Source organism: Amphiprion ocellaris, chromosome 11, assembly GCF_022539595.1.
Source record: "Amphiprion ocellaris isolate individual 3 ecotype Okinawa chromosome 11, ASM2253959v1, whole genome shotgun sequence".
Classification (NCBI taxonomy): Eukaryota; Metazoa; Chordata; class Actinopteri; family Pomacentridae; genus Amphiprion; species Amphiprion ocellaris.
In genome coordinates, this window is record NC_072776.1 from 15,873,337 (window position 1) to 16,112,307 (window position 238,971).

At 38.7% G+C, this 238,971-nt stretch overlaps 5 protein-coding genes and 1 long non-coding RNA gene across 31 annotated transcripts; 5 read left to right on the forward strand and 1 right to left on the reverse strand.

The window, feature by feature from the left end:
• The first annotated feature begins 28,509 nt into the window (after nt 1-28,509).
• stxbp5l (syntaxin binding protein 5L) lies at nt 28,510-179,327 on the forward strand. Of its 22 annotated transcripts, none has more exons than XM_035950486.2 (30): nt 28,510-29,248; nt 53,203-53,300; nt 95,518-95,599; nt 103,427-103,527; nt 111,113-111,247; nt 121,426-121,489; nt 124,146-124,229; nt 128,267-128,390; nt 131,867-131,942; nt 132,314-132,468; nt 132,936-133,008; nt 134,206-134,353; nt 134,886-134,953; nt 135,627-135,667; nt 136,924-137,138; nt 137,280-137,455; nt 139,577-139,702; nt 142,430-142,581; nt 146,120-146,188; nt 147,389-147,454; nt 153,613-153,750; nt 157,461-157,514; nt 160,279-160,458; nt 167,410-167,514; nt 168,849-169,088; nt 172,879-173,242; nt 174,131-174,296; nt 175,376-175,487; nt 175,696-175,916; nt 176,353-179,327. In XM_035950486.2, exons 1-30 carry the CDS (start codon nt 29,081-29,083, stop codon nt 176,392-176,394), a joined length of 3,843 nt encoding a protein of 1,280 aa, XP_035806379.1. In that variant the 5' UTR covers nt 28,510-29,080; the 3' UTR covers nt 176,395-179,327. The 22 variants fall into 22 exon arrangements, with proteins under 22 accessions (XP_035806379.1, XP_023130956.1, XP_035806380.1 ...); XM_023275188.3 differs by having other exon boundaries at nt 167,413-167,514; XM_035950487.2 differs by having other exon boundaries at nt 153,646-153,750.
• Nucleotides 179,328-180,431: 1,104 nt separating this feature from the next.
• On the forward strand, nt 180,432-190,295 carry poglut2 (protein O-glucosyltransferase 2). Of its 3 annotated transcripts, XM_023275225.3 has the most exons (11): nt 180,432-180,501; nt 180,644-180,931; nt 183,050-183,255; nt 183,469-183,674; nt 186,565-186,642; nt 187,008-187,180; nt 188,191-188,428; nt 188,661-188,870; nt 188,980-189,069; nt 189,251-189,364; nt 190,131-190,295. In XM_023275225.3, exons 2-11 carry the CDS (start codon nt 180,744-180,746, stop codon nt 190,146-190,148), a joined length of 1,521 nt encoding a protein of 506 aa, XP_023130993.2. In that variant the 5' UTR covers nt 180,432-180,501; nt 180,644-180,743; the 3' UTR covers nt 190,149-190,295. The 3 variants fall into 3 exon arrangements, with proteins under 3 accessions (XP_023130993.2, XP_054870937.1, XP_023130996.2); XM_055014962.1 differs by lacking the exon at nt 180,432-180,501 and having other exon boundaries at nt 180,508-180,931; nt 189,251-189,368; XM_023275228.3 differs by lacking the exon at nt 180,432-180,501 and having other exon boundaries at nt 180,508-180,931; nt 189,251-189,355.
• Nucleotides 190,296-190,942: 647 nt separating this feature from the next.
• Nucleotides 190,943-193,323, forward strand: tex30 (testis expressed 30). Its single transcript, XM_023275233.3, has 5 exons — nt 190,943-191,067; nt 191,504-191,740; nt 191,866-191,917; nt 192,351-192,565; nt 193,084-193,323. The coding sequence occupies exons 1-5, from the start codon at nt 191,050-191,052 to the stop codon at nt 193,243-193,245; spliced, it is 684 nt and encodes a 227-aa protein (XP_023131001.2). The 5' UTR covers nt 190,943-191,049; the 3' UTR covers nt 193,246-193,323.
• Nucleotides 193,324-193,471: 148 nt separating this feature from the next.
• On the forward strand, nt 193,472-198,687 carry nepro (nucleolus and neural progenitor protein). 2 transcript variants are annotated; one of them, XM_055015636.1, is made up of 9 exons: nt 193,472-194,299; nt 194,471-194,625; nt 194,800-194,888; nt 195,435-195,563; nt 195,749-195,826; nt 196,008-196,309; nt 197,022-197,080; nt 197,168-197,397; nt 197,514-198,687. In XM_055015636.1, the coding sequence occupies exons 1-9, from the start codon at nt 194,215-194,217 to the stop codon at nt 197,842-197,844; spliced, it is 1,458 nt and encodes a 485-aa protein (XP_054871611.1). In that variant the 5' UTR covers nt 193,472-194,214; the 3' UTR covers nt 197,845-198,687. The 2 variants fall into 2 exon arrangements, with proteins under 2 accessions (XP_054871611.1, XP_054871610.1); XM_055015635.1 differs by having other exon boundaries at nt 194,151-194,238.
• Nucleotides 198,688-200,566: 1,879 nt separating this feature from the next.
• LOC129350106 (uncharacterized) lies at nt 200,567-204,846 on the reverse strand. The gene is made up of 2 exons (XR_008603347.1): nt 204,695-204,846; nt 200,567-201,437 (listed from the first exon to the last, which is right to left on the reverse strand). It is a non-coding gene; the product is annotated as an uncharacterized LOC129350106 (long non-coding RNA).
• A 6,735-nt stretch (nt 204,847-211,581) lies between these two features.
• On the forward strand, nt 211,582-226,775 carry ralba (v-ral simian leukemia viral oncogene homolog Ba (ras related)). 2 transcript variants are annotated; one of them, XM_023275204.3, is made up of 5 exons: nt 211,582-211,729; nt 221,996-222,177; nt 222,833-223,041; nt 223,798-223,975; nt 225,049-226,775. In XM_023275204.3, the coding sequence occupies exons 2-5, from the start codon at nt 222,064-222,066 to the stop codon at nt 225,169-225,171; spliced, it is 624 nt and encodes a 207-aa protein (XP_023130972.1). In that variant the 5' UTR covers nt 211,582-211,729; nt 221,996-222,063; the 3' UTR covers nt 225,172-226,775. The 2 variants fall into 2 exon arrangements, with proteins under 2 accessions (XP_023130972.1, XP_023130973.1); XM_023275205.3 differs by having other exon boundaries at nt 211,641-211,868.
• Nucleotides 226,776-238,971: the final 12,196 nt, after the last annotated feature.

The following is a 238,971-nucleotide window of genomic DNA, read 5'->3' on the forward strand; positions in this document are numbered from 1 at the left end:
GAATTCAATCTACATTTAGCCTACTATTTCAAAAAGCCCATTTTGTAAAAGTGACAAAAATAAAATTTTAAAACACAGTGCTAATAACTTACTAAGTTATCTTCACACCACCAGTTGTTGGTAAATTATAATTGAAATTTTCCTGGGATGTAGGGAGGCTTATCGGTGTTCTAGGTTATTGTGGCATAATCAGTATTATAGACAAGTTTATGTACAAAACCTTGAATCCAAGAAAAACCACAGAACAGGGGAAAATTGAAGGCTTTGTGAAAACGTAGCATGTATTTCATCCCATGCCACTGCATGGTCACATCCTCCCAGTGAGACCTTTCCTGTCCTGTCAGGTCACATCAAGGTGACATTATTTATTGAGACATTCCCTACCAGGCAAATGCACACCCAGTACTCCTCCAGTTGTGTTCCAGCACGAAAGAGGGTATTTTGGTAGGTTTTTTTTCCTCTAAATGACTGCTTGATCGTAAGCACAGCAACCTACAGCACTGGGTACTCATAATCTGAGAACCGTCACTTTAAAGCCCAACTCTGAATACTAACATGGGCCTGGCATTTGCAGAATTCAGGCCTTTTTGAAGAACATATTAAATATTACACGTGCCATGGTGCCTGCTGTAGTGAAATTTTCCAGTCTCTGCTTTCTGTTTGAACAATATTTATTTGAGAAAAAAATCTTGTCATTTTACATGATTTTCTTTCTACAACTACAAATATCTAGTTTGTGATTTCTTTATGTTGATTTTGTTTGTACCATTATGTAGCATAGTCTTCTCTAGCATGTAAGCGGTTATGGTACATTCACTGAAAATGTAAAAGTTGAGGAAAGAGCATAAGTGGATTTATAAGTATGTCTTTAATACTGTAAAATACTGAATGAAAGTCCATCCTTTACATTACAGCCACCTAAAGAGTCTGCACTATTGACTACATTCCATGATGTAACCTTGAGGCAACATGATGAAAACTGCATTTGAAGCTGTCGTCCTCAGTGTGGGTGGCATTGTGGGGACGTCTATAGGAAAGAGCAAATGGGTTTATCCCTGTGGGAGCCTGAATGCTTGAGTTTTTACACAGCATACAGTTGGCCAAAGTGCTGCACAGGCTGAAAAATATCAAGATAAACACATGCAAAACTAAATGGACAAATTGAAATGAAAGAAAACAAAGAAATACTAAAAGAACAACTGTGCAAAGCAATATTATCTGCCAGTGGCAAAATATGTTAATGGCACAATATTTTACAATATCTGTCCTGAGCCTTTAAAAGTAAAAATAGGAAGGTAGGTACACGTATATACTACTGTTCAAAAATTTGGGGTCACTTAGAAATGTCCTTTTTTTTTTTTTTTTTTGAAAGAAAAGCATTTTTTTTCCAATGAAGATAACATAAGATTAATATGAAATACAGTCTAGACATTGTTAATGTGGTAAATGACTATTCTAGCTGGAAATGGCTGATTTTTAATGGAATATCTCCATAGGGGTACAGAGGAACATTTCCAGCAACCATCACTCCTGTGTTCTAATGCTACATTGTGTTAGATAATGGTGTTGAAAGGATAACTGATGATTAGAAAACCTTTGTGCAGTTATAGTAGCACATGAATTAAAGTGTGAGTTTTTGTGAAAAACATGAAATTGCCTGGATGACCCCAAACTTTTATGCCTGCTCAAATTGGCTAGAAATTACATTTAACTTGATTCCTGCAGCTCAGCAGTTGGCTTGCTAGCTAGCTGCTCATGATAATGGAAGAATTCTTAAAACCAAAATCGTCATCGTTGGGTGACATAAAACCAAAATCAGCCAAAGTAAGTGAACACAAAGTTATATTGAATTTGGCTTTAATGTCAGCAGTACAGGACCACAGTGTGTCATCTGCCTCCAGTGGCCAACAAAGCCATGATGCCAGCCAGGCTAAAGCGCCATCTGACAACACCCGGAGCATGCGGGGACTGTCTGGTGGAAATATTCATCTCGCTCAGCAGCCTCAATCTGTCTATCCAAAGAGGTTACACATCCGCCCGGGGAGTCACAGACATGTTTCCCAGCTGAACAACCTGTCTGTGAATGTAGTGAAAGAAGCAGCTGCCTCTCACCTCACTGCACTGAGCCAGCACTTCAGCTCATACTTCTCTGGTTTGAAGACAGATGTTTGGGACCGAATGGGTGACCTGTTCGCCCCAGCTGCAACGGCTTGAAGTGGTCTAACTGGCAAGGCAAAACGAACAGCTGCAGCAGGTGTGTAGAGGAGTACCCTGAAGTCACCTCTCTGGTCATGAAAATCTTGTGCAAACAGGGCAGATTGCACATGGAAAATGACGCTGGAATGACAGACGGACACGCACGCCTCAATAATTTCAGGTAAGCTATAAATGGATGAATATAATGTGAAAAAAAAATCAAAATGCAAAGCCACTGAGCATCAAAATACGCATTTTCATGTATTTATTTATTGCATTTTTTTAAGCATTTGCTAAGTTTTCTTTTTGCATCTTTTAGCTTTTGTTTTGATTTTACATTTAGCGTGTTCTCATACATCAACCACATAGATGGCCTTTTCTTGCAAAAAAAAAAAAATGGCAAAGTTAATAAATATGATGTGATTGGTTGAAAAACTTTAACTCTTGACCCATACAGTGAGGAGATCTGGTGACTCTGGTCTGCCGCAGAGTGAATTTTGCTGGCATGATTTGTGTCTTTTTTTTTTTTTTTTTTTTTTTTTAGGCCTTTTGAGCCAATAGTCCTTGTAAATCAATACAAAGTTGCTCTGAGCAATCACCTTTATCATATGATGCAACATTTTTTATTCTGAAGGGAGTCTTCTCATACCTTAATACCTATAGAAGGTACTGGAAGTGGGCATGGAGACTCACCTTAACCAGCATCAAAATGCCCAAATGAGGGAATATCTTTTGGAAGAATTGTGTTCCAGAGACTTGAAGCTGTTTTACAGCACAACACTTTATGTTTTTTTCCCTTTAATTATTCTCCTGTCTGTAACTGTTAAAAGGGTGTTTTCCTTGCCACTGTCGCCTTTTGGCTTGCTCTGGGGGTCAGGCATATGGGTTCTGTAAAGCGTCTCGAGACAATTTGACTGTAATTGGCGCTATATAAATAAAATTGAATTGAATTGAATTGAACTGTCTAGTCTTGCATAGCCAGACCTATCTCCACACCACACTTTTAGCTCTGGAGAATGGTCTGGCTGCACCTCATTATCACTCTACTAAAAGAGGAATAAGGCCTGGCTTGTTTCTCTTTCTTTAAGACAATCACCAGTTATTTTGGGCGGTGCTAAGCCCAGGGTGTAGCGACTGTGTCCCTGCAAAATACCGTCAGTCAAATTGTTGGAAAACTTGCGTGTAGAGAGGTGAGCACTGTTATTAAAGTCACTAAGAAAAACAAGCAGGGCCGCTTTAGTGCATGATTCTAATCTTAGGTTGCTGAATACTTAGCTGCTTGAAGGTTGTTGTTTCCTGAAGTAAACAGGATTTTGGAAACTGTACCACACAGATGGCTGAAAGGTGGTGAAAAGCCATGTAAATTGTACAGCAGAAAAGAAAATCTTACACCCAAACTGTGGATCCTCTGAGTCAGACCAGTAGTTGACCGTTGAGCAGCTTTATGCCCAACATTTATTTTGGGAGTTGGTAAAGACCAACATAGAGAGAAAAAGTAAATATTGTAATTAACATTTGTCAGTTTGCCTGAAACATTGATTGCAAATAAGTCTGTGCTGATCCATATTTACTGTGTAAGCAGTGTGTAATGTGCAATTAGGGAGTTGTTTTCCATCAAGTGAACCATAACGCTATTGTCTGCACTGGAGGCCAGAGATTAATTAAAAGCAGATTTAAGGAGATTGCGACTGTTGGAACACCTGATGCCTCGGTTTCTCTCTCACTCTCTTTCTATCGATCTCTTTCTCTGAAAATGAGTATCTTTGGTCAGCTTTACATGTTTTTGTGTAATCTTTGTACATCACATTGCCTACTTAATCATGCACTAAACAAACTAAACATGTTACTTTTAATTACATGCCATACCATCCCTGCTACAATATTTGTGTTCTTAAAACATTCTTAGAATATTAATGTGTAATGTGATGGTAATGTTTTAAGTGGGAAGTTTTTTGTTTGTTTTTTTCTTTTTTCATTCTTTTTTTTGTTTCACAGGATGATATTCTTTAAAGTAGAATCACATTCTCTGAAAACATTCTAACAATTTTCATGATAACATTGTTAGATAAATATGCTCTAATATTATTAAAACACCTTCAGCAGGACATTTTCTGTTTATTGTTCCAAGAACGTTATTTTAGAGTAGGATAATGTTCTTTGAAAACATAAGCATCTCTTGTTGTAACATTGTTCAAATATTTTTCATAATATTGTGAAAACTTTATGCTGTAATGTTCCTAAAGCAGTTCTTGCAAAGGTTTTTTTTTTTTTTTTTTTTTAATAAAATTTAGAATTACAAAAAAAGATAAAAACTGGTGATTACTTTTGTAAAATGTTTGCAATAACATTTTCAGAACATTATGCTCTAACATCCTCAAAACATTTTCTGAATGTTACATTGAGAATTTTCTCTCTGTATCATGCAACGTTGTGGAAATGTTTTTCATGTTTTTTTTTAAAGTTACCTCAACAACCTATTTAATACAGCCTCAGAATGTTTCATGCAAAATGTTCTGCCTTTGTTAACACATAACATTGCAGGAACATTTTTAGGAAACATTCTGTCATCTCAGGTCTCAACATACTCAAAACATTTTTTCGAATGTTGCAATGAGAACATTCTTTTTTTGTTTTTTTGTTATTTTATCAGGCAACATAATCTGTGGCCGTGACATTGTTCTCAAAACATTTTCTGAATGTCGCAGCTACAATGCTACATCTTAGTTAACATATAACTTTCTAGCAACATTGTTAGAACTTTTAGGGAAGGTTAGCCAGTGTTTTGGATGTTTGTACTGCAGGATCTGCTGCAGGATAGCACAAATAATAGGTACTTCACATCCTGTGTAACAGCAAAAAAAAATTTCTACTGGACATATTATGTTCAGGTGAAAATGTCAAGCTCTGCAGAGGAGCTTAGCGCAGTCTAACACCTCTGGGATAACCCTACAAGCCCATACATCCCTTTTAAGTTAGAGGATGGACACCTGTAGGGCAGAGCCTCAAAGGTCAGGATAAAAACGGGACCTGGCCTCATTAAAACATCACCCACCCTTCAGGACAGCTCAATTAAAAACCTAACCTCACGCTGTTCCATTGATCTGCCAAGGCAAATCTGTGTGTGGGTCACAGGGAGGGTGAAGAGAGCTCTGTAGGGAATCTACAAAGCTGCAAAAATCAGGATACCTTGATGATCAGGTATAGTGTGGTGAGAGGAGGTAATAGACGGTTGTGCTTTAATGAGTTGGATCATGGATACTGGAGTTTGAGAAGTTTGTCGTCTCTGTCCTGACCAGGTCTCTTTTGTTAAGGTTTTATTCCTGCATTTTATCCACTGATCAGTTCACAAATATTCATACATAGTTGTGAGCTCTCGTGTTTGTGAAAGAAAGAGAATAATTCAACAGAGAGGGGATTAGAGTTTGACATTAAGGGAGCAAACGGCATTCCACTGGGATATTATTTGGGAGGGTGTCTTGTGTACAGCATCTACTGTAGCTGTTTTTGTTTATTCTGCGGGTTTGTGTGTGGGTGAAGACTCACAAAGGCAGGTTGTAATGACTGAGGCTTCATGAGGTTTGCCTGAGAAGATTACATAAGGATTGATTGATTGCAGGTGTCTGTCAGTCTTCATCCAAAGATTAGCGACTTAATGATCGACCGTTTGTCTGTCATTCAGCCTGCAACGCTCTTTGATCACCGACTTTGAGCTCTTCACAAGCAAAGACTGTGTAATCTATTTGTGCATCACTATGTATGTTGGAAGGTGTGGGCAAACAATGACAGATTTAATGATTGTTTTTACTCTGCAAGCTGAACTTTCTCTACACTATCGATTCCTAGATACCACTCTATTAGTACAGTTACTGTTGCAGGAAAGCGCCATAGTTTGAGTGCAGTGCTGCATCTTGAACAGGTAACACTGCAGGAATTACAGTCTTCTAGTGAAGCTCTCCAGTGATTCATATAATTCCCTGTTAACTCAATGTGCGTGAGGGAGGACAAATGACTGCACTCTTACGTGGTCAGCGGAGAGAGATTTCAGCAACACTTACTGCAGTGTTGAGAAAACATTCATCCATTCCAACTTGGGACATTAGAGAACAAGTGATCTCCCTCAAGCTTTTACACATTTTCTAGTGTCTGTATCTTTAGCTTGTTCATTTGGAATTTAACTCCCTCTGAGCCTGTGAGTCTGGGTTGTGGCACTAAAAAATTAAATTGTGTCCGTCATTGGTCAGAACAAGGAACAATAACCAAGAATCTACATGTTGCAGTGATGCTTTGTAAACTAATATGTTCACAATGCCAATGCTAATAACAACCTGCAGATATGGCAAGTGTGTTTATCATATTCATCAACTTAGTTTAAAGTCCTAGCATCCTTATCTTTGCATTCCCAAAGAATACATAGGCTCATAGGACTCCTATTGGGTCAATATGTAATTGAAGTCCATGGGGTACATTTTGCATACATTTTTATTAAAAGTAAAAAAAAACACTAATGTTTGTTCATTATGGTCCTGTCTTTACAAATTCCATAATGATTTATATGGAAACAATCACTTATTAATATAAAGTGACTAAATATCACTATAATGTCAACTAAATAATCGTCTGAATTTAATAACAACCACTTTCTAATTAGCTAAACAATAATACAATGAGCTTATTCAAAAATTCTTTTGTTTGTGTTCTTTTCATTAAATTGAGATAATCATGACAGATATTTCTTTTCTGGCAATATATCAAATTTTATGTGGAAAATAACAAATTGTATCCGTGTCCGCAAAATCACTTTCAACTTAATTACCCATTACAAAAATACCTCTCAAGGAACTGTGTTAATTTCAAGGCCTGAAAACAGCAGAAATGTCAGCTATGATACCTGTCAACTATGCTACAAACATTTCCACAATTATATATTGATCCTATTAGTTTTGCAGGTGTTTCTTCATTCATCAAAATATTGGTCAAACTGATAGATTTTTGTTGTTTTTGTTGTTTTTGAACAGGATGATGGTACTTTAAGAAAGGTTGAGGGATTTTTATTGTCCATCCTGTGTGGGACATAAATGAATGTACCATAGTTAACGGCAAGTCACCCAGTAATCTCGGCGTCTGGTTCAAATTTTGCCATATTTTTGTTCCAATTTCCTTTATCTGTAAGCCATATTGTCTCTCTTTTGTCAGAGTCTGCAGTAAAGACATAAAAATGTCAAAATATAATGTCAAATAGCACAAATAAAAGTCAAATGACCTCAACATCATAAAGATTGTTCATCTGGGAACCACAAATGACTCTGCAAACTAGTTTAACAAATGCTCGACTGCTTGTCATTCTAGAAGCAAATCCAAGAGATCAGATCAAGGCCATCAGAATTCATCCTCTGGGCACCATAGATATCCAGATTTTAAAATTGTCCATCAAATGGTATTGAGATATTTCAGTAAGCACCGAAGTGTCGGGCCAAGAGATTGACTATAAAGAATAAAAAGGAATAACAAAACTATGTAAGTGTAACAATGAAAAGAGATTGATGCGTACACTGAAAATAAGGCTGGAATCGAGTGGCTGTTCTGCTGTTGTTAGTCTTGCTGAGCTCCTGTCACAGCAAGCATGACAAATGTCTGTCCTCATTTAGCAGCCGTTAACCTTTCATGGAAGCATTTCACATCCATTTTGAAGAGGGCCACCATTATTCATCTTATTTATTCATGAGAGTTCCCACACATGTCCATTCCAGTAAAGGAGACTAATGCATCTTAGCATGTGCTCACTTCAGCCTGAAATACCACGTGGGCATCTTTACACCTCAAATTAACATCCATCATGTGTCTCTAGCAGGACTAAAGTACAGTTGGATAGCACCTTGTTATGTAAATAGTTCGGTGTTTAATGAATTTTCAAATTTATAGATACTTTTTTTGTTGTTATTTTAATGAGTGTCATACTCAACAGAATTTGTTGAGACATTATTACTAATTAGCTTAACCAAAAACAAAATTACCATTTGTAAATGTAATTAGGCTGCAAACAAAACAAACCACACTTGCATTTTTGTCCAATAGAGCCAGAACAATGCAATGTATGAGACGTTGAGCATAAATATAGCGACATTAGCAACAATTATTTACTATTACAAGATATAGTGGAATAATGGCACACAACTTACACAATGTGTGCGTGCGTGCATGTGTGTAAGTGTGTTGTAATGTATAATAATAAGTGCATGTGAGTCCCTCCCTTTGAAACTTCATACATTTATAACGAGATCGAGAGTGACCTCCAACGGCAGATTGTTAAAGTGAAAGCATAGGAGTCTGGAACATCAGCTACTACTCTAAAAATCCAAAGATTTGAAGTATTTGTTTTTATGATATTTGCTACAATTATGCGCCTTTGTTTAATTTTAGTTCAGTGTGAAAGTTCTGAGTTTTTACTGCGTTTTTTCTGCTTTCTTGTTTACCGTGACAGACTGTGTGTGTTTAATCTGCCGCATCTTCACCTTTTGTGTCTCATACTCACAGTGAAACCGACAGACACAGATCGGAGTGAAACACACAGCAGAGTGAAAGAGTGACAGCTGAAGTGATGATAACGTTTCTCATTGTGACAACAACACCTTACGGCCATTTAAAGCATTTTTACTTTTTACATTGCTAGCATAGGCCAATGATTGGAGCTATGTTATTTTTGTTTGCCCTCATACACACAGCCTTTCTAGTTGTAAATAAATGTGAGGGGAGGGAGGAGATGTGACCCAATGTGCCCATTGTTTCTGGTCTGACATACTGCTGCTCTAGCAACACCCAGTGGTTCAGAGTGTCACATATAGCACCTTTAAATCTGATTTATTTCCTGGAACTTGCCCCTCAAAATACTGAAGATGTTAAGTATATGCTTATCTTGTGAAAAAAAATAGAAATTCAGACTTATAGACATATTCAAATAGTTGGATTATGTTCATTTTGTTGTTTCTTACTTTAGAATTGTTACTTTTTAACTGACAACTAAGTAAGGAAAGTATGGTTTTACCATAGCTGACATGTTTCAAATGCATCTGCAGTCTTCTTCAGAGCATCATCTGAGGTGTGATGACGTGTCCTTTTTATCAGGTGACCGGTCTGAAAGAGCTGTCAGAATCTGTCAGACCGGCCACGTCCCCCGCCGTCCGGTGGTCTCTGGAGGATAGAATCCCAGGTATGCGAGAGGGTGTAGACCCCCTTGTCACCGTCATCACAAGTCGGATGATGCTCTGAAGAAGACTGCAGACCTAGTCGAAACGTCAGCAAAGTAAACCATACTTTCGTTACTTAGTTGTCGGTTTAAAGGTAACGCTATTCTAAAACATATTCAATAGTTACATTAAACACACTTACATGACTCCAACAGGACAAAAGTCAACCATCACACCATGAAAACTGCAAGATATTGACAGCTTATGGACATAAAGGTGATCTCCGATGATATCCCAGTTTGTCCTTGCAGTCTGATTAATGTGGAGGAGAAAAATCCATCACTGACCACTGATGAAACCGCTGGATTTCTAGCCCTCCACTCGCAGCTGTCTGTCTGTCACAATGCATCACTGCCCCTACGCCTCAAGCAAAGAGGCCCCTGAGAGATTATCTGAGTGGACTATTGACCTCTGATCATGCCGTTCTCCTTGGGAATCTTGGGATTGTCACTCAGCCAGTCTCATGACTAATACGCTTTTGAGTGTATTTTTCACTTCAGCCCAACTGCTGTATCTCATATAAAAAGGTCAAACGCTGGCCTGATTTTCCTGAAAATACAGTATGTGTACAGTGTGAGTTAGTGAACATGTTGTAAGTCTGTAAATAAAGGTATTAATGTAAGAGGCTAAAATAGATCAAGGTGAGACATTTTTTTCCCTATTAAGCTCTACAATCATCCATCAGTATCATACATGGTCACGCTATCTCCCCTTCCTCCTGTCCAGCCTCAGATTGTCTCACCACATAAGAATAATGGAACTTTCCAGACCCTGTCATCCTGCACGTCTCCACTAGTTGCTATCACTAAATTTCCTGCTCTTGCCGGTCACATGATCCAATCACCCACCTCAACTGTCTCTAATTCTCTTATCAACTTCCCAGTGTGTGGTATATAGAGGACAGGTTTCACTATGTGTTTGCCAGATTGTCTATGGTGCCACAGCCTGTTATCAGTCTGACTCCTGCCTGTCGCCTGTGTCCTGACCATCCTGTCTGCACTGCTTTATCACCTGCCTCTCCTGCCTGTTGATCTTTGATTTGACAAACGGCCTTTATCCAGACTGTCAAGTCTCTGCCGCTGCTTTTGTTCACACTTTACGCACCAGAACGCATCTGTATTTATGTTGTGAGAACTGCAAACCCCCAGCAGTCTAGCATTTGTTAAACTAGTTTGCAGAGTCATTTGGGGTTCCTAAATGAAGAATATTTATGATGTTGAAGTCATTTGACTTTTATTTGTTCATTTTGAGCAATATCTTTTGAGATTTTTATGTCTTTATTGCAGACTCTGCCAAAAGAGAGACAACATGGCATATGGAAAGAGGAAATTGGAACAACAGTGTGGTAAAATTCGAACCAGATGTTGAGATTACCGGATGACTTGCAATTAAATATGGTATATTCATTTATGTCCCACTCAGGATGGACAATAAAAGTACCTTAATTTTTCTTACAGTGCCATCATCCTGTCCAAAAAGACCAACAACGACAAAAATCTATCAGTTTGACCAATATTTTGTTGAATGAAGAAACACCTGCAAAACTAATAAGTCATTTGAGCCTTTGCATTCTGTGGGAATGCAAAGGTAAGCATGCTGAGACTTTAAACTTAGTTGATGAATATGATAAGCATACTTCCCAAATCTGCAGGTTGTCATTAGCATGTTGGTTTACAAGACATCACTGCAACATGTAGATTCTTGGTTGCTGTTTCTTGTCTTGACCAATGACTGACACAAATCGCTGAACTAAATATTAGTGCCACAACCCAGACTCACAGGCTCAGAGGGATTTAAATTCCAAATGAACAAGCTAAAGATACAGACACTAGAAAATGTGTAAAAGCTTGAGGGAGATGACTTATTCCCAAATGTACCAAGTTGGAATGGATGAATGGTTTCCCAACACTGCAGTAAGTGTTGCTGAAATCTCGCTCCGCTGACCATGTGCGAGTGCAGACAGTCATTTTTAGGATTGGTTTAGTATTTTGCCTGTGACTGTACTAAAAGAAATTGCACTTGAAGACCTAAGAGTGATTCTTAATGCAATATTTCACAAATGCATGGGGTGTCCAAAAACTTCTTTCCACCACTGTAAGGATTGACCTTGAGATTGCCATGCTCAGACTGGTTTAAGCTTTCAAGATAGAAAGCTAGGCTGAACGGCATTTTCCCATACATGCATAACTTGCATCTTTCCAAATAATAGTCCAAAGGTTGTCTCCCTTTACGACACCTAACATCTCTATACAGTGTCTCCAATATTAGTTATGAATATACCTTCATGGCCCATAGGGACAGAGCATATAGAAGAGATGAAACATTTCCACTATTTTACCAATACCAGTTATGCTTTATGAAGAGCAAAATCATATTACAGGGCTTCATTCTTAGCTCCACAATGAAATCATTCATGGACTGAGATCAAAAACAATTTGCAATTCTTATGCTACCTTAGAAACAGTTGTGTTTGACAGACTGAGCTAGCTGTCAGCCTAATTAAAATCTCACTGTGTTTTTGCTCCAACTCCTGGACAGTTTCTGTGCAGCAAAATACAAGAGACAGATTCTGAATGTCTCCACAGCGTTTGCTCTTAAATTCATGCACTCCAACCCCGTTGATGTGTCCATGTGTGTACGTCTCTCTGAAATGAACTCATTTGTAAAAAATGGCAGAGTTGAGCTCAGGTCATGGATGAATCCAGTGGTATAATTAAGTGAGGAGAAGGTTGACAACAAGGTAATAATGAGAGCAATCAAGCAATCAGTTTGCACGTTGTATTTCTGAATCAAGCCCATAATAATAACAAAAAAAGGTTATACCTCATGAAGTTTGTGGCCATTGAGTTCTAAGTGTTTGAATATGTCACTTTCACTCCTACAGATACAGAACATTATGAATTCATCTGTGACAAAGGTCCAATAAAAAAGGCAGTTTATTAATAAGAAATACAATATTATTATTATTATTTTAAAATTATTTTCCATCTTGCCTGAAATTAAGAGATAAATTCTAGAATATTATCTTATTGTGTTTGCCATATTGGAGACACTTGATTTAGAAAGTATATAGACACTTTCACCTTTTGCACACGTTATGTTGTAGATTTAACTTTAACTGAATAGACTGCCATTTTTCTCCCTTTAATCTAGACCATAGACTGTATAATAAGGATGGACGTAGCGCCTGGCTCCAAAAATGAAGCCTACCCGAAAGTGTCAAAAACTTGCAATATCACACCGTCTGCTAGGGCTGGCTCCATAGATCTCAATTCATCACGGGAAAAACTAAAATTTGATAGATTGCTTTTCAAGTTTTGCAGAGCCAGGGGGCGTGGCTACTTGACTGACAGTCCGGTGTGGAATGATTGACAGGTCCTATGGAGGAGGAAGCAGAGACTCTCATTCACCGTAAACTCTGTTCTCGTTTGGATTAACTCTGATGTGATCAGTGTTGGCTTATTTATCGGTGAAGCAGCAGAACATTTTCCACAGATAGTTTTTCTGCCTGTTGGTTTGTTTTAACCAGTTTTCTACCTTCGGCTGATTCTACCAGCAGACACTGAAAGGACTCTTATAGTTCGGTAAGTTGAATTTATTTTCTTATTTTTTTTAAGTTTATTTTCTCAGCGGTGCCGGTTTTACTGCACTTTATATGCAACTTTAGTGTCAGATATAATGTGTGCCATGCACTCCAGATGTTGGTGGAGTTTATTTCTGTGTGTATTGACCAGAGAAGAAAGTTAGCATGGTAAATATTAGCTTTAATGTTAGCGATGCTAACCGAGCTAGCTGCTCAGTCCTAGGTTTAGCTTAGGGTTGCCACCTTTCAGAAATGAAAATAAAGGACGCCCACCACGGCTCCTCGGGGCCACAGTTCAGTAAAGTTGGAAAGATATTCACAGATTCAGACTTCCGGCATCAATAACTCATTAGATATACTTTGTCAAAACATAAATAATGCCTCTTTCCCATCGTTGTAAGGTAGACAATATGCTACAAGCCCAGTTTTATCAAAAGTAGCTGTCTTTCAAGCTGCAGGAGAGCCTTTACTGAACTCAGAGCCACTACCACCCAAGGAGTGGTATATTTAATTTTGAAAAAAGCATTTAGCCTTACTCAAAGCTTTAAGTGCTGTGTTAACACGAAATTAAGAATTTTGCATTGTTTTATTATCACAGGTTCTATCTGAAAAGAGGTGGCATCATTTTAAACAGTGAAACCATACTAATGAAATAAAATGACCAACCAGTGTGCAATACTGCATTCTGCAAAAACATAAACAACTGAATGCAGAATACTGTATAAAGAAATTCTCTACTTTTTTCATCTAAATCTTATCTTAACACAATTAATGTATTGATTTATTTATGTGTATGTGCATGTATTTATTGATTTATTTATTTAGTACTGTTAACATATCAGAGTTCTGAGTTTTTCTTTAGATAGGCATCATTTATTGATTACATATAGACTATTAAAAAAATGTTTATCGAAAACTATAAAAGCATTAAAAAATAATAAACAACTTAGGTATTTATTGAGTCACTAAAATACTGTTGAGTCTATGACCACATCAACATGATTATAAGCATCTTCCACCATATACTGATGTCCCTTACCATATCGACTCCAAAAATCCAAGATGTCAACCAGGAAATAACTAAATCCGGGCTTCATTTTCTCAGTGCAGAAACCAGTGGGTGACGTCACGGGTGCTACGTCCATCTTTATATACAGTCTATGATCTACACTCAATAGCCCACAATGACAAAGGGAAAACATGACTCCTTGCTATTGCACTCCAAACTGTATTCAGGTGTATTTTTTAATTATCCCTGAGACTCAACTGGAGTCTCAATTCACAGTGTATGCTGGGACAACTCCAAAGTCACATAATCCCAGGAACTCTCTGTTGACCTCCACAATAAAACAATGGCATAGTATAAAGCAGGATAAGGGTATTCCCAGGAGCACAGTAATCTCAATATTCTTGAGACTTATCCTAAAGTTGGCTGTCTGGCTAAGCTGATTAACCAAAAAAGAAAGGCCTTGCTCAGGCAGGTAACCAAGAAGTCAATGGTGTGGCCTAATGGCTCTAACAGCACTACAGGCACCATTTACAGAGATGAGAGAACCTTTCAGGACAACAGAGACAAACGTAGCGTTCCATCAATTCAGGTTAGATGGAAGACACTCTTGAGTAAAAGAGCATATCAGAGTCTTGGAGTTTGCATTTAAAAGGCTCTGAGATCACGAGGATAACAATACTCTGGCCTGGCAAGACAAAAATGTACCTCTTTGTGCACAACTCCCAGCACTATGCCTGATAAACACCAGACACTGCTCATTAGTTAGCTAATCCTATCCCTATTGTAAAGCATGGCGGTGGCAGTATAATGCTGCGTGTGTTTTTCTCGGTGGCAGGGATGGGAATACTGGTCAGAACTGCGGTCGGGATGAATGCAGTCAGATATAGAGACTTACGTGAAGAGAACCCGCTTCAGAGTGCATTGACCTGAAACTGGGGTTCACGGTTCACCTTTCAGCTACAATGAGCCACAGCAACAACACAGGAGCGACTTCTGACTTCTGTTGTTTGTGATTGTAGGTTATTGAGTGCAGACTGGTGGGGGAAAATAGCAAGTTTATCCATTTCAAATAAGATCTTCAAAGCATTACCATGTACAAAAAGCAAGGAATCCTGAAGAAGTACTAAACACCTGACATTAATAAAAGAAAGAGATTGGATGTATGTGAAGCAGGTTGACTGATCAGATATTTGTTTGATGATGAGTGGCCCACTGCTGTTTTTTTATTCTATCCTGTTTGGTGTTTTTACCCATGAAAGGCAGAACATGTACCAGCTTTAATGCATCCTGTGCATTGCTGGGAATAGCTTTTCCATTTCCCTTTCTTGTTTTTTTTTTTTTTTACTGTCTGGTGACACTCTGGCTTAACACCTCTTTTTCCACCCACCTCTGAGCCTTATGTGAAGAGTCTCTTGAGTGTGCTGTGTTGACGTCACCTTGTTAAGTCAACAGTGCGGGACTTGTTTCTGTGCCACCAAGCAAAAGCCTGGTTGCTGTCTCCTGGCAAAATGTAACTCTTAGGCCTCTCAGGAAACCAGTTATTCATTAATGTGTGACTCAGTCATCTCTATAGTGGGTTCACATTCACCTAGAGATCTCTCCTGTTTGTCTCAGTCCATTGAAAACAACAACAAAAAGCAGTGGGATTTTTATTTTCTTGACTTAATAGTACAGTGAGTCATCATTATTGTTCAGCAAAACAGTGAATCACAAAATGCTTAATATTATTTGAAGTAGAATGATTGGATTCAGACAACAACGGCAAGTAATCACAGATCTATTTATCCCATTATTTGTAGATAATTAATCTGTTCCCATCATCCAGCTACTTTAATATAGATATGTTGTAAAAAAGTTTTTCACTTTCTGGACATATTCAATTAATCTTGCCAATTTTATCTCCATATCTGCTACACTGATTTCAGGCATCACACATTTCAGTAACCAGCAGCTCCAGATCACCCTCTTTATATGATACTTGTGAGTCCATTGTTATTTTTAGAATAAATTTAAAGTCAGTGCTTGGCATTTACAAATACTGGTGCATGCATACAGGACATCTTGTTAATAAGACACAATTGGCAAGGATTCTCTTTCTATTTTTGCTTCCTCAGTTTGGCCTCATCTTCTCTGACATTTTATCCACTGAGAACATCCCTACTTAAGGCAAAACGACACAGCTCATGCATTATTTTTTTTTTATTACAGACAACAGACAAGCCTGCAAGTAAATAAAAAAACAGAACAAAAACAATGGGATAGGCCATTCTGCAAAGTGTATAATCTTAAAAGATTAACAACACAGGTTTGAAATATGTTCTTATTTCCCAAAGTCATTAACAGGCTATTAAATAAATGGAAATTGGTAAAAAAAAAAAAAAAAAAGAAAAGAAATCTAATTTATTAAAACTAATCTATCACAATAGTTGTAAACACAAACAGTTATTGTTTTTTTTTTTTTAAATAATCTGTTCTGAATACAAAATCTTCATCTGTAAATGAAACTCTTGTGTGAATGTACCTGACACTGAGACACTGAATGATCATTTAACTTACACAATCACACTTAACAATTAGGTTATATTTGCTCAACCACATCTCCAATATGGGCCCATAATAACACACATCATGTTCTCAAGGATTCATAATGTGCCTCTTTGTCATCAGCTTACATAATTGACAAAAATCCTGCAACCATAAGTGAACTCTGAACCAGCTGTAAAGGGCTCCTGCCTCTTGGGTGGATACCAGCTGCTGAGGGGCTGATCTGACTGGAGACAGATATTCTCCAACACTTGGACATATGGCAGCGCTGGCAGACCCCTGGAGCACAGAGCTAGCTTACTGCTGCTGACAACAATGACAGCCATTCACGCAGCCATCGCCATTCAACAGGCAGGAAGCACACTCACAAGCACTCTTCGAAGAACATAGAGGTGCTTTAAGTGAGCTTTTTTTTAGTGCTCGAGAGTGCACATTTGTATTCTTGGCTTCAAATGAATGTTTTCTTTGCACAGTTAATGTTCATATTCAGTTGTGAAATGTACACTACCGTTCAAAAGTCTGGGGTCCCTTAGAAATGTCCTTACTTTTGAAAGAAAAGCATTGTTTTTCAGTGAAGATAACACTGAATTAATCAGAAACACAATCTAGACATTGTTAATGTGGTAAATGACTATTCCAGCTGGAAATGGCTGATTTTTTTTATGGAATATCTACATAGGGGTTCAGAGGCCCATTTTCAGCAACCATCACTCCTGTGTTCTAATGCTACATTGTGTTAGCTAATCGCATTGAAAGGCTAATTGATGATTAGAAAACCCTTGTGCAATTATGTTAGCACATGAATAAAAGTGTGAGTTTTCATGGAAAACATGAAATTGCCTGGGTGACCCCAAACATTTGAACGGTATTTTATGTTACTTCTGTAGTGACCAGCAGGTGGAAAACAAGAACCCCTTTGCAGATCTAAATCGCTTTGGCCAACTAAGTTAAAAGATTCATAGTTGCTGACATCCATGTTAAGAGGCTTAATCAAATATCCTCCAGCATGTATGTTAGTAAGTGGACATAATGCTGTTCAAACAGTGCAACTGAATGCATCACTACTGTTTTCAATTCATGAGTCTGTTGCTAGTTCAAGCAGTCATGTTCAGTTAGGTATGAAGCAGCTTTTACAAGCACTGCGCAGGAGGCTAATAGCTCAGCAGCCAATTATTTACAACTCAACTCAAATTATGATTGTTTCTGTGGATTGCTCATCAGTGAGAGGAAATGCACTATTGATTCAATCAGTGATGATAGTGGTTCAGAAAGGTAGGTTCACACTGAAAAGTTGTTAATCAATAGTAATCCGTACATGAACTCCTCTACACCTTATGGTATGTTGATTGTGGTCGCACAGATCGGTATTTAAACAGACAGCTGAAGTCATGTGCGACGAGGCTAACTGCTGTTGCACTAATTTCTGTTAATAGGTAAAATGTTAATCTTTCACTGGTCATTCTGAAGAGCGAACTGCATCTCTGGGTTTATTATTTATAGATAGATGAAAATGTACTGAAAGGATTTCTATCAAAAAAGTGCCATATTTTCTATCAGCATTAAAGAGTACCCACTTCAAATTGTACTATAAAAGCTAAATAGGTTTCCTCCATTACAAAATTGTTTTAATCCGGCAACAGTGTGCACCCGGTAATTGAGACTACGTTTATTAAAAGTCAGTAAAAACTGAAATTTTATTAAACAATAATACTTTGTTTTTTTAATGTTGCCATTTCTGTCTAGACAAATAAACTACACAGCATGCTGAAATTGTAGTAATAAGTTAATTTTACCCTTTTACTCACACTAATTTACATTAGCCACCCAGTTACCTGAAAAATGCAATAAATAAACAAATAAAATAAAACTGAACTGCTCTCCCTGCTGCCTGGTGATGATCGTGTTTTACCATTTGATCAGCTAACAGCAGTGTTCCGTTCAGTTCAGCTGCTGCAGCTGGCAGCTCCCTCTGTTTAGAATATTCAGCAGATCTCTCTCCAGACACTTTAGTATATCTTTACTGTGTCTCAGAAAACTGCTGATACACATTCTATTTGATCACACCCCAAATTAAGGCAAAGAGATGAACTACTGAAAGTTTAAAGGTCATTCTAAAGTCAGTTATGAATCTACTGTATCTTCAAAGATTTAACATTTCAGCAGAGCCCCTTCCTTCCCTGGAAAATTTGTCATGTATTTGACGTTGCTTCATGTGAGATTAGATTTATAATCCGTCATCAGATTTATAAGGGGGGTTTGAGAGGTGACAAGGTGATGTGCTGGATCAAGGTCACAGCTGGCTCATGCCTCCTCACTGTGTCTCCACAGCTCATGAGTTGATAATGCTGCTGAAGTCAAGGACAAATATGTAAAAACTCAGTCTGTCATCCAAAATGTCCAATACTGGATGGAATAAAAAGTGGGATAATAAATGTGAGAAAATAAAGCTGTATATTTTCAACACTGGACACACTGTACTGATTAATAGAGGTGAAGGCAGCTTGTCATGTTGTATAACTGAATAAAGGAGCAAATGATGTGAGGAGGCTGGTAGATACTTCCTGTAGCAAAATGAAGTTTAAAAGAATAAATCCTTGTAAACGTCCTTGATAGCAGCATCAACTCCATTTACTTGGCTGCAACACGAGGCAGAGGATTGAGGGGGTGTTCCAAGAATGTTATGTCAAGGAAAGTTACACCCTTTTATAAAATAGAGTCGTGCTTTGTAGAAACAGAGCTGCAAGAAAAACAATATTTAGCACTACTGATCCACACAATATAGACTTTGAACATTTGCTCTCCACTGATCAGTAAACAACGTCCACACTCTGTCTGGCTCTTTATGTTTGTTAAAAGGGAGAGGGAAGGTTAGTTTTTTTGTTAATTGCATATTTCTCTCTGTTGTAAGTCTGTATCTATAATTATGGGATGAATATGTGTACAGTGAGAGACAATGACAAGGCCTTTATTAGCAGAAACATCAATACATTAAACAGTCATCTGTATATAATCAAAATAACTAAAAACAAACCAGAAACATTTTTTATTAATATTGAGTTCATTATATTGAATAAATCCAGCAACAAAATGAGATATTTACCAAACAAAAGTGAACCATTATCACAATATTGGCACCAAACCAGCAGCTAAAAGCATCAATTATCCATAACTGTCCTGCTTAGGTATCTGTCTGACATCATGGTCACTGTGGTACAGATCATTTTAAAAACACTCTTTTCTGCCTGCTCTGCCCATACAGCCACTATGAGATGGTGTTTGCCAGCACAGTGGATACGTGTGAAAATGAAAGATGCACATTGCAGTTTGGGTTTTTATTTGTTAAGTGGCAGAAAACGCACATGAAAACAGGTGGACGAAAGCCAGAAACCGAGAAACTGAATTTCTGTATTCTACAAATTTGTATTTATTGCACAACTTGATACAGACATGTTTAGTGACAATGTTTTCTGCCTACAATATTGCAGCCCAGGAATTGCAGTTACCGGCTGGCATTGGGGATGCTTTTAAAGGTTTGAAAGAGTAATTTTAAAGTAGTTGCAGAAAAGAAAGACAAAGATGTCGATGAGACTCCCTGTGGTGTTTGACTGACTCCACTTAAACTCAAAATGAGGCATTTTAGTTGAAAATGACAGCAACAGAAAAAGCAATGACAGGCAAGTAGAGTAATCAATAGTCTTTTTGTCAAAATAGTGCATCTTGCTTTTCTTAGTCTTATCCAATTTAATGTTAAAGAATTATTGAATTTACCTGCTTTGTTAGATTGGTTGGTGAAATGCTGTTACTTTAGGCATATTGATGCTTTGTTGTCTTTGCAAATGTGCTGCATTCATTTATTGAGTAAAAAAATATGAAAGTAGTGCATGCAGTACCAGTGGATCCCACTCTCTGTGTCTGTATCTGTTGTATGTCATTTATTTCCCAACACTATATTTTCATCTTTATTGAGTATTTCCTAAATATTTCCACTGTAATTCACTTATTCCTGTTTGTTTCACTCCGAAAACGTAGTTCACTGTTTGTTTGGCAAATATCCTAAATAAGCATGGAGACGAGAAAATGAGAAAGTGTTGACACTCATTTAAGTGGATAGCCAGCACAAGGAAATGCCACTGGGTCCTTGGACTCATCGTGACTCTTGCTATCTCTTCCACTAAAGGTTTTCGTTGGCTCGGGGGTGGTGAATAACTCCTCTCTCTTGTTATAATAAACATACCATCTGCACTCCTCAGCCTCTCTAAGAGTAACATCAAACAGGGTTTTATCAGCGTTTACATGAGAAGTAAATCTAAAGTAAAACAAAAAAGCACAAAAAAATTAAAGTGGCTATTACTCATCTTTGTCTTTTGGTCAATAATGAATCTCGAAAATCAGGCGTGCATTTACCAGCTCATTTATATGGAAATGAATAATCCCTGAAGGATCAGCCCCGCCTCCCAGACCCTCGCTTCCTCCACCTTGACTCAATTACCAGTGGTCATACAGATACAGATGAATTCTTAATTGGAAATTGATTAAAAAAAAAAAAAAAAAACTTTTTGCAGGTTCACTTCGCTTCTGAACTCTGCTCCTATGCACTTTTATCAAATCACCCAGCAGGCATTAATTGGGCTAAAGTAACTCAGCAGATAGGTGGGTGGTAGTGGTGATAGTGGGGGGCACCGAGGACTGTCCATGGGGTGCAAGGAGGTAATTATAAAACTACTGAAGGTTCATGAGAGTGTGTGATTCATGTGTGTTCCGGAAAAGAATCACACTATTTAACTTTTTCTTTTTATGAAAATATGTCATTCACAGTGTGGAGAGTATGCAGAACATAAAAGCTGGATATCATTCATTTTTAAGGCATGACTTCCGTACCAAACACGCTCGACAAATTTGTCCAAGCAGGGCACTGAAATCTGCATGCAGCCGTCATGGTGATGCATTGTTGTCAAAATCGTGCACCGTTGCGCCATTAACCACACCCAGCAGCGATTATGTTGATGCATAACTGTAGATCACTGCAACAAGGTGAGGAGTTAAACCACTGAAGGTCAGCGATTGAATTAGTTTGCTTCAGTAGGTGTCATGTTACGATTTATGTTGTGATTCCATCAGTTCCTTGTTTATAGCAGGGCCCCAAGAGATAAGTCAAAATTAGATGTCTTCAGATCAAAGATGACGGGTGAATAGACAGAGAACCTCCTAATGCAGCCATGAGTGCTGACTATGTGGGAGGTTTGGTCAATAAATCGATAATCTCAAAACATCCCTCAGGTCAATTTGGTACACAGTTGGATAAATTGCAATTTCCATTTGATGCTATTTTGTGCTGTTTAGTACTTATCTGCCGCTTTGTAGATAAAGATTTTGCATGCAAATATACATATGTTGATCATAAAAATATGACAAATTTGCTGTAATACCAAACTACCCAGCACTATATGAGGTAGTTTGACTTCAGCACCACCCAAGCAACATTAAAATGCTGCATACAGGTTAAGACATCAATAATTTAAAGCCCCAATCTGTGATCCAAATGTAAACCAAAGGTCAGCCCTCCCTACCATCAAAAATTTAAAACACAGAAGTGGAACATGCTATCACTCACAAAATGATTGACATGTCTTTTAATACAGTGGTTAACCCTCCGCCACACTCGGCAACAACTGAGTTATTTATATATTTTGATGAAAATAAATACTAAATCTGTTTATTGGACTTGTAGTTTCATACATCTGCTCTCTAAACAGGCTGGTTAGCTTTATATTTCTAGTTCAAACTTGAGGAAATGGGATGCCCATAACAGGGGATAACGTATTAACCATTAAACAAAACTGAGGTGCTTTGAACTGAATGAGTTTACTCTGAACTAGCATGCCCACAGTGGCAGAGCTACCATGCTGATGTTTCATTGGTATAATGTTTACCATCTTTATCATCTAAGCTACATTTTGCCAATTAGAGCAGAAAAATAAACGTTACTGAGACTGATTGTTGGGAATGTCATGACGGGTATTTGGTGACAAACAAAAATATTGGTTATGTTTGACCTGATGGTGGAGCTAAATGAAAAGACAGGGATTCACTAAAATATCAAAATTCTGCCCGAACATCTCCTCCAAATTCCATCAAAAACCAACCAATAACTGTTTAGACATTTAATTCAAAGCCATAAATACCAACCATCCAATGGTGGAAAGTTAATTTAAAGATCCCCTCTAGTAAAAATCAAACTTTTTCTCCTTGTTAACATCTCCACAGAAGGTTTTGCATTCTATACATTAGGAAACATAACAGTGTGAGATGAACAGCTAACAATGAGGCTGAGTATTTCCACCTCAAAACTGCAGTGTACTGATGACACCCTAAAAAACAGGATTTCAGAACTCTGGGGATTCATATGGTCCAAAGCTAAGGACCCAAAGATGTAACCTTGTTGGGTGGAACCTTCCATATCATTATTATCCTGTAGAGACAATTTCAGGTTCAAACATAGAAAAAGTAATAAAAGTACGCCTGTTAACTCCACATAGTTTAATGCATGACTGCGAGATAAAAATTAGAATATATTGATTGAGAAAAACACTTTTAAGTTGCAAACACTGTTTTGATGAGTTGTGTTGATATATTGTTGTTGGTAATTGGACTCACTGAATATTAGGGTACAATTTAAACTGAAAGTTCTGCATGAATTGATTTAATACTAAATTCAAGTTGAAGTAATTTAATTAAATTGGCTTGCTAACTTGATTCCTCTCCACCTTGAGTTCAGCATTTCAGGTCTTTCAAAATTTATAATATCCCAGCTGATTTGGGGAGAAGACAGGAGACACTGTGAACAGGTCACCAGTCTATCACAGGGCTACATATAGAGACAAACAACCACACCACATTCACACCTATGGGCAGTTCAGATTCATCAATTAACCTCAGCATGTTTTTGGACTGTGGGAGGAGTACCCAGAGAAAACCCACGCATGCACAAGGAGAACATCCAAACTCCATGCAGGAAGAACTCAGGCCCAGGCCGGGACATGAACTGGGGATCTTCTAGCTGCAAGGCGACAGTGCTAACCACCGACGCACTATGCAGCTCCTGATGAAGTAACTGGTCATCTAAAATACCATTAGCTGACAAGGAAAAAATCATTTCCCTTATAATTTTATTAGATTTTTTCATAACTGGAGGATAGACTGGTGCAAACTGTTTCAAGAACTTTTTGTTGTTGAACTTAAACTTATGTTTGTCAAGGCCAGTTGAATTAGTCCAACATTAAGGCTTGGTGTATTGTAAAGTAGTTTACAGTGTCTCAGCAGAGTCATGGGAGAGCTGGTGTGCTTAAGCTGCAGTGAGTGGCAAAGGATGAGTGCAGAGAGAGACAAGGACAACATTAATACATGAATTCTAGAGGAAGCAATGGTGTAAAGTTACATCTAAGCCATTTTTATTTTCAGATCTATTTACAGAGTATATTTATGAAATAACATTTGTAACTCTGACACATGGAGATGATTTAATCCTTAAAGACTAGAGAAAGACTGCATGCTGTCATCTGTAGTTTTTTTACATTACATTTAAATGTAACTCTTTGCAGAACAAATGATTGCCTCACAGGCTCAGTACAAAGTGTCTGATCACACATTTTTTAATAAGCAATCCTGACTGTGTGTCATTTACAATCACACAACACCTTGACCTTAATCACTAGTCATTATATCATGCTTGGCCCGTGTGTTTGTGTGTGCGTGTTACTGTGTACGTGTGTGTTTTCCTCGATTCTATTTAAGCTGAAAGTTATTTGGACAGGCTCTTAATTGCTTCTGCTCTTTAAAATTAATCAACCTCAACAAATCATCTCTGAGATGAAGCTGTCTGAACACAGGGACAATTTTCCCATAATGCAGAGGTCAAACATGGAACCACTGTTCAAACTTACCATTTTCATCAGTAGGGGCTTATAATCATCATGGCTTTTGAAATATATTTGCAAAAGGAAAGATGTGTGAGCTGCATATGAGACATTTTGTAACAGAGCTGGAACAAATAAACTATGACAGCTGTTTGCAGCCATCTGATAATGCTCATGTTCTCCTTTACAAAATCCTAATTATTCCTATTTTTCAGTTTTATAATCTTCAGTGATGACTGCAAATTATCTCTGGCCCTAAATTAGCTAGCTGCCTAATTACCATGTGCCATCCAAAACAAAGCTCTTTGTGAATGCGTGTTAGCGAATAGCATTGTCTTGAACTAAACACAATATCACTTTCCGCATTTTCGCCATCGCCTGAGGTGTTGTAAACAGAACACACTTGTGATGCACGCACAAAGGCACCGGCACTACCTCCGTCTCTTTGTGTTCCTTAAACACATAACATTAAACGGTAATGATGGAGCTGCTTTCGAGGGCAGCTTAGTGTAGCATTAAGTGGACAGATTTGAACATCCTATTTTTAAAAGCCCCCAGAGGTCGAGTCCTCGTGTATCGGGGAACTAATATGTAACATATCTGATGGACTGGCATGTTTGTGTAGTTTTTTGAGCCTCTTTACAGACACGCAAAACTGTACCGTTTGCATCAAAAGTGAACAATTTAACGACAAGCCTAATAGTTTTGCATGTTTTGTCTGCATGTAAGAAAAAAACACTTTGAAGCAGAACAGGTTTTTCAGCTATTTTTGATTTAGCTCATGACCTTCCCAATGGATTCTTACACAAGATTTATCACTGAGTATCACAAACACTCTTCTAACTCCTGGTAATCCAAGGACTGGTGTTTAAGCTTATTCACACTCTGAGTAAAGCTGACTACAAGGTTCACAAATTAGGCTAAAAAGTGAATAATCATATTAATGGGATTCACTATGAAACGTACACAGTCATGCAGAACTACTGCTCTTGTTATGTTTTTGGGTGATAAAAACATGTCTCAGTTACAGACCTTCCTTGGAATCAATGGGGGAGCGGTTTTGGATGCTAAATTAGGTGGAAAATGCAAAACATGAGTTGGGAAATAACTCATCAAAATGAATAAAGGTCAACAGCCAGGCCAGCAGTTTGTGCTTCTGTGGTTAGAATTTTGAGTTGACAGTGTCAGAATACTGATATTTAGCAGGTCCGTTTTCCTGGTTCACCTCGTTAGCTTTGTCTGTTGGAATATATTTTGAATACTGATTCTTTTCACTTAATAGCAGCTGCACTTGGATGCATGGAACGTCTGAAGTATGATTCCAATAAAATTCAGTTCAACTTTTTGGCGTTTTTAGTAGCATTTGACATGTGAGGAACAAAATAACAGCTATGCTCTTGCATCAAAGTTTTCAACCACATATACTTCATCTGGTCTGATGTCACACATTTGTCTCTGCCTGCATGTCATGGTTCTGTCCTTCAGTTCATTGAATGACAACAGTTTAGGGCTGAGAAAGAACCATTAATACCTTCCACACAAGTCACATTTTTTTCTTTCCAGTGTCTTCCCTGTATCATTCACTTTCTTATCTTTTATGCAGTCATCGATGCAACTCTATTTGTTCCCCTTATTTTATTGTTGGAAGATTTTGAATTGAATAAAAAAACCTGCAATCAAGGAAAGACTGAAGTGTAGCGACTCAGTTCTTAGAAGAATCTAGGAGCCATTGCACGTATTGGGCAGAGCAGTGCGATCTGCAGAACACTCGCTCGGGATGGCGCCAGCGACACAAACCACCAAATGTAATCTTTTTATCATCTTGCCTTAGATTGGAGAATAGGACAGAACGACCATGTGTGCCGTGCTCTGACTCCATAACATCACGTATCGCCAGGGGGCAGAGGCTGGTGATGTAAGTGCTTATGCAACATCACTGGTCTTGAACATTCAAGTGAGGTAAGTATGGTGGTGGTTCATTTTAATTGTTAATACTTAGAATAATCATTGTACTAAATTTATATGGGTGTATTACTGAATTGCCGTATATTTGTAACAAGCAAAATTATTTATGTGTATTTACTGGATTGAATGGTGAGAAATGTCTCAGTTTAATTCTCTGATGACATAATGTTTAGCTTCTGGTAATTAGGTATCTTAGCTGCTTAAAAAAATCCTTGTTAGCGACTGCGGGGACAATAATTACAGCAAATAAATTGGAAACAGACCTTAAATCAGACGGAGCACATGTTAAGCCTGTGTAAAATCTGGTTTAGATGATTTTTATAGTAGTCTGAAATGAAGACAAACCAGAAGCTGTCTGGAAGGCGGGGAAGCAATCTAAGGCTTTGGAAAATGGCTTGTGGTAATGTGGTGGTTAATGGACTAAAACATGGTTTTACATGTTTTAGTCCATTAATGTATTGCAAAGAACTGCTTAAAATGTACGGAAAGCTTTAAACCAGCAGCATTAAGAGGACATTTACCAACTAAATACATTCTCTTGATTGTTTACAAGGTTTCTCTTGTCATTGAAAATGTATACAGCTTCACCACCTAAACCAACTATTATTTCAGCCTAAATTAGAACTTGGTTTGTATTTCTCTGCACTAGTGAATGAGTAATCAAACATGTTGCTTTTCAGTATTTATCTCTGAGTTGGTTTATTATTTCGTACAAGTAAATCATATCCATGAACTCTTTTTCAGACACAAATGGAGTTTGGTTTATGGTTCTGTGCCTTAAATGAACTCATAAACTATCAGCTATATCCAATATATGCAGCTAAGTAAGTTAAAATATTGCAGCATCTTTAAAAACATTTGATTGTATACATTTTAAAAAAGCAAATAAGACAAAATTACATTACATGAAAACATAAGAGGATGGCTTTTGTAAAACGCTTCAACAATCAGATGTGCTTTAGCTCATAAGTATAGAGAACTGAGCAACAAGATCTGAACTTTAAAGGTTGTTTTAGACTAAGTCCTGTCCCTGATCTTACATTTGTGTTAGAAGAGCCTACTCCAGGAAATTTCTACGATAGAAACACTTGATTTCTTGCATTCTAGTTGATTTGTATGCACCAGTTTGAGCCTTTTGAGCAATATAATTTGCTTTATTTCATGTTTTTAGTGGGAAGAGGGAAAAGGGTGACAAATGCATGTTTTAAATCCACACCCACTATGTGAAGGGTTGATATTTATGTCAAATTCAGAGGACTTGACCCATGCAGTGCCTTGTAAATCCAGAACATAATGTTACAACACAGTAAATAAAATCTTGAAACAGCATGATGAAGGTTCCACATCTTCCACAAAATAATTTGTGTTATTTTAAATGAATAGGTCAGATTTTCTCATGCTTATGGTGAGACAAAAGACACAGCACAGCACTAATAAAGCTCTTTAGCCATCCACTCCTTAGATTTGCACTATCCTCTTTGCTTTTACTGAACTGCCTCACAGCAGGAGAATGGATAGTAAATGAATTTCTATTCCCTGTAAAGGTGAATTACTCCTTTATTGCCGCGCTGCTTGTTTCCTTTCCCTTCATCATGGTGTTTGCCTTGATTTAAAGCCTTGCACCCAATCACTGACGAGAGAGGGAGAGAGAGAGAGAGAGAGAGAGAGAGTGTGTGTGAGGGAGGTGGGTGGGGGGCGGGGCTGCTGCTGATGGTTTTTCAGCACCGCGGACAGTCTCCTGTCTTCTGTCTCCGGGCTGCAGGGAAGCGACGCTCCAACGCAGCTGGATGATATTCACAAAAATTCTCCCATCGATCCATAGATCAGCCCCGCCATCGCACCGCATCTTCCTCCTCCTCCTCCTCCTCCTCCTCCTCCTCCTTGATGCCTGACTTGTGTGGTTTCGTGGCCTGACTGAGGACTCGTTTAACTGCATTGCCTCTGCGTCTCCTGTCTGTTGGCTCCTCATCCTCCTCCTGCTGCTGGCAGCCACAGTGTTGTGAGAGAAAGTCCCTTTATTTGTTCCTGGGGGGCGGGAGGGAGGTGGTGGTGGTGGTGGTGGTTCGGGGGGGAGTGGACTAACCTGCTCCAAGTTTATTTTCTTTCTTTTTTTTTTTGGATCTGCCCACTTCTGCTTGACATGTTTGCGTAAAAACATCGCACCTCGGTTCCTTATTTATGATGACATGAGGTGCACGTTTTTTTCGTTTTGGTTTGTTTTGTTTTTTCTTCTCCAAGCTCGGCACTGGATGTGACTTTAGGATGAAGAAGGAGGATGAAGTTGAGTAGCTCCGGCAGCCGTCGCTCTGATATGAGATACTCGACCTGCATCTGCAACGTTGGCTGACATCCTCAGATCACAGTGGATCAGACGCATTCATTCTGTGTGGACACACGCCAGAGAGCAAGATGAGCCGCCTCTATGACTTTTTAAATTGCACCTAAGAGAGAGAGGGGGATCTCTTTTTTTCCCTTTACCCTGCTACTACTGCAGGGAGCGACGCTTTCTGCCTTCAGCTGCCTGAACGAGTTGGGATCTTGCATCTAAGTGGATACTTTGGAAGACAAAGACAGCAGAGTTCTTCCACTGTTTCCATAACCTCAAAGCGTACAAAAGAACGATTTAAAAATGAAGAAGTTTCGGAAGGTGTTGGATGGTTTGACCACCTCCTCTCCCGGAGGGACTATAGGATCTCCATCGTGCGGCAGCGCCGCCGGGACTCCCACCGCGGCGCCAACTCCCAGAGAGATCGACGTCCAGGAGACACTAGTGTCGGAAAACTTTCAGCTGTGTAAGGTGGGTAAATTAAGAAATCAGTAGTAGGCCTTTAGAGGAGTGAGGTGCACAGTCCAGCCTCAGGAACAGCATCTAACGCCTTAAAATCGTGCTTCAACACGTCCTTTTTCTACATATGTAGATGGTGCTAGGAGGGGGGATGATGCCTGCGGGCTCGTTGCCATTAAGTGGAACAGGGTCGTAAAAGTTGAATCTGTTGGGACTTGAGCTGCTGAAAGTTCAGCACCACGGACAGCTCCTGGTTTCCAAATGTCCTGAGAGTGGAGGCAGGTATAGCACAGGCACGCTGAAATCCTCAAAAGCTCCAATCTTATCAGAGCTTTATTGTTTTTATTGTTAGTATTATTATTATTAGAATCAGCTGCTGTCTATCTACATAAATCAGTGTTGGACTCTCTCCAGCTCCCCTCAGTATGTGCAGCTCAGCCACAGTCTCAGCCTGCTGCTGTAAGGCTGCAGCAGCTCCACACACATGTGCTACAAACAGTCCGAAGGAAGTCAATGAATAGCAGCAAAAAAAAAAAAAAAAACATAAAAAAGGAAAAAAACCCCCCATTGCATCAGTGAGCAGGCACGAATGGTGTAGGAGCGATGACATAACTGGTGTCCCTCCCTCGCATTAAAAAGTGCACATCAAGCCAGCGGAGGGACCCTGCAGTACTGTCCTAGCTGATGCGCTTTTCACTGGGAAAGACTGAGGGAGGGGTGCTGAATGAGGTGGTGGAGGTGGAGGAGGAGGAAGGGGGGTATTTATAGCTGCTCCTGCTGCCCATTGCAACCCATTTCTGGATGCATTTTGGAGCTGACTGCAGCGATTATTCCTCACCCATGAAGAAACAGGGTTAAATTTTGGATTTGGCTGTGAATTATTCATTGAGAAACCTTTACAAAGAAAAAAACGGGGTTGTTTTGAGGAGCTGTGTTATTATTGGGCAGACTGGCGGATGGGGGTGGAGGGTGTGGGTGCTGGAGGAGACTGAGCAGGGAGGTTGATTCACAAGCTGAAGAGGATGCTGCAGAGCACCCTATAGCAGGCAGAAATTGCTAGAAAAAAGAACAGCATGATGGCCTGGTCCCATGCAGGAAGCTGCTGCTCCTCAGCGAGTTGCAGAATTGATGGGGGACTGAACTTCTCACAAAAAAAGACCTGGATGTACAGATATGCCCTCAGTCCCACCAACACCACGTTTCCTCTGTGTTTTTAGTGTGCAGGCTGAATGTCTGTGTTTATATGAGTGTGTGAAGCGAGTGAGAGACAGCCATGTAGGGAGGAGGAGGAAGAGGCAACATAGCTGCACCATTTACATCTGTCAGTTTATGCTCCTAGTGCAGAAAAGGTTCAGGGCAACAATGCTTCATGGTATTGTAACACTATCATGGATAGATTACATCTCAATTATCATTTTAAAAAGACATATTTCTGGTCCTAATCCACAATATTTAGCTCTGACAGAGCTCTAAAACATGCTAAAAACTTATCTGATATTAAAAGCTGAATAAAACCAGTATTTTGAAGGATGTAAAAGTGAATATGCCTTTAAAAAAAAGGTAAAAATTCTCCCTTGTTATTGTCTTGCTCATCTTCTAATGAGGATTCTGCTTCCTCATGTTATGCCGGGCAGAATGTTTGATGCAGATATGCACACAGAAGCTGTAAGAACCATGTAATTAGTACAAACCTGCCTCCCCTGACCTTTTTCCTCATTCAGTGAGCTAGGAAATACGAGCATGTTGTACATAGCAGAGACTGCTTTGTTCTCATTCAGGTCGAACAGGAATTTTACGTAATCCAATGTTAGAATAAACAAAGAAAATGAATGTGTTTCATCACTTCCTGCATATAAACTAAGCACACGGACTAAAATAAGAGTTACACACAGAATTTCATTTTTACCTCAAATCAGCACAGCAGAGAGAGTTACATGGCGGTCATCTAAATTTACCGTTACCATTCATTGCCCTACATATTTTTAGATGGGATCTGTGCTTTCTGATGGAGATGTGATTCCATGAGCTGGTGCAGTATGTGTGGGAGTGTTTGGCTAACTTCTCAAAGTTAGTCATGACTTCTGTCCTCACTGTGCAGTGTGGGAAGATGCAACAACTCAGTTTTTGTTATACAGCAGTTTTATGTGTACAGGAAAGAAGCTGTAGAGTGATTATAGAAAGGTTTTGTTGAAATCTCACTCAGACTGAAGGAGTTGCAGAGGGAGATGGTGGTTTAGAGTCTCATTGAATCTATACATTGATTCCTGTTGAGAGCAAAATGAGTTCAATTTGTGTTAGAGGTAGAAAATGGAAACAGAGAGAGGGAAAGACACTGAACCTAATTGCATTACTGAATTAACTGGACTGAATGATACAATAAGTAGGTGTTTCTAAGAATGATTGATCATTTTCCTTCAGACGACACTGCAAGAACCCTTGTAACCAAACATTAACCACCTCATCGACCTTGTTGTTGCTGTTATTTGATGGTAAAGATGGATATGTATGCATTTGTGTGACAACAAAGATAGATTATTACAGTATAGTGATGCACAACTGACCATGTTAGTGTTGTGTTAGTGTTAAAGATGATCACAAAAGGATGGCAGGAGGCTGAATGGTGGTTAAGGCTAAGCAGGCATTATATTTACTGGACTTCCTCAAACCAAACTGACAAAATCCAGCTTTTGGACTGGAAATAACTGTTAACTATCACATTCCACTTGACCTACAAATATTTTACCACAACAACATATTCTGCCACATTAGCATAAGGTATGTGTCAAATTATAGCTTCTCAAAAACAGTAGTAGATCCAGAAAAAAAAAAAAAAAATCCTCCGAGCATTCATGTCACACCATAGCAAAGCCTGAGCGGGACATCAAACCGAAAAAATAGAATAGTAGCAGAAGTTTGCCTCTGGCTAGAACTGCTGTACAGCAACCCAAACATAAAAAAAATAAAGCGAGAAAATGCCCTTTTTTATTAGTTTTCCAAAAGCACTGGGTTGACACAAGCTTGTCAACTATGTTTTGAGTGTGCAGCTTCACCTTTAGTACACAAAAGCTGCAAATTTGGTCAAAAAGGGCAAGATGTCAACGGTTTATGTAGATGAGAACACTTTTACTGTGAGAGAGGTCAGAAGGAATGATCAGACTTGTTCAGGCTGACAGGCAGGTTACAAATATGGAAATAACAGCTCGGTTTCAAGGACAAGAGTGACTGTAAAAAAACATGAAGCTTAGAAGTAGGTGGACTATTTCTGAGAGAGCCACATTGGGTTAGATAAGAACAAGAAGAAAAAGCTACAGTTGGGACGTGATAGTATGAACTGGATGATTCAATGGTAGAAAAAAAACATTCCACAAGCAACAAATCTTGATCTGTGGTGCCACATGCTGATGACAGGATCAGGATTCGGTGTAACCAGCTTGAATCGAGGATCTTGAGTGACTGTTAAGAGCTGCTGCTGCTGCTGGTTTAATGATGTGAAGTGTTCGCCTGACATGCTTTACAACAGAGAAGCCTCGTTTTACTGAAGTGCAAACTGCATGCAAACACTGTTGCTCACCAGGTGCATCCCTTCATGCCCCATCTCAGAACGGTAGTTCCAGCTCCTCTTATCTTAGCCTGCTTCCAGGAATATCACTTTACTTACTTGTCCTGCGCAATCTCCAGATGTCAAACTGGTGGAGTAATTTTGGAACGAGATGGAACGTGAAGTATATCTTGATTGCTTTTTTAAAGACTCTGCAGGACCCCAAAGACCTGCAACTACTTAAATCCATGTCTGTGATATTTAATTACTTTCTACAGGTAAAATTAGATGTAAACGGAAGAAACAAAATAACGCAATTTGGGCTAGATTTTTATTTAAATTTTTTTCAAGGTGTTACTTAGTGAAAAGTACTATCATTTAGGTTATCTGTTATTTCTACTTGCTACAAGCTCCTCTAACTTGAAACATGAGATTATGTTGTATTAACAGCATGTTTCCACTATTTCATTAGTGTCCAAAAATTCCTTAAAATAATGTGCAGTCCACAGAGTCTGTGGCAACAGTGTTGGTGGAAAAATGCTCTTCGTAGTCGGATAGTCACTAACATGCAAATTTGTCTTGCCAGAGTCCGTTATAATGACTGTCATTTGGTCTTTACCTCAAATTACTTCATTCGTATTGCATGTGTCACTTCTCTTTTACACCACCACCTCTCTAAAGCGAAGTACTCACTATAGAATTCTAATCAATAGAAAGTGATGGTTTCCATATTCATTAAGTCTGAGCTGTTGCCATGAAGAATATAGCTCTAACAACCCTATTCATTTTAATTTTTGAATATATATAGACACAGATGTGTATAGACTGATGAAAGATATAACTTATTGTGAAAGATGAGCACATGCATGAATCCAGCTCTGTTTTGTGACGTAAAGTGATGCAGAGTTAGTTGTAGCAGGTCTTCACTGCATATTCAGGTTTACAATCTATGCCTGGATGAATGTGGGTTAACAATTTGATATGAGCAAATCAGTTACTGCATCAGAAAGACCGCGTTGCTGCTATAATGTGTATACATGTAGAATTGTTTTGCTGCTTATGATTAAGCAGCAATCACTGGCTGGATTCCAGTCACAGGCAACATTTTTTTTGAGTGAAGTGCTACATTTATGAACTGCATTGGGTCGACAGTATGTGGTTAAAGTCAGAGGCCAGGATTTGTATCTGCCGTTTTCTCTGAGATTAGGTTTAGGCACCAAATGCAGTTCAATTTAAGTTATATCATGGTAAGTTCATTATGTCACAAGTCACAGCAAATATTTCTGTATTAAACCAGACCACAATCTACCCCTAACCTTGACTGAGTGCTGTGAGTTCCTAAACATAACAATACAAAAGCTGAATAATGCTAAATTCACTGCAGGTAGAAGTTATACTGGAAGATCAGATATTTTGGCAGAAGAAGAAAACATCAAACTATCTGCAAAGACAGCTTCCTCATTACATGAACATAAATTCTAGGAGACAGGGTTAAAGAAACTGAATGCATACATGCATGATGTTTTAAGAGGATATGTCAGCACGTCACAGGGAGAATAACCATCCTTCATATGATGTAAATATAATTACTGCTCATGCAAAATTGGTGGATGTGTTATTGGTCTCCATTGTATGGTTGAAATTACATGTCTGAACTCTATTAGGTTTTTAAATTCTTTAATATTTTTGAATCTGATGCTTGTTAAAAGGTGCACTTCGGGGACAGCTTGACCCCATTCACATTTTTAATCTCCTTTAATAAATGATTAATCTCAGAAGGGGATGTACGATTACTCATAACAGCAGCACAATTACATTTCAAATTAGATTTCTGAAAAAAACATCCGTTTTATGTCCATTAGGATAGCCAGATATGACTAATTTAATAGAAGAATTTAGATGCTTTGTGCTGCATTTTGCAGTCAGCCCTTCTGGATCACAGATGGACATTTTAATGGGATTCATTCCCCAAAAAGCAAATTTCTACTCTTCTTTGTATAACAGTTATGACATAGGACTGTTTTTGAGGATTTTCAGAAACCACCAGCTTGGTTTATAAAGAAATATCGAAACATTTTTTTTAATAAAGATCGCAATAAATTTTTGTATAGATTTGTGATCCCCGTAGAAGAAGTCATGTGAATCTAGTGAGTCCAACATTTCTAGTGTCAACAGCAGATCAAAGTTTTCACTTATTTGCAAAAATATATCAACACCTACTTAAAGGATTAGTTTGTACAGACCTTTGTGGTACAGAGGATGTATCATTATTACCTCTGGGATCCCCTCACTTGTCTTCTAGTCCCTCTATGTGGTTGATTAGTTGAGGCGGTCATGGCTCAGGTGGTACTTGTCCACTAATGGCAAGGCTGATGGTTCGATCCCTCGCCTCTCCACATGCTGAAGTGTCCTTGGCCCAGACACTGAACCCCAAGTTGCTTTCATTGGAGGGTGAGCTCTACTGCCAGAGTATTTTCATTCATGTTGTTGTCCATCTCTTTGGTTCATGACCAAACACTTGCAAGATGACCTTCCAATCAGCACCGACAGCACTTAGTATGATCTGCTATGTAGCAAAGGCTAGTATTCAAATACGGTTGTCCCAATCAAATTGTTTTGTTTGTTTGTTTTGTTTTTGTTTCTTTGCCCTCAGTCCAATCCAACTCCTCTATTTTTTGGATATATACCTATAATGAGCAACAGTCTGATACCATTTTCTAGATAACGCACACTTCAAGTACATCAATAATATTTAAATCAATCCAATGCATGCACGTGACAACTGAAGCTCTTGAATGCATTGAGAAGAAAAAATGCATTTATGCATTCTAGCTGTTTCTTAATGTTGTGTAGGTGGTCATTAACCTTGTTGTAAAGCTCTAGGAGGGCATTTTGTGAGATGTAGTGTCAAGAGGGTAGGGCGTTCTGTGGCTCCACAAGCCTCAAAACAGACAAAAGCATCTATTATCTATACATGTATCAGAACATTTGCATGCTGTTGCGACCAAAGAAGGTGGGCTCTTGGACTTTTGGCACTTCAGTGTTGGCAAACAGAGAGCATTACAGGGGTTTAGCTAGCAAAGGTCCAACATGACAAAGACTTCTGTGACGCTTAATGGACTCCAGCCAGAGCTTATGCCTTATAGACAGACTAGCATTGAATAAGTCAATGTTCCGGTAGTCTAGTGGCAAATCTAACGGAGCTACTTTAGCTGGCTGTCCAATGGTTGGGACAGTAGCATCAACTCAGCGCAGATGTTTATTATGCTAAACTGGTGTTGTTGATCATTTACTGATGAGGTGGCTTATTATTGATTAAGAATAAAACTGTTAAAATTGGCATCTCCAGTGTCCTGCCACTAACTGTCCCTCCGTGTGACAGAGGATATGAATTGAGGAATCTGCTTAAGTTTGATACCACACACTTACCTTACCTTCATTGGCCCCAGTCCTGACCATTGAGACCAGATTGAGACATCCCAAATTCTATCGCTCATCTAAGATCCTACCTGCTACTTGAGGGGTACGTTAGCATTGTCATTGTGAGCCTGCTGACAGTTTATTTTTTGACTGGGAATTGAATTCTTTAACAAATAATACATCTGATAATACTGTCACTTGAATCTTCATGCAGACCTTTCTTTTAGTGTTAAGTTTGTCTTGTTGTCCACTCATTTTATTGCACTTGAAGAAGCTGCTAATTGATAATCTATGAGTTTCAGCATTCCCTACATGCAACAAACTGATGTTACTGTGAGATATACTAAAGATTGTTTCACACATTTGCACCTCAGTTTTAGATGGTAAACAAATGTAGAAATTGTCTGCAGTATGTCCATGCATAAACCATGAGCAAAATTGCTTGTGTGAAATTCAGAAGGTCGGGTGCAACTATTTTGATGAAGGAAACACTTTCGTCAAACTCATGCTTGTTAAAGTCATGTTTGCAGCTCAGAGGTCTCCCTCCTCTGACAGCATGATACATGGGCTGGTAAAGATGACATCACCTCACTCCCTCACCAGCGATCCCACAAGCTCTCCATGATGACTCAGTGGGTTGACTTCTAGCTAGTCTCACATTACCATGTGTCGGCTGCCTGTCAGAAGCCACAGTGTGGGATCAATTAAGGAGGAGCTGATGTCAGGCTGAGGAAGGAAGATGGGGAAAAAGTGATAGGTGGGAGAGATATTCTGTGAACTGTATACAAGTGAGACATGCGATTTTCAAGAGGTACAGTGTGTTCAGCCAACATCCTTGCACATCCCTGAAAGTTGTACTTAAGTACCTACTTAAAGAATCGTCTGTCTGTCTTGTTGTTTTCTAGAAATGATGTGAAACTTCTTAAAGAAATTATATGAGCAATAATATGAAACATCAGGATGAATGTATCAGGCTGTGTGGAGGAGTAAAAAATGACACCGTTATTGAAGTGTTCAAAACCAGCATGCTGAGAGTGATGTAGGAATCTGTGATTCTGTATGAAAACATGAACTGTTGTATCATATTCTACATTTCATGTGTGTGACAGCATGTGTTTGAGAGAGCAAAAGAGAAATAGCCTCCCCTTGATTTTGTGTGGGCTTTCAAAACGCTTTGTCCATTCGGTGACAGCAGACTGCCTGCCTGCCTCACCTCATGCTGTGCAAATATAATCAAGTGAGCTTTTCAAACAGCCCTTCATTTGACTCAGTTTTCCATCATGTGGAATGCTCCCACGGGATTCCTCTTTTGTGTGATGTGCTGTTCTTATTCAGAACGAAATTCTATTTTAATATAGATGTACTTTTTCTTTTCTCAGCAAAGAAAACCATCAAAATGGGTTTTCTTATGGAAAAGACTTTACTATTGAGATTGTTGGTTGTGAAAACCACTATAGGCTACTTTCAGGTCCCCACCTGCTGCTGAAAGACTCTATCCACAATGCATTTGTTTGATTTTCGTATCCCAGTTGGTTGTATTTCCACAGCATTATTGTTGAAGTTTGAGGAAAAGAGAGATAGTGGAGGTCAATCTTCTTAAAGCCAGCTGATCAATTTTGTACTGACAGCTCATAAATGCTAGTAATTTCTCAGAATGTCCTGTCTTCATAGTAAAACACGCAGCTGGTCAACAATTTCTTACAATCTGTTGATCCTGCCTCATCCTTTAACCTTTGTCCAATGTGTGGCTACTTGCAGAGAAAGGTCAGTGAAGCACCTTTTCACACGTATATTGCTCTTTCCGTACACTGCATTGTGTGAGAAATGTAACAAAGCGGTGCACACACTATATTTCAGTGCATGACTTAGACTGCTCAGCTGAAACTTAATTATGAAAAACAAATCACTTGGAACTGCAGCACTGCAAAGCTTTAAACCAACATGAGGTTTCTTCCTCGCCTCTTTGAGTGGGTAGTGGATCCTTTCGCTCTTCAGAAATGTACTCTCAAGAACCTGACAAACCTCACATACTTGATGTTTCTGAAAGGCGTATGTAGAAGCCAGCGCTTAGTTTTATTATTTTTAGTACCGTCATTGTTATGTATGAACAAAACTTTATAAACCCTTGTAAAGACTAATGTATATCATGGTAGTCTTCAGTTTCCAATGAATGCTAAACCTCTGAATTTTCAGTTACAAAATCAGTGAAACACATTCGTCTTTGTCACAAAAAAGCAACATGCATTTTGATTCTTTCATAGGTATCCTGGATATATGACATGATCTGCTGGGTCAAAATACCCATACAGCAACTTGAATGGTCACTTTTGCTAATGTACAAAGTTGTGTTGATTCAATTCTTTTAGTAGCAGGGCTTCTTAACTTCTCGTGAATGACTACAGTTGACTACAGCTGATGACTCCTCTGAGGCAATTCAGTTAAGCTTCATTTGATACATTCAGTAAACTCAGCCACAAACACGACAATAGTAAATTGTGAGTAGCTCATCAAAGATTTCAAAAAGTCTATCACTGACTTGAACATGTCAGGAAAGTTACTAGGAACATTTCAAAGCAGCTACAGATCCCCAAACAATCTGTGCAAACAGCTGTTTGTAAGTTTAAAGTGCATGGTACAGTTGTGTTACTGTGACGATCAGGCAGAAAACATAAACTGTCACCTGCTGCTGAGAGACAATTGGTCAGACCCCAAACTTTTGAATGGTAGTGTATATTCCAGTATTACAAATAAAATTAACTTCATTTTCATAACACTGGGATGTTTCCTTTTTCTTTTTTCTTTTTTCTTTTTTTTGAAGTGGCACAGGAAAATGCATTTTTAGCTTTTTAATGGCTTTAGTTTGGACAATCAGTGCGTCTGAGGCACAGTGCGATGACAGTGTGCAAGCAAACCACTAAGCACATTGTCGAGTGTTCAAAAGATGCCTGCTGTGGAGCCGGAATTAAAGAACTTTTTTCTTTTTCTTTTCTTTTTTTACATTTATTATTGATGTCCAAATGACATCCTTATAAGGTTCAAAATGACGTTTTTAAAACAGCATTTAAATGTGTTTTCAACTTCGGTTGCAGACATTCAAAGAATATCTTAGTTCAAAATCAAAGTTTTTATAACATCTGTCTTGGAATCATTTCCTGTGCGGCTGCTGTACTCCATTTAAACCAACCTGACTTCTGTAATTGTTAAAGATGACTAAAAAAAGAGCTCACATTCACACATTGTTGGTTTGAAAGACAGAAATGTTTATTGCTGTTCAGTATATTTCAAGTCATGTAGTCAGAATCTGTATTAATGTCAGGTGTCTTTCTTGGACTTATTTCAGACATCCGTGTTGCTTGTTATATCTTGTTCTCACTCACTACCAGCTTTATTGAACACTAAGTTTTGGTCATCAAACCTTCAAGTAGGCTATTGTCAGGACCTATTGGATGAACTAGAAATAATTTATGTAAAGTATTCTGTAAAGTCGATTTTAAGTGAAGACAGGATGGGACTCTGGCATAATTTACACTTAAAGAAGTAAGGTCAGTTTTAAATAGAGTACAATGGGGGCATCTGGAATGAGTCCAAGTCAATGTCTGAAACTTAAACTCAATTTCTAAATGTAGCTCCGCAGCTATACAACAAATAAGAATATTCCAAACATACCTAAGAGCAACAAACTTCTGTCTTGAAAGCCACCCATGTGTGAATGTGGGTTCTTTTCAGCAATCATGAGTTGGCAGAGCGACATGTTACATTATAGAGTCGTGAGTAGCAACACGTGACTAATTTGTCCACTCCAACTTTTTGCCTCAGGCACGGCACTGATGCCATGACTGATTCACTGACATGCCTGCTGCTGTGTTTAAAAGGTTAAACCACATATACAGTACATCCACACATGGCTGCTTTCTGACCCCACGGCTGCATGAAAGCATGACATGATGTCGCGGTCTGCAAAGACCGTCTCCTCCGCATCCACACACAGAAACAGACGATATTGCTCTGCACTTGCAGAAAAGAATATGTATGTGTGACTGTTAAGCCCACGCTTTCATGTGAGGCGACATGGGCTTAACATTACGGGGTCAAATGCGAATAATGATGTTAAATGTTATGCCAGACACAAAGAGAATGCATGCTGCACACATCAGTGCAGTATTTTCTTGTAGATAAGTATAAAATGTGGTAAAGCAGGTTGTCCACTAATCAAAGGGTCACCATTAGGTCAGTCCACATAGCAAGAGGTTTCTGGACACTGAACCTCAAGTTGCTCCCAATGGCAGGCAAGCAACTTTACATGGCAGCTCTACCACTATTAGCGTGTCAATGAGTGCATGAAGAAACACATTTTAAAGAGAGCGATTGTAGAACCTAGCTAAACCTAGAAGGTGCTATATAATCAATGTTAAAGAGTGATTCATGCACATTTTTAATATGATGTAAAGCAGCTGCATCTCTGTAAGAAATGCTGGAATCTCTGTCTTCTCTCCACAACCTTTAATCTGATTTCCTTCAAACTTGGCAGACTGGGCACCTGATTTAAGTCTTGAATTAGAAGTAATTTAAATGAGTGGTGACCATTTATGGAGTCTTTTTGAGGTCCTTAGTGGGCTTTCATCAAGCTGTACATGTATTATAAGAACTGGTAAATAAAACACAGCAAACACAAGAATGAAAAGGGAGAACGAAAAAAATTGCTGCTCCAAAGTACTAACAAATTAAGAAAAGGAAGCACTAGACTAAATAGGTTTTGAGCAGACACTTAAAATACTCAACGGAGTTTGCTGTGATGACCCTCACAGGGAGACTATTCAATTAATCCAGGAGCCAAGACAGAAATTGTTCATTTACCACTAGTCTGGAACATGTGTCCACAGGCATCTGTGTGGTTATGTGCATATAATCATGCCTCCAAACAAATCACAGTACTGTAGACTAAATGTAAATGCCTGGATGTACATTTACAAACATGCAAATGCATAGTATGTAAGCAACTCTCCCCTATTCCCTGGGGCCACACTGTGTAGTCTGCAGCTCTAATACAAATGAGCCCACTACAGTCAGCAGAGAGGGAAGCTTATCCAGGCTCATTCATTCGTTTTCATACTTCTGAGCTCTCATATTGCATTCTCACCCTGCGCACATTTGTGGGTTGCTCTCTCTGTGTGTGAGAGTGTGTGTGTGCATTCATGTGTCATGCAGCAGCATGGAGGAAGTGCTTATTAGATCAGCCTCAGTCTCAGTGATGAATGAAAGTCCCTTCATCCTTTGGTTACCAGCATGATACAGAATCTTACCCTGAAAACCATGAATTGCTTTATTCATGGCAATAGACACGAGAGAATGACACTGAGGATAGTGTTTGATATCAAAGGCTGATCATGCTTGCCTGGTGCCGCATACCATGCGTTTATGTTTTTGCTCTCAGTTTTCTGAGCCAAGCAGTCATTGTTAAAGTGGCTCAGATCACATGTCGATAAAACAGTGACTGTTTTTCTTTGTTCTGTATGTCCCATTACATCCTGCCTGCTGAAGAATTTTTTGCAAATAAGAGGTCTTTATAATTAAAAAAATGATGTTTATCTAGAATTACTATAGAATTTGCTTGGGAAAAATAAGTTGATAGTAGAAGTTGTCATAAATCTACAGACACAGAAATGCTATTGAAACAACTTCCATCCATTATCTATACACCGCTTAATCCTCATTAGGGTCACGGGGGTGGGGTGGGGGGAGGCAACCAAAAGGATGCAGTTATCTAAGCAGGCTGTACAAGCCTCTTGCCTTTCCTTTCCTTTTCTATATGCATGTTGCAGATGTTGCATTTTTGTATTGAAAGACTAAAAAGAAAAAAAATGTCCTGGACTGGAAGAAGAGCTGATAAGTATTTTTCTTGAACAACCAATAGTATATGAATAAACATTAACTCTTGGCTGGAAAACAAAGACAAGACTTTGCCTGATAGGAAATGACTGGGATCATGCTATGTTTAGTAACCGCTCTTTTTCAACTCATGTTTCCCACATTGAGAAATCCCAGACCTCCTCTTCTACTCCTCCTTCCAAACGTCTTCTCTCTACATTCAGTTATGCCTCTTCTTTATTTCGGGCAGCTACTGACTAGATCAAAGGAATTTTAGAGCAACCTCAAAATATCTCCCTTCAAACATGGGTGGGGAAAGCCATGTGTAGCCTATCTGTGTTTGTTTGATGGGCTCCCTGACTCTGTAAAGTAAATTGGACTGGATGATTCTCGACTATTTTTCTGCACTACTGTCTCTCATCCTGACATTTAGCCTGAGGGGACAGGTGTGAAAACACCTGGGTAATGCAGATGAACAATTTGTATGCACAAAGGTGGCACATAGCACACACAAACTGCGTGTATAATGAGTTCATACAGTAATGCAAGAAGACGCAAAGTTTGCATAACTGTACAAACAGTGAGGGAAACACCCTGGCTCGTTGTTTTGTCTCTCATTTCTCAAACTTTTAATAATTCTGATTTTTTTTTTGTAACACCATAACCCCCGCTTTCAGTTCGAACTGATCACATTTTAATGCAAAAATTTTGAACACTGTCCTTTTAATTCCAGTGATATTGCAGCAGATTTCCTTTTTGTCTCTGTAATTTTTTTTATTTAACAATTTAACATGAATTTAACAAGAAGAGAGATTTTCCCTGTTTGTGAAGTCTATCTAATTAAACTTTAATGAGATTCTGTAATGAAAATGTTTCTTACTTGTAACCTTTGACTTATTAAAAACATGAACATGAACCCATTCCACCCTGGTGGTCCCAGTGCAGGGACCTGGCTTTATATTTTATAATAAAAACACAACTGGTGACATTTTTTAAAGGTTGCTGAAGAGGCTGCCTTGGACTGTATTACTAAAATGGGTGTAGCATTTTTTGTGCTTAATTTCTGCTCAGTAACATCAATTTCTACTGACTGATTTGTTAAAAGGCTGGTATTTACTCTGAGTTTTTTATCTAGAGAAAAGTGAAACTCTTCTTTTGCAGGATTTTTTCAAATCTCACTCTAGCCTGTTGATGAGGCTTATTTAACTGGAAAATAAACCCAAGTTTCTTTCATCTATAGAGGTTAAGGTTGTTCATGTCAACCTTACAGCTGTGGAGCTGACTGAACACAGGGATGTTTTTTTCAGATGGATTTTTTTTAAAAATGCAAGTGCTTAAGCACAGAAAAATAACATTCTTCAGGTGTGCTTTTAAAAACTCCGTCTCGTACAGCATTTTGTGGGATAATTTGACACCTGCTCTGACATCATTGACTCGATTGTATAGTCAGGTGTGCTGGATGCTACAGCCAACAGAGGCCAGTTGTGTAATTGTGGGCTGATTTGCCATGATGGATTTGCATATGTATTGTCATGACAACGCTGTAACATTGTCAATTGAATTTGAAACACCAATCCTATGTGGGCTGCATTCAAGTAGAATCCTCTTTGGTGATGTACACAGCAGGTCTGAATCTGATTTCAATGTTTTAGTTTTCTCGTTTTTTGTTTATGATAATACTTTATTTCAGTTTTAATTAAATTTAAATATCAACACCCTCTTAAAATAATGGTGCAAGTCAGTTTTTCTTTTTTTTTTCAGAAAGCATAAAAAATTGAACACAAACACACTGAACCCTGACCTAGGTCATTATATTACAAGGGTAGAATCACACGATCTGTTCAGCTGATGATGTAGGAGATTTTAGCAGAGGTGGGCAGCATCATGAGGAGATGATTTGGGCAACAAAAAAAAAATCATTTTTCAATTCGTTATTGGCCATTATTTTAGGAAGGTGACAATATTCTACATTATTAATAGTTTTAGGTTTAAACATTTAAAATGTCAGATTATTGCAGTATTTTTAATAATGCAATCTGATTATGCACAGAAAATTTCAAAATAGTTTCTTGTGATAATGGGATAATACTCAACAGAGCAGTATTTGTACTTGTACCTTGTTAACATGCTCATTTGGTGTTTTTTTTTTTTTTTTAATCTAACTCATCAAGACACATCATGAAGAAATGGACAGTCAACACTTTGACACAGTTGTGCAGCAATGACCGAATCAAAAACACAGATTCAGGCTTCCAGGTTTTCACACATAACAAACCTGTGGAACCAATTCTGACAGTGTGGTTTGAGACTTCAATGGTGTAGTGCTACGTCTACACACTTCTTAGTATATGATTTTGGAACATGAAATAAGTCTCCACCAGGCACGCCACTGGTCATGTTTCCTGGATTAATAAAGTGATTAGTTTCTATAATCTCTATTATGCGAACTGATAAGTCTCTTGTGTTTGTTGACAGTTACTTTAAAGCAGTCTGTCATAGCTGTCGCAAATATCAATTTGATACATGTCAGTTATGGAAAGTTAACACAACTTTTCAGCACTGTTGATCCAATCCATATCACACATGCTCGCCTGCTCACTCATTCTTTTCAAAGGCAGCTGCTATTTCAGTTGTTGTTACCAGCCACGGTATTATAAGCCTGTCAATTTAAGTGAGACTTTGCCTGAAATCTCCCCACTGTTCACTCTTTCACTGCTCCCTACATAATGGACACTCCATAGTGAGCAGTAATTTGAGATTTTGGATATTCACAACGATCGTTTGGCAGAAAATGACTGAAAAAAAAGAAAAGAGGAAAGTTGTGTCCATTGTATTTATACTCCTTTTTTTTATTCTATTGTAAAAAGCTTGAAGGCACACAGCCAGAGTACAGTGCAGTGCGTTGGCTAGGGTAGAAAGTTTGTTGATAACATGATAACAACTCACTGAGAACCCAGATTCAGTCATTTCTGTACACTAAGGAGTGCCTGAACACAAACAAACATGGGCTCTTTATGTTCTGTCACTTTTAAAAAGTGAATTTTGCCTTAAAAAATAAGAATTTATGTTAATCATGCCGTGCCCTGCAGAAATCACCGGATGGCAGCCTTGGTTACTGTATCTTAAGTTTCAATCAAAGGTCCTGCACAAACATTTGATAGATTTAAAGTTCAGTGTGATGACATAGTCTAACGTTTGCATATATTTAGAACATTTTGATTCAAATCTGCAAGATTAATCAAGTAGGTAAAACCTTTCAGGATATATAAACTTGAGAGGTCGAGACATAGAAACAAAGCCTTAACTAATGCAGCAGTCTGAGTTGGAGACATGAGATCCATTTGCCAGTAATTTATGCAGGTAACCCACCTGGGAGTGACTCCCTGAGGTAAAGTGGTAAAATGGATGAAACAGAAGACAAATTCAACAGTAATTAGTAGCCATGCATAGAAAGGAATTGCAAGTCATCACGTGCTACTGGGTGAAATGTGCTACAAGCAAACAACAGTGACAAAAACAAAGAAAGAAAGAAAGAAATGCTTAATGGTTCAGTTGGGATTTCTGAATCCCAGTTGCAGTATAGCCCTAAAAGTTAGTCGTGGAATTTAGTAAGATTATTCAACCTTACATCCAGGTTAACATAAATAATATCTGGAATGAAATATCCTTGAAAAGCAATGCAAACTATGCCAGAGATGACCAAAATAAGAACAGAAAAAATACTTTTTAAGTAGTGTTGAGGCAACAAAATGGCAACATGCAAATATCACACAGGCAACGTTCAAACAATTGGTTTACCATATTCTTACATCAGGATACACAATGAACTTCTGCTGGGATTCAAAACCTCATTTTCCACACAGTTCTAGCAATTTCACCATCATAACCTACAGCCATACCTACCTTACAGTTGCAAAATGAGCTCAGAAAATGGTGAAATTATCTGCAAGTCCATGTGTTTAGATTTGCTCCTAAAAGAAACATGTTTTTCTTGATGGGAAAAAACAGATAGTGTTGAATGTATCGTCAGAGCTAGGAGCTAATTTAGCCTAAAAACAAGCAATGTCCCAACTGCAGTTTAAATCCAAAGACACCTGATGTAAGGCCGACAGTCTTTCAACTGCAAAGAAATCTAGAAGTTGGTGACCGCTCTGGTTTTAACATAACCAAAGGATTCAGCACGTGATCCAGTAAGATGGATTTCAGATGTGAGGTGGTTTTCAGCTAAATAACTGAGCTATCTTTAAGCTAGCATTAAAAATGTTGATGATGAAATTATAGAGACAGAAATATTTACCGACCAGAAATGTGGCTGCGTATTTCTTGTAGTCGAGTTTACAGTATGAAGATCATCATTTAACTCAGCTTAAAGCAACTTTATTTGACCCTTCAACTGATTTTGCACACACAGGCAGCAGATAAATAGCAAATAAAGATGCTGTCATCGTACAGGTAACAGCTCAAACAATCATATGTGGAACTGATAATAAGCACATGAATACACAACCAACAACCATAAAACCATAAACACTTAACGGTATTCTGATGAACTAAAGTAACATCTGTCTTGTGTCTGCTGACTTCTGATGATGAATAAATCAGAATCTGTCACGTTGTGTTGAATCCAAAAAGACAGTTTGACTGTTGAGATTTAACAGGACAGATATACAATTCCAGCTGTGACCTCCGATGTACACGACACGTCTCTCCATCATTTCCATTTGTTCTTGCTTTTCTCTGCTGTCCACACACATGCTACTCTCGCTATGTATTATTCATTACTTGTCAGTGCTCTTGCTCAGAACTGCACATCACAAGTGGCCTCTTCATCCATTCCTCCATTTATTCTTGGTCCGTGTGCAACGCTTCCCTTGTGATTTGGTTGTTGTGTAGATAAATGTATCCAAGCACCATCACGGTGAGGCTGTAGAGTCGGCTCACTGCTTTACTTAATGTATACCAGTATCTAAGGTTCTCACTGATGTTGCCACATAGCGTCATGTGCTGTACCGATTGGAGGAAGCAGTGAAGTGAGACAGATACACAGTGGGATTTATGTGCGAGTATGATACCCCTCCTTAGTTGTTGGTTTATTAAAAAAAAAAAAAAAAAAAAAAAGCAGGTATGTGCATGAGATGATGGCTTAGTTCAAGCGATGTCTGCTCTAGTCTAGTCATCCACCAGTTCTCTCATTAATGTGTGCATCTACCTGAAGGTTAGCAGGACTGAGAGGGGCATGGTTTCTGCAGTGGTTGTTAAAGGTTGTGTGGACTCATTGCTATCATCAGTTTACTGCATTTTCCAGAGGTCATTTCTCAGTCAGTGTGTGACCACAGTGACAAATTTTCAGTGTGCATTCTACTGTGGCATCTGAATTAATGCCCCTAATCTGTGTCTATTCGATAAATAAAGCATTGTTCAGAAACTGCTGCTGCTGCCATTGAAAAATATTGAGTTGTAATTTTCTCAGGGCATGACATTGTTGGTCTCTGCATTGTACAAGATCACTTGTTTACTTTTTGTCAACTGACACTTGAAATTCATGTCAATTGATTTCTTGATATTGTTTAGTTAATCATAGAGAGCAAGGGTCACTCTGAGGCTTACTCCACCAAGATTGTTCATTCCCCCATATGGCATTGTCAGAAACGCAGCATTTTTTTTTTAGGAATGCAGCATTTGTTTATTCAGTTATTGATGATCAGAAATCACAGCAACATAGAATGTGGCCATTTAAAATAGATGTAACCATGGACACAATAACCTTGCGCTGAGTGCGGTGTGTGTTATGCATGTGTATGTTATGTACAGAAACTGAATCATGTGACCTAAATATGTTGCAGGCGGTGGGAACTGATGGGACTCGGAAACACCCCTACAATTTAATCAACTGTTAACTTGTATCATTTCTGATGGATAAGTCCCAATAAGTCCGCAGCGGTGGTTTATAGTAGGATCACAAGCATGTGATCATCAGTAGGCAGCTGACGCAGCGTTCATTTGTTGTCATAGTTACAGTGTAACTGTACAGTGTTGACAGAATTACTTTAAAAGAGTTCACCTCAATGTTTTTTTTAACATTCTAATGCACACTTTGTGAAGAAAAACAATACACACAAAGTACAGCACTGATGCTCAATATATGACTGCAAAATCAACATAAAAAAAATCCATGATTGTGAATAAGCTTCACTAGATTTCTTGAATTAGATGCACCTTTTTTATCAATTGCAAACGGGGATTGTATCCACATATACACAAGGAAACCCTAAAGCCTCATCTCTGTGTTCATCCTGGTTTGGAGATACAGCTGCTCAATGCACAATCGGCTGGCAGTGGTAGACATGGGTGCTGCCTGCTATTTATAGAACCAGGGGTCTAGACCAGGTCTGCAGCTGAGAGAGAGAGAGAGAGGAGAGAGAGAGAGAGAGGAGAGAGGAGAGAGGAGAGAGGAGAGAGGAGAGAGAGAGAGAGAGAGAGAGAGAGAGAGAGAGAGAGAGAGAGAGAGAGAGAGAGAGAGAGAGAGAGAGAGAGAGAGAGAGAGAGAGAGAGAGAGAGAGAGAGAGAGAGAGAGAGAGAGAGAGAGAGAGGGGGAGGCTGGTGGGTGGCATGAGGTGGTATTAGTCTTTTGGGGGTGGGGATGTCTGTGTGGGGTTATCTGATTGAACATCGGGCTTGTGTGCATAAAGGTGGTGTATGTGTGCGCAACAGAGGCAGTGAAAAGGGGAGGAGGAGGTAGATGGAGAGTAGAGTTGATGTAATGCAGTTTCTGGCAGCCAGTCTTTTGCAGCAGGTCAACAGTTACTGCATTGCTGACTGCATTTTAAAAATCATCTTGGCTGCTTCTACAGCATGAATGTACATTTAGTCATTCGCTTGTGTTTATTTAGATAGACAGACAGACAGATAGACAGACATACTGTATGTACAAACCCACATAGTGAAAGAAGTAGAAAATGGCGTTATGGCTTTGGCCTTCAAATATGTATGAGCAGCTCTGAGATTCACCAGAGCAAAATGTGTTTCCCTTTCACTTCTAGGCTCTCTAGTATGTATATGTGGGGGAGCAGCTCTTCTGTATTCCAGCAACTGTGCGCCAGAGGCGGCCTAGTCTAGATAGAGAACCTAAAGGGGCCTTTTGGCAACTCCTGGAGGATGAATGTGTTCATGAATGTGTCAAGCCAGCTTCAGATGTGGTTCTCCATTATCTGTGCACAAACCTGTTTTCTAGAACCTGAATTTTCAAGCACATTTTGAATACAGCGTATTTTCTTCTGGTTGGGTAACAGAGTGAGGCAGTAGGAAATGTTTACGATGTTAAAGAGCTGCAAAGTCCACATTATTAGGATGGAAGGATGGTGGTGGCTGTTGGCTTTTGTTTTCACTCATGTTTGGTTAGGATTGACCTTTCACAGTGTTTGCTGCATGTTAGAGAAATGGTCAGGTTTAAACAGAAAAATAACTTGTTGAGGTTTAGGTAAATATCATGGCTCAGTTAAAATATAAGCCTTTCACAACATGTTTTGAAGCTTCTCCTCTATTTTTCTCTGGGTTTCCAGGGGGACGAACCCCACCTCATCTAGTATATGATTGGCTGACTGAAAAGGAGTTGGAAAGCAGTGCAATAAACAGCAGAGTTGATTAAAATTTTATCTTTAGAACCTAATTCTGGAGAAAATATGTTTCCTTCAAAGCATAACTGAAAATGCAGTTTAGTTGTACAAACATGACAGTTTTGAGAGACAAGGCTGGATTGTGGATTGTCATCACATGAGCGTACATTTGGTTCTTTGTGTGACTATGTATGTGCAACCCAGTCTTTTGTCTTTTTGGAGAGTCAGAATCATTTCATTTTTGGATTTGAGCCAAGATCATAGAAGTTTTGTGTACAAGTTGCTTTTTGCAGAGCTCCACTACCAAAGGTTCAAACCTTTAATGTGTGTCGCTTCACTAAGTGGTAGCTAGAAGGAAAGGCAAGGAGTTGTTAATGATGAGGTGAAGTCTGGGGTCAGTGTCCATTCAGCATTGTCCCATCTACTTCTTAACCCCTTAAAATATTGTCACCTCTGGAGTCAATTCCCATATCAGCACTCTGTTTAATGTGAGACGACATTAAATCATAGAAGAGAATTACAATCTCAAAGCCATTTCATCTTAAAATAGCTGAGCCCTATAAAATGCATGTAAATGTGTGCTGAAGCGTTGCTGTGGGGTCCACGGTGCATATCTTAATGTTACAGCCCAATGCCTTCCAGGTGCATTAACGGCCTTGTTGTGATAGAATTACATACACACTCAGCAATAAATGTATTCAGTGCTGTTACCTTTCCAAATAAGGAGAGCTTTATTTCATTAATTTCACATTCAGACTTTAAAAATTTTTTGTTTTGGGCCATTTGTTTGGATTCTTTTGCTGTGTATGAATGGAACTGTGCATGAAGCATGCTCACAGACTCTCAAATGCAGCCTCCCTCTCTGTCCTCTGGTTGCAGCGTCTCCGTGTTGTTTCTCATTATCCTCTGTCGAGTCTGATCACCACTGAGTGATTTTATTCTCTCTGCTTTATAACCCTTTCATTTATCCACGGTCTCTTATATTATCTTTTCCATAATTGTGCCTCTGCAGCATTAATGAGAGCACAAAACCAGCGTTACAACAATTTAGGCAGCCAAACAAAGGTGTTTGTGCTGGTGATGGGTGTGGGATGGGGTTGGGGTCTGGCAACAATGGGTGTCAAAATCCAAAATGTGGTTTTAGAACTGAGTTTTATTCGGGATTTTGCAGATCGTTTCAAACATGCATCCATGAATGGCTGCATTTCTTCATGGAGTGCATGGGTTTTGTGAATACAGGCTTACATGAAGCACTTTAACTTGAAGTAGTAAACTGTATTTAATATTAACACGAAAGGCCCCACACACTCAGGTTGGTATTTTTTAATTGTGGCTGATTGGACCCCTGCTGCAGGTTGAAGGTGAGCAGTGCACTGCTGGAAATTACATGAGCTCACCAGACCACTTGGCTGTGTCTGAAATGACTCCCTTGTTCGCCCATTCATTATTCCTCATATTGTAGACACTTAGTGTTTTCTCTGGAGTGAGTAGTAAGCTGAGATTTCAGACTCTTACACATCATTGTCTTTGTGGGATCTAAATACTGTATATGGCTGAGGCACCGTTTTGTTTAACGTGGAAATGTTTGAGGGGGCGATATGTGTAATATATAAGTTAAGCACATAAATTACATGTTGGATATTAAATATAATGTGCAGTGATTTTCAAATGATTAATTTGACACTTATTTACTCCATAAAAAAGCATAAAAAGCTGCTTAGAATTTCAATCTTCAGTTCACTTGTGTTTTTCAATCCAGACTCCATAACCTAAAGATGTTTCATCCACTCCAGTATTCATATAGTCACAAAAAAGCAGTGATTACTTACCTTTGAAAAGATGATTAAGTAATTGACAATCAGCTAATCATTTGCAGCTCCCTATATATTAATCAGGGATTTTTTTTAATAAGCTCATGTATTTAAGATGAGGAAACATGCACAGTAAGGGAAGCAAAGAGAAGAAAATAGGATCCTTTTGGGGTACGAATTGAGAAGAGCTCTGACAGACTTAAGGAGAGTGTGGCACGAGGACTTGAAACAGGACTGAAGTGGGATGTTTAAGCCTGACACCTATTTTTCTGTTCTCATTTCAGAGATGTAAAAATAAACAAGTGTACATTAGAAATAGGCCTCGTTTTTGATATACAAATGCAAAGCCTGTAATAATGCTCTGATGGACACCCGCTGTTTTTGTCCCTTTATATATGATAAGATATAATATTTCTGTTCCTCCCTGTATGATTTTTAAAGTGCTTATCACAGTATTTGCTCATCCTGCAGTTTGCTCGTAAAACAGTGGTATTGTTTTACCGTGACGTCCCTGTCTCTACATCCCTCCTCAGCAGATTACTGTAAGTGAAGCGCTGCTGGGAAATTTAACATGACTAATGGCAGACAGCTGCAGTGCATATCAGAGTGGGAGTGTGAGAGACAGTGTTGTTTTGCCTGGTCAGGCTTTGGCATATGACTGTTATATATGAGGCTGTCTCGGTTTCTTTCAGCTGAGAATCCAGCTGCAGCATGAAGAGAACGTGCTTTCTTTGCTAATCGCTAAAGTCTCCATGTTTAATCAGCACATCAATGTTGACCCTGAAGAGTTTTGAGATTTAATAAGCCTCCAGTTCACTGAAACCTTGTTGCATCTGTAATGTGTCCTACATTCAAAAATGTTAAAATGATGAACAAATTTAAGTCATAGCTGGAATCTGTGTTTATGGTGATATGCATGGATGTATTTGTTGCTCCGAATTGTTATTTCTTTTTGTCTTAGTATCAGTGTTGGACTATACTAATATAAGAAAAGACATTATCTGTTGCAGGTTTAAAAAGTAATCATTACTGGAAAAACAAACTGCCACCACAGCAATCAGACACATGAAAATGGCAAAAGAAAAGTCATATCTTAAAAGCTTTTTTATTGTTATTAGTATTTTGCCAGCCTCAGTTAAGGAATGGTGAAATGGCAGTCAAACAAAACTCTGTTGTCTTCCACAAAAAATAATAAAGTCAACACATTGTGCAGCGCCCCGATGTCATTAGTTATGTTCAACTGTTCAATCACAAAACAATAACCTTATGGGGAATTTGCACATCTTTTGTAACCTTTCACGTAATTAAAGCTTCACAAAATGAGGACTTTGCTTTTGGACAAAACAAAGCTTCACTGCGTAGATGAATGTCAGAAGTACAGGACAAAAAATCATTTCATTATCCAAGCACAAGCCCAGAATGTTTGCTCACAGTAAAAGGTAAAAGCATTATGCACTGCCCCTGATGTCATTAGCTGTTTAATCAGAATATGGGATTTGTTCATTTATTGTAGCCTTTAACATAATTAAAAGTTACACAGGCATTTTGCTTTTGGACATGACAAAGTCTCAACCAAATTCACCGAATAGCAGAATGTCAGAGATGCAGACAGAAAAGTCATTCAGTCCTCCAATTATGTGCTCCAGATGTTTTTGTCTTGTTTCATTGAAGCATTGATTTGTGGGGTTTTTTTGTTTTTTTTTTTTTTTGTCCTTTCAGACGGTGCGTCATGGATTCCCTTACCAGCCCACTGCTTTGGCCTTTGACCCTGTGCAGAAGATCCTGGCCATCGGCTCGAGATCAGGCGGCGTACGAATGTATCCTTTACTGAAATGTTCCCGTCCTTCCTTCCTCTCTACTGGAGACACAGTAGAAACTGTATGCTCATCAGTGTTTATGAGTATATTTTCTGTACAAAGCATTTGCCACCATTTGTTATTATACAAAACAATAAAACGCGATCAAAAAAGTAGTGCTTGCATTGTCTTGCACAAATTGTAAGTAAGAAATTGATCTTTCATAATAAAATACATGGAAGTCATTTTATTATTTGACACTTTTCTACATATGTAAGAATAAATTTGAAACAATGTCTGTGTAAGGCAGAGTTCAAAACAAAGATAAACACATGCAGTAGATGACAATAGTATTAAGCTACTGTATACTGTGTCTCCAGGTCAGGGTCTCCCCCTCTCTGCCCCCTGAATTCTCCTCCCTCCTTCAGCCCTGTCGTTTCATGTTGCTCGGTTGTCATGTCGCAGGCTCAGAACTGTCCATCCAGCAGCCTGTCCCCCGGGTCGTTTGGTCAAAGGGGTGGGAGAAGGACTTGCGAGTGCAACCCAGGTGGGAGATTACACCCTCATAAATACCCAAAGCTTCCCAGCATCCCCTCAGGGACAGAGGAGGCAAACAATTATTGATGCTGCAGCAGCCGCACAGCTGGTCCTACTGTGGTGAGACATGGACAGACTGAGTGATTTCTGCTCTGAAAGAGAGACATGTGACATTGCTTGAATATTTGAAAAGGAGGGTGACACACTGAGAATAGGAGGATGAGTGTGGAGGAGAGGGGTGAAGGTGCACAGCGGTGTTCGATGACAGGGAATAGCTGATGAAAGGAGGCAAAAACGTGACTTGATTACACAATAAGCTCAGCTAAATGGAGATATCACTACTGTTCCCTTTGTCTTAATCCAGCTTCTCTCTGTTTCCTATACCTGACTGTAAAGCAAGGTTGAGATTTCGGCTGGATGGAAGCCCTTGAGTGACTTAGCATTTGTATTGACATGCTGCACACACCTCCCTCTGCTCCCATGTGGCCTGTCACCGACTCTCTGTCTCCCTCTTTCTCTTTCTCTCAATTGCATGGTCCTCACATACACCCACCTCTCTATTTTACTGTTTCTCATTCTGCCTCGCCCTCTATCGCCTTCTGTCTAGAGGACCTTTCTTCCTCCTTATTTCTACTTTTATTTATTCAATTCACCCTTCCTCTGTCCTTCACAGCCTGTCTGAATGTTCTTCCTTTTCCTCCCAGGGCTTTCAATGCCCGCCTGTCATCTTCTGTAATGGTCTCTGTTTTTTCCACTATTGCTTTTCTAATGCATTTCTCCTCCCTGTGTTCCTTCATTTGTTGCCGTATTAGCATTGTGTACAGTGGTTGCCTCGCAGAAATCTCTCATGTTATGCGGTACAATAGCGAGTCCTGCCTTTTGCTTTTATTCTGCATCGACGCTGAGTTTATTTCACCCGATTTTCATTTTCCTCACCCAGTCTCTAAAGGGTGGAGCAGCATGTGAAAACAAGCGACTTGAAGCTCACACCTTGTCTCCTTTTCTTTGATTCGTCTGCTGTCACTGACCCGATACTTTAGCTGTTCCTTCTGCTATAGCAACACATCATTGTCTGGCAGAAATATATATTTTGTTGCTGTAAGAAAAGAAATCCGTCTCTCCGGACTCAATGTTTAACACTGATCGACTGTGTTGGACTGCGGTTATGTGGGCTCTTTGTAGGAGGCAGCTTTTTCCACTGTGTGGTGTGTAGACACGTCTCCCTGGGTGCTTGTATGTATAGTATGTATGTCTGTGCTCCTCGGTATAGTCAGAAGAGGGATCAATATATCTGAGTTTCCATGGAATCTGTTGCTTTCTACCCCTCTGCAAAAGTACTTAACAGAAAATTCACATTTTCTTAAATTTCAATGGATTTATCTTGTATTTTGGAATAGTTAAACAGTGAATAAACATATCCTGGTGCATTGATTTGTCCAGAGAAGTGAGCTATATTGAACTATTCTGAGATATACAGTGTGTAGTATGCCACATCTGAACCACCTCTTTCTTTTCCTTTCTTTTTGGATGCATCTGTGTCTCCTTTCTTTTGTGATTGTTATTCTAAGGCCTCAAAAGTGAGAGAACATTGAGTTAATGTTTTCTGAGAAGTAAGTGTTTATAGTTCTCAAAGCACATTACAAGACAGGAACTGACTGTGATCACAAACCTAAGAAAGAGTAATGCCTTCAATAATCTAGCCTTCAATTTACCCTATACACTATGTAAATCTGCAAAAACAGATGTGCTTACATACACTGGTTCATCTGAGAATAGAGTTGGCAAGTCGGGTGCAAATGATGCTGAGAATTCAGCGGATTGAGGAGTTGCGAAAAATCGTTGCTGATGTGGCAGAAAAAAAGAGCAGAAAACAGAGTGGGGGGGAAGATGATGTAGGTAAAATAACAAATAGAGTCAGAGGGAGAGAGAGAGACAGACAAAGGTAGTATTAAACTTTGAGATGGAGAAAGGCAACAGGGTTGTATTGTTGATGTATAGTGGGGGTGATGTGATAAAAAGACAAAGCAAAAAGTAGCTGAGATACCGTTGTGGGCACGAAGGCATCTGCTGGATAAAAACAACATGAATATATTACTCTTAAATTATGTGAAAACTGAAAAACTTCACACCTACAAACTGGAATGCACAAACATTGTGCAGAATGCCCACTAGTGGTATATCGTTAAACTCATTCGTATATTTACTATTTTCAATTATTTTTACTGTAACAGATTGCCTCTGAGAAACTAGCAACCTGGTTCTCATGTCTAATGCTGCTGTGAACTGTTTTCTGGGAACACAGGAAGCGACTGACAAAAAAGCTGCATCACAGGCTATTCGTATCAATATGTAAACTACCAGTCCTACTTACTCAATCAGGATGTTGTGGTTAGAAAAACATATGGGTGGCATTAGGTTTAAGGATTCAGCACTTAATGTAATTTGTCATACAACAGTGAGATCACCTGGGTAGAATTTTTTCACTTCGCTTTCTCTCTTCACCTGTAGTTTTGACCTCCTACAGATGCTTTCCTGCTACAAATGAGCGAACAGCAGTGTTCTATGTAGAAGATTATCCACGTGCTGCTACTGTGCCATTTGCATTTCCTCACTGACAACCTTAAACCACCCATTCGTGACCATCCATAGATACAGCAGCCTGTTGCCACTATCTGCTGCTCACTGCTTTGTTTTGGAGAGTATTATGCTGCCTCTTTATGTCACTTAGAGTCGGTCTGGTCCTGCTCTGGTGAATAGTGCATAGCAACGATGTCATCAGGGTTGGCGCAGTGGGTTGGCAACAAGGCTCTCTGCAGTGGGCTCCTAGGACACTCCTCCCTCTGCCTGGGGCGAGACTACCAACATATGCTGAGATTTGGTTTATTGAGATGTAATATAATAGAGAAAGAGCTTGACGTGTGTGTGTGTGTGTGTGTGTGCGTGTGCGTGTGCGTGTGCGTGTGCGTGTGCGTGTGCGTGTGCGTGTGCGTGTGCGTGTGCGTATGTGTGCGTTCAGGCGTTTCTTCCTCTGTTTCTGTACCCAAACCTGCATATCTGCCCGCTGACCCTGCTTCCATGTGCTGCCTACCTGTGTCAGTGTCGTCTGACTGCGAACACACACACATACATACACACACGCACACGCACACACACACACACACACACACACACACACACACACACACACACACACACACACACACACACACACGCGTACGCACATGAGTTTGTCTCTTATCGGTGTTGGTTTGTGCGTCGGTGCTGCGAAAGTGGATGTAGTTTCAATAAAGGTTTCGGGTAATAGAATTGCCCAGAGTCTGATAGACAGTCACTTCTCATAACAGTCAATCAGATCAGAGAACAGGAAAACAAAAATGAGGTGAGATACGGAGATTGAAATGGAAAAGACTGGTGGGAGGGAGAGAGAGAGGACAGAGAGAGCGTTCCTATTGATATGAAAAGAGTGTTTATAACACATGGGAGAATTAACATTGATCCATGTGTCACTTTCATACCAATACTGTAAATCACTGCCAGATTCCTTTTTGAGGTTTCACTTGGGCTGGATTTACAACTCAATACTGCTGTAAATCAACATGCAGTGGGATTGTATTGCGGTCATATGATCATGACTCACATATTTAGTGATTTAGGTTATTGCTCTTATATTAAAAACTATGATTGATGTAGGATGTAACAGCCGACTATGTTTCGGTTAAATTATTCTCACACAGTGATAACCTGTAATGAATATCATCAATATCAGCTATGTGATAATAATGTTGATCTGCATTTGCAATGTCTCTGGATGTGATATCAACACTGAGGAAATCAATTGACTCGACAAACGCTGATATTGCATGCCCTCCTCTAACAGCCTACGAAACTGCCAAGACTTGTGCCCTGCCAGAAATGTGTTGACACTGCTGAGTAATGAAGACAAGTTAGCCAGCTCTGACAACAATCCTCTGCTTTATGCCGCCTAGAAAGGCAGCTGCAGCTTCAGGTTTAGGGACGAATCCTGTCATCAGCAGCCACATGTTGTTCAATGACCAGCAGCAAGCAATTAGCAAACCTAATTTAGCCAATGGAGCGTGAGCAGGCGATGGGAGGAGGTCACTTTGTGTAAACACACAGCTACTGTTACAGTCCATTATTAATCACACAGTCTTACAGTGTGTGTGTGAGACAGGAGCGCTCCGCAGAGCCAGATCGACAAACAATACCATCAGATAGTCATCAATTAAGCATTCATCGCTGTCACACTGTGTCATTGGCTTTGCTGACTGGGCGAGAAGGAGACAATTTTGCTTCTGTAGCTCCACTACTGCAGAAGGTGGACGGTAACATAGTCAGATGCTACCAACATCAGGGGTGGATTTGCACACAGTGTTCTATTTACATATTTTCCATCTCTGATCTTATCTCCAAGTCTGGTTCCAAACTTGAGATCATTATCAATACATCTGTTGCCATGGATATGGGCTCACGTAATCACGGCGGACACGTGCAGACCTGCCTAGTGTCTCACTTGGTCTTGAGTGAATTACACGTAATAGGATTTGCAGCCCTCTATTTGTAAACTAGAGTAATGGCAGTTTTTACTGACGCCGAAGGTGAGCAAGCAAAAGTGCTGCTTTGGTAGTGGGGCAGAAAAGGGATGAGGCAGCAGTATTTAGCTATTCATAACCACGCACTGCACTCTATCCTTACTTTAACCTTGTAGGGTGCACAGTAATAGAATTAATGCCTCTGCCCTGCAGTTTACTCCTGGATTAAGTGAAAAGTAATACAAGTAAGGTAGTTTATTTTGTTTCAGAATGAAGTGCAATAAAATAGTATTTACCTTTAAATAAATATCAATATGTTATGAAGGGAATTAGGTCAGCAAGTGAGGATTACTATCACTGGTTAATTACTATGTTACTTTTTTATTAATTGATCATCTTACTAATATTGTCATGACAAATCCGCACTTTAGGGAAGTTTGAACACACATTTAGAATTCCTACTTGCTAAATGTGTAGCATAGTTACACTTAAACGGTGGACTTGCACTCATATAAATCAGGGAGCACCATCCTGATCTTACCTGAAAAAAAGCATTTCAGATTAAATATTCATGAAATTTATTAAATGAAATGTATTATATTGATCAGTCTTCTAATCAGAAGCTGCAAATTCTGATTTCAATGACCTTTGGGCCCAAAACAAGAAATTCAGAGCAGCACCAGCAATAATCAAATGCAAAGCGTGTATTAACTACTGCTACTTAACAAACAATAACACTACAATGTCACAACAGCGGGCTACCTACACCCACAAAGACAATATGGGACTAGACAAAGGCTGGACTAAAGTTTTGCAAAGAAAGCATGCAACAGGTAGGCAGACAGTCATCATTACTGAATACATAAAGGTAGATGCTACCTGCATGTTAGTGAGTCAGATGAGAGTGACTGCAGCAAGTTAAACATAAAGGGACATCACAAGCACACCCTCATTGATAACTTGGTGCCACATTAAGCTGGGTGTGCCGCAGCATCTTGTGCCGAACTCTGCAACAAAACCAAAACTTTCCACTCAACAGAGACCGATGCATCACTGTTTTTGCTCCATACTGTCTAAAGCCTCTTAACTCTCTGTTTAATTTGCAGGTTGTGAATGATAACCTGCTCAGCTGCAGAATCATTGATGTCCTTGATACTTATTTTGCACCAGAATATACGAACAAACCATGAAACAAGATTATGTAAGCGTCATCATAATGGGATTACATCTTTGCTGCCTATGATTTATTCACTCTTCTATATCCTGTAACTCTGTGCGTGTCCATTTTATATTGTATGGATATACATAAGTTTCATTAGTGTTGTTTTACCTTTACTTTTAGCGGTACTTGTCTTTTCTAGTGATCACATTTTGTCTTTTTGTCCTTTTTAATTAGTTGTCATCCTTCTGCAAGGTTCTGCTAACCTCAACTTTGTCCACTCTGATAGGGAATGCCAAGTGAAAGGTTAACTACCTGGCTATAGCAGCTCTGACAAGGCTCTAGGATTTTCCACTGGTGTCTATGAATTCATAGTTCACCTACTGCTAAATGATGCACAGCAAAAGTAGATAAGCTGACATGAGAAAATTTTAGTTTGACAAGAAAGTCAGCCATCTGTAACATCACAGGTTTCTGTTTGGGCTCTTAAAGCCAATGAGCTTTTTAGACATTTGTGGATATCATGCAGCAATAATACATGGAGGAAAACATAATAGAAAAGCAAGGCAATTAGAAAGGCTTTTAGTGCTTTACAGAATTCACAAGGAGAACATGTGGCCAGAACAACTGAGCTGCTCTAAATGTAATGCTGTATGCAGATCTAGCTTTAAACCTGACTATTACTAGCCATTCTCATCAGTCTCTATTTACTCTCTCTCCAGCAGCACTTTAAACAGGTTTATGGGGATATAGTTTTAGGCACTAAAAGCAGAGTGAGGACCCTTTCAAAGATAATGCAATGCTACTCGTGGCATTTTTTTCATTTATCAGTTACTACTGTTAAAAGCGCAGCAAATGGATAAAGAGAGAAAAAATAAAACTAAATCAAATCAATATGTGGTGTGACCATCCCTTGCCTTTGAAACAGCATCATTTCTCCTTGGTGAGCTGCTGCACAGCGGTGAAGGCACATGGCAGGTAGATTGTTACAAGCATCTTGGAGAGCTTCCCACAGTTCCACTGTGGGTTTCAGCTGTCTCAGTTGCTCTTATCTCTTAATGTAATCCCAGATTCTATGATGTTGAGATCAGGGCTCTGTGGGAGCTGGATCTTCAATGGCAGGACTGTTTGGTTTTCATATCACTGAAGACTTTTTATAGTCTCCGGCTATATGTTTGTGGCTATTGTCTCATGCAGCAGAAAAGATCTTGGCAGCAATCTGTATTTTCATATCATCCTATTGTGAAGTGTGTGTTTCTAATTACACACATGAAAAGATAGCTGGTTCTGTTATATATTTGTAAAGACAAAATCTGTGGCAAATGAAATGCATAACTGAGCAATAATTGTTGGCCAGCTATCAGTAATTACAGGCATTTTACATTCACAAGTGATTGTCAGACTTCGGCTAGAGAAATGAGCCAGCAGTTCAAAATGTGGCCCGTAAAGATAACAGAGCAGAGAAAAGAGCCAGGGTCGCATGTGATTTCATAAACCTGGCGGACACACACAAACACACACACACACACAATGGTTAGAATCAAGCAGCCACAGCAGGCATATGGAGAATGGTGATACCAGGTTTGGTAAGATTGCACAGCACACTTGTCAGGGTTGGCAGATGGAAGAGGAAGCACAAACAGGTTGCTTTGAATAAAATAACAGAGTGACTTCTTATGGTGATTGCCAATTGAAAAAAAAAAGGCTTTTGTGTCTCCAATCATCAGTATTTGATGTAATCAGCAATCGGCACAACCCCACTGCAGACAGCATTTGGGGCCAATCAGACATCGTAAGTGGCTCAAACTTGCACAAACAAGGGACTAAAAGCTGGAAGGATAAACCAAACAGAAAAATAAAAGTTGCATTTTTCTCAAAACGTGAAAAAAGATCAAGAATAATGTAAAGCAGGCAGGCTGAACTTCACCTTTATCTGATGCCTAAAGATTGCTTTTGAACCTTTACCGCAAAAAGGTCACAGAAATCTTCTGTGATAACTGCACTGTCATTACTGATGCTGAAAATTGAGAGAGAGGCAGACATAGTTACTCTTCTCTCTGTTCAAACACCGACCAGTCGTGCATTTTAACCAAACCCACAACCACCTGACTTTTACACCCGTTTTACGCAGAAAGCATAGCATGAGCAGCAGAACTGCAGCAGCGTCAGTGCTCTCTGTGTGTGTTTCCACATTATGCATATTGAGTAAAACCTTTGTGCCATGCTCATGTGCTTACAACTGAAGTAAGACGTGCGCTGCTACATGTCCTGTGTGGATGGCTGGAATGATTAAAATGGAAGTGCATCTGCTCCGTTACACGCCTAGATGGCTACAAAATACAGCTTAAATACCTCCTGTAGAAAAACATGCTGTTAGCTGTCTGCTCACATTACTTGTTTCTCAAAATATGGGTGTTTTGCAAGACACTGACAAGTAGGTTGCTTTGACATTTAGGTATGGGTACCGAGACGTGTAAATAAAATAGTATTCATTTTCCGAGTAAGGAACAGTGAGGCTGAGAAGTGTTACTCATCGGCCCTGCGGCTCATGAAGCTGTGCACACACTCGCATGTAGCCAAACACAAACAACCAAACAGAGGGTGAAAGTCTACCGATGTTTTCGAGAGAAATATCACACTAGGGTCTCCAGTATCATCCTCTTAACTGTACTGTACTCTCCTGAGAGGAGCTGGAAATGGAAGCAAAAGGAAGATGTTCAAAGAGGATTGCATGTGTCTGTGTATCTGTGTAAGTTGCCGTGTGCATATGACCATGCATATGTTTGAGCCTTCAATATCCAATCCATAAAAGGTTGGATGCCTTTAGGGGGCAGAAAGTGCAAGCGGCACACACACACACACGCACACACACACACACACACACACACACACACACACACACACACACACACACACACACACACACACACACACACACACACACATGCGCACACATATACACACGCACACAGAAAGAGAGGTAGCAAAGGAGCTGAAAGTCAAAGAATTATGGTTCCATTTTTGTGAAGGCGCACAGCGCAACTTGCAACACAGAACCCAGTTCTGTGCTGGCAATTCGGCATTTTCACAGTTACCATGCTGTATGGAAGCTTTTAGTGGCAGGTCTGCGGTCCACCATCCGTCTCTTGTTGGCATGAGACATATTGTCAAGCTGTAATCATGCAGGTCAAAACCACTTGCTAATTTCGTTCAACCAGCAGTAAGCAGCTGCATAAAGACCACACATACATATGTCCTGTTGTCCAGATTGTATAGCTTCTTATGTCAAATTCTCTTTGCTCTAATAGCCTTCCTTAAAACTTTCCATTCTCACTTATCTTCTCCTGGTGTCTTCATCCAAAAACAATGAATTACTGAAGAAAATAGCATTTAAAGAAGATAAAAGTGGCAAGAATTAATGCCGAAGTTGTCACTGCTGGTATAAACCCCAACCTATAATGACTGGTCATATCTAAGGCCCAGGTTAAGCTCAAAAATAACTACTTTGTAGGAACAGTGCAAAAAATGCAATCATTAAAAATGGAGTTAATGGACACATATCCAAGCTAACGCGCTCGGAGGGGAGTCATAGTGTTGCAGTTGTTCGTACAAAGGTGCCAACAAATATTCATAATTTTGATTATGTAATTGAATTGTAAAGGAAAATAATATGCATTTGATAGTAAAAATGTAAACACCATTGGTGAAAATAAACAAAAGCAGCACTAGCATGGCTGTCAACCTCGCAAGTTCTTGCATTGACAAGGGCCGCTGCACTGCATGGCGAACAGGGGCCACAAAATGTTGCTTTCACTGACTGAAGACGAAATGTAGGTCAAACTGAAACCAGCAAGTAATCCTGCAACAGTGATGATGGTAGAGAATTATTTTTTCAAAAAAAGCTTGTAAATACTTTAGATTCTGGTATGTAGATGAGAAAATTGTGCAACCTCAAGGTAAAGATATATGGAAGCTATAAACTACCTGAGGGCATATTTTGTGAAGATATACACCCAAAGGAGCATTAGTCATGTCACTTGTTGTATTTGTTTGCCCTCCTATAGACATAGTGTGCAAAAATAGATATCTGAGGAGCTCAAACCTTTCAGAATGAATAATAAGATGCCATTTTTGGCCTGTTTTGACAGTACTAGTTTATTTATGGTTTCCACAGCTGTCATGGAGACCTGACAAGCACTTGATTTAAAACATACTTGACCCTTGCACTTCCTCTCCAATGCACTGATTTACAAAAGTGGAAGTAGACAGTGGATGTTATCAGATTTCCTCCTGGTCTACTAGTGCTTCTGTTCTGTGAGCCCCCTTTTAAAGTATTTTTAATAACAAGTAACCTTAAGGAGGCTCATTTTTCAGTTGCCTTAGTTTTAATTACTCATTGGAGACTATCTTCAATGTGGACTGGATTCATGTCCCGGTATTTAGCCACTCTGCTTTCTAATCATCTTCATTAATGTAAACTTGTATTTCAAATCCAGGCGGTTTGATTTTTCTCCCCATCTCTGTTGCACTGTCACAGTTTAGCACATTTATATTTTAGTGGGAATTAAGCAAAATGAGCCAGGGTTGGTTGAATGGAGGTTATGCTGTTATCATCAGAAACTGTGAAGGAATTCTGCAAATGCAATTAGCTGCGCTGCCAATGCAATGGTACATGTAATCTTTAAGTCTTTAATTAGATCAGATTACATGTCCCTTTGAATTATATGATTTGGCATGTTGGGACTTGTTTACTCCACGTGATGGTGGAGGTGTGGGTATGTATGCATACCGAGCCTGGTTTTGGCACCGTGCTGCCATGTGTAAACACATTACATAATGCAATGCTCACTTCATCAGAGGCAGGGAAGGCATAAGGAGTGAATGACTGAAAGAAATGGAAGGCTGTTGTGTTTCAGAGGCTATGTGACAGATAATACACAAAGAGCTGCTCTGCATCCTTATCTCAGCTCCCAGTGATGTCACGTGGAAAATTGTGTGCACTGCAGCACAGCTCAAGCTAGGACTGTTAGATCCATGTCTGTATTGCATTACAATGAAACTGAGAGATCAAGCAGTAATAAGAACAATAACAAGAGATAGCTCTTTGATCGTTCTTATTCCTTTCAAACAGGAGATTGCAATGTTATTCACCTTTGTAACTCAAATTTAAACATCAGAAACATCTGTCTCAACATGCATGTATATATAACATGTATAATTTTGACAGTTACAGGCTAAGCTGAACCATTCAGATTGAACAGATTATGTTTTCTCTCATTTTTGTAAATGAGATTTCTTCAGGATTTTAGGTGAAAATGTGACTGGCATCAGTGTAGTTATCTTTTCAAGACAAACACCATTAAATATAGTGTAATTCTATGGCTTTTTCAAGTGTAACATTAGATAGATAACTGTTTTGTGGCATAAAGAGGGCCTCCAGTGACAGCATGTTAAGTTTAAAGGAACCATCTAAAGAATTAGGACACAGACGTTGTCTTTCACATTTTTAAACTTAGATTCTTAGATTTGACATTTTGCTTTTCTTCACAGCAGGAGGTTAGTCTTTCATGCAATTTGCATAAATTCACCACTACGTTTATGCCAAATTATTTAGTTTTAAATGCTCTGGGCAATTACTTTTAAAGGTAAGGTTATTTATTATTGTTATATACAGTTTGAGTAAGTTTTGATTGGCATTAGTGCCTAAACAACAAAATATAGTCCATTATAACAGCAAAAATTAAAATGTGTGTTTTATTTTTAAAACAGGAACAGTGTGAGAGGAATATCTGATTTTACGTGTTCCGATATTTTTTGGAGTGTTACCACCGAGCAGGTGTGTAGCTTTTTTTTTTTTTTTTTTGCTTGAATAGTAAAACCAATCAACTAAAAATTAGTGTCTGACTGGCCAAATAAAACATGCAAAGAAACATAAAAGTCTGCAATCTTTTCTAAAATACCGGAATTTTGAGGACTGTAGTAATGCCATCATAATAAGTACTATTCTCTGGATGTCACATTTTGCCTAGAAGACAGTGTGCCTGCTTAAATTGTTTTTAAATTCTAGTGACTTTGAGATACAGTTTCCCCCCCCCCAAATCAATTTCATTTTTACTAATGGCACAGAGTCTGTTGGTATCTCTCTCTGCATGGCTGCCTTTGTGCTCATGCTGGAGCACAGGGCCAGTATCTAGACCTAATCGAGAACTGGAGCCATAAATCTTGTCACTCGGTTGTACACATGAAGGGTGAAACAGGAGTAAACACCATTAGCCAGTATACTCTGTTGTACATGCTGACTGCCCCCATGATAGTGGCACACATACATAGATATAGTGCAATGATGACAACATACAAGCGCATATAGAACCACACACTCACACAAACACACTACTCTTTCCATGGCAGTTTGGAAGGACACGATGGCAAAGAAAGAGCCTGTAACCATTTTGTAAAATGTAAATCATATAGCAAATGTGAAGACTGATGGAAATTTCTTGACCAAAGATTCTGCCATAAAGTTAGTAAGTGGCTGTTCCTGTATTGTATTTGGTTAACGGTCATTTGCACACATTGCTGGAAAATAGCAGGTCTTCGTGAATGTATTTTTAGTAAATGACATTCCCATTTCCTTTTTTTCCCCTATTTTCCTGCAAATGTTAATGCATTATGAGTTCATTACCCACAGCAGACACCAAAGGAAACTTCAGTTGCAGTGAATGTTTTTAATCCATCAACATCACAGCCACAGGTTTGGTCAGTCTGGTGACCTTCTTGTGTTCTTAACCCACTCTATATACCATAACTCCAAGTACCACAAGAGAAGCAGGTGAGGGCAGCTTCTTATTGTCATGAAGAAGACATGTTGAGTATTGTCTGAGAAGGTGGCAGGGCTTTAAGTAGTATCCAAGAGGAGAACTGAGTCTGGCTTTGATGTTGCCATGGATACATTAACACAACTGTCTCATGTGGACAGCCCAGATGTACTTGACCATCTGTCTCATTTATCAGATAAAAGGAAACACGAGAAATCATATGCAGAAGTTATTTGTTTAATGTTGCAGCTAAATTCTACAGACCCTAACTGCTGAGCTACAGTACCTTCCCAAATGACTGGTTTTAGAGCATCACATCCTATGCATGCAGCGGTGGTGTACATCCCTATGACAACAGTCTCAAAGACGTCAAAGTGACATGCACCCCAAACATATAGTTCTATTGCCTGTCAATGCTCTGATGAATACAATACAAAAGATGTGTCCTTTGTCAACACAGAAAAGGCGCTGTGACCGTCATCGGTGTCACAAGGTGAGACAGTGCAGCGTAGGACGTTATATCTCATTAATCCATTCTGTCTATCACCAAAACAACGGACCTTAGCCAAAGGGCCTTACTGATGCCAGCTGCTTCCCTTCTTAATTTGATTCCTCACCTCATTGCCTGGGCCTGAGGCGGTCAGCCACTGAGCTGTCCGGGCGCTTTGTCTAGACATCTGCTTGTGAAGACAAAAGGACTGTTGTTGCTGTTTTTCTAGTTGCCCTTCTCCATCACATGTCTGTGTTTGTATGTGGGATCTGGACAAATTGAGTACAGGGGGTAGAGGAGGACACAGTTCTCTCTGAATACTGTTTACTTCGCAACAGACCTTGGTGTGTGGAGGAGGGGTTAAGGGTGAGGTTTCTCATAATAAATGAAATAGAGTGTAATAAAGTAGTGAGAGGAGTGATGGACATTGTTGTAGGAGGTGAAGTGGCTAACGTAAAATTTTGCTATCACAAAAATAAATTGATATATTGGAACATGATGGAGCATGTTGAGGACATATGTATCTAGTTTTTTTTTTTTTAAAGGTTTAAGTCATAGTAGGTTGCACAAAAAACTGTCAATTAAAAGGTTCTCCACATTGAGAACCACTGGACGCATCTAGAGCCCCAGTATATCAGAACGATACAGGCATTGGTCACATCCCCAACCTCCTTCATATTTCATACCAGAAAGGTTATGTGCCCAAGAGCCAGCAACCAAACCATGACCACTGTGGCCACTGCCAGCATTGTAAAATACATTAAATGGCCATAGCAAGTTATTGCCATCTTGATTAATGGGATTTTCATTCAACTCTCTCTCCCTCTCTCTCTTGCATTGCTCATGTCTGTTTCATTTCACGTGCACTTGTCTGAATCAGTTGTTTCCACACATGGTTGGACCGACTGGTGGACAAACCGAAGCAAACCTGTGTGGAGACTGACACACACAGAACGGAGCAGAAAAGATGCGAGCAGAGAAGAGAGACAGAGTAGCATTGCAAAACAGCAGTAGAGACTCTTACACGGAGATGAAAAGAAAGAATTGCTCACTGATAAGGTAAAGAAACTAAAAAACATTAATAAAATGCTTTGTTTTCAGGGCACTGGCTCAATGCACTGAAGGAGATTATTCCTTTTCCAATATGGTGTGGATGGTCTCTGTCAGCTGTTCATAAATGAGGGGAGGATAAAGTGTTTCAAAAGGAGGGACTAAGATGCAAAATTACTGCACATACAGAGTGAGTGTGGTTCCATTCTCTGCTAGGGACCAATACTTCACTACGTCTTTACACAGTGGAGAGCTTTTTGTTGTTATATTATAGTTATGCTCAAAATATTGCAACCAGACTGAACAGAACTTTACAGTTGTAGTATCATTTTGTTATTAAGTTCCTCAGGGGATTTAAGTGGCTGAATGTTGATGAGGATGGGTCCTCTGGAAAACCAGAGTGATTTGAAGCGGAATACCTCCCACTACATAGTCGTACCGGACTGCTGGCCTTCACCCACATGTCCTCACCTGCGTTGTTGCATCAGTAGGCGGAGGATGTGGGAGAAATGAATAAATTATACCACATTCTTTTGGAAATGTAAGCAAAGTTTTTGCCAGATGACAACAAACAACTCCAACTCATGATGATAATGCTCGGCTAGTTACTACTGTGCTACACACAAGCAAAGACAGTCAAGTGTGGTTTTATATGATGAAGGGGTTAGCTGGTCTCTCCGAATTACAGTTTCTTTTCTTAAATCTATCCACATCCTTCCAAATGACACCTTAGGAGTTGCCTAAATCCTGCATATTACAACTACAACACTGATTGGTTGCTTTATAACACCCTACTTTTTTTTTGTCTGGCATTAAAAATGACCTTGTGTAAAGAAATGATTCCTGGCCGCTTTTGCTAAGATGTGGGGTTGTAATCTAAAACACAAGTGATCTTAAAAACACAAGAGGCACCGATAGATAATTTTAGCTCTTCTTGCTTATCACAGACTATACATTGTGGATACTATGATAAATACGTTTCTGATAATGCATGCATGTGTGTGTTGCTTTTTGAAGGTGAGATTTGTGCCTTTATAGGAGACCCCGATTCTTGCCAGTCATATCTCAGAGGAGAATGTAAATAGGCAAATGCTTGTATTTCCCCTGGCTGCCTCATCTCATGCTCAGGCCGATAGGTGGCTCTTTTATCTGCTCTTCTGGCCCCTGAAAGATGAAGAGGAATGATAAAAAGGGCAGATCAGGGAGAAACAAATTCCCCGAGACAGATAAGAGGATACTGCAGGGTCAGGCTGTGAAAAAAGGAGATGGAGAAATGCAAGCTAACAGAGGACGATATAAAGAGGTGAAAGAGAGCGAAACAGAGGTGTGGTTGATGCAGGCAGAGTGGAAGTGAAGCCGAGGCACACAGGAAGTGTGTTCTGAGTGAGTGAATCACTCTAAGCTCAATGTATTGTGGACTGCTGTGTTGTTGACTGATTAGATCGAAGGTGATAACTGTGTATGCCCATTCCAGAGGAGTGCAGTGAGCACATGCAAAATATTGCTCCACTTGAGAAGAGAAAAACTTGACCTTGTTTTCTTCAAAAACCAAAATGAAGTAAATGAATTTTCCATTTGTTAATTAGTAATCTGGTTCATTCTGCTTGTAAAACAGGAACAAGAAGAAAAACAAGTCGAATTGCTTCCAGAAAGTGGAACTGGAACTTATCGTAAAGAAATATAAAACCTGAATAGGAGGCTAAATGCCCCCCACACATATGTGAGGCATTGTTTCTTATTAGATGTTTGTTTTGGGGAGCTTTAAATTATTCTGTAATGTCAGCAGAATAGATCAGATTTGACCTTTTTTTTTTTAGCTCTTACCCGTTTTTGTTTTGTCGACTGACAAACTGCTGCATGAAAGGTCAGATTTGACTGATTGTGGGTATCCTGAGTCTAAGCAGCATGTCATTTGTGAGGGATAAGAACCAATGTCATGTGCAATGTCATATCAGCAAGGCCATCTGAATCATAATGAGCTATTAGAGCTGCACTCACTGTCATTAACATTCAGCCTGATATTCATCACAGTTACTTTCTAAGATGTTTTCATCCATCTCCACCATCATATTGTGACACATGGCCTCTGTTCTACTTATTTTTGCATTCAGTCCAATGTTCCTTCCCTCTGTTCCCTTCCATTTAATAGAATGTTTGGTCTCTAGTTGCTCCAAACATTTAGGGTGAATGAGTCATGCCTCACTACAACAGCATTCTAATCTCTTCTGTAATACTGCCTGCAGCTTTAAAAAGACTGTAACATGCAGACGGTGTTATGAAGTCAGTGCTACATGCGTGTTTATGTGCAGTCGTGCAAACGTTCCAAGCATGTGTGGTGCGTACACTTCGATGTGTTTGTGCGAACAAGAGGAGAAATCGAGGTTGGAGGAGATGTTGTAGGCTCTTTAGAAAAGGATGCTCGCCTCCGAGCGTAAAGCAGGCGATTGGTGTAGGTGTACATGTGTGAACACAAGGGTGAACGCAAAGACGCCTGCAAGGAGAGGAGGAGAGAAAGAGAGGTTGGAAAAGAGATAGGTTCTTGGCAGCATTGCAGAGTCGGGCTGATTTATCTTCCCACATTGTGACTCACCATTTGTCAACCACACAGTTTACATTTCAAAGCAGTTACTAAAAGGAACAGAGAAAGTGATGGAGAGAAAGGGGTAAAAAAAAGTAGAAAAGGAGAAAGAAGGAAGAGAGAGGGAGAGAAAAGCAGAAAAAAAAAGAATTTCAGAGGCGAATTTTAAAAGTAGGGCATCAACTTTTGTTGTGCTGTAGCCTGCAAAAAACAAAGCCAACAACTTCAAAGTATGATGCACTCTATATTATTTCAGTAAAAATGATAACTTAGGATTTTAAGTTCCAGGGAATACAGGTAGTTAATAACGGTAGTGTATCTGATGCAGAGTGTGCTCAGTCTTTGGATTCCATTAAGCAGAATGTACTGTACAGTGGCTTGACCTCATCCTGATCTGTCTGGATCCATTATGTGAAGATGAGCAAAACCCATTAAAATAAAATATTTCCAAATAAAACCTTATCAGGATCTGCAAACTCCTCGTTGGTTGTCAGTGTCACATGGCACTGATTTTAATGCGATTGGAAAAAAAATTGCAGCCTCCATATGAGACTATAGATCCAAGAGCAGAGTGTTAGGACTGTTCACATAGCATAATATAACCTTGTTACACATGGTTGTTTGAAGACGTGTGCATGTGGGAGGACCGCAGTGCTTGGGCGACTGCCTTAAGCAATCACCATTGTATGAGCCAAGTAATAATGTGCCACTATTGGAAATGTGTACAGTAAATATACCTGGCAAAGATTGCACTGGTGTTTCAGTCTGGTCTGCGAACTTTGGTGCATGTAAGACTAACAAATGCACATTGAAAACATGTTCTCTATGTTTCTAGATGATTATATGTGCGTTTACTTGTGCACTCATGTCGATCAGATATTTACTTGTCTGATTTTTCATGATTTTGAAGAGTAAGACTATGTTTTCCTGTGATTAGCTATAATTCATTCATGTGTCAGTCATGCATGTTTACTTCATAGTTATACACTTGTGTTCACATACGTCTGATGACTTTTCCACTTAGTGTCTTACATGTGACTCCTAAAAGCACTTGATAGGCTCTGTAGAACACTTAATGATACCAAACAGACACGCATTATGGAGCACTTTTTGAAATGACAGGTCAATGATTGCAGCCCTTGGGGTGTTTTAAACCCCCACCCTAGCCTCCGCCACATGATTGCCTTTGACAGCCGATCTATTTTCTGCTCAGTGACGAGGTTATTTAGCTCTTTTAAGTAAGTGACGTGTGAATTCGGGCCACACAAAGGGAGCAGTTTGGTGACAAATCTCAGAAGAGGTGTCGTGACATAAAGTCAGATAAAGACCTATTAATCTTATTAAACTTATGTTTCTTAATGCAAGTCAAGTCAAATCAGTTGTATTTTTATAGCATGTCACAGATAACTCACAATCTTGAGAGTCTTAATTGAGGTGAGACCGTTTTGCATGACAGATTTACAGCATGAAAAAAATTATTGAAAGGCATTGAAGAAACTTCCAGATTCAAATAAAAAGCCAAGCGACCTTTTCACCACACATTAGAGGTAAAACTCCAGCACACCACTCACACAACTAATTAATAAGTCTTCTTGTGTATAAACCCCAGAGTGGCTCTTAAGTACTCCAGTATACAGTCGCTGACTTTCTAGCCCAGGAAAAACAACAGTGACTAGATTGAAAACTGATGTTATGCTAAGAGCCATTGTTAATAGCAGGACTGAATTGTCCACAATCAACATGAGATATGTTTGCATGTGATCAAGGGAAACAGAGATAGCTTCATTATCAGCCAGCATCCAAGATTCAGCAATAAACAGCAGGATGAATATGATTTATATATGTAACTGCATACATAAAAATGACATGTGAGAGGACAAACTCAGTCAGCGGCTGGCGACACGTGTTACTAACGGCATGCGTGAGCTCCACAGACAGCTTCCACACTGCTGATGGCCCCGAAGCTGCACCACAGAGAGCAGCTCTGACAAGTATAAAAACCCTGCAGGTTCTGGCCAATACTCAGCACTGAAGCAAGACAGGTGTTTTGACACCTAAAGTGATTGTCAATAGGCACCGACATAAACTTGGCTCATCAGAGAACCAATCAGCAGAAAATTCCATCTCAGAAATAGCAGGCCGTTTGGATGAAATGGAGGAATATGTTTGTGTATTCAGATGAAAAGATGCTTATGAAAATGTTCCTATTGTCACTCTTGGTTGAGAAAAGTGTTGTATTTTTTTTTCTCCTTCTACTTTTTGATTCTCACTTTTGAACAACCGAGTGAAGAAATTCTCTGTGGGTGGAAAATACATCAATAAACCTTGTGAAATATTTTCATAAAAAAATGAAATTGAAATGTATCAAAACAAAATATTTTTAGATTTTGAAAAGTTTTGGAGCACACTTTAATTTGGAGTATCTCAATATGAGCTATATCTGTTATTACACTGTAATGTCCACAAAAACAGTGTATTTGTTGAACTGGACTAGAGTCATTCATGTTCAGCAGAGGATGAATTCTAATTCAGTAATAGTATGATCCACAGACTTTAAATTCGTTTAAGGAAAATCTGTCATATAGTGATAAATGAAACTGATTTGATTTTAATTATAAGGGATTTTATTGCACTCTTAAAGTGACTGTAGCTACATAAGAAAATGTTCACATCATAGATATGCAAATTACTGCATGACCTCAGTGGGTGACATGTTTTTGATCAGGTTTTATGTACTTTATATTGAAAGCTACTGGCAGCGTTGTTTTTACACTGTAAAGAAAGTGTCCTTTTGTCAAATTTTTCTTTCTTTATTTTATGATTTTTTTCATAAGCTTGAAATACAAGAAGATATTAATACAGTTCAAATATATATATTGTAAAATTGCATGTCTATTGTAAAATAATATTTTAAACCTGTAACTCTAAATGATGATACAATTGTAATTTTTAATGAAAGTTAACTTTTCTTTGTTTTTCCTTTTTTTTTTTTACAAATCAATTGCAATTGCAAAAAATATTTCCATCAAAACTGTAAATGTACACTACCAGTCAAACTTTTGGACACACCTTCTCATTTAATGGTTTTTCTTTATTTTCATAACTATTTACATTGTAGATTCTCACTGAAGGAATCATAATTATGAATGAACACATATGGAATTATGTAGTAAACAAAACAGTGTGAAATAAGTCAAAACATGTTTTATATTTTACATTCTTCAAAATAGCCACCCTTTGTTGTGATTACTGCTTGGCACACTCTTGGCATTCTCTCAATGAGCTTCATGAGGTAGTCACCTGAAACGGTTGTCCAACAGTCTTGAAGGAGTTCCCAGAGATGCTGAGCACTTGTTGGACCTTTTGCCTTCACTCTGTGGTCCATTTCATCCCAAACCATCTGGATTGGGTTTAGGTCAGATGTCTGTGGAGGCCAGGTCATTTTTTTTTTACACATGTAACATCATTACAGCCATAAATATATACAATCTCATGGGAAATCTTAGTAAAGGAAATTTCTTTTCAAATTAATGATAGAAAATTACTGTATTTTTATTAGATGGCTATTATCTGCAGTGTTTTTGGCACCACACCAAGCACTGTCAGAATATTACTGTGTTTTTACAGTTTGTTTTTTTTTGTTTGTTTGTGTGTTTCAGCTTTAGCCACACAGTGCTAGTTAGCAGAAAAAAACATGCCTTCATGCTAAACTAACTTGGTGACCTTTGTAAACTTCAAGCAGTTCATGTTGTCATTTTGAGTGTGTTTCCATGCTGATTTTGCCGTTTAACTCAAAAGACCACTGTGCCTAAGTGCAGCTTTACATAGCCATTAGCATGGCTGCAAACTCATTATGTTATTTTCAAGCACATATGCTCCAGACATTTAACATACTGCCTGTCAGCACTGTGACGGATACGCCGCAAAAGACTTAACCACATATAGTCTTCCTGAGTGTTCTTGGTGAAAACGGACAAGGTAATGTTCACATACATGCATCAAATAGTGTTATTATGAGCTCTATTCCATACATATATGAGTCGACATCATGTTTATATAGTACCTTCATGAGCCGCACAGTCAGGGATCTTCAATAGTTCCGAGTGCAAGGCTGCAATCACTGCAACAGGTCAGGGTTCAGTATAAAAAGCATCTTCTGCTTGGTATTTGTTTGGCTACCTGTTTCCTACCTTTTCTCTGTAAGAGTTGTTTACTGCTCAGCCTCTCAGCAGCCTTTGAACATCTGGCAGAGTTCCTATTGAGTGATGAAAAAAACTGTGTACAAAATTGTGGGTGGATCTCACACATACGGATTAAACCTCACAGTAGCCTTGAGCACTTACATACTGGAAGTCACATTATTTAGTCTGAAATTGCCTTCTTGGTAAACTGCTTTCTGCAAGGGGAGGAGTTTCCTTCCTGGTAACGACTAATTATTATTGACTGCATGTTGTGTGACATTCCGGAGGTGTTACAGTTAGCAAGTGTGTACACAGAATCAGTGGTGTTTGTGCCAAGGCAGTTTATTGGTCAAACAAGTGATAATAAGTGATGTGATGAGCTGTCATCATAAAATGACATATTATATGAAGCAAATATCAGTAGGACAAGAAAAAGATCAGTTTTGTACAAGTAAAATAGATCTTTTCCTTTTCAAAAGATGGTCTGTTCAGCTGCAATTTAGAACAGTGGAACAGCAACTGAAGACTGGATCATGACCAATGCTTTATTCAAGATAAGCTGATTTGACTGGCTGACTGAGATCACCAAATTTAGTCAATAACATTCTGATCAAACAGGCATTCATGACAGGCATATGTGCATTTAAACAATACAGTCGTGCACAAACTACATATGGAATACAAAGCAAACCTTATGCTAACATGTGTCACTCCTCTGCACATTTGCATGCACTGAACACTTAATGTTAGTACTCATGCATCGAGGATTATATCTGTATTTACAACGAGACGCCTCTAAGCTGTATTTTGAAGGTATTAAAGACATGTTTTAATTCTCTTTAACACTGAGGCAGAAAAGCGATGCTGGATGTGTTGCTCAACATTAGGTCTTTAAACCTTGCCTAAGCTTTTTGTAATACCTCAGCACATCACAAAAGCCTTTGCAAATTTCTGGAAGCTTTTGCATATACAAGCACTATTAAGCTGCACGTTCTGTGTTGTTCATTGTTTCTGCTCCATGCAGCATACCTCTGGTCTCTAACTCACCCTTTTTATTATTTTGCATGTAGACAGACGATAATGGTCCATTTTTGCACAATCCAGCTTTCTTTTTGTCTTCACCCTCCTCTGTATCTCTTCTAATACATCTCTCTTTCCTGTCATTTTTTGCTACTAACACTCTCACCCTCCATTTTATGGTTGGCCACAGCCTCTACTGCTTTTCTCTCCTCAATCTCCTCCATCCCCTCATGTGTTTCTTCACATTCCCCTTCATTTAACCATGTTTATGGTAGCCATCATTATCTTCCCCTCTCCTGCTCCTACTGTCACCCCGGTTTCTATGTTTTCACCCAGTGTCTCTGCTAGATAGGGAGGCACTGAGGCAGGCAGAGAGGCAGGCTGGGCTGGGCTATGGGTCGTAATGATGGTGCTGGATTCTATAAAAAGCCTGCAGGCAGCTGAATCGATAGCTCCTGTTGTCAAATTGCACCTTACCCAGAGAGAGCGACAGAGGATCTTGAGTTTCCACTGGCTGCTGCACTGTCTGCACTCTGCATGTGTGTGCATGTTTCTCGAAACCAGTGTGACTGTGATTCTCGAGTGCAGGTGCATGTACCCTGGTAAGCTCGGCCACAGCAGGACCCTGTATTAGGTGCATTTTATTCTTTAGAGCACAAAATCTTTCTGGGCTTGTCATTGTGGTACTTGACAAACAGCTCAGCCCTGCTTTTCACAGGTCTGGAACATACACTCCCATGTGGCACATGATAATAAATGAGCTTTTTTCTCCAGCTATTTGTTGTTTTTATGATGTTTAATGAGAATATGTTGCGTGTAAATGGGCAAGCTTAGGTGCGCTTGTGCTTGCAGTGTGATTTAAGGCCTCATATTGTCGTTGTGATGTGCGGTCCTGGTATGAAAGGCAAATGATTTTTTTCCCCTGGGTCAGCTTTGTCACAAGTCTTGGTTTGAAGAGAGTTCACAGCGAGGGCAGGAAGCCTTGTTTAATCTCCTGCTCCTGACACTAGAGCGGAATTGTTGACAAAGTCTATGGTGTTTTATTATAGAATGACAAATTCTGAGACTTATTTGAGAGGCCCAAATCCAGACAAGCGCTTTGGTGTTGTTCATAAGTTAAAGGCCACTTCTTAGCTCAATTTATTATTCAAGCATTTATCACAGCTGAATGTAGCTGTCTACATATACTTTATGTGCATGTGTGTCTCTCTGCAACCACTACAAGTAAGTTTATGTCGGGCATATCCAGCTTGAACACCTTAGTCTGACATAAACTGAACAGGATAGTTCAACTTTTCTTTTTTTTTTAAATTTTGCCCATCCTGATATCAGATTGTGGCTAGTTTTGGAATTAGAAAATTGAAATTAGAGTCAGGAGTTGACTTAAAGTTAGTTTTAAGGGATTGAGTATAACTTAGGATAAGGATTGGGTTTATACATGCAGAACAGTGTAGTGAAGCCATAATGTATAATGTAGCGTGTGCGTCAGATACATTATTCATCTACGCAGCAATTCTGTTGGCTGATTTTCTGCTTGGCTGCGATTTATGTGGACAGACATGTATCAAACTGTGCTGACACAGTACATTTGTCAGAAGAGTTTCCATCTTATTACCTCTTATTTGAGCTGCTCAGCAGGTGTAGACATCTGAATCTGATAATTAATTTTACATTAGCACATTGAATCCTTGTTGGGTGTTCTGCTCTTGACAGCTCATCTTCACAGTTTTCTAAATATTCAGCTAATTAGTAGAATGAATCCTTTAATAATATTGTCACCAAGAAGCCATTTGAATATGGCTTTAAGCCTTGTTCTTTATTTTCACAGGCAAGCTACTGTCGTATTAAAACCCATTACCATTACTGAGAGAATAACGGCTGCTTGTGCATTCTGTGATCATCTACAGATGGAATTTGGTTAAACTGTTATTAAATGTTGAGTAATTAGAAGGCACGTGGAATTCAAATCAGATAAGCACAACCCATAACGCATAATAAAACAGGATTATATTTTGTAATCATATTCCAAAACCATAGTGGAACTCTTGTTAAAATGACCAGCAACATCTCAAAATTAAGTTAAATCAAGCTTTTGGTCAAATAGGACATTAAGATCCTTAGGAGGGCTCAGGCCATATTTGCCCTTAGTCCAATCTTTCGGAGGGCACATGTTTGGAGGACTAAATGACTCAATGTCTTTTTTATCCAGTTTGCCTTTGATATGCTTAATGGCAATTAGCCCTCTGGTTGTGTTCGTTTCACTCGCTTGGCACATTTGCACACTTGAAAACTTGTTCGTGGTCTGAATTTCTATTTTCTGCATTGGTTTTGCAATTTATTGTTGATGTTGCTGTTGATGTTCCCTCTTTGTAATCTCTGTTTATGTGAACAGTAACGATAACCTTCAGTATTGAAGCTTGAACCATATTCACAGAGTTGCAGCCACTTGCTCTTAATGCCTAATGACATGGTAAACACTGTTATTAAAGCCTTTTGTGCCTCATCAGAAGAACTTTATTTTGTAGATTGTGTGTTGCTATTGGAGAAAAAATTATAAAAGTTCCACATTTAAATGTAGACATGCTTACGTATAGGGGTAATGATTGGCTTACATGAATACATACCAATACATTTATGTAATCTGAGTACTAACAATTAAAAATAAAACAATCATTTAGATATATAGAGCATCACATCAGCCACATCCCAATGAATCACTGTTTCTTCTGATCCATCTACTTGGAGTTGCTGAAACCAAAAATTCAAATCACATACATAGGAGCTTTAATCATTCGTAGTTCAAGAAGGATGTTTTAGACAGGTTTTTTTTTTTTGTGGACAGAATTGCTCCAGGCTTATCCTGATTCTCTCTCTCTCTCTGGGTTGAAAGAGACCTCAGTCTGCTGCATTTGCAGTACTTTTCTTTGACCTGTAAGAATCTCTGTACTGCAGACTTGTTTCCAGCTTCTGGAGGACCAATTTTATTGCCTCAAAGGAGGTTATCTGCAGGTTAATTACTCACTGAGCTGCTCATTAAGATGCAGCCAAGAGTGCACAAAGCTTTTGTGCGTGCATGCGTGTGTGCATGTGTGCATGTGTGCGTGTGTACATGTGTGCGTGTGGGTGTGTCTGATGTGTAATTGCTTGCATTCAGTAGTCATCCTTGGTAGCGTTGCACAGCAGTGGCCCATGCAGTACCACAACACTGGCATCTGATAAATACAAAATTTTCTTCCATTTTATCAGTTCAGCGTAAAATACTGCAAATCCAGAATTGCCATGCCTTCAGGTTAGGCCTTGACTGGTATTCCTGTGAGTATTATAGAAACATGACATTTAACTTTGTATACCAGTTCTGTTCTGATGAAAGATTATATTCCACATGAAAACCTCCCAGCACAAACCTTGGTCTTGGCTGTTTGACCTTGCACAACATGTTTATTTTATTAATTATAACGTACTCTATGGCAAAACAAAAGAGGGAACAAGCTATGGCAAATGCATACCTTTTTCTTCCATTATTACAAGATAATCTACAACAAAGAGTACCATGTGAACGTCAGTGGCATCAGTGTCTTGCATGAGTGGGTCTTTGAAGAGTGTAGTGTATGTGTGGGAGTTAGAGAGGAAACATTACAAAGAAGCCAAACGTAGTGTATGAACAGAGAGCTTTCAAAAGGCCTGGAACAGTAGCTCAGGCCCATTCGCTCCCAAATGGACAATACCGCCTACCTGCAAATAAAGGAAGACAACAACACACATCGCATCCTTTCACTCCCCCCTTTATAAAATGCCAAAGGTCAGGGTCGACTTCAGATCTGTAGCAGTAGACTTCAAAAAGCATCTCTGTTTTAGGAGCATTTAAAAAGCATAGATGTTGCCAGCACATAGTAGTTGAACCTTGTATCTCCTAAACTATAATAGCAATAACAAATAACCTTACTGCTGCAGGGCATAGACTCAACAAGGTGCTGGAAACTAGAGATTTTGGTCCACACTGACATGATGGCATTATGAGGTTACAACAGATTTGTGGGCAGTGCCTTCATGATGCAAATCTCCCATAGCACCACATCCCGAAGGAGCTCTATAGGATTGAGATCTGGTGACTGTGGAGGCAATCTGATTATAGTGGGATTACTGTCATGTTAAAAAAAAAAAAACAGTCTGAGACCAGTCATTGTCATCCCACTGAAAGAAGCCATTAGAAGGTAGACATGATGGACTGCGGTCACAAAGGGGTGGACATGATCAACAGCAATACTCAGGTAGGCTGTGGTATTTAAATGTGTGGTGTTTGATGCTCAGTCAGTTCTAAGGGACCCAAAATATGCCAAAAAAGTATCCCCTGACACCATTATGCCACCAGTCTGAACTATGATACATGGCAGGATGGATCCATGCGTACATCAAGATTCTGACCATAACATCTGAGAGTCACAGCAATAAACGAGGCCACCAGACCAGGCATCATTTTTTCAACTTTGATGAGCCTTTGCTCACTGTAGCCCATCTGTTTCAAGGTTTGATATGCTGTCTGTTCAGAGATGTTGAACTGGATACATTGGTTGTAATGAATGACTGTTTGAGTTACTGCTGCCTTTCTATCAGCTGGACTTTCTTGTCTGACTCCTGTCATCAACAAGAGATTTTTGCCCAATGGACCGCTCTTCACTGGATGTTATTTTGTTTTTCATGGACTTCTATGTAAACTCTAGAGATCGTTATGAGTAAAAATCCAAGTAGATCAACAGTTTCCGAAATACTCAAACCAGCAAGTCTGACACCAACAACCATACCACATTCAGAGTCGCCTTTCTTCTGTATTCTTCTGCTTGGTTTGAACTCCAGTAAATCCTGACGACAGTCTTTACATTGAACAGTGGACCTAATGAAGTAGGGCTGCTCCCTTTAGGGGTCATCACAGCAGATCATCATTTTCTATTTCAGTCACATCCACCACCTGGATGTTCTCTCTCACCACATCCATTAGCTATCTCTTGGGAACTGCCCTTTTCCTCCTGCCTGGCAGTTCCATCTTCAGCATCATTCTTCCAATATACCCAGCACCTTCTATATACTCACCAAATCCTTAACATCTTTAACTCTGCCACCTCCAACTATGCCTCTAGTCTTTGTGTCAGGGTCACCTTCTCCACCCCAAATAACACAGCTGGTCTTACTGCCATTTTGTAAACCTTCTATTTTAATTTTGAAGGTTTGTTATTGTCACAGATCACCCCTGTTATTCTTCTCCACCCACTCCACCCTGTCTGCACTCATTCGCTTCTTCACCTCTCTTCCACACCCTTTGTTGCTTTGAACGGTTGACTCATTATATTTAAAATCATCCACCTTCCCCACCTCTGCTCCTTGTGTTCTCACCATCCTCCCTCCCATTCATGCATATGTATTTCATTCCCCTTCAATCCAGAGAATACCTCCATCTCTCCAGTTTCTCCTTATCCCACTCCCTTCTGTGACCACAGATCACAGTGTCATCTGTGAACATCATATTCCAGACTCCAGACAGACTCTTGCCTGATCTTGTCGGTCAGCCTGTCCATCACCACGGCAAACAACAAAGGGCACAGAGCTGACCTTTGATGTAATCCCACCTTAAACTCATCTCTCACTCCTACCGCTCATCTCACCACCCTGAAACACATCATGCACCACTCATACTTCTCTACGACTCCTGACTTTCTCATCCAATACCACACCTCCCCTCTGTGCACTCTGTCATATGCTCTCTTTAAGTTCAGAAAAACACAAGGCAACTCATTCTGACCTCTGTATTTCTCACTTGACACTCTCAAAGCAAACATGTCAACTGCAGTGCTCTTTTCTGGCATGAAACCATACTAGTACTCATCAATCATCACCTCTCTTCTTTACTTTGCCTCCACTAGTCTTTCACATAACTCCATGCTGTACCTGATTTATATTGTACAACTCTGCACATGAGCCCTATTCTTTAAAATCAGTACCAATACACTTTTTTCTCCACTCCTTGGGCATCGGCCCACATTCTAAGATTGTGTTAAACATTTGAGTTGGAAAATCTACTGCCATCTCTGCTAGACATCGCCATGCCTCTATAGGTATGTCATCTGGACCAACCGCCTTTCCATCCATAATCCTCCTTATAGTGTCTTCACTTTATTCTTGCTAATCCATCATGCTTCCTGATTCACTGTCTTCACACCCTCCAACCTTTTCTCTCTCTCATTCATCAGATCCTCACAGTGCACATAGTTCCAAATGCCAAAGGTCAGGGTCCGCGACAGATCTGTTGCAGTAGACTTCTCAACACACTGCCCTCACTTGTCAGTACATTATCCTTCATTACTTTAACCCTCCCAGCCTGGTTCCTCTCTTCTCTCCTTGCTTAGTGTTCAAAAAGCTTGTATAACTCATCCTACACCTTTTCCTTATCCTTCGCCAAGTCTCTTTTTGGTTTACGCCGTATCTCCTCGTGTTCCTATTAACTTTTGGCATCTCTCTGTCTGTCCAGCATTATTTTTTCTGCTGACCCTTCATTCAATACAGATAAAGGGCCGGTCCTTGAAAGGATAGTGGGAGAGTCAAGCAGGCAGCAGATGTGCTTTAGCATTTTAATCACTATTATGAGAAACAGTGAAACAGCCAATTACATGCACTTATCTTTAAATTATGAGAGCCTGAGCCACACAGATGCCTTCTCTCCCTTCTCTTATAACATCAAAGGAGAGCAGTGTGACATCTGTGTAGACATACTCACAGGGTGATCTTAAACTAATCAAAGCCTTTTTGGTTTAATAGATTTGTCTTCCCCTTATGTGGATATTCACACATTGTTCAACAGGATCTGGTTTTCACAACTGAAATAGTAGAAAGAAACAAGTTTCAGCTGTCAGTTATTCTTTCCCAGTTGCTTGGCACAATGGCAGCCACTTCCATTTCACGTTTTTTTCAAAAATAAACTTTTACAAATGTCAAGGTTGAATTTAAGTCCAAACTTAGCTGATTCACAGTGATTAACATTTGCTTTACTCTATATTTAAGCAAGATGGAATTTCTCACAAACGGTCAATGCCAATGGATTTTCCAATGATTAATTCAATCAAGTTGTCCCTGATTGAGATCCATAATAAAGTTAACAAAATGGCCTTTACAGGTAGCTAGTTTATGTGATTACTTTGAATCAGACTCAAAGCAAATGTTTAAAATGATTTATGCAACAATCTCCTTTTTTTGTAATACCTGGAAATGGAGTCTGCAGTAGATGCCCTGCTTCACGCTGTATTCCTCGCGTCCATGAAAATCTCCGACTGAGGTGATGAGTGCAAAGTTAGCATAGCCCAAAGAGACACAATAGCCACTTTAATGGGAAATATTCTAGGCAGAGTTAACCATACTATACCTTTAACCCTGTAAGACCCCCAGTCATAAAATCATATCCATCATTTTTAACAAACCTCCTTTCTTTCTTTGTTTTTATGTTTAGCCTTGTAGTGCTGTTGGGTATTTGTGTAAACAGTTCTGGCAGTCAGATCATGGACTCACACAACCTGCAAACTTTGCTTGTGGCTCACCTCTTTGTTTTATTAGACTGGATTTGCCACAACTTAAATAAATAAAGGCCCTTAAGTGTTTTAATGTCTAGAAGGTGCACATTTTTTTCCAGTTAAATTTTGAAAAACTATTTAATCTTGATTTTTTTTAAACAATAGACTATCCAAAAACTGACTGTTTTGTAGTTCTTAATCATGACATATAGTATTCTGAGCAATAGGCCCTGCAGATGAGCCCTTACTGTTTTATATATTTCTTCAGACAAAGTGGGTACAAATACAGAAATTTTGCTTCCAACTATGGCATTGCAATATAACATTTATCCCAAAAATACTCAAACCTGAAAAGTGGAATATCCTCTGATTTGTGCTTTAGTCCTACAACAATGCCTGAAAGGTGAAAGGTGTTCTACTTTTTTCCTGTGTTTGAGTTTTATAGGATTAAATCTGTTGTTCTCTGTGATGAACAACTCTTCAATCTGCTTAGTGTGTCTCAAGCATAACATCAGCTGAATACATTTGTTTGTGCAGTTAGAAGTAAGGTTTAAAATAGCACTCAAGGTGTATGAGAACAACTCCCAGATGCTTAGGATTGCAGAGTTCAGGGTAATGTAAGTGGCCATGACAAGCGCTCTACTAATTTGCTTCAGCCTGCAGCACAAGGTCAGAGCCTTTATTCACACATCAGTTGGCGACAGAGCAAAGTTACCGTTGTGGATTTATAAGCTTTGGGTTTTTAATTTAAATGGCTGGCTGCATGAAGCCAGCAAGTGCGCTGAAATCGCTTTTATATGGCTTTTAATTCAAACGAGTCAGCCGGAGAAGCACCCGACCATCAGACAGCCAGAGATGGAATTTGTCCAACACAAGAAAATAGACATGAATTGGCCCAATAGTGACAGTTGATGAATTCTGCCAATGAGTTTGGTCATTCAGCTGGTTAATCAGATAGTTGCCTGCACAAATTAAAGGCTTGTGCTTGGCTACTGAAATCATGGATTCAGAACAAACTTGATATCATCATGCTGTCTTCTTGAACCTCTGCCATTGTTGAAATTGGTTGAAACATACTTGGCCATAAACACAAGTAAAGAGTGTGTTGGAAACAGTGGAACAACACCAAATGATGTTAACAGTTATTTCATGATCACAGTGCTAGCTTATGATCTTAATCTATCACAGGCATGACTGCTACATTTGTCACCATATCGTATAAGCAGGTTACTGAAGTCAAAGCCAGCTCCTCCGTGTATTTTATTTTATTTGTGCAGGTAAGTAAATGCTGTCAACAGCATCACCTGCATTCAAGAGTTCAAGGCCACTTCTCAAAGGTTTATGAAACTGTTGGATCTATCAGCAAACTCTGTTGGTTAGAAGAAAATCAAAATGTAAATATATTGAGCTGTTTACACTATGTTGAGACACATACACACACACACACAGACATTTCTCTGTATCCTCTCCGCTGTGAGATGTTTATACTCAAATCTAAATTGCCCAGCTGTGTCCCCACTGCTCCACCAGCATTATTAAACACACCCTCATTCACACACATACAATACATGCACACACGCACATACACAAGTGAGACTAAAAGAGAAAAAAAGCGAAATGAGGCAATTGTGATTCACAGGAGATGAAGGAGAGATTTTGAGCCTAGATGGAGTGATAGAGAGTGGATGTATTGGGATCAATTCCAGAGAAAAGCACTGCGGTGCAATTTTGAGCAATTGCATGGCTTTAATCAAGATTCAGCTTAAATGTCAGCACTTTGAATCATAACCCAGGCCCAGGTATTGAAACACCACTGCTTGTAGAAAAACATGGCCGTAGCAATTTGTAATTCCATCTGGGAGGCGGGGGTTCATGGCATTTTAAACAGGTTGGAAGAGAAACCAGGTCGAGCTGAGGCCTGACCGGCAAGTGGCTACCACAGTGATGCTAATGGCTCAAAGAAACATAAACCAAATCATAATTCTACTCAAGATTTAAAAAATGCATGTGCTTAAGGGATCAGTAATTCTCAAAATGACCACATAAAAAATCATGCTAAACAGAAATGTTGTCTCTTGCAGCAGTAAAGATTAAATGGATTGAATTATATTTGATAATAGGACACAATGTACTGTAAAATTAGTGTAATTTTTTGAACTATTTTCTATTATTTTACAGATTCTCCTTGTATTGTTAACTTTCAGATGATAGCTAGTAAAATCAGGGAAAAAAATTATTTTACATGTTAACGATAATTTGAAAGATGAAAACTGTTCTACTTTTTTCCTGTGTTTGAGTTTTATAGGATTAAATCTGTTGTTCTTTGTGATGAACAAGCCAACAGTCTGCTTAATGTGTCTCAAGCATAGCATCAGCAAAAATGCATGTGTTTAGTGGATCAGTAATTCTCAGAATTACTACAAAAAAATCTGTGAAACAGATTTATTTTTTTTTATCCATTTGCTATTATTTTACAGATTGTTCCTGTGTTTTTAAGATATAGATAGTAGCTAATAAAATCACAGAGAAAAGTATTCATTTACATTTTAGTAATACAAAAGAGGCAGAAGCTGTAAATCAAGTGTACATCAAAAATTGGTATTTTTAAATAAATTATTTATTCTTTTTTACAACATTTGAGCATGAAATGACATAATTTTATTGCATTTAAATGATCAAAAACTTATTATGCCTGGTTAGGATTGAAAAATGTTTAAACTTGCCATTATTTTCACAGTTTTTTAGTCTTCCAGTGTTTTAGCATACCTTTTTCTTGCTCCCTAGCTGCCAGATTTCCCCTTTTTTGAGTTTTTTTGAGTTTTTTTTACCTAGTACTTGACTGCTAATCTCAACTCACCCAACATCCCACAAATAACACTGATTCTACAGAACTAAACAAACACAAAGTAATTTCTCTGCACAGTTGCTTCCTGAGTGCTCATACACCAATATGCTGTGCAAATATACCCTCTAAAATCTAATTTGTTTATAGCTTAAAGTCTCATCAAATCTCATTTGGTGCTATCGTCATAGATTTCCAAAGTCATAAAGTCAGGAAAGCAACTCACCTTTGGTTTTGATATGCTGGTGTCATGAGACAGAAAGTAGAGATACAGAGATTAGAGCAGTCAGATAGCAGCAGTGAAGTAGATATCAGGAAAGGTTAATCCAGTGCTAATCTAGGATTAATCCAGGCTTACAAACCTTTGAGGGAAACCTTTGATACAGTTATAGTACAACAGTTACACTGTTTGAATTATGCAGTTTCTAAAAATATTATAGTTATTTCCAAACTCTTGGAATCTAGAACTTTAAAAAAAAAAAGAAAATATTAATCACAGATACATCAAAGTTTCTTCAAGAATAAAACAACAAGGAATGAAAAAGTAGAAATCACAGTCTAACAAAATAATGGGTTTTAGTAACAACAATTAAAATGACTGAAATATTCATCCATTGTAGCTCTGCTATTCAACTACAAACACAAATCTCCCTCTCTTTTTTAGTTCCAGACAGTGTTTGTTCTTTTTATTATTTGCAACAAGGCTTAGGAAATAGCAAACATGAATTGGACATCTGTATACAGAAAGCAAAGTGATGAATCTCAGATATCTGACTGGAAACTCTGTATCTTCTTTGATAGCAAAGTTGAGCTCTGAGAATTAGTTTGTGTACACTGAAGGTGGTTGTCACTCAAAAATAAATGAATAATGGCTGTTTATTAATCAGAGCAAGAATATTTTGTTTTCTCATTGATCCACAGGGAGATGAGATCATTGCTAGAAATTTACCAAAGATCCTTGAAGTACCTCTCGGGTCATTGACTGAACCCCTAAAAACTAATTACTGTGGATCAACATTACATATTTTCTCCTTCCATTTAATTAACCCTGTCGTGTTAAAATGCCTTAGATGTAACTCTAAACTGTTGCCTCCAAATCTACGGATTTGCCTACCAACTTGCTGCAGATTGAGCACACCACCTTACCCATGACTCCCCTCAAACGCAGCAACACTACACAGTGGCAAGTTGTAGTAATTCAGCACTACATCATCAAACCAGAAACCAGTTCTAAAGAAAAATATTGATACATACAACACCTACTCTGCATTATCCTGAGGTTTGTTAGGTAAGAAACCCCCAAAAGCCTGAATCTGTTGTCTGATTGTCATTAGCACACGACAGTTTCAAGGTTGAAATGCTCCTCATAGCATTGACTGCTCATCACATGTCTTCTAGCATATATAAAACACTATTAGGACATGTTAGCAATGTAAAAAAAAAAAAGATTTTAACCAAATGAAAAAACACACCATTACTGGCTTATGTTCATTTTAATCTAAGGTCATAAAGGGCAGCAAGAGTTTCCAAAATAATATAATTTTTATGCATATACTAGCAGCAAGAGGCCATGTTCCACTCACACATACAAACATATGTACTGTCTTGACTGTGCATATGCTCCATGTGTTATTACACTAATCAAGGTGTTAAATGAGGCTGAAAACACTTAGCTAGCCGTCATATCACACTGCATATCCGTAAGGTGTTTTGACATGAAAAAAAATGCCCATGTGAAATATCCATATCGTGTGTTACGAACATATGCGATATGTTATGTGATTTATTTATTTTTTAGCTTTTTACCATAAACTATCCTCACAGTTGTGGAGACTGTAAATATTCTCATATAACTCCCTGCGTCTAATCCAAAGTGAGACATATAAGTGGTTTGGAGTTGACAGAACAAGATGAAAACACTGAGCGACTCCGGAGAGGTCTGTCACAGTCTGCGGTTCAGCTATCAGGGATTGAGAGGAAACTAGACACGGCAGATAACACCTGACTCGCTACATGGTTCAGCCACTGATACAGAGCACTGTCGATCCCAGTGTTTTTGTTTATCTGGTTTGTGGTTATGGATTGAGACGGAGCAGGGGAGCAGTGAACAAGTAAATAATTTCAGTCATTGCCTGGTGTGAATCACACTCTCACCTGAACAGCAAGTACAGCTTGTTAGGAGTGAAAATGTAATCGAAACCTACTGAGGGAAGAAAAACTCAGGTTTCATTTGTTGTAAAAAAGGAAGCAGATGTTCACACCTAACAGTTATTCATGACTGAAAAGACAAGTAGACCAAAATTAAATGTGAGCGACGTTGGACTGAAACAAGTTCTGCTCTGAAGCGCTTCAGAGGATAGAGGAAGAATATTTCAAAAGTCTGCGAAAGGATGCAGGATGCTGAGGGATTAAAGCAGAGCGCAATGAAATGTTGCAGACGAATTAGGAGTCTTATTGGAAGTTACAGTCAGATTTCTTCCTGCTTTGTTTTTGTCTAAACTGACAGGAAGTAAGACCGTGCAGAGCTTAGCTATCATGTAGATGAGAGTTTTTTACACTGATTCACAACTGAAAACAGCTTATTGGTCTTTTCTTATTGTACTCATGCTAGCGTCACTGTTTACATAAGTCATAAATTCTAAGGCAAATTTAAACAACTGTGTGGAAATGCAAAGTCAAATTTTCTGCTCCCCAAATCTCCCACTGTTGTGCCTGCTGCTTGTTGCTATTGCAAAGCAAACAACAGCATTTGCCTTTTTCTTAAGCACTAGACTCACTATATGTGTTGTCTTCTTTGATAATACACGAGTGTGATTGGAGCCTATTGTGTGCAGCTCTGAATTTAACACTAATATGGTTGTTTTGCGACAGCAGGTTAAGTTAGTTTTTGCCCATTTAGCAATACATTTGTACAGGTGTTGTTATCTTAAAGCTGCCAATTTAATTAGATTATGTTGAATCCAACTTTACTCTGCTTTTTAGTTTAAAGAAGGATGACTTTTGGAACTATTATGCAGAGCAAAATGGAAACACGTTGCAATTGTATGCATAGATCTGAGTTTGCAGCTAGCTATCCACAACATGAGCTGTGACTAATTTTCACAAATTGTCACTCAAATTATAAAGAAAAGAATCTGACAACTGATGATACCCAATAATGGTATCACTTCATATTAGTAAGTTACTGAACATTTATTTGAACCATACATACACTGCCCATCAGGAAAAAGTCGCACACTCTCATATTTCATTGGACCGCCTTTAGCTCTGAGAACAACAGACGTTCACCGTGGCATCGTTTTGATAAGTTTCTGCAATGCAGTGTTTTCTACCAAGATCATATTTTGATGATGGGAGAGTCAGACTGCTGCGCAAAGTCTTCTCCAGCACATCCCAAAGGTTCTCAATGGGACTGAGGTCTGGACTCTGTGAAGGCCAATCCATGTGTGGAAATGACGTCTCATGCTCCCTGAACCACAGTGTGAGCCCCATGAATCCTGGCATCGTCATCTTGGAACATGCCCATGACCATCAGGGTCAAAAAAAAACAGACATGATGAGTGCATCACTTCATCTGCCTCTCTTGTTACCTTGATGCACCCATCACTTAGAAACAGGGTAAATATGGACTCATCAGACCACATGACCTTCTTCCATCGCTCCAGAGTCCAATCTTTATGCTACCTAGAAAACTAAAGCCTTTTTTTCTGATCAGTAGTTTTCTTAGAGCTGCACAGCTGTTTATGTCCCAATCCTTTGACTTCCCTTTGACTGTGTGAAAATGCTCCTACTTTCACTATTAAACATAGCCGTGAGTTCTACTGTTGATCATCTAGGAGTTTGTTCTGACCACATTTCTTCCTCAAAGATGATGGTTCACCACTATCCTTCAGGTTTTAATGATGCATTGGATGGTTCTTAACCCAATTTTAGCAGTTTCAGAAATCTCCTTAGTTGGTTTCTTTGCTTGATGCAGGCCAATAGTTTGACCCTTCTGAGACAGATTAACATCCTTTCCATGACCACAGGATATGTCTTACAAACGGTTGTTTAAGAAATGAGAAGCTGCTCACTGCATTCGTGACACATTTGCTTTCACTTATTGGTTTTCAAGACAAAAATCATCAAATTCTACATCCAACGATTACTCATTGGCATTCTCTACTGTCAGCTCCCAGCGTTACGGCGCTTGTCTCCTGTATGGATGTGGGCGACTTCACCTTCACATCAGCTTTGTGCTTTGACAGCGTCTTACGTGTTTTGATGCGGTCCCGAGTGTGATGTGAATTTGAATGTGGTGTGTACAAAGACTCGCCTGTCAGGGAGAGAATGATGCAGACTGACAGAGAGATGATTTAAGTCTACCATTCCCTTTCAAGTCAGCTCTTGAATCACGCGCACACAAAGACACACATGCACACACTCCCTGAGCGAATGGACCCGGCAATGCTCATTGCATTGAATTAGCACGGTCTCCACCCCAAGTAGCTACAGTTCACATCTGCTGATCTTAGCCTTCCACAAACCATCAGTGTGCTTCCCTCCTCTACACAAACCAATTTAGACACATATAATTGCTGCCATGCTTGTTACATGTGGAGAACCTTCAATGAAATTAAATAAAAATCAAGTCTTTACCTTGTTAACATGCAAGAAAAATCAATAGTGAAAGAGATAGTCAGCAGCGTGGCTGAGCAGCAGCCTGGCTCAGACTCCACGACATGGGGTTTTGCTGTTTGCCAGTTTGCTCCTTCTTCTTTCTCTGCACCTCCCTTCCCTGTTTCATCTCAACTATCTCTATTGAATAATGGCCAAACAGCTCAAGAAAGTCTGATTATATACAAGTCTATGAGAATATGATTCTATTTCTGTCTTGATTTTTTACCTCCAAAAACATTTTCCTAATGAGTTCATGGTCTCAATCGCTAGTTTCAAGACTTTTTTAATGAAGGATAGTGTATATTTTGTAATTTATCCCATTTAGAGTAAGAGCAGCCTGAGTTTTAGGGTGGCGCTACCTTGTCATAGACATGTCGCTACTGTATTTGTCTTGGTCATATCTCCACCCCACTTATTATGTCTGGTTCTAAAAAACTAAGACGTTGAAGGCCAAATGGCTAACTCAAGACTGCAAACGACACTTCACAGACCCACTGGTGTTGTCACAGTTGCTACATCCTTCTTTCTTTTGGTCCAAGGTTTGAGCAGAGTTGTAGGTGAGCAGGTGTGCTTGGGGTGCAGTGAGTAGCAGAGGGGTAAAGAAAAGATAAATTCCACAGTGTAGACTGACAGCTAACTCATTTTATGACTGGAAGGGGTCATTTTCATGAGGAAATTATAACAAAAACATCTAAATACGAAATTTTCATACATGGAGATGAGTTTAATCAATGCCTGATGAGGAACTTTAAACTCTCTCCTGCAGGATTTAGTGGCTGAAAAACAGCTTAGACTAAGCTTTGCATGACACTCAAATTCTTAATGTTTTACATGGAAACACAATAGACACAAAAATCATAGCTAGAAATTGTATTTCTCTTTTATTGCAACAATATCCACTTCTTAACTATGCTCAGTGTAGAATTTTCATATTGCTTATGTAGCATTTAAATTTTTCTGCCTGCAAATATGTAAACAGGGACATTTTACGCAGAGCATTACACCAGTGTATGGCTTGTGTAACATAAAGCACCCGCGAAAGCACCCACTGCAACAAGCCGAACTCAGATAGTCAAGACTGCCACTTTGCAACACATTCACAAGCAGCCACCTCTGAGTTGTTTTCATTTAAGCCTTTAATGCTGGAAGTCACCTACTGTGAGGGCATTCAAAGGAAAAATCGAAAGCTTTATGCTGTCAGGCCTGTTCGTCGTGCTCAGCATTTTGCCACAGGTCAAAAAAAAAAAGATTTTTCTTTGTGGTTTGGTGACTCAGTGTGGGTGCATGAGCACAAAAGGCTTCTCATTTCTGAATAAGCTTGAATGTTTGGTATTTTTTCTCCCCATCGAGTTTAGACGAGAACGAGATGGAGAAAAAAAAGAGAAGAAAGACAGGGTAGAAATTGGGTTCCTATTAGACAGCCTCTGTGTATATAAGCCTTAAAACTTGCATGTTACTAACCGTGTGACCTCTTTAAACCTTCCCTACTTTCATGGTCTTTGGTTTTACTCTGCATTTAGTTAAACTTTTATTACACGAACCTAAAGAAAACATCATAATTAATCTCAGAATGAATAGAACCTTGACCAGCTGAACAATAGTCAGTGTGCCGTTACAGCAAGGTTGGTGCATGTAGGTGATTCAATTCAATACTGAATTTATTTTATTTTCATACATTTATATTCTAACATAGGACTACAATAATGAGAGAGGGGTCTCTGTGTGTGTGCATCCCCTGCTGTCTCTTTCTTTCCTGACCATTATTTCAGCTTTGCTCGCCTGAGCCGCAGCTGTGCAGTACTTTCAGATTATAATATGTGCATACGAGGTGCAAGCAGAGACGCGTACTGACACACCCCTTAGACGACTGACTGACGACAACCTTGACTTATTCAAGGCCATAGTTTCGAGACAACATCTTCCAGCATCATGTCTCGTGGTGTTAATTTGAGAGACAAAAAGTGACAAATTTCTGACTGTTTCCAGCATGCATTGAAAGACAGAATGAACAACACCAAGATAGCAGAGGAACATTTTATGAGAACTAAGTCACACAATGTACCCAGTGTTTTAGGAATAATCAAACAAACTTTGAACATTTTTCAGCTATGCTGAAATCACCTATGTGGCAATGAATAAAACCTGTAAAAAACATATAAAAACATGTAGCAACATATTTCTATGGCCTCCATGTGTATTTTTAAAACAAATGCCAATTTATTGTCAACTTTCATATAGAACCTATTTTAAATTATACAAGTCATTATTTACAAGTCATGTCATTTTTCACTATTGACTGAAATGAAACATTTTAGTGTGATATATCTTTCAGTTACATTGCCATCCCTGTTTAAATCTATAGAAGATTTTATTGATATATAATGCTATTAATAAGACAGCATTATTCAGTGCATTGTTGACATGGAGTCTTTAAACATTTACAGTATTATACTGTATCTTTACATAAGACTTAGGGTGCTGCATGCAGTGCGTGTAGACGAGCAGGTTTAGATGTAATTAGTTTTTTTTCAAAATAAAATGTTTATTTTGAAACAGGACTTGAACTTCATTTGAGCCCAAAGTCACACGCAGTATTTTGAACCGTGAACAGTGTGAGTTATTCCTCCTCAGTGCACCTGAGATCTGCAGCCTGGTTCAGCAATTCACCATATCAGAATCCGTCACTGCAGCTGTACTTGTGATAAGTCTGTCTTGCAAGACTGTCTGGACATTTCTGCCCTGTTGATTTCAGAGTACATTGTGAAATTGGATTGAGATGCATTCACTCTGCATACTATCAGTCTCCTGGATTGTCGCATATCTGCTGTAGGTAACACATCATTTCACAGCCAGTGCTTTTTTCTTTTTTTTTCTTTTTGTTTTTTCGTCAAATGTTCATGTATTTTTCATTAGGTAATAATGCTTTTCTGATTAATGACACTGCACAACCTTCATATGTCATCTTGCTTTCACACATTATTGTCCGTACTGAAGTGTTCAAACAGCAAGAACAAAATCTGTTTCCTTCCTTCTTTCAACAAACCTTTGTTCTGTGGCCTCCTGCTCTCTGTTATTACTCACATTGTGTCTTTTATTTTTGCACTGTGTCAACTGAATACACATTTGATTGTGGCTCACACAATCACCTTGCCCTGAGCTGTTTGCAAGGTGTCATGGGCAGCCACTGATGCCAAGCGAGGTGGACAGAAATCTCCTGAGGGGGAAGTAGAGGGCAAGCTAGCCATCAAACCACAAGTTTTATAATAGAACTCTACAGTTCAAATACACTTTGAAACATAAGATGAAGAATAAACATCTATCCAGCTATTATCTATTAATGCATTTTACAATTACTGATTTGGAAATGAAATATGTCAACTTAAATTTAATTTAATTCTGTGAGATATGATGCTATTAAAGAGTGATAGGAATTTTAAACCAACACCTATTTACCCCGTTTTAGATCACACTACCACAGCTTAATGAATTAATTCTCAAAGAAGTAGCTTATGTTTTTCCACAAAATGACGCTAATAAATTGCAAAAGGATTGTTTTTTTTTCATTGCAGCTCTACTCATATGTGGTTTTCTGTGCTGTGTTGAGGAATGTAGACAACATGAAGAATTCTGAACAAACTGTGGTGATTGAATAACTGCTCCTAATTCAGATCCAACTGGCTCTGTTTTCATGTCGTGTCATTTCCCCCTCCTGCTGATTTCCACCTGCTTTGAAGGATGTGCTTGGGGATTTGACTTCCTCCAAACCATACCATACACATTTTCTAAACAAACTGCATGTAGGTTTATTCTCTGATCAAATGGCTATTCCTGTACACATTGGGGAAATACAGTATTCTTCAACATGGGTATCACGTTAGACTGCGACGTTTAGTACAAACTGGGAAATTACTTACAGAGGAGACTATGGAAAAACACTGCAGGACGTGACTATAATGATGCAATCAACCAGTGTTTAAACAGGCATCTATTAGCTTTTGTCAATGTCCAAGCAGCCTTTTATTAAGTGAATATCAGGTCAGTTCTGCATGATTTCCAAGACTGTTTATATTATTTGAGTTGTTGCTGTTGCCAGTTTATTATAGCTAAAATGAATACAATAATAATACAGATTTACTATGAATACTACCTTCATTAAAGTTAGGATACAGTCTTTATTTTAAAAACCCTTGAGAGCTGATGAAGTGCTGAATCCTTACCTTAGTGACAGCTTTCTGTGATGATGGGACCACTTTAAATGCACTTAATTTCTCAAACACAGAGTCTTTGCACACACAGCTTCCGTGGATGTTTGCCCCTGAATGGAACTTCCTCAAGGTGAGAGGAGAGGAACAGTGAGAGGCATGTCAGCAATCATCAAACAGCATGATGCACTCTTTTTTTAAAGCCAGTCATCCCTTATAACTGCGTTTGACATTTCACCACCTGCCTGCTGATACAAGGCCAATAGCTTTAGTTGCTGCAGTGGTCTTTGGTATTTCAGCTTTAGCGCAACCGCAGTTGGTGCAGGTACATCCTCACGGAAGATCTTTGTGTGTTTTTACCTTGTTTCACAGCAAAGTTACACCACAGAAAAGACAAACTGGCTGCTGTTGTTAACATAAGTTATTCCCTTCTCTGCGAGTGGACATGTTTTGGCTCATCTGTGTACTTCAAGTCTTGATTGGATATTGTCTCTGAGGCTTGCAGTACACTGCAATTACTGACTCATAATGATGTACTGTTTTTGCCTGTTTGGTGCTGATGTAGTCCACTTCTGTGTACTTCCTTGACTCTGTGATGCCCTCAGCTTGGGACGACCTGGGGTGGACTGCTACTGTCAGCATGAGAGCGGAGCAGCTGTTCTTCAACTGCAGTTTCTCATCAATGAGGTAAGCCAGAATCCATTACAATACTTTCTTAGCATTCTGATTTTAAGTCTTTTCTTGTCACACTTTGAAGACCTTGAATGGCAAGGACAACAGGATTATTATTATTTTATTTTATATATATATATATATATTATCACATTTGTTAGACTTACAGTGAAGGGCATGTTGTGTATTATCTATCACATTTGTTCACCTGTCGCTCTCTGAATCCTTTAAACAAGTCAGCATTCTTTTCAGTGAGATGCTTTGCCAGTTGGACATGCTGACTCCCTCTGTCTCAGTAAAGAAAACATCTTTTCATGTCAGCTGTAAGCAAAATAATGCCATATTTTGCTTTGTGCTTCTGCTTTGTGGACAGTCTATGGACGGTCGGCAAGAGCACTTGTATTTGTCACCATGAAAGCTGCAGTGTGCTTGTGAGAGAAAACAAAAAATAGTTGACGTGCCCACTATGCCTGCAGAGAGTGCAGCAAAGTACTGCACACACACACACACACACACACACACACACACACACACACACACACCCATATATACACACACACATGACTGTGCAGCACTACATCCAGCATGCTGACTGTTCATTTACTGTCTAATCCAGCCCAGATCTTGACATTAAACGTTAATACGAGATGCTCAGGGATATTCTCTTCATATGTGAGTGGTCATAATGATTTGGCTCAACGGTTTTTGTTTTCCATGCTCGATGTTATACATTAGCCAGAAGTTAGCTGAAAAGAAGCCTGACTAAAAGTTGTATTAGTAGAAAAGATCTCACCTACTTGAAAACAGTTTTTTGAGAAACATTATTACTAGGAATTAGAGGTAAGGCAAACTGTAATCTTGCAAGAAGGAGGTGTGTTGGAACAGCTTGGGTACCATATGACGTGATTGCACAAATGTTGAATTGAAATATATGCCATAGCTATTGCATTTGATGATTTTGTTTTTGAATTTAGTGACTGCAGTAATGGGCTGCACAGTAGATCAGTGGTTAGCACTGTCACCTTGCAGATAGAAGATCCCTGGTTTGCATCCTGGCCTGAACCTGGGATCTTTCTGCATGGAGTTTGCATGTTCTCCCTGTGCATGCGTGGGTTTTGTCTGGTTACTCCTCCCACAGTCCAAAAATAAGCTGTTAATTGGTGATTCTAAATTGTCTGTAGGTGTGAATGTGAGTGTGCTTGTTTGTCTCTATATGTAGCCCTGTGATAGACTGGTGACTTGTCCAGGGTGTCCCCTGCCTTCACCCCATGTCAGCTGGGATAGACTCCAGCCCCCCAGTGACCCTAATGAGGATTAAGCAGTGTATAGATAATGGATGGATGGACTGCAGTAATACAAAAATCCAAGTCTGGAGAAGTGCATACTGGCATACATAAATACTCAGTTTATAGCATCCAGTCCAGGAGTAGTATCAGTTATTAACTCTCAGTTGTCTCAGTTGTGTAGTCGCTGATAACATAGATTTGCCTGCACTAAAACAGATTTCTTTTGAAAGGGAACAGCAGGAGCCAAAACACTGTATAATTAACTGCTTTAATTAGGGATCATTATGATCGCTACTTGCTGAAGGACACAGAGGTTTTCCTTCTCTGCCTCTCAAACCTATTTCCCTCACTGCTCATTTTTCTACTAACAGAAAGTAGTGTGTGGGCTGACACCTGGCTGTTCTGTGTCAAGTGGCTGATTTTAGGATTTAGACAACAGTTTCATACCATATTTTGTATACTAACAAAATACTGTGTGCAAAAAATGCCTCATGTGAATTACAGAGCAGAAGGTGGGTCACATAGTTCCCAAACATGAAGCGGTTTCTGGTTGACTTCTCCTTTATTGTGCTGTAATCTCTCGCCATGCTTCTCTCTTTGCTTTTTCTTTTACCTACTCCATTTTTTAAGCCCGCTGGCTCTTTCAGCCCACTTCTCCATCACTCACTGGCCTACTTGTGATGTGTCTGAGGCAAATGGAGGTGGATGGGCCTAAAGAGCTGTGTGTGTGTGTGTGTGTGTGTGTGTGTGTGTGTGTGTGTGTGTGTGTGTGTGTGTGTGTGTGTGTGTGTGTGTGTGTGTGTGTTTTGTGTGACAGGTACAGACTTTGTATGTGCATGACTGTGAGTATGTGGGTGAGGGACTAAATATGTGTGTGTAAGTACCCAAATGTTTTTTGCAAGAGTGTAACAGTGCGTGTCTAGTTGAGAGTGTGTGTGCTACACCAGTATGTATGTTCAAGTGCATCTCATTAAATTGGTGGATTTGTAAAAGCGTGCTTGTGTTCCAATGACAGATGCATGTTTGTTTGTGAATATTTGCTTGTTTTTTTTGATGCAAACGAATTGTTGCACTTCCATTTTATTTTCTATGCTTTCTCAATTCAGTAGTATGTGTGTATACATGTGCTACATAAATGCAGACACAATCTCTTACACTCTTGTAGATCTTCTCATCATTTGACTGGCTAATAGCAGTGCTGTATGTCAGAGCCCTCTCTTGGGTTCATTGTGTGGGTGGGCAGTCGCCTTGTTAATGGTTTGAATATTCAGGCTGGCCTCTTGACATTCAGACTTACTCCTATTAGATGTATGAACCCACAATAGAGACCATTTCTTGCAGGCACCTGTGACTGATGCACATTTGCTTGCATTTAAAATATCTACTTTCTCTCTATCACCCAGACACCACACAATTCAGCAAACAGTATCTAGTGGTCAAGTGTGTACTCATACTCTCTCATCATGAGACCCTCATAAGCATCTCACTTGTTATTTCATGAGGAAAAATATTATTTTCCTGTCAGTGTTAGTGGAGAGTATGAATAGGCTAATTAATGTGTTTGTTTCCTGATTCTGAATTCATTACTTTTGCTCGATGAATAATACATCATTAAGAGGCTGAGAGCTGGTGAAGGTTTGGTGTCGGAGCAGGTTTAGTGGTGGGTTGGAGGGTGAACATGGGGGACAGCTCCGGGAAGAAAAAGGTGATTGTTTGGCTAAATGGAAAAACAGGTCAGCAGGAGCACTGTGGGAGGTGTATTTGTTAAAGCACATGCAAAACTGCAAGGAATTAGTTGGTTGTCAAAAATCGCATAGGTCTTTGCATGCCTGTATCATCTGTCACTATGAGGATGCACTGACAGACCAATATAAAAAATAAGAATGTAAGATGCAATTGTTTTAAATTAAATAGAAGGAAAAGAGATCTGTTTTCTGCTCACTTTGCCATCTCCTACATTGACGAGGTACAAAGCAACAGAGAGCCGTGTTGGGAAATTTTTTAAAGGTCAAACTAAGCTGGAAGATGAGTTAATGGTTTTTCACAATGGCGGAGAAATATGCTGCAGAAAATATGTAGTCATTATATGTCTTCAATAAAACATATGTAAATTTACTCTCCCATGGAAAGTTTCTAACACCTGAGAAATCTGCATCCTAATAAGTTGTCGTGTCTCATGATTAGTCTTCAGTCTCATTTTCTCCAGGAAAGGTGGAGGTAGAGGTGGGTGATGATGAGGAGCAGGAGGAAAACAGACGCATTATAACACAACCAGGTGGCCAGACACACATCTCATTAACCTTTGACATGACCCAAAAGCACTGCAGTTTGGAGAACAAAATTAGCTCACTGCAGCTGAAGCTTAACTCCCCGTCTTTCACTAGAAATGAAAATGTTCAGATTTGTTTAAAGGAGAGTCTGACTGATTTATCTGACTGTGATTTTATAAGCCAATGTATATTTATTACTAGAACATAGTGCAGAAAAAGCAATGATGTGAGCAGAGTATGTATAACAGCTTAAGAGTGTACTACTAACTAAGCAGGTTTCACATAGCCAGGCTTTCCTTGTGTTGCTAGTTTCACAAAACCTAAAACCCCAATCAGAGATAATTAGGACAGTGGTTATCTATTTTTGTCGTTTACCGAGATTTTTCATCACCGGGCTCTGTGCATGCTTCCATAAAGGTGGTTTTTGACAAGTCAGTTGACTCTTATTTTGCACAAAATGGACCAGTACTTCAGCCAAGGAACAGCTTGTTCTAATGGAGAGCTGTCACAGTAAAGAGTGCTGTTACTACAAATGGTGCAAGAGACGGTTGCTTAATGGGTAACTTAAGTTACAATATTTATTTTACCACTCATTTAGCACTCTTGATGCAGTCGCCTATTTCTAACATTACAGCTGCACATTAGAGCTCAGGAGCTTCATTTCTTTCGACATGATGCTCAGAAAGTGCATTTAGGTTTGACACTGTCCTATATTGAGGAATGCATGGAAAAGGTTTAAGCCAAAGTTAATGTTATTGATTGAATATTCTTTGGAATAAATATCAATAGACTAATAATTTTTTTAATCTGTGTTTTATTAGCAGCATAGTGTGTAAAACAGACTTACAGATAGATAGATAGATAGATAGATAGATAGATAGATAGATAGATAGATAGATAGATAGATAGATAAATAGATTGATAGATAGATAGATAGATAGATAGATAGATAGATAGATAGATAGATATCCAGTAGTTCACACGTTACATACAAGATAGAGAACATACAGAAGGAACATGCAACTGACTGGTGGTCGAAGAGATAGCATAAGATGCCTAAAATACTGGTATTTACAGAGATGGGCAAAGTAAAATGTTAATGTTTATTTTAAAAAAAGGTGCGCATTGGTGGTATTTACAATGAAAATAGAGTATTGTGAGAGTATTTTTCACAGTTTATGCATTTTCTGCATCCCTAAGCGAATCAGTAAGACTAATTACAGATGATTTAAATCCCAAGCTCTCCTTTCAGCAGGTCAGCTGTGCAGCATCAGTTACCATGGTAATTCATCAGGTTTAAGGGTCGCGCGGAGTCAAGCGGTGTCTTCACAGTAAGCTGCTCGCTAATTCATGAAATACATTGCTGGAAAGTTAATAAACAATGACCCAATCATTTCTCCTTTTCAGTGTAACTGTAACATCACCGTCCCCGACAACTGTCATGTCATTCGTGCCTAAAAGACATCTCTTTGCTATGTTAGCGAATTAGCTCAGCGGGTATAGTTTGCCATGAACGTAGCACACCGGGAGGTAGCGTGATAGTGTCTCTTCCCATTAATTTCGCAGCTCAGCAGACGACGGCATGGTGGTGAATGTTTGAGATATACGCTTTGTTGTCTACTAGTTGTTGAGAGGTAATGCTAAAAATTAATAAATAACATGTTCGTCTTTTAGTCTGACAGCCGTCATGCCACTCAGTTACACTCGGGTCCTACGTTACCTAGCTAGCAAACCACGTAGCAACTTTCAGAGCTCGTCAGTTGAGTTAGCTCCAAAGTCCATTCTCTTTATACTTAACACGAATAGGAGTCTAACTAATGCTAACGTTGCATGTTTAAATCGTTAATTACTTTTTCGTACACCCTGCACACCAAAAATTTGAGTCACAGCAAAGGTAAAATTTAATTTCTAGTTTTCCACCAGCCACGTCTTGAATCAACAGTGAACCTTCAATTACTTTTTGTAGCTGTCATGCATTAACTGCCTGCTTAAGTTGAAGCTTTTTGAAGGGTTTCTGAATGAGGGTAAAGTCCCTGAAATAGTGGTTAGGAACAAAACTGTAGCAGAAAGTGCACTGTCTTCAGAGTACTAGTTGCCCTTTTCAGCTTCTGTAATTTTAGTTCCATGGAAGACCTCAGGGAGCTGCATTACTGGGAGGTGGTTAGCATCAGGCCACACTCTGCCTGACATATTGATTAGTTAGCCAATAGCACTTACTTCAATGAGTGTTTAATGAGTGTTATTGATAGTGATTTCTGTCATCAAAATCAATACAAAAGTACAAAGTATGACAAATGTTTACTCTGTGGTGGCAAATAACATCCTCTGAGCAGAAACTATTACATGCATCTCTCTCTTTTATTGAGTTAATTGAAAAAAGTAAAGGAAGCTTCATTTTATTAGACCATCAATCCTATGTTATTTGGAGATAAATACACATATGCACACCTGGGTCCAATTATTAGTTGTTTTTAATGCACTTTTCTTCTGGTGTTGCTTGATTGCCGTTTTTACCCATGGTGTGTGCTGTACCTGCACCTGGTCACCCCGCCTTTGTTGCCATCAAGCCATCAAGATAATTCTACCATGACAGCCAAGCCTCCACCCTGCCTGCCTCACACTCTTTCTTTTCTTCCTGTCTGGTATGATTTCTTAATTATACCTGCTGCTCTGTGTCTGCACTGCATTGTGCCTTCTCTGCGTTATCAGTGCAGGCGACTCAAAAAAGGGCACTAGCATTTAGAAAGAATTCTTCAAAAATATTTTTTGACATTTGTAGAATGATTAATGGTGTTTTAAAAGTAATCATGAAATGTAATAGAGAGTAGTACTAGGAGTTGTCATTGTATTATCTCTAGTTAAATCCAAAGCATCAGCTCTCAGCAGACAGTTTAGAGTTCGATTGATCTCTAACCCCCCCCCCCCCCGGAAATTATCTTGCTCATGGATGTTGGCACATTACAAGAATTACTTTGATTTGAAGATGTTGTTTTATGGCTAAATGGAGCGTACATTAATGGGAAATTAATAATTCAACCAATATAAAAACAATTTAAAACTCACCAGGGTGCAATTGTATTACATGGTAAGATGGGAAACAGTAAAATTTAAAGAAAACTCTTGGTAAGATTATGTAAAAAAAAAACAAAAAAAAAAAACAAAAAGAAAAACAAAGGAAATAGAGTGATATCCAGTATCAGATGTTCTAATTTTCAGTATGTGCCAGGTAATCATTGGCACATCCCACACCAGTCAGATTTAACATGAATCAGCAGCATCATAACCTTTTTTATGGAAACAAGACATCAAACAAAACAGGAGGCAGTGGGTGGAAAATGCTCACATAATTATTTTGTTCATTAGTTTTTTTTATTTCCTGATGATTCATTTTTGCACAGTACATTTGTATAGAGATTGTCGTCATATTTTTAAGTGAGATGTATAGGCAGTAATGGAAAGTCTGCTCATGTTTTATTCTCACAAAGTATGGGTTTTTACAATGTCATATCGTTTTACTTTGTGCCTGTAATTTATAGTTATTTAATACCAGTAAACACATTTGTGGTGCTTTCTTTAAAAAAAAAAAAAAAAAAAAAAACAGCAAAAAATACAAATACTTTTTGGTAAGCCGAGTGACAGGTTCAGTGAATGGTTGGAAAATATTACCAGAATGGAAATCAGTGGAACGCAGTGTTGTCATCCTCTTTTGCACAGCGCAGTAAGTCTCTAATCCCATGATTAAGTTTGTAATCTAAAGCTAATTCTCCCTGGGCTCCGGTCCTTACAGTGACCCCTTGATAGCAAAGCCGCACAGGGAATTTCACTGTAATTACAATTCTCCTCAGCAGAAGACGAGGATGTCATCTTGAAAGGATTTGACATTTTTCTTTCACACTTTGCACTCAGTTTCATATATAGTCTGTGTTTTAGCACAGCCAAGAGGACGCAAAATTAGTATCTTCTACTGGAACAGTTGCTTAAATGTTTGCTAACTCATTTCTGTTCGACCTTTTGAGATTCTGATATGGAGTTTTGTGCAGTTAAAGGGGAAGTGTAGTAATGTTTACTGGTCTACTGGTCTACCACGAGTGTTTGCTTGTGATATTCAGATGAATTATAACTGCATTACATACTGGATTATATTCAAAATGCTTCAATTGCTGTACTTGATATGCTGTATTCATTTCATTTTACTGTGGTCAAATACTCTTGGGTTGAATCCAAAAGGCAACGTGTCCCCTGCCCCCTCCATTAGGATTCCATGCTGATATATCTTTGTTCTTTAGGGGGCGCTGGTCACAGCCTGTGCAGATGATACGCTGCACTTGTGGAATCTGCGCCAGAGGCGGCCGGCTGTCCTGCATTCACTCAAATTCAACAGAGAGAGGTAAGCATAGATTCCACTCAATAAAACACACACAAACAGACATATCTGAGCACACAAAGGTATACACTCAAACACAGCACACACACAAACTCCACACTTTGCTGCAGTGGAAGTTAAATGTTACTGTCTTAGGTCAGTGTATTGCATTTAAGGTTGGTTAAGCACAATTCTGTTACAGATCTTGGCTCTGGGCCCTTCATCCTACCTCTGACTTTGATTCCTTTTCACCCTGTCTGACACACCTGACCTGCAGGCTGAGGTGCACCCTAACCACTCGACTGAGTTTTGCGGAGGTAGCTGAGTATTATTGCGTCAGAAGTTGTGTCTTGCAGGTATTTTGCTCTTGCCCAACACCGAGTGTTCCAGCTACAACACCTAAGTTCTCACTGGGTTGGGAAGAACGTGACCACTGCAGACTAACTTTGGGAGGACTTTGAGAGGTTTAGAAGAAGTCTTTCAGTTGGTGGTTTTATTTTTGCTCAGAAATTGTAAAGATTCTTACAATTTCTTCAACTGGTGCATTTGTTTTTTTCCAATTCCCACACTACTCTTGCTACCTGTATCTTAAAGCAGATGTATTGTCTTCCACGTCTGTCTTGCTTGATTTCTTTGGAGTACTCCCTCACCCTCTGAATGAAGGGCCATTTATGTGCCTCAACTCTAGTTCTTTATGAGACCATCTCTAATGTAGAGTAGCAGTCTGTGAGATGTGGTGTTAAGCTTGGGCTGGGCTCTTTGCTTTTTTCTCCAGCAGCAACACGTCATCCTCTGCTCTCCACCATTAAACTTTAATGGCAAACAATGGACTTTACTTGCTGATGCTTGATTTTTGGAACTTCCCCCTTCTTTCCTTTTTCCAGAAACCTTTGGGGCCTCTGTTTTGACACAGAAGTGACTCATTTGACAAAAACAACTCGTTTGGTTGACCTAAATGGGTGCAATATCCTCAATGCCCCACCTGAGCATCTTCAAAAACAGGTTATTCAAGGTGGAGCTGACTGCAGTTGTTTAACTATCCAGAGCATATAACCCGCACTCCACCATTTCTGTCTGCAGGGAAAAATAGCAAGCTACTGCTGTGTGGTTAAGGGAGCAGATCATTTATTGCACTGCTGTTCCTACTATGTCCTAGTAAGCCTTGTCAGTGTTAAGGTTTGCTAAGTCTGTGTAAAACGGAATGTACTTTTAGCCCTAGTTCTAGGAAGAGCTCTCTAATTTACAATTTTCTGGGACATATCAATATAGGTTCAGCTTAAATGGTTGCGATTTCAAACACTTTACTTTCTTTTGTCATTTCATCAAGTGGATGATTCAAGTGCAGAATAATGTTGTATTGTTAGGTGGAGAGGCCCTTGCCAGAGGGCTTGTTTGCATGCAAGAAATAAAGTTTAAATGCAGTGCATTATCACCATTTGCTTCCATGATTGTTGCTAGTATGTCTGATGTGTTCAATCAAGAGTAGAAACCTTTTGTACAGGGCAAATCTATTGGAAACACGTATTCACAAAAGACAGGGCAAGAACAATGAATAGTACCTATATGCTAATAAATATCAAATATGCCCATTCATGTTCCCATACTTCTTATACAGATTTTTCTAACAGATTAGATTGGCACAGATTGAGATACTATTTGTTCTGCTTTCATTGTCTTTTCACACTTGTTCTTTCTGCAGTACAAAAGGCTATTGGATCCCAATGCAAACTGATTTCCAAGGCCATTGACATTTAATGGACATAGCTGAATCCATGTTGGGTGCAATGGAATATAATATAAATTTAAAAGCTCATGAGGCACGTTATTGTATTTTTTGTACAATGTTTTAGGGGTCACAGTGTCAATGCAAGTATTACCTTGGATGAGTACAAGGGAAAGCAAAGTAAAAGCAAACTCACTCTGCTTGCTTTTGCAAGAGAATAACTTTGTCTGAGTCATGGGGCATGTTCTCTCTCTGCTGAAACTTTCCATCACAAGAGAGCAATAACCTATCTCTGAGAGATGGAAGAATCTCAATCCTGCTATAAAAAAGCACATCATAAAACTCAACACTCCGGGGTACTTTCATAATGCAAAAGAGCCTTAAAGGATAATGGCCTGGAAGAGTTTTCTTACATCTATGTACTGTTGGAAAGTTTTCACAACAGGGTTCAAGTCGTTAGTCTCTGTGTGTGACAACTAGACATTTTTTAATTTCTTCTAAAAAAAAATCTAATTTTATTCAAATTTAAATGACTTCTAAACTCATTGAGTCAAAAAACTCCAGAAGTACTATCAGGATAACAAGTGGTTGCTAGTGCTGCCTCTGTGGTTTCCAATATAAACATGGTTCTAGTCATGATGCTAAACAATATTCTAAAAATAATATTTGCTTTTATTTGTGTTGCACATTTTAAAACAAAGTGACGAAGTGCTTCATCAAAAAAACTATAAAACAAGAATAAAAAACATAAATAATACCAATTTTAAGTGACAGGGCACATGAAGGCCATTTAAAATAGAAATTCAAAGGTATGGAAATGAGATTTTAAGTCACTGAGGTAGTAACATTAATGGAAATGTGAAGGTTGTTCCTGAATGTCAAGGCCTTGATAGCAAATGTACAATTGCCTTACTTTGTGTCTAGTTGACATGTGCGGCCACAAAATCTCTCAAATGTATGCTACTATCTGCTAAGCTGATGATAGCTGAATTAGTTTCAGCATAGCACAGTGACTCTTCAGTTTCCTGAGTTAAACATGCCTTCCATCAACAGTCTCTAACATCAGCTTTAAAGTTTAATTAGCCTTTTATAAACAATGCTCATAATGTTAGTTGGCTAAACTTACTTTTTTAATCATTTCATGTGCTAAACATGTCCTCAGTATAAAGCCACTCTTGTTGGAGATAAAATGAAATTGGACCAGATGGGCAGCGGCAATATGCAACATATGGTACAAGATGTTCATAGAACTGGATGTAGGTGGTAGCTGGAGAACTGTTGCTGCCGATCGAAAATACAGACTTACAGATGTTGGCATCAAGTAGACTTTGCAGTTACAGCTCACTGTCTGTAAGCATGCCACTGTTTTTTTCTGTTAAAACCACTATAATTGCTTCCACCTTTATAACATAAAGTCATAAAGTCAGTTTATCTCCAGCAATTTTCAATTTCAAATTTTAGAATTCCAGAATTTTTCCTCGGTCAGTCTGCTTGAAGTAAAGGTCTGTATTAGTTTATTTGATAGGAATCGGTACCTTTTCCTGGTATTAGTGACCGTTTGATAAACAGAAATGCCTGATAAGCTTCAGTAAATTAAATCCAAATTAACAAAACCGATTATAACAAAGATTATTTCTGCTGTAAAGTAGCCATCAAGAGACCATTTAAGAAACTGCAAGTTTTGGCACTTTTTGGCATGTTTTAGCTTCACTTTTCCACCCTGGAGGTTACTGCTTTGGGGCGTCTAATAGCTCTTTGTGGGACGGGGGATGCCAAAGCAGAGTAAACTTCTGGATTCTGTGCTCTTCCGGGATTAAGAACGTTACTTTTGCTGCTGCAACAGCCTCAGTGCATTACTGCTTTTGTCAAATCACGACATGCTACGAACTGCAGACCTGTCCGTTTGAGATTGTATATTTTAGTCTCATCGCCTAGCAGCTGTACCCAACACTGTGTGTTACATATGCCCACACAACCACAGAGGTAAACGTTTCAAATAATACTTTGCTTCAAAGGTGTTGAAAATCTCTTTCAGTGGCTTTCTACCTGGTGCGATAAGGTAGGAGGCAGAACCACTTGCTCTCAGCGGAAGAGCAGTGAATCATGCTCTAAGAAAAAAGGAGAAAGGGTATCATGAGTCATCCATCAGAGACTGGGCAGCGGCTTTCCATTTAGCTCTGTGTCTCAAGGCTGAACCTCTGACAATTAGCACCCTAACACCCCATCAGAATCCCACCAGAATAACGTATGAATCACTGGAATGGTGGAGAGAATTGTTTTGTAATAACTGTCAGCCAGCAGCTCGTGGCTGCCACTCCTCCTCAGCTGTCATGCTGTTGTCAAAAAAGAATTTGAAGACAGTTCACACACAATGCGTGTTACAATAATCAACACACTGAACACTTACAGTTAATTTCGGTGCAGTAAAATTAGTAAATTGAGCTAATGTAAGGATCTGTGGTTTTGTTTTTTAATGCTACTATAATTTGTTGTAGAACAGTTGTGTCACGAGTCATGCAGAGCAGATGGCAAGGTTGTCAGTTTCCTAGATGAAGTCACCGGTTCAATTAATCACTACATCTGTTTAGTTCATTAACACTGGAAGCGCCAAGGGGTTAGTTTAACTCCCTTGGTGTTCTCAAAAGCATGTTTTTCCAGTAAAATAAAACACCTGCTTTTCTGAGTTCATGGTTTTCCTACAATTGGTTGGTTTATTATCTAGTGAATTATTGTGGGATAAAAACAAACAAAAAATCATATTTTATACCTTAAACTACTGAGGAGTGTAATTTTACCCGTCACTGAAAATGCTGAGCATTCATGCTACGCCTGGTTGCCCAGCAGTGCCTATTGTTTTGATATCTTTTGATGAGCAGGCTACCATATCATGAGCTAGAGCTAGCTAGGTTTGATAGATATTGTAGATAAAAAGATAACGAGGGGAGGAAAGTGGAGTGAGATGAAAGATAAATATTTATTGCAGGCTTGAAGGGATGGAATCAATGGCAGGTTGATTGTAGCACACTCTGCAAGCAAGAACTGAGAGGAGGTTCCTACTGGAGGAACACAGGCTTTGTAGATGGATGTGACAGGACTGATAAGTGCCAAAGAGGTTGATTCAGACCTGACTAAGTTACTGAACACAAGGAGGGCAAAGAGTGATTACACCATGAAACTGGTCAGCTCAAAGCTAAACTCTGAACCAGAGAAACACCTTGGGGGGGAAAAAATGAGTTGAAGGCCACCAACTTAGAGGAAGAGCTAAAGATAACTCAAGAGTCCTGCTTAGCACTCAGTGGACAGCAAAAGAAGAACACTAGAAACATTACAAGTGAACTGCAACAAGAGGTGACGTAGATGGTTTCACTTTTGCACATTCTCCAGAAGACATAAGAGAAGAAAGCCATCATGGAAACCAACATAGAGGGACTCAAGAAGCTTTTTTTTTAAAATTCAATAAAAGCTGTATGTGAATTTTTTTTCTATAGAAGCTTCTTTTTGTATTTCTTCTTATATTCCTCTTTTTGCATGGGATATATGATGACAAACTGCAACGCTGATATGTTTTTAAAAATATTTCAAATTAAATGAATTTTTATCAGCATTTTATATTACCATTTTTACATGGTCTTACATAATTTGCCCAATTGTACAGATAGAAATTTGTGAAGAGATTATCCTCTTATCACTTGCTGTTTAAGTAAAAGAATGATCCAGATTTGAATAAAAAGCTTCCCTAAACCAGGGAATTTGTAAATTTGTCGTGATACGCCTAAACGCATGTTGTAAAAGGCAGAGGACTGTATAATCCTCTCTTGCTCACATAGCACTTCTGTCCCCCTCCCCTGCCAGTTTGAATATTGTCATCTCCTCAAGCCCCTAAAATCCTTATTGAATCATCTGCCATCTCATTTGTCTTCTATCTAATAATCCTGCCACTTGCTGGGTGGGTGGCTGTGGGGCTGGAACCCAGTGATCCCCCCATCTCTACAAGGTAATCAGCATGGACAAGAGTGACTTACTGTGTGCTGATCTTTATTCCCTAGTTAAGGTGCTTACACAGATGATACATGCCACTGGCATAACAATAATGGATTAAGCAGTCTTGCTTCACTTAATAATTTTTTGAGAATGTTTGCCTTCGTTTTCACAGAAGGAAAAACAGGGAATGCAAAAACGAGAGAGCAGCAAATGGTTCCTAGACAGGATATGAGCCTGGGATCTGCTGCTTAGGGTACATTTTTTATATACCGTCATTATACCTAATATATGGAACAGGGGTCTTTATCAGGATATATTTTTTATGGTCATAATGTGCACCATTAGTACCTTGTCTTGCCTTAAAAGATTTCCATTGTAGGTCCGAAGTTACACACAGACAAATACAGTGTTGTTGTAAAGACCACACAATCTGTAAACAGTGTGAAAAAAATATTCTTCATTTAATAACTTAGATTTTACACTGTTTAAAGCTTCAAGCGGGGGGATAGTGGGTATACCTGAACCTGAAATGGTTAACCAGCTTAGCCTTCATGTCGACAGGCTAATATAAAATGGAAAAATAGAACAAAATGTTTAGACTTTGACTTCTGGCCATTGTTTTGAAGCGTTCCGGGTATTTGTACCAGCTTACAGAAAGCTTACAGGGTGAGTGCATAAGTTTCATAAGAAGAGAGACTCATGAATGGTGACGTAAAAAGCGGAAGGAGTGAATGTCTGCAATATTACCTATATGTAAGGTACTTCATTGTGAAGGAAAACAGACTGTGGTCTAAATTAAACTTTGACACAGAATGAGTCAGGCTGGGACATCTGCGAATGAGTCATGGTATGACTTCCGGTCAGTGAGTCAGGATATGACTTCTGTCAAGAAGTCAAGTTATTAGAATTGAGCACTGGTGTAAGATTAGGGTTTTGAATGTGACGTGAGCAGAGTCTGTTAAAGAATGCTACTGTCATTGCTAAGCATGTTTATATAACAGACTGGTTTGTTTAGACGGCAATAATTTAATTTTAGGACATGGGAAACAGGGAAACAACAAACATATAGTTCCAAGCTGAATAGCTTTTATTTTTTGTTGACTGTGAGTTAATGAACACAAATACGCACACATCAACGTAAACTACAGCTATTCTGTTAGGGAAATTCTGCAATGTCGAGAAAAGATTGAGGAGGCAGATGCAGAGATACCCTGGAGACTCAGATGGCTTAGGTTGAGAGTAAGGTTTACTGATATTAGAAGAAGTGATACAATAAGCAACACAGTGATGTGAGCATTGCCAGCACCAGTTCTGAGGATTCTCTACGACATTGGGTATATATTGAGTTGGGAGGAAGGCCGTACTTACATTACAGTCCAATATAGAGACAACTTGTCTGCTCAGTAACGTCAGAATAAACAATACCTGTTTTCTACAACAGTTGTCTCTTTCTCATGAGACACTCTTTTGCAGCATCTGCCTTTCTCAGGGTCATATTAAAGGCAGAGAAGGCCTGTACGTGCTCACACCCTTACTTTAAGAAAAGCAGATAGGAACAGGGTTGAAAAGTAATAACCCTTAGGATAATTTGAAGTGACCTATAGGATCTACAGTATGATTTAAGGTGACTGCCATTGACAAGAGTAATTTTTCCTTGACAATCCTAATCATGATCAGAGTAATATTGGCAGCTTCAAATGCTTTGGTGGTAACAGGGTTGTGCATATACTGCAATAGGTGTCAATGTGTACACACTCTGCAAGACTACAGTGTTTAATTGCACTGCGTGGAAATGCACCTACACAAACAGCACAATCCTTACTGCAAACTGAATCAGAATCCCCTTTGTCACTGTTCATATTCTAACAAAGTCTTTTTTTCCTTTCTTTGTTTCCTGTTCTCCAGGATTACGTTTTGCCACCTGCCGTTTCAGAGTAAATGGCTGTATGTGGGGACGGAGCGTGGAAACACACACATTGTCAACATCGAATCCTTTATTTTGTCCGGATACGTCATCATGTGGAACAAGGCCATAGAACTGTGAGTATCCAATGCTGCAAATACTGGATTTAAAAAACAAAACAAAACAAAACAAAAACAGACTATCGTCAGTGATGATTCTTAATCAGTGAGAATAATGACAGTGCTAGTTGTGTAGATGGCAGGTGCTGAGGTAGAATATTAATTTTAAAAAAAGGACTGGCTTTTGTGTTGCTCTTTTACTGAGTCTTAATGCATTTGCTTCCTAAACATGGGATTTGGGCAAATAATAATAAAAAAATCAACTAAATTATTTTCAGATGTTGCCAGACCTGTGATGTATTTGGAATGTAATTCAGCAATATTGATTGAGACTGTTGAAATTTGTAACCAAACAAGTGTTGTGTTGGTACTCTTGTAGTACTTAGGCCATTAAAAAAGTCAGCAGTCATTATCTCACGGTTCAAAGTTTAGGTCTAAACATGAGAGACATGTTTAATTACACCAACTGGCTCTCAGCAGGGGGTGAGTTCCAGAAAGACTGTCTGCTTGTTTGTTATTTTGGAGAGACGTGAACAGCAGATGGTTTTAATTGTTATAGCTCTAACTTTGAGTGATTATGTGGGTGACAGTGAGATATAAACACTGTAGTCAAAACCTTTGGGTTGTTCAGTTGATTTTGTGCTCATAATGTTGGGACCCTCATTTCTCAGATGTTTTGGATGTTGAAGAGTTGAATTCAAGTGTGCTACAGGCAGATTACAGAGAAAAAACATACAACATACCACCATTATTCATCCAGTTGGCAGTAAGCATTCCAAGTGTAATATAATGCTTCCCATTTCCACTTGAGATAACTTATCAGACAGTAGAATTCTTTATTAATTTGTTGACATACACTTTGGTTTGTTGTGAGTGTTGCCTGTGTAGCTGACATATGCTGCAGATTGACAGCTTAGAGCACCATCCAATACACAACTGGTGCTCAGATGCATTGTATGCCTTTTGTTTTTCTTGGTTTCACCCACCTACGCACCGCTCTTCTGGTGTTACCCTGACATGTCCCCTGCTGCAGTGTCAGTCACAAGTCACTGTTGTACCAAGCCATCTTGTTGCCTTGTGACAGCCCAAACTATAGTGAGCAGTCTTAACACTGATGTGTAAGTGTGGGAGGCCTGTTTGCCAGTTATTGCAAGTCTCTGAGGGTGACACAGTAGTTGGAATTTTGCAAATATCCTGTACATATGCATGGCTTAAAGTTCTCTTGCATTGTGCTTGAACCATTTTCTATTTGTAAATAGATAAATCTACGGAAAATTATTTTAACTGTTGTGTAGCAAGAGTATGACTGTATATGCATGAATACAGCCACAAGGAACCCTGTATTTTGTATTAATAAAGTAGTCATATAATAAATTAAGACAAACCTTTGTTTACACTGTGGTTTGGCAAAGTGACAGCTCAATAATGTGTGACTGCACTACTTTGAAAAATGCTGTGGTGAATAGGCAATTTAAAACGAGGATAGGAGTAGAAAGTAAAGTTTAAAAAAATAGGTGTAATGGATATTCTTTATAGCTTTGAAAGTTGTGCTTGGACTTGGATACAATTACCTGACTACAGTTTACCACGAAAGAGTGAGGGCATAATGCATTTTTCTGCCATTTGGACGATTAGATTTGGTTTTCTTGTCTGTCTGAAATGGGTTGGGATATGCTCCACAGGCGACATCCATCTGGTTTGTAGCCATGGCTATGTTTACAGCATCTTACACAGTATTCAGCAGATGGTTATATGTTGTAGCTCATCAGCATTTTCAGATGTGACCAAACATGCAGGCATGCACTGAGACGACTAAATATCCTTTTCCCTATGATCAAATATCACATAATAGCAAATTTAAGAATGTACAAAGTAATTTTAACATTCTGACTAAACAGTCAACAGATTTTTGTGCTCTCTGTGTTGTGTTCTGTTTGAGCATATGCTAATATATTGTAGATTTTCTAATCGCTAGCATCTGTACCTTTCTGAAGTAAAGTTCATGACGAGTTGAACTTGTAGAGAATGAATCTTCTCGCATCAACACACAGAGCGACTGGGGGATTTCATTGTTTGTCTGTAGGGAGGTTTTCCCACAGAACATGAATAGGAATGAGCAGGAACTTTCTGTTTTTGCTGCTGTGGAACATTTAGTGAGCACGGGAGAAATCATCCACTCTTTCTACTAACCATACAAACTACAGAGTGTGAGCCACATTCATGTTTCAGGTATATTTACACTTTTGTGTGCATTTGTGGCCTTACAATGTTTGTTTGTTTGTTTGTTTGTGTGACAAGTCATTCACAGTTACATTAATTTAATACAAATCAAAACGTACTCTCTTGAAAAACAATCTGTTATAGCAACAATTCAACTGGGGCCACTGTTCCCAAACAGGAGGGCCGGGCTCTCATTGAAATTCAAATGGGTTTGCATCATATTTAATGCACAATTTCATCTTCAGGACATTCACTCCAAAATGAGATATAAAAAATGAGATGCAAGAAGAAATGGGAAAACACAGCAGCCCAGTGCACACTGTGCCGCAGTTCAAAAATCCCTCTGATGAACAGAATTATGTTTACGCCAGGCATCATGTGAGGCGTAATCAACATTGGCATCTGCTATTAGGATTGTAAAATAAACAATGAGCTTTCAGTAACCTCCTGGTGCCACAATTTCTTTTATAAGTAAAAAATGTGTACATGCAGCAGAAATGCATATAACTGGGTTAGAATTGTGGGAAGACTATTGTCTTGGTTTAAGCAGTGACAAAGTCAACATTTACCTGAGATACAATTTGAAAAACACCCTACCTATATATGCAACACAGAATACATAAATGAGTCTCCATTATGACAGTCCAAAAATCAAAAAGTAACCAAAAGCTTAGCACTTGGTTGACTGTTAAAATAGAGGTTACTAGGCAGTATTTGCATTTCCTCCAATACAAGAAATGGCATTTAACCATTTTTGGTAGGGATGTCCTGATCAAGTTTAGTCATTTAGTACTGAGTACCTGCCGATACCAGATCATGAACCTATGCCCTTTTCCTAGAAAATACATTTGCACATTGTACACGTCAGGTACATTAAAGTTATTAAAATCAAATCAGTGTATCTGCTGGACATTTTTTAAGAACTAATAACTGAGTAATAATGATTTAATAACTCTACAATACATTTGAGGAATGCCTGCATCCAAGCTGTTCCCAGTGTTTTATTTTACAAACCAACAAAATAAACAGACTAAAATATGTCCTAATAAACAGCTCTTGTCACAACTCAGTTCAGTGCTGCCTTTTAGCACTAAACCCAAAACATTAAAAATGAGAAATACGATTCCAATTCCACTTTGAAGTGACATAATAGACTAACTTTAATGTTCACAGTCATAGCAATTAGAAATAACAATTTTGCTCAGGCCAGTGTTGTAGTAAAGCTAGTATATTAAAAGTGAACAACAAAACATTTTATTTCACCTCAAAGTGGTAAACCCAATAGCAATCATGTCTGATAAAATACCTCACTGTTTGTCAGGAACCTTGCTGTACAACTTATGTACAGCATTTTGATTGAAAGATGTGCAAACCGAGGTGTATTATTGCACCTCTGGCTTTCCATACAGTTCCAACATTACTGAAAAAAAGACAGGGTTTCCTGACAGATGACAGATCATACTTTAGTTTTAGAAAGAAAGAAATCTTGTCATGTGCACAGGCCAGCGAGTCTACTGTAGTTTTCTTTCCTTGTTCTATTTGTGAATGCCCAGCTGTTGAATGAGCGTATTCTGTATGAATAATGCTCACCATATAAGGAACACCCCCCTTTTTTTACCACTCTGCGCCCATGAAGTTCCGGAGAGTGGTCAATGTGGCAGGCAAGGTGAAAATCATGAGTTTCTTCAAGATTTGATCAGTAAGGATGCTGTCTCTGAATTGAAGTTGCTAGAGACAAAGTCATGAAAACTGCAGAAACCAAAATGTCATGCCTGCCGGCTAAATAAAAGTGAATTACTTGAAGAAAATTTTGCAGTTTATAAGTCTTACTCTACAATCCCCTTTTTTGTCTTTTTCTAAAAGGTATAGTCTGTTAGACAACTGTAAGATGATTATTTAAACCTTTTCTATTTGTTAATAGAGCAAATATTTTCACGTTAACCACTTGCAGTGATTTCTTTGTCCTTGCAATGTTGAGATTTATCAGTACATAATTCAGCCTTTCAGGTGCTCTAATGAAATTGTGTGGCATTCTTAGTTTTCTTTCTATATTTTAAGGAACAATGACTTGCTGAACGTCAAAATAAAATATGTTATCAATTAAGTGAAAGACTTCTCTAACTATATTTTTGGTTAAAAGAATGAAAATTAAAAACAGGAAACCACATCCTAAGCTCTGTGGGGTCTTTGGCTTACCCGATGAAAACATGAGTGCAAATCCATCTAAGAAGTCCCAATATGAAGTTCTTGTAACACAGGACAATGACTGAGAAAAATTTAGTAAGGAAGAATATTGGAGGCCTGTATCATGAAATTATTTTTGCTTTATTTTTACTAGGTAATGATTAACAGTAGACAAAGGTATAAATCTATTTAGAGGAACCCAGCCAAGCAAGAGGTTTCGAGCTCACTGGCCTTATTGGAAAACTGATCTTAAATCTGATCATTATATTGAAATGAATTAGAATCGAAATCAGAAAGCCTTTATTGCCAAGTGAGTACACACAAGGAATTTGACTTGGTGCATAGATAGCAGTGCCTAGCAACAACAACAGACAGTAAAAGAATAAATAAACAAATCTAAATCTGACAATTCTAAATAAGAAATGCTAAGTGTAAGTATAAAAAGTATAAGAAGTACTGTGTAAAAGTAAGTGTAAAACCAGGGTAATAAATTAGAATATTATTTAAATTACAATATTGCACATAAGGGTATTGCACATGAGGTTGAATACTGTATATGTATTGAATATTGCACTGATAGAAGTCCTTAATGATTTTCTGGTTTATTGTTCATGAGGGATATGGCCTGAGGGAAGAGGGAATTATTTACATCACCAAACAGTTAATAAGCTAAAACTCACCATGCTTTAGTCCTGCAGTTCTCAAACATGTTTAATTCTACCAACTTTCTAAATTAAGACCCCAAGGTCAGAAAATTTGCTTAACCAATATTGGTCAGCCATGCAACACTGAAAAATATGTGCAGATCTCTGTACATATGTCACTCCTACCGCTCCTTTCTTTTTCTCCCTTTTTGTCTGAGCTTTTGAATGAGGTGAAACTATTGCTGCTATGCACCCAGCAGACTGTCAACAGGTTCATGGCAAAACAATTTTAGACTCCCTGTGCACCTATTTTCACTCTACTGCTTCTCGGTTGAATAAGTCATGGAATCGCTATTGTTTTACAACGTACCTCATACCAAAATAAACAGTGGAACTTGCTTCTTCCAGTGATACGATTTTTTTCCCTCTGTGCATAAAGCATGGTAGAGTAATCCAGTTACAGGAAATTTCCATATAGTCTCTCAGCATAGTGTTGACATTAGAACCCACTTTGTATAAAATATATAGACCAAATAATGGATTTCTTTTTCACTGCAGTGATACAAAGGCAAACGTTTGCCTGGTTTGTGTGTTTTGGCAATGCACTTCTGCAAGCAGACTTCTGTATGAGCACACTTGAGTGTACATACAACAATTTTTTTTTCTGTTATGCACTAAGCACATATTTTATGTAAGTCATACAGTCTCATCATAGTTCTGATATTACCAGATTCCAGACAATTTCCACTACACACTTATGAAAAGATATCTACTGCCAGCATTTAAAACATACATACATGTAAAAACATAACAATTTCATACTTAATAAGTATTTTCCTTGATATAAAGGCTAATAGAAAAGTGTACTAAATCAAATGATGGGAGATCTGGATAGTCTAGACTGATAAAACAAAGTACAGTATTTATGGTTAGCCCTTATAATGATCAATATGAGCAATTAAGAGTGGAGGTACTGCAAATCCCCTTAAAATAGCCTAGGGCTCATAGTGTTCATACGTTTTAACCTGCTCCATTGGGTCTTAGATTAAGGCCAGGAGAAAGTAAAATGAAATTACAAAAAATGTGTTTAATATGTTACTGTGCAGCTCTGGCATTCTTTGTTGTATGTTTATCCTTGACATATCATGTTAAATTCGTAATAGTTATAAGTAATAGATATTGTACAAGGAAATGTGCAATAGATAGCCTTTGCTCATGTGATATTATATGAATGTATGTGACACTATGTGATTACAGTATGATTTACTCTCTGTACAGTTCACATATATGGCGTACTTCACATCTCTGCAGCTGACTTACTGTTTCCTGCCCTGCCTAGCTCCTTTTCATGTGTCGTGTTGATTATTTACCCTTTCCTAACGGTGATGGGTTGCCATGGCTTCGCTGGCCCTGCTAGAACGAAAGATGTCTTTGCATTTGTGTTTGTGATCTCAACAGCCTTGGTAGTCAGTCTTGGGATGACAACAACAAACAAAACATTATGGTTTTTCTTGTTTTTCCTGGTCCTTACAGTGTATTTATGCATTTGCTTCTCCATTCTCAATTCAGTTTCATTTATTGTATTTTCTTCCTCATAGAAGCTATGGTTAAAAGAATATTTTTTATTAATATATTTCATTTTACTGTTATTTATGCAGATTATGAAGTGTACCTGTTAATCAGTGCATTGTGTGCTGTAGCGTATTCCAGCATTCACTAGGCAAAATGCAGGGAAACTATTCTGGTTTTCACATCTCTTGAGTTTTGTTCAACAGTTGCTGGGTTTTTTTGTGGAATGTCTTGACCGTATTTAGGAACATCATTTTGTAATAAAGACTTGGACATTAGTACCTTTAATGAAAGCTTTTAAATTGATTATTTTGCTCATCACCAATGCTATTACATCTCTATGAGAGAAACGTAATCATTAAATTAAACTTGTTGCCCTAAATCCACACAACCCACCACCACCTCAAAAGAACTGGAGAGTAATGACACAAAGATGGGAATGACATCACATTGGAGAATTTATACACTAGAAGGTTCTACATACTTTACAAAGTGTTTCTAGACATATGATCAGTCTGGAAAAGTAGCCACAGTTAAAAGAAGAGTAATCAGAATTCCTACTGGCAATTAATGGTTTTGAAACGTAATGTATACATTTAAAGTGATGTAATCATATATGTAAAGCATTAGTGAAGTAATGAAGCAGTCCTACATTGGGAACGGCAATACAATCTGTATTTTGAGATTTTTTTTTTTAATAACAGAATCAATTAATATATTTGGGAAATGTAAGACTCTATACTCTTCAGCTATTTGGCCTCACAATTTTTCTGAAAATATTCTTTTACACGGTGTTCATCAGTGTATGCATTTTTTCTTGAAACCTTTCAATTCACTTTCTGTGCATTTCAAAGACTAGCCTTGTCATGAGAAGTGAAAACTTCATCAGTATGCCACGAAGTCAGTCAGTAACTCACCTCAAATTCACATATTTGTTTCCAGGGTCCAAGATTTCTACTTACAAAAGCAAGCATTCGCCAGTCGGAGCGCAATCGGAAATTTAATAACTAGTGTGAACTTTTTCTCAATAGCTTAATGCCCTATTTTTAAACTAATCTACTCTAAAAGAACTTGGTGTTTTCAACATTAGTCTCTTTGTGTAGTGTGGAGGTTTGGTATTAATTAACAAAAGGTTTGGTTTCAAAAGTGCACATGTTACATTTGAAAGTGTTTTTCAGCTCAGTGTACTGTTTGTTCCGAACGGCTGGTGTAGCAGGATTTGCTTTTGACATTCACCCATTGTGGTACTTCACCGATTGGACAGGTGTTGTGTTTTGCAGGTGGATTGTTGATACCTTGACTTATTAGTACTTAAACTGTGGAATAGGAATGTATTGAGAGCTTGCTGGGGTTTCATGTTTTTATCGCTCTCCACCAGCAGGCATAACTAAATGGGCCCATCTGAACATGTCAGTCACACTTTACCTCCGCTTCCCAGATCAGCTCACATTTCAGCCACAGTGTTAAAATATCCTGGTTGTGGCAGCTATTATGACGCCTGCAGGTGATCATGTGGTCCTTGTTGAACATACACAAGAGAAAGAATTTTTCAAGTAAAAGCCATTCATTCATTCATTATACCTCAGTCAAATGAGGGACAATGTACTTGAAGTGAAGTGAAGTACAATATTATTTTATGGGATTATAGTTATTAATGATGATCTGTATGTGCACTACTTTTTTAATTTAATAGCTTTCTAAACTGATAGGGAGTTTAAAGGATAACTCCAATTTATGTCAATCTGCCATATACCCAGTTATTGTAGCTGTTGTGACTCTATGGGTCATGACAATTTTGCACTCTGCAAATAGCATATAACGAGGCAACTAAAAATGGGATATCTGTATGAATTTTTAATGCAAAAATGCAAAAATTAGCTTCCTGGTACAGCAGGCTCTGAATAGCTTTGTGTTTAGTTTGAGTTAATACTGTAAAGGTCACAGTGAACAAGATATACAACACATAAAATGACTTTTTACTTGTTGTAGGGACACCACCAGTTACACAACGTGACAGGACAGTCCTGTTGTCTTTCTGCCTCTGTTTACATCATTGTTCTTATCTTCCATTTGATTTACTTTCTTGTCTGTGTACTAGAGTTAAAATAAATGGCAAACCATCAAGCTGCAGTGACTTGTGACTGCCTTGACAATGGTTCATGGGGTAATCCACCTTTGCTTTTTGCTGTTGGGTTTACAGAAAGTCAACCTCACACATGCAAACAAACCATCATGCAGGGATGAAGCTAAAGATGCTGGTGATTGGGTCAGTTAGCAAGCTTTTCCCAGATGGAAGTCCCTAATGCAGTTAGCAAAATGGCAGTTCCTGGCAGCTAATTTCTGTCTTTACATTCAGACAGACTCAAAAGCAAATGTTTAAAATGAGTCATTGTTACGACTGGCTCTTAGGCCGCAACAAAGGAGGAGATGGTTTTTACTGCAAACAAAGGCAATTTATTAAGGAAAAAACAATGACAATGAGGGGTGATATTAAGCATCAGTGGTGTGAGGGTGTATGATGGCAATAGTCAATGTGTGCTGCATGTTGTCAGTGTACAACAAACTAGACTACGACAAATAAGAGCAGGGATGGATGGGTGTGAGAGAGAGCGATATGGCTCAGCAGGCCGGCTTAAAATAACCAGGGATACTGGCCAGGTGTAGCAGGTTAGCTGATTCTAGGTTCCACCCAAATAGAGACCTGCAAGAGAGAGAAGACCAAGGATCTGGGGCTGTAACAGTCTGAATGAAGGGATCTTGCACTAGTTACCTGAATATCCTCTTTTCCATGTTTCCATGTATATCCATTTCAGAGTTGGAAAAGAAAAAAAATAACATAAAGCCAGAAATACAAAGGAAATACACTTAATGTACAATTGCACCTCATAATTTCATCATTAATTAGGGGCAATAAAACACAGAATTGTGCTGCAGAAATCCAGCAAAACATAAAGCAAAACACTAAAGATGGAAATACTCAAGTACAGTCAAACTACTACCAATGTTTTCAGCTTGGTCTGATTAATTTAGCAGTCACATGGAGGCGAAGTTGTAACAGCTACATGATAATGTGTAGGTCTTTGAATAAATGGGTGATGATTAACTTTTTACAATTTAAAAGGAAGGCAAAGTATTGGCTTTTTCTCTTTATGTGGCACTTAATGACAGAAATAAACAATGTACTGTATGTTGCAGGTTGTAATTTCAAGACAGGTATAATGTACTATAAGTACTTGAATGTGTTGGGAGAATGTTAAGACTGGAATAGTAAAAACACCTTTAAAATGGTATAAGCACTGCAAGCAAGGTTTAGTCGTTGTTGCTGACTGCAATGTGAATGCAGTCAGTGGGTAATTTTCTTCCATATAGCTGCTTTAAATGTCACACAGTGAAGCAGTGTGTTAGCATGCAGTAAGCTTCTGATCTAAACAGTCAGCTATGTCTTTTATTGGTAGAGTAAAAACCTCTCCTCATTACTTCCATGTCCTCTCCGGACGAAGTGTCCTTTTACAGTGTTGTTTCACAGCATTGCAGTTGATGTATTTTCCGCCTCTCTCTTATCTTTCCTTCTTATCACAGATCAACTAAAACTCACCCTGGACCTGTAGTTCATTTGAGCGACAGCCCAAAGGATGAAGGCAAGGTGAGTAGGCAGATAAAAGAAGCACCCAGCAACACCTCCTGGTTCTCCTTAAGCACCGACTTGAATGTTAAAGCAGTCTACAGCATAGAGAATCCCTCCCTCTTTCCACTTCTCTGCCTCTAGTTAAATCTGTTTTTTTTTCTTCGCTGCTATAAATCTGTCCTCCAAATGCCCTCTGCCTTTTCTCTATATTCATCCTTCCTCTCTCTTTGTTTTCTGTCTTTCTCTCCTTCAAACATTTCTGTTTTTTCACCACTCATTCTGTCAGCCTGCCTTTCTCTGTGGCTCACTGAAAGAGAACCATTCCCCGAATAGTATCTCTCCGGTTGTTGCTCGCATGTTCTTTTCCTTCGTCCCTCTGTTTTTCACTTACAAGGGTCCTGCAGCTCCCTTCATGTGAAGAGAAGTGATTTTTTTCAGGGTGAAGCTTCAGTCAAATTGGTAGGAAAAGTGGCAGGTGGAGGTTGCTGTAAAAGAGAGGTCATTGAAGAGCATATTGATTTTCCCAATGGATTTTGCCTGCCTCTAGGAGGAACCAGACTTGTCAAGTTGTGAAGACATAAAAACAAGACATGAGTTTACAGTTTCTGTCACACACTGCAGTCAATCAGTGCAAGAAAAGACGTAGTACCGTGTGTACCATTTTTAAAAAGAAGAATCAGTGCCATTATTCTGAAAGAGTAGAAATTTCATCCTTAGCAAGAAAAGGCCCTACGCAAAAGAAAAGGGGATATTTAACGATGTCGTTTCTCAAAACTTTTGCATTTTGTAAATTGCCCAGTGTGCCAGCATCAGCAGTATGATTCATTTTGACCTATCAATGTTCCGGTGTACACTAGTAACGATAGTACAGATAATACATGTGCTTATTGCTTTTCTCAGCCTTGGACATCAAAAAAACACTACACTTTAGAATCTCAGGAGACAGCAAAAAATGGAGGTTTCATGCAGGTTTGGATGAAATAACCAAACTTCCTCTCTTTGCTTCACTCCAATGATTTTTGAACAGATTTTTATCAGTGATGTTAAGGCGGTTCTGTCTAATAGTAGCCTACATAACCAGCAAATTAAAGACAGTGTCTGAATCAAAGATTGATAAAAATGACAAATATCAACTGGATTGACTGAAAAAGGATTTTGTTTACAAAAAAGTGAATACTCCTCTGCTGATGTTTCACAGTAACACCTGTGTTTACATCTCATTTGAGGTTTTCATGAAAATTGTACCCAGTTTCCTTGGTTTTGATGGTAATGCTTTTTCTGTGGTGACTTGCCAATAGATGAAATCTCTGCTCATGCAGTGTGAAAATTACATTCATTTCAGTGCTGTTTTTTTTTTTGCTTGCTGCAGTATTCTCTAGTTTTAAACTACCCACAACAGAGCATATTTGCAACGTATAACCATTGTTCATCATTTAAATTAGATGACACTGATTTATTATTTGCAAAGTCAAAGCAAATCTCCCTCCAAATACTTCATGCATTTGAGATTTTACAGTGTGTGTCCTTTATGCATTTGTTAACGTTCCATCTTCATTCGCCTTGACTCTTGGTGTTACCGATGTTAAGCTTCAGGGTTGCAGAATTTATGAGAGGCAGTTTTTCTTTTCCACCTCACCTGCCCTACACTCCCCATCTACAGATTTGAGATGACACACAGTCCTTCCTCTCAGCAGGAGAGCTGTTTGTTCCCCACTCTGTGTTAATAGCAGAGTGCTACTTTATCAACACTCCTTATCTCTTGCCCCTTATCGGTCATCAGATTGAATCAACTCTGGTCTCTGCTCTTAACCTGCGAGTGTGCGCGTGTAACTGTCTTAATATGTGTGTGTTTATGTAGATAAATACAGCCAGTTTTAGCAAGTGAGGCAGCCACTTTTTTGACTGTTAGATAAGACAAACCCCATGTTGCAGAGCTACATACATACAGTATACAGGTCAGCCCTGTCTTGCAAAAATATGTTCCTTTACAGCTAAACTGTATTCAAAGTTCCATTTTAAGAGGAAGCATTTTTTGCCCTATGAAGGAAAGACTATGAGGCTTGGAAATTCTAGTCAGGAGGTGAAGAAGTAAGTCTGCAATAGAACTTTCATCCATGAGATGTGTGGAACCATTATTTCCAAGTTTAGTCACCAAGACTTCGAGGAAAACATCTTGGTTTTGGTTAAAATACAGCCCTTTTATAGCATGTTTGAAGCTTCTCCTTTATTCGTTGGTCACCAGGGTTATGCGCATTTGCATCTAGTATATGATCAATTGGCTGAATAGTTATAAAATAAACGGCATGATATGTTCAAGATATGTTGAGTAGAAACATATCTGTGATGTGTTCCACTGTATCTAGTGGGTATGAGGGTATACCTTGTTTATCCTGCAGGTCTCTGTAACTCTGCTACATATCTGTAAAGGACTGATAGAAGACATGCCCATGCAGGTGGTGAAATCAAATGTGTATATGATCAATGGTAGATCATCACTTATCATACGTTACAATCCATACTAACACTAAAAATCACAAACAGCATCCCTGAAACTTCAGAAACAACTGAAGGCTCACAGACAGTCAAAAAGAATGTGTTATATAAGTTATGCTACAACTGTTGCTGTGCGCTTACATCTCTTCTTTATTTTCTATTCCTTGTCTCCACACTACAGCTGCTTATAGGGTTTGAGAGTGGAACGATTGTACAGTGGGACCTTCGGGCCAAGAAGGCTGACTTCAGAATCTATTATGATGAGGTGAGTTTCTCTCCTGCATCAAGAAACTCAGCGTCTGCTGGGTGTAACAGTTTTGTTTCTAAGAGGGTCTCCTCTCTTCTTGTCATGATGATGCCTTGACATTAAAATGCACATTTTCAGTAGCTCTCTGTGTTTTTTCCACCATATCTCCATAAAAGTTTAGATTCATTCTAGTGATCTCGATGGGAATGCCTTGTTATAGCAGCAGGAAACGGTGCGTATACAAGAATTCAGCAAAATTGACGGTAATAGAGAACAAATTGCCACAAAAATGAGACCAAAATGTGTCACGGTGGGGGGTGCATCTGTGAGAAAATTACAAACTGCTTATGACACCAAAGTCTTTTTGCCTTTTTTTTGAGACTTTGAAGATTTTGTTGTGGCTTGGGAGCATGTAATTTAAAAGGCAATAAATGTGATGCACAAATGTTACCTACTCTGAGCCACACATGAAGCAGAATGGATTTCAGGTCTCCAGGAGAAGGAAAGAATTCTCTAAGAGGAACGACCATTGTAGTCTTAACAACCTTGAATCTGATGTTTTTATCATTTCCTGCCATCGCTGATCCTGCTAAGTAACAGAATTCATCCTTTTTGTATGGCAATAATTTGAACCTCAACAAAGTGGAGTGCAGTTTACATCTTTGAGCAGCATCAACTTTTCTTATTTTCAACAAGACGGCTTTGTCATCAAATGCTGCATTCCCCTGCCTGCCAACCAATTACTGCTCTTTGAAGAAGCGGTAATTGGAGGAGCCAGGGACACTCATACCAGTCCAGACTGCCTCTGACAGCCTGCACAGCACTGTCAGCTGGAACAGGTGAAGACTACAGCATCTGTTGCCATTCCACTGTGATGCATAAAATCAGAGACTGTTCTTGGCGTCTAAGTATTTCAGTGTGTGTGAGATTGCTGTTAGGCAGTCATTTGACATCCGTGCAGTACAGTAAAGATAGATGCAGCGTTTACAGCTGATTAACTACATAGAACCTATTTTAAGAACTATGTGGCCACAAAGACTTACACAAGCTTAAACTCTCAAAAACAACTTTTTTAAAATTAAAAATGCATAGTCTCAACCCTGCCTTATTCCATCTCCTGTGAAGAGTTGCATTCTGCTCACTTTCATATACCTGGTTTTCTCACACCCCTTCAACAGAGTAAAAACAAAACAAAAAAACCCAAATCCGCTTACATGCGTCAGTATCCAAAGTGTAGAAGTGCTGAATTACAGCCACTCTGAGTGGTGCAAATGGAAATCTTTTGTGCTCTTGTCATTAAATTATGAATTACGTTGTTGCCTTTTCCTTTTAGCATCTGATGCGTTTACACCTATTATTTTCTTCAGAAGCATTGGATCAAATTCACTTGCGCATTCTGTGAAGGAACTTACTGTAAGGGGCTTTGTTATTGAAGCTTCTAGCTTCCCTTTGCTTCTTGTAGCCTCATGTAAATGCTACGTGTGCTTTAATTAACACACATAATGACCACATTAAGGGTAATTAGAACCGAGCTTCAACAGAAGTCTCTGCTCACCTTTTAACCTTGTGTGAAAAGCTTGTGGGGAACATCAAATCTCTTCTGCTTTCCTGAAAAAAAGCATGGCATAGGCTGCATCCAATTTGTCAAATACTGCAAACTGTTTCACGCTGGATGTGCAAATGAGAAAAGGTTAAGCGAGAACAACGTTAAGGCTGAACAGTCTTCTGGGTTATCAATTTTGACATCAGAATGCAGATTGCATATTGCCCTCATGTCATCCCCTGAGGTGATGACCTCTGTAACTCTGACATGAAAAGATGTGAATAATCTTTGGAAGGAGCTTTCCTGAAGAATACACAATGAGAACTTAAACCAACAACAACAGATAGGCAGTGAATGCGAGGGAACAAAGGGGAGGCTAGCTTTATCACTGCTTTGTAATTTTTGCCTGCATATATAGGGTGTGTCCACTGAAACATCACGGAGCAGTTCAGGATTAAATGAGAGACTTTTTGAAATTGGAAAATTATCCCCATGTTCTATATTTAAACATACTGAAATAAACAATCCTGTCAAAACCCTTCAAGTATGTTGTCATTTTCTGTTACATGCAGTAATCTTGCTTGTGGTTCCTTATGATTACTCTCTTTCTGGGTAGAAGCCACACAAAGTTGTCAGATAGACATTATTTTTGTATATATTTATAGAAAGAAACTTGATCTTGAGCTCAGCAGGTTCTGCGGAAAGTGTGGTTATGGTGGATGTCTATGTATCAGAATGTTGACAAATACATGTTGTATCTCTGTAAAGGGTCAGTTACCAACCACCTTTTTAAAAAGCAGTCAGCTTGTTGTTTGCTAATCGACCTTTCAATGAAACATAGCTGAACTGTGATCTCCACGTGGTTCAGCACACATGCAGACTGCAGATTAATTGCAAAGTTTAACCACTATGGTGTTATACTGCTGCTAAAGTAACTAGAAATGTGCTCAGGGAGTGCAGTCATCTGTCGAAGTTAATGGCCTACCTTGCATTTTAAAAAAAGGGACCTGCACCTAGTAGTTTTTGTGTAATTCTGCTTACAGACAAGAAACATAACTGAGCAGCTTATACACACCCTGATTTTCTCCCGCCTGGACTATTGTAACTGTTCATTCACTTGCCTCAATGATGAAACATTCACCTGGCTACAGTTGGTTCAAAACTCAGCAGCAAAATTTCTTACAAACACTCGACGCAGGGAACACAACTACACTTACACCAGCTCCCCATACAATATAGAATTCAATTTAAGATTCTATTGATAACTTTTCAGTCTCTACACAGTCTGGCCCCACTTTGTATGTATCAGAACTTTTATCACCATATTCTCCACCTTGATCCCTGAGATCTGAAACCCAGATACTGTCAAACATCCCACAATCCAGGCTCAAAACTAAAGGGAACTTAGTGTTTTAGGCCCAACATTATGGACCAAGCTCCCCCTGACTGTCGGAACAGCTCAGTCAGTTCCTCAGTTTAAAAAGCTTTCAAAAACATACCTGTACAAGACATACTTTCATTTCACTTTTTATTCCTACTCTGATGCTTGATTAGTGTTTTTTAAACGTTGTACAGTTTTTTAACTCCTGTTTTATTTCTTTCATTGTTTTATCTAATGTTTTGTGTATTTTAATGGTTTGTGAAGCACTTTGTAAACCCAGTTTTGAAAGGTGCTTTAGAAATATATTATTAGATTTTTGAAGGATTATCAATCTTTTTTGCGCTTGCCTCATGATTCATTTGAAACTAATCTTAAAGCTGAAGTTGACAGTATTTTTATTTTATGTCATTGGGCAAAGATGCTATAGCAATCTTTCAGCATATTGTAATTCACTTGGTCTGAGAGAAAACTTCTGTCTCTCAGACCAATTGAAATCTTCTGAAATCTTCTCCTGGCTCAATTTTCAGGCTTTAGAAAATCGAGCGCTTGACCGGAGCCAATCACAGGGATTTTCACTGAACAATTGAGATAGTATAAATAGCAAGTCTATGGTGAGAACAGGATGTGGTGGATCAATGGTTTTAGATGAGATGCTTTTATAAGCACTACCAAGAATATGTTTTATTTACTGTATAACTTGTTACAAAGTACTTCTAAAAGGAAAACAACCTAAGTCAAATCAGTAGCAGATTTGAATGTACTTTGCCTTTCAAACAGCATCAATTCTCCTAGGAACACTTGCGTACAGTTTTTGTGTGTATTTGGCAGGCAGGTTGTTAACAAGCATCTTGAACTTGCCACAGTTCTGCTGTGGATTTAGGCTGTCTTAGTTTCTTGTTGAGATTAAGGCTCTACGAGGGCCAGACCATCTGTTTTAGGACTCTTTGTTCTTGTTGTTGCTGAAGATAGTTCTTTATGATGAGAATGGATGTGGAAAAAAAAGATCAGTCACCTTCCCGATGGTGTTGCGTGGTGGTTAAAAATCAAAACATATAAAACTTTTCACTGCTCTGTGTGCATACTTTCTGACTTATTTGTAAAATATCCCTTCCTTCTGTCTCATTGGTACAGGCCATCCATTCAGTCAGCTGGCATCATGAAGGGAAACAGTTCATGTGCAGTCACTCAGATGGCAGCCTGACACTATGGAACCTCAGAAACACCACCAGGCCATTCCAGGTCACCTTCCCTCATGGTGAGACATGCAGCATACTCTGAGAATCTCAAGCCAGGAATACTGGGTCATTGAGAGATTACCTAATACAGCAGACAAAAATACTGCAAGACTGGTTAAACCTCTGATGTGATAGCTTTATTATAAATTAATTAATGGTGGGTTCAAAAGTTCCAAACTGTTGCAGGGTATCTGGACAGAAAAGAACTCCTGCGTCTTATTTATTTCAGAACAGAGTTTTAGAATTGCAAATGTTATGTAAGAATGAAAAAAGTTGATCTCGAGCCATAAAAACATCCAATTCCCTGTTGATATAAATACCACATAGCACAGAGAGGAGTTGCACAGTTTGCAACTTATTCGAGTGATATATTTTAAACATAAAACAGACACATTTAGTAAACATTTAACTGCTATTGGAAAAATAACAGGTTTATCGCCAAAGAGATAGTTCAGTTATGTGTAATAATAAAATCAGATTTCACTCTGGGGTGCATCATACAATAAATCATGTAAATTAGCATGACATCAAATTTTGGGAGCCACTTGAGGTTATTAAAAGTTTATTGTGAAAAACAACTGGTTGTGATTTCTTTCGGAAATGTAACCAGCCATAAACTCTTATTCAACCACTGCAACCTACTGCACATTCAGAATACATGACAAACCAGATCTGAAAGTAATGGTCAATGGGATGTGTGAGCTGTGTCATTGCCAGTTTATTTGACTGTTAAATGAGTGTCTTCAGTGCTGATTCAACTGAATGATTTCCTCAGCATATGTGATTCTACATACTGTTCTACTGAGGTTGCCCCCCTGAGGTATCTTTTCTACAATGGTGTGATTTGAGTACTGGCAGGGCATCCTGACCTTGTCAGATTTCTTCCTCCTCGCTGTGAGCTGTGATCTCAGGCAAAAATCACAAAACAGGAAGGCAGGAGGGAAGGACGTGGGTGATGGGGGAGAGAGCAAACAGCCTGAGGCCACGGTTAAATTCAAGTAGAATGTTTATGTGCCAGATGTTTGTCAGATATTTTGCATTGCACAGGGTGAGCTTAACAGTGAGAGTGAGGAAGAAGACATGGGGAGCAAAAAATGAGTAAAGATGAACTAAGATCATGAAACCGGAGAAGACTAAACATTTAACGTGGTCATCTACTGGCAATAGAGCAGTCTCACTTTGTTCTAGTAGAAAATATATGAAATGCACTGTAGATAAACAAACCGTGAAAAAGCAGCAATATTTTGGCAACTGGTGCATAAAAAATACTGCAAACTAGAGGAAAATAACCATAAAAATCATAAAAACACAATAATAACCCACAATTGAAATACAATTGCTCAGATATCACACGGAACTAGAACTGGAAAGAATGACTACAATCCGCCTCACTCTGACCTGCTGTGGGAACTCTCCACAACATACAATAACTGCTTTACCAATGCAATCTTGCTAACAACACAATGCCACAGTGCAGTCATTAATCCATCCATACAACACTTTTTTGTTGTATGCTTTCAGAAGCATTTGTAAATCATATTTAATGGGTTTATTGAATCAGCATGCAGAAATGTTCCACATGTTCATGTTTTCCTGCATTTTGAAGGAAAGTAGCTTCACTCAGATATGTGGACTATTTCAGCTTTGCTAGTAGTATAATAATATACGTAAATTATAGAAATGTATTTATTTCCATGTTAAACATTGACAATCATGCAAAGTAGTGTATTGATTACATCCCCTGTGATATCTTGTCATAGGACGGAGTATCTCAGTTGTAAACCTGCCTCTATGGTGCTGTTTCTATACAAGGTTCATTGTGGGTGTATTTTTTAAACCATCTCCTGGAGGCTAAAGCATTACCACACTCAAAAGTCAACACAAGAACAAGCGACTTTGTCATACATACAACATAACCTCAACATGAAGCAAGCGTTCCAGTGGCCTCTCTAACGGCATGAGAGAGGCATAACTGTGTAACAGTTGTGCTTTTTTTGCCAAACATTCCCTTTAATCACTGCCTTATCACCTCGATGTAGTTAATGAAATTTCATACCTGCATTGGAAAGAAAAATGTTTTCTGTTAAGTTAATCTGTGTACCAATTATGTTTATTCCAAAATGTGTTTACTAAAGTAAATTAAAGCAAAATAGAAATGTATTTTGTTGGAGACTGAATTACTGACTGACAGTTTTTTTTTTTTTTAGAGCAAAAATAACATGCAACTGTTGGATTCAATTTCAGTCACACAGCACCATTTTCTACTTTTACTGAAAAATACAATATGATCTATCCATCCATCTATCCATTAGCTTATCCTGTAGAGGGTCATGGGGGCTGCAGCTGACACTGTGAGAGGCAAATCCCGGACACTTTGCCAGTTCACTGCAGGGCTAACACAAAGAGACAGAAAACCATACACACTCACAACGATGGCCAATTTAGATGCACATCTTAGGACTGTGGGAGGAAAATGGAGCACCTGGATAAACCCACGCAGACACAGCAAGAACATTCCAACTTTGCACAGAAAGGCCCCAGTGGAACAGCAGGTTCGAAAGCAGAACCTTCTAGCTGTGAGGCAACAGGACTTTAGAGGATCTAGGTATATTTAAAATCATTTCAAATCGCAGTGTTCTGTTTTGTAAAAGCAGAAGCAATTAAAATCACACAGTTTAGAGATTCTGTTTCATTCATAGTTTCTTTTCATTTGTTCAGAAAGTGCTGTTTTTTTATTATGATCATGAAGCAAAACCCAAGGTCCCTCTGCCTTCCAGCTGAGAGACTCTCTCTTTGTGTCAAAGGCAACATCATTTCATTATGAGAAGCAGGAGAAAAATAACCCTCGTTCATGCTTTTTCTCTGATAATGGTCTGCTGTTCTCTAAAAAAGAAGAACTACAAACACAGTACGCAGTAATCAAAACAGTGAAGTGGGAAATAGGAACAAAAACACTTTTCATTAGGTAGAGTTGTGCTTGAACTATGTCATGATCCGCTTTAAAATCAGAGATATTGCTCAGGCTACATTATAATTATGTGGGGGATAAATGTGCTGTAGAGGAAATGGTTGTGAGTGTAGAGTAGTGCATTGGTCAGCTGAATAAAACAGCTATAGAGGTAGTTGTGCCAAATAAAATGAATCTCAAAAAGCAGAAAAGCGTTAGCAAAACACAATAATAGCTGTATCCTAATCAGGTAGGAGGTATTAGTCACCCGGTGACAGTTTCCCTTTCCATTTTCTTCCCTTGTTGGTAAAAATTACTTAAACAGTACTTACAACGATAATGATTATGGTTTAGTTAATTGTCACACCAAAGAGAAAACAACACTACTCTGATGTCGCACAAAAAATAAGCTGTTGAAATTGCTTATGTGCTAAAACGTGTTCAATAGTTGCAGTAGTATTGACAAAAAAAAAATCACTGTGTTTACAGTAAACTGTGATCTTGTCTGTAATTGTCCATTTTTATTTTTTGCTACCATCTCGAATTCAGGAAAGATACAGAAGGATGGCAGGAAGGAATCATGTAAACCCATACTCAAAGTGGAGTACAAGACCTCAAGAAGCAGGTGTGTGCTTTTTCAAATAAATCTGGATTGCCTGATTTAGTCTTTCTGATTGCACATATACATGCATTACACATTATTTTTGCACTAATTTGTAACCTCTGAGATTAGAATCAAAGAATGATTTATTCAGCTATTTCATTCATTTGTCAGCCTATAACCTTCCAGATTTAAGGAAGAGCATTCATTCATTTTTCTGCTCATTTGTTGTTTTTGATCATTTACCAACCACAAGCTTGTCTTATAGTTTAACTGACTGATTAATTAATATATTAATTCTGTCCTTATATTCATTTTGTTGTCATTTTGAAGTACTAGTATTGATACAGACTAAGACACACCTTTTCTAAATTTTCATTTTTCCTCCATACCAGCGAGCCTTTTGTTATCTTCTCTGGGGGTCTTTCATATGACAAAGCAGGACGACGGCCAACATTAACCATCATGCACGGCAAGGCCATCACTGTGCTGGAGATGGACTATCCTATTGTAGAGTTCATGGTGCTCTGCGAGACACCTTACAACAATGGTGAGTGCATACAGATTCTGTTATGAAACTTGTCTTTCATTTTTTTCTGGACCTCAGCTGAGTGGTTTCTGTGGTTTTAAAGCCATGCAGAGAGATTTGGTTTACAGCGACAGGGACTTCGCTGTTTCCAGGAAAGACGCTCTTCAAAGCCACTGCACACTACTTACTCAACACCAAACAGCAGACATCTCTTGTCATCGTTTGATTACATGCAAATCCTGAATTAATAAAATTTCACCATGTCTCGTGACAACACTTGCTGAAATGAAATGAAAGCATTAAACAATCTGGGCTTTTCAAAGCTTGGTTTTCATTTTTCTTTGATCCTCTGGTATTGGTGACACACTTTTGGGCAAGAGTTTTTTTTCTTGATTTAATGTGCTGTAGATAAATTAGATACTATCCTAAAATGTATAGTCACTGAAATATTACGTGTTGTCTTCTTGTGTTTCGTGTGTATCTTACAGAAGTACAGGAGCCTTATGCGGTGGTGGTGCTTTTGGAGAAGGACTTAATCGTGGTGGATCTGACACAGAGCAAGTATGTGTTTGATATATATAAACTCAACTTCCAATAGTAGCTTCATGTGACTGATGAGAGAACACAATGTAAATCTGTTCCAAATCTGCAAGAGTCCACTTAGTTCCCCCCACTGAAATCCCTGTGAAATCCAAAACAAATTGTCTGCAACTGCTCTGCAAGGACAATAGTACAAATATCAGGCAGTAGATATGCACATAATACATAGATGCTGACCTCCTGGGACAGAGTTCTGCCACTCCGAGTGGACTAAAAAGTAGAATAATAATACCAACCATATGCTCATGGTAAAATCTATCAATCTACCTGTCAGCCGATCTAAAAGCTGCGCTCAGCGGCTTTGTGAAAACCTCTTAAGATAAAACTGCTCCAAACTTTTAGTGGCAATGAAGAGAAGATAGGATAATATCCTTTAATTAAAGACATGTTACTTTGCCCTTTAGGTGAAAGTGCCACCAGTTCAATTACATTTAACTTGTATCACTGTCTGAAAATATAAAGATGGAAGCTGCTGATGTGGTGCAATTTTGAGAGATTATCACCTAAGGCTAGGGAATACATCTGAGTAGCAGCAAAACACTTAGGTATAAATTAGGTTGCCCTGTAAATTAGGTTACCTAATTACAGCTGTTACACATTAACACCAAAAGTAGGTTTAACATGTCCAGATTGTCTTCAACATTGTCAACTCACTGATTAGTGACTAAATATGTTTAAATTGTTCATTTTAAGTAAGGCAGGCACCTGAACCTGCAGAGTGTAGATTTAAATTTTGATACACAATAAGTATTCTCATGCAAGGTTACTGTTTAATACATCCCTAGTGTTTCTAAAGTCGTCTACACATTTAGTGTAATTTTGTAGGAGCACACCTGTACATCTTTCAGCCATATTTCACATATAAAGCAGTGGTCTTTTGCCTAATCTTATAATGGTCGTAATGCTGTTAAAGTAGACGATGGGTAATGAGGGGATTTTGCATTTTGTCTTGCCTTTTAATGCTCAGAGCTCTTAAAGCAAAGTACATCAAGTATGCAATCCAAATGTATTTTTTGAAAATGAGATTGTATAACAGCATTTAATTGCAGTATACATGGACAGTAATTCAGTTGTCATAATGACTTTCTTTTCTGCTTTACTGCTATCGTGATGTAATTTACAGTATATTATACCACATAATACACTTGTATTTTGCAGCTTCCCTGTCTTTGAGAACCCGTACCCCATGGATATCCATGAGTCTCCAGTTACCTGCACAGCCTATTTTGCAGACTGTCCACCAGACATTATCCCCATCCTCTACTCTATAGGAGCTAAACACAAGAAGACTGGCTATAGTCAAAAGGTAAGGAAGATGAATTAAAAGGGGGGAATATGACTTTTGATTTGTGATGTGCTTCACTTTTCTACCTGGCTTAGTCTTTTCAGATAATTAATTCTGATGTAATTCTGAAGATGTTCAAACATGTCAAGAGTTTCAATAAAAAGAAACCTTTTTTTTGTTATATAATCAAAGAATCATCCGTCTACACTATTCACAGAGACTATAAAGACAGTAAAAAGAGGCTTGTGTAATACTGTGACTGTGCTTCGGTATTTTGACTAGAAATAATTTAGCTCTGATTTCTCAAGGTTTCCAGAGTTAAACTCTGGAGTGACTGTAAAGTTAATGAAGTCGAAATAATGGCTGCTGAATCTAATGGGTATGATCATGAATAACACGTCATTTTAGTCAGTTAAATTTTGTGTTTCGGGATAACAGCATGTGTTTTTTCAATATAATAGTGAATCAAATTCAACAGGGCGCAATGGAAGAAAAGGTAAACATAATGTGACTGGGTTTCCAAAATAATTACCGCTGTCTGTAACTATGGCAGGAATGGCCAATTAGTGGAGGAACGTGGACATTAGGCTCCCACACCTACCCAGAGATCATCATTACAGGGTAAGTCAGAAATGCAGACATACTTTGAGGGTAAAGAAATATTTTATGTATTAAGCCTAAGCATATGATGACCATAAAAACATCACAATCACAATTTAAAGGACATCTATGTGTGTATATTCACACATCACAAAAATAATACTGATTTATATTTTGTATTTATTGTGCTTTATAAGTGTGACTCGGGGCTGTGCCAATCTCAGAACAGTTTGGGGCCACACATTGTAAGGGGTCGACAGAGATGCTAACCTGTTCTGAATCTTACACACTAGGTGGTGGCTGCTTCTGGGTAACATTCACAGATATCAGTGGCAGTCCAGTGCTTTGAGCCCAACATGAAAATCAGTTCTGTGGAGTGCACAGTGTGAAAAACCTAAAAACGCTTTATTTTTTGAATCGTAGTATTTGCTTTGCCCCAGAGGAGAGTATCAATTTAACTTTTCTGCTACCATAAGATGGTTTCAGCTGCAGATTCATGCACAGTGCAATATTAAAAACAAGGAATAATTACTGCTAAATTTTATAAGTAATTAATACGATCATTTTGAAGATAGCTGTGTAATCTACTCCAGCTGGGAAATTGTGACGTAAAAGGACAGGGCAAGGTTAAAAGATCTGCTTTTGTCCTTAATTTTCTACTTTAAAGAATTAACTGTTACTTCTTTTTGTTCAGACATGCTGATGGATCAATTAAGTTTTGGGATGCATCTGCAAGTAAGTCCTCTCTGTAAGCTTTCCTTTTGTTCTCACTGATGTGAGACATTTTGTTCAACTGAGGCTTTCATTACACAACACACTGAAATGCACAACATTTTTCATGAATTCCTTGGTGGGAAGCTTCAGATTTGCCATGAGCTTGAAAGAAAGCCCGGCAAAGCAAATTAATAGCACTTCAGTGATATGAGATATGCCACAACAAATTACTCTTAATTCCCTGCAGTTGTGTCACACTCACAAATGAGTACATACTAAAACAAAGCAAGTAAATGTGTGGTTTTCTCATTTTTTTTTAGGAGAAATTTTATGGACTCGTAGAATTTTTAATGACATTTATACTTTACTTTCATGGTATAGTTTAACCTTAACTCAACCTCAATATATAAAATAGTTTTTCCTTTTTTTGTTATTGCTCTGCAATTTTTTTTCATTCTTTGATCAACACATTCTTAAACTTAAATGTGCACATGTACATTTATCTGTATATTTTTTGATGAAGGCACTACAGTAGTTCGAATCAGGTTAAACACAGGATCCCCAACATAAAGCATGGTGGTGGCAGCATCATGATGTTGAGATGCTTCTCATTAGCAGGCCCTGGAAGACTTGTAAAGGTAGAAGGTAAAATTAATGCAACGAAGTATATGAAAATCAATGAGACCTGATGCAGTCTGTAAGAAAACTGCGACTTGGGATAACACATAACCTTTGTTTTCCTGCAAGACATTGACCCGAACCTTTAGCATACAGGTGAAGCTACAAAGAAATGGTTTAAAAACAACAAAGTGAATGTTCTGGAGTGGCCAAGTCAGAGCGTAGACCTCAGTCCAACCGAGAATTTGTGGCTGGACTTGAAAAGAGGTGTTTGCTCAGAATCCCTGTGCAAAAGACAGAGCTCGAGCAATTTTGCTATAGAAGTGGGGTAAAACTGCATTGTTGTGATGTACAAGGCAGATTGAGACCTATCTGCAGACGCTCAGTGCTGTAGTTACGGCAAAAGGCTAAATACAGGCTAAATACAGACTTGACAGAGATTAATACTTATCCAATCACTTATTTATTGTTTTATATTTTTAATTTAATGACATTGCTTGTTTGAAATTTCTTTTCACTTTTTACAAAATATAGATAAGCAGTAATGGGGAAGAACTTCGAGTGAGAGTAAATACTTTTTATAGGCACTGTATGCATGTTGTCATTTACAGAATGTCTTGCATAATACTCTTTTTTTCAACCAAAATTTCTCCAATTAGTCACACTGCAGATGTTGTACAAGCTGAAGACCTCCAAAGTGTTTGAGAAGCCAAAGCCGGGTGAAGGTCGGGCTGCCGAGTTGGTAGAAGAAGACCCTTTTGCTGTTCAGATGGTCAGCTGGTGTCCTCAGAGTCGCATCTTCTGTGTGGTTGGCATCTCAGCTCACATCATCCTGTATCGCTTCAGCAAATATGATGCCAACACTCAGATAGTGGTGAGTGACACGTGAATTCTTATTTTTACTTCTTGTCTGACATCTTAAGTGACTGTTTTTGATTGAGCTATGTGTTTTGGTGACTATTTTGTCAGATACTGTAGACTCACCTGTATATGTCTGTACTTGTGTCGTCCCCAGTCACTTGAGGTACGCTTGCAGTGTGAGTCAGAGGATGTCATCTCCCCATCAGAGAATGAAAACAATCCCTGCTTCTCAGAGCAAGGCTCCCACTCACCCCAGCCACACCACCAACACCCAGCTAGTCCTGGCAACAGGACACCGGAGGGTATCAAAGACAGCATTCCTTGCCTCAAGTAAGACATCCTCACCCATACCGTAGTTTCACTGCAACACATAGCAAATATTGTTGACGAACAGCTGGTCCTGCAGTGCACCTGGGAATGGTTGATTAAAAATATTGGCAAAACATTTAGTGAGTGATAAATAACCTTTGTTTACTGTCATTTCTAACCAAAGGTTCTGAATTCTTGTATTAAACAGACTAACTGGAAACAGTGTAACAATGACCCACCTCTGTCAAGATAATGATTTAATAGTGGCGCTGATAATTAGTAAAATCCCTCTCACAGTTCAGTAAACAGTGGACATAAATGCTCCTCTCTCTATTTATTTATTTTGTTGTTTCCTGTGATCAGCTACAGGGAAAATATATGTTGAAGCATCTCTTAATTTTTACCACATTGAAGGCAGGATTTTCTTTGATAAATCTCTAGTTTCCATGCGTTTATCCATTTAGTTTAACACTTTTCAATAGTTTTAGAAGAATCAGATCAGTGACACAAGTTAAAATCCTCTCTATCAGAGCAACACAAGTAATATTACGTATTGAGTATCTTACTCACTATGTACTTATGTTTTCATACAACCCCGTCTCCCAAAAAAAGTTCCTATACACTCATCTGCACTCTCATTTACATATTGAAAGAAATGCAATTTTATTTTGAAAGAAAAGTATTTTCTCTCTGAAAGAAAAAACATTATTCTTAGAGTCAAGTTTAGTTTTGTCGTATTGTTTACCTTTGGTTTTCACACATTGATTAGGTTTGGGGATCAAAACTACATAGTTTGAGTGTACATTCACAATGATAGCTACATGTTGAAGGCTTGTTAAGTTATTGGGGATAAGCTGTGAAATTATGTATAGAAAAAAATAACAATAAGATTAAAAATACGACTCTTTCACAACATCTTTGAAGCTTCTTCTCCATTTTCTTGGTTACCAAGGTGATGAGTCCGGCCCCATCTAATACATTATTGGTTGGCTGAAATGATGGGACAGTACAGCAGTAAAATAAATGGCAAAGATATGTTAATTAGAAACTTATTTATGATGAATCACAAATACATCTAATCTGGCAGAAAATATGTTTCCCTCAAAACGTAATTTAAAGTTGAGTTTAGTTGTATCCTCCAGAGACCCACGCTTTTGTTTGGTATGCATTTTTAATTTTCCCTAGCTATTTGGGATTAATAGGGCCTGATATGTACATAAACGGAGAACTGCCTTTGAACAGGAAGTTGTTTTTGAAAAAAAAAAATAATGTCCATATATGAGGACAGTGGTTTTATTTTACTGTATGATACAATAAATTCACTAGTGAGTAACACTGTTTAAAACTGTTTAATTTAATGCCTGAACTTGGCTGTACAAAAACAAAATGCAAACAGTGCAACATTTATTTAATTTTTTGTGACTTTTTTGAATTTTTCTTGCTCCATACTACAACTAGGAACTAGTTGTTGGTTCCCCGGAGCTCCTGGGTAAAACTAGTAATCTGTAAAAAAAAAAAAAACCAAACACTGGGCCCGTGCAAGACAGAAACACATGCTGGGGCATTTCATGCAGTAATCTTTCACTTGAAACTAGGAACTAGAGCTAGGAATGTCCTTGGGGTCTGTAGGAACAGTCTGTCATACTTACTGGCTTGTATGAAATGCTGAATAACAGTTGCGTTCAGTATGCAAGCAAAGGGAAGCCTTTCTCTTGGCAATGCACTGGGTTTTTCAGGTTGACCATCTCTGGAAGATGTACAGCAGAAGTTGTGTGGACTGAGACATGGGATACTGGAGTGATCTAATGCTTTTTGCCTTGTTGCAGGGGGTGTGCCTTCACTTTCACTACATGTTGGACTACTGTTACTTGATCAAGTGTGCCTGAGCCACTGTCATGTGATAAAACTCAAATAAAACATTCCTAATTACCACGGTCGTAGCATCTTACGATTGCTAAAATGTGTCAAATTTTTGTGCCTTATTGAACTACAAGTGTAATTAAGCATAAATAATCAAGTTTCAACCAAAACATTTGATGAGGTTTTGTACCTTGTCCATGTTTTGTACCTTGTAGCAACCCTGTGTCCCAGGACACAGGGTTGCTACATAACACTCCAATCTCTCCTCTCTGGGTCTTTCAGGGTGAAGGACCGGGTTGTTCGGGTTCCACCTGGCTACCAGTCAGAGTTGGTTATCCAGCTGCTGTGGGTAGATGGAGAACCTCCACAACAGATTACCAGTTTGGACATCAACTCTGCCTATGGCCTGTAAGTCTCTCGATGCCTGGCAGCCTGTCTGCGATAACTATCCATCTGTGTGTTTGCCTAGATTAGGAATTAGGCCTTTTTTCATGACTTTATTACTTCATAGTAGTGACTAATTCCAAATCTTTAGTAGTCTGCACCCAGGACAACAAAAGCCGCACAAAAAAGCTTCATTAGAAGTAGAGTAGATAGTGGAAACTACTGCACCTTAGAGGCCAAAACTGACAAAACTTAACTGACAGAACAAGGCTGTTAATAGAATGGTTTATATAGCTTTAACCCAACTAAGAACCACTTAGTTCACTCTTTTGAAGTTGTCACAAAGAAACTGCATGTTGGTGGTTCAAAATGGCAGCAAGAAGGGAAAATTCAAAGGTGGTCATATTTAAACATTATTTCCTATATGCATAGTTCTGCCCATCTGTCTGTGTGTATATGTGTTTCCATTGGACTGACTTTCAATTCATGAAAGCAAGTTTTCTCTGAGTTTTCTGGTGTGTTATAGAAATATTTTGCTGGGGTTAGTTATATGTATAAGGTTTGAGTCCGGTGCTGTTTAAGGCTGCAAAGCAGAGTACAAGTTACCTGATCTAAGATCTATTAGTTTAGCAGTAATAATCATAGTTTAGCAAGTTGCAATCTAAAACACACAGTTCTCCTGCCAATAAAACATTATGACTGTAGGTAGAAGTAAAATTTTAAGGTTGTAGTGTATTCATTTATTTATCTATTGTAGCTGTTATTGATACAGTTAGCACACCTGAAAACACATCATTCTAAATGTTTCTATGTAATTAGAGTTGAGTTTTCCTGACAAATTTAACACTTGCGAGCCAACCAGAGAAAACCACCATAATGTTCTGTGACAAATTCATACCACTAAATGAAGTAATGAGCAAAGGGGATGGTTGTCAGCAGCAGTAGCAATGAGAAACAGAGAAACATGAGCACATTTGGTCTTCTTCTGATCCTTCCTTTCTCTTTTTTTCCTTTTTTTTTGTCAGTGTATTTTTTCAATGATTTTAAACCATCTAATGTGAACTTCAGTAATGTTCCGCTTTTTAAAACTTGCCACTGATTAAAATGTATAAAATTTGAAGAGGAGTTGAGTGACTTCCTGCGCTCAGAGGGATTTAAGACCACTTGTATGACTTTGCTGTGACTAGATGCTCTGTTGGCAAAAACTAAATCACAGCTCTTTTCGTAAAGCTCTCTGTGGGTCAAGGCAGTGGCACCATTTGAATGTCCTTTCTGAAGCTACTCACAGTTTGAATTAAATTGCGGAAATTAATTTATTTAGTTTTATTCTTTTTTGCTGGCTCTCACACTCATGCTGAGAAAAACACACACACATACATATACTCCTATTTAGACAAACAAAAACGGAAAACATTTGTTTCTTTCTAGCTCGCTATGGTATATGATGTACTTAAATCACAGTAACGATTATTGATGCGTGCAGGAAGTAGTATTTGTGTGTCACTGACACCTGGTAAGTTGGTAGCAGTGCACTTTTAACAGATGAAAAAACAACAACTGGTAACCACAGCCATCCTTCCTCTTCCAGACACAAGTCTGTCTCCTGGTCATTTTTGACACTCTACCACATAATAGATTCACTGCTGTTTATCCTAAGTCTTACTAAAATGTGTTGTGCCATTTATATGACGCATTATGCATAAAGACACCTTAATTTCCCAGAAATTTATCACCCTGCTGCAGCTTCCTGCTGGGAAAATGTTTTGGCCAAATTTTTGGACAAATGAATGAAGCTGTGTACAACAGTAATCCCACTAATGCTGTTTCTATTGCACTACTTGTGTTCCTTTAGGACTTTTTTTTTTTTTTTTAAATTGTAGGTAAAAATAGAACATGTTTCACATTTCCCCAAATTACCACTACATGAGTGCTGACAAACAGGAGCATATTTTTTTCTATTTCTCTGTGGTTTCTTGGTAACGTATTTTTTTGTTTTGTTTTTGTGTTTGTTTTATAAGGCTTGAGCTACTTTAAAGTCTTGTTTGTTTTGAAACAGGTGTGTTTTGCCCACTGCTGCTTTCTCTCGCTCATTTTCTAGTGTATTCCGGAAGATTTTCAAATGTGTAATCATGCTCTTGAAATTGTCGTTTACACAAAGTACATGACAGAAAGCCCCATTTATTCGCTTGGTAAAATTTACAAATTAGAGACAACACTGTGGATGCTGCTGGCACAAACTGAACCATGTGACTGAGCCAGACATCTGGGTGGATGCTGGAGAGCAGTGATGGACTGGGCAGCAGCAAGTGGCATTTATGTGTTTGCTTTAGTTATTTTGTAAATTCTTTCTGAATGCTTAATTGAAGGGCCACTGATACAGCCATTTGTTGTGAATATTGTCTGATTCTTCAACTGCAACATCTTTCGTACAATGACAAATTAATGCCGTCAAGTTTCTCTGCCAGGGGCTCTATGCAGAGAGGGGTAACAGGTGGCAGCAGATCTTGTGGGAAATCTGGTATTAATATTAAGAAACAGCAGCACTGGCAGTGTGAGATAAAGGCAAGCTTTTGTTGACAGTAATTACACCAAAATGCCACAGTTAATTTGACAGTTTTTGATAGCGCTACATGTTGCTCCTTCAATGCTAGTCAGAATACCCCGGTGAAACAAATCTGCCAACAGTGTAATTGTCGGCATGTATCTCTGTACCTGTGTGCATGCCTCTTTGCTGTGATTGTGTGTGTCCAGCTTGGCGTTTGGGAACTGTAATGGCGTAGCGGTAGTCGACTACTTGCAGAAAACCATACTGTTGTGTATGTCGACACTGGATCTGTACGGGGCCGCCGACCCTTACCAGCGCCTTACCCGTTCCCCCCGCAGGAACAGACAGTCCACCTCAGGTAGCACACACTCACACACCGCTTGGGATGCTGCCACACACATACACACATACACAACTAATACTCAGTGTGCATCCACATGATAAGGTGCCACTATTGCAGTCATCACATGCTGACCACTGTATCCCACTGTCTTGTCTATTTCTAGTCTTCTCTCTTCCCTCTTTCTGTCTCCTCTGATTTGTCTTCCCCCTTTACTTCTGTCTCATCTGTATCTGCTCTTCTTTGAAAGCTGACCTATCTTACCTAAATAATCTGTCAACCATTCTGGAGATGGTTAAATTATTTTCCCAATACTACTGCTCACACAGTGATGGAAAGTATTTAAATACATTTATAAAAGTAGAGTGCTTTTTTGAGGTAGTTTTACGACTCACTACTTACTACTTCTGTTTTCTGTTAAATTGTACTTTAATGAAAAACTATTTTATTCTGCTATATTCATCTGATTGCTATAGTGGCTTGTAACAGATTACATACACGTTATTTTACACTTTGACAGCTTGTCAACAGTGTACAGGGCAGTTAAACATAGCTTTAGCTCCACCACCTACTATATGATGTAATAATGCTTAAGCACTCTTCTGCTGCAAAGTACATTTTTCTGATAGTTCTTACCACTTTTTACAGGATGTTACTTGTAATGGAGGTTTTAAAATATAGTGTGGTATTGCTACATTGGCTATAATAATATACCACTTTGAAGTGGGCCAATTTGTAGTGGCAGTGAGAACATAATGCAGTGCAGCCTAAGACCCACTGTGGTGACAATCAAGTTTTTTCCTCGTTCAAAGGTCCTTAATATTACATTTTTTTATATGCTGGTAGACATAAGTGAAATAATCAGTCAGCATCATGGCTGAGCATTGTCACCTCGAAACTGCAGTTTTCCAGTGACAGTATTAAAAACACGGAAATCATGATTCTGTGGTTTTATATGTAAAGCAAAGTCACCAATCCTGTGTAACTTTGATTTGGAGAGATGAGTTTTAAGGCGTTAAATCAATTACAGGAGAGGCATTTCAGACAACATAGGAGCAAACAAAACATAAGATAAGCAAACAAATTTTTTTTTTTTTAGAAACTACTAAAACTCAGAGTTTTGGTAGTGCTACTACTTCAGTGCTGCTGGATTTGGTTGTGCTTTGTCATTTTGCAGCATTTTTGAAAGAGTATTCATATGTAATAGATTTATTTACTTTTAGTGTATTACACCTCTTCTTGTGTCACAAATTTTGCTTGCAGATACATGTTTAAAACTCAGACTCTGTGCTCAATTTTAAAAGAGCCTTCTTGTTCCGTTCTGTTTTTTGCTTTGCATTTTGTATAAGAGGCCTTTTTCAAATGGAAAAGAAATAGTTGGCCTAAATTGAGATGAATTTTGAGGCCAATTTCAGACACTGGCTTACGGCACAGTATATACTATATTTTCGCAAATGTAGGTCAGCGTCAAGTTAAATATTGAAGGCAGCTGTATCAGCATTCAAAACCCTGCACCAGTAGAACTCTGTTTCTTCTTTCTCTTTCCGCTTTTTCTCTCACACAATAACATACAAATATAAACACACCTGTCCATCTCAGTACGCCTGTCACAGATCTGCACTGAGATATGAAGTGCATGTTAACAGGTTGTGTCATTCCACATTGGCATTATTATGCATGTTGTCGTTTGATTCTCTGTCCGTTCTGTTTTCTAGTCCTGCTTGAGCACAGATCTGTAGTCATAAGCCAGCCACAGAGGTCTTGTTGTACTTCCTGACCCCTGCCTCCCTTTTCTCTGCTGCTGATCTTGGTTGGTGATGGTCTCTAAAGCATCGTATTTATACATAGTGTGCTATAAAGATATTCGGCCTCACCGTACAGAACACATCTTGTAAAATACAAGCTACACCTTTATTTGACTTTAAACTAACCTGTAACGGTTTGTTGTTTTAGCAATTTAACATATGCAGCATTTTTTGTCATATAATTCCTACAAGTGTAGCTGAAAATATTTTGTAGATAATTGTGGGCTTTGGAGCAAAGTTTTTATTCCTGTGCTGTTGTACAAGGGCTCCAAAACTGCAATTTGGAGACAGAAGGTAAAATGTAAACAAGCAATTATGCCATTTTTCTGTGCCTCAGGTTCTGGTGTTCTGATCTCATGCACTTAAGGATGCATTTAAGGAGAGACACTACACGTGTATAGGATAACATTTTTAGCCAATAGATATCACTGTGAAACTTCCCTTGTTGATTACTTGCAATAAGACAATGATTTTTTGTAGTGCAAGTTTTCTAAATATATATGTTTATGCAAATGAGGCTTATATATGTAAAACAGACTTAATGATATATTTTTTCTTTTGTTGCAATATTAGAGTCACAGGTTTTCACAGAGGGTTTGTTTCACTGTTTTTTTTAGAATAAAATGTATCCAAATAAGGCTTTGAATATTATATTAACAATCCCCTCTGTGGAAACATTCAGAATATCAAATCTAAAATATAAAAAAATATGTATTATTTTTAATATAGAGACAAATAGATAAAATGCAGTAAAATAAACACCAGCATGTGTATTTTGGATCTTTCTTTTCCATTAGTCTTAAAGAAGATGTGTTGTGGAAGCAAGATATCCCACAAATTTGACTAATACATGAAAAAAATGCTGTTTTTGATGTGGTATACTGAATACCGGAGACAAAACTTTAAAATACACAAGAAACAGGCCAAACACAATACATAACGCTTGCTAAACTGTCTTTTGAAAACCGTTTTTTGTCTTTCCCAAAACATTTTTAGCTGTTGTCATCACACTTATCTATATGTGTACACTATATATTCAATATGCTAATCAAATGTAGTCAAATGTGTATTTTCATAAAATTATGCCTAATTATTATTTTAAGTGCATTTTCCTAGTCATTATCATATAACAACAAAAACAATGCAGAGTTTTTCACCTAAGCCAATTACTTGCTGCAACAAGAGATTTAATTTCATGTTGCTCTGTCAGTAACGATATGTTCCCTGCTAACACAGTGATTCTTGTGCAAATGACCAATCACATCAGCATTTCTGGGGTTTGCTGGAGTGGCGGGTATATCTTGTCTGTCCTCCCCTGACACTAACTCAGTTACTGCTTGCTCTCACTTTCTTTTCCACTCTAAGCTTGTGTGTTCTTCTCTCTCCCCTTCCCTCCCTACCTCCCCTCCTCAATCCCTTTCCTTCCCTCTTAAAACGTCTTGACATTATTTCCTCATCTATTCATCATCTCTTACTTCACATTCTTTCCTTCCTAACCTTATTTCTTTTCTTTCTCTCCTTTTACCATTCCACCACCGTCCTACCCCACTTACATTGCCATCTCTCTATGTCATTCTTACATCTCTGTCCTCTCTCACCTCTTTCACCCCTTCAATCCTCATCTGCTCTTCTCACTCTTTATTCTAAACTGACCATCCTATTTACCACTCGTTCCTTCCCTCTTCTCCTCCTCCTTTCACCCTTTGGTGACTCTGTGGCTGCTGGTGTGGGCATGCGGGCCTGCCTGACAGAGTTTTGCATGCGTGGCCTGTCTAACTTTTATTCAGACTCAAAGAAAAGGATCCGTACATCCTATCAGAGTAAGTCAGGCCTTCCTTAAGGCTGGGGGACTCTGTGTGTGGGGGCAGGAGGGATGGGATTATAATGGGTCAGTGTTTTGGTGGAGATGATGTGGGCAAAAAGCAAAGGGACAAACCAAAGAGGTGACTGGAATAAATGTGGGTGTTTCTGATCTTATGTTGGGATATCCCCTATATTCTGCCATATACAGAACTTCCCCTATTCCAGTCATGTCCAGCAGTATGTCCTTTGCGAAGAGAGCCACTCCTTTGAGTCTGTTAAGTAAGGGCAGTTATAAATATTATATGATCCATGTGATGTATATTTAAACTAAAGCATAGTCAGTGGGGTGAATAAAGCCTTGTTCATGCACTGGGCTGAGTGAAACTATAATGTGTGCTTTGGTTGACGGTTACAAAGGAATTTTTAATTTTATACTACAATTAAGCTTTAATCAGAGTGCCTTTCAATGTCTTCAGTCATTTGTAGAGACAGTGTAAATTATTGAAAGAAAGCCAACATTAAGAGGGTTTGCTGGAACCTTTGACTGAAGGGAAATAATTAAATTTATTAAAATTTTTTGAACTGTGACAACTCAGTGAGGCTATTAATAAGTCCTTAATAAATGCAGCTTAAACACCCCACATTGTTAGTCAGACTGAAAGGAACAAGAATTGAAAATGTCAGCACTTGTGGCAGTTTTTTTTTTTTTTTAATGAGAAGGTATGACTTAATTTTTCTGTGCTTGGTGCATGTGATCGGATCTGATAAGATCCTGACTGGATTGGTGTTTGTTCCGTTTTGTGCTTTGATTGTTTATGCTTTCATCATGAGATTTGCACTACTTACCTTTATTGGCTATTCATAGTCACTTTGACACTTGAATGGATCCAAAAAACTGACATATTTTAAACCAATTGTAGTGCAGGTCACATCATGTATCAGCCACGCTGCTCCTAGAAGACCAAATGAATCCTTTGAAACATTTGCAGGTGAAAAAACAAATGTATAATATTAGTAAAGACCTTGATCTTTATAGTCATAGCTTCACAAATAATGATTAAGTTCTGAGAACTGACTGCATACCTTATTAGCCTTTTTGGGGGGTTTTGCGTGGCTGACACAAACCAAGCTGACTACTGTATGAGTGACATGGTTAAAATAAGCTCACTGTGTATCTGCTACTTCTTCTTCCTCTTGTTTGCCATTGGCTGCTTCAGGCCTTACTGAACTCACTGACAACCAGCAGTCCATTGACATGGAGAGAAGCAAGTCGCCCACTTCAGGTAACCTGCTCACACACACTCACACACACACGTGCACCAGCCACTACCAAAATCCTTATTCCCTGTATGAAAATGTCTTGTGATGTGCACTGTGAAACTTTGCTGGGATGCTGCTGTCTTTAAACTTGAATAACAGCCTGTGGTCACCTCACCCATCACCAGAGCATCTTCACTTGATGAGAACGTGTTTAAACAGCAACTTATGTTTGGTGTTGTTATATGGAAATTTAATATTCAATGGATTGAAAGGACCCGTCAGTGGAAATTGCTTGGTGAGAAAATAGAATGTAGCTGTGATATATTGTGGTCTATCTGATGCATTTTATCACAGTTTCCAGATGGTTTTTACAGTGTTGCGCAATGATTATATGTTTTCACCAAGGTAAGGAGGAGAAATACTATACTCTTCTTCTGCTTTCCTTCTTTCTTTATACCTCCTTGTCATGTTTACTTTAAACTGGTGTCACTACAACAGCTAGTAGATGTGTGACAACCTACAACTGGTATTGTATGGTGATAACCTGCATCACTTTAAAAAATTAGGCCTTTATCATCCGTCCGTGTTATAAGAGCTATTTAAATATTCATTTTTATCATAAACAATATACAATAATAATTTCATGAAATCTGTATTTGCTAATATCTTAATGTGCAGCAGTACTTTACTCCAATTAGATGCAAGCCATCTAATGAAATAGACATGTTTCCTGAGAGGATGATGGCGTGATGGAGCATATAATGTGTATGTCATTAATGTTTAGTTAATATTGTACTGATTATTTTGCCACTTGCATGGAATTTCAGGATCACATTTTGAAAATATATTGCTTGATATGATAGTGTGATGTAGCATGCATTGACAGTAGCTGCTGATGCATGTGATTGAACAGAATATAAAGTAACACAAAAGATAAAAGTGTGCTTATTCTACTGTATGTTGCGGACTGCGTGTTTTGAGACAGAAATGCAGCATGTTAGGAGAGAAACAGAAGGATGGGAACATTTTCCAGCAGGTGTTTTTATATCTGTCTCGGAAAAACACTTTATCTCAGCAAATTTAGAACTTAAAGGTCAAATGCAGACAGTGTGTGTACATCTGTGCTTAAGACTCTGCCAAGCAGGCATGATGTGTCCTCAAATCACTGTCTGCTTTATGAGGCTTTAGTTACCACAGGGTTAGCTGTAAAACAACTAGATTTTCTTGTGATGTAACAAATGTGATACCTCATGTTTGGTTCGCGATCTTTCTCTAATGGTAATAGATAATATGTAGGGTATTTAATGAAGCAATTTATGTATGAAGAAAAACAGCACAAACTGATGCTCTTTCTTTATAAAATCTTTTTCAGTATTAATACTAGTAGACCTAGTGGAAAAACGTTTCTGTCGCACTGTGTGACATCCCTTGTAATGTTTGCCTCGATGGCCAATTTGTGCTTTTCAGATGATTTAAGGGAAGAAGAGAACAATTTAATAGTGTCTTTGAAATCACCAGAGGTAGTCCTAACCAGTGATACCTGCCAACAGACGGGCAGTAATTTAAAACTTTGAAACTCTTTACAATTAAGTGATGCAAGTTCTAGGGAATTGTGGTCCTAAATGCAAAGTGGAAGATGTTTGAGAACTCAAATTGTCATCTCTTTAGACTAAGCTGAGAAACAATGGAGCAGTGTTTTTTTTATTACAAACAAGGATAGGCCGTAGTTGATCTTTGTGTAATAAAATATAATCATTTCCTGATTAATGTGTTCATAATTCATTCAGTATATGAATACTGGGGCATGAGCATAATGCCAAAGTGCCCAAATATTCTATCTGTGTCATGTATTTTTGTGAGGATTAAAACATTTACAATTTTTGCAAGAACAGAAATAGTTAATCTGGTTTGAAAAGAGTGGTTTAGGCCATTAAGGCCACTGCTGTTGCCTTCTGCCCAACTGGCAACATAGAGGTTTACCCCTGTCATGACAGCTGATTAGCCCACTTGGCTCTGTGTTGTTTTGTCGGATTGGTCCAAGCGTTTAAAGAAGTCTTACTGTGACCCCTCCCTGAGACAATTTGCCATGGGAAAGCCTACAAGGAACAATCTGCTTTCACATTGCAGTTCACAGAGTCACAGGGATACACAAATGCCTTTGTGCTAGTAACTTGCCCAGGGAGGGTTGTGTGAGCTCTGCCTTGGGTAAAGTCTGAGGGGTTGCAGTATAGAAACAGTGCTTTTTATAAAATTTTGTCATATGCCTCCCAGACATGTTCCAGGCATGTCCAATTCAGTGGAAACCTTGGGGCAGACCTAAAACCTAGAAGGGAATCATATGATGTATTTCCATTTTGACCTGAGAATACCTCAGGTTCACCTATGAAGACCTAAAGGGTGTGACTCAGTTAGGAGATGTCTGGGTTGCTGTGCTCAGCCTGCTGCTAGATGAATAAATGGCAATCCCATGCCACTGGCCTACCCTCGCAGGAAAATACACCCCATCACATCACAAAAACATCAAACAGTCAGGAACATCTTGGGGAACATGACATCGCCCAAGATGTTGACTTGACCTCCAAACTTCCTACACCCCATTCTGATAAAGCATCAACAGCAATGCAGTGGAAGATGTTTGATTCATAGAGGCCCCACTGCACAACCCAGAGCACCCAAAGGATCCACTGCCACCGTCCTGGTGCCAGACGCCATAGGACACCCTGAGAGGTCCTCTTGTCTATGGCCAATAGTTCAGAGCATTTTTGATGATATAAGGAGGACCAACACAATATTAGGCATGTGGTCATAATGTTATGCCTGATTGGTATAAAACAGAAAACAGTCAACAGCAGGCTGGTTTATGGAAGTTGAGTTTTGAGTCTTGATGCTGTGCAAAAATTTAAAAAAAAACAAACAAACAAGAAAAAAAACCAAAAAGAAAAACAACGATAAAAGGCAATTAAAATGTTCACATGATTCTATGTGATGCTTGTTGGCAATGTAGAACATAAGTAAGCATTGTTTTGCTGAGCAGCATAGATCAGTGTACTGCATCCACAGGAGGCTGAATTGTGTGACTCAACAATGACTCAGAGATCACCTCGACAGGTCCTGAAATTTCTGGCTTTCAAAATAGTCAGATGCTCCATGATGGAGAATGTGATACAAGCAAGTGTGCAGTGTTACTGCTTTTCAACTATGATTCAAAATACTTTTCAGGTGAAAATGAAATGGCAAACAGAATGTCAAAGCAAATGTTCATGCCCTTTTTTAGGTCTCTTGCACATGAAAACGTTGCACGTTTCAGTCACTGGCAGGTGAATCTTTTAGACTCATTTGACAGGGAGTGGTTGTGAGCTGTACAAAGAGACTGGACTTGACTTGAGTAGATGTTTCGAGAGATCTTCCTTTGTTGCAGGTCTGTGGTAGTAGTCCAAAATTATTTTACAGTTTAGCATCATTTACATAGAGCATGACAATCAGTTCACCATGAATTCAATTGTCTAATGTCTGTTGTTGCTTGAGTATTATTTTATTAAGCAACTGCGCTGTCAGGGTTTCTGCTCTTTGTATTGTCCAGGATATAGGATATATACTTTTTTGTTTATTCTCATGTGGGTACTCTCCAGCCTTGCTTTTCAGCCTCCTAAGGAGAACAAAAGAACAGAATAATGGAACCAGGACAGGATGTTCTTGGCTGTCTTGGCAAGGAGTCTTTCAGCATTGTGATATGGACTAGGTCATGGTCATTCTGTCCCATTACAGGCCTGTCATTTGTTAATTAAAAAGACGGAAGAAAGGAGGAATTATGAAGAGATGGATGAAAAGCACAGGGACAGATACAGCATGACACAGTGTGATCAAGTGTCTGATCCAGTTTAACACTTAACCAGAGAGAGGGGAAGACAGGCTGGTAGAGCAGTTACATTCAGCAGAATTACAAGAAGGAAATGTTAACAATGGCTAATAGCAGAGTGACCTAACTTCAAATGTAAGATAAATCATAGTAATTTTTTTTCCCAAAAGGTTTTGTAGATTTTTTTTGTCAGCTTAAAATCTGTTCCAAATTAATGCAAGAGATATGTGAAATATACTAAAACTGGTTATTCTTGCAGGCAAATGAGACAGCACAGCTGTGCTGTGCGTGACAGGCAGAGAGTTCATGGTTTGTTTCCCCCTACTGAATATCAACTGCCACCCTTCTCTGTGGCCATTAGAGGCTGTCTAGCTGTCCCTGACACAGCGCACCAGGTGTGCTGTGTCTGTTTAAGGGCATATACAGACTGTGGACAGCTTATTAAGGAAGCCAACCATCGTCCTGATTCACCCTGTGTGTCAGTAACTGCAAGCATCTCCTTCACTTCTTCTTCACACATCTCTCCCTCTCTTTTTCCTGATCTTTTTTTCTATCTTTCCTTTGTCATTAGGCCCAGTAATTGGCCCTTCTCCTGCCTGAAAACTGTCTTCCTCCACATCTTTCCTGTTGTGTTCTTTATGTCCTCTGGTCTTTTGTTCTGGTTTGGGGTTACAATCCTTTGGGGAGCTTGATGACCCATGTAGCTGTAGCAGGGCTTACTTGACCAGGCCCTTCAAAAGATGGACTAACAAGATGAGACACCAGCGATCGGTGCCTGACATGGTAGGATATATGTAACAGTGGGCACTTGAGGGGAGAGGTGAGGTGATAGCTGAAAATTCCATGCAACTCAAGGCTTGATGGAACTTAAAATAAACCTTAGAATGATTTTTCAACTACACCCAACAGGTGCCCTTTTTACCTAGGGTATGTTCAGTACAGAGTACAACATAGAAATCATATTACCACTCATTAACCAGTGCAGGTATGATTTTTAAGAATTGCAAAAGTACAAATTCATGACGAGCTTTAAACATGCTCATATTTTTATGAAAAGCGTAATTTTAAAAACTTTTCATAAAAGCTTGAGCATGTTTTAAGCTTGTTATAAGTTTGTTCTTTTGTAATTCATTAGAAATACAGCAAAGGAAAGCATTGGAATGTTTTGTGGTTATGTTTCTGATGATTATGCTGTAATAACTTGAAACAATAATACACAGAATCACAGGAAGTTATGTATGTGCAGTTACAGCTAAAATTGTAGTGCGCTTAATTAAACTGTGGGTTAGTCGACTTGTCAATCAAGAACTTTCTTTGTTTTTCCTCCCCAAAGTGATTAACATTGTATGACAATAACAAAACATTATTACTACCGCCAATATTGAGGATGAAGTAAAATATATATTTTTATGACAACTACCCTAAGTCTGTCCTTATCAAGTGTAACTATTACAGTTTGAACAGGTGCTTTTTACCAAAGAACTGTATGAACAGTGTGTACCATTAAGTAGCATAGTGTAACTTCCAGCTGTGCAGAATAGCGTTCTAATCAGCCATTTATTATGCGCAAAAGTGCATACAAATAAGGCCTTTAATGCTGTACTGTGCATTAAATACAGTTTTAAAATGCAAATAAAAAATCAAAAGTAGTAGCATTTCTCTAAATTTTGCAGCTTGACAACATGCCGAAGCCATCACCAAATGCACTCCTCTCCAAAAGTGTTGGAACAGTGAGGCCATTTCCTTCATTTTTGCTCTAGACTGAAAACATTTGGATTTAACATCAAGTGATGAATATGAGACAAGAGATCAACATTTCAGTTTTTATTTCCAGGTATTTACATCTGGACCTGACATATGTTTGGAAATGAAACAAAAAAAATTGAAATTGTCTTGAAGCTTTAAATAACACTTCAGGTCACAGTGATTTGTTCAGTAAAGTCGGAGGATTGACTGACTGTGGAGGAAAAGGAGACCGTGGTAATAGAATAAAGAGATGGATGCATGGCTTAAAGGTTAGAAACAGAGGTAGTTGTGTTGTTACAAATAGTGTAGTAGTGTGGTGTAGTAAAAGTATTCGTAATAGTAGCAGTGGTAGAAGTAGTAGTCGTAGTAGTAGTAGTGTTGTTTGCTGTTTGTGATAGTGATTGCTGTGCATATGGAAGCTTCTGAGCATCATATTGCTGGTGGAACAGTGTTGTTCTTAACCTTCTTTATAACCCTTTTATGTCATAACCTCTCAATTGTTTCCTGCCTATTACCTGCAAGTCTCTCTTCTCCCCAGTTCACCCAATGTGTTTGTCTCTCCCCTGTTGCCCTGAAAAGTCTATGTCTGTTCTGTTGGATCTCCTGTTCCAGTTCATTATCCAACCTCCCTTCACAATGACCCACGCATCCTGCCAGAGCCTGTGGCCAGTCTGAGAGCCAGCCACTGCAGTCCAGTCTTTTACTTACTGGACAATGGTAAGAGAAGGGATGTCTATCGGAACTCAGCCTCTTCATGGACAACTGCTTGTGTGTTTTATTGTATGGCAATAATGCAACAAAGGGGGGAGATAGGAGGATTACTTTTTGAACAGGTAGTTGGTTTGATGTTGCACCTTGCATGCTAACTCTGCTTCCACACTGTGAGCAACGCTATCACAAAACACCAGAAGCCCATTCATTTCTCACATAAGCACAGAGAGGTCGGGTAGTGTAGGTAATTAGTTTAGCATTGTTTATTATCCTCTCATAAAAGCTAGCTATAGAATGAAGAGCAGAGCTGATTGTTTGCTTCCTTGTTTCCTCAAGTTTCCACAACTGGTGCAGATGTTGCATTGAATAAAAGTTGCTAACAGTAATTTAGCCCACCACCAGGGCTGATGGAAACATTTAACAGCAAGTGACGCCACCAAAATTAGATTATTTCAAAAAGCAACACAGCGGTGGGAAGAGGTTTCTCAACTTTGTTGCTGCAGTGGTGACTCCTGCTGGTTTGTTTGACGTTAGCAGTGATGAGGACTGCAGTGTACGTGGACTTACACTGCCGTCCTGGGAGAATTGCAGAAACTGGAGAAATCTCGGGAACAGTCACGCAAATAAGCAATACACTGATTGCAAGATCAGTTAATATTGTAAAATTCAATAAAGCATCTAATTTATCGTCATTCAGATGTTGTCATCCAAAATGCAGTTTACTCTCGACCAATCCACCAAGTTGCTTGCAGTGTAATTAAGCTGACAGGGACTGCGTTTCTTGGAGTAGACTGTCTGCGGCTGCTTTGTCAATGTGTTCCATGCTTTTGTGCAGGTGACTGCTGGTGGTGCATTGTTTCTCTTCGCCAGCTGCAGGAGGTAGATGTTGTGATGTTTGTTGTATGTGCCAGATCTGGGCTTTGACCTCGGATCCTTCATCATTTGACAATGCTGCGAGGCTGACGGGCTTAGGAAGAGGATGGGGTTGTATTCCAGCCGGGTACTTCTCCTCACCCGTCAGTGCCTCTAGTGCTTCATTCTCTGGGACATTAATCATCGTGCCTCCACTAGAATCATACATCTTTGCCGATAAATGGCAACACGCTCCTCTACCAGGCTGTGGCGCTTAGGGTCTGTTTCACTGTCTCTTCCAGACTGTGTGTCAATAAACCCGCAGTTTTATCTTGTTGTTACCTTGGCTAACATCCATCATTGTCTTGTCTCTAACTAACTGCATGGTGCCCACTATATTGCGGTGCTGATGAATATGACTCAGCTTGCTTTGTATGTTTATAAATATGTCAGTGTTAACAGCATTTAAGTCCTACATTAGCCCCATTTGGGATGATAGTACTCCATATGTTTATAATTCGGTCAAGTAGCGTTTCCTATGCAATCCTCAAGGGAGCAATTGAAACACTGATGCATTTCATCTTGTTTTTTGTGGCATTTTGCCTTTATCTGATGTCACCAATGGACATACAGACAGGAAACAAAGAGAAGAGAGGTGGGTAGGAGATACAGCTACAGACAGTACCATGTATCTTGTGGTTATGTGGTAAGAGCACAAACCATTAGGCCAACAGGGCCTCCTTGAAAGGTATTTTTGTGATCTCACTTGTGCTTATTGTCAGCATGGAAAGATAAAATGTTTGCCTGCTATGTAAAAAACAAAACAAAAAAACCCCCCAAAAAACCCAGCAGAGCCATGTGGCGCCTTCATTTAAACATTGCTTTTATCTTTCCAGGGAGAAAGCCGGCACCTACAGGGTCACAAAAACAACTTTAAAGATGCCACCTGCTGCTGAATAACAAGTAGAAAATACTGTCTTCCTTTTGTATAGGGAACACTTTTGAATAAATTATGAAGTAATGAACAGGGTGCTGAGGTCACAAATGGGGCTAGTCCATAAACTGTTGTCTTACATGTGCTTAATATTGTCACATAAACAACATAACTCAACAGACTTTGGGTAAAAAAAAAAGGAAAAGAATACGCATAAATTAGTGCATAGAACAGACTTTAGTATTGCTTTGTATGATTTTGACACAACTGGGATATTGTTCAACTGACTAAAATCAGCATATGGGTTCAATGAGCATGAGGTAAAAAGTGGTACTGTAGTTAAAAACCAATGGTAAAAAATGGTTATTGTTCATTTCACAATGAGCAGCCCTTTGGCTCATCACCTGTTCATTTTGACTTGAATACATTTTATAAAGTATTAATGCAGCCACTGAGCCATTCACCAGAGGAACCATCTGTGTCTAACAGGTTTATTATGAGAACATTTTTCCTGTCATTGTACCTCTAACACTGCAAAATTTATACGGTTGCAGCAGCATCTGGTCACTGCGGTTTATTGTGAGCGACACGTAGACACACAGAGCTCATCTGTTATCTCATTAGCAACACTAATCCAAAAGGCTGCAGTTGTTCCTGGAAATAATGGAAACAGAAATCAGTTGATTGAAAAATTCAATTAGAGGATCATTCCACCCCAATTTCCTCTGCAATAAAAGAAATGTTCACTAATTTTCCTCAAAATGACCTTTGATACTGAGCTGCAAACATAGTCCTCTGTAGGAAATGCATTTTTAAAGGGAATACAGTGTATTACATCACAGTAGATAAACAAACAAAAACCTATTATTGCCTTAATAACCAGTACGCTTCAAGTCCTCTGCTATACTCTTGTTCTGTGGTAACTGATGGCAGAAGGATTGAAACCTGACCGAACATCTTTTTTTTTTCTTCAAAGAAATCATCATTGATTCCTTTGATGACTTTTCAAAATCTAAAGTAATATCAAAATGGCCAGAATTATTAAGAATGCAAATTCATGGTCATGTTGTTTTCTTCGTGGTCCTGAAATTTATCAGGCGTCATGTAAACACCATCCACCAACCACATGTCAGATGAATCATTCAGCACAAAGAAACAATGAAATATTGCCTTCTTTTTGAGGGGGAAACTGACTCATAACTCCTCAAGTTCAACCTTTGCAGTTCTCTACTTACTGCAAAATGCTTGCAAAATGTTTTAACAAGTTCTTTTGTTGCCTCCAGTGTCTGACTATGATTTTCGTATTGACACCTTGAGGCATTACTGTCTTTATTTGTGCTTCCATGTCAGACATCCCAGGCCTCGAAAAATCAGATTTTTCGTTTAAGCCGAGTGAAGATTTAAGACTGACTTCAGTATTTCAGATAATGGTCAAGGTTAATTAGATTTTAGAAAACTGCACTTGGACTCAAATTTGATGTCCAGAGTAAATGAAAGTATGTTTCTCTTTCCTTGTTGCAGCTCAACAAGACAATAAGCCTTAGTTTTGAGAAATACTATGCTAAGTAGTTAGATAACAGACAAAAGACAACGCCTGCTCCAAGTGACTGAACACTCAGTTCACTGAACAAATTTTTTACGCCGACCCAGTGTCAGCTCTTACTGATCTTGTAGAAATAGCTGGGAACACTGGCCTGGGACAACAATGGAGCATGTATTTTGAAATATGCCTGCCATGTGCAACTGCACTGATTTGCATGTATTGGTTCTTTGTTGATTTGAGTGGATTCCATTTTGTTTTTTGCACTTTTGTTTGTCATTATTTGACTTAGATTACACCTATTCTATTTTCCTATAATTTATTTATTTTATTCGTTTTTTTTATTTGAAGGGATTAACTGGTGCTTTGTTTCCTATTCTTTTGTTTCAGTAAAGGGACCCGGCAGAAAGTTAAGTCTGCCAACAGATCTTAAGACCGATCTTGGTACGGTAGGCGAAAGCCAGCAGTTTTCACTTGATTTTCTTTTGATTCATTTAGTTTCTGCTTTTGTCATGGTTTCTAGGCTTTTATGTTGCCTTAGCAGTTTTTTTTTTTTTTTTTGAATTCTCACTCAAACTTTCTTCTTTCAGTTTCCTTGTCACACTCTCTTCTCTTGTTCAACTAGCCCATGAGACTGTCGGCCTGAAGTGTTCGTCCATTTTGCCCCTTTAATGTATTTTGATTTGATTTAAATCTTCTGTATTTATTTCTTCTACATTTTGCAAGTGTTTATAAAGGTGATTTGTAACTCATGCCCTCTCATGTAACTCAAATTTGAAGCTTTCTATCGCTTTATCATGATTGGACCATCTTCTGATTTTACACAACCTTTCCTCCATTGACAGCCTTGCTCTGCCGTATTGGATCACTCGCTGCCTCTTTCATTGTAACTTGATCATTTCTTTCTTAAACAGTCTTCCCTACATTTTGACTTGATCATCTGCATTACAGATACTGAAGCGTTTCCCCCCCCCATACATCTCTAACTGCTGCATACACATCACAATCTCAGGTTTCCCTTTGCTCTCCTTCTGCAGTGTCACGCAGGCTGTCCCTTCTAAAAACCTCTGCTTCATTAACACAAAATGTGCCAGCTCCGGCTTATTTCTGTGACTTGCCTCGCTTATTAACTTTTCTTCATGTGACAGGTTTTAAAATGCTCTTTTTTTCCAGCGATATTAGGAGCGAGGGAATTTACCAAAATTGGAAAAATTAAACTTTGAAGAGAAAAATCTTTACCTTTGTTGCGTCATCACACATTTAGTAGGACATTTTAAGCTCATTAAATTTTTCCTGTGAGGTGCAAACATGCCCCTGAACGATGTATGCTGTCAGTAAAAAGGGTAAAAATAAATATTAAGTCATTTTCTACCTTGGTAAAAGCCTCAGTATGAACCTCTTAGCAGCTGTGGGTTATGAAAACAAAATATTTTAGTCAGAACACTCTGTTGCAGAGAATATTACCTAAATGTGCGTGTGTGTGTGTGTGTGTCTGTGTTCGTGTGTGTGCACTCTGGATGGGTATGTGCTCTAATCTGTGCGGTCGGGGAGTTTGCATGTCAGAGTACAGTGCCGTTCTCTCTGTTATGTCCCAGTTTCCTTTCAAATTTTCTGAGATAAACGACTCAGTTTGCCTCATCACTATTTTAAATTCACAATAACAAAACACAAAGACTGATACACAGCAGTGTCGACATGTGGCTCCCACATTAGTCGGTCCAATATTACTAGTTGTTTTCAATCCCTGTGCTGCCTCGGTCCATCCTACTATGAAACTGGGTGAGTGTTGCACACGGACTGGGTGGCACCCTGGAGTTTTTCATCTTCACTTTGAAATTGAATCATTTGTGCATCAACCAGCTGAGCAGGAGACTAGTTTTGACATGACAGACGTATGATCAGTCCTAAGTGGACGGAGAAAAGGGAACTCCGCTGTTTTGTGTTTTGACAATTTTACATAATGGTGTTTACCCTAATGCTTTATGAATTTCCTTGTCCGAGAATATTAGAGAGGGAAGGAAACAAAACAAGTGGAAAGCTTTGATCAGACCTTCCTATCAGCCATGATTGCTTTTAACCTTGGTTTTACTGCGACGGGGATGTCATTAAAGAAAAGGGCACTGTTTTATTTACTCGTCTCTCCAGACAAGTGAGAATGAGAATTACCCAGGCATAGGTGTTGTGAAGGTGTTAATTACAGCTGTCTTGGCAGCTTTTTTGTCATTTAAACTATCAGCAACAAGGACCACCAAGTCAACACCATCCTGCTTTTCTTTGTCTCATTAATAAGGTTTGGTTCTAAACTAATTATTTTGCTTACACACATGCACTTCAGCAAACACTGTACATTAAGTAAGGACAAAGCTTCCAACAAAATCACTCCCTGTGGGGAGGCCATCTAAGACTACCATTCCAGAAAGTAACAAGTGTTTCCATGTCAGCAACGTCTATAGATAACTACGCAGCCCAACCAACTTATCAGAGTACTGATTTGCATTAGAATAAAGTAGCAGATATTAGAGTTTTTCCGTTGATTTTTTTATGGCTTTGATCTTTTCCTGTAGCTTTGCCGGTAATGTCAAAAAGCTGCTGGCCTTAAAAGAAATAAACAGTTTGTGCTAAAAACACGGTTTTCTGACAATTCACAAACATAAAAAGACACAAAGTGGAGATGAAACAAGCCTGTTTTTTTCATATCTCTACCCTGGCACAGACTGGATGAAGCTGCACTCACAGTTTTCCTTTTCTTTCTTTGACCCCAGCATCTCCTTCTTCTCCCTGATCATACTTACTTCAAACCAATCTTTAACCCTTGGTCACTCACTCTTCCCTTTCCCCTCACGATCATCTTTCTAATTGAAAATCTAATTTTTAACATCAGCTTGCTCCTCTTAAACTGCAAAAAATATCCATCTTCACAGGTCATGTAGTGTAATACTGATTTGAAATATTAAGTTTGCATTTTCTTTGTACCAATAAAAATAGTCTCCCAGTGGTTTATTTCAACTATTCAACTCTTTCAACTATTTCCCCAAAACAGATTAAAATGCATTATACTTGAGAAATTCTCTCTTACTTTGATTTCACTGCTCATTATTAGACTAAATGACTTATGAATATGGATTATGCAGCAGTGGATCAGAATATGTTTGAAAGTTTACTTATTACCCTCCTTCTGTTGTTTGCTAATGCTGTGCCGTTGTTACAGATCATGTCAATGGACATTGCACTAGCCCCACCTCCCAGCCCTGCTCGGCGGGGAAGCCTCGCATTCCGATGGGTCCTGAGGGGCCACGGCTTACCCGCAGAGGCCCTGGCCGACCACCCTTCCGCAAGGCCCAGTCCGCTGCTTGCATGGAGATCTCTTTGCCTGTGTCCCACACTGAAGGTGTGTGCTTGTCTTCCCAACTCCCATCCCTTAACCTCTATAACATACCCTCCCTTCCAACAAGTGCATGCCATCCTTTCACCCTGTGGTAGGTGGATTAAGGCCTGACACATAGTTAACACAAGGCAAGCACATGCTAATGCAAGTTGGCAGCATAAAAGTTGATATCGTGAAATCATTAGTAGCAGGCCCTGAAGGGTAAACAAATCATTGGACCTTGAACAGTTTGCAGCTGCATTCATTTTAAAAAATTAATGATCTGTTGTTTGCTAAATCCCTTCCCCAAACAATGATAGCACAGTTACACCTCAGCCACCTTAACTAGGCACCGCAGCACTTTCAAGCTTTAAATTTGTCTACATGTTGGAGTGGTGATTGCGGTGGTGTTGTAATAGGAACAACAGATAGTAGTTTAGAGGGTGGTGTCTTTTGTAACCATTCCAAAATAAGCAGAATTGTAACAGTGTGTCTCTCTGCTGTAATGTAGGGTACAATTGTTAGTGTGCCACAGTAGTTTGTACAGTAGTCATGACACTGTCTAGTTCTAGGGAGATTTGAGTTTTCACATGTTAACTACTTATAACAACCCCAAATCACAGGAAAAAAAAGAAAAAAAAAAGGATTTTCACCATATGGAACCATGAAAGACTCCCTTTGAAAAATTCTGCGTTCCTTGACGGAGTAAAAATAAGAAAGCTCTAGCTTTTCGAATAGTTAGATTTCCCTCGAGACATGTAACTCTGAAGTACCACAAACACAGTGGAGGTGAATGGCATCCAGTTTGTAGAACAATATTAACATTATGAAAATTCACCAGCAACAGTTATTTCCAGAAACGGAGCCATTTATACTCTGGAAAACACTCACAGTTGTAACTAGAACTACTCTTTACTGAACAAATCATTCCTATACTATTTCTTGCAGTCTGGTGTGTGAGCCCCAAACTCTTTCCCTCCTCATAAATCCCAGTTTAACCCCTGGAGTTGTTATTAGCATAACTAGCTTGCAGAAATGACTAAGAATGTCAGCTACCATTATCATTGTTACAGTGAGCCTAGTACAACAGTGAAAACTGCAACAGTAAATATAAGATGCGATTGTACAGTTTTTAGAACATCCTCTCCAAATATAAACATTTATTTGTAAAAGTTACAGCTACACACTGGGGTATCTTGGGATCAGCCAGCAGGTGTTGACATGAAGTTACCATATAAGTACGATGACTGCTGCTTTATATTTACACTAGCAGCAATTGCAGTGTTTATATTTAGACACTATTTTAGACTAATTTTTCTTCAGCTTGCATTAGCATCACCTTACGACATTTGGACTAGAGGTTCTGCTTCATTTGAATGCAAGAAAGAGCCCTTGCATTGTGTCCCTTAATACTGTTGCTGGTGTCGACCATGTCCCAGGCCTGAAGGTTGGCAAAATATCAAGTGATTTAATCAATTATTTCTTTACTTCTCCAGTACTGTTGGTTCTTGTTTTTTCTCCTCTGCAGCAAAACAGCATTTATTTTATATGTATATACGTTATAACAGCACTGACGGATTGTAACAAATCTGACAATATCTCTCACATCAAGTCATAGGATGGTGACGTGAAGTTTAATGTCTTTTTTCTGTTCTTTATATCCTTGCAAAAGATTCTGGATATATTGCTTTTACAAAATTAGGCAATAGAACCAACATGAGGTTTATGTAGTGTGGCTACACCTCCCGCTTTGTCATAATCCACAAAACTTCTGTCTTTACTTGTTTATTATGTTGATAAGTCCATGTAATATCTTCGCACTGAAATGATCTTTACATCTTTATTTTCATCTCAAATAGCCCTTTTCAGTATGCATACAGATAAACAAGGGGAATAATATGAGACAATCGCATGACTTGCACCTCTGGCATTTTGACATTCTCACTGGCAAGTTTGATGTTTATTTTTCTTCCATTTGAACTCCCTTTTATTCACACTGTGACTTTGACTTATGTCATCTAAAAACAGACTGACCCGACAGAGGCTTCATATGACCATGATCAGTGTGGAAATATGTGTGTGTGTGTGTGTGTGTGTGTGTGTGTGTGTGTGTGTGTGTGTGTGTGTGTGTGTGTGTGTGTGTGTGTGTGTGTGTGTGTGTATGTATGTATGTATGTATGTATGTATGTATGTATGTATGTATGTATGTATGTATATATATATATATATATATATATATATATATATATATATATATATATATATATATATATGCTTTTGTGTGTGTGATAGAAAGGGAGTGTGTTTGTGGATGTGTACTTGTGTCTTTTGGTGCTTCTATGGACATCTCCATATTATCAACTCTTATTCTGACTCTAGACGAACTTCAAAGGGCTTTTATAAAATAGCTCTCTTATTTTCCACATTTATACATTGGTTTATCCCCCAAGATTTGATTACTATTCTAAAGGCAAAATTAGAAATGTTTTAGTCTTGTTGTTTGGTGTTTTTTCTTTCTGCTCTTACATGACAAGTGACAGCCAAAACAAAAGCATAAAAGCAGATAAATGAATATGCTGCCAAATAAGGAGTTAAAATGGCACTCCCAGGAGGGTAATTTTGAGATACTGACCTCAGAACAGCACCAGACAAATGGCCTCTGCCAGGATTGTACAGCAACATTTAATTACACAATATGCATGAATCCTTGCTCTTAGTCTGTCACTGCCAGGCCACAGACAGCAATGCAGGACGTCTGCTGTCTTTGAATAACAACAATCTCCTACTCAGACAAAATTGAGATGCACATTTTTCATCTTAACAGGACTCCTGACATTTTCCCTGTTCAGTTGAACATTTTATTTATCTCGCCTACACTCAGAACTACATGTTTTTGTTAGGTGAATAAAGCCACAGTTAAATATCACTGAGCGTGTTTGTCTGCTGAACTTTGCTGCCTTTTCAGTCTTTATAGTGACTCATATGGCTAGGTGACATTCTGAAGGGGGTAGAAATAAAAGTGAAGATGGAAAACATTGGTCACACACGACTTCAGGTTTATGGGTAACATTTAAGTGGGTGATCCATAAAAACACTGACTAAATGATTATTTGCCCTGGAGGCAGAGATGTTGTCAGTGATCTAATTTAAAGTGCAGAGCAGATTTTGCACAGACTACCATGTGTGAGCAGATTTACATTTACATCAGTTAAGGTCCTTATGATTATCAACAACTGTGTAGTTTCATATAATGCTGATGCATTATATAAACTATTGCCCCAAAGGAGAGCACACATCTTGAAAGCTCTGGCTGGGCAGGTACTAATGGTCCACGCATGGTCTGCATTTGCGTCTAGTCAGGGCTCTTTCAGATTAACAGGAAGTATTAGTCAGGTCACGACATTCTAATCTCTCCATAGGAGACTCAACACTGTGACAGTTACCAAAATGTCACAGTTAATGTGACCTCCCTGCATCAACATCACACAAAAAGTAACAGCAAATCCTGGTAGCTGCAAGTAAGAACATGCTCCCAAGTTGCATTCCCTTCAGTGACTATTAGTTAATGTTGCACAAACCTTAGAGAGTTTTAACAACAATGCTGGTGCAAACTATTAACTCTGAAAAAGAAGCACACTGAGTCACAGTTGAACCCTTTGCATCAATTCTGCAATTAGATTCACGCTGCCATCTTCAACGACCTCATTATACAACAGTGACCTGGAACCAAGAGGGAAGCAGTTTTTCATTAGCATAAGCTGAATGTTTTATTAAAGTCACTGCCTGGGCTACAGGTGCATTATCATCCAGACCAGTGCAGACGATGGTGGAAATCTCTCTTTTCCACAGTTGATTTCATGCATCTATGGCCTCTGAAAATATTCATAAGAAACTGTCTGACAGATATTTTTGAGTAACTTACTATGAAACTTGGTAGTAGTGTGTGTATTGGCATGATTAGCAAGGCTATGTTACCTCAATTTCCCTTCCAGCTGGGAGATGTAAGATGATTATTAATCTTGGCTGGAACACACTTTACATCTTTTATCAATTTAAGTTTTACATTAAAATAAAAGCAAAGAGTTCAAAAACCAATTGCAGGAAATTCAACACCAAAAAAATAAATAAATAAATTTCCAGGGTGATTGCTTTGCCTCCCTTAGTGCTGTTTGTCAGAAAGCTAGCAGAGTCAAATAAAAGGGCGCTGCATCTCCCCTCTGGTAAGAAGCACTTCACCGTCTGTCTCAGGGACAGTCTCGCTTAGCCAGCCCATTCTGTAGTACATCCAAGGGATAACCACCTCGCCTCTGTGTGCCACAGTGGTAAACAGTGTCCTCCTGCTCTCTTAGTACTGAAATATCATTGGGAGTAGGGCTCTGGCTGTAATAAGCCTTCAGTGAGCATCACAGTGTCCAAAATTTGACATGGCATGACAAGAGAGTCTTTTGCAGCAATTGCGTCTATGTCACAAAATGTTGTGAGGTAGCGTAAAGGAAGAAAGCCTTAGTTCTCTCTCGTCATTGTTGTTTTTCAGTCTGTACACATCATAATGCATTAAATCCATGGTATTTCATTTGACTCCATGAAATATGTCATTTGATCCTCCTGTGTTTCAAAGGCATCTTTGGCTAGCCAGATTCAACATTTGGATGTCGCTGAATAAATCTTTCTCAGTCTGGATACACTACCAGCTTTCCTCTTGTGCCACCCTCTGAAATGTCAAAATGTCAGCTTGGTGCACGAGATATTACATAATCTAATAGGCAGCTTGCCGTGAAGTTTGCTGTGCGCGCTTCATGCTTCCAACTCCTTCATACTGTGTGCTGCAATGAATAATGTACCCACCACTTGAAAATTGCAATGGCTTTAGAACAATATTAAAGATATTGTTTGGTGCTTTTGGACTTTGACAGAGCAATAGCTTGAGTGAAGATTAAAGTGACTGAGACTCTTTTACAAATTTGAATCAATCAAAAACATGCTGACAAGATGGTACATAAAGTACAGAACCATTGGAATTAATTGTGTTGTTTTGTGTGTGAGCACTACAGTTTGTTTTTATTTTGGCTAGATGTATTCTTTACCAGTTCAGTTGCATAACTTACTAAGAGCATGTGGTAGGGAAGAAATAAGAGTGTAAATCTAGAATAGCTGTAGGCTGTAGCAGCATTAATGCGTGTTTATCATGCAGGAACAGTCACTTTTGTCTGCAGACCTTAGCATATTCTCTATCTGTTACCTACCTTTGGCACTTGTTTATCAGTTGCACTGGGCTACCACAGTGAAGAGCCAGCAGGATCACTGGAATAATTAAAGGTCAACAAGCAGTGCGAGAAATGAGGCCGATGTTAATGAGGCCTGCATGCCAGGCAAGAAGACAGAGGAGGGAAATGGCAGGGGAAGCCAGGCTCAATGTACAGCAAGCATTTCCATACCTCCCATCTCGGTTTGGCAGCACGTCTATTAAATATTAATGACACAATTCTACGATGCTGTTGAAATTACCTGTGGACACCGTGAGACAATTGTTAGTGGTTGTTTAAGAAGAGGGAAATCCAAGAGTTTGAGAGTGCTATCAGTTGATTGATTTGTTAGTATGTAGGGAGGAGGTGTTGTTTCCCCTGAGTGTAACCCTCATACAGCATTATAGTGTCCAATACAATGCACAAATTTCACAAGTATAAGAAATAATGCGAAACTATGTTTTTCTGAGAACACAGAGCTGAGCAGTAGGCCTGTTACATTTATTATCTTACTCATTTTGAGGTCAAAGATTTCTCAGTTGCCAGTTTAATCAACAATCGAATCAATCAGGTACAGCTATTTATGTGTGGTCATTTGTATCAAAGTGAAAATTATTTTAAATTTTGTTCAGTCTTTGACATTGCATAGATAAGAAAATAGGAGTTGAGCATAGTCTCCAAGTGTCTGTCTTTGTGTGTGAGTGTATGTGCACGTACCACAGTATAAGTCTTGCACTTTGTGTCGCGACTTCAGATTGTCTGCCTTGCCTTATAATCTCTCTGGCACTGCCTCACCTGCCTCAAGCTCCCTGTAAGGGCCTCCCAGGGGTCCCTGTGTCCTGTCAGAGTACCACTGTGCCTGACTTTCATTAGCCAACACCCCACAGGCTCTGTCACACAGCGTAAACACACCCCAGCGACACACGGCAAAATGGAGCTGCTGCTGCCCAGACTCACAGCAGGGGGCTATTTTGTCTTTGTGGTTGCTAGCAGCATTGCACAGCATTGTTGTTGGGATATCAGAATTTTGCCTAACAACATAAAAATATATTGACACAGCTCCGATACTGTGGAAAGCAAGAAAAAACAACAACCACCAAGCCGAGGATATCATTCTTGACATCCTCGGCTTCGTAGCGCCTTCTGTTCAGCTTTGAGTCAGCTTTGTATTGAATTGACTCCTTGTGCCTGTTTTGTAACCGGTTTGCAAACTGGGATCCACTCCACAAGTTTTTGCACTTGTTGCAGTGTCAAAGAAAGCACTATCAGAATTTCAGGTTGTCGTGCAACAGTGCTGTACAATAGCTCTCTATCGACCACACTGGACTGCATGTAGGAATGCTGTATCAGAGTTGCTCATCACATTTGAAGCGTAGAAACCTGCTTCTCTTGCCAACAGCGTTTAATTTAGCAGATGGTGCTGTAAAGGGGTTCATAGAGGAGATGGATATGCGAGTAAAGGTTGTGTGGCCACCAGAAACATAGCCGAGTGGCCTCCTTTTCAGTCGCACTCTCTCTGTCTTTGTATATATTTGAAGCAATCTCTCCATGCTCAGTTGCATCTTTCTCTCTTTCCCTTTTTGTCATTCTCTGGTACTGCTGTTCATCTGTCCGTCTCGTCTGTTCCTTGGCTCGGTATGCCTACACTTGTGTGTATGTGTGTACGTTTGTTTCTTTGGGGTCATGGCGGGGTGTGGATTTGTTCTATGGGGTTCATGTTGTGGGGGATAAGTAGGGCATGCATCCAGGAGGGCAATGCTTCAGCAGTTACACGGAGTCACTATGTACTCCCATGACGAGCACCACACCACCGCCTCCTACTGCTGGAGTGAGAGAGGTAAGGGGGCTTCTGCCACAAACATATCAACTGCTGTCCTCCTGACTAATTTACGTTCGTCCGTCCGTCAGTCAGTCAGAATGTCAGTCCGTCCTGTGGCCGTGTCTCTGAAACACACCGAAAAGTGCCTGCTCCTGTCCTCGAAGGTGTAGAAGTGGGGCGATGCTATCTTTGTAGCAGTGTATAGTGAACGTTTTGCAGGCAACATACTTTCTGACATATAGCACACTGTGTGGTCAGCAAGTGCTCATAAATATTGGATGTCTCTTTTTTTTTCTAGCCTGTGTAGATTTTATTTTTGTCTGACATACAAATAAGCAAATTAACGGAAGCTAGTTTGCAGCTCTCATCCCTGATTAGGCTTTTTGTTTTTTTGTTTTAGAACTGCTCAAACACACAAATGAATTGATAAAACAGGATTGCTTGGTAGTCTCTGTTCTCAACATACTTTCAAGTGCTGTTCAAAAATGCATCCACTGAGCATCTGTTAAGATTTAATTCATCTTAGCTTGATGTGTGTACACCGGGCTTTGCAGCCATCTGCAGTTGCTGTTACATAAAGTCTACACTTTGTGTAACATTAGGCTGGAAATGCAGTACTGCACACTTCCTGGCTCTGAATAATTCAGAAATGCAGCAATACAGAAATACTTTCATGATGGAGGCTTTAAGTACACAATGGAGGACCTGAATGTGTAGCACTCAAATAGAGTCAAGAGGGTTTTGAATTGGGTGCAACTGCTAGTGAGTGTGTATGTGCGCGTGTATATGTGTGTTTTTGTGTGCGCATGTGTGTGTGTGTGTACGTGCATCATTGTGAGAGTTTGCCTCCAGACAACTAAGTAGAATTTTGTAAGTAAAACCAGTACAACCTCTGTAAACTAAGACATAATTGTGTGTGTATGTGTGTGCGTGTGTGTGTTCAGGATGTGGTGTGACAGTATGTTTCTGTCCAGCTGTCTCTTTGTAATTATTGGTCACTTTCCTTCCAAGTGTATCACGTCTGTTCAGTGGCATTTTTGTCCCAATGTTTTACATGACGCACAATCTGCAAAAAATTATTTTTGACTTTTCAAAGAATATTTGTCTTCTGCGTGCATTATCACTCTCTGCTCACTGTATGCTCTTTTTTCTTTTTAACTGCGTGTCCTCTCATACCTCTACTCTTTCTTCCTTCTCGCCATGTTGCTGTTCTCTTACCACTCTTTTACTGTTGCCATACATTCCTACCCTTCAACACTTTCTCTTTCTCTCTTTCTCTTGTCATTGCTTCACGTCTCTCTCCTCTTGCATTGTTTGGGCCTGTGCCGTGCCTCTGTGTTTGGCGGCTATAGAGAGTCGTGAAAACTCCTTCAGCCGCTCACGCAGTTCCAGTGTGTCCAGCATTGACCGGGACACCAAAGAGGCCGTCACCACGCTGCAGTTTGGAGAGTCCTACGGACGCAAGAGTGATGCCCTGCCCACCCCATGTCTGTGGGTGGGCACTAGCTTAGGTGTGGTCCTGCTCATCCCCATGTCAATTCCCACCGACCAGGAGGAGAGGATGGAGGAACCGGTTACCATTGGTCCTAGCGGTAAGTACCAGCGAGACTGGGTTTTGTCACAAAAGTGTCACGAACCTTAAAAAGGTTTTTTCTCACTTAAGTCATAGTTGTTCACATAGTTTTCCTGCTCAAACAGCGATTATTACCAACATTTCTCATGTGCTCAAGCTGCCCTATTTACAACCTCTGTAGAACCTGCTTGTTACTCTGGCGTGGCAATATTGTCACAGGGTTCTCTGATCTCAACAATATTTTGATGACTTTTGATGATTGTCACAACTCTAAAATAAAATGTAATAGATCAAAAGCTTTTCTACTCCCTAAATCAAATGCATTAATGTGTAAAAGAGCATAAATGACTCTTAGCTTTGTAATAACAAAATTAAAACAAGTATGTAGTGAAGTTAAAATGTTCAGAAGGCAGGCATTTAAAATAATGAAATAAAATCTAAATATGACATCAGTTATGTGCTTATTTTAATCATAGTAGTATTTACAGACTACTCACTACTAATTCCAATCCTAAACTATGGAAGAAAAATAAAAATGAATCAGTATCATATGAAAAATGTATTGTTCAAACAAGATGTTTTTCACATTATGGTGACATGCAGACTTATCACATTATAACAATACACTTTTCTAGTTACAACAGTATACTATTTAACATTGCCATAATGTGAAACTCGTATTTAAATGAAGTGTGTGGAGACGGGATAAATTGTGGAGTTTGTCTTACATGCTTTGATCAAGTTCTGCTTCATGCTTTGGCTGCATCATAGAGAGATTTTGCTGTTATTGAGCACGATGGATGATATTGTTAAAAGTATGCATCCTCAATGAAAGATTTGTTTTACAGGTTATCACAACATCATCCATCGAGCTCAATCACAGCAGAATCTCACCTTGTCTCAAACCAAGTATAAAGTAGAATTGAATTAAATCATGTAAATTACACATATTCCTCAATTTTCCCATTTTCTGCACGTTGTTCAAATATGACTTTTATGTTTTTTTTACAAGTTATCACAGTATAACAAGAGATGTTTATTGTTATAGTGTATTTGTTTATATGTCATAATAATGTTTAAAAAAACATCTTATAACAATAAACTTTTCACATTATAATGTGATACAGATCTGTTTGCTTTTTCTAGTGTGGCAGCAGTACATTTCCAAAACAAATCTAATAATCTATATTACATTTAGATTTTGGACCATGTCTCTTTTATTAAATGTTTCTGCTAATGTGTGGATTTGACACTGTGATAATATATTTTTATGCTCCACGTGACAGGCAAAAAGCCTTGTGTGAACTTTTAATCTTTGAATTTGTTGGCTGAAAACATAATGAATGGACTATACTGAGCGATCTCAATTTCCCTGTTGTTTAGCAGTTTGTCATTAAACTTCCACAGCAGGGCTCCATGAGAATGAACTGAAAGTTAAATGAAGCCTCTTTAAACTGCAGGCCTAACTCAAAATGGTAATCAGTTTTAAAAGAAAAAAAATGTCCAGATTACGTGTGTTCCCATCTTTAACTATTTCACATATGACAAAGATGCTTTTGACCTCATAAGAGTGACTAGTGTTGCAAACTTTAAACATGCATTAATTGACTTTAGACCACTACGGCAGCGCAACAAAATGGACACAATATCAAGTTTGTATGATGACTTCGGTCTGAGATGGCTTGTCAATACAAGTGCTTTCTCATTACACATTGTCTCATCCCTCATAATACTTATACTTATAGTATTAACACTGAGAACACACGTAAAGTGAAAATGATTTTCATCTGTATAAGAATAGTAAAGTTTATTTCCAACAACTGCAACATTGCTAGACCAAAATGCTCAAAATGAAATAATTAGACTTTTCTAATCAATGGATAATGTGATTCTTTTCTTATGTTATTATTACATGCACAAGCAATTTATCTATGTAACAAATATGTAAATATACAATACACTCACATTGAAAACCAGGAGACTGATCTGTGTAAAATTATCTTTCATCCCTATTCCACCCAAAATGTCTGTAATTGGCATGAAAGGTCTATTTAGACATCAGAGAAAATGTCATGTTGTTGCAGAGCAAAGCTTTTAAAATAAGAGCAGGTCATTTCCTGAGGAATAAAGTGCACTGTGTTAAGCTGTGAAAACAACATTTGGTCTTACTCATACTTTAAAAGCTTCTAAGACCTAATTTATTTCAATTAGGTGGAATTTGTCGTCATGGAAAACTTTAATGAGAATTTGCTGTGCGTGACCTTGCAAAATACTTCCTTCTGTACTCAAGAGTAAGGATAGATTTGCAACCCCATTGTTTTTGCCATCTGACTAAATACAACAAAGCTATTCATACATCCATTACTAATCCAGAAACCCTGTGCCATGTGGAGAAAAAGGTTTCCTGCTCAAAGTAAAAACACTCAAAAATCCAGGCCCTTTGATGCAGCAGTGGTTCTCCTGAGACAGAACGTACAAGAAGAGAGCTTATTACTGGAGGGTCATAGATTCAGCTTCACAGCAAAATTGTAGGACAGAAATGCAAGTATTGTTAAAATCTCCCCGTGTGTTCTTGAAGTGCTGCTATGAATTTCCAATGGCTAGTGGATAAATTTATACGGACCAAATGTTGTCTTTAAAAAAATACCTGTGCTCTGGTGTATGTGTTATAGCCAGCAAAAGATAACAAGTCATACTAGGCTCAGAATATGAATACATGATCATTTGTGATTGTTTAACCCTCTGAACCCGCTAGCGGATTTGAAAGGCATGTTCTTTTTGCAGAATTGCCAAGTTACACCTTTTATCACAGCCAGAAACCGTAAAAACAGAACGACTAGTTGGACTTTCAACTTACTGACAGTCCTTGAACTGCTCATCTGTGACATGCTATTCTGTGAGTAGTAAAATGTCTATAGTATGTGCAGTTATTATTTCTCTCGGTTTTGGAAACGCATACAGGCACTTTGGGCTGCACAGTGGCTCAGTGGTTAGCATCATCACCTTCCAGCTAGAAGATCCCCAGTTCACATCCCTGCCTGTGCCTGGGATCTTTCTGTGTGGAGTTTGCATGTTCTCCCTGTGCATCTCTGGGTTTTCTGCGGGTACTTCGGCTTCCTCCCAGAGTTCAAAAACATGGGGCTGAAGTTAATTGGTAACTCTAAACTGTCCATAGGTGTGAATGTGAGTGTGACTGTTTGTCTCTATATGTAGCCTTGTGATAGACTGGCGTCCTGTCCAAGGTGTGCCCTGCCTTCACCCTCAGTCAGCTGGGATAGACTCTAGCCCCCTCGTGACCCTAATGAGGATTAGGCGGTGTATAGATAATGGATGGATGGATATAGGCACTTGGAAAAAGGCTGTACATGTTGATTCCCAGTCCTTTTTTCCAATTTTTATAAAATAAAGAGTCAAGAAAATTCAACATTCACTGTTTTTTTTCCTGATTTATGGCACCATAACTGTGTTATGTTGACTTTTTCAGCTCTCTCTACTTCTAGCCATGGTTCTGCTGTTTCCATAGCGATGCAAGATTTTATACTACAGTGAAAAAATGAGCTTCAGTTAAAATGTGACGCGAGTGAAAAACGGCCCAAAACTGCTTGTGGGTTCAGAGGGTTTTGTAGCATCATCCATTTATACTGACATTCTCCATGTCAATTAACTTTATGCGACAAAACACATTTGGTATTTTCAATGGAGATGAGTGAAAAGATATTTTGCATCCAGCACCTTCTTGGCCTGTCGTAGCGATGCTGTTGATTTCAAAAGTTTAGTCTTTCCTCTTGAATCTGCCCAAACACTCCTAGGAGCGGTCCTCATGCTGAAGAGCTCTGTGTTGCGCTTTGCCTTCTTGGACCTCGTGGGAGCTCTCATTCAGAGTCCCTACGAGGTTTGGCGAGACCTCAACGCCCCCGAGGACCCTGACCGACCGCGAAGGCGCAAGTTGGTCCACTTCTCACCATCATCTTCCCAAGACGCCTGCGGAGACGGGCATTTGGCAGTGGTTTGCTCTGAGAGGCAGGCCAAAGTTTTCTTAATGCCCTCGCAGTCTTGCCTTTTTGTCCACAACATCACAGAGTCGTCCTTCGTACTGCGGGCCGATGTGGTGTCTGTGTGTAACAGTGTGTGCCTCGCCTGCTTCTGTGCCAACGGACACGTCATGACGCTCAGGTATGACCACTCATCAGAGTTCTGCATGTGTGTCTTACATTTGATGGACTTATTAGATGCTTGTGTTGAAACTAGTGTTTTGAGCTGAAGTTTCCACAATATACTTTAACTTGTCTTTCTGTGCTGGTGGGTGTTTTTGTCTGCAGGTTTTGGCTTACACAAGAACTACACAAATAATTTTAAAATAATTGAGATCCCAGGATTCACAATTAAGTAGACTCGGTTAAGGGCACATTGACCTTTTGCATTTAGAGTGCTTCCTCTGATGCATCAAGTAAACTATGTGCAATTCACAGATAAACATCAGTAAGAATATAACAGACTATAATTATTTAATTTTAACATCCTGTGACTAAAACTCTTTTTTTTTCTTGTTTTTTTTTTTTTTGTTCAAATACACCTCGGGATACAGATGAGAATGCTTTCAGTGCCAGTGACACATAACTGCATGTAGAGAAACTCCTCTGTAGTTGGCTGGAAGCTATTTGGTGGCACCAGTTGTCTGGTTTTATTTATACCTCTAAGAATACAGTTTGATGTCATGTGATCAGATGGATGTTTTATTTATAGCTGTAAGAGATTCACTGTAAGACCGAAGGAAGTTTTCTATCCGTTAAAAGTTTACTAATTAACTGTTGTTGCTTTTATTTATTTATTTATTTATTTATTTATTTATTTATTTATTTATTTATTTATTTATTTATTTATTTATTTATTTATTTATTTTATTTATTTTTTTTACAAAAAATTGGATGGAAAATAAATATATATAATTGTTTGGCAAAAACGTGGCTCTGGCATGTGGTGTGGTCAACATGCAGGGTATAAATGACCTCATACAAACATTTCTGATTTCTGACTTGTCTTTCGCTCTCCTTCTGCCCACAGTTTGCCCAGCTTAAGACCACTGATGGATGTTAATTACCTGCCTCTGACAGACATGCGCATTGCAAGAACCTTCTGCTTCACCAACGGGGGGCAGGCACTATATCTCAGCTCCCCCACAGAGATCCAGAGAATCACATACAGCCAGGAGATGTGTGACAACCTGCAGGTCAGCGCTGCAGTTTGTGCGTGCATCCTGTCTATCTATGCATCAGTCTATTTGTCTGTGACACACAGCATCTATTTTACACTTATTTGGTTTTATGAATCCCCTGCCTTCGTCCTGAGTCAGCTGGGATAGGCTCCAGCTACAACCCTAATGAGGTTTAAGTGGTGTATAGATAATGGACGGATGGTTTTATGAATGACTTTCATGCATGTGTTGATGCGAAGATAAAGATTTTTCCAATTTTGCATCTGTGTGGGTGACCAAAAAATTTTGCTTGACTGACAATTTGAATTATCTCACATTTTGGTTCTGAGGTCAGAAAAGTATTGGTGCGGTAAATAAGCATGGGCCATTATGCCCACCCTTGGCGACACCCAGAGCTGACAGAAGCCATTGAAGTGAAATGTCACACTTGTCATATGTGGTATGAACCCTGCTGGGTTCAATACGGATATGGTTTTACAGTGTGTTTGTGTGCGCATACACACACAGTCGTATTCACATCCACAGATGCTTATTCCTAAGACCCATCAGCACACAACTGATAGCCATGTCTGTGGAGCCACTAATGTGATGCTGCCATAGTGCCATCTACAGGCAACGGTGGTTTTTGTTTGTTGGTTCTGGTTCTCCCCAGTTACGGGGGAAAGTAGTCTGTGTATGTAGTAAAATTCCAGTAGGACCAAGTTTGTCAAACGGTTATGGGTGACCCATAAACAGGTTATAGTTCCTGACGCAGCGGTCCTGGGTTCGAATCCAGCCCATGGCCATTTACTGCATGTCATTCCCCCAGTCTTCTACCCACGTTTCCTGTCTCTCTCCCCACTTTCCATTTCCTCCTGTACATAATACAGGAAGAAATGACCAAAAAATAACTTAAAAAAAATAATAACTTTATCAAACATTTGTATAGGCAGCAATGCGGTTTTCGTAAAGGATCATAAAAGTAACTGACACCAAAGATAAATGTGATGCTTTGTCTCCGACTCACTTCAGTGTTTACTGCTGTGTGAACACTCATTTATGGCATTATACCTCTTGTGCAATGGTCAAGATTTTGTTGTTTTCATTCATTGCAGGAAATGCTGGGAGAGCTATTTACACCAATAGAAACACCGGAAGCCCAGAACAGAGGATTTTTGAAGGGCTTCTTTGGAGGAAATGCCCACACCTTCGACAGAGAAGAGCTTTGTGCGTTTGCTTAGTTTTTTTGTTTGTTTGTTTGGGTTTTTTGTTTTGTTTTCTTAATAATAAACAAGAAGATATAAATGATTGTAGCCTTCAAAGGTTAACCTTACAGTTGCAGTAAAAATGCCACAGCCATTATCCCATTTACAAGCCTTATCTCTAAATCGCTGTCATTCTCGCTGCTTCTTTTTTCACCTGACGTTGTGGACAGTTGGCGAGGCAGCAGCTGGTAAGGCTTCTCGGAGTCTGGCGCAGCACATCCCTGGGCAGGGAGGGGTGGAGGGCATGAAGGTTGCAGCGAGCGGAGCGGTGGGCGAGCTGGCACGGGCTCGTATCGCTCTGGATGAGAGAGGCCAGCGGCTGGGGGAGCTGGAGGAACGAACCGCCCTGATGATGACCAGTGCAGAGACCTTCTCCAAACACGCTCATGAGGTGAAATCAAGGCCACAAATTTATGCTCAAAGCTGTTTCAAAATATGTAAATGGATACTTTTTAAAGTTAAGACTTGAAAAAATAATTATTCAATGATTGTCTATTCATGTTAGTTTTCACAGTGTTAAGGAGTATGAATTTGTTTTTGTACCATTAAAGCTGCAATATACGTTAAATTCCCCTTAAAAGAAAGAGAAGCTTGATTGTTCTTGATAAATTCACCTGACTTCATTTTCATGGCAATGCACAATAGTATGAGCAAACAGATGATGTTATTTATTTACTCTTACACTACCACACTGAGGTTTCAAAATGGTGCATACAGCAGATGAAAAAAGCTGTGTCATTTCAAAGAAATCTGCTCCAGCAGGCGATGAAGCTGTGATAACGTTTTGTTCCTCATCAACAACAGACTGTGACTTTGTCTTTTTACAGCTGATGCTGAAGTGCAAGGACAAGAAGTGGTACCAGTTCTAATAGCAGGACGGAGGGCTGAAGCTGCCCTTGGGCTGCTGGGAACTTTATGCCGCAACGGGACTTTCACTTAAAAAATGAAAGCAATTAACAGAGAGACACAGGAGTGACTTTGTCTTTATGGCTTCTGACTGTACAGCACTGTCACATTGCTGAATGATGAGGACGGGCGAGTCTCTCGTCTAGACAGGCAATGATAAGGACAGAGGGAGAATGGCGGCATTTGAAAGTCTGAAGATGGAACTGGAAAAATCCGACATGTTTGCGTGTGTGTGTGTGCGTGTGTGTGTGTGTGTGTGTGTGTGTGTGTGTGTGTGTGCGTGTGTGCGTGTGTGCGTGCGTGCGTGCGTGCGTGCGTGCGTGTATGTGTGTGTGTGTGTGAGTGGCTGTTTGTCTGAGTGTGCGCTTGTGTGTTTGGGTTTTCTGGACCTTACTGTGTAGATACTCAAAAGTTAAGAAACCAACAAGAAATGCATGAACCAACAATGGATGACTATTAAAAATATACAACTGCCATATTAAAAAGCAGCATGCTACTTTAACAGGAGATTCAAAAATAATAAAAAAAGTTTTATTTATGATGTAAGCCAACAACAGAAACTAGGAAAAACTTTATATTTTTTGAGATATTGACAAAAACTATATATAAAAAGGGAAATGTATACCTGCATTGCTATTAAGCCAAAATTTGTGTTACTTTCCCTTTTTTATTTTTACTTTTTAGTTGCCTTTATTTTCTTTCTTAGTCTCAGCAAATATTACTTGATACAATATAAATGCACAGTTAACTTTCTCTTCACACACTTAGAATAATGCTAAAACTTTGTTCTTACTTCAATTACTCTGGGCTGCACAGTGCAAATATAAATCAGTAATATTAACACTTTAACTCTGCACAGTCTAATCACACTGACCTATTTTCACTTTTCGGCTGCTGCTGCTACTTACAAAAGCATTAAATGATGATGAGGGATATCTCGCTCCCCAACTGCAGTTGTATGAAAACAGAGATTGGAGAGATTGGAGAGATTGGCGTGAGATGTAAGCCAATGCTGAGAGAGATACAGGCAGATTCTGAACAGTGTGTTTATATCTATAGTATAAACCTGTGTACTATTCATGTGCCATAAAAAAAACAAGATGGATGAATCCACTCACTGCAAACTAACTAATAAAGAGCTAATAAGTGGTAGTCATCACAGTTTCCCTGTTAATCACAACAGGTGAGACATAACACTTGGAGGTGGTCGTAGAGGGCGTACATCAAAGTTAAACAAGTCAGTTTTCTTTATGAAAAGGAAAATATGAGGGTGTTTTTATTTACTTTACTTGATTGTCACTGGATCACCATTTGAGTCTTTAGCTGCCTTTGTCAGATGTACGAGTTTAGTGAGCCATTAGGTCGTGTGTGTGTGTGTGAGTGAGAGTGAGAGAAAGAGTGCCACAAATGTTCAGTCGGACTCTTTCTCTGCCAAAGCAATCAAAAATGAATGACACCCTCCCATCTCTCTCCACCTCAGTCTTGTGGTTTGTGCATTTTCAGCGTTAAACCCGAGCAGTCCTCTTTTCATAATGACAGACGATACTCATAATGACTGTCACTGTCTGTGTGACGGGAGAATGAAGAGGAGTTGGAATCACATCTGTTTAATTGCTACCGACTCCCTTATGAGTTGTTTAATGGTTCAGGAGAAGTAACAGTATTTTTTTCTTAGTGATGTTCAGATGTTGAGTCAGTGAAGAAACTATGTACATGTGTAAAACATTTGCGACAATTTCAACTGAAGGCAAATATGGTCTTTTTCTTTCAATATTGTTCTTGATGACTATGATATCCTTGTGTCGCAGTCCTATATTTGATGGTAATGGCCTCTTAACTGAAGGCTCTTGTATTTTAAAATCAGCAAATGTTTCATGATACATGGTTGTGTATCATATTGTGATTGTGTTGTATGTCAGTGGGTAGCCACACAACACGGACAAACAGCATTAAGTGAGGAGGATGTTTTGTACTTGTGTATTTGTCTGTAATTTGAACTGATCTGAAAAATCAAATGGAGGCTTATTGAAATCCATCTCTCACACATTAGGCCTTTATGCACCTGAGCATCAACACACATGAAGTACTGCACCTTGATCATGTTGACATTGCTCCCGCATAAATAGGCACAGCGACACACGCGAAGCTTAAAAGAATTACAGACACAAGTGAGTCTGCATTGCTAGTCATTTCTGCCTGCTTTCTGTCAGGCTGCTGAGACATTCCTTAGGCTTGAACATCCTTCAAACCCATTTATTTTAACTCAGTTCACCTGAAATCCTAAAGCCGAGCCACGTGGAATTCAGGAATTACACATGATTTGATTCAATAGGGTGTCTTAAACATGTCAAAATAGTAGTAATGATACATTTCTCTCCTATCTCTGTACCGTCAATGAGATTTGTGTTCAGTGCAGTTCTTTCAAAGGCAGAGAAAACACACAAAAAAGAAAACAAAAAACAAAACCAAAATAAAATTTTAAAAAATCTGACTTCTGCTGACAGGGTGTTTTGTTAGTATGTTTTTGGTTTGTATGTTTTCAGTTTTTATATTAACTGTACAGTTCAATCTTGGGTGAACGGTGAAACAAAAAATGATAAAAGATATTCTTGGGATATTTTCTCTGTATATGTTGTACCTGTTACTGCTGGTACTGTATCTGGTATTCTGGCTCTGTCTAAATCACTGGAACTATGTAGTTCTTCACGCTGTAGTATGCTGAAAAGGCATTTATTTGGTTTTCTCAATGATGGCAGCAAAGTTTGTCTTATTTAAATGGATTCTACCACTTTTTGTTCTTCTTGATATTATACTAGTGTAATAGAAATTACTTGACAAAAAAGATCTGAAAATATGTTGATGCAAAAGCAAACTGAAATAAACATTGATTGATGTACACAGCTGAGAGCTCTGCTTCACTGGTCCCTAACCAGAATCAACTTTTGTCATTTTTGTTAAATGGACGACATGTTTCCTACTGAATGCAAAATGATTTGTTGGGCATGTGGGATTCCTAGTTTCTAGGGCTTCACATAGATGCCCTTTATTTTCTCTCATCAATCAGCCATGAAAGTAAAGCATGATTTTATTATAATTACAGTAAATGTCACTTTTACCCTTTCAGTGTACACATACATATGTCATTTATTATTTTTTTCATTTATTTAACTATAAATCTTCCCAAAAATATGCCTAGAGTTCAGTAACCACCGTTTTTCCATTCTCAAATATTTTTTACTAAAGCACTCCAGTAATGCATGAGTACTTTAATTTAATACAATACCTCTATACTACAATAATGTCGAGGCAAACCTTGCATATTACCCTGGCCAGTTTACTGGTTAGTGTACAAATTAAGATTTATTATAAAAAAATATGAGTTATTAAAATATTCTGTTATAGATTAAATCAAGCAACGGGATAGAAAAAATACATATATTTAAAATACCTTCAACTTGACCGGTAGTAAAATACTACATATTAAACACATAAATGCATCAGCTTTAGGAGCTTAGGAATATGAGAGAAATTTGTATAGCTGTGAAAGAGGTAATTCTTGTGTACATCTTTTCGATGTATTTACGTTTTTTATTGTCGTTATTTTTAAAGTATTTTAAGCAACTTTTTCCTTTAATAAAATACTTTTACAGTTTGTGATTTTAATTCAAGTGAACTATAAACTATATGAATATTTCACTATCACGACACACAAGTCATTATTTCACAGTGTAATCATGTGCAATATTTTTAAAAGCAAATCTGCCTCTACTTATTTGTCACTAAAAAGAAATAAAAAAATCCGCCTGAATAAACGTAAAAAATTGAGCCACATTCACAATCACATCACTCGGCTGCACAACCAGTATGTACCTCAGAGTTTAACTTCCGTGTTTCTGTCCAATCACATTTTCATTCAGGTTGGTCTTCTGGCCAATCGTCGCCAGAGTCAGTGGGGCGACAGCCAATCGGATCTCCACATTATGCCCTGATCCCGCCCCTCCCTCCCAGTTCATTTAACAGAATATTTACTGGAGTGTCTGTGCAAGAATGTGAGAACAGCTAATAAAGAGGTCGGTACCACTGAATACACATTAAAATAACCAAACCATGCGCTCATGTTAAATATATACATACAATACTGACAATGTCGCCGCTGACTTGTGTAATTCTAAATGGAAACGGAGCTAAATTACGTTAAATCGTTACTCACAGGCTTGAGTTCATCTCGGTGTGTTTTGGACGCCGTTAAACGGGGATGGGAAGCCTCCAGTGAGGAGTGGCGGTAACGTGTCGACGCCGGGCAGCTGCCGTTATGTCTCTGCGACTTGTTTCGTGGTTTCTGCTGCTCTTCTTCCTGAATGTATTCAAACACGAAGTCCCGGCGGCTGAGTCGGTGCTCAGTGCCTCCAAAACTTTGGTGTGGGGACCCGGACTGGAGGCGAACGTGGTCCTCCCTGCCCGGTTTTTCTACATCCAGGCGGTGGACAGTTCAGGGAAAAAGTAAGTAACCTCGGCCTGGCCTGCTGTGGCGCCTCTGTTTTCTAATTTGTCCAACCTCTCACCTGTTATAAGCAAGCTTTGCTCCTTCCAGATGTTGTGGTGCAAAACTTCTTGTCCAACAACTGATTGCTTCCTGTTAAAGCCCAATCAAACTGTCATACCATCCAAAAACACACAATTTCACATCTGTGCCAGCAACAAAGGTGTGTCTTGAAATGTTCCTTGCAATTGTAGGCAATGCTATAGTAATGTTTCTGTCCTGATGTTCAGGCTGTATATGTTTGCCATGTCTAATATCTTCATTTATAGTTGGAAACTAGACTGTAATTAACATGACTTACAGATTGTGTGTAAAATACAGAAATAATGTCCTTTGCAAGTATTCTGTGAGCTATATTATTGAAAATCTAACCCAAACAATGAAATCAAGTACATTTGATACAATAATAGCATTTCAGTCACATTGTAAGGGGCTCCAAACAACTGGAAAGCTATAACACCAGGTAAAAAGAACTAGATTGGTTATAATCTAGTCGTTTTTAAACCTCTGTTTGACCTTCTTTTTTTAATAGAAGTGAAAATACTTTGTTTTATGTGGTTGTTATTTACTTTAACCAGAAGAGTGGTTTGAAGCTATTGTATGTGACAATGAGCAAAAAAGATCCTATTAGCAAATATGCATGGCCTCATAGGTTTAATTTAGTGTCCATTTAGTTATCAGTGTTTGTCTTGATTGTTCAACACTGTGTTGTTGTTTTTGAGACATCATAGTTGTACAGTAGTGGATGAAAACAAAAACGCAGGATGTTGCCATTATATCTGTTTGTGTCAGAAGACTGTTTGACTCAGCCGTAAAGACAGACCTAGTAAATCCTTCAACCACGTGGGGTGTAGTCTGGAAGTTGAAATCCTAAACTAGTCAGTAGTGAGAGAGCAGACATGAAAGTTTGTGCCCCGGGCAGAAAGATGTGAAAGAACCTCAAGTGATCTTCACCAGACCATTGAAGGTATCCTGCTCTTTTTGTAGTTCCCCAGTGGGTATCACTTCCACGCATATATTGTTCCTCACTTCCATTCATCCCCACTACAATGCAACAATATTGCTGTTGTCTGCTTGTACAGAAGAGACAAAATAACTGCATGTCAGCGCTAATAGGGCATGAAATCATATCAGCGACACACGTTTTTCTAGACAAGTTGGTATATTTAAGGACAGAGTAATCACAGGTTATCAGAACAATAATTTAAGTAGTGTTGCACGCAACCAGAGACTGTAAGCCATCTGTAAACTACAAGGACTTTATGTTTCCTCCCATCTCTTTCTGTTGCTGTATCGTAGCATCATCCAGTCTATCCTCCTGTGTTGCTCCACCTGCTTCTATAACATGCTTACTAAACAACAGGGCCATTACACAAATTGCAACCATACTAGAATAGGACATAACACACCCACTGAACACATACCTCACTCCCATCCCCTCAGGACGTAGATACACAACACTGAGATGCAGACGAGCACGACTAGGCAAAAGCCTGATCCCATCTATTATAGCAACCCTAAGGTCATCTGGCCAGAGTTAAACAACGTTTACACATTGAACAGTGTTTTTGTGGAATGTGTGTTTTGTTTTGGTTTTTTTTTTGCTGTGCTGTCAATGTAAACCTAGCAGAATGGTGCTACTAAACATACAGTAAAGAAACCAGGAACTTCTGTATTCAAGCAGTGCAGTGTTCTTAAGTAGCAAAGTATGTAAACACTTTTAAAAGTTAAATAAAGGTATTAAATTAAAACACAAAATTAGTGCAACACTAACTATGTGTTAGTGTTAGATAAACCATATACAGTAAGTGACTTCTTCATAAGATACAGTGATTGCCCATTAAGTAACAGTTGCATGTGTTTTTGGATCATTGTCTGCTCAATACTTGTGCACAAATGAAGAACACAAAAACATATACCTATATACTGTTCAGTGGAGAAAACTCTTTTTTGTAAGTCACCAACTAATATCTTCTAGATGGAGAACATTGTCGTAAATCTCATATTTGTGATGTCAAGTGACACTGTATGATTTCACCATCAACAGCAGCACATTCTCTGTATTCTCCCCCTCACAGTTTAACGACATCACCTGGTGAGAAGACCTTCGAAGTGAAGATCGTGTCTCCGGTGGAGCAGTTCACCAGGATTTGGATCCAGGTCCTGGATCGTAAGGATGGCTCGTTCTTGGTTCGCTACAGAATGTACGCCACCTATACGGACCTTCACATCCACATTTTGCTCAAGAACAAGCATGCTGCCAAGTCACCATTTATTCTCAAAGGTAGAACACACTTGAAGCTGCCCTCATAATGTGCTTCAATATGAGAGCATACTGAAAATGTATTTAACTGTATGTATAATAATGTTAACAACTTATCCTGTAAACCTACATCTTCAGATGCTGCTATTTTCTGGATTTAATAACCGATAATGATGGGAAATGTTTAATGTAGGTGGAAGAGAAATATCCTAATGAGAGTGTTTTCCTCTGCAGGTCCAGTCTATCATGAGGGATGCCACTGTCCTCAGCCCAGTGGCTCTGTATGGGAGGCCCACATGCACTGTCCTCAGTCCTTCCCTCAGATAGACAGAGATCTGTCTCTTTTGACTAGTGTCGACCCGGATCGCAATGCACAGGAGATCCCACAGCGATTTGGACAGCGGCAAAGCCTCTGCCACTACACAATCAAAGACAACAAGGTACTTCACAGTGAGGACATGACAACAAAAGAAAATAATCAAGTCACAATATTCAAAGTTAAATAAATATACATTTATACCTGTAAAATGACAACTCACAACCCTTAGAGCAAGTTGTTTGGAGTTTAGGTTCCAGTTGTGGTTGAAGTGTGTCATGACATTCTGTTTTTAGCAAACAGCCAGTATCAATCTGATGTAACAGCAAACTGATGCATTTGTTTAGCTGTAGTTAAAACAGCCATAAAGAAATCAAACTTTAGCTGTATCCCCAAGTAGTGACTGTTGTTTATTATGTAAGTAATTTAACACAAAATCCCAGGTTTCTCTGTAAAATGCAATGATAACCAAAGGGCAACATGGCACTAAGGGCCAGTATTTCCTTACGCTGAATAATAATTAGGGCCATGTAGTAAAGTCAGTCAGGAGAGCCTGGAGCTATGTGACACACCTGTAAGAGCAGTGCATCAGCCAGGTGTCATGGGTACAATCTTCTCAAAATACCACTTTGGACATCAATCCAGGTTGCAGTAACATTGATAGGTCTGAAGGCCTGTTCACACAGTGCTAGCATTACCTGGAAACATCCAGGAATTTATCACATGTCAAGGATTCAAAGTCCACTGTCCAAAAGTATGTTGCCACAGTAGTGTGGAATTTGCCATTTTTGTATTTTCAAAATTTGAATTTGAGACCAAAACATAACAGTGAGACACAAGGTTTTATTTTATGCCATGTTTTAGTAGTGAGGCGGAATGGTTTGGATCACGGCCAATTCCTCCACATGTTTGACTTTTATCGCTTTAGTTAAAGTTAATTTTGGTCTAATCTGTTTGTAGAACTTTGTTCCACTCCCTTTCTGGCTTGTATTATTATTTTTTTAACTTTCACGTTTTCACTCTCTAGACTGGAACTGATGTCACTGACTGTTGTATTGAGGTTCTTTACAGCTTCAAGGATTTTTCTGTCTGCTGTCATTCTGTTTTTGTGAGTTACTTCTCTTTTATGACAAGTCATTTTAACATTTAATGGCCAGACTGGATATGTAATGAACATATCCACAATTTAGTTTTATCTAATTATAGAAAGCATTTCAGATATCCACGATGTTATTCCTTTAAGGACAAATGACGTCACTTTTACCATCCGCGTGTGCTGAATTTCTAATTACAGATTTAGTTGCAAGTATGCACAGTTCACATTGCTAATATTTGCAACTTAATTATGGCCTGTATTAATTCCAGTTTCAGATATCTACAGTTTAATTAAGAATAGTCATAATTCCAGTTTCAGATATCTTTAATTACCTTCACTTCAAGATATCTACATTGCCCTTTCTGGATAGCTTAAATTAAGTTTCAATTAGTCCGAATGATGATATAATGATGTAGAATTCTGGAATTCTGTGGAAATTCTGCTTCTTCAAAATACAATTACAGATATGTAGAAACAGAGTATTCTATATATATAGGAAAGATGAATTTGCAAATATCTGTAATGATGCCAAAGCTCTAGCAAGAGGAAAGCAGAGGTGGCTTGTCTTGCAAACATAATGATACTGTTACCACACCTGCATACGACTGTTTCTGCCAAATCAGAACAGCCTGAAGCCAAAGTTCTACATAATTTTGACCACAAGTCTCCAATGAATTAAGCTCTGATTCTACACAAACTCCTTGCTGATGAGCTCTTCCTATTTCACAATGTTTAGTAATGATCCTATCCACCATAGCATTCTCTGTTACTTCTGCTAACTCTATCAACGCCTCACTTAAGCAGTCATTTACAACAGTTTGGACTAGTCCTGCAATTTGAGATAACTGCAACTATCATTTTGATCAGTCAGAACTGAATTACAGCTAATTACATAATTATAATTACAGTCAGAATTATGTTATAGATAAATTTTGACTTGTCACAGTGTAATTAAAACAATGTTGTTGATCTCTGTAGCTTAATTCCAAATAGTCAGACTTGGCTATTAAATATCAGAATGGCTTGCCATAGTCCTTTCCACCAGCAGTTTCTTTTTCTTCAGAACCTTCCAAATTATATTTGATAGATTATTTCACGTTTTTGGAAACTTTGTTTTCTCCTACTTACAGACGAGATGTTTTTATGAAGGAAGTCTATGTTTTTTACTACAATCTCAGCAGACTAAAAAATTGACTGAAGTGAAGGCTGCACACCCACTGTCGATTAATGTGTGAACAAAAGGAAACACCTGAGCAATGAGTTTTACCTGTCAGTCAGTCCTTAACCTACTTCTGCACACCTGAAAGTCGTAGAAAGACATTTCTGTGAAACAGATAAACAAAAGATGATAATTACTTTTTTTATGTAACGCTCATGTTTTGATTTCAAATCCAAACACCTCAAGTTAATGATAAAAATGTCCAACTGAATTTGAACTTGTGTTTACATACTTTTGAATGGCACTACACGTTACATTGTCATCTAGGTTAATTCCAATATAAAAGGCACTTCCACAAATTTTGATCGTTTATTTTTCATTTCAGCTACTTTGTTTTACATCGTGCTGTCTTTCAAGAAGTTGTCTGTGGTCTGTGTAGTTTACAAATAGCTGAAATGGATTTAGTAGTTTCAAGTTTAGACACGTGGTCTGTTTTTGAAAATGAATTCTCTGATAATGTTTCATAATGACATTATTATTATTAAGGCATTCAAAAGGAGAAAAAAGTTCCAATGTGCTGTTGAAATGATGGAAATATTAGCTTTAACAGTGACTCCTAGTGCAGTGGTGTAGTCTATTGGTTGTTATGGTAACCCTTCTATCTACCTGATTTATATAAGGCTACAGTATGCTGCAATGTTATATGTTGTAAAGTAATTTAATTTTTGTGTTTTTTTTAATTATTTTTTTTCTCTTTAGGTCTATGTTAAAACATTTGGAGAACATGTCGGTTTTAGAATTTTTATGGATGCCATCCTCCTGTCACTCACCAGGAAGGTAAGCTGTTCTTATACATCATGTGTATTATGGAAACATCTTCACTTTTTAACAAATGTAATAATATGTTTCATTAATCACCTGGTTTTAGATAACCACACAGGACAAATTATCCAGTGATTTGTCACCTCTATATCATAGCTATTATTCTTTCATATAAAGAAGATATGATATATAAAAGTCTACGAGAATTTGCTAAGTATATGCAATAAATATGGAATATGAATCTGCACCAGGATCTCCTATATTAAAATGCAATAATGTTTTACAAATAATATTTCTAATTAATAGTGCTCCGTTTTTTTATATTGTTAAAGAAGAACATAATCCCTGATCTTTTGTACGTGGGTGCGTTGTGTGTCTAGGTGAGGCTCCCTGATTTCGAGTTTTTTGTTAATCTGGGTGACTGGCCTTTGGAGAAGAGGAAACCCACAGAGAAGATCCATCCCATCTTTTCCTGGTGTGGCTCTAACAACACCAGAGATATCATCATGCCCACTTATGACCTGACTGAGTCTGTGCTAGAGACCATGGGAAGGTAAAGGTTTATTCATAACACAAAATGCTCAGCAGTTTTTTATTATGCTAAAAGATCTATGAACTGCTACACATATCAAGTATTAACCCCTTGACGCTCATTGTCGTGAATTCACATCATACCACTTTCATTCAGACTGCAGCCGAGATACTGTATCCATTCCCCCAATGCTGGTTTGTGCATATTCAATATGTCTCGGAACCTTTAGCAAGCACTGGTTTCTCGTAGGACTGGTCAGAATGGGACCTAATTGTTATATATCCGTTATTATTATTATTATACATCTGTTCTATGTGTAATAGACAAACTAACAATCTCCAGTTATTTTAGCATCACCTGGAAAGCAAAAACACACCTTTTAAAAAAAAAATTTAAACGTAAATAAATTCAGGCATCAAGGGGTTCATAAGTGTGCATAGCAGTTAGCAATATAATTCACCTTCAATAGTAAAAGTCTGCATGGCGTTAGTTTATTCAACAGGTCATTTATGCAGAGAAACTTTCAGTGAAAACAAACCCATCACCGAGACACCCTTGAAGAAATCCTCCTCCAAACTCTTATGAGTCATAGATAATCACAGGCTCCCACCCATTCACATTTACGTTACTGTCATAATGACATCCCAAATTGTGCCCTGCTTTCCTTAGCAGATAACAGAGGAGACATACAGGTCTGTGCATACAGCCTGTCATACTGCATGATGATTTATAAATAGAAAAGAAATAAACCTGTGTCATTATGCTCATTATTTCCACATCTCACTTCTCTGTTTGTATAAAATGATACATTTTTACAAAGTGGGACACAGCTAATTTGTGTGTGACAGGAAGGTTTTTGACAACTAATATTTAATTTTGGACCTACGTTAAGCCAGCAACAGCTTCTCATAACAGTAAAACTTTATCATTACCGACTTTAGTAAGTTCATAACTTTTACAGACGATGAAATTGAAAGTTTCAGAAACTGCAGAAGTTTTGACATTCACCATTGTGTCCATCCAATGAGCAGAGTAAGCTTGGACATGATGTCAGTTCAGGCCAACACTGGGCCGCCGTGGCCAGAGAAGAATGCTACAGCCTTCTGGAGGGGGCGGGACAGTCGTCAGGAGCGTCTGGAGCTGGTCAAGCTTTCAAGGGCTCATCCCGACTTTATAGATGCTGCTTTTACTAACTTCTTCTTCTTCAAACATGATGAGAGCCTCTATGGGCCGCTGGTCAAACACGTCTCATTCTTCGACTTTTTCAAGGTGAGAACGCCCCATGGTGGCTCCATAGTCTCTTTAAAAAGTCTGCAATTATAGAAAATTCCTTAAAAATGCTATTACAGCAGTAAGAATTAGCACTCAGTGGAGCTGTTAATACTCTTAAAGAAACTGAGTGTCAAATTTACTGCTTTCTTATGCAGAAAGTAAAGGGATGACAGTGAAAAAATTGGTTAATATTTCATTGTTCTTCTTTCCATCCTTTCTCCACCACCAGTACAAATACCAAATAAACATTGATGGCACTGTAGCAGCATATCGACTGCCTTACCTGTTGGCAGGAGACAGTGTGGTCTTCAAGCAGGATTCTGGCTACTATGAGCATTTCTATAATGAGCTTCAACCATGGGAGCACTACATCCCTATCAAGGCAGACCTGGGAGACCTGCTGGAAAAGATCCAGTGGGCTCGGGACCACGATGAAGAGGTGATGAGGGGTTACTGGAATCATTGATATCATTAAGAATAACTATAAGTAACTTGTAACTTTTGGCAAATTGGAATAAATTGTTCTCTTGATTGTTGCTATGTTACAGGCAAAGAAAATTGCTCTTGCAGGTCAGCAGTTTGCCCGCAGTAATCTTATGGGAGACAGTATATTTTGCTACTACTACCAACTTTTCAAGGTAACATTTCTAGAGTTAAAACATTATATAGACTATATATTAACAAAGTACTACCCAGCTTACTTGTCATATAATCATACAGAGTGCAGAGTATCTTACGTTGACACTATTTTGCATAATTTATGATATTCTGGATTCTTCTGTCATACTTATCTCTGTAAGATCAATGTACTTTTTGTAGGCGTATGCCAAACTCCAGGTCACAGAGCCTAAGGTTCGTAAAGGCATGGAGCTCGTAGAGCAGCCAGCTGATGACCTGTTTCCATGTCACTGCCACAGGACGATGGTAAGAGATGTCAGTAAGTTTACTTTGTATCAAATTGCACTTGTACTTGTTGTGGCGGGATGGTCAGCTATGTGAAAAAGTGCAAAATGTATAGATTTTCTGTCCAGTTTTTCCCCCTAGAGACCATAATGGTGTGCTAGTGTGAGCAACAACAATACCCTGAAACTGAAGTAGCTAAATGGAATGCAGTTATCATTAATGTCATTATTTACAGCTGCGATCTTGAAGTAGTCTTTAGGTAGTTTAGTGGACCTCCATGTCTTGAGTAGTTAAGACCTGCATGACTGAGAAGGAAGAAGTGAAGGTAAAGGAATGACTAAATGCATAACTAGATGTACATTAGTAAATAAATTGGTAGTAAACTGAACAGACAACTTCTAATAGTAGCAGCTACGTTTTTCTGGTTCAAGCTTTTCATTGGCAATAATTAAAGAAAAAATACTAACAATACGTGGCAACTCGGTTCACAATACAGTGTATGGCTCACTCTGGTGTCTGTGAAATGCCACTGCACCTACTTAAAGTAGTGTAGGATGAACAAATCTGGAAACCTGTTTCAGTGACTGAAAGTTTAGACTATCACACTGTATAAAATGTGTACTCTTTTGTATTAGATTGGATTAGATCAGATTATACATTTATTACAAGTTCATTCTTGGTGCCATGTATTTCTTCCTGCCTAAACAAACCCAGCTCATGTTTTATTTGAAAGCTGTCTATGTCCAGTGCCACCACGCTTTTTAATGTCAATATTTTTTTTATTTATTTTTTTCAGGTGAAAGATGAACTTTGATTGACCCGTTTCACAGCCGACTACAGAGCAATTCTTCATATCTCATATATCATCAAAAATATTTTTACCACATTTGTGAACTATCTGTATAATTCTTGATATGAATATCACATTCTCATTTTATAAATAAATGTTCTCTCCTTTTTATATGTTGAAACTAAGTTTTTTTTTCTACTGTTGTATTACACAAGTTACTCGGAGCATTCACTTTACAAAACCTGAAATTACATATATATATATATATATTTGCAATGTTTACATGCTTTGAGATAACAGAGTATCTGAAGAGTCTTTGAGCAGCTAACAAAACCCTGCTTGCTCCAAGGATCCAGCTACATGCAAGGTGTAAAGTTTGTGGTTGTTGTTTATTCCATTGACGTACATATTCCTAAAGACTGAGGAAAAAGCATAAGTCGAATTGCATTAACCCTGTGGCAGCACTACAGAAACAACAACAAATAAAACAATCCAGTCACACACCTTGTTGGCTGCTTGTTACCAAAGGGGCTAACTTTCCACAGAATCTTCACACATGAAACTTCTTGCAAGTACAACAGAGCATTTCAACAGTCGATAACGTATATATCATGAAAATTTGATACCACATGCTCATTCATTTCCCCCTAGTGTGTATCACTCAAACATATCTCATCAAAACTCAGTTCAATTAGTTCCACCTCAAAACCACCTAACAAGCAATTACAGACCAAAACAACACAAGTATTACTACGTAAACATAGACTTTGTATTTAAGAAGTAGAGGGTGCTGATCGGTCCTCCAACACACGAGGGGGCGGTAGTGATTTAAAAGTCTGTGGCTCGGGCAACGTGTAATGACAACCCCTAGCCGCTAGGTGTCGCGCATGCGCAGGTAGGGGCTTCTCAGAGAAGAAGTCTCGAAATGGACAAATTTAACGAGGTAAATATTTCAGAATAACGGCGTATGAGTATATCTGAAAAGATATTAACGAAGTGTAGATTTGGATTGAACTATACTCAAATCTCACACTGTTGTGTCAAGTTTGGGGTAAAGTTAAGAAGAATTCAAATTAGGAATACAGACTTGAACACATCACCTGAAGTCTGCAGATAAGTCACAGCTAGCTAGCTTGGATTACACTAAATTTTACGTTGCTTCTTCATGAATGTCAGTGACAGAAGGTGTAATGTTGCATATTAAAAGTAGAAAAATAGGTCATTCAACTTTTACTGAAAGTCCTGTCGTTTCAAAATCCAAAGAAACTCACGACAGGTCTCATTTCTGCTCAGTTCTCTCACATATTTACACCCTGCATTGTGTGAACTGTCAAACTGAAAAAGGCCAAAGTCTAGATGAACTGCTCACTGACTTTTAGGAGCGACTGAAGGTGCCGTTTGGCACTAAGTGTCTGGATGCCGCCTTGTGTGTCCCTGCCTCAGTGAGAGATGTCCACACAGCCGTCATCCTCACACATGGAGCTGGAGGAGACATGAACTTCAAACATCTAGTCTCTCTGGCTCACAGTCTGGCATCTGGTGGCTTCATCTGCCTCCGTTTTACCTGCAAAGGTTTAAACTTGGGTTACAGAGTCAAGGCTTACTGTGCTGTGTGGGTAAGTTTTCATTTAAAGACAGATCAGTCACTATTTTAGATGTACAACAATCCTTTTCTGTGATGTAGTTATATTATGATTGAGCATTTTTAAATGGACTCACGTACTTGTGTTTTGTCACTAAGGACTACTTGAAGTCACTCCAGAAGTTTACAATCAAACGCATGTTTTTTGGAGGTAAGCAACAATGGCAGGCTTACAGTATGTCAAGTCTAGGCCATCAGAAAAATGCAAAACACCAATCAAAAACAGTTTTTTAAAATTCAACACATTTCCAAATCTGTAAGCTATGTAGTTATGTATCCTTAATAAGATAAGAGAAGATAACCCTTTATTAGTCCCACAGTGGGGAAATTTGCATTGTTACAGGAGGAAAGATAGTGCAAACATTTAAGGAATGTAGTGTAAAAGTAAAAACTACTATAACAATAATTATTGCACGTCAGTGATATTGCACAGATTTCACAATAATTTTAAACTATATTCTGTTTTGGCAAAACAGACATAAACAAGATCAGATTTTCCCCAAAAAATCTGCAAGACTGCAACATAAACTACAGTATTATGGCACTCACTCAGTAGGACTCTTTTAACACTGTCTCCTCCACAGGCAGGTCGATGGGATGCCGTGCTGCTGTGGCTTTGGCTCGACAGTTGAGCGATGAATCCGAGGATGCAGTTCAGGGCGTCATCTGCCTTTCTTTCCCCTTGCATCCACCAGGACAAACAAACGCCCATCGCCAACGCAGTGAAGGTCTCAGAGAACTACCCGAGCACATGCGTGTGCTGTTTGTGTCAGGCACTGAGGACAACATGTGTGACAGGGTAAGGGAGAAATGTATGCTGGACTGACTACGATTTCATATGCATTATTACATTTTAAGAATGTGAAGTTCATACTTTTTTATTCTTATTATTCTCATACATACAGTTGTAGCTACATTCCATATGTTTTAATGAGGTATATTTCTGTTTCTTACATATACTGAATCTACTGTATTTTTCCCTTGTCTGGGAAAGTTTGTGCTCCTGATTTGTGCACACAAGCAGCAAATTTTCTCCTTCATCTCAGTCACACACTGTGCATAATGTCCTGAAATTCAGTCGTCTTTTGCATGTGTTTATAGAATTTTACAGTTCTTTATTAAACTTTCAGGTACCTTGTCTTCTTGTGCGTTGAAAATCTTGTCAGCTATTGTATTGTATAATGGTGGCAATACTAGTCTGTCTTACATATGCTGTACTTCAGTTGTTCTGCTGTCCCATCCTGTGCAGTTTATGGTTTTTGTTTGAATGTCATGTCATATATCCCAACAGTGATTTAGCTTTCTTTCTTTGCTCAGGTTGTTTTTAATAAGGTGGTTAAAGAAATAAAAGCTCAAGTTGAAGTTTTCTGGCTACAAGGAGGTAGCCATGGACTGACAGTGAAAGGAAGAGCTGAGGACGCTGTGCTGGATGAAGTAAACTCAAAAGTCACTGCCTGGATCAGTGAGCAGGGAGCATAGAATAATTTATGTCACCAGATTTTAATTTAGTAGTCTTGTGTTTTTAACTTGTTAAATAAAGGATATTATTTTACATAATTAATGTAAATGTGACTTTATGTTGTATGAATGCATTGTAAGAAGGGAATTTCACTGCACATATTGAAAAACGAGTGACATCTCCAAATCTTGGATCTTAAATCGGAATTTGCAGCATGCAAATATATATTCTCTCCTTTCAACGTAATAGGCTCATTACTATCTGTCACTAGGGAAGGGTCTAATTATATGAAATCAGTCCTTTGTTCCCTAACCTGCTTCACTATTTTCTCTAAAACTTCATTGATTACAGTTTTAAAATTATTTGTCTGTTGAACAGGCAGTGTTGGATAATATAAATAAGATGCTGGTTGTGTCGTAAATACATACTGTAGTTCTAGAGGCGTGCACATAAAAGTGGTTCTTTTGTATTGACTTGTAAGGACCTCATTCTGAGCGCTGATGTACTCAAGGGATGTTTGATTTTAATGTGAATGCAATATACGGTTCTCTTCAGTGTTTTTTATTGGCATAAATAGCAGGTCAACAATATGCCAAAGTATCAAGGTCAATCGCTTTAACAAAAAATTCAAAGAAAAAAAATGAGAAAACATATAGTATTTATTCGGTGGGATAAAGCAAAAACAGTATTTTGTCCACACTGAGATCCTGTACGAAAAGTAACTGCTTTTTTTTCCCTTTTGGTTACCATGCCAACTGAACTCGACGCGACTTCAAGCGAACAATTAATTTTTATTTTATTTATTTTGAACCGGCTAGTTAGAGGTGATAATAAGGTTAAGTTTAACCCTCGTGTTAGCTTTTTGTTTGTTTTTTTAATGCTAGCTAACCTACACTACGCTCGCTGTTCCTTTAACACAGAGGCTGACATTTATATTTACATGAACGCGATTGGCTGGTTCGCTTCCGCATGTTTATGTGAGGAGAAGCATGGCAGCAGAACCGTGGAACAGGGTAAATATTCCCTTTCCAAGTGCCGTTTCCAGCGTCCGTATACATTTTCCTTCAGCTACAGGTACGAACCATTGCCTGGATGCTAATGAGCTAAATATCTCACTTTGCTACGTGTTGTCTTGCGCAGAGCTGAGTAGAGAACATGTATCAACTTGTATCCCACGTGGGAGTGCAGGAGTTTTTTCTTCATGATGTGACCTGCTGGTCTTTTAATGTTGCTGTTGTGTTGCAGGTTTTCATGTTCAGGGATTGTTGGGTGCAAACGGGACGGTTCTTCAACTAATCCGCAGTGAAATTCTTCAAACGGAGGTGCGAGTTCTGTATGAGCTGCTGTACATCCTGAACAACAGCTACAGAGGCAACAAGACGTTCAAGGGCTTACAGCAGGTGAGAGCTGAGGATAAAACCTCCACCTCTGCACTAAACAGGCTGTGGAACAGTTGGCTTTGTTTAGGCCTACTGATGGGGGACTCCATTATGTGGTCTACAAATGTTAGGATGACAGAAAACTGTACAGGCTCCCTCAGCCGTGTGTTACAAGTTGTGTCTTGTCTCTCTTAGGTTGAACAATGTGTGAACAGGCTGAAGAACATGAAGCTCGACATCGCTCTGCAGGACCTGGCTGATCTGTGTCCAAATAAGATTCAAAGGTAGGTTCACTGTTTTTCCCTTTCGATTTTAACATGCCAAAAGTACTGCTCTGTTCAAAACATGATAGTTATAATGACAAAGGACAAAACAGTGAAATGCAATTAGGATGTGTCTAGAAATATAGAAATGTGGTCGTAAACAATCAAATGTTAATACTTGTGTGTAAATACTGTCATGTCAGGCTTCACAATGTTAAAAAAATGACAGTACAATGTTTTGTTTTTCTGGGATATGTCTGTTATGATACTCCCCGTGGATGCATTAGTTTTCTCTGGGTTCTCCAGCTTCCTCCCACAGTCCAAAAACATGCTGAGGTTGATTGGTAATTCTAAGTTGTCCCTAGGTGTGAATGTGAATGGGATTGTTTGTCTGTATATGTAGCCCTGTGATAGACTGGTGACCTGTCCAGGGTGTCCCCCCCCCCCCCCCCCCCCCAATATTGCATTATGTGTTTTAATTAATTTGCTTATTGCATACATCGCAGTGTCAGTGCTGAAATATTGTACAGTCCTCCTCCAATGGGATATGTGTTTCTGTGCTTTCAGAAAACTGAGCATCAAGGCTGGTGAGTGCGATGTTCCCAGTCAACCCAGGCTGGAGTGGGTCTGTCTCAAAGTCCTTGGAGCTGCCCAGCTGATGAGCTGCGCATTGAATCGATGCAGCCGAGCTTTTATGTATCTTTTTCAGAGGCGAAACTGTTCAGAATGTCACGCTCAGTTCTTAAACACGTGACAGAGAGCAACTGAGGATCTGGTATGTTTTAGTGAAAGCAGCTCTCTTTATGTGTGTGTTAAGTTTGACTTCTGTCAACCTGTTGATGTGGCCTCATGAGTTTTCCCTTAACAGATATTTGTTCCAGACTCACAAAGCAGCAGATGAAGTGGGAGGAGTTTGTTGTACTGAATATGGTGATAACCAGCATGCTTAGTCGTTTGTGGTGAGAAATTTTCCTCATTGTCAAATCAGCAAAGTAGAAGCACTTGCAGAATTATGCTGAACATGGTAACACTGTATGTGATTCTACACATTCACAATGGGTCTTACAAAAATCTGCATTCAAAATGTAATGGCTCACAGTCTTCCACAATCTAAATCCACCTGTGTTTGTGCTTTATCAGGGTGATTTTCCGTGGACTGCTGGTCAGCCTGTCCACTCTGTACCAGCAGCTCCTGGTATTCCTCAAAGATGTAGCCGTCGCCAAGCCCATGTCTTTCCTCACAGACTTCTCCCTGCCAACAGATATGGTGCAGTTTCTGGCTCCCTTTGACACATTTTTACTGACCAAACATCCAGCATATGAGCCCCACCCGAAGGACTACAAGGAAAAGCTGCAGCAGAAGAAGAAATCTTCAGTTAAAGTCAGTAACCAGGGACAGACAGGGAAGAATAAGGACGACCTGGGTGTTGCTGTTGAAAGAGGTATGGAGTCTCCAGAGAGCTAAACTAAACCCTAACAGCCCCTCCTTACTGGTCAAATACAGACAAGAACAAGTAGTGTGATGGGCAAAATGTTTGCACATACTGCGAATATTCCATCACATTTTTCTGTCTTTTCAGGGTTTTGATGCTCACTTTTTCCCAATATTTTTTTTTCTTTTAGTAAAGGGATATATTGAGGAAAATTGTTTATTGTATACAACTACAAAACATCCAACTGGATTTATCTAATGATCATGTAAATGTACAGTTCTGTAACAAATGACACTATGGCAACTGCTAATCATTTAGTCTCTGTCTTTTGATGAAATTATGTTATAGTTTTAGTAAAATTTTAGTTGTTTTATTGTGATTGCTTTTAGTGTAGTCAATAACACTAGTCTAAAATTTTACCTCTTAGCCAAAATGCTAAGATCTTCTTAGCATTTTGAAGCCACAGCTGTTGTCATATTTGTTTATGGTTACTATTAGTAGAAATCCTCTTTAGTGTCTGGGTTTAGCTTGTGAAGATATACTGAATGGTTAGATAACATTTACGCAGTTATCCATCTTTACTTCTTTGGCAAATGGCTAAAGGAGGCGTTAGATGGAGCGTTGTAACTAATCCTGACATTTTCTTACTATCTCTTTTACCACACAGTGATTCATGTCTCTACATAGATTACTTACATCACTGATTTTTTTTTTCCCCCAGATCTTGATCGTGACACTGACCTCAAGCCTTTTATTAAGATTTTCAAGAATTTCACAAAGGTATGTGAGCAAAACAGATGAATTCTATCTTCTTTTTTTCTGCATATTTAATTACTAACTAATATTTGTATAAATTTGGTACCCAAGAGAAATTCTTCCCCAGAGAACACACACAAGGCTGAAAAGAAACTGAAGTTAAAGAAACTAAACTTCAAGAAACAAGTGAGAGAAGCTCCAACTTTCACACACATGGCGGCCCATTTAGAGGAAATGATTCTGTGGTGCAAATCCCAGAGGATGGAGAAGGAAAAACGCCTCCTAACCTTCCTGCAGTTAAAGTGCCGAAAGATGAAATGCCTTGAGGAAGCAGGTTACAAGTAAGAGCGACACTACAGAATACCAAGTTGTTCAGTCAAAACTACTTACTTAAGCATTCTGTCACACAGATGCAATACTAAATGGGAATGATTACACAACCTGTCCTCATCCACAGTGTCCAGAGGAAGCTGCAGACCTTCAGACAGGAAGCTTGCTGGGCCTCATCTCCTAACAAATCAGTGCCGAAGAGCTTTCTTTCCCCTTCTGCGATGAGGAGAAAAGCTCGCCTGAGAATTCGCCTGTCACTCACGGGGCAAATTGCGTCTTGTGCACTCAGAACTGGTGTAAAAAAGAAACGCCTGATAGGACAACAGAAAGCGACTCTTTTATCAGTGCCTGGGCTGTCCAAGGACAACCAGCAAAACAGGACTACACATGAGGCAGCACATCCGACCACTGACAGCCGTGATGACATAGATGATATATTTGCCTCGGTGGGTTTGTGAAAGACAAAATGCAAACTACCCAGAACAGTTCATCTTAGTGGACAGTATGAGGCACTACTGTGTGAAAACAAAAATGATGGAGCTGAATTTGTAATGTGAACTAATGAATTTCCTTTTTTTTTTTAATGTTATAAAGCCCGAAATCTCCGTAGCTGACTGCACAGTAATCTACTATACCTGATGATGAAAAGCAAAACACTTCCTAAACCTGTTGCACCTCTGACTTGACCAAGCATGAACACAGTAATGCTGGTTTACTTAGGCAACACAATCATTAGAGATAAACAAAAGGCCAGTGCAAGTTACTTTAAAAGCAGAAAATAATACAAAATGACCCCTTCAGGTGATTTTTTTTTTTTTTTAAACCTTGTCAACATGCCCATATGGTGTTATTAATTTGTTGGAATCATGAACTAAATAGGCAGTCAATGCCATAGCTGAACATTTCCACCTTATAACTAGTGTACCAATGACAGTATTAGAAACATGGATTTAGACTTCCAGAGTTTCATACATAACAAACCTTACGGAACCAATCCTGTCAACTTGCAAGTTGGGACTTTCCGTATCACAATTTTTTTTCAGAATCGGTTTGTGGTTCAATCATGTTCGACTGAATAGAGGAAGCAACAATGTAACTCATCTAAACCATTTCAAATCAAGAAGGGTTTGTTTTCAGCGGGAAAAAACATACACAGAGATGAGTTTTTAGAAGTTTAATCGATCCCTGGAGAGGGACTTTAAAAGTCATGAAATGTAACAGAATGGGGATGTAGTTTGAGTTGTTTGATTCAGTTTAAAAGTAATTTTTTACCACTTGTGTAATAAAACCTTCTAGCCTCATTACTGATCCTGTCTCTGTAAAATAGATATAGGCTGACTTTGATCTCAAACTGTCTCTTGAAAAACTAACAAATAGTAGCTATTATGCATGTAAATGATTGGAATTTCTACACTATAACATTCCAAAAATACAGGATTTTTTTTTTACATATATTGAATACAGTACAACTGCTTTAGCATACTAAACCTAATGGAACTGAGTTGAAAGGACTGTCTTTTTTTTTTTGTTGTTTTTGTCTCGCCATGAGGCTGACCAGAATAGCCATTTATTTAGTATTTCTAAATGTTCCCAATGAGGTAGAATAGCTTTTAATGATAAATTATTATTATTATTTTTTTATTATTAATTAGTTTATTTTAAAAAAGGGACCATGTACAATATTAAACATAAATGTTGCCATTTGATGTATTGCACCAGAGTTAGCTTTAAGCTAATTTCCATCTGCAGTCCCTTATCATAAAATATGGTAAGCATAGATGGATTCTGCACACTGAAGCCATGTTTAGTTGTTTTTTTTTTTGGGGGGGGGGGGGGGGGGTGTTTGGGGTACTTTTAGACTTTCACTCTTTTGCTGATAACAAGGTAAAACAACATCATTAGAGCTGGTCATGACCAATGTTCCCTGTAATTGTTCATGAGTCTGAGCAAACACACAAACTCCCTGAGCGTTCCTTGGACCACTGTGAGCAACATCAGACGTGTGCACTGTGGTCACACCAGCATCACATCCATTCAAGTTACATGGTTCATTAAAAGAATCAAATTACAGCATTTACATTTCTGTTAAAACACTTTGTCAACAGGAGCCAGTTGAAGGCTGCAGTGATTTTAGTGACACTACAATGTATAAGAGTGAAGTTATTGAATATTTGTCTCTCTTTACTGTTGCAGTGGTTTTGCAAATTGCAGACGGACCCTGTTCACTCCATAGACACCAATGTTATTCCTGTAGCTTGAAAGACAGCTACTTTTGATAAAACTGGGCTTGTAGCACATTGTCTGCCTTGCAACAATGGGAAAGAGGCACCATTTATGTTTTGACAACCTATATCTAATGAGTTATTGATGCTGGAAGTCTGAATCTGTGAATATCTTTCCAACTTTACTGAACTTGGGGCCACTACCACCTAAGGAGTGATATATTTAATTTTGAAAAAAGCATTTAGCCATACTTAAAGCTTTAAGTGCTTTATTAACACGGAACTAAAAATTTTGTATTGTTTTATTATCACAGGTTCTGTCTGAAAAGAGGTGGCATCATTTTAAACAGTGAAATCAAACTAATAAAATGTAATGACCAACCAGTGAGTAATACTGGATTCTGCAAAAACATAAACAACTTTTTAAAAAATCTGAATCTTATCTTAACACAGTTAATGTATTAACTTATTTATGTCTGTATGCATGTATTTATTGATTTATTTATTACTGTTAACATATCAGAGTTCTGAGTGAATTTTTCTTAAGATAGGCAAAGGCCATTTATTGATTACATATAGGCTGTTAAATGTTTATTAAAAACTAAAAAGCATTTAAAAAAACAACTTAGGCATTTATTGAGTTACTAAAATACTGTAGAGTACAGACCACATCAGCATGATTATAAGCATCCTCTGGTAAATTAACAACCAGATACTGATGTCTCTCACCATATGGACTTCAGGAGATGACTGGGGGATGATAAACTGTGACCTACTGGTTGGGTTCTCTCTGTTCTCAGGTTTCTTACATGTTTGTCCCCTGACAGCCGGGTCCTAATGTTTTTTGAGCAACACACCATACTATGACGTTTTTACAATGATGGTTCTACTATGAAGCCAGTTTGACATGTTCAGGTGTTCTTTGTGTGAAAACTCGGAGATTTCAGGTATCAGAAGGTGGTTTTCAACTTTCTTTATTAACTTTCTGCTTCAACTTTAAACTAAATTTCCTTCACTAACCCAGCCCTCTGGACTTCCAGTAAGCTGTGTTCCTATTGGCTGTCCAGGTGGCTGCTTGGTGTTATCAGGAACACCTGAGCAGCTCAGTGTCTTCCTGCTTTATTTAGCTGCAGACAAACATTTCCTCTGCTTCTCTTCACCACTGAACCGGGTTTGGCTTCGTTGCTTTAGTTTGTTCTTTAGGTGTTGGCTTGCAGCTTCCAGCAGTAAAATAGACTTTAATGTGTTTCTTGGTGTGTTTTAGGGCTTTGTACTGGATAGTTGTCTTGGTAAATGTGGTTCTTCAGCCACAGTTAGCACATGGTGCTAAAGTGTGCAGTGATTAGTGGATTTGGTGCAGCTGAGTTGTGTCTTTATCTTGGCTGTAGTGAGTCTTCAGAGGTTTTTGGTCAGACACATTCTGTATTCTTGTTTGAGAACCAACGTTGGTTGTCCAGAAGGTAAGAGTTCCTGTCCTGATTCTCTGTTCTCAGAGGTTCTCTGGTAGGCTGCAGGAGACTTTAGCGTTTGGGTTGTGCTAGTTTGGTTTTTGTATGGTTTCATTTGGACGACTATCTTGAGGCCCCTCCATGTGGTTTAGTGAGGTTTTCTGCAACAGTTCTACAAAGCAACCTGCAGCAGAAGAGACTTTGAGAGTTTTTAGGAAGTTCTGGAGACCAGACTTTAGAGCAGCAGAAACATTTGTCAGCAGTTTGAGCAGGAGAAGGTGAGCTTCAGAGTAGAAATGAGACAGAAACCTTCTTGACCCGTGTGGTGAGGTCCTGTACCAAGAGTTTGAGCAGGTTGTGAAGAGTCTGTAGTTCTTTGGTCTGAAAGCACAAGAAGAGTCGACTCATTAAAGGAGAAAACAGGAGATATTGTTGGTTCTTCTGTCGCTCTGCAGTTTTCTTAGACTGAATATCAAGTTAATATTTTAAATGATTTCCCATGTGAGCCCAAGAAGACTTCAATAAACTCCCTCCATCCCCTGGACACAACACATTTTATTACCATGTTAAATGTTTTTTTTTTTGTTTGTTTTTTTTAAATGTTTTTGAGTTTTAATCCTAGTTTTAGCATAGTTTTTTTCTCTTTGCTTGTTTAGTTTTGTCATCTGTGTAAAAGGTGCTAAACAAATAAAGTTGAATTGATAAACTGAATAATTGACTAACTCATGATTGTGACAACAGAAGTATTTTTATTGTGATTTAAGGGTTTATTTCATTTTTAAGGTTGGGGTTAAAATCTTGACAGAAAAAGAAGATTAAAGAAATAAACTACATAACAAAAAGCAATTAAATCAAAGGAAAAAAAATTAATACAATAAAACTTTTAAAAAGTTTTATTATTAAAAAGATTTAAGAAATTTAAGATGTAATTTTCTAATTAAACATTTAATTTTTTAATTAAATGTTTTGTCTTTTTAAAGGTTTAATAATCTAATTAAATGTTTTGCATTTTCTAAATGTTTAATATTCTTGTTTAATTTTATCTTTTAAATGTTTAATTATGGAAAATATTTTATCTGTAATTTTTAATATTTGTATTTTTAAAATTTTGTTTAATTTCATAATGACATGTATTGTATCTTGTTGAATTATCTAATTCAATATTTTGTCTGTTTAATAGAGTTAAACATTAAATACAATTAAATTATATATACATATACCACCTTTTAATGTTTAGTTTTCTTTTTAAATGCTTCATTGTATTTTCTGTTTAATTCCTATTTGAAGTTTTATTGTCTTTAAGATGTAATTTTCTAATTAAACATTTAATTTTTTAATTAATTGTTTTGTCTTTTTAAGGGTTTAATAATCTGATTAAATGTTTTGCATATTTTTTTTAAATGTTTAACATTCTTCTTGTTTAATTGTATTTTTTAAATGTTTGATGATGGAAAATACTTTATCTGTAATTTCTAATATTTGTATTTTAAAAATTTTGTTTAATTTCATAATGACATGTATTGTATCGTGTTGAATGATCTCATTCCATATTTTGTCTGTTTAATAGTTAAACATTAAATTACATTACATTCTATTAAACAGACAAAATATGGAATGAGATCATTCAACACGATACAATACATGTCATTATGAAATTAAACAAAATTTTTAAAATACAAATATTAGAAATTACAGATAAAGTATTTTCCATCATCAAACATTTAAAAAATACAATTAAACAAGAAGAATGTTAAACATTTAAAAAAAATATGCAAAACATTTAATCAGATTATTAAACCCTTAAAAAGACAAAACATGGGCACCCATATAGCTCAATGGGTTAAGCGGGTGATCCATGTACAGGGGGCTGGTCCCTGATGCAGCGTCCCGGGTTCGATTCCAGGTTGCGGCCTTTTGCTGCAAGTCTTCCCCCGACTCTTCTCCCCCGTTTCCTGTCTGTCTCTCACTACGCCTATTCAATAAAAAGACAAAACATTTAATTAAAAAATTAAATGTTTATTTAGAAAATTACATCTTAAAGACAATAAAACTTCAAACAGGAATTACACAGAAAATACAATGAAGCATTTAAAAAGAAAATTAAACATTAAAAGGTGGTAAAACATTTAAAAAGAAAAACCTTAAAGATTTAATCGAAACATTAAATATTGGGAAAGAAAAAGAAACTCAAACAAGCCGATAAAACATTTGAAAAAACAATTAAACATTATAAAGACAAAACATTTGGAAATCAAATCAGACATTAGAAAAGAATAAAAGGTGAGAAAAGAGCAAAACTAAATGTTTAAGAAGAATCAAACTAAAGACAAAACATTTGAAAAGACACCAGTTAGACTTTAGAAGATCAAATTAAACAGAAGAGACAATAAAACGATCAAAAGTAAAAAAGCGTTTTCTAGTCTGAAACGAAAACATCAAGTTGTTTCTTCAAACATTTCCTCTTTCTATGTTCTTGGTTTGATTGTGGACAGATTTACTAAGAACTCATTTCAGAAAACTGCTTTCCAGATAAAGTCTACTAGTAGTTGAAGGCATTTATCAAACTAATGTTACCTTCTGATCTCCACAAACTTTACTGTTCAGTGAAGAGAATCAAAGTTTGCTGAGGATTTCTCAAAAACCCACAGGTGAAGGTCTGAGAAGAACTCAGATGGATGGTCTAAATGTGAAATCAAGACTCATGGTCACAAGTTTTAAGGCTTCTGTTAACCAGAAAGTTCAAACTAACAGAGAAGTACTGAGAAACTTTTAAAATTTCAGTCCTCAGACTGTCTGAAGGTTCAAACTAACAGAGAACTACTGAAGAACTTTTAGGTTTTCAGTCCTCAGACTGTCTGAAGGTTCAAACTAACAGAGAAGTACTGAGAAACTTTTAAGATTTCAGTCCTCAGACTGTCTGAAGGTTCAAACTAACAGAGAACTACTCAAGAACTTTTAAGATTTCAGTCCTCAGACTGTGTGAAGGTTCAAACTAACAGAGAACTACTCAGGAACTTAGAACATATCAGTCCTTGGACTGTCTAAAAGTTCAATCTCACAGAGAACTACTGTGGGACTTAGAAAATTTCAGCCCTCAGACTGTGTGAAAGCTCAGGTCCTGAGGACTCAGGAGGTCTAGAGGCTTTGAAAGTCTTGGAACTGAGGGTTCAACCCTCCAGCACAAAGGCTGAAGTCCAACCTCCTGAGAAAAACGGTCGAGTCGAGACTCAAGTTAAAAAAAACTCAAAAATGGCAAAAAAATAGATGATAAATGCACAAAAAAAGAAGAATTAGTATCTGAGCAAGTAGCTCAGGGGGTGAGAAGAGAGACTACCAAGTGGAAGGTAGTAGGTTCAAGACCTACCACTGGCATTTTTCTTTGTCTTTGTCAGGATTTTGATAAAATTTAAGAAGGGTCTGGTCTTGAACCCGCAACCTGCAGCTCTACAGATAAACCCTTAACTCACTGAGCTACAGATCAGATGAAAAGAAGGCATTTCATCGTCCCTTTGGCATCGTAGTTAATAAAGTGATCACATGGGTGGGGCCAAGGCGGAGTCAGGGTAGAGAGTAGGCGGGGAGGTGGGTGGCAGCCTCCCCCCTCTACAGACCTGACCGTGAACACCGTCAACACCCACCTGAGGGAGACGCTGCCTAAGATCTCAAGGCTACTTGGTCGTGGTCTTTCTGGCACGTACTCTTCCAAGATGAGCCGGGAAGTTTAACATTGATGGAATGACACCAGGTCTAAGCCGACAAACTTCCAATTCCTCCTCAACCCATAGTCTCTGGGAAACCTACATGGGGTAAGAAAAGTAGACAGAGAAGTAATTAAGTCTGTACACAACATATTAAAAAGAAATCATGCTAATAAATTAAGTACAAATAACCGAATTCGCCAATATACTGGAGACCAGAGCTATTTAATTTGATAGTATAACCTTGTTTAGTAACATTTCAATTATTTGAGAGCAGTCCTAAAGAACTGCCTGTAATCCCAATCATAAAATGGGTTTGGAGGAAGAACATAGATGTTAATCTGGATATACATGAGTTAGGCTTTATAACTACTATTGGTAGAATTGGAGGTAGTAATAGCAATGTGACTACTACTAGTAGTAGTGGTAGTACACTAACTACTGCTGCTGATACTGGCACTGCTACTACAACTTGTAATACTATTACAAATGCTGATACTACTTCTACGACTCTGACAGCTGTTTATACTACTACTGCTGCTTGTACTTTTAGTATTACTACTACTGCTTGTACAACTATACTACAGCTACTATTAATCGTCTGGTATTTGGTTGTCAAGCTGCTAGCTCGCCTTAGCGTTTTGCTAGTGGCTAACTAGTTAGCTCTCATAGACTGGAAGCTCTCAACAAGATTTCATAATGAAAAAAGAGCCAAAAACTATTCTTACCTATGAAAAGTCATTCCAAGTTTCCTTGTCTCAGTCGTACGACGTAGTGTGTAATTGTATGCAGCACAGTGAGACGGCATACTTGTTGTTTCCGTTTTCACGCCGTCTACATCAACGGAATGCACTGAAACTTTGCCCCCACTAGCTTAGCCTCGCTGTAGCACCCAGCTCAAAGGGGCGTGTCCTATCTACTCATTCATATCTATGAGAACAACGGTAGCTGCACATAAGGATGTCTGACGTTGATTAGCTGCGTAAATACCATTATATACAGTCTATGGTAAATACGTATGTGAATCGCATCATTGGCTGCAGCAGCCAGTCACCGGTCATTCACTGACTCACACTGAAAAATAGCACAGAATGAATTGTTACGTGTTTATTTTATTTACAATTTAAGTTGGATTTTTTTTTTTTTTGTGCACAGGGCAGATTTTCTGTGCGCGGAGACCGTGTCAGCAGTGTGCAATTGCGCACGCGCGCAGCTTAGAGGGAACAGTGGTCATGGCACATGTTGTTCTACCCACTTACAATAGCACTTCACAAAACAGTATTGGTTTAATTAACCATAAAAATACCACAAATGAGCCAGTTTTGAAGTTCTAGAGGTGTTGGATAAAGCTCACAATTTTAAAAGTTCAGTGCCTGAGAGGCTTTTAAAATGATGTGACACAAATTGTCTAAACCGAGCAGCTGGTCTGCTGGTATTTCTGGCTCCACCTGGTGGAGCTGGTGATTCATGCTCTCAGTGATTAGTTCCAGACTGTTGATTGATCTGTGGAAACGGGGAATGAATCCCTCATCCTTGTTAATCGTAAGGCCCTTGGCAGATGCGGCGTGACACAGAAGAAGTGGTAATCTTCTTCTCCAGAATTGAATTTGTGCCCACAGAGACTGTGAGTGCTGATGTGAACACACCTGCAGTGGCATATATTAGTGTGGACAGTGTGGAAGCAGCTCAAGGCCTTTTAGGTCTAAGAGCTGTGGAGGCACGAGTGCCACTACACTGAACCATGCAGGTGGCTGGCAGGCCACAGCAACAGAGATTGCTCAGAAGAGGAGGCTGTGCACCGAAGGGCCAGTTTTCTTTACAGCCAGTATTTTTGCTTCCCACCATTTTTTCATCTTCTGCCAAACAAGACACAGTCCTCCCATCTGCACAAACACTGCAGTTTTCCTCCCCCTTGCAGATCCTGACCAGGTTGAATTACAGTCTCACGCCAACCTGCCAGATTTATTTAAGCATACAACTCTGCAGATTCCTGATTCCTTTACATTCTAGATTTCATCTAAACCAGTTAGTCAAGGTCAACTTTTTTTTCCCTTTACACCCGTGTGGTAAAGAAAAGGAGCAGGAGTGAAGCCTTGAAGGTCTGCATCATGCATAGGCATATAGGACGTCAGAACAGTTTCTCTCTCTGCTGCAGTTGAAGTCACTGTGCCAAATTCTATCAGTATCCACATTATTACACTTGATAGGAAGTACGGTTTGATGGGCACAGAGGAGGATATGAATGTCAGCACAACTTTTGTGCACACGGGTCAACTTGTCTCTTTTAAGAACAAGAAGTGAAACAAAAAGTGAAGAAGACCAGTGCTTCTGTTATCTTTCTAGTAGAAGTGAAAGCACTCAAGTGTGGATTCATCTACAAAAAGATGTGTCCTGATAAAAATCGGCTTATTAAATTAGATTTCAGGATGAAAGGAAAAATATTCATGCAAAATAAAAACAATTAGTTTGACCTTGCTGCTTTTAAGAAATAAATCAAAATGAAGTGCATAAAATCAGTAAATTGGCAGTAGTAGACACATGTAAATGCTTCAGAATAAGGATATGTGTGTCTGTAGAGCATAGAAGTGGTTAAGTGTGTTCACATTCACTAACCTCCACGATTTACCTTTATAAATTGTTAGGATGTAAAATGTTAGTTGCCAACTAAAACTACTGCGTCCAAGTAATAGAAATAACTTCCCATTTGCAGGGTTGGGAGGCTAATTCCTGCAATAGCTCCATTCGGGTTTATGTCCTTTCCAGCCATGTGCCTTAAAAGCCTGCATCATTATCTGGCCAGGGCAGCAAGCAATCAGCATTGTGTAGCTTTCTCTGCTTGGTGTAGTGAGACCACCATGTCTGTCAGCCAAGAGGTATTTAATAGCATATAACTGTAAATACGTGGTTCCACATGGTTGAGTTCAGTGTTCAGACTGTACATATTTTTGTTGGTGCATCTCCAGGGATTCGGTGAATGCAACAGTTATAGCTCGAAGCCATAATATGACCTAAAACAAGACAGAATATGAAGGTCTGTGCTCCCAATGTGGTTCACTTTGGTATATTTTCCTCCCACCTTGATAGCAAAAAGGGAACAGAGCACATAAATGTTTCAAGTCTTTCTTTCTTTTTTTTTTTACAGCATGGAGCTTTGGGATTGTCAACATTACACTCAGAGGGGAATGAAATCAATCACATCATTACCACCACAGAGACAAAAAAGCCCGCATTGAAGCTAACCTGGTGCATCAAGCATTCAAACAGCTCGGTCTCTAGTAGCTCTATTGTTTAAAGCCTAAAAATGGAGAATAAATAAAGTGGTAAAACAAGCAGAGAGAACCTGCAGGGCACAAATCCCCATAAAAAAACAAAAGGTAGGCAGATAATAGAAACAGCACTTGTGTGCTTACTTGCTTATACAGGCTGCCAATCTCATGGCATTTTAATTTATCCAATATTGTGATTATGTGTAGAAACAGGTAATCTCATGTCTTGTGTAATTATGTTTTTAGTAATTTTAATTGTCTTCATAAGGTAAACTCTAATTTAGGCATACTCTTCAGTGATATAAATATACAAGTAAGCCTGTATTTTCTCTCAGGGCAATACAAAGGACTTGATTGTATGCTTAATTGAGAATTTCTTCGCTCGCTCAGTCTCTATGAAGCTGCACACGGAGAGAACATGTGTGATAGCATACGGTACCTGCAGAGAACAAAAAACTGAGCATAAAGTGGTCATGCACTACAGGTTAGAGATTCAGCAAAACATACTATATTGTGAGTGCACTGTTCCCCACCTGCAGTTAATATGGTGAAGAAAAACTCGTCTGAGACCAGTCTTTTATATTCTTTTCTATGCTTTACTGCCAATGGCCTATGCACCTGTGTTAAACTCTGCTGGGAGAGCACAATGACATGGTATTACTCAACTCCATAAATATGACCTACTAAAGTCCCAGTTGTGCCATTACTATCCATCCATTTATTTCCTATACTCTCTTATTCAGAGCCACAGAGTGCACTTGTGCAGCGCTACCATTAAAAAAAACATTTTACCTGTATTGTTGAACACAAGCTTCACCTCAGTCAGTTTAATATGACTTAATTTTCCAGTCAATTGTCATAACACGATGTTTGTACTGGCTGTCATTGGAAAGGGCACTGAGATTAGCATTTTGAGTTTTTTTGTTTGTTTTTAAGATACACCCCATCTTAGTAAAACTGAAGCCAAAGATCAAGGTTCACCTGTTACATAACAATTTTATTGTTGCAGAGCAGTGGGCGTTGCAGATTTAAGACATTGTTTGTTCTCAACATTACAACTGAACTTTATGCAAACAATAAAAGCATGTTTATTACATCTGTATATACTGTATACTTTGCACCACGTCACGCGTCAACAAATTTCCATGTACATACAACAGGCTATCAGTACACTCTGCAAATGTACAATTGTCAGTAAAACAATCTGCTTTTGATAAATCAATTGTTTTCTTTATAAGCAAAATTTGAGAATATTTCCCAGAGTGAGCGTCTGACAATTTGAGATTTTCTGTTACAGAACTTGGAAGGAGTGTTTTTAATTTTAGCGCACCTTACTTTTGGAACAAAATGCAGCACCTAGTTAAAATTGCTCTCTTAGATCTTTTGAACGTTTCCAAAAAAAACAAACAAAAAAAAGATTTGAAATCCCCCAATCTCCATTTATAGGCGTTTTATGTCACTGTATTTTATTTAACGTTTATCTGTTGAATGTTTGACTTATTTTCAAGTGTTAGGGTTTCTTGCATTAATGTACACTACTGTTCAAAAGTTTGGGGTCATCCAGGCAACTTCATGTTTCCATGAAAACTCACACTTTTATTCATGTGCTAACATAATTGCACAAGGGTTTTCTAATCATCAATTAGCCTTTCAACACCATTAGCTAACACAATGTAGCATTAGAACACAGGAGTGATGGTCGCTGGAAATGTTCCTCTGTACCCCTATGTAGATATTCCATTAAAAATCAGCTGTTTACAGCTAGAATAGTCATTTACCAAATTAACAACATCTAGACTGTATTTCTGATTAATTTGATTCTATTTTCATTGAAAAAAAACATGCTTTTCTTTCAAAAGCAAGGACATTTCTATGTGTCCCCAAACTTTTGAATGGTAGTGTATACTAGTTTGAATTTAAATTATTTTATCTAGCAAATCATCTTCTCTAAACAGGCACTTCTAATGGGTATTATTTAACCTACTTTAATGCCTCTTCTCTAGCATCTCTCTTTGTTGTTTTCTTTTCTTCTCTCTCTGCTTTTGTAATTGACCTGATGTCAGTGATAAGGAATTTGCATCTTGATGATCTTTCTTATTAACAAAGGTGAAATGAATGTCTTCTTCTGATGTCTTGTGATAAAAATGTGTAAGTAGAGTTTAGAGTTTGGAGTCTTTACACTCAAGATATTAGCAAATGAAGTGATGATTAAAAACCTATGTCTTCTGAATAAAAATACAAATGCAGCATGTAATCATTTATTAAATTATGTCTACCCTTTTTAACAAAGGTATTTTAAATATTTGTTGCTCCAATACACGACATCTCAGAACGGCGGCCTAAAATAAGCCAAGTACACAGTATATGGGAAATGATAATGGGCAGATGAAGAGTGAGGCCATAGACTAGAAATGAAGTCAGTAGCCACTTGAATGACGCAGCCCAGTAAGTGGTGGCTGGATTTACCACTGATAGGGATGAAGAGGAAGAGAATGTGAGGCTGATGCTTATGCACCCAAGTGGGGCAACTGCGTCACTCAAGTGGCCTCCATGTGATGATCTCTGTTGGTGCCAATAGTCACCATCCCAGCTACAGCTGCTACAAGGAGGGGAAAACAATACAAACTTAACTAACTTGACTTTCCATTCTGCAAATAAATAAAATGTAAAACTATGAAAGAATGAGACAGTTATTTTACATGCAGTAGTTTTCCTTTACTGCCTCTAGTATAGCACTGGTGTCTTGTTTCACTTGTGCTTTTGTTATAGCACCTGTCATTATGTGTTTCAGCAAACATGAGATTATAATCGGTGTCACTGTTCAGCGTTAATTTCAAGTACATACACTAGAGCATTCGTATAAGACCAAATAAGTTTTTGCAAAATGAAAACCACATGGAAAGAGCTTGAATCTTTGCACTTATAATGACAGTATATAGACCCTTATGCGCACCAGCTTTTGTTGTCCTATAAATAAGTCCACATCACCACTTCATCATGTCAAAATAGCAAAAAAACTAAAAAGTGGAATGTTGGCTTGATACACCTGATACTGATACATCCATATATTTATATTTACAAGAATTATCTGGGGCCCAAATAAAATCCTCACTTGAAAATGCTGTGCTTGTTCCATTTTCAAGGGACACTAATTAAATACTACCCGTTTGAATCTGCTGAAAACAGTATAGCACATGTCCTCATCAAATTTCATGTCACTGGGAGGTGTATTTCCACATATATTTCCCTAGTATAGACGTTTTTATAAAAGGGGAAAAAAGAATCAAAATAGGGAATTTCCCAGGTATGAAAAAATATGAAATTCTCAAAATGCTGCCAAAATGTTTTACACAACTTAGTTTCTAGCAAATTAGGTTCAGTGAACCTATTTTAAAATTAAACATATTTATGAACACTGAACAGAATATGAGACGGTGCAGCCACATGTTTCCTGTATTGTGTGTGAACTGACACGGGATGACTCCTTCAGGGAAAACACACTGTATGAAAACCAAACTACACGGAGGCACACTGGTTGGGGAGAGGCCACAATAATGTCCCTTCCTGGCATCTGTAGTTTTTCCATCCTGAAGGTGGGGCTTTTGTTGCAGGAGCGGTTTGTATTTGGAGAGCCAATGCCTCGGTTTGCGCTGTTAATGCAGTCAGCAAGATAGCATCAACCAAGAGCAGAAATACGAATCCTGCTTTGGTAAGGTTTCACAACTTTCCTATTGACGTGGATAAAGTGTGTGTTTCTTCACAGGGCCTTTAGACAGAAGCAGTAGCGGTACCACACCTGTTTTAAGGAAGGCTGAGCGACCAGTGGACCCAGAGAGGGACCGCTTAACGTAAGATGGGTCCAAAACTCTTAATTTTTCTTGGATATAAGTGGCTAGTATAAGTATCTTGTTATGTTAGTTATCTAGGTTAGCTAGCTGCTGTTTGTGTCCATTTTAAAAGGCTACAACAGAAGGCTAACATTAGACGTCACGCTAGTCGTCGGTAAGTTACCGTACATTAGCTAGTCTAACTGCTGTTTAGCTTCGCTAATGTGGACATTTGTTGTTATTTGTCGGAGCTCGGTCAGTTTTCTTTTTTTTTTTTAGTGAACTACTGTTTGTGTGTGTTAGCGTTTGTTTAATGGACGTTGTGGTGTTGCAGTGCAGTCAGGTTGTGTAGTAATAACGGTAGTGGCGTTAACCAAAGTCCGTGTTTATGAGCTTTTTGTGTTAATGTTGATGTGTAAACTAAGAGTTCAGTCACCTGTTTCTCAAATGTCACATGGATGTGTTCGAATGCTTAACGATGATCAGTTGATTTAAAAAAAAAAAATGAACAGCTGTAATTTATATTCCCGTCGTGAATCACTCTTAAGTGGTTATAGCTGAAAAGTTTTCCTCTGAGGAGATGACACACCCAAGCGAGCTCAGGGGTTTTACAGCTAATGTCATTGTAATTCCAACTGTCAGCACAACGACCAGTTTCTATAATGGCAGTGTGAAGGCAGTTTTTACCCCAAAATGACTATTAGACAAATGTGTCAGTTTCTGTTTGTCATAATGTTGGTCCTCTGTGGCTAATCTACTAAATTTAATCATAAAGTTTAGTCTCCTTCATTGTACAGAGTTAGATCTTTGTTGAACTCTGGGCTGTGCTTTGGAAATCAGTGTCTCCTTTAAGTGGTGACTATTAAGTCACTGTATATTAATTCAAAATAGTCCAGAAACTGAAAGGAGGTAGAAGTTTAGTCAAATTAGAGAGTGTTTATTATACAGCTGTTAAATAATTATTAGGCCACTTCTTTCTTTCTTTCTTTCTTTCTTTCGTTCTTCCTTTCTTTCTTTCACAAAACAGGCCATCAGCATCAATTATTGTTAGAATTCTGCCATAGTGGGTAATAACTACATTTCAAAACTCACACTAGATGACTAAAAACAGTGTTTGAGTCACTGTTATTTTGTTACATACGCGTTATATGTCATGTCAACAGATAATCCAAAGTAAATTATCATCAATGCCTATAATGAGAGACAGGAAGATAGTCGCCTTGGTGCTTAATAAAGATGGATACAGTGAGAGAGCCATTGCTAACCGGCTTGGAATGAGCAAAACAGGAAAGAAGAAGAAAAAATGTCATGAGGGTCCACCAAGAACCACAAAGGAAGAGGCCGAAACTGGTGATCACGGTGGTCTAATGATTATTTCCATAGCTGTGATAATAACTTTATTTGTATGGCATAGTTAATTGCGCTAGTTCTACTCAAAATGCTTTATATAAATAATAGGAGCGTAATATAGACATTTAAAAAATAACGATAAGATATAAGGCAGTGAAATACAATAAAATGAAATACCAGTTAATTACACGAAACTGTGTATAAACCACTGAAATGCAAACTAGTTTTAAGGTTTCATTTGAATCCATTTACTGAATCAATCTCCTCTGGAAAGCTATGATGACAAAGAATGCAGCATCTTTATATGTTTTCGTTCTACTCTTAGAAACATTTAAGAGAGGATTACAGGGATCTAAAAGAGGCATACCTAAGATACCATAATAACGATAGCAAAATCTTTAAATCTTAGCCTTTGACTTGTAGACAGTGTACCGTACAGGAGATGACTAATGTTTTCAGTTCCTATCAGCTTGTGTTTGAGTGGGAGGAAGACAGTGTTTGCCAAGTAACACACGCTTGTTCCATCTAATTAATAATACCAATTCTGCTTTCCTATCACAGGAAAGTGACCAAATACAATTCATCATCCAGATTTGTGTGACTCAAGGGTGACTAATGCCTAATCTAAACAACCCAGGAGATGCAAAAGCTTGCTGTTTTATGATTGTTCCTAGAATTACGAGCAACCAACCCCGCATAAACAACTCATGAGCACAATGCTGATTTCAGCTCAGTCACAGCATATTCAGGGAAACCAGTTCACTAATTGTTTGACAGTCTTGCAGAGGTCCATCTGGTTTGTTTTGGAACTACTGAAGTCTGATATTTTTATGGGTACACTGACACAGTATTTTTTGTTCTTCCCACCATAGCATGTAGTTACCTCATTTATCGAAAACTGTTTCATGGTTTACATGGAAAAGCCTACGACTGGACTGTGTTAGATTCTGGCAAAGATACAGTTTTCTTCATAGATATACACCTACAAGGAAATGATATCAAAGATGAAGAAAGGCCTTGAAGGTGGGAATCTCTGGCAACCTCAAGAACATCTGATTCAGAGTTGATCCATAATTCAGAATGATTATTGATTAACGTACAACAAAAAAGCGAGGCGTTCCAAACTTCTGTTCTTCCTTCAGTTTATGTCTGCCAAAGCACACTCAAGTTGTAAATACTAAATATAAAATGTGTCCAAATGATTTTCGTATTTGTGAATTATTACAGAATCCTTGGAGATAAGGATTGTGATTATGTGAATTATTTTTTGGCCCACTCTTACTGGAAGTTGTCTCTGCTCACCAACCATGTCTTGTCATATATTTTTTTAAATACTAAGACATGCGGTTCCTTCCTGTTACCTCAACTCATCACAATATGGTAAATGTGTTCCACTTCTTTTCCTTTGTTTTGGCCTCATCCTGATTAGCTCACATGAAAGAGCTTCACCTGCTCTTCAGATCAGTGTTTCATTTTCTGATGAGGTTCCTGAATGACCTGGATTCTTAGTGTGTGATAACACTGGAGTCAAAAAGCCATCTGCTAATGATGTTGGCAGTGGAAGTACAGGGCAAGGGCAGAATTACTTTATTTTTTTCCTTAACTTGCAAAGTGAGTGATTATGTGCAGGGGAGATAGAGATGAGGTCAGTGCATACCTAGCCATCATCAACTGTCTGCTTTAGTCAGCAGGGGCAAAGAGGGCTCCATATATTTTGTGTGGCTGTCAGTTAATTACTTACTGAGAGTGAAAAAAAATGCTGTTTTTTGCATTTAGTCGTCTCACAAAACATAAACTGTTATGTACAGCATGTTAGTGAAAATGAGTTGCATTGGATTGGTATGTGTAAGGGACCATCTAAAACATTGCATCCTGTTTCCTACAAGGAAGAGGAACAAGTTATGCAAATATGTGTTTGCAGAACTTGATAATTCAACTTTTTTGAGGCATTAATTCTCTGTAACTCACTGCTGGCATCCAGTGCCTAAGGGCATGTTTACCTCAGGTAGGCTGTTGCAGAGTCTACCAGTGTAGGCTGTTTGCCTCCTTAAAATTGTATCTATGTTTCACATCCACAAGAGTCCCTAATTTACTATGAGAGCCCGAGAAGAAACCAATCTTTTCCCTCCGCTATGTTTTGATTACATTAGAGACTTTTTCTTGGAAAGATTTAAATAGCAGAAACATGGAGGTCATTTAACAAAAACAACACGACCTTCTTAATTACATTATGTCCATGTTATGTTCAACACATTTCTGTAATGATGCACTGCCACTACAGAATTGATTGAGTAAAATTCAGCAGCATACCTTTATAGAAACACAAAAATTTAGCTCTAGGCTAATCCCTTTGCTGTGACAAAGCTAGCAGAGTTAGCCATGGCTAAAGGTAAAGCAAGCCAACAGCTGCTTTTCTGTAAGACCTCGGTCTCACTTTCTGTTTGCTCCAGTTTCTTTCCTTCATTTTCAATTTGTGCAGTTGATATGCATTGTCCACTCTTAGTGCAACAGAGCTGTACAGATACCGTTAGTTAGCTCATTAAACAATGTTTTAAGGTAGAGAATTTGAATCAGGAATTTCTATTACGTTAATTATGTAAGTGTCTTTTAAGTAAGTGTTTGATCATTTGGCAATGTCATTAGCCTTACTGTGTCATGTTAATATTCAGATCCTGACAATATAGGATTTGGGTAACCTTACTTTTGGGTATGTGGAGAGCTTGGAGATGTCTGTCACCACACACTACTTGACTCAGCCTTTTTGCTCTAATATCCACTCACTGCCAAACACCTGCACTCAGACTGTGCTGTGTACTCCTCCAGACAAGACCATCATTTCACTAACACAGAGTGGGAGGCTGTCTCAGACTATTAATGTATTTCGGGGTGCACATTTATGTAAAAACTGGTGGCAAAGACGGAAGATTTGATTTTACATAACAGGTTACTTCCCTTGTCATTTCAGGAAACCTATGTATGTGAATATCTAGGCTACAATGTGCTACATGGTTCCAGTGGTTCCAGTATGGAAGTATTGTACAGCAGTTTGAGGCTGACCATTTAGCCTTTTTCAGAATGGTAGAGAAAGTGTCAAGCACTGAATTTTACCTGCACCATCGACTCCATTAACACGTCTGAGCCGTGGCTCAAGAACTGTGGGGATTTTGGGTTGTTTTTTTCAGCAGTGCTGTCATGGTTTACAACTTACCTCATTTTAAACCATGATAGCACCACAGGCTTCTGCCATGGTGTAGGTGGTACATAACTGAGCCTGTTGTGTTTTCTGGCAGGCAAAAGGGAAAAAAATATATATTGCAAGTTGGCGATAAGTGGTGGGCAGTTGGATGTTGCTCACCAGGAACAAATAGATTTGTGAGTAAATGTGTGCTGAGATCTGAATGCTTCTTTCTGTCTGTCTGGAATCAATCTAGTGGAATGCTTAGGTAATAGGACAGACACAAGTGTTTGGAGAAGATCATCGGTGTCAGCAGAGAGGTTAGAAAGGATGTCTGCTGTGTGAGCGCTAAATCCATGTTTTGCATGAGTCATTGCTCTGACACTATGGGGATCAGTAAGCACTGCACTGTTTGCACCTTGATGATAATTTCCATATGAATGAGAAAAGAAAATGGTTTAGAATAGAAATGTTTTTTGAGGGGGGGTTGAAGCAGTCCACTTACTGTTGCTGAAGTAGGAAGGATTGTAACACAGTGAGGATTTAGGTCTCCACTGCCCAGTTTTGTCAAAGGATCCTCTGTACACTTCCTGGCCAAGGGTTGTTAGTATGCATTGCGGGCTGCTTTTTGAAAATGTCTTCCTAGTTGCTGTTTGCCGTCTTTTTAGTAGACTAAATCGTTTCCTGATTGCTGCTGGTGGTGACCATTAAAACTGCTATATCTTAAAGACTAAACACATTTCTACAACAACCCAGCAGCAGTTTGCTGTTGAATTATGCATCGTTGGTAACTCTGTGATAAACAACTCTTAGGATCTTGGAATTCCTGTCGCTGTGTGTCACAGAAGATCTATTCTTATGGTTACCTCATGACTGAGGTGACTCAACTGGGTTATATTGTTTTGGCCATAGCTAGTTTTAATTATGACTTGTTAGGTAGTTAGCTGTCCAGAGTCCAAGGGCTAACCTCCCCCATCATATTTGCTGGAGTAGAAGAAAAATTTCAGTCTAGGAGTGGTAGAAATTGGGTGGGAAACAGCAAGAGTTGATTTGCGGTTGTTGCATTAGAGTTTTGCTTTTCTGCCAGCAAAATTATTAAGGGAGGATCTGTTTGAATACAATAAGAATTAGTAGTGTCAGATGAATATCACAATATTTTTGAGTAGCATTTCGGCAGATTTTTTTCTCCTCACATAGCGCCATTCCGCACAGCAGTGTCTCTATTCAACCACACTGTCACCAAACCACCTTGTAGTGTTTTCATTGACTCAGGTGACTGGTTTTGAGATGAGAGAAACAGCTAATCTCCTTTACAGATCCTTGGAATTTGGAGGTTTTTTTTATTGGGCCAGAAAAGCCCCTGTGTTCTTCATCAGATGGGGAGAGGAAATCCCCTCACCCCTGGGATCTCAGGAATGGAGAGAGAGAGTGTGCATCCATAGGCTCTGTGCAAGTATGGCTCAGATGTCTTGGATTCACACACATGGATAAATTCGCTTGCTCCGCTTTCCTCTGAGTGGAATCTCGGCATGCCAGTTCATGACACTGAAATTGACCATCACTGTCCCTAACATGGCTTATTTGTACCAGTATATCCTAGATTGCAGTACTTCTCAAGACAAAGACAAACATGAGGATACATTTAGGCTTTTTAAGAACAAATACCAGTCAGAATTTTGGTCTTCATAGGACTAGTTTTTTAAATGATAACAATTGTAATTGACAAGAGCAGATTTTTGCTAATGCTTCATTGATTAAAGCATACATAGAAATAAGAATGGCTGATTGGAGGTCATAGCATTTTAAGAAAATGTCCTATATGCATGGCCTGGCAGCATCAATGTGGGTTATTTCACACTATATGTTTGCTGTAATCTTTTATTAGTGTCTGTGGGAGTCCTATCGAATCTTAGTGCATCCTTGCCAAAGTGTTAAAATGAGCGTGGATGGAACATTGGGCCATTTTCCAAAGGGAATCTTAATGAATTCCTGTTGCCCACACTGCACTGGTGTCATCTATATTTCAGGAGCCTAGCAACCAGAGTGCTCTGTTAGACTGTACCCCTCCTTCTCTGTAACCCCACGTCCCCTAAAAAGGACCAGTACCAAGCCAACTCCAGTTCCATATCTGGGTCATGCCTAAATATTAATTCCTCCTCCCTTTTGCCAGTGCCCTCCATTTTCACCTTGCATGTGACTTGTGTTGCAGTGCAGCTGGTGGAAGTTTGACAGGACCCCTCCTCTGCTGTCTGAATTTCCTTTGGAAACTCTACACTAAGCATTTTTTATTGTTCCCTCAGTTTATTTGGTGGCATTGATGTATTTATAGTATTGCAGCCTGTGTCTGAGCGTGTGCTCAAGGAAGTGGGTTACAAGTAAATTATTCAAACATGACTTTCACATACGTTCTTTCAGAAGGTGTGTAGTTTTGTGTGTATGCTTGTGTGGGGGGTATCATTCCCATGAGCCCTTTCACTGGTCTGGTTACTGATAACAAAGACAGGAAGAGCACAGGTCATGCTTAACTTCCTGGCCAGGGAGAGTGGAACCATGATGCCACATCCTCGGCATCAACTGTCGTCATGCTGTATCTGCAGTAGTTAAGTGGTGGTTCGTGTGATGCAAACCATGCGTTCTACTTTTAGACTGGTGTTGCATAATTTAAACACATGATTTATTCGATAGTCGGACGCATTATTAATCAATAATCAATTAATCCTTAAAGCTTATTAAGTGCACTGGATGTTTTCTCATGTGCTTGTAATGTTATTTTAACCATTTAAACTTTATATTTGCAACATAATTGGCTCAGTTACATCAGCGCCCCTGCAGGACTTCACTGCTGTCTCTGGCGGCGTTCCAAATTGTATACTTTGTCTTTTTACTGTAAATATGTACTACAGCTGTCCTCTCACATTAAATGCTGTTTCATGTAGCATGCATATATTTGGGACATACTACTTTTTTGTAATATTACACTTCAAACTTTCACCCAATTCATTTGTATAAAATGTGAAATGTCATCTCTGTGTGCACTCTGAGGCTCAAGTTGGTTTACACTTGTAGAAGTCATTGTGACACATTTGAGAATTGTGGGTCAAAATGGCCAGAAAAGCATGCTGATCTGCATGCTGCAAAATCCGACTGGAGGTAGTAACATATGCTACATTTGAAATAGTATGCATTGGGACATACCAATTCTTTTTCTGATGTACGGTATGGCATGCAAGTATGGATATTTAAATCCACCTATTATAATGATGGCCCATTGCTAGCGAAAGCCTCTCAATGCTCTCAGCTTGCGAGCACCAATCAAAGTTTTAGCAACAGCCTTCCAGTCACTTCATATAAACACAGCAAACAAACTGCAGTCTTCCAACTCATTAAATAGCAAGAGGTTCCATCTGTTGGTGCAACCAGGCACTACAGCTAATGCACAATACATTGTCTGACATGCATGTCCCTTGTCTCCTGTCTTATTGATGAATAGATTTTTAATCAATTAGATTATTAAACAACAAATAATCGATTAACAATGAACCATTAACATCCCTGTTTTGGACAGTGCAAGGAAATATTGCAGCTTTAGATTTTTACACAAAGAGTTTATAGCTGGTTTCAGGATTTCTATGGGACTTTGACATTGTCTCTGCATTTGTAATGAAAAGCTCATTGTGAAAGGTATGAGCTTTTTTCTTAATATTTGCTCTCCTCGGTGCAGACTGGTGGCACTGTATGAAATGAAATGTTTACTGTTAGGGAGGAGCAGATTATGAATAATGCTATAAATCAGCTCAGTGCTCCCATTAGTGTCACATCCCAAGAGGAGGGACGAGTCTTTCTTTCTACAGGGAGATTAAATGATAAGGGAAGACAGTAACGGGGAAAATAGTCCCATGTTGTAGCAACAGTATTTAGTCAGAACTCTCATCTGCCAGATGTTCAACTGAGTGCTTGACTACTCCTAATTGGTAGGAAGATAGGTAAATGACAAGGTGTAGCACTACAGTGGTTGCTGATTGTTGACGTGTCTAGCAAGATCACCAATGGTGGAGCCCAGATGACACCAACTTAGAGATGAGGATTAACCTGTGGATACTGAATGTAATGAATATTAATCAGACATCAAACAGTGGAATTCTCAACTGGCTATTCAGAAGTGACGGGTTTTCCCAGTGGCTGTGCTGAATATGCTGGACCATTCACGGAGCTGGTGCTGCAACGCTTCCATTATAATCAGTAAGACTAACTATACCATGCATGTGAGCAGCACATAAGTGGTATGTATTCGCCACAGGGATCTGGACTGCAAACGTAAAGACTGATCCGTCTTGCATTTCTGTTTTTCACACAAGCACTGGGCTCAGAAACTGAAGACACCACAATCCCAAAACAAAAGCTCACCATCTTGTTTTGCTACAACCCTGCACCATTGTGTGTACTGTAGGTGTCGCCACCTAAAACATACATCCACTCCCCGAACAGTTTGCATAGATTGCGTGGTCAGTGTAGCCACGGTGTTTGAGTTTTGCTGTGTCATAAAAACACAGGTTATTAACTATTTGGTGGGATACGAGATGGACCCTATAACACAGATGACACAAACAATAACAAAACAAGACAAAATGCCAGAGCCTTTTTCTGAAGGTTTAAATGATCACTTAGACAGCCATGTCAATCAATGGCATGGACTACTTCTAGCTTAAATGTTGAAAGCATGCATTCTGTGGAACTTTTTTTCCTATGAGTGAGGGATTGTTCATTGCTTTAGTTTTAAGATACTAACTGCAAAGTTGGTCTATTGCCTGAAGGAACAGCATGTTCAAGTAGGTTTCCACCTCCCTTTTTAAAAAAGTTTTCACCATTTGATAAGAGGAATCAATAATTTGTGCATCGCTTATTCATACCAGTCAGATAGATGAGTTGCCTTCTATAGTCAAAGATATAATAAACAATATAACATATTGAGTTCTTGGCTGCAATATATACTGCTAATGGATAAGGACAGGTTGATGACTGGCTTTGAACCCTGTGCACATTTTATACCGTCAATACAATAGTTTCATGTCCATCCAAATGAAGTGCAAGTTAAGACATGACAGGCAGGCATTTACAGCGTAGTCAGTTTGCACCCTGTTGGAAGTTGTATCTGACAGACAGAAGATACTGAAGTCAGGCAAAAGCAATTGACTCTGAGCTTTCACCTTCTGAGGGCAGGGCCATTATGGAGCAGATAGATGGCCAGTCACGTCTCCCTTCTTTTTAACGAGTTTAGCACATGATGCCCAATTTTAATGCATTCGTAAATGCCGCCTTGCAGTGGAGAATGATGGCTTCATTACTTCTGATCAGTAGCAATGACCTTTTGATGGCGAACTCTATAAAGTTCTAGGATTCATGAGTAGGCAATTTGGCACTTTAATGGAAATGGTGGGGGTTAAGATTCAAGATTTGCTGGAGCAAAGCCTAGAGCCTTGGCACACAGAGAGTTTCTGTCATAGAGAAAGCTGTTGAGTAACAACTGCCATCTGTCCCTGCACTTGTCCATACATTTGTGTTATCTATGTATGCAAGTTGTTCACTGTACGAGACACTGATATGTTTCCACCCTTGTCATTCACAGGTTTTGTCAGTGTGTGTTTGTGCGCATGTGTTTGAGTGTGTAAGAAAGATACAAAGAAGAATCCAGTCATGGCTACCGGTAAAAGTAAAAACCAGAGCTCTCTGGCGCTGCACAAGGTGATAATGGTGGGAAGTGGAGGCGTGGGGAAATCTGCCCTCACCCTGCAGTTCATGTATGATGAGGTGAGTCAGCACACCCCTATAAGCAACTTAAAAACTGCTGTTGCTTAGAGAAAGATAGAGAAGTAGACGTTTCAACAATAAACATGAGGAGCATGAATCACCTGCACCGCTTTGTCCAGTCAGTTAACTTTTATTTACTCTAATGTTGTAATCTAGATGGCATTTATCTGTAAAGTCTGAGTCTTCAACTAAGTCAACACTAAATTTAAAGCTGAATTTACATTAGGTCACCAATGAAAAGGTGTTAACATGAAACTATTATAAGAAGTGTTCTTTTTGAAAACAGTGAAGCTGCTATCAGTCACATGAGAATGAGAAATGAAAGTGGTTCTTACATCACGGAGGTGCTAAGCTTCTAAAAGTTGTTGGAACTGTTGTAGAAAAAAAAAAAGTCCCTCGCTTTCCTTTTCTACAGATGTTGTTTATTGTGGCAACAGCACTCAAGTGAGGGCGGAGGCCGTTACAGTTTGGCTCTGTTCCCAAGCAGCATATCAGCTGAATTTGTCAGTTGTCTGTCTGATGTCTGTGTTAACCAGTGTTGCTGTGTACACCAGCTGCATAACTTCTCAGGCTTCACGAATCATTTAGTCGTGTGAATGCTGCTTATAGCCTCTTTTACGGTTCAACATATCTGAAGATATCTTTTCATCCCCAGTTTGTGGAAGACTATGAGCCAACCAAGGCAGACAGCTACAGAAAGAAGGTGGTTCTGGATGGAGAGGAGGTCCAGATCGACATCCTAGACACAGCTGGCCAGGAAGATTATGCTGCTATCAGGGACAACTATTTTCGCAGTGGCGAGGGCTTCCTGCTGGTCTTCTCCATTACAGAGCATGAGTCCTTCACTGCCACTGCTGAGTTCAGGTACTGATGCACACGTAAATTTGACACCTATTAGAGCTTCACACCTTTAACTTTTAGACCAATATGTTGGTATTTGCTCTTCAAATTTTTTATCCAACAGTTACTTATGATGATCACTGATTTAGTACGTGTCATTTTCATTTGTGACATTTTTATTGTGGAATGTATCCACAGTATGCAGGAACCATTTACATTTTCTTCCTGTTCTTTTGTTGTTGTTGTTGTTTTTACACAGTCCAAAAAATGTATTATGAGAATGTGGCCTTAAATTATTCATGTAAATCCAGATAGCAAGATTGCTTAGGAGCTTTGCATTTAAAAATGGAACCTGCACCACAGCTTTGCATCAATGTTTTTGTGTACTGTGTTACATGATATGTCAGCGAAGGATGTTGCTGTGAATGTGTTGTGGCAGAAAACATCATCTGCGTTAACCTCGCATGCTAATTTTAGTCAACAGGATCATTTACACCGGCAAAATGCTGCAGTATAACACATCAGCCTCACTCACTTTGACACATGCGATGTTGTAAATTAGGATGGGAAAAACAATGTGGTATTTTTGACAACAGACTTATCGTGCCGCTCCTGCTAATCAGCTTTCAAAAAATGTTCCCTGTCAGTTTATTAGGACACCTGGAAAACATTTCAATTGTATTTCTAGAAGCACTGATCATGTCAGATTATGTTTTAAACAAAAATCACAAGTCAACCAATGAAAATGCCCACAATTTACAAATTGTGCTGTGCTGGCAGGGAGCAGATCTTGCGGGTGAAGGCAGAAGAGGACAAGATACCTCTCCTGCTGGTGGGGAACAAGTCAGACCTGGAGGAGCGTCGGCAGGTGTCTGTGGATGAGGCCCGTGGGAAGGCCGAGGAGTGGGGCGTCCAGTATGTAGAGACATCAGCCAAAACTAGAGCTAACGTCGACAAGGTGCGAATGCTCACACATTAAATTTAGTATAGAGAACTGTGCTGAAGGCTTAGGCACTAAAAGTACAAAGAGAATTACTATTGTGAATAGTTTGTATTCAGCTATTAACTTCATGTAAAGTACAAAACATGGAAAAGAACTAAATGCAGGGCTCCAGGGTAACTTTTTTTACGGATAGCACCAGTGCGACCAACTTTCTCATTTGGTTGCACCTCCCACCTTGTCACAGGCAAAACACATCACTTGCTGAAAATCTTCTTATCAAGAGACATTACAATTTACCAGTGTTCCCTAAATGCCATACATTGCAGGCTGTGGTAGCTGCTGCTAGGTGGCTGCAGTACTCACAGATGTGGGACCATATATTATTTTGAAAAAGTTAAACTAGAGCACTGTAATGTCAGATTTGTCCCAGATGAAACAGAGTGATTTTTTTTTTTTTATTTTTTTTTTACTTTCAGTCTTTTTTGTGAGCAGCGCATGTAGGTGCCCTCTGCATTTCACAAGACGGGGTACACCAAAGTTATAAAAGTACTATTTTCCACCACTGTGGTTAATGCAGTAGCCCTCTCTGCTGTTTAGAGCAATACCAATAAAAGGTTGGAGTCTGTAGCCCCAAAATGAGATCTAGAGTTTGCCAATTAAACAGCACCATGTCTCCTAGTTACAGTTGCGCAGTTTTTCAAGGTGCTTGGGATGCACATTGCTCAAAGCATCTCTGTGATCCTGCTCAGATCTTTTGTAGATTTTGGCAGCCTCAGTTCTTCTGTCTCTTTGTGTAATCCCACTCTGATTTGATAATGATGACATCTGTGTGCTGAAATACTTGTTTTGCCTTTGATTAGAGATCTTTGACTGTAGACTTAAGGTCATTGTCATGCTGCAAAATGAATTTGGGACGAATCAGATACGAGAACACAGATACTAGAGACATCTAAAACTTTTGCAAAGTACTGAACCAGACTAAAAACTGACATTTATTTCATCCAAATTCAGGATTTTCACTCTCGTCACTACACAAATTGCAGGTTATGACAGTTGTAAGTGAAAGTGCTTCATTGATTTCTCTCCAGGTGTTCTTTGACCTGATGCGTGAAGTACGAGGCAAGAAAATGTCAGAAAACAAAGACAAAAATGGAAAAGGAAAGAACAAGAAGAACAAGAAGACTTTCAGAGAGAGATGCTGTTTACTTTGAACTCTTCATGGACCTTAACAAGCCACAATACAAGTGTAATGCTGGGGAACAAAGCAGAGCGTCTTTGCCATTGTCATTTGGATGAAATTTGATTAGACTTTTTAATAGCTTGTTATAGTTTAGTGTTTAGAACAATCTCAACCACTTTGTTGCCAGTTTTAATTAATGAAACCGGATTTAGTTTTTGTCTCATTGGAAGATGACCACTGTTGTGACTGTGACTTGGACTGCAGTGCTTGATGGCTCACAGTAAGCCAGTGACCAAACTGCCACTGACACTAACTCTGCTGCTCAAGACATTCTCCACTGTTTAACTCAGCGATTGTACTGCCTTCGACTTTGGTTCAGTGTGTTTTTGTCAAGTAAACAGTGCCCTTAACTTCTGTACCGACTCTAAATCTTAACCCGCATATTTTTTTGCCAGAGTGGTCACCACTTGACTCTGTGTTCATCAATTTACAAGGAATTCTAATGCTGCTGTCTGTCATATGTGAATCATTAATGATGACACTTACTGTCCTGTCTGTTTAACATGTTGGCCTCTTCCATTGATCTCTCCAGACTCTTGTCTCGGCAACATCACAACGTGTTTGGAATGGCATTTTCAAATATTTTCAGTTTTGAGCCCTCAAGGCAGCATTTTTTTTCTCCCCATTTTTCACATTGATTCATACAGTGCTCTGCAATCAGAAGTGTTGTTGCCAAACAGGGTCGTTTTATTTGATTGTCAGATTTATCAGCCTTGACATGATTACCACAAATTAATCAAATGACGATTTGCAGTTTTTCATGACAAAAGCTGCAAAATGAAATGTCTGGTGACTGAAAATCCCCACATTTCTGTTGAAGTCATTTTTCACTTCTTCCTGAAGTCACAGAGCATCATGTAGATATTTTTAACATATTTTAGGAATTTTGAGGCTGTGAAGAAAAACGGAATCTGGTTACTAGTTTACTTTTGTTTTCAGAGTTACTAAGAGAAGAAAGGCAACCTGTTGTTCTTAATGGTGCTCTGTCATATTTGTGTAATCCAGACTTTTCCAACCTCCTCACTGTGCAGATTCCTTCCTGTTTTACAGTAATGTTCAAGCCTTTGTTGGCTCTGTGCTGTGAGACAGGTGTTGACAATCCAGGAGGCCATCCTGCTTCTGCATCATAATCAGTAACTTCATATTAATCCTAATATTTTAATGTTCCTTTTTTCCTTGATCTTTTAAATAACATGCACTACATTGCCAATACCTAAGAAGCAGACTTCATGCTGAGTGGAGTCTCGCTGGAGATTTTTAAGCAGTCTGTGCCAACAAAATCACAAAAAAAAATCAAACTATGTTTGTGGATGTACAGTATGTATGTTGATTAACAGAGTGTATGTACATTTATCAGAAAACCCTTCTACCTTACTGTCTTTGAGTGAAGCGTTGATGAGGGTGCCAGTTTCTTAACTGTTTAAACAAGTGCTACGGTAAATGAGATGTTTCCGCCACTGCCTAAACCATTCTGTGTAACATGCCCCCCATTTTCCTTTATTGCCTACTACTGTGAGTATGCTTCTATCTCTCTGCAGCAAGACTGTTGCTGAATAAATGCTGTTTTCTTTGTAAGCACTGGACACAATATTTTTTGCTGCAAGTCTTCAAAACAAAAATGAAAATAGCTCGACTGAAGGAATCTTAATTCATCTTTTATATTACAACCATAGCAATAACAAATTTATATTTGGTCCCATTTAGTGTATCTGGGCTGGTTACCACAAGTAGACTTTGTGCTGCAGGTTGCCCTCTGCTGACAAGTAAAAGTATTGGAACTGCTCACACTACGTAGTGTTTCGACGCTGCACAGCTACACTGGTATTAACCGCTAAAGTGAAATGCTACGGTTGTCATTTCTTGGTTCCTGGAGTCTATCCTGTGCCCCGATTTAGTCAAATAACACACCAGTTAACTCACTTTGCATTGATTGTTCCTCTGCCATCCAGAGGAGTGCCAACGGCCTGTTTTTCTTTAATTGGACAGTGATATACTATCACCAACTATATTAACCTTACAGCCTTATCTTACATGGCAGGAATTATGTGACACTATCCGCAAGATGAACCAGTCGTGGGCTGTCATCGCAGAACCCCTGGGGCTGGCCAGGTCAGTGAAACTCATTTCACAGTGAGAAAACAGGGCTGACTACATCACCAGGAAAAAAACTGACCATATATCACTTTGAAAATAGTTGTCGTGCGAAGGATAAGAGGAAGTGCCTGTCCTTGGTAGCATGTAAAAGGAAGGGAAAACCACTGAGTTTTAGTTTGGCTGCACGTCCTCCATAGTTAAATATGTGAAAGCAGCTTGTTTTTCACTCCAGTATGTTGAAGCCCACTGGCACTGAGATCCAAATTGAAAGTGGGAGAAATTTACCAAGCAAATTTCTGCTGTGTTCCTGTTGGAATTATTTTTGTCTCTCTTGTTAAAAAGTGAGTTTGGAGTGTAGTGACCTTACGTGGCTTTCATTTACCTCTCCTGGAGTATTCCTGTAGGCATCGTCGACGTTCTGTGATATTTCTGTAGCCTTCTAGGAGTACAAATTTTCGTCTTTTCCAGCACAGTTATGTCATTAAGTCACCCTTTGGTGTCAACACTCAAATATCCCCCATGTCCTCAAATCAATCGCCCATTTGTTGACAATGCAGCAGCTCCCGGCTCTACATCTTTACAGCATTAGAGATAAGACTGTTGCCTCTCAGGTCTTTTGGACAGAATTGTATATTTACAAGTATTGATCAGACAGGCCAGCACCGGGTGAATTCTTAAATCCACTGTTCGGCCTTAAAAGAGAGTGTATATAGAAATGCTGTGGGGATTTAAACCTCTAACATTAATGGAAACCACTGTTCCACATTTACTCCACACTTCACAAACACAGTAATCCCCCATAATTCATATCACCTGCGAAACCTACCAGGTTTGAAAGCCTGCAGCGGCTAAACATGTCACAGCTCTGATAAGCGCATTTACCTGGCTGACACTCACCTCTCCGGATTTCCACTCTTCTCCTGCAGCTCTAAGTAGGCAGATTAGGTGGTCTGTTAAACCCACAGGAAGGCACTTATTTAGAAATACATGAAAGGGCAAAGTGAGCCAGGCTAATGACCGATGCAGTGTCACCGGCGCACTCTCGGGTCCTTTATCATTCTGCAGAGAGGGCCCCCGTCCTCTGAGTAACCCTCATTATATCTGAGCTAATGTTGGGAATGAGGATGTTCAAGTGATAAAGCACCATCACAGTCCTTCATTATACAGAAAGAGAAACAGACTCGGTGGAATTGTGCTCGACCTATAAGATAAATGCAATGGACAGAGAATAACTCCTATTTTAGCGACTGTGCCATATCCTGCTGTCTGCACGGTGCGTCTCAGAGGGGAGACTCTTGTTCACTCTTTGACCATGGGATGGCAGTCTTGGTGTTCTGTAGAGACACTCGGCTGTATGCTGCTCTCTGGATCATTAGTGCTTCCACTGACTATAGGCTCCATTCACTGGTGACTGTAGATTGACTGAATGAGGGAATGTTTATCATCCCTTGTTAAACATTTACTCTATGCAGAATTAATGACTGGTTTACAATTATGTGTATATCTATTAATTATAACGGCATCACATTAGTCATTCAATCTTCTAATGCTGTTTTTATGAATCCCCAAACAACCAAGCCTTCCATTCTTTTCTAAAACAAATAACTACTACTGTATAAACTGACATATATAGTGAAAAATTCACTGTTATGAGGATGACAGAAAAAAAATCCATTTATTCTATATGACTTGCAACACAAACAATTTAAAAGTGAACCGTGACGCCATATCACACCCAAATATAAACACTTATGCAGTATATTGTTGTTGTTGTTATCGCTGTCAGAGGGAGAAAGCGAACCTGTCTGGTCTGTCATGAGCAGCCTATACCACTTCAACCTGCATTGTGTGGCTGTAATAGCAAAACTATCAGCAGCTCCACACTACAGCACAAATGATGCTATTGGAGGAAAGACAGACTGTTTGAACTGGGTCTTATTTTCCCCTTCACTTTTGTCATTTAAAAAGAGTGAGGCGATCCCTCAGGACGTCCTCAGTGTAGACGGCATCTTCATATGTTGTCTGCAAGGTTTTCTCAGCAGCAGTGCAGCTATGTAGAAATAATGGTTAATAGCGTAATGGTAGTCCATCTCTGGAGCCCTTTCATTCAAGTTGAGCTGTTTGTGCTAAATATTGTATTAAATGTTTGAAATGTTAATAAACACAGTGTTTATTTAAAGCAAAGGATAGAGATAATTGTTTGCATTCATAAATAGATGCTGTGAGGATTTGTTTTTATGATTGGAACTTTTAATCAAGGCTTTTTAATGTGAAAAATTAGACACTTTTGTGCCTCGACCAATTATTTAAATCAGAGGAGTTTAAAAGGGAACTCACTCTTTGTTGGAACTGCTAACAGCTCATTGATGTCTGAGCCAGTATGCTCCAATCAGACACTGCTTTTATGTAAGAGGTCACAAGCCCAAAAGGTGGGGAATCACTGCCTCACATGATCCAGTACATGTGTCAAATCCTCATATGAGACAAATGGACTAACGGTTATTTCTTTTGACTGTTAGGAATTAGACAAAACAATGCAAGATGCTGCGTCTGCCATCTAATAATGCTTGATTCATTTTTGTGATTATGAAAAATTATTTAAGCCGGAAATAGAAAACAAAACTGCAAAGTGGTGGTGATGTCAAGCTGTAAAATATCAAGCAGCCACAAAAAAACAACCATTTTTATGGGCAGACCTTATTCCCACATCACACCAGAGACAGACACTGGCAGTTTACATAAATTAGCACTGTCCTCCCATAATCACTAACATGGGAGACGCAAACTAATTAGCAGGATCTGATGCAACTCTTCACTGTGGCTTAAATTAATGAAAGAAAACCCTCCAGCATCTCTTATTTGACACTTAAACAAACACTATTAAGGTACTCTATGCAATTCACATGAGCTTGTACTTACCAGCTCACCTCATCAAACCTTCACTTTCATGAGCAATAACAACATGTCAGCTGCATAGAAACATAATTTAACCTGTCAGAAACCTTCTTTTTCCAAATAAAAATGGCGAAGTTGTTAAGTGCTACAATCACATTTGCTTGTTATTTATAGATAAATTGGTTTTCACTCTATCTGCTCTGTATTTTTTTTTTAAAAATCACCAAAGCTGCTTGAATTGCATCTTGATGCACCTTTAGTCTGGCGGTAGTGGCAAATATGGAGTGGGAAGTGAAAGTATTAATCCTAACAATTTTTACATGAATTTTGCTGTTTTCTCTTTTCATAAAGTCTTCGATTTACTGTCCTGAACTTGGACTTGTGTTGTGCTCTCTGGAACACTCTCCCGGTGCACCGATATAGAAAAATAATTGCTGACAGTTAGCATGAACCACATACATTATGTGGCGCACAAAAAGAAATGAAAACATTGTAGGCTACCATTTAAACTGGTGCATAAAGGTCAACAGTCCTGTTTACCGGCTTTCAAAATTACAACATTTGAAACATACTTAGCAAACTGGTACTGCATCTGCTTTGCTAGGAAAAAGCTTAAACTTTTTGTAAAATTTTGAAAGCGGTATCACACTGACAGTGCTCCGTGTTTTTAACAAATCACGTATCCCTTGCATTTAAATGATTTTTTTTTTTTACACCTTGTGTTTTATCTTAAGCTTCAGTCCTCTCGCCATCTGCACCACTGCAGCTTCAAACAAACTCAACCTTGTTTTTCTGTAGCACTTAAATTCACCTTTACTCTTAAGTTATTAGTTACTGTGGGAGACGTGACAGCTGCATGGTCGATGAATAAAGTGCACAATGAAAAGATGTTTTTATCTGTTTAGCCTCCAACAGCCTCCATTTGTGTGCGTCCTACAGTAGGAGTTATAGCTGCAAACAAATACGTGAAAAACTACTAAAACTTTTCTGCAACAATATTTAGGTGGGCGATATGTGTCAAAGTAGCATCCACATCAATGGCTCGTGGCTTCTCGACAGAGCATTATATTATAACCACATGGTCAAAAATATTCATTTCACTTGCCCGGTTTTAATGTTTTTTGATGTTGCCTTATACATACATTAAATATTTACATACTGCTTAAAATGCTAAGTAATAGTAGTTAAAGTAAAGAATTGCAAAATTACTCCGATTATGTGAGGCCAGAAATCCAGCGTAAAGAGTAATGTCTGATCCTTACCAGTGTAGCCACAGCTGTTTGCATATATGAAGGCCTTCGCTCTCAGCTGATTAATTAACTCCTTACACAGCCATCAGGTATCCACAGTTTCCAATTTGAAAGTCACAGTGTAATTACGAAAGCATATCCACTGTGGTTAGCTTGATTAAATCTTGAACAACCACCACCAGCCTGCTGCAGAATAACAAACAAACCACCGTGCAGGTTTGATTGTGACTTTGTATTCTGTGCAGTCTGCCAGTTTGTGCAGTTAATATCACCAGGAGAGTTGGAGGCACTTAGAATGTGCTGGACGCATGCAGGTGCATTAAAAATTTGAGACAATTGAAGCTATATTCTAAAGGTAGCATTGCCACCTACACAGAGGTCAGGCAAAGCTGTCACCCTGGCGACATCAGTTGATATAAACTTCAAGCCAACCCTTGACGTCCATACAAAACGGCAGATGAGGAATGGAATGTTTAACATCTCCTTTACCATTATATGCGAATACAACGCCAAGATGTCGTAGCTGCACCTTTTCACAAAGCAGGAGAGTAAAGGTTAGTGTCTGTTGGCTGATGAGCTGCCTGTAAGAGCCAGCAACCTTGTTTCGCTCTAATTTACACCTGTGGCGCTGCAATAAATCTCAAGGTATCTGAGATTTTCAATAAATTTCTCAACGTCAAAATGACAGTGTCATCCTTCAGCAGTTTACATGACAAGTTGGTCAACATTCCTCTCTGTATGTCTACAGCTGGCATCAAAATTAAATATGTTGTAGGAGAGGCTTGCGGTACACCTATTGCAGATTTAGTTATGGATATAATTACGTCTGGATATTGTAGAAGGGTATCTGGAAGAAAAAACAAATATCTGTTCACAATGGATCAGTAGAAGTAACAGTGATTTTGCAAAAAGATAGTTCCCATTATCAAATGCATATGCTGAAGGATGGTCCCATCTCTGACTGCTTTGGTTCAGCTGAAGCAGTCATATATCCCCTAAAAACTCATCTCTGTGTGTCAAAGTTACACATTTAGAAGTTGTTGGTGTTTTTTCCATGAAAATAATCTGTTCCTGCCTGAAAATGGCTTGGCTGTAACTCTATGCTATTGCTTACTCTAGAATGCACAAATCGATGCACCCGTCTCCACTTATAGGAGCTCGAGTTCACTCGGTCACCTACAATTTTGCTCAAACACTGTAAAACCTCACTAAGCTGCACAATCGCAATTGTAATATTGAAGTAATTCAGCCATACATTTGACCCGGAAACTGGTTCTGAAGAAGAATAATGACACAGAAAGTGTCACCCTGCAGACTGACAGGATTGGATCCTTAGATTTGTTTGAAACTCCAGAAATGAGGTTCCAAGTCTTTGAGATGGTTGTAGCATATGAAAAACACCATATGGACAAGGTAAAAATATTCACTTGATCTTTACTTTAGGACAGACTTGTCAGCTCTTTGCACTCTGTACTCGGTGCAGTGTACAGGCTCAAAGGTCTGGACCCAGACACAGACTGCCTGTGCAATGAGATCCTCTAGTGATGAGCCCAGCTTAAAGAATGTTTCTGATCAGTGGTACTCAAGTCCAAAAGGTTAGAAACGTATGCGCATCTGAGTGGACTCACTAGCATTTACATGTTGTGTCAGCTGCCACAGAAATATGTCTTCTCTAAAGTAAGACTATACCAGGGTGTGAGGCATAAAATGGGACAGTAAACAAATTAGGTGCTAATTTTCCCTTAAACTAGTTGGTGTTGGACTGCATATGGTGTATATTTAAAATCCGCATTTGTTACTTGGAATCAATATATTGACTTACACATCTCAATGAATAAAACATACGTGCAAAAAAACACATCATGTATTATGAGCATTGCCATTTGGAGGCATGAAGAAATCTGTGTTGAGCCAGACTTTCTCCATGGTGTCTCAATAACTCAAACAAAGTGAGAGTCAGGAGGAAAAAAAACAAGTCGTCCAACTCTCAAACACCTCCACGCAATCTCAGTGCAACATAGAGGGCTGTGGTCAGGGCAGATTAAACTGAAAGAGGCAATAATTTCCCTGTCTGATGATTCCTGGCAGTGTGTGTTCAGAACCGTGATAACACATAACTCACGTCAAAGGCGGATCGGTGGTCTTGAAAGTAACGACTCATTAGAGGCTATTTATAATAGGGAACAGCAGGATACCACAGTACTGCTCACATTTATCTGCATGAGGTGTATGAGCAATAATTGCATCAGGAACTTAAGCTGTTGTTGTTGTGTGTGCGCGTGCCATTAAAGAAGAATGTGTTAGGTCCGGACACATGTGGCTGCAGGGGTGTGTTGTTAGAAACCTCAACACAGCAGGCCTCCTCATGCCGTGGGCATAATGCATTCGGCTGTCAGGTGTGATGAGATATGAGCAATGTGGCAAAATAGATGTTTTACAAAGTCCTGCACAAACTTCAAGAACTTTTGTCAGTCAAGGTTGAGAAGTTTTGTGAAATTATGAAAAGTTTTGTGTAATCACGTCTTACAAGTAATAAGATAATAAAATCACTTCAAAATGCTGTGTACGCATGGTTGTGAAAGTTGAACCTTTGGATTGACATCACATCTGGTATTCTGCCCTTTGACACATACTGATGAACCAGCAGAATATGACCACAGCTGCCTACTTTGCTGTTGGTCCTTCAAGTCGGCCAGGATGGCCCCAACCCACTGAGACGTGAACTCTACAAGACATCTGTAGGTGTTCTGTTATATCTAGCACCAAGACATAAGCATCATTTCCCTTAAACCCTGTAGTCTGTGAGGTGGAACCACTGTGGATCGCACATGTTGCAGCACATTCCTCAACATCCTGTCGCTAGTTTGTAGTTTGTCCCTCCCTGGTGCTCACCACTACAGACCAGAAGCACCTCGTTTCAGAAATACGTTGACGTGATCATCCAGCCATAACAGACTGGGCCTTGTTAAAGCTCAGATCCTTACTCCTGCACATTTCTCCAAAACTGACAGTGAGAACTAGCTGTTGACCTAGTATATCCCAGAACTTGATGTGTGCCGATATTATGAGATGATCAACATTATTTTACCTCCTGTATTCCATTGGTCTGAAAACTTTGCAAGGGCTTCATCATTATACATTAAGTTGGTACATATATTATTGATCAGGGACTTCGTCTGATATCTTGGAGGAAACATTTTTCTTTCTTCTATTTTTCTGTGCTTTATCAAATGTGTGAGGGTATGTTGTTCTGATTCTTGCTGTATTATCCATTCATTGTGTTTGTTTGGAAGGTGCTGACCCAACCAGCCGCCATGGGATTAGCTGAAGTTTGCCTCCACAGCAGCACTTTTGATCTCCATACTAATCAGCAGGCTTTCCGCTTCCCCAATTACTTTGCTGCCGGATGGCCTCTTGTACACCTACATCGCAGCCTCCCTCAGGTATTGGGGTGGACTCAAGGAAGCATAACATTTACATACCATGCACAGTGAGGCTGGAAAATTAGATGGCAATTATGTAACGACAGGCCAGGTATAACTAAGATATCAAACGGTTATTCAGATATGATATTGCTCTTTTGCAGGTAAAATGCTATCTACCTAGGTCTCATAGGACTTGGATCAAAGAATAGGCAACCTTCTGCTCTGGTTTGTATTGCAATGCCCAGAGTGATTTATCTTTACTGTAAGTTGCATCGACTGCTCAGTTCTGTGGAGTATGAGAGATTCAGGGATTCAGAGTAAGTCAGAGATGCAGCGGTAATAGCAACCTACAGAGGGAGGCTTGATTTTCAACCTCGTCACTATCTTGGTCTGCTGATCAAACCCAACCATGGGCAACAGTGACCTTCACTGAAAAAAAGGGAAGAAAAAAATATACATATATGTGTGTGTATGGCTGAGTTACTCCAAGGACAAGGGACAAGGACCAGGAATGGTTTGAGGAGCACAATGATGAGTTTGAGGTGTTGACTTGGCCTCCAAATTCCCCAGATATCAATCCAATCAAGCATCTGTGGGATGTGCTGGACAAACGAGACCAATCCCTCCACCTTGCAACTTAAAGGATCTGCTGCTAACATTTGGTGCCAGACACCACAGCCCACCTTCAGGGGTCTAGTGGAGTCCATACTTCGACAGGTCAGGGCTGTTCACAATAAACAAAGTTTTTCCATTCAAAAACGTTTTGGTTGACAACTGAATCGATGAATAGACATAGACCTTTCTGTCCTTCACTCCTTTCTTCAGGAAACACCATAAGAGCTTGTCCCCATTCCAGCTAGGTGCTTCTAAGTTCATACACATTCTTTGCTAGATAGCAACAGCGTGGAACCGTTTTCTTTCTTTACGTGAATTTTCGGATTTTTCAGCGGCGTCTTCGTCATGTCAAGAAACCGCTTCTTAGATAAAGACTTTCTGTGCTGCTGGAATTGTAATAAAATAAAAGCCCGTAACATTAAAAATACGCCTTCAAAATAAAAGTTAGTATGTCCTCCAAATTATGACAAAAACTTCATAGTTTGTCAACCAAAATGTGACAAAAACGTCATAGGTTAGTATGTCATCCAAAATATGACAAAAATGTCATAGTTTAGTATGTTGTCCAAAAAATGTCAAAAACGTCATAGTTTAGTATGTCGTCCAAAATATGGCAAAAACGTCATAGGTTGGTATGTCGTCCAAAATGTGGAAAAAATGTCATAGTTTAGTATGTCGTCCAAAATATGCCAAAAACGTCATAGTTTAGTATGTCGTCCGAAATGTGGATACAATGTCACAGTTTAGTATGTCGTCCAAAATATGACAAAAACGTCATAGTTTAGTATGTCGTCCAAAATGTGGGAAAAATGTCATAGTTTAGTATGTCGTCCACAATGTGGGAAAAATGTCATAGTTTTGTATGTCGTCCAAAATGTGGGAAAAATGTCATAGTTTAGTATGTCGTCCAAAATATGACAAAAGCGTCATAATTTAGTATGTCTTCCAAAATGTGACAAAACGTCATAGTTTAGTATGTCGTCCAAAATGTGGGAAAAACGTCATAGTTTAGCATGTCGTCCAAAATGTGGGAAAAACATCATAGTGTAGTATGTCGTCCAAAATGTGACACAAACGTCATAGTTTAGTATGTTGTCCAAAATATGACAAAAATGTCATATTTTAGTGTCATCCAAAATATGACAAAAACATCATAATTTAGTATGTCGTCCAAAATGTAGAAAAAATGTCATAGTTTAGTATGTCGTCCAAAATGTAGAAAAAATGTCATAGTTTAGTATGTCGTCCAAAATGTGACAAAAATGTCATAGGTTAGTATGTTGTCCAAAATATCACAAAGATGTCATAGTTTAGTATGTCGTCCAAAATATGGAAAAAATGTCATAGTTTAGTATGTCGTCCAAAATATGACAAAAACTGCATAGTTTAGTATGTCGTCCAAAATGTGACAACAATGTCATAGTTTAGTATGTCGTCCAAAACATGACAAAAACGTCATAGTTTAGTATGTCGTCCAAACTGTGAAGAAAATGTCATAGTTTAGTATGTCGTCCAAAATGTGACAACAACGTCATAGTTTCGTATGTCGTCCAAAATGTGGAAAAAATGTCATAGGTTAGTATGTCGTCCAAAATGTGGAAAAAATGTCATAGTGTAGTATGTCGTCCAAAATGTGACACAAACGTCATAGTTTAGTATGTTGTCCAAAATATGACAAAAACGTCATATTTTAGTGTCATCCAAAATATGACAAAAACGTCATATTTTAGTGTCATCCAAAATATGACAAAAACATCATAATTTAGTATGTCGTCCAAAATGTAGAAAAAATGTCATAGTTTAGTATGTCGTCCAAAATATAACAAAAAGTTCAGACGTTAGTATATCGTCCAAAATATGACAAAGATGTCATAGTTTAGTATGTCGTCCAAAATATGGAAAAAATGACATAGTTTAGTATGTCGTCCAAAATGTGACAAAAATGTCATAGGTTAGTATGTCGTCCAAAACATGACAAAAACGTCATAGTTTAGTATGTCGTCCAAAATATGTCAAAAACGTCATAGTTTAGTATGTCGTCCAAAATATGTCAAAAACGTCATAGTTTAGTATGTCGTCCAAAATATGACAAAAATGCCATACTTTAGTATGTCGTCAAAAATGTAGAAAAATGTCATAGTTCAGTATATCGTCCAAAATGTGGACAAAATGTCTTAGTTTAGTATGTGGTCCAGGTTCAATTCCAGCTCACGGCGCTTTACTGCAGATCTTCCCTGTCTTCCTCTTTACTTACCTTTTGAATAAAACCAAGTAAAAGGGCCAAAAAAACAGGTCAGAAAATAAAGGTCATAAAAATGTCAATAAACAAATCGCATTAAAAAAAAGTCATAGTTTAGTATGTCATTCAACAATTGCACAACAGTTGTTCAAATAGCTCAACTGGTTGAGAGGGTGACTCATAAACAAGACTGCAGCAGAGGCACAGGTTCGATTCCAGCTCATGGTCCTTTACTGCAGGTCTTCCCTATTGTCCTTGATACTTACCTATTAAATAAAACCAACAAAACAGCCTCAAAATCATCATAGGACGTCGTCCAAAGTGTGGGAAAAAACGTCGTAGTCTGCTATGTTGGCCAAAATACGACAAAAACATCTTAGTTTAGTATGTCGTGCAACAAGTGGTAAAGTGGTGCCCAGGTAGCTCAACTGGTTGAGAGGATGTCTCATAAACAAAACTGAGTCAGAGGCACAGGTTCGATTCCACCTTATGACCCTTTACTGCATATCTTCTCTGTTGTCCTTTATACTTACCTATTGAATAAAACTAACAAAAGGGCCTAAAAAACATCATAGGACGTCGTCCAAAATGTCATTAAAACGTCATAGGTTAGTATGTCGTCCGAAATATGACAAAAACGTCATAGTTTAGTATGTCGTCCAAAATATGACAAAAACGTCATAGTATAGTATGTCGTCCAAAATGTGAAAAAAAAGGCATAGGTTAGTATGTCGTCCAAAATATGACAAAAACGTCATAGTTTAGTATGTCATCCAAAATGTGACAAAAATGTCATAGTTTAGTATGTTGTCCAAAATGTGAGAAAAATGTCATAGGTTAGTAAGTCGTCCAAAATGTGACAAAAATTTCATAGTTTAGTATGTCGTCCAAAATATGACAAAAACGTCATAGTTTAGTATGTCGTCCAAAATGTGGAAAAAATGTCATAGTTTAGTATGTCGTCCAAAATGTGGAAAAATGTCATAGTTTAGTATGTCGTCCAAAATATGGAAAAAATGACATAGTTTAGTATGATGTCAAAAATATGACAAAAACGTCGTAGTTTAGTATGTTGTCCAAAATGTGACAAAAACGTCATAGGTTAGTATGTCGTCCAAAATATGACAAAAACGTCATAGTTTAGTATGTTGTCCAAAATATGACCAAAACATCGTAGTTTAGTATGTCGTCCAAAATATGACAAAATCATCATAGTTTAGTATGTCGTCCAAAATGTGGAAAAAATGTCATAG

Excerpts from the sequence above, each read along its gene's own strand:
- stxbp5l (XM_035950486.2), top strand. The coding sequence starts at position 29,081 with ATGAAGAAGTTTCGGAAGGTGTTGGATGGTTTGACCACCTCCTCTCCC. Across the intron at positions 139,703-142,429 it reads ATCAACTCTGCCTATGGCCT|CTTGGCGTTTGGGAACTGTA; the intron begins GTAAGTCTCTCG and ends GTGTGTGTCCAG. Across the intron at positions 142,582-146,119 it reads GAACAGACAGTCCACCTCAG|AGTTTTGCATGCGTGGCCTG; the intron begins GTAGCACACACT and ends CCTGCCTGACAG.
- poglut2 (XM_023275225.3), top strand. The coding sequence starts at position 180,744 with ATGTCTCTGCGACTTGTTTCGTGGTTTCTGCTGCTCTTCTTCCTGAAT. Across the intron at positions 188,871-188,979 it reads CTCGGGACCACGATGAAGAG|GCAAAGAAAATTGCTCTTGC; the intron begins GTGATGAGGGGT and ends GCTATGTTACAG. Across the intron at positions 189,070-189,250 it reads ACTACTACCAACTTTTCAAG|GCGTATGCCAAACTCCAGGT; the intron begins GTAACATTTCTA and ends TACTTTTTGTAG.
- tex30 (XM_023275233.3), top strand. Across the intron at positions 191,741-191,865 it reads AGGCTTACTGTGCTGTGTGG|GACTACTTGAAGTCACTCCA; the intron begins GTAAGTTTTCAT and ends TTTGTCACTAAG. Across the intron at positions 191,918-192,350 it reads CAAACGCATGTTTTTTGGAG|GCAGGTCGATGGGATGCCGT; the intron begins GTAAGCAACAAT and ends TCTCCTCCACAG.
- nepro (XM_055015636.1), top strand. The coding sequence starts at position 194,215 with ATGGCAGCAGAACCGTGGAACAGGGTAAATATTCCCTTTCCAAGTGCC. Across the intron at positions 194,626-194,799 it reads CGTTCAAGGGCTTACAGCAG|GTTGAACAATGTGTGAACAG; the intron begins GTGAGAGCTGAG and ends TGTCTCTCTTAG. Across the intron at positions 196,310-197,021 it reads GGGTGTTGCTGTTGAAAGAG|ATCTTGATCGTGACACTGAC; the intron begins GTATGGAGTCTC and ends TTTTTCCCCCAG.
- ralba (XM_023275204.3), top strand. The coding sequence starts at position 222,064 with ATGGCTACCGGTAAAAGTAAAAACCAGAGCTCTCTGGCGCTGCACAAG. Across the intron at positions 222,178-222,832 it reads TGCAGTTCATGTATGATGAG|TTTGTGGAAGACTATGAGCC; the intron begins GTGAGTCAGCAC and ends TTTCATCCCCAG. Across the intron at positions 223,976-225,048 it reads CTAGAGCTAACGTCGACAAG|GTGTTCTTTGACCTGATGCG; the intron begins GTGCGAATGCTC and ends ATTTCTCTCCAG.